The sequence below is a fragment of the Salmo salar genome, chromosome 07 (assembly GCF_965601325.2).
Source record: "Salmo salar chromosome 07, fSalSal1, whole genome shotgun sequence".
Classification (NCBI taxonomy): Eukaryota; Metazoa; Chordata; class Actinopteri; order Salmoniformes; family Salmonidae; genus Salmo; species Salmo salar.
The window spans coordinates 34717104-35005461 of NC_138297.1; the positions used below are offsets into that span (position 1 = coordinate 34717104).

Below are 288358 nucleotides of genomic sequence, written 5' to 3' on the forward strand. Positions count from 1 at the left end.
CAAAATCTCCTGCTGTTTTTCGCCCAGAGACTGGAGAGACGTCATTCCACTTTCTGGCACCTTCTGAGAGCCAATGGAAGCCTTAGAAAATGTCACATTACAGCAGAGATGCTGTATTTTCGATAGAGATGCCACAGAAGGAGAACAAATTGTCAGACAGGGCACTTCCTGTATGGAATCTTCTCAGGTTTTGGCCTGCCATATGAGTTCTGTTATACTCACAGACACCATTCAAACAGTTTTAGAAACTTTAGAGTGTTTTCTATCCAAATCTACTAATTATATGCATATTCTCATTTCTGGGAAAGAGTAGTAACCAGTTTAAATTGGGTACGTTTTTTATCCGGCCGTGCAAATACTGCCCCCTAGCCCCAACAGGTTTTAACATGGGTTTAAATGAAAATCATAGAAATACAGTGATAGCTATTCAAAATGCTCCTGCTTCTTGGCCAATTAATCTGCAATACCAACTACAACATTCAGGCTATAAATGTGCATAAATTAACCACCAACAGTAACTCTTGAACTGTTCAAGCTAGAGACGCAAAACCAAATTTCTCATGTCCCATCCTCAAATTCTTAAAAACTTTTATCAATTATAACTATCTACATTTGTATAAATTAGCATAAAATTACCCACCAACAGTAACTCTTGAACCATTCAAGCTAGAGACACCTGTAACGTTGACGCAGGGAGTCAGGAAACAGGTGCAATTAGTGAGTTTAATAATAATGAGTGTAGAGCGATGCAAAACAAGAGCAATTTCTGACAAGGAAACATAACCAAAACTGCCCGAAGAGGGGTGCTAGGGAGTTCTAGATAAAGGCGGAGTAATCAGGGTAGTGATGGTGTCCAGGCGTGCTTCATGATAAGACTCAGGTGTGCGTAATGAGGGTTGCCAGCTGTGCGTCCAGAAGGACTGCCCCGAGGGCGAGGAGCAGGCCAGTGTGGACAGCAAAGGTGGAATTCTCGGATGATGTTGGAATCTAGAATGTCATCCACTGGAACCCAGCACTGCTCCTCTGGACCGTACCCCTCCCACTCCACCAGGTACTAGAGCCGACCCCCACAACGTCGGGAGTCCAGAAGTGATCTGACGGCATAAGTGGAGCTCCTCTTGATATCCAAGGGAGGCGGAGGGGTGTCGTGGAGGACGGCATCAGCCGGGGACCAGCAACCACCGGCCTGAGGAGGGAAAGGTGGGGAGATCCGTTAGTTAGTGCGGAGTTGTAATCTGTAAATTACCTTGTTGACCCTCCGGAGAACCTTGAACAGCCCCACAAACCGGGGATTCAGCTTCTTACAGAGCAGTCGGAGCTGGAGGTTCCTGGTGGTGTGAATTGGGATTGTAACAGGATTACCAAGGCAACGTTATAAAATATATAATATTTTGTCTATTTGCGTGTTTATTAGCTTCGCTATGCCAAGTCCCTCACATGCACACCATGTTCCTACACTTCAATATACCAAGTCCCTCATGTGTACATGCTTCTTCAATGGTCCCCAAGACACCATCCCACCACTGCCACCAATGTAGGGATTTTAGTGAACGGCGACAGTACTATTCTCCTTGCAGGTCTCAAACCCAGGTCTCCCAGTCCGTTTTAGGAATGTAAAACTGAAATCTTAAAGGAAGGTTCAGGACGGCAGCTCAATTCCCTTCAATTATAATAATAATGTCCTGTGCCAATTGTGCTGTCCTATTGTCAGTCTATTATTTGTTTCAAAAGAGTGGGCCGTGAACCAGGTCTGGGTCAAACAAATACTATGCCAAATACTTTTAAATACTTGCTGGTGATTTAGTTTGGAATTTGCACTTTTTCGACTTTTCCATTGTACCAGGCAAACCAAGCACAGTTTAAGTATTTGAAATTATTTGACAAAATCAATTTGATTCCTCTACTGTGTGAGCTGTCCCATACTTTTGTAATGTGAACTTTATATCACAAGAGGGCATACTTACCCATGATAACTGAAGCATTTAGCCTCAAACTAACTCCATGGGCCATTTATAGGCCCCCACAGCAAACACATACCTTTAATCCATAGGGATTAAAGGTATGTGTGAAGACTGGGGTGAAAGCAGGCTCATCAACCACATTTGATGATTAAATGAATTGACCATTGCCATCAAATTTGAGATCCATGGCCTCCCTTTCTTTAAATAAAGCAACAGGCTAGGGCCTAATTTAGAAACTAGACTTCTTTAATCCAAATATTATTTGAGAAAGATATTATATGTAAACCCAGCAGGTGGAGCCATCAAATTTTACATCAGTTTTTAGAGGCATGTGTTATTTATGAAAAATTTGTCAAGCTCTCAAAACCATAAACATTTCATAATACTGCTCAATACCAGAGGCAGCAAAGCAACCTCACAGCATTAACAAACCTCCCATATTTAATCAACCCAGTCACTCAAATGGCGTGTATACCACACAGAAATACTTTTCAAACAGTGTGGAATACACACGTCAAAATCATCTTTCGCTTGCCCACGGTATGCACTTTACTCCTCATCCACTAGAATAGGATAGGAAAAGACTGTCTAAACTGCATTAGGGACGTCGCCCATACTCTGATTTTCCCGATGGGTTCCGGAAACTTTTCTGCAGCCAAACTCGGCTTTCCCTGATGAGTTCCGATATGTAACAAAGCATGGATTGCTATGAAGGTAAGGTTAGCCTACCACAAACGAGCAAATGCTTACTTTACAGTTTATAACCATATATGATCATTAATAGAATTTTAAGACACAGTTGCAGCATAATGAGTTGGTTGTTTCTCAAAATATTTTGTTGGTTCAGCTTGGTTACAATCTTATTTACCAAATGCTTTACCACTAGAAAGCAGCACCAAAAGAATTAGCTAGCTAGGTGCTAGGTGGCTAGCTAGCTTGAAGGAGAAGCACATAAACACTGGTCTAAGATCGGTTCTACAGATCAAGAGAGCCCTGATCGTGGTTGAGTGTAATATTATGTAGATCTCAGATCTCTTATTAGAGCTTGCAACATTGCTAGCATGTGCTTGCTAGGTAAATGTCTAACTTGTCCTAATACCAGCCAGGCATAAAAGTACAATCTGGGATTTGGGAACAAATAAAGGTACAATCTGGGATCTGGGAGTCATTCCTATTCTTGATGTAGCCTCATTTACCCTTTGATTCTTGAAGAATATAACTGGTAAGTACCATCAGAGGCAAGCACAGTTGTCTTATTCTTTATCACAAATGCGCAAATTGTATAGTATTACTTCATTGTTTGAAAACAACAAGAACTAACACGATTTATGTGGGTCATAATTTGTTAAACTTTTATAGTGCATTTCATTACAGAGACAATTTCAAAGCGCTTGTAAAGTAGAAAAAAGTAATTTAAAAATAAATATAGGGTACAACAGTAGCTAGATCAGCGAATAGAGGTGAAGACTTTTTGAGAGCTTCTTAAAGCCATCAGCAGATGATCTGCCACAGTCATGAGAGGACCTTGAAGTTCATAGATGGTCAGTGGAGAAGGTAGTCAGCATGTCCAAGGGCAGGCAGGCAGGTAGCTCGGTGTCATCAAGCCATCCCCGCCATCTGCAGCTTCTCTACAGCGTTACTAAGATTAAGTTTGAGCTCCCCACAAAATACAACCCGCTCCTTACTTTGGAAGTATCCTAAGCAATGGATAAGCTGGCCCACTGCCTACTCGGCATGCAAAGCCAGTTGGTGAAAAACAACCCAAACACCAGCTAGCTAGCATTAAGTGGCAGTCCTAACTGCATCTAGAGCACTGTCAATTAATTAAACGTTAGAGTGTACTGTAGTGGCGTCAGGTTTTTCACAGTGTTGCGGTGATCTTGTTACGCTCGTCGTAAAGATTGGACCAAGGTGCAGCGTGGTAGGCAAACATCTTACTTTTATAAAAAATGAACACCGAAAAAAACAACAAATTACAAAGACGAATGTGAAGTTCTGCAGGCTACACAGCACCTATGCAAAAACAAGATCCCACAAACTAAGGTTGGGGAAAAAAGGCTGCCTAAGTATGATCCCCAATCAGAGACAACGATAGACAGCTGCCTCTGATTGGGAACCATACCCAGCCAACAAAGAAATACAAAAACTAGAATGCCCACCCAAATCACACCCTGCCCTAACCAAATAAAGAAATGAAAAGGCTCTCTAAGGTCAGGGCGTGACAGATCTGCTCATTAAATGTTGCTTTGTATGGGGATTTGATGGCTTTACAGTTAAATAAGGCAGCATTGCCACTTCACTTTCCATCTGACGTATACACACTACCATACACACTACCCAAAGGTACCTGGAGGCCAGTGTTTGTAACAACTTAACTTGTTATGGATAGGAGGCAGTATTTTCACGGCCGGATAAAAAACGTACCCGATTTAATCTGATTATTACTCCTGCCCAGAAAAGAGAATATGCATATAATTATTAGCTTTGGATAGAAAACACTCCAAAGTTTCTAAAACTGTTTGAATGGTGTCTGTGAGTATAACAGAACTCATTTGGCAGGCCAAAACCTGAGAAGATTCCAAACAGGAAGCGCCCTCTCTGACCATTTCTTGGCCTTCTTGATCATCTCCATCCAAAACAGGGGATCTCTGCTGTAACGTGACATTTTCTAATGCTCCCATAGGCTCTCAGAAGGTGCCAGAACGTTGAATGATGACTTTGCAGGCCATGGCTGAAAAACAGTAGCGCATTTGGTAAGTGGTCGATCTGATAACAATGAGACGGGCGTGCGCGTGCACGAGACGACTCCATGTTTACATTTTCAGTCTTTGAACGAAAACAACGACTCCCGGTCGGAATATTATCGTTTTTTTACGAGAAAAATCGCATAAAAATTGATTTTAAACAGAGTTTGACATGTTTCGAAGTACGGTAATGGAATATTTTGACATTTTTTGTCACGAAACACGAAACACGAAACATCACCCTTCGTTACCCTTCGGATAGTGTCTTGAACGCATTACAAAACGCCGCTATTTGGATATAACTATGGATTATTTGGAACCAAATCAACATTTGTTATTGAAGTAGAAGTCCTGGGAGTGCATTCTAACGAAGAACAGCAAAGGTAATCCAATTTTTCTTATAGTAAATCTGAGTTTGGTGAGTACCAAACTTGGTGGGTGTCGAAATAGCTAGCCATGATGGCCGAGCTATTTACTCAAAATATTGCAAAATGTGCTATCATCGAAAAGCTATTTTAAAATCGGACACCGCGATTGCATAAAGGAGTTCTGTATCTATAATTCTTAAAATAATTGTTATGTTTTTTGTGAACGTTTATCGTGAGTAATTTAGTAAATTCACTGGAAGTGTTCGGTGGGAATGCTAGTTCTGAACGTCACATGCTAATGTAAAAAGCTGGTTTTTGATATAAATATGAACTTGATTGAACAAAACATGCATGTATTGTATAACATAATGTCCTAGGGTTGTCATCTGATGAAGATCATCAAAGGTTAGTGCTGCATTTAGCTGTGGTTTTGGTTTTTGTGACATTATATGCTAGCTTGAAAAATGGGTGTCTGACTATTTCTGGCTGGGTACTCTGCTGACATAATCTAACGTTTTGCTTTCGCTGTAAAGCCTTTTTGAAATCAGACAGTGTGGTTAGATAAAGGAGAGTCTTGTCTTTAAAATGGTGTAAAATAGTCATATGTTTGAAAAATTGAAGTTTTCGGATTTTCGAGGAGTTTGTATTTCGCGCCACGCCTATCATTGGATATTGGAGCAGGTGTTCCGCTAGCGGAACGTCTAGATGTCATTAACCTGTTATGGATAGGGGGCAGTATGTTCACGGCCGGATAAAAAACGTACCCGATTTAATCTGTTTATTACTCCTTCCCAGAAACTAGAATATGCATATAATTTTTTGATTTGGATAGAAAACACCCTAAAGTTTCTAAAACTGTTTGAATGGTGTCTGTGAGTATAACAGAACTCATATGGCAGGCAAAAACCTGAGAAGATTCCAAACAGGAAGTGCCCTCTCTGACCATTTCTTGGCCTTCTTTATTCTCTTTATTGAAAACAGAGGATCTCTGCTGTAACGTGACACTTTCTAAGGCTCCCATAGGCTATCAAAAGGCTCCAGAACGAGCATGCACGTGAAGAGTCCATTTTGCATTTTCAGTCTTTGAACGAAAACAACGACTTCCGGTCGGAAAATTATCGCTATTTTACGAGAAAAATCGCATAAAAATTCATTTTAAACAGCGTTTGACATGCTTCGAAGTACGGTAATGGAATATTTTGACATTTTTTGTCACGAAATGCGCTCGCGCGTCACCCTTCGGATTGTGACCTGAACGCACAAACAAAACGGAGCTATTTCAATATAACTATGGATTATTTGGAACCAAAACAACATTTGTTGTTGAAGTAGAAGTCCTGGGAGTGCCTTCTGACGAAGAACAGCAAAGGTAATCCAATTTTTCTTATAGTAAATCTGAGTTTGGTGAGTACCAAACTTGGTGGGTGTCAAAATAGCTAGCCTGTGATGGCCGGGCTATCTACTCAGAATTTTGCAAAATGTGCTTACTCCGAAAAGCTATTTTAAAATCAGACACCGCGATTGCATAAAGGAGTTCTGTATCTATAATTCTTAAAATAATTGTTATGTTTTTTGTGAACGTTTATCCTGAGTAATTTAGTAAATTCACCGGAAGTGTTCGGTGGGAATGCTAGTTCTGAACATCACATGCTAATGTAAAAAGCTGGTTTTTGATATAAATATGAACTTGATTGAACAAAACATGCATGTATTGTATAACATAATGTCCTAGGAGTGTCATCTGATGAAGATCATCAAAGGTTAGTGCTGCATTTAGCTGTGGTTTTGTTTTTTGTGACATTATATGCTAGCTTGAAAAATGGGTGTCTGATTATTTCTGGCTGGATACTCTGCTGACATAATCTAATGTTTTGCTTTCGCTGTAAAGCCTTTTTGAAATCGGACAGTGTGGTTAGATAAAGGAGAGTCTTGTCTTTAAAATGGTGTAAAATAGTCATATGTTTGAAAAATGAAAGTTTTCGGATTTTCGAGGAGTTTGTATTTCGCGCCATGCCCTATCATTGGATATTGGAGCGGTGTTCCGCTAGCGGAACGTCTAGATGTAAGATTATTAAGTAATAAGTGTTGAAGATTACACAGTGAATTCATTAGATCTACTGTATTAGATAACATAATGTAAGGCTCGGGCGTCGTAGGTGGAATCAAACGCAGGAAGCAGCGATCACAGGGTAGTGGCTTTAATAAGGTTCAACAGGCGAGTAAACACAACCCACCCCAAACAGGGAAAATACGCGCACACAAAATAACGTGCCCCAAACACAGGGGGAAAACAATGTGGCGCAACACCAATGCACAAGCGTAAACACAAGCCTCAACAGTAAATACAATCCCGCACAAAGAATAGGCAGACCAGCTAATATAAATAGCCCCGATAATCACCCCCACTCAGAACAGGTGCACACAATCACAAACAGGGGAAAAACAAAAAGGGAATCAGTGGCAGCTAATAGGCCGGTGACGACGACCGCCGAATGCCACCCGAGCAGGAGGGGGCGCCACCGTCGGTGGGAATCATGACACATAACCGCTTATGGTGTTAATTTTTCAATATTGTTTCCTTCCACAGGATGGAATCATGTTTCTGAAGAGGAGGAGACGAGAGATGAGGCAACAGGAGAAATGGAGAGAGGAGGCAGGAGGAGCGCAGAGAGAGGGGGATACAGGATAGATGGAGAGAGAAGAGGCAGGAGGAGATAATAGAGGAGAGGGGGCAGAGATAGCAATGGCAGGACAAGAGGGTGAAGAAGAAAAGTCAAAAGAGGACCAGAGGGCTTCCAAGTAAGAAACATACTATGTACTTTGTAACTGAAAGTAAACAAATATTTTTACAAAACCATTTGGCGAGTCATTTGTTAGTGTGGGTCTACTTTTAGAATATCAGCCACAGCCAGTGTGCTCTTAGTCAGACCCCAAAACAAAAGTTACTTTCAATTATCCTGCCTTCTCCGTTATGGGTGTTAGTCCCCTGCCACTGTGCTTAAAAAGCATTGGATTGGTACAAAAGGTTTGCTACTTTTTTGAAGTGCTGCTTTTAGTGGCCGGTGTAGTGGTTGTTTCAACTGTGGCTGACAAGTGAAGGTTACAGTGTAGCTTCCTAATTACACGATCTAATGGTTTTGAATTACTGAATGGGAGTGAATTAGTGCATAGGGATAATGATAATCTTTAAATTCAAACTGAATCATGCAGGTGCATTAGCCTATCCACACTTACCGTGATCCCATTGAAATCATAGGCCTAGGCTGTCTATATCGGAAATTGATGGACAATGATGCACTGAATTTATTACCACGCAGATGGCAGTGCCATGATTTGTGTTTTACCTTTTAATCATGTTTGCCAAGGACAAGTCAGGCTCAAGAGATGGACACACATGTTCTTCATCATGTGCATAAATTGCCTATGCAATATGATGCACAAACGCCTACCAGAGAGAATAAATGTAAGTTCATACTGTTCACTTATTTGCATGTTTTTTTACATAGGCTATCTTAACATACTGTATAGACCTAGGTCAATGTCAGCCTATTTACGGGTATGTAGCCTAGACCTATAGGCCAATGAACATAGCTATGAAGATACGCGATTGGAGCATTATGCCTGTCTCTGCATTTGAAAGTTGGCAAGATAAAAATCTTGACTGTTTCCCCTGTTACAATTTAACAAAACAATGTAGGCTAAAAAGTATACCGTTTTTACTAGTAGGCAAGGCCAAAATGTAAAGTGGACTAGCGGTGGTTGTAAATTGTTGCTGTTATGGAGTCGCCAATACGGCTATTATGGAGCTGCACTAATACTGCTGCACCAATAATGCCGCCAATGCAGCGAAACGTGAGCCTGTGCACAGTCAGCTTAGAACTAGGCACACAGCTTGAGCTGAGGAGTGGAAGTACACCGGATACAAAACTAACGCAATCATTGCAAAACCTGTATCCTGGTTGGTAGTAACAATAAGGTCTGGGTCCATTTGAGTGTATGCCCTAGTTGTACTGTCAATAGGATGCTGGTCAACCATGTCCCTTGGTTGGACCCTCAAAGACTCATTACCAATGATAGTTTTGAAATGCCACCTCGGGATTATACTTACTTTGTGTGTCCTCTAATGGTGGACATCAGACTTTTGACAGTTTGGACCTATTCCCTCGGGTATTGGCAGCGCTGTCCTATCTCCCTCAGAAGAATTTGCTTCTCCTCTGTCAGACGCATGACCAACATAACATGGTCAAACACTTTCTTTGTTTTGATGTCGACAGTCTCTGCAATGGTATATTGATGAAAAACATAATATTAAGCCCTTTAATGTTATAGCATTTTTAAACAGGTCATCACTAACATTTTATCACTTAACACTCTGAACCTGTGTGAGAGTACAGAGTATAATGTTTTGTTAATTGCTTTGTCCAATGGCTCGTACAGAGACATGCTATACATTTACATTAAAGATGCACTATGCAGAAATCACACCGCCATTTCCTGCTTGCTAAAATTTGAATAGTTTGCCTAATATCAGTTTATGTGTAATGGCTGTCGTCGGAATGAGACCAAAGCGCAGCTTGGAAAGTGTTCATGATATTTATTTTCACCAAAAACACTCAAACAAAAATACCAAAAATGAAACGAAAGCGCACAGTTCTGTCAGGTACAGATACGAAACAGAAAACAACTAACCACAAAAACCAGGTGGGAAAAGGCTGCCTAAGTATGATTCCCAATCAGAGACAACGATAGACAGCTGCCTCTGATTAGGAACCACAATCGGCCAAAAACAAAGAAATAGATAACATAGAATGCCCACCCCACGTCACACCCTAACCTAACCAAATAGAGAAATAAAACAGCTCTCTAAGGTCAGGGCGTGACAGTACCCCCCCAAAGGTGTGGACTCCAGGCCGCAAACCTGAACCTATAGGGGAGGGTCCGGGTGGGCATTTACCCTTGGTGGCGGCTCCGGTTCGGGGCGTAGCCCCCGCTCCGCCCGCTGATCCCTCCGCTTTTGTGTAACCGGACCATAGATCGTCACCGGAGGAACCAGACCGTGGATCATCGCCGGAAGCTCCGAACTGGGAACCCCCACTGGAGGCTCTGGACCGCTGACCGTCACTGGAGGCTTTGGACCGCGGACCGTCGCTGGAGACTCCGGACCGCGGACCGTCGCTGGAGACTCTGGACCGTCGCTGGAGGCTCCTGACTGGGGACCGTCGCTGGAGACTCCGGACCGCGGACCATCGCTGGAGACTGCGGACCGTCGCTGGAGACTCCGGACTGCGGACCGTCGCTGGAGGCTCCGGACTGCGGACCGTCACTGGAGGCTCCTGACTGGGGACTGTCACTGGAGGCTCCGGGCCATGGATCATCACTGGAGGCTCCGGGCCATGGATCATCACTGGAGGCTTCATGCCATGGATCATCACTACAGGCTCCGGGCCATGGATCATCACTGGAGGCTTCGTGCCATGGATCATCACTGGAGGCTTCGTACGTGGAGCCGGAACAGGTCTCACCGGACTGGGGAGACGCACTGGAGACCGGATGCGCGGAGCTAGCACAGGATATACTGGGCCGTGGAGGCGCACTGGAGGTCTGGAGCGTAGGGCTGGCACAACCCGTCCTGGCTGGATGCTTACTTTAGCCTGGCAAGTGTGGGGCGCTGGCACAGGATGAACTGGGCTGTGAAGGCGCACTGGCGACACAGTGCGTAGAGCTGGCACAGGATATACTGGACCAAGGAGGCATACTGGAGACCAGGAGCGCTGAGCCGGCACAATCCATCCTGGCTGAATGCCCACTCTAGCACGGCAAATGCGGGGCGCAGGCACAAGGCGCACTGGGCTATGAATGCGCACTGGAGATATAGTGCGCATCACAGCATAACACGGTGCCTGACTGGTCACATGCTCCCCACGGTAAGCACGGGGAGTTGGCTCAGGTCTCCACCCTGACTCCGCCAATCTCCCCGTGTGCCCCCCACCAATTTTCTTTTTGAGCTGCCTCTCGGGCTTCCATTGTTGCCGTGCTAGTTCCTCGTAGCGTCGCCGTTCTGCTCTCGCTGCCCCTATCTCCTCCTTCGGATGGCGATACTCCCCGTCCTGCCTCCAGGGTCCTTTCCCATCTAGGATTTCCTCCCAGGTCCATTCGTCCTGACCACGCTGCTTGGTCCTTTGGTGGTGGTTAGTTCTGTAACGGCTGTCATCAGAATGAGACCAAAGCGCAGCGTGGAAAGTGTTCATGATGTTTATTTTCACCAAAAACACTCAAACAAAAAATACCAAAAATGAAACGAAAGCGCACAGTTCTGTCAGGTACAGATACGAAACAGAAAACAACTAACCACAAAAACCAGGTGGGAAAAGGCTGCCTAAGTATGATTCCCAATCAGAGACAATAACAGACAGCTGCCTCTGATTAGGACCCACACTCAGCCAAAAACAAAGAAATTGTAACGGCTGTTGAATGGAGTAGACCAAGGCGCAGTGTGGTTAGTGCTCATCTTTGTAATTTAATGAAAAAAGAGAACACTTTACAAAATAAACAAAAGACAACAGCCAAACAGTTCTGTCAGGTAACAAATGACTAAACAGAAAATATCTGCCCACAAAACCCAACGGAAAAACAGGCTGCCTAAGTATGACTCCCAATCAGCAACAACGATATACAGCTGTTCCTGATTGAGAGCCATACCTGGCCGAAACAAAGAAATCCCAAACATAGAAACACGGACATAGAATGCCCACCCAAATCACACCCTGACCAAACCTAAATAGAGACATAAAAAGGCTCTCTCAGGTCAGGGCGTGACAGAAATAGACAACATAGAATGCCCACCCCACATCACACACTGACCTAACCAAATAGAGAAATAAAACGGCTCTCTAAGGTCAGGGCGTGACATTATGTGACAAAACAAGCAGTCATTGTGTAGAGAATCATTCTACCATCTATACTGAACGAAAATATAAATGTAATATTTCTAAGATTTTACTGAGTTCATATAAGGAATTGTGTTGTGTGACAGAACTGCACATTTTAAAGTGGCCTTTTATTGTCCCCAGCACCTGTGTAATAATCATGCTGTTTAATCAATCAGCTTCTTGATATGCCACACCTGTCAAGTGGATGGGTTACCTTGGCAAAGGAGAAATGCTCATTAAGAGGGATGTAAACACATTTTTGAGAAAATAAGCTTTTTGTGCATATGGAACATTACTGGGATTTTCTATTTCAGCTCATGAAACATGGGACCAATACTTTACATGTTGCGTTTATACAGATCTACAGCTTCTTAGAATTGCTTTCAACGGGAATAAAAGATCTATAACTCAGATTTATATCCGACTCCGGGATGCTGGCCTTCTAGGCAGAGTTCCTCTCCAGTGTCTGTGTTCTTTTTCCCATCTTAATCATTTATTTTTATTGACCAGTCTGAGATATGGCTTTTTCTTTGCAACTCTGCCTAGAAGGCCAGCATCCCTGAGTCGCCTCTTCACTGTTGACGTTAAGACTGGTGTTTTGAGGGTACTATTTAATGAAGTTGCCAGATGAGGACTTGTGAGGCGTCTGTTTCTCAATCTAGACAATCTAATCAATCAAATGTATTTATAAAGCCCTTCTTACATCAGCTGTCACAAAGTGCTGTACAGAAACCCAGCCTAAAACCCCAAACAGCAAGCAATGCAGGTGTAGAAGCATGGTGGCTAGGAAAAACTCCCTAGAAAGGCCAGAACCTAGGAAGAAACCTAGAGAGGAACCAGGATATGAGGGGTGGCCAGTCCTCTTCTGGCTGTGTCGGGTAGAGATTATAACAGAACAAGGTCAAATAATAATAATCACAGTGGTTGTCGAGGGTGCAACAGGTCAGCACCTCAGGAGTAAATGTCAGTTGGCTTTTCATAATTGATCATTCAGAGTATCTCTACCGCTCCTGCTGTCTCTAGAGATGAAAACAGCAGGTCTGGGACAGGTAGCACATCCGGTGAACAAGTCAGGGTTCCATAGCCACAGGCAGAACAGTTGAAACTGGAGCAGCAGCACGGCCAGGTGGACTGGGGACAGCAAGGAGTCATCAGGCCAGGTAGTCCTGAGGCATGGTCCTAGGGCTCAGGTCCTCCGAGAGAGAGAAAGAAAGAGAGAAAGAGAGAAAGATAGAGATTGAGAATTATAGAGAGCATACTTACATTCACACAGGACACCAGATAAGACAGGAGAAATACTCCAGATATAACAGACTGACCCTAGCCCCCCGACACATAAACTATTGCAGCATAAACACTGGAGGCTGAGACAGGAGTGGTCGGGAGACACTGTAGCCCCGTCCGACGATACCCCTGGACAGGGCCAAACAGGCAGGATATAACCCCACCCACTTTGCCAAAGCACAGCCCCCACACAACTAGAGGGATATCTTCAACCACCAACTTATCATCCTGAGACAAGGCCGAGTATAGCCCATGAAGATCTCCGCACGGCACAACCCAAGAGGGTGCGCCAACCCGGACAGGAAGATCACATCAGTGACTCAACCCACTCACGTGACGCACCCCTCCTAGGGACGGCATGGAAGAGCACCAGTAAGCCAGTGACTCAGCCCCTTTATTAACCTCTTACATCTAGACGTTCCGCTAGCGGAACACCTGCTCAAATATCCAATGACAGGCGTGGCGCGAATACAAACTCCTCGAAAATCCGAAAACTTCAATTTTTCAAACATATGACTATTTTACACCATTTTAAAGACAAGACTCTCCTTTATCTAACCACACTGTCCTATTTCAAAAAGGCTTTACAGCGAAAGCAAAACATTAGATTATGTCAGCAGAGTACCCAGCCAGAAATAATCAGACACCCATTTTTCAAGCTAGCATATAATGTCACAAAAAACAAAACCACAGCTAAATGCAGCACTAACCTTTGATGATCTTCATCAGATGACACTCCTAGGACATTATGTTATACAATACATGCATGTTTTGTTCAATCAAGTTCATATTTATATCAAAAAACAGCTTTTTACATTAGCATGTGACGTTCAGAACTAGCATTCCCACCGACCACTTACGGTGAATTTACTAAATTACTCACGATAAACGTTCACAAAAAACATAACAATTATTTTAAGAATTATAGATACAGAACTCCTTTATGCAATCGCGATGTCCGATTTTAAAATAGCTTTTCGGTGAAAGCACATTTTGCAATATTCTGATTAGATAGCTCGCCATCACGGGCTAGCTATTTTGACACCCACCAAGTTTGGTACTCACCAAACTCAGATTTACTATAAGAAAAATTGGATTACCTTTGCTGTTCTTTGTCAGAATGCACTCCCAGGACTTCTACTTCAATAACAAATGTTGGTTTGGTTCCAAATAATCCATAGTTATATCCAAATAGCGGTGTTTTGTTGTGCGTTCAAGACACTATCCGAAGGGTAACGAAGGGTGACGCGTCCGGCGCATTTCGTGACAAAAAATGTCAAAATATTCCATTACCGTACTTCGAAGCATGTCAAACGCTGTTTAAAATCAATTTTTATGCGATTTTTCTCGTAAAAAAGCGATAATATTCTGACCGGGAGTCGTTGTTTTCGTTCAAAGACTGAAAATGAAAACATGGAGTTGTCTCGTGCACGCACGCACCAGTCTCATTGTTCTCAGATCGACCACTTACCAAATGCGCTACTGTTTTTCAGCCATGGCCTGCAAAGTCATCATTCAACGTTCTGGCGCCTTCTGAGAGCCTATGGGAGCATTAGAAAATGTCACGTTACAGCAGAGATCCCCTGTTTTGGATAGAGATGATCAAGAAGGCCAAGAAATTGTCAGACAGGGCACTTCCTGTATGGAATCTTCTCAGGTCTTGGCCTGCCATATGAGTTCTGTTATACTCACAGACACCATTCAAACAGTTTTAGAAACTTTAGAGTGTTTTCTATCCAAATCTACTAATTATATGCACATTCTAGTTTCTAGGCAGGAGTAGTAACCAGATTAAATCGGGTACGTTTTTTTATTCGGCCGTGAAAATACTGCCCCCTCTACCACAACAGGTTAGCTGATTTTTGTACTCTGATGTCCTTGGGTAGGCGGAGGGAGTCTGGAAGGGCATCTAGGAATCTTCGGGTTGTCCGTGAATTTTTAGCACGACTTTTGATGATCCATGGATGGGGTCTGAGCAGATTATTTTTTGCGATTGCAAACGTAATAAAATTAAGGTTCGATAGTCCAGGATTATGAGGAAAAACATTAAGATACACACCATTTATTCCACGGGACAAAACTAGGTCCAGAGTATGACTGTGGCAGTGAGTAGGTCCGGAGACATGTTGGACAAAACCCACTGAGTCAATGATAGCTTCGAAAGCCTTTTGGAGTGGGTCTGTGGACTTTTCCATGTGAATATTAGAGTCACCAAAAATTTGAATATTAGAAAGAAGTAGAAAAAAATGATAGAAAAAAGTTGAGCGAGGGAAAAACAAAAAATATAAACGTATTTAAAAAGTAAAAACCGTAAAGTTGGCAGGTAGCAAAGTAAAGTTAGCAACAAAACGCACAGCAGCACGTGATACACAGCATATTGACTTCTGAAGGTTTCAATGAGAGCTGATGTACTTGTCCTCTTGCTCAGTTGTGCACCGGGGCCTCCCACTCCTCTTTCTATTCTGGTTAGAGCCAGTTTGAGCTGTTCTGTGAAGGGAGTAGTACACAGTGTTGTACGAGATCTTCAGTTTCTTGGCAATTTCTCGCATGGAATAGCCTTCATTTCTCAGAACAAGATTAGACTGACGAGTTTCAGAAGAAATGTATTTGTTTCTGGCCATTTTGTGCCTGTAATCAAACCCACAAATGCTGATGCTCCAGATACTCAACTAGTCTAAAGAAGGCCAGTTTTATTGCTTCTTTAATCAGAACAACAGTTTTCAGCTGTGCTAACATAATTGCAAACGGGTTTTCTAATGATCAATTAGCCTTTTAAAATGATAAACTTCAAGCTTCAAGTTCCTCGGCGTACACATCACTGAAAATCTGAAATGGCCCACCCACAAAGACAATGTGGTGAAGAAGGAACAACAGCGAGAGAAGATGGTGCAAAAGCGACAGAAGAAGGTGCAACAGCGCCTTTCAACCTCAGGAAGCTGAAGAAATTTGGCTTGGCCCCTGAGAACCTCACAAAATTTTACAGATACACAATTGAGAGCATCCTGTCGGGCTGTATCACTGCCAGGTACGGCACCTGCACCACCCGCAACCCCAGGGCTTCCCAGAGGGTGGTGCGGTCTGGCAACGCATCACCGGGGGCACAACGCCTGCCCTCCAGGACACCTACAGCACCCAATGTCACAGAAAGGCCAAAAAGATCATCAATGACATCAACCACCCGAGCCACTGCCTGTTCACCCCGCTACCATCCAGAAGGCGAGGTCAGTACAGGTGCATCAAAGCTGGGACCGAGAGACTGAAAAGCAGCTTCTATCTCAAGGCCATCAGATAGCCATCACTAGCCCGCTACCACCCGGTTGCTCAACCCTGCACCTTAGAGGTTGCTGCCCCATATTCATAGACGCAGAATCACTGGTCACTTTAGTAATGGAACACCAGTCTCTTTAATAATGTTTACATACTGCTTTACTCATTTCATATGTATATACTGTATTCTATTCTACTGTATTTTAGTCAATGCCACTCCGACATTGCTTATCCTAATATTTATATATTTCTTAATTCCATTATTTAATTTTTCAATGTTTGTGTATTGTTGTGAATTGTTAGGTACTACTGCATTGTTGGAGCTAGGAACACAAGCATTTCACTACACCACCAATAACATCTGTTAAATATGTGTATGTGACCAATAAAATTTGATTTGATTTGATAACCTTCCTGAAAGATTCATAAAGGATAGTGCTTGTGTCACTGCTAAAATGATAACGCATATTGTAAACCTTTCTATTAGTAGTGGTACAATTATCATTTCCGCTCCACAGAAGAGCAGTAAAACAAATTTAGGAAACTACAGGCCTGTGTCGATCCTCAGCACCTTATCCAAAGTCATTGAGAGATTTGTTTTTAATCAACTTGAGGGATACCTTCTCGAGCACAAATTTCTTTATGAACTCCAATCTGGCTTTAGAACAGCTCATTCCACTGATACTTGCCTTATCCACCTTTTTGACCACATCAAGCAGGAACGTGAAAAGGGGAACTATACAGGTATGGTCATGTTAGACTTGCACAAAGCTTTTGACACTGTGGACCATGATATTCTCCTGATGAAACTGAAATGCATGGGTCTAAATGATGTAGCAGTGAATTGGTTTAGGTCTTATCTGACCAACAGAACACAAGTATGTAATGTTGGTGATGTTCTGTTAGAGGTCAAAGAAATATCCTGTGGAGTACTGCAGGGATACATTTTAGAGCCTCTTATTTCTTATATACTTCAATGATATGCCAGATACAGTAAAGTGCAAACTCCTGCTTTATGCTGATGACTTAGCCATATTGGTATTAGGGAAGGATACAGTTTACACAGAGGAGACCCTGAGTAAGGAATTGCATTTTGTTAGAGAATGGTTGACTGACAACCAATTGTTACTACATTTGGGAAAAACTGAATCGATTTTCTTTGGAACAAAATGTAGACAAGATAAAGCTAAACTGTGCAGGCAATGAAATTGAATCTAAAACAAGTGCAACTTATCTTAATGTGTCCCTAAATGATGATTCCCTTTCTGGAGACTTGATTGCTGCTAAAATAATTTCTAAAATGCCGAACAAATTGAAATGTTTAAATCGTAACACAAGATATTTTAACATTAAATGTAAGAAACTGATTTGTCTTAAACTTGATTCATTGTCATTTTGATTATTCCTTCTCTTCATGGTATAGTGGGCTATCAAAAAGCTGAAAAAGACAATGCAGGTCATGCAAAGTAAAGTTATCAGGTATATGCTTAATGCCCCCCTAGGACCCACATAGCAGTACAGGAGTTACGGGAGGTGGGCTTGTTGCCTTGAGTCCAGAGTGGACCAACTTAAACTTAATCATATTCTTTTTATATCTTAAATGATCGTGCCCAAGGTTATATGAAAACATTTATAATTATGGTCTATAACTAACACATTTACAATACCAGAGGCAGTGTTATGTCTTGTAAAATCCCAAGAGTAAACAGTACTGCGAGGAGCACGTTGTTCTATCAAGGCATTCTATGTAATAGCCTCCCCTTGGAGATCAAGCAAAGAAAAAGTAGAAATAGCTTTAAAAAGCAGACAAAGTAAGAGAAACCATTCCACTGCCCCTTGTGTGTGTGTGTGTGTGTCCCCCCCCCCCTTAAGGTTAGGGAGAAGTGCAGTGAATATTGCCACTTTCTAGGTAGGATGTCCATATAAATAAATATATGTAATTTTGTCTTGCCTTTCAATCGTTATACAGTGGCAAGAAATATTATATGAATCCTTTGGAATTACGTGGACTTCTGCATAAATTGGTCATAAAAATTGATCTGATCTTCATCTAAGTAACAACAATAGACAAACAGTATACTTAAACTAATAACACACAAACAATTATACGTTTTCATGTCTTTATTGAACACACCATTTAAACATTCACAGTGCAGGATGGGAAAAGAATGTGAACCCTTGGATTTAATATTTAAACTTTTATTTAACTAGGCAAGTCAGTTAAGAGCAAATTCTTATTTACAATGACGGCCTACCCCAGCCAAACCCAGGCGACGCTGGGCCAATTGTGCGCTGCTCTACTGGACTCCCAATCACGGCCGGATGCGATTCAGCCTGGATTCAAACCAGGGATTGTAGTGATGCCTCTTGCACTGAGATGCAGTGCCTTAGACTGCTGCGCCACTCGGGAGCCCTACCCTCCTTTGGCAGCAATAACCTCAACCAAACGTTTTTGTCACGCTTGTCGTCGGTTAAAGAGGACCAAAACGCAGCAGGTATGTGAATGCTCGACTCGACGTTTTAATAAGTACCAAATGAATACCAAAATAACAAACAGGAATACGATCGACAAAAAACAGTCTGGCAAAGCATAAGGCTAACACAGAACAATCTCCCACAAATAACAAACACAAACACACCCTAATATATGGGACTCTCAATCAAAGGCAAATAGACAACACCTGCCTTCAACTGAGAGTCCCAACCCCAATTAACCAAACATAGAAACAGACACACTAGACTAAACATAGAATACATGAAAACCAAACAGTGCCCAAAACCCCCGACATACTTAAATCAAATGCCCCTTCAACAAACACACCACCCCGAACCACATAAAACGAATACCCTCTGCCACGTCCTGACCAAACTACAATACCAATTAACCTTATACTGGCCAGGACGTGACAGTTTTCTGTAGTTGCAGATCAGACCTGCACAACGGTCAGGAGGAATTTTGGACTATTCCTCTTTACAAAACTGTTTCAGTTCAGCAATATTCTTGGGATGTCTGGTGTGAATCGTTCTCTTGAAGTCATGCCACAGCATCTCCATCGGGTTGAGGTCAGGACTAGGCCACTCCAGAAGGCGTATTTTCTTCTGTTGAAGCCATTCTGTTGTCCTGTTGCATCACCCTACTTATGTTGAGGTTCAATTGGCGGACAGATAGCCTTACATTGTCCTGCAAAATGTCTTGATAAACTTGGGAATTTATTTTTCCGTCGATGATAGCAAGTTGTCCAGGCCCTGAGGCAGCAAAGCAGCTCCAAACTATGATGTTCCCTTCACTATACTTTACAGTTGGAATGAGGTTTTGACGTTGGTGTGCTGTGACTTTTTTTCTCCAACATAGTGTTGTGTGTTCCTTCCAAACAACTCAACATTAGTTTAATCTGTCCACAGAATATTCGCTACTGGAACATCCAGATGCTAACTTCATACGTGCAGCAATGTTTTTTTTGGATAGCAGTGGCTTCTTCTGTGGTGTCCTCCCATGAACACCATTCTTGTTTAATGTTTTACATATCGTAGACTCGTCAACAGTGATGTTAGCATGTTCCAAAGATTTCTGTAAGTCTTTAGCTGACACTCTATTCTTCTTAACCTCATTGAGCATTCTGCGCTGTGCTCTTGCAGTCATCTTTGCAGGTTGGCCACTCCTACGGAGAGTACAGTGGTTCCTCCTTTAAAAGTTGTGAGCTTGCACTGCGGGACTTAGAGGTACCCAGCATAATGTTTTAGGGAATCCTGAGAAAACCAGCAAACCAGGCTGTCGTCTTGTGAAACAGTGGATGTAAAGATTCTAGCTAGCTAAAGCATTTACTGCAAATTGAATGTACAATTGTGTAAGCTTGCTGTGCAATGCAGCTGAAGTAACATAGCTAGCTAACTATTTACTTGCTTATTGTGTAGTGGAGGATAAAAATAACTGTATGCCTATGGATGTGTAGCTAGCTGCAGTATGTAGCCGATCTGAGTATGGACCCTGAAACGTTAGGTTCTGAACAAATATTCATACCAATCTATGAACCTCAACTATCATAGTTGTTGTATCAACTTCAAGTCTGAATGGCATTAATGAAGCCTATGGATAGAGTAGAATATAATAACTTTATTGTGCCAAGGATGCAAGTCCTATATACAAATGTACTGTAGTTATTGTAGCCTGTACATTGAATATATTCACTGATCATGTACTCTTCCTTGGCAAATAAAGGTGTGGTTCAGGTATGAATCTCTGAGACATTCTTTTTCAGTCATATCAAACTCCATTATCCATTATTTGAATTATTACAATGATTACACATTGTAACTATGCAATAGAGTAGAAACATAATTGATTTGTAATTCATATATACAGAAAAAAACGATGCATATCTAACTCCCTTTATCTGCATTAATCTGAGGACCCTGGATAGTATTTCAATGAGATACTTAATTTCAATCAGTGGAGCATGTGAAACGCTTTATTGAAAGAAGTTAATTATCCAGGTGTTATAAATACATAAAGACATTATAATTATGATAATTGTAATATTATATATACAAGTTCAATCTGTACTTCAATGCACACATGGTGTGCATTATAAAACGAGGAAGAAAGACGAGGTGGGGAGAGAGGTGTAGAAGACAGAAAGAGGTAAGAACAGCGGCAGACAGCATATGATTCATGAATTACAGTGCTACCCTAATATTCTCTCAGTTCATCACAATTGCGGTGTCTCGTAACCAGCCTTGGGCCCCCAGTTAGCCCGAAGGTTATCTTAAGAGCGGGTGAGGTGGCAATGACGGGACTGGCTTCCTCTCTCACATCAAAACATACCTGCAGACGAGAGAGCATGATTAAGCCTTGTTTTTTTAATTCTAACACAGTCAGTCATGTTATATCAGGAGGTGAAATGCAAAACTGACCTTGGATCATTAACTCTGGGACTACTACATCTCTGTCTGTATTTCAATATGAAGCATCTCTTTAATAAGACTTCCTGTTGACCCGACCAAGTGACATCTCATCTATGATCATGCTGTGCCATCTGTGTCAGCCAGTTCAGATGCGAGAGGGGTTCACCAAAACAGCTGATATAACCTAGAGGATTTAGGGATAAGGGGGAGAGGGATGAAGTGAAGAAAAGAGACTGTTATTGTGTGTGTGTGTGGTCTCACCTGGTGTCCACACTAAGTGGCTACAGAGTACTTTATGCTGAAAAACTGACACGAGGACAAACAATAGACAATAATGTCAATAGAAGATACTATATGTGACGCAGACACCTATCAGAGTGTACCTGAAACATTTAAATATAGAGGGCTATGTGTCTCACCACTTGGTTATTGCAAGGCTAACCCCCAGGGAAATCATTTACATTTTAGCCATTTAGCAGACGCTCTTATCCAGAGTGACTTACAGTAGTGAATGCATACATTTTTTGTTGTTGTACTGGCCCCCCATGGGAATCGAACCCACAACCCTGGCGTTGCACACACCATGCTGGCATTGCAAACACCATGCTCTACCAACTGAGCCACAGGGAAGGCCCTGTGGCATGACTTGGCAGCAACAGATAGTCCAGTGAAAATGGCTGTGTTTATGTGGTGTAAATCTGAAAATTAGCAGCTGGGTTTTTTAGTTAATGCATGTGAGACAGGTTCCATGTACAACAAGACAGGCAGAGATGGAGAAAAAGAACACAGAACAGTTTAATTACCTCTGGTTATGGACACTTTTGCCAGCAATAAAAGCTTCCACGGCCGGTTCCTTAGACAGTGAACATCTGGCAATATCTACATTTTCGACCACTTGGTCAGCTCGCTCTCTGAAAGTAAAGAAAACAGCTTATTTTTTATAGATATGAAAACAATAACTGAGATATGACCGTTCAATCTAAAGCAGATGTCATTTTTAGGATACATCAATACAGCCCGGTGCTGCTTACCTGGGATGCCATCTTCGTATGTGTCTGCTTTGACTTCCTTTGTGTAGGAAAAAAGTTGTTTTCAGAACAATTATTTTTGATTGAAAAAATAAAAAATAGCTCTCGACAAAAAGACACAAATGTACCTCCATAGCATATAACAATTTGCCTGTGAATAACCACACCTTCATACAAACATGCTACTGTATGCAGAATTATTGACGCACACCCGAAGATGCTGCCATATCCTGCCAGCATGCCCAAAAGGGAGCCACCCAAGAGCAGAATGATGACGCGTGGAAGAGGGAAATGAATGGGATGGTTACAGCAATTTGTTGCAAGTTGGGGTGGAGGGCTAATAGCTGAACAATAGACTATTCAACCTTTACTAAAGAATAGTCTAATAGCCGAGCTAGGTGTGAAACCCCCCCCCCCCCCCCCCCCCCCCTCCTATCACAGGCCAGATTTGCCCTACCGACTAAGGGGTAGCTTGCTACTCAATGTAATAAAGTAATGACTTTTCAAATAAGTTACCTTACACATTATGTTGGTTGACAATTTGTTTGCTACTCTGTCCTTACGAACCACATAGCATATCATTACAGCAGTATGTACCGGAATGATAGCTAGCTACCTAACGTTAATAGTTATATATCAAACTTGCCAGTATATTAACTACAGGATATCTAACTACCCAACATTTATTGACTTGATTATTCTCATCATTCTTAGCTTAGCTAAATGGTATAGTCATTGTACTTTCTCAATGGACATTCAGGTGCTTTCGGAAATTCGCTCTGTCTATCTATAGGCTGGACAATAGAACGAGTAAAAATTCACCAAAGGCTGAAAACGGCTTAACGGATTCATCTGAACATGCCGCAACTGGATCTGTAACCTGTTAGGGCTAGGGGGCAGTATTGACACGGCTGGATAAAAAACGTACCCGATTTAATCTGGTTACTACTCCTGCCCAGTAACTAGAATATGCATATAATTATTGGCTTTGGATAGAAAACACTCCAAAGTTTCTAAAACTGTTTGAATGGTGTCTGTGAGTATAACAGAACTCAAATCGCAGGTCAAAACCTGAGAAGATTCTGTACAGGAAGTACCCTGTCTGACCATTTCTTGGCCTTCTTTGTCATCTCTATCCAAAACAAAGGATCTCTGCTGTTACGTGACACTTCCTACGGCTCCAATGGGCTCTCAGAAGGCGGCAAAAAGCTGAATCGTGGCTTTGCAGGCTCTGGTTGAAAAAAAGTAGCGCGTTTGGATAGTGGCTGGTTACAGTACTGTGAGACTCAGGCGCGTGCCCGCGTCGACCGAATGCTTTGTTTTCTTTCCTCTGTTTACCTAAACGCAGATTCCCGGTCGGAATATTATCGCTTTTTTTACGAGAAAAATGGCATAAAAATGGATTTTAACCTGTTGGGTCTAGGGGGCAGCATTTGCACGTCTGGATAAAAAAAATGTACCCGATTTAATCTGGTTACTAATCCTACCCAGTAACTACAATATGCATATACTTATTATATATGGATGGAAAACACTCTAAAGTTTCCAAAACTGTTTGAATGGTGTCTGTGAGTATAACAGAACTCATTTGGCAGGCAAAACCCTGAGACATTTTCTGACAGGAAGTGGATACCTGATGTGTTGTATTGACTTTAAACCTATCCCATTGAAAAACACAGGGGTTTAGGAATATTTTGGCACTTCCTATTGCTTCCACTAGATGTCACCAGCCTTTACAAAGTGTTTTGAGTCTTCTGGAGGGAGATCTGACCGAACAAGAGCCATGGAACGTTGATGTCCCATTAGACACCTGGCGCGCTAGTTCATGTTGGGTACCCTCGTTCCAATACGTTATAAAAGAGTATGCATTCGTCCACCTTGAATATTATTCATGTTCTGGTTAAAAAAGGCCCTAATGATTTATGCTATACAACGTTTGACATGTTTGAACGAACGGAAATATATTTTTTCCCCTCGTTCATGACGAGAAGTCCGGCTGGCTTACATCATGTGCTAACGAGACGGAGATTTTTGGACATAAATGATGAGCTTTTTTGAACAAAACTACATTCGTTATGGACCTGTGATACCTGGAAGTGACATCTGATGAAGAGAATCAAAGGTAATGGATTATTTACATAGTATTTTCGATTTTAGATCTCCCCAACATGACGTCTAGTCTGTATCGCAACGCGTATTTTTCTGGGCGCAGTGCTCAGATTATTGCAAAGTGTGATTTCCCAGTAAGGTTATTTTTAAATCTGGCAAGTTGATTGCGTTCAAAAGATGTAAATCTATAATTCTTTAAATGACAATATAATATTTTACCAATGTTTTCTAATTTTAATTATTTAATTTGTGACGCTGACTTGACTGCCGGTTATTGGAGGGAAACGATTTCCTCAACATCAATGCCATAGTAAAACGCTGTTTTTTGATATAAATATGAACTTGATAGAACTAAAAATGCATGCATTGTCTAACATAATGTCCTAGGAGTGTCATCTGATGGAGATTGTAAAAGGTTAGTGCATCATTTTAGCTGGTTTTATGGTTTTGGTGACCCTGTCTTTGACTTGACAAAACATTACACACAACTCTTGTAAATGTACTGTCCTAACATACTCTAAATTTATGCTTTCGCCGTAAAACCTTTTTGAAATCGTAAAACGTGGTTAGATTAAGGAGATGTTTATCTTTCAAATGGTGTAACATAGTTGTATTTTTTAAAAATTTGAATTTTGACATTTATTTGGATTCAAATTTGCCGCTCTTGAAATGCACCTGCTGTTGATGGAGTGCACCACGGGTGGCACGCTAGCGTCCCACCTAGCCCCAAGAGGTTAAACAGCGGTTGACATGCTTCGAAGTACGGTAATGGAATATTTAGAATTTTTTTGTCACGAATTGCGCCATGCTCGTGACCCTTATTTACACTTCGGATAGTGTCTTGGAATGCACAAACAAAACGCCGCTATTTGGATATAACGATGGATTATTTTGGACCAAACCAACATTTGTTATTGAAGTACCAGTCCTGGGAGTGCATTCTGACGAAGACAACAAAGGTAATCAAACTTTTGTAATAGTAAATCGGAGTTTGGTCAGGGCTAAACTTGGTCGGTGTCTAAATGGCTAGCCGTGATGGCTGGGCTATCTACTGAGAATATTGCAAAATGTGCTTTCACCGAAAAGCTATTTTAAAATCGGACACCTCGATTGCACAAAGGAGTGCTGTATCTATAATTCTTAAAATAATTGTTAGGTTTTTTGTGAACGTTTATCGTGAGTAATTTAGTAAATTCACCGCAGGTTTGCGGGGGTATGCTAGTTCTGAACGTCACATGCTAATGTAAAAAGCTGGTTTTTGATATAAATATGAACTTGATTGAACAAAACATGCATGTATTGTATAACATAATGTCCTAGGTGTGTCATCTGATGAAGATCATCAAAGGTTAGTGCTGCATTTAGCTGTCTTCTGGGTTTTTGTGACATTATATGCTAGCTTGAAAAATGGGTGTCTGATTATTTCTGGCTGGGTACTCTGCTGACATAATCTAATGTTTTGCTTTCGTTGTAAAGCCTTTTTGAAATCGGACAGTGTGGTTAGATTAACGAGAGTCTTGTCTTTAAAATGCTGTAAAATAGTCATATGTTTGAGAAATTGAAGTAATAGCATTTCTAAGGTATTTGAAAATCGCGCCACTGGATTACACTGGCTGTTGCGTAGGTGGGACGAATTCGTCCCGCCTAGCCCAGAGAGGTTAACACCCCGGCCATCCTACAATCTAAGCTTGATGCCCTCAATCTCACACAAATTATCAATGAACCAACCAGGTACAACCCAAAATCCATAAACACGGGCACCCTAATAGATATCATCCTAACCAACCTGCCCTCCAAATACACCTCTGCTGTCTTCAACCAGGATCTCAGCGATCACTGCCTCATTGCCTGCGTCCGTAATGGGTCTGCGGTCAAACGACCAACCCTCATGACTGTCAAACGCTCCCTAAAACACTTCAGCGCGCAGGCCTTTCTAATCGACCTAGCCCGGGTATCCTGGAAGGATATTGACCTCATTCCAACAGTACAGGATGTCTGGTTATTCTTTAAAAGTTCTTTCCTCACAATAAGCATGCCCCATTCAAGAAATGTAGAACTAGGAACAGATATAGCCCTTGGTTCACTCCAGACCTGACTGCCCTTGACCAACACAAAAACATCCTGTGGCGTACTGCTTTACAATCGAATAGCCTCCGCAATATGCAACTTTTCAGGGAAGTTAGGAACCAATATACACAGGCAGTTAGGAAAGCAAAGGCTAGCTTTTTTAAATTTGCATCCTGTAGCACTAACACCAAAAAGTTCTGGGATACTGTAAAGTCCATGGAGAATAAGAGCACTTCCTCTCAGCTGCCCACTCACTGAGGCTAGGAAACACTGTCACCACCGATAAATCCATGATAATTGAGAATTTCAATAAGCATTTTTCTACGGCTGCCCATGCTTTCCACCTGGCTACCCCTACCCCGGTCAACAGCCCTGTACCCCCCACAGCAACTTGCCCAAGCCTCCCCCATTTCTCTTTCACCCAAATCCAGATAGCTGATGTTCTGAAAGAGCTGCAAAATCTGGACCCTTACAAATCAGCTGGGCTAGACAATCTGGACCTTTTCTTTCGAAAATTATCCGCCGAAATTGTTGCATTCCCTATTACTAGCATGTTCAACCTCTTCGTATCGTCTGAGATCCCCAAAGACTGGAAAGCTGCCGCGGTCATCCCCCTCTTCAAAGGGGGAGACACTCTAGACCCAAACTGTTACAGACCTATATCTATCCTACCCTGCCTTTCTAAGGTCTTCGAAAGCCAAGTTAAGAAACAGATCACCGACCAATTTGAATCCCACCGTACCTTCTCTGTTATGCAATCTGGTTTCCGTGCTGGTCATGGATGCACCTCAGCCACGCTCAAGGTCCTTAACGATATCATAACCGCCATTGATAAGAGACAATACTGTGCAGCTGTATTCATCGACCTGGCCAAGGCTTTCGACTCTGTCAATCACCACATTCTTATCGGCAGACTCAACAGCCTTGGTTTCTCAATGACTGTCTCGCCTGGTTCACCAACTACTTCTCTGACAGAGTTCAGTGTGTCAAATTGGAGGGCCTGTTGTCCGGACCTCTGGCAGTCGCTATGGAGGTGCCACAGTGTTCAATTCTTGGGCCGACTCTTTTCTCTGTATACATCAATGATCTCTGATCCACCTCTAAGCAGACGACACCATTTTGTATACTTCTGGCCCTTCTTTGGACACTGTGTTAACCTCTCTTGGGTAGGGGGCAGTATTTTCACCTCCGGATGAAAAGCGTGCCCAAAGTAAACTGCCTGTTACTCAGGCCCAGAAGCTAGGATGTGCATATAATTGGTAGGTTTGGATAGAAAACACTCTAAAGGTTATAAAATAATGTCTGTGAGTATAACAGAACTGATATGGCAGGTAAAAACCTGAGAAAAATCGATCCAGGAAGTGGAATTATTTTCATGTGGCTGTTTTTCAAATCAATGCCTATAGAGAATCCAATGGGTTAGGAATCAGATTGCAGTTCCTATGGCTTCCACTAGATGTCACCAGTCTTTAGACATTGTTTCAGGCTTTTATTTTGAAAAACGACGAGTCAAAAGCCATTTTGGTCAGGGGACAGAGAAAGTATGCAGACCTGATTTGGGCACAATCCCGTGAGTTCGCCGTTTGTTATTTTTCCTTTCTATTGAAAACGGTACTGTCCGGTTGACATATTATTGATTATAAAGACAGTAAACAACCTGATGATTAATTATAAACATCGTTTGACATGTTTCAACGAACTTTACCGGTACTTTTAGTATGTATTCGTCTGCCTGTTGTGACCGCCTTGTATCCATTGGATTACTGAACAAAACGCGCCAACAAAACAGAGTTTTTGGGACATAAAGAGGGAATTTATCGAACAAAACTAACATTTACTGTGTAACTGGGAGTCTTGTGAGTGCAACCATATGAAGATCATCAAAGGTAAGTGATTCATTTTATTGCTATTTCTGACTTTAGTGACTCCTCCACTTGGCTGGTAAATGTTTGTATGCTTTTTTACGCGGGGCGCTGTCCTCAGATAACCGCATGGTATGCTTTCGCCGTAAAGCCTTTTTGAAATCTGACACAACGGCTGGATTAACAAGAAATTCATCTTTGAGCTGATGTATAACACTTGTATATTTTATGAATGCTTATTATGTGTATTTCTGTATTTTGAATTTGGCGCTCTGCAATTTCACCGGATTTTGGCCAGGTGGGACGTTAGCGTCCCACATACCCTAGAGAGATTTTAACTAACCTCCAGACGAGCTCCAATGCCATACAATTCTCCTTCTGTGGCCTCCAACTGCTCTTAATTGCAAGTAAAACTAAATGCATGCTCTTCAACCGATCGCTGCCCACACCTGCCCGCCCGTCCAGCATCACTACTCTGGACGGTTCTGACTTAGAATATGTGGACAACTACAAATACCTAGGTGTCTAGTTAGACTGTAAACCCTCCTTCCAGACTCACATCAAACATCTCCAATCCAAAGTTAAATCTAGAATTGTCTAGCTATTTTGTCACCCACCAAGTTTGAGACTCACTAAACTCAGAATTACTATTAGAAAAATTAGATTACCTTTGCTGTTCTTCGTCAGAATGCACTCCCAGGAATTCTACTTCAACAACAAATGTTGTTTTGGTTCCAAATAATCCATAGTTATATTCAAATAGCTCCGTTTTGTTCGTGCTTTCAGGTCACTATCCGAAGGGTGACGCGCAAGCGCATTTCGTGAATTCTTTTCTCTCGAAATATTCCAATACCGTGCTTAGAAGCATGTCAAACGCTGTTTAAAATCAATTTTTATGCTATTTTTCTCGTAAAATAGCGATAATATTCCAACTGGGCAACGTTGTATTCATTCAAAGGCTGAAAGAAAAAAATGGATAATTCTCATGAACACGCATCTCAGTGTCACTTGTCCCAGGCTGACCAGTAACAAACAGAGCTGTTGTACTTTGCCCAGAGACAGCAGACACCCCATTCCACTTTCTGGCGGCTTTAGAGAGCCAATGGGAGCCTTAGAAAGTGTCACGTTACAGCACAGATGCTGTATTTTCGATAGAGATGCAACAGAAGGACTACAAATTGTCAGACAGGGCACTTCCTGTATGGAATCTTCTCAGGTTTTGGCCTGCCATATGAGTTCTGTTATACTCACAGACACCATTCAAACAGTTTTAGAAACTTTAGAGTGATTTCTATCCAAATCTACAAATTATATGCATATTCTAGTTTCTGGGCAGGAGTAGTAACCAGATTAAATCGGGTACGTTTTTTATCCGGACGTGCAAATACTGCCCCAACAGTTAGCATGTCCAATCCAAAATTAAATCTAGAATTGGCTTCCTACAAAGCCTCCTTCACTTATGCTGCCAAACATACCCTCGTAAAACTGACTATCCTACCGATCCTTGACTTCGGTGATGACATTTACAAAATAGCCTCCAACACTCTACTCAGAAAATTGGATGCAGTCTATCACAGTGCCATCCGTTTTGTCACCAAAGCCCCATATACTACCCATCACTGCGACGTGTATGCTCTCGTTGGCTGGCCTTTTCTTCATATTCATCGCCAAACCCACTGGCTCCAGGTCATCTACAAGTCTTTGCTAGGTAAAGCCCCGCCTCATCACAGCTCACTGGTCACCATAGCAGCACCCACCCGTAGCACGCACTCCAGCAGGTATATCTCACTGGACACCCCCAAAGCCAATTCCTCCTTTGGCCGCCTTTCCTTCCAGTTCTCTGCTGCCAATGACTGGAACGAACTGCAAAAATCACTGAAGCTGGAGACTCATATCTCCCTCACTAACTTTAAGCACCAGCTGTCAGAGCAGCTCACAGATCACTGCACCTGTACATATCCCATCTGTAAATAGCCCAACCAACTACCTCATCCCCCATACTGTTATTTATTTTATTTATTTTGCTCCTTTGCACACCAATATCTCTGCTTGCACACTCGTCTTCTGCACATCTATCACTCCTGTGTTTAATTGGTATATTGTAATTATTTCGCCACTATGGCCTATTTATTGCCTTACCTCCCTTATCCTACCTCATTTGCACACACTGTATATAGACTTTTTTTATATTGTATTATTGACTGCATGTATTGTTTATTCCATGTTTAACTCTGTGTTGTTGTTTGTGTCGCTCTGCTTTGCTTTATCTTGGCCAGGTCGCAGTTGTAAATGAGAACTTGTTCTCAACTAGCCTACCTGGTTAAATACAGTGAGGGATAAAAGTATCCCCTGCTGATTTTGTACGTTTGCCCACTGACAAAGAAATGATCAGTCTATAATTTTAATGGTAGGTTTATTCGAACAGTGAGAGACAGAATAACATCAAAGAAATCCAGAAAAACGCATGTCAAAAATGTTATAAATTGATTTGCATTTTAATGAGGGAAAAAATTACATTAAAAAATGCTGCAGCAGCACACAGGGTGTGCTGCAGTATGACACAACTTTTAAAGGAAGAACCATTGTAGAAACAGTGCTGAACTTTCTCCATTTATAGACAATTTGTTTTACCGTGGACTGATGAACATCAAGGCTTTTAGAGATACCTTTGTAACCCTTTACAGCTTTATGCAAGTCAACAATTCTTAATCTTGTGTCTTCTGAGATCTCTTTTGTTTGAGGCATGGTTCACATCAGGCAATGCTTCTTGTGAATAGCAAACCAACATTTTGTGAGTGTTTTTTATAGGGCAGGGCAGTTCTAACCAACATCTCCAATCTCGTCTCAGTGATTGTACTCCAGGTTAGCTGACTCCTCACTCCAATTAGCTTTTGGAGAAGTCATTAGCCTAGGGGTTCACATACTTTTTCCAACCTACACTGTGAATGTTTAAATTATGTATTCAATTTAGACAAGAAAATTACAATAATGTGTGTGTCATTAGTTGAAGCGGAGTGTGTTTGTTTGTTGTTGATGAAGATCAGATCAAATTGTGTGACCAATTTTTTCAGAAATACAGATAATTCCAAAGGGTTCACATACTTTTTCTTGCCACTATATGTGTTATTGTTTTACCATAGAGGACCACTTTGGAAACAAGTGATTTAATGAATGCATTTAAGTGATATCCTCTGGGTCCACAATGTACATGTTGTTGTATGTCTGTTCCCCAAAATAAAATCAATTCAATTCAGTAACATTAGGTGGAATTACACATCCTTTTACCTCAGATTGGTGATGTTAGTATAAAAGTTTATAGTCAGCACGATGACATAAGATTGATTGCTTAAAACAGATCAATATCTTTGGCTTTGTACCATTGACTTTGTCACATGCTCCGGGATGCGCAGGGGGACCTGTCATATGCCGTATGCCTTAACTACCAGACCATCTCTAGGGACCCATTTATGAACTTTGAGTGGTTATATTTATGCAGCCCCATCCCTCAGCTGTTTACCAAAACAAGTGGCAGGGTGGCAGTTTTGTTGTTTTTCTAATCCCAGACGGCAGCTTTAACATAATGGAAAATAAAACAAAACTTCAAGTTTGAATAATTTCCTTGTTACCTTTATTCATTGTATTAGATACTTTGTGTTTTACATAGTAGTTTTACACATCTAGATTATATGGTTAATTGTCTGTATATATGTACACCTTAAATAAATCTTACATTAACACCAATAAAATAAAAACATTTACAGTGCAAAAAATGTGTATTAGTGGTTGACTCATACCCTATAATCTGCAATCAATGTCAGTCACATGCTAAACTGGTTGTTTTGCATTTTTTGCATTCATGCTTGCACACAATATACCATGTAACTTTGGAAACAGTGCCTCTGCTCATACGATATTATTTGACAGTACCTTTGACACCAGACATACATGTCACTGAGGGAATCTGGAAAGGTGAGGCTGAATGAAAAGTACAAGTGCACTATGAAATGGCAGTTTCACAAGGTTGGGGAAGTGTGATCTCATGAAATCAACGCCCACCTAAGAGAAAAAGGGTAAGAACAAGTGGTTTGGTGAGGTAAGACTAATGAGAGTGTGGGTGGGAGGGATTCAATGACAGAATATGCCTGACACATTCATGTACTGTATTTTAGCCACACAAACACAGTTCTCCTTTTCTCTGGATCGTACTACAGGATAAGGCAATGGGCACTATATAGCGAAGATTTAAAAAAAAAAGGTGTGTGTGGAAAACATCTGTTATCTTATTATCTGAATGTGAATGAGGGGATGCTCACAACTTGTCTTAGCTTTCTAACTTATGTTTTCATGTGTGTGCGTGCGTGCGTGCACCTACACTTTAAAGACAGGTAGAGGTAAAAGGAAAAAAATCATAATAGTGGTAATAGTAGTGGTATAAATAGTAGTGGTAATAGACAAATAAATATCAGGAGGCAATGTGGTATCTAAAGCCCTAATTTTTTATACCAGCAAAACAATACACAAACGTGGTGTACACACAGGTGAAGTATCCAACCAATCAATAATGATATTAGTGAATCCTTGAAGTGTGAGGGTGACTTCATATTTGATTGTTTTTAAAAAATACTATGATAATAAGCTTACTATATCAATATTCTGAAAGATAAAGGTTTTCTTACCACTGAAACATTAAATACTCCTTTTTAACACAATACAAACCTGAACCAAGGAGTTTTGTTCTAGATTGGTTCAAGTAAGGAATCTTATAAAGGCATATTTTCTATTTACATGTATTTTCTATGTATTTTCTTATTTTTGCGTTATGCATAAGGTTAACGTACAGTACATAATTCCATTTAATGTGTGCCGCCCCTGGGTAACCAGCCCAAATTCATCACATGCATTTTTCCTCATACATTCACATTATTTAGTTATTCATATTTTACAGTAAATTCTTGCTAATATACAGAGAGAGAACTGAGGTAATGCAGGTGTGTCGGGACAGTTTAGATGTCTGAAAGTGAGCCACATGGAGACATTTTGGAGGATTTCAGGAGAAATCTTCTAAATGTATAGGTATAGAGGTCACGACAAGTACAGCAGTCAAATGGATGGAAATGCAATTATTAATGACACATAACAGGGTTTGGGCCGATTCTGAATTTCTGGATTTAATGAAATTACATTTCCATTTGAATTTCATAGAATTTTATTCAATTAAATTCCACTTAATTCAATTCAAATTCTTCTTCCTGTGGAGTGTGGCCAATACAATTCTGGAATTGAATTGGACTGTGTGGTCCTATGGTAACACTCCTAGCAGAAAGCACACATGTACAACCCTGACGGTCATTGATTAGAATTGACCCCAACCCTGACACATACAGTATACAGTATATTGCTGTTAGTTTTGTGATGTCAATGTTCCATGTACTGTGGTTTATGTGTGACTGTGAAAATGACTGCATGAGATTTGCTAACTATATAGATAATTCTAGATTTCTATAATAATAAGGTTCCATTTGCTGCAAAATACTGGTAACCTCCATTCATTTGTTATTACTGTATACCTTTTTGTTAATCAAATGTCAATTTTTATGATGGCAGAGTATACAGACTTCCCACATGCAGACAAAAGCACCCTTCAATTGAAAATAAATTGCACAAGGTTGATAGACATTAACCATACATATTGTTGTAATTTTGTACATAGAAGCCTAACACTCTTGCATCAAATAAATATTGACATGTTAAATATTTGAGAATTCATACTTTTTTTGGGTAGTGATAATTCTGGCAGGTATAACAAGAAAATGTATCATGCATTTTACTGCTCCTATAAACTTCTCTAGGAGGCTGCATATTAAAGTCTTAATTTCAAGAGTGTGCTAAACATTCAGTAATCTAAGTATAGCATTTTATGACTATTTCAAACATCGAGTGCCAGTTATCTTATCTACTACCATATTTTGACTTTACATATGGGTTATGAGTGTCCTATCGGAGTCTACACATGCTTTGCTTATTCAGAGTGAAGAATATTGGAAGCTAATATATATTTTGAGAGGCTGCAGATAAGGCCAATTCAATCAAGTGCAGATTTAAAAAAATCTACCCTGTGGTTTCACTCAGAATCTTTACACTGTTTTTCAGTTGTTAAATGTTTGAAAATGGACACAACCCAAATCTCTTGGCGTTATTCCAACTTGAGATCTGAAAGAATTATTCATTCAAAAGTATCAGTTTCATTCGCTTATCTCAATTTTTCATTGTCTGTAGTCTTTGTATATTGCAGCTTAAACATTGAGTCAATTATGTTACGTTTTTTCATTTGTCTGCAATTGATTGAATTGGGTTAAACATTTCCAGTAGAGTTTAGCTTTCCAATTGGTGTGTGAAGCATGGCAAGCTCTGTACAATATGAACTCTTATGTCCAATGGCAGGTGGAGAAGTGGATAAGATCATAAGTAGGCCTATCAAGACCCAGGAAGAGGCAAGATCCAACACCTAGAGTACATGTTACTGCTACAGTACAACTGGGCTACTACTATTTTAGTAATTAGAGCTAGTATGTCAATCCAAAAATAATACATGAATCTTCTGAACAGACATGGTGAGACATCCAGAAGGGGAGATGGAATATTTGAACTTCAGTCTTTTGGACAAAGCAAAAGATAAATTTGCAAAAATCAGTTCCTATCTCCAGCTCTGAAATTCAAAACTGCTTGGACTGCTTCGTATTTTGATGCTCTGTCACTAAGTACACAAGAGAGGAGATAATCATGGCTCCAAACCACATTTTAGTCTTATGTGAATCCACTCATTGTGTGGAGAATCAGCAACATCACTTCATCATCATCAAACTCACTATACAACACTGGAGTGACAAGTCGAGTGAAGTCATCCGGTCAGTCAGTGAAACCAGTTAAAGAGTGCCATCCAAAGTCTTATTCAAAAAGGTTTCTCACAATCTGTCCTGAAGCAGAAAACATTATTGTTGCACCTCTGGTGTTTCATGCCAGGCTCAGCCACCATAGCTTTGTCAGAAGTCTCTTGTGTACTTCCTTCAGCCTCCTCAATCTACTGAGTAGTCCACTGATCTAGTAAAACAAGTGACATGCATAAGACGGCATAGTTGCTCCTCTACCTGGCTAATACACCCCCACATCCCAAAAAACGACATCCCCCGGTCATCTACAACCCCCACCCCCCGCCCCAAAATAATAATAAGGGGTCTCAGATGGATATAGGGCAGGCGATGATTTTGTCTTCCAGCATAACGCTGACCACCAGAAAAACTAAGTATAGCACGAACATGATGAAGCCCAGCAGCTTGCTCATCCGCCACTTGCAGGCAGCAATCGAGATGATGACGAAGATGAGCATGAGAAAGAGCAGCACAATGGCGCAGAACAGCCCATTAGAGCTCACTGCCACAGGCCGCATGTTGTTGATAATGGACCAGAGGAGCCATGGGAACGGCAGGCTGAAACACACAAAATAAACAGACACACGTATTACATGGTCATCAGCCATACTTAAAGTTTATCTTTCAGCATCACATACATCTGTGTAATAAATCTAGATAATAGCTATTGTTCAGTTTAGACCTGAGAATGGACGCCTCTGGGTTGTAATGAATAAAGTCCCTTGGCAAAATGTCCACAGTGGGAACTTCCATGTCACCACCGATGGGCAAACCTTATTCAATCGAATAAATTTGAGAATACAAAAGTTCAATTAAGTTCAATTAACTTTTACATCCTCTTAAAAAGTATCTGGTGTCTACCAAGCATTTATCATAAATCTGGTAATAATTGTTATCAAAATGATGTTATCAAAAAAAGTGTGGTTTTAATTAATCTCAATGAAACCGAAAGCTACTTATTGGATAAGAACAAAGTAATGCTGTATGACTGTTACTATGTAATATGTAAAAACATCCCCCAGCACTGCAAAAATGCTAATAAGAATAATCTAATAATAAACAATGTTCAAAATGTGAAAGGAACATATATTAAAAATAAATGAGTATTGTAAAACTTAAAGCTGCAAAAAGTAACTTTTCGGGCAACCCAACCAAATTCACATAGAAATGTGAGATAGATCTGTCATTGTCATTGAAAGTAAGTCTAAGAACAGTATATCTGTTCTATGTGCACTATTTATATGCTTTCTGTGCTTAAGTTACATTATTGCGTCTTTTACAATCGGTTTTGTACACCAGCTTGAAACAGCTGAAAATAAAATATTTTTGGTTATGGAAATATATTTCACAGCGGTTTAGATGGAACAATTACTCTCTACACAATACTTACTTGTTTTGTCACAATTGAAATTAGGCGAACTATTCTAATTTTTGCATAGTGCATCTTTAAATTAAAGGCAGTGTCTCAAATATCCGTTGGTATCTTTTTAATAGTCAGGCAACAGCGTTCATTTCAGCAAATAAACAGCTGTTTCAAATAAATGCCAGATCTTGATGAATTGTTTACAAGGTTACCATAAACTACCATGAATTGTTTACAAGGTTTAATGTTTGATTTGATTCAGTAAATAATTCAGTAATGACAAATTATGGCAATCATCAGTTTTTATTGCCAGTAAGAAACTGGTAGCTGCTGAGAACTGCTAGCTAATTGGCAAGCACAAAAACAGTCAACAATTTAGCGGGTACAGAGCCCTAGAAATGGTGAAAGGAAGAAATGCCGAAAGGAGAATAATTATTATTATGTTCTGTAAATTAATTAAATATATTTTTAAATAGAGGCATATTAACCTGTTAGGGCTAGGGGGCAGTATTTACACGGCCGGATAAAAAACGTACCCGATTTAATCTGGTTATTACTACTGCCCAGAAACTAGAATATGCATATAATTATTGGCTTTGGATAGAAAACACCCTAAAGTTTCTAAAACGGTTTGAATGGTGTCTGTGAGTATAACAGAACTCATATGGCAGGCAAAAACCTGAGAAGATTCTGTACAGGAAGTACCCTCTCTGACCATTCCTTGGGCTTCTTGGCTCTGTTTATTGAAAATGTAGGATCTTTGCTGTAACGTGACACTTCCTACGGCTCCCATAGGCTCTCAGAACCCGGGAAAAAGCTGAATGATGTAATTCCAGCAGCTGGCTGAAAAACTTTAGCGCCTTTGGTTAAGTGGTCTATCAGAGGACCATCAGACTGAGGCTCGTGCACGAGGGGATCCCATGTTTTTATTTTCTCTCTCTTTGAACGTAAACACGCTTTCCCGGTCGGAATATTATCGCTTTTTTACGATAAAAATCGCATAAAAATTGATTTTAAACAGCGGTTGACATGCTTCGAAGTACGGTAATGGAATATTTAGAATTTTTTCGTCACGAAATGCATCGTGCACGTCACCCTTCTTTACACTTCGGATAGTGTCTTGAACGCACGAACAAAACAGAGGATATTTGAACATAACTATGGATTATTTTGAACCAAACCAACATTTGTTATTGAAGTAGAAGTCCTGGGAGTGCATTCTGACGAAGAACAGCAAAGGTAATACAATTTTTCTTATAGTAAATCTGACTTTGGTGAGGGCTAAACTTGCTGGGTGTCTAAATAGCTAGCCCTGTGATGCCGGGCTATCTACTTAGAATATTGCAAAATGTGCTTTCACCGAAAAGCTATTTTAAAATCGGACATAGCGAGTGCATAGAGGAGTTCTGTATCTATAATTCTTAAAATAATTATGTTTTTTGTGAACGTTTATCGTGAGTAATTTAGTAAATTCACCGGAGGTTTGCGGGGGTATGCTAGTTCTGAACGTCACATGCTAATGTAAAAAGCTGGTTTTTGATATAAATATGAACTTGATTGAACAAAACATGCATGTATTGTATAACATAATGTCCTAAGTTTGTCATCTGATGAAGATCATCAAAGGTTAGTGCTGCATTTAGCTGTGGTTTGGGTTTATGTGACATTATATGCTAGCTTGAAAAATGGGTGTCTGATTATTTCTGGCTGGGTACTCTGCTGACATAATCTAATGTTTTGCTTTCGTTGTAAAGCCTTTTTGAAATCGGACAGTGTGGTTAGATTAACGAGAGTCTTGTCTTTAAAATGGTGTAAAATAGTCATATGTTTGAGAAATTGAAGTAATAGCATTCTAAGGTATTTGAATAACGCGCCACGGGATTCCACTGGCTGTTACGTAGGTGGGACGAAATCGTCCCACTGGCCCTAGAGAAGTTAAGACAAAAGAAATGTGACATAGTGTATAAATGATAACACACTAGTACAGGAAATTAAGAAATTGATTAAAATGCTGGAAGTAAAAGCTGGAACTAAACAATTAACTATGCAAATGAGCAAAATCTGTGTGCATTAGAAGCCTGTCTCTAATAAGTGCCTGTTGTGTTAAGTGATTTAAGCAATTGCTATTAATTGAAATGTTATGGTAATTAGAAATTAGAGTGATCACAGTACTGATGACAAAAGCGTACCCAACAGTGATGTCAAAGATGTTGGAGCCCACAGAGCTGGACACGGCCATGTCCCCCAGCCCCTTCCGTGCAACAATGACACTGGTGATTAGGTCAGGTATGGAGGTACCAGCTGCTAATATAGTCAAGCCCATAATCTCTTCTGTAATCCCAATAGTCTCTCCAACCTGTAAAGAGTAAAGAGAAAAAAATGGGGTAAATAAATATTTTAAGTGGAGGTGAGGTTTAAGGAATTAAACAGTCAGCTATACTTTGACATATTTTGGGGTTTTCTTTTTTCATATTCTGCTGAAATTTTGTTTTCCGTTTAGACGGAACTGTCTGCTGTCTGAATATCCCTATCCTTTTCTAACTACCGATACGTCCTGCCACTTGCTTGTGAACATGCTTGTGTTCTGTTCTGTGTGAGGTGGTTTAGCGTTTTAACAAAAAGAAAATAGGTTTCACTAAATGTATACTGGACAAAAATATAAATGCAACAATTTCAAGATTTTACTGAATTGAAGTAAATATAAGGAAATCAGTCAATTGAAACAATCTAATCTATGGATTTCACATGACTGGGCAGGGGCGCAGCCATGGGTGGGCCTGGCTCCCAAGTGGGTGGGCATATGCCCTCCCAGGCCCACCCATGGCTGCGCCCCTGCCCAGCCAATCAGAATTATTTTTTCCTCCACAAAAAGGCTTTATTACAGACAGAAATACGGTCAGCTGTCTAGGTGCCTGGTCTCAGACGATCCCGTAGGTAAAGAAGACGGATGTGGAGGGCTGGCGTGGTTACATGTTGTCTGCGGTTTTTAGTCAGGTTGGACGTACTGCCGAATTCTCTAAAATGACGTCGGAGGCGCCTTATTGGTAGAGAAATTAACATTAAATTATCTTGCAACAGCTCTGGTGGGCATTCCTGCAGTCAGCATGCCATTTGCACACTCCCTCAACTTGAGACATCTGTGGCATTGTGTTGTGTGACAAAGGTGCACCTGTGTAATGATCATGCTGTTTAATCAGCTTCTCGATATGCCACATCTGTCAGGTGGATGGAGAATATTTTTATATTTTTTTATCATTTGAGAGGAATAAGCTTTTTTTTGCAAATGGAACATTTCTGGGATCTTTTATTTCAGTTCATGAAACCAACACTTTACATGTTGCGTTTATATCTTTGTTCAGTATAGTACTGTTCCAATCTAAACATTTTCAGCAACTATGTTGGATGCAAAACTAGGCCAGATCAGTACAGCTTGGTTTGGCTCAGTAGTGTGAAAAACCCTTATTGGTTCAATTAATTTAGCCCCCAGTGCACCCCACGTACCTGGTGAGCCCACCACACCATTAAGTACGAGAATCCAGCAATCCAACAAATAGAACCCAGAAATGAGATGGGAAAGAACTTCTTTGCAGTCTGTTAGACAAAGGAGGAAAAGGCTATGGTTACTCTAAAGGCGTAAATGACAAATGAAGCCTCAATATTATTGATCTACAGGTATCTAAAGCAAACAACACATCACACTTATTATTGACCAGTTATAGCTAAATAAGTATAGACAGATACACTTCATACCAAACATGAGTCTTTCTATGTCTGTGTCCCAAATGCACCCTATTCCCTATACTACTTTTGAGCAGGGCCCATAGTGTGTAGAGCACTATATAGGGAACAGGTTTCCATTTGGGCCTATTTCTGTATCTGACAAACTGGAACAGTAAGAGATAGAAATGGAGGGGAATCACTTACTGGTTTCCTGACATCAGGCAGTGTTAGCCACAGAGGGAAGACGATGGGCATGATGATGAGGTAGGTGAAACGCTTGCGCATGGTATCTGGCCAGGACAGGCTCAGAGGCTGGTCCTCATCCTCCTCATCCTCAGCCTAAGAAAAGAGAGCAAGTGTGGAAAAGAGAGGCTTTCAGTATCGATACAGTTTCAAAATTAAATACAGCACTCGTACATCTGAGTTCTCGTTGCAGGTGCGTCAGAATAATGCAATAACTTCAAAGAAAAGAAAAACCTGCGGTATTGATACAGTTAAATGTGAAATTGGTTTGGAGAAATTGGGAGATCTGTGCTCAAAATGTGGTGCAGTCAGGGTCAGCCAGGCCTTTCTGGGGAAAAAAATATGAATACTATGATGATGATAAATAATAATGACAACTAAGGCCTTAGGAAATGATTATAGAGTTGGTTGGCATTCCCTCACTCTCTGTGACCTTGAGAGAGGGGTGTTTGATGACAGTGGTTTGGAAGATTGCTCCAAGCCTGGATGAGCCTGACACTCTACTCATCAGGTGCTCATACATGGCGCACGATCGAATGTCTGGACTGCTGGACCTTCAGTGTGGTCATCAGAATGCCAAACAAGAGGGATACCTCAACTTCTAAAGATAAGGGTCTGCATCGCTGTGTAGGTGACATGGAAGTAGGCAGTGGCTCACTTTAACATGGAAATCTGTCTCACTGCATGACATTAATCCAAGCAGGCCTCTTCTGGCCAAAATTCCAGACCCAGTTACCTGATATATTGCATTATTGTCACAATATTGAAGCTGATGGGGGACATTTTCCTCTCCCTAAAACACGCGGAACAAGCTTAAGAACCTGAGCAATGACGAGTTAGGTATTTTCGGCTCATCTGCAGGTGCATCTGCACAGATCTTGACAACATCTAGCCTATACCAACAAAGGTGGAGCAGAAAAATGTACTGTGTACTTGCGGTACTTGCAAAAGGGATTCCAGACGTATAGAGCGTGTTGGAGTAATTTTCAAATATGAAATTATAGTTTTGACTTTGATAGCTAGTTGGTCATTGATTTTGATCTGTAGTTAACTAGCCATTTTTACAAAGTTCGCAATAAGTGATTGTAATGACAGTCCACCAGAACAGACCCGAGAGAGCAAGATGTAGTCTGCATTTAAGCTGATCACACAGTACATTTTTTTTAAATAATGTCATGATATACTGTAAATTATACACAATATATAACATTATGATTGCATTAATTTAGGCTAACTTACCTATCTGGGTATGTGATTTTAGAATTTTATTGTACAACTTTCATCAGCAAATTGGAGTTAAAGGACATAGCCATACAAATTAAATAACATTTTATTGGTCACATACACGTGTTTAGCAGATGTCATTGCGGGTGAAGGGAAATGCTTGTGCTTCTAGTTCTGACCGTGCAGCAATATCTAACAAGTAATATCTAACAATTTCACAACAAATACCTAATACACACAAATCTAAGTAAAGGAATGTAATTAAGAATATATAAATATTTGGATGAGCAATATCAGAGCGGCATAGACTAAGACACAGTAGACAGTATAGAATACTGTATATACACATGATATGAGTAATGCAATATATATATAGGCAGCAGCCTCTCTGTGCTAGTGAAGGCTATTTAACAGTCTGATGGCCTTGAGATACAACCAGTTTTTCAGTCTTTCGGGTCCCAGCTATGATGCACCTGTACCTGTAGGCTCTCTGGATGATAGCGGGGTGAACAGGCAGTGGCTCGGGTGGTTGTTGTCCTTGATGATCTTTTTGGCCTTCCTGTGACATCGGGTGCTGTAGGTGTCCTGGAGGGCAGGTACTTTGCCCCCGGTGATGCGTTGTGCAGACCACACTACCCTCTGGAGAGCCCTACAGTTGCGGGCGGTGCAGTTGCCGTACCAGGCGGTGATACAGCCCGACAGGAAGCTCTCAATTGTGCATCTGTAAAAGTTTGTGAGGGTTTTAGGTGACAAGCCAAATTTCTTCAGCCTCCTAAGGTTGAAGAGGCACTGTTGCGCCTTCTTCACCACACTGCCTGTGTGGGTGGACCATTTAAGTTCCTCAGCGTACATATCACTGACAAACTTTTCACCTTCTCCACTGCTGTCCCATCGATGTAGATGGGGGGTGCTCCCTCTGTTGTTTCCTGAAGTCCACAATCATCTCCTTTGTTTTGTTTACGTTGAGTGAGAGGTTATTTTCCTGACACCACTATCCCAGAGCCCTCACCTCCTCCGTGTAGGCTGTCTAGTCATTATTGGTAATCAAGCCTACTACTGTTGTGTCGTCTGCAAACTTTATGATTGAGTTGGAGGCGCGCATGGCCATGCAGTAATGGGTGAGCAGGGAGTACAGGAGGGGGCTAAGCATGCACCCTTGTGGGGCCCCAGTGTTGAGGATCAGCGAAACGGAGATGTTGTTTCCTACCTTCACCACCTGGGGGCGGCCCTTCAGGAAGTCCAGGATCCAGTTGCACAGGGCGGGGTTCAGATACAAGGGGCTCGAGCTTAATGATGAGCTTGGAGGGTGCTCTTTGCTAAGAAGCTATTTTAGTTTATTATTTACCATTTAAATTTAAAACAATCAACTGTAAGGTACTTAATTGTTACCCAGAAATGACCCAATAGAGATAAAACGGCTGCATTGAACCTTTAAGTAAAAGGGACTCTACATTTTTATGTTCCCGAGAATAAATATTAAGTAACTTAAATTGTTATAGTTCAGAATACATAATGCAATTTAGTGTAAAAAAACACAAAACAGCTTTAAGTATTTACAACTTAAAAAGATACCCAAATTGGTGTTGATGTCACTATATTACTTTAAGTATTGAACACTGCAATACTTTGAGTTGGGTTACTTGAATGGTTCTAGGCAACAGGTTTCCACCAAAAAATGTTAATTAGCAGAACTAATTACTTTTTACAGTGTGGGAAGGGGTGAGACTAAATTCGTACATACATCACCAAGGGGGATATGTGATCTGGTGTCGGCAGCGCTACCACTAGACCAGACTCCTGCACTCTCGGAATATTGTTATTGGAAATAAACTGTGAATGTAAAAGTTAGATATATTTTTAATCAACCAGTTAAAAGGTGACATTTATGACTGTAGCTGGTATATAAAAACATCTCTATCGTGAATTATGAATTAAGTATTTATTAAGGATCCCAATTAGCTGCTGCCTCTTCCTGGGGTCCAGCAACATTTAGGCAGTTATAAGGTACAATATTAATTTAAAATAAGGAAAGAGCACAAACACACCCTTTTGAGAGTGGAAAGCAGTCTCAGATTCCCTTGTCACCAATTAAAGAGGAGGACCAGGACCCCCTTTGGGACTGCTGGAGAACAGGTCCTCACACGCCAATCAATGTAGAACGCATCAAGGATTATTGCTGTCAGCCAAGTCTGTCCCTTACTCCCTTGCTCTGTGGACAATGATGAATGCAAAAAAACATCAGAGAGTATTGTTTTCAAACCTAAGGGTATGATATCCTGTTCTAATGAGACCAAAGGTTCATTCGTTGAGTTTGAAATGTAAAAAAGGTCAAGATGAAGTACCTACGCGGCATATTAAGCGGGCTGGAGCACTATAGAAGATGGACCTGATGACAGCTCAGGCTGCTTAATCTGCCATGACCGTTGGCGCTGACAAGAGACTTGCTTGTAACCTTGGCGATGAAACAGCAGTAAAACAAAAGGGCTATTCTCTTCCTCCCTCTCCACATCCAGATGATTGTATTGTTATCAATAGCATGGCGTCCACAACCGTGCTATATTCAGGCGAACCAATATATTCAGATGCCTTTTTTTGGTTTCCACTTCTGGTCTTTGGGGGTGATATATAATATATATTATAAACTGTGTGGTTCAAGCCCTGAATGCTGATTGGCTGACAGCAATGGTATATCAGACTGTATACCATTGGTATGACAAAACATTTATTGTTATTGCTCTAATTAAGTTGGTAACCAGTTTATAAAAGCAATAAGGCACATCTGGGGATTGTGATACTGTATATGGCCAATATACCACGGCTAAGGGCTGTGTCCAGGCATTCCGCGTTGCGTCGTTGCCTGGACACAGCCCTTAGCCGTGGTATATTGGCCATATACAGTATCACAAACCCCAGATGTACCTTATTGCTTTTATAAACTGGTTACCATATATATATATATATATAAGGCCTGAGGGGGTGTGGTATATGGTATATATGCCATTTAGCAGACACTTTTGTCCAAAGTGCTTAAAGTGGGCTTAATCTGTGCTTAAACATTACATTTTATTAATGATTGGAGACTGGCGCAGGAATTCATAATAGGGGGGTTTACTACTCCACCCAAAATATACAACATGCCATGAAAAGGCACGGGGACGAAGCCCAAAACAAACACGTATACAAAAACACAGGGATGTAACCCAAACAAAAGAGCGAGGTTAAACCTCTAATATGTACCCGCAATACACTACACGGGGCGAGACCCGTAATAACAAATGCACAGCAATACATGGGACGAGACCTGTAATAACAAGTGCACAATACACGCAGCACGAAAGCCGAAATAACAACGCACAGGTACTCACAGACCAACGGACATGGGAATAATAACCGACAAGACAATGGTGAACAGAGGGCACATATATACAATTACTAATCAGGAGAATTGGAATCAGGTGTGTGTAATGAGACGCCTAGAGTGCAGTGACGCCTAGAGGCCGGTGACATAGACCTCCGGTACTGGTGCACGGAATGAGCAGCAGTACAGGTGGAAATCGTGACATGAGAAAGCGGCATGTGAGTGAAGACCCTATCTGAAGAGTCTTTTTATGCTTCACATGAAAGCAACATTTAAGATTGTCTGTAACCTATATTAATTCTGTTTTTTTCCATTTAATTATTGTTCAGGTTCGGCATTCCATAACTCTAAGGTTCATATCTTTGAGGTTCTACTGTATCTGACTAGTACCTTAGTAACTATGTGCACAAGTGGAGGGATGGGAATTATTGAGTTGTGTGCCCACTTGTTTGCAGTTGGGTCTATGTTGGTTTGTGTGTGTGTGTGTGTGTGCCCCTAAAATGGGTTTCTTACCGGAGCTTCCCCTTCTTGTCCTGCAGTGCCATTCATTGGTGGAGGGATGGGAATTATTGAGTTGTGTGCCCACTTGTTTGCAGTTGGGTCTATGTTGGTTTGTGTGTGTGTGTGTGTGCCCCTAAAATGGGTTTCTTACCGGAGCTTCCCCTTCTTGTCCTGCAGTGCCATTCATTGGTGGTGTGACTTCCACCTCAACATTTGAGCTGTTTGGAAGATTTTTATCTGCATATCATAAAAGAGAAAACATGGAGAGCAATTAATGTAATTGTGGTATAGATGGGTTGCAAATTGACTCAATATTGTAATGAAGATTCTCTTTAGGCACTGTGCCCTCCTCTGAATGTTCTACTAAATTCATTCTGAATTGGCGCTGATGAAGATTTAGTCTAAAGTGCATTATAGTGTCTTGGAAACACGATGACATTTCAAATGGAGACAAATATTTCATAGAAAACCTTTTGTCATCATTGTGATGCAGTATAATATGCAGTATAACTCTAGCTAGCTAAGATTGAGGGGACAACACCACGATTTTTACTAAATATAATTTGCATTGCTAGCTATTTGTAAAGAACTTTGCTAGCTAATGGCAACCTTGCCATCTGTCTAAAGTACATTTTACGACACCATAGTGATGGCAAAGTTTTTTCCTACTAATTATTTGCCTACTTTAGACACATCGTATTTCCAGGCCACTATAGTGTAATTTAGACGAAACGGTCACTAACCAATGTTGACAATGACTTGCTAACACTCGACTTCGAGCATGACTATTGCTGAGGCGTCTGTAGAACTTTCATAACAATGGCATGACCAAGTGACGGAGATGCAATCCATGAATACAGGTCGGAAAAAAGCCAATTCAGTGTAGCAAGTTCATCAAATACAGAGTAATATTCGTAAAACAACACTGTAAAATGCTGCTATGATTAATCAAGAGATTCATTCATTAAGAAATTACTAGCTATAACTGCACATCCATCAATCAAACTATCTACGGTATCCGATGATGATTGCCCTCAGAAAATAAACATTGTACACACTACTTTATGCAAACTTATTTTTACCACAAACAACAAAACTTTTCTCCCCCTTCACAAAGTGTTGCCATGAAAGAAAGGTAAAAAACAAAACAATACTCAGCTCTGTAGAGCTTCTGCAGGTGTACATGATCTTTTCAAGACAAGGATTGAGGAACACTGCATTAGGACATCCAACCTTCACGTCTTTCACAGTCATGCCTTACAGCTTCAAACAGTGGCTGCATATATTGTTTTGGGATTTTCAGAGCACAATATGTGCCCATAAGCATTGCTAGCAGCACCAAAAATGCTAAGTGATGAGATGCTGGACCTAGGGTGTCTGTGAGTCTGTGTTCCTGTAGTGCAGCTCCCCCTATCTTGTAAGAGGGCTACCTTTTGTCGAACTTCATTTATGGCCCTATTCATTTACGGCCAGATTTACTTACACTATTCATTAAAATACAAAATGCCGAAAGCTATAAAATCGGATGACTATAAATAACATAATTGACATGGAAATTGCTTTAATCCAAGTGTGGTTGTGATATTGCCAGTGAGGTAATGTGATCTGATACTCCTATTGTCTAACAAATGGCTTCCCTGGCCCTTTTGGAAGGGCTATACACCATTAACAAAACCATAGAACATATTCAAATGATTGATACATTTGATATGTCTATTTGATATACTAGTGGCATATTACATTCAGAGTAAATAAGACATCACACTACACATTTGTATATTAATTACATTTGACATTTTTTGGGACTACAGTACAATATTTTTTAAAGTAGAAACTCGTTTAACCAGCAACATGGACTTCTAATCTTAAATTGATACTTGTCATGAATTTGGGTTCTGTTAAGATGTTAATGTAGCACTGTTAGCCTAATTTTGTCTCGGTAATAAATATCCATGTCCCTCTTTGATTTTGTCTGTATGGGAACATTATACACATAAAAGCTTTTTCTATGGCCCCTCTGAGTATCTTTTGGACCATTGCTTCAGAGCTCTTTGAAGTGAAAACACACATGAATTGCACTTGGCAGTGGCTCAATTGAACAAAACATTGCTCTAAGACAACAGTCACAATTGATTTGGCACTTCTAAATGCCATGCTTGGCTTGAGAACGGAGGCCTCATTAACCCAAAAGCTAGCATATTTTTGATCATATCTCAAAGGTGGTTTATTCAATCCTCCCAATTTTTCAGGACTTTGTCAGTCGACTTGTCCCTAATATCAGTCAACTTGTTCCTAATAACTACACCAATATTTTAGATTTTCTGCATCAATATGGACTTTAAAAAATAATTTTGACCCCAGCCAAAAAGCATAAAATTCCGCTTTTAGTAATTTGATAAATAGCCAGGACCTTTGAATCCAGGTTTCTTTTGAGGCATAATGCCAGGTTATAAATATCATTGTGGACCTGTGTCAGTGATTTAGACCATAGACAGATCACCTACCAAGATAGAGCTCCCCAATTACACGCCTAAGATTCTAACTTTTCTATACAGATGTGCCATCTTAATTTGATCACTCTGCTGTTGTAGAGAATGTTCATGTGCAGCAGGAAATGCAAATTCTAGTTTATTCAAGGTTTAAAAAGGCTTCTAAAGTTAGTTAATTCCACTTTAAAATGTACGACTTGATTTATCCTAACACAAATGTACAGTGGTTGCTCAGCTAAAAGTTTTGCGATTATGCTGCGGGACTTAGATGTAATTTGTGGTTTAGTACGGTACCCTGTGTCACTACTTCATTGCTCCAGACCAGCGCAAGGGGGAGTTAGAGCACTGATTATTCTTTTGAGTCCCAAGGTGCTACTGTCTCTAACTGACAATGAATGGGCAACATAAACCAAATAGAAACTGATAATTGTGCACGACTTTCATTTAACTGAATGATGAGGATGAAGGAGGTGATTGAATTTAGAACAATACTCTAAGAATTGCGATTCCTCTGTCCTGTACGCGCACACCTGGAAAAATACACTTATTTTTTTGTTTCTACTTGTCAGTATTACTTACTAAAACTGTTGTTACACTAAGGTTTTTATTCTAAGAGAAACTTAGACTACAATTAGGGTGTGGAAATGTTAGGATTATTTTGCTCTTACTTTAGTACTGTAGGCTACTCCCGACCAGTTACCTTGTACAGAGCCTGAGTGGTGCAGCGGTCTAAGACACTGCATAGCAGTGCAAACTGTGTTGCTACAGATGCTGGTTCAATACCCGTGCTGGTTGTGACCGGGAGACCTATGAGGTGACGGTAGGTTTTTGGTTTCTCTCCCTCTAAAAACAGAAATAAATAATTCTAAATAACAAACTGGCTTTATTGATAAATTTGTAACAAAGTCTCACCCCATGTTCAAGAATGGCATTTTTCCTCACTCACTTTAGGTTATTTGAAAACTAAATCATCTCCAAAATATCGTTATTTTTTTAAACAAGCCATAGAATGTTGGTTGCAATTTCAGTTTAATCCACCAGAAAAGACAGAACAAATAATACAACAAATCTTGTGGTTAAACTCAAATATACTAATTGATTAAAAAAAACTTTTATCAATTGGAACCTTTAACAAGTGGAAGGGAGAAAAAGCATTATTATTATTATTAACCATGTTTTCCACAAGCATAGCAGGCTGTGAATTCTGCAAACAATGTTTCTAGGATGGGCTATTAGCAGCACAATATATATTGGTCATATTGATCATGGTTCCTGAGTGGCACAGTGGTCTAAGGCACTGCAACTCAGTGCAAGAGGCATCACTACAGTCCCTGGTTCAAAACCAGGCTGTATCACGTCTGACTGTGATTGGGAGTCCCATAGGGCGGCGCACAATTATTATGAATTATTTTAGAATTATATAAAAGCCCCTTAGATATTCTCACAGATCAGATTTGACCTAACGAAAAAAATGCCCCTTAGATATGAATTTCGAATCCTCCAATCCTCTAAATGTAATTATTGGTGGAGATTCCCCAGCTAGCACAGTGAATCTGGGCCGATTCCGGCTGAGAGTCGGGGAACTCAGCTGAGAGTCAGTCTCGTCTTTGGCAGTATTACTTATGGCTGGGATGCGGGGATTGAGCTCAGGCCGATTCCGGTGTAAATTATCTGGCCCAAATGTATTACTTGGGGCTCGGGCCGATTCCGGTGATAGTTATCTAGCCCAAATGTATTACTTGGGGCTCGGGACGATTGGGGCTACTCTCTGGCAGATGATTACACGGGCTAATTTATATAATTAACATTTCATTATTTATTTTTCCATATTTTCTCATTGTTTCTGTGATCAAAAAATATAATTAGCATTTCAATTAAATTCTTTAAGAGTCCTGTGTAGTATTTTAGTATTTTGATATTTTGTGCAAGGTAGTTGATAAGCATTAAAAACTTTGTGGATGGAGCCTCCTGAGATTCACAGCAGTCTAAGACACTGCATCGCAGTGCAAACTGCGTTGCTACAGATTCTGGTTCGAGACCCGTGCCGGCCACGACCGAGAGACCAATGAGGCGACGCACAATTGGCCCAGCATCGTCCGAGTTAGGGAAGGGTTTGGCCGGCTGGGATGTCCTTGTCCCATCGTGCTGTAGCGACTCCTGTGGCGGGCCAGGCGCATGCATGCTGCCACGGTCACCAGGTGTATGGTGTTTCCTCTAACACAAAATGTTTTTTTTGTGGATGGGTATAATTTGTATGTATAATGGTAGTATTTAAAATTACTAAATTGGGTAATTTTGTATACATTTATTTAAATTTGCATCGGCCAGATGCCGGCAAAGTCGGCTGAATTCCGGTAGATGGAAACAGCCCGATGTACTTGGGCCGATTCTGGGCAGTCATTCATTTTGATTCCGAGTCTGACACCTGATGCCGGGCCGATTCAATCAGTTCCAGCCCCCCAGAAGAGGGCCACTTCTGGGCCAATTCCTCATTGCTAGCTGGGTCACGTCATTGAAAAAATATTTTGTGATATACTGCTGGTCCTACCGTAGGCGACATAAGTCTCACTAGTGTTGAGTAACATGCTGTTTAAAGTGGCGTAGGTCTTATTTATTTAAAAAGCATATTGAAGTTAGAAGCAATAGACTACCCACGTATGGTCAACTATTTCAGCACCGTTTCACGCTGCTCTGAGACAAGCATGGGGACTGGTCTTGATAAATCAATGAGATGTCTATTTTCACTGAATCTCTGTTTGGGTATGGGTTAGACTACAATTAGGGTGTGGAAATGTTATGCTCTTAGTACTGTAGCCTACTCCCGACCGTCATGTTGAACAGTGCCATATTTTCCGTTCCATCCTGACGGAAACCCTGAGGGTTTCGTTTTTCTTTGAATAGAAACACCATAACATTAATCAAATTAATTAAGAAAAATTTCTTAAAACCAATCCCATATACTATGTTCTTACAAAAAAGCTTTTAAATTATCTAGTACAGCCAGTATTGAAGGCTATCAAATGCTTCTCAAAGATACTATCTGGTGGTCAAACTTGCACTAACTAGCATTAATGGTAACAATGGCTGACAATTAAATAACGTGCCATAGAATTCTGCGGCAGCCTGTAAGCTGTGCTGCAGTATGACGCAACTTTTAAAGAATTATAATTAATGGACATTTTTGTAGGGGATGATACAGTTGTTCTAACTGTATCAACCCCTACAAAAATGTCCATTAATTATAATTCACATAATAATTCACCTTTCCTGTTGCTGCAGGATTATTTTCTTGCTGTGAGAAACTGGTCAAATGAAGACAACATATCTGTTTCAAGTAGCCCATGACTGTGTACAAAAATGTATATTTGTGCATATGCGAACAAAACAATGGCAATGGTATTTGCGTTTCACAAAAGCTAGTGAGCTGTTTTAGAAAACGCAGGAGAGCAGGCAAAACCTCAAGGAATCCAGCATCAGGGGTTATGTGAGTAGGGTGTAGGAATGTTAGATTAGTCTGTTAATTTAAGATAAATTAAACTGAAGATGGTGGTTACTACTGGTTACAGACACAGAGGATGGCGAAATGTCCACCATGTTTTTTGTTTTCGTCAGAGCCCGGAGTTGGCGTATTGAGATTGGATGTATCAAGTTACAACTGGCACTCCTTCGATAGAGTGATAATCACTAGATAGGCATGCTAGTAAGGACAGGCGTAATGACTGTTTGGAACTTCTGTACTTTGTAACATGGCCAAATAGTGATGATCTCTGCCTGTGTGGTTATTGGAGATTATTGAATAGCTTCGACTTACATTTCATCAGATTGCAGATTTTTCCGAACTTATTATATATCAACAAATATCTAACAATTACTTGGTTTCAAAACAATATAGAGAATTGAAGGGATTTATTTAAATGTTTAGCCAACTGCCAAACATACAAATGTTTAGCGAACTGCTGTCTGTTTAGCCAACTTCTAAACATCAAAATATTTGTGAGAGTTTTTGTGTGTGTGTGTGTGTGTGAGAGAGAGATAGAAATAAATAGTAAAGAAAAAGAGATCACTCTTTAACTTGTTTGTGTTTCTGATATCATTCACTTGTGTTAACACATGGGACTACACTAGACCCCCAGAGTAGAGACCACTCACCTGACCGGCTGGCTACTCCATTAGCCCTCTCGCTGTCCTCTACTTGGCATTTCTTTTTGGCAATCTTATGAAGGATGGATGCCTTTTCTCTGAATTTTCCTGCAACATAACCATCAGGGAGTTAACTACAGTAGGGGACGTAAGCCCTGTGTCACCTTCACAGGTCCATTGCCTGGACTCAGGGCTCCTCTGCCTTTCTCATGGTTCCAGACCTATCTAAGTTCAAAGGAAAAGAACAGAAGCAAGTTTTCACATCACTATTCAAATTACAGTTTGAAGTCAATGTCATATAATGTACTAATGAGCCAGCAATGTCCTAGATGCATGCCAGTGGGAGCGAACACTTTATGAAGCATAATCGGTCACACCCAATCTATGGCCAGGTCTACTAAGCCTTTATGCTAGTTGAACCTAAATTTGTACACTTTTACTTTCTGGGGGCATAGCATTTAGTCTAAAAGATAGGACAAAACAGTTACATACAATTTAAGAGACTGATTAAGATATTGCACTTGATAATATCCATTTCAGAAAAATATTGTCATTGGTCAGTATGGAGAATTAAGTAAAACCACAAGTCAATATCGCTATCTCCATTGTGAGAGAAAAATTACGTATTTACCTGATTGATTTGATATTAATGGTTAACAATTAATACGTAACAAAAAGTAAGACATTTCTGTTCTACTAATGCTGTGTTTTTATGGTCTCCACTCTAGGTCCCTGAAGCTAATCTGGATGTATGGTCAAGAATGGGTTTTACTAGAGATATCTTAGGTTTAGAACAATCCCTCATTGTCTCATAATCATCCTGGCATCTGGGAAACTAAGCCAGGGTGGGGTTAAGACAACACCACCCGTGCAGATAACGACAGGATGAACCCAGAGTGGCTTATGTTGCCCCAATCTGCTTCGGAGGGGTGGAACCAGCCATGACTAAGCATTCCTGGTGTCAGCTATATAAAGAACTCTGCATTTCTGTGAAGGTTAGACTGCTCGGCCCAAATGTCAAGAGTGTTGGGTTGACTAGTCTCATTATTGCAATAATTAATCAATATTAAATAAAGATAATTGTTTGAAGAAATGCCAAAGTCTCTCAGTATGAATTTCCAGGACACCATCCATGGCTAATTTAGAAAAGGGCTGATTTTAGCTAGCTAGCCACCAGAGGACAACAACACAACGAGATGTAACAATTCAATTTTTTTTCTGTCAATGACGATTGGCTTTTGATGTGATTGGTCTGAAGCCAAATTCAAACTGGCTTCCCTTTACACATTTTTTTTTGGTGCTCAAAGACCAGTCACAGCTGAGCTCACTCAGTTTAGATCAACGCTGATTGGCTAGCACCTAACACTTAATTTTGACCTGCACATCAATAAAGCTGCGGTATATTAGCAGGTGTAAAAGCTGAGTTTGCTGGAAATATCCATTATTGCATGAGAATAAATGTATGCTTAATCCGAAAATGTGGATAGAGGCGCAGTATGGAGGGCGTGACGCAATTGTGGAGCCTCCAGAGGCACGCAGAGGCCAAATTGAGCTCCGTACCGCATCGCCATGCACCTCTAAAATATGGTAACAATACGGAGGGCTCCGTATAGCTCTGCATTGACATGATTGGTTGACGGAAGGTGAGGGCGGGAGACCCTGTATAAACACAAACTCACTTCCTTGAAAACTTCCTTCAGACAGCTCTCCAGGCAGTGGACCTGTGTGGCTCAATCGATAGAGCGTGTCTTTTGCAACGCCAAGTGTTTTGGGTTCGATTCCCGCTGGGGCAACCCATACGTAAAATGTATGCACACGTGACTATAGTGCGCTTTGTATAAAAGTGTCTGCAAAATGGCATATATAGCGCATTCGGAAAGTATTCAAAATCTTGACTTTTTCCACATTTTGTTACGTTACAGCCTTACTCTAAAATTTGTTAAATCGTTTTTTCCCCTGATCAATCTACACAAAATAACCCGACAATGACAAAGCATTTTGCAAATGTATAAAAAAAAACTGAAATATCACATTTACTTAAGTATTCAGACCCTTTACTCAGTTATATGTTCAAGCACCTTTGGCAGTGATTACAGCCTCTGGAGCAGGTTTTCATCAAGGATCTCTGTACTTTTCTCCATTCCGCTTTCCCACGATCCTGACTAATCTCCCAGTCCCAGCTGCTGAAAAACATCTCACAGCCATGATGCTTCACCGTAGGGATGGTGACAGGTTTCTTCCAGACATGACGCTTGGCATTTAGGCCAAAGAGTTCAATCTTGATTTCATCAGATCAGAGAATCTTGTTTCTCATGGTCTGAGAGTCCTTTAGGTGCCTTTTGGCAAACTCCAAGTGGGCTGTCAGGTGCCTTTTACTGAGGAGTGGCTTCCGTCTAGCCACTCTACCATAAAGACCTGATTGGTTTTTACATTTAAGTCATTTAGCAGACGCTCTTATCCAGAGCGACTTACAAATTGGTGCATTCACTTTTTTTTTCAAATTGGTGGAGTGCTGCAGAGATGGTTGTCCTTCTGGAAGGTTCTCCCATCTCCACAGATGAACTCTGAAGCTCTGTCAGAGTGACCATCGGGTTCTTGGTCACCTCCCTGACCAAGGCCATTCTCCCCCGGTTGCTCAGTTTGGCCGGTTGGCCAGCTCTAGGAAGAGTCTTGGTGGTTCCAAACTTCTTCCATTTAAGAATGATGGAGGCTACTGTGGTCTTGGGGACCTTCAATGCTGCAGAAATGTTTTGGTACCCTTCCCCAGATCTCTGCCTCGACACAATCCTGTCTCTGAGCTCTACAGACAATTCCTTTGACCTCATGGCTTGGTTTTTGCTCTAGCATGCACTGTCAACTGTAGGATCTTATATAGACAGGTGTGTGCCTTTTCAAATCATGTCCAATTAATTGAATTTACCACAAATGGACTCAAATCAAGTTGTAGAAACATCTCTAGGATGATCAATGGAAACAGGATGCACCTGAGCTCAATTTCGAGTCTCATAGCAAAGGGTCGGAATGTAAATAAGTTATTTCTGTTTTTTATTTTTAATATATTTGCAAACATATCTAAAAACCTGTTTTCGCTTTGTCATTAAGGGGTATTGTGTGTAGCGGTCAGAACTACATCACACGTGTTACTGAAGTGGTCGTGAATGCATATATGGGCATGCTGCATACATGTGCGCTTGTTATGGGCATGCTGCATGAAAGTCAGTGCACGCATATTGGTCATACTTTCAATCAGGCTAGTGCATTTCAATCAACATGAAAGCATCCAAGGTCAGCTAATTCGTCAGGACTGCTGTGGTGAGTCATCGAATGTACCTTGTCACTATGTGTGACCTTCCAGCGAAATCATTAACTGTCCAACAGCAACCCAGTGCCACAGAGCTCGCCACCCTCTTTCTCTTTCCGCTGTCTGTAGCAATCAACACCCTTGCTCGGCACACACATTCGTTAATACATTCTGACACACTGATATGGATCACACACCCTCCGCGTCTGCTGCCTCTAGCCCGACTCACCATTGGAGGACAGCCCTTTCCCAGTTATCATTATTACATTATCTCTCTTTGGCTACTCGGTTTTCTGACAGTGACGCCTGTTATGCAATTCCAGGGTGGATGAGTCACTCCACTTTGCCAAAATCAGTGACGTAAATCTTACTTGCATACTCGGTTCCGTTCTCATTGCAGATTGTGGGGATTCCGAGAGTGTGCGGAGGCATGGCCGATTTTGTGTCTCCAAGATGAAAGAGAGAAAGGACTGATGTGATGTTCCAATGTTTTTTGGGGGAGTCTGTGTGTGTGTCCTTGCGTATGTTCTTGCAGGCATGTTTGTGTATATCTGTTAACGTGGAAAATAGTCAGATACCCATACCAATCTTCTATGGTCAATGACAAGGCCCTGGGGCTGAAAGTAACCACAAACGAGGACAGTGCATATCCACTCACAAGCAGATCTGTAGTTGGAAAATAACTTAGCACGGCCCTTCTGCCTGCTAAATTACAGTCAAATTTTGAACCATCAAGCAAAACCCTTTAGAAGATCTAAAAAGAGTGGATGAAAAATCTCACAAACTTTTCAATAACTGTATGGTTGACACTACACATATTAACTTCAGCTTGACACATTTTTCATACTATTAGACAAACAAAACACAATTATACACGTTAACAAATGCTATCAATCAAGAAACACTAAAACAAGAGTTAAATACCTCTGAGCACAAAGATCAAGAATATATCATGTAGATGTCCAAACAAAGAGCATTGGAAAATGATTTGCACTTATGTCAGTGAAATCTCGTAGAGAGGTAATCAAACAAGCAAAAGCATACATAATCACAAAATAATGAAGCATAAGTCAAAATAATCAAAATGGAGAGAAAAATAAAACAGATGGGAAAAGTGACTCAAAGAATCTTCCTCGGTCATTGTTTGATAATATTTTAGTTTTCCATAAGTCCCAAGTTCTACAACGTTACAGTAAAAGACAAGGGTAAGGCAATGACAGAAATGGAAAAGGTCAAGAAATTCTGAAGGTTTAGCATCACACACACACACAATACAAAAGGACAGTAAATTCTCTCTCACACCAAGACATCACTGTATAAGTGCAAAACCAAGCAGCAAGGACTACGAAAAAACGATTGAATCCTACTTTGAATTAGCAACATTTTCGTATCCGAGATACATATGCAGTAGCTACATGTTCAATCTAGTCGGTGGTTGCAGAGATCTCAATATAAACTGAGTATACAAAACATTAGGAATGCCTTCTTTTTCCATGACATGAACTGACCAGATGAATCCAGGTGAAAATGATGATCCCTTATTGATTTCACTTGTTAAATCCACTTCAAATCAGTGTAGTAGATGAAGAGGAGGAGACAGGTTAAAGAAGGATTTTTAAGCCTTGAGATAATTAAAATGGATTGTGTATGTGTGTCATTCATAGGATGAATGGGCAGGAAAAAATATATGAAGTGCAGAGTATGGTAGTAGGTGCCAGGCGCACCAGTTTGAATTTGACAAGATGGTGTTCCTAATGTTTGGTATAGTTAATGTACATAGAGGCTGTAAAAGGGGTATAGCATCTCAAGAAATTATAGACGTACTAATTTCGAAAAACAAATGTATGTATGTGTATATATGTATACAGTATGTACAGTTGAAGTCAGAAGTTTACGTACACTTAGAATGGAGTCATTAAAACTCGTATTTCAACCACTCCACAAATTTCTTGTTAACAAACTATAGTTTTGGCAAGTCGGATAGGACATCTACTTTGTGCATGACACAAGTAATTTATTCCAACAAATGTTTACAGACAGATTATTTCACTTATGTATAATTCACTGTATCACAATTCAAGTGGCTCAGAAGTTTACATAGACTAAGTTGACTGTGCCTTTAAACAGCTTGGAAAATTCCAGAAAATGATGTCATGGCTTTAGAAGCTTCTGATAGGCTAATTGACATCATTTGAGTCAATTGGAGGTGTACCTGTGGATGTATTTCAAGGCCTACCTTGCTTGACATCATGGGAAAATGAAAATAAATCAGCCAAGACCTCAGAAAACAATTGTAGACCTCCACAAGTCTGGTTCATCCTTGTGAGCAATTTCCAAATGCCTGAAGGTAACACGTTCATCTGTACAAACAATAGTACGCAAGTATAAACACCATGGGACCACGCAGCCGTCATACCGCTCAGCAAGGAGACGCATTCTGTCTCCTAGAGATGAACGTACTTTGGTGTGAAAAGTGCAAATCAATCCCAGAATAAACAGCAAAGGACCTTGTGACGATTCTGTAAGGAACAGGTACAAAAGTATCTATAGCCACAGTAAAACGAGTCCTATATTGACATAACCTGAAAGGTTGCTCAGCAAGGAAGAAGTCACTGCTCAAAAACTGCCATAAAAAAAAGACAGACTACAGTTTACAACTGCACATGGGGACAAAGATCGTACTTTTTCGAGAAATGTCCTCTGGTCTGATGAAACAAAAATAGAACTGTTTGACCATAATGACCATCATTGTGTTTGGAGGAAAAAGGGGGAGGCTTGCAAGCCGAAGAACACCATCCCAACCGTGAAGCATGGGGGTGGCAGCATCATGTTGTGGGGGTGCTTTGCTGCAGGAGGGAATGGTGCACTTCACAAAATAGATGGCATCATGAGGTAGGAAAATGATGTGGATATATTGAAGCAACATCTCAAGACATCAGTCAGGAAGTTAAAGCTCGGTCGCAAATGGGTCTTCCAAATAGACAATGACCCCAAGCATAGTTGTCTTGAGATGTTGCTTCCTGGAAATATCCTTGAAATACATCCATAAATACACCTCCAATTGACTCAAATGATGTCAATTAGCCTATCAGAAGCTTCTAAAGCCATGACATCATTTTCTGGAATTTTCCAAGCTGTTTAAAGGCACAGTCAACTTAGTGTATGTAAACTTCTTGACCCACTGGAATTGTGATACAGTGAAATATTCCAATACAGTGAAATAATCTGTCTGTAAACAATTGTTGGAAAAATTACTTGTGACATGCACAAAGTAGATGTCCTAACTGACTTGCGAAAACTATAGTTTGTTAACAAGAAATTTGTGGAGTGGTTGAAAAATGTGATTTAATGACTCCTACCTAAGTGTATATAAACTTCCGACTTCAACTGTATAGATATATTTACACACAGCAAAGATCAGTTCTCTTTTCTGTAGCGATGAGTACTGAAAAGGGCATTTACAATGAGCATTTGCTTTTTTTAGATCAATCTAGCGAAGTGTTTTGATTCTTATGTATATAGAGAAGAGCCACTCTTTTTGATGAATTAGCCAGGAATTAAAAGCTGCAGACACTGCTCCACTGGAAAATCCAGTGTTGAGGACACTGCAATAAATAGAATCTGACACATCAGGATGCTTTGTCTGGAAAACCGTGCTTCTTTCCCTTACTGAAAGTATTCTATCTCGCCCAGTCATCAGAATGAATGAGTCAGCTGTCTAAACGTATTTGTAACACGTGTAACTATGAGAAACCAAAATAAAACAAAATAAATTACATTTTGGAATGCATATTCAAATGTGCAGGAGGAACCTTTACTAGAAAGGTTCCTATCCAACTGGTGCAGAGTGGATGAGATGGACACTCATCCAAATCAAGAGTTGTATTTGTTTATCTGTGTTTAAAAGTGTTTTGAGAGGCTTCTATAATTTGAAAAGGTTCTGTGGAAATGAGACCTTATGAGTCCATTTGAGTCCTACTTCCAGGAAGTGGAGAGGTACAGGTGATGGAGTTGTGAAAACAAAGAAGCAGCTAAATTATATCTGGGTCTATTAAGGCTGGGAAAAGGGAGCTCAGTGTTAAGTTCAAGTTGATAACCTCCCTAATGGTGTTGTCATCCACTGTTGCCACTTATGGAGAAATATACCTTAACAAAATCACTCCCATGTTTGTTTGCCCTTTGTTACAGGACATAATAACTTTTAGCTGTTTATCAAATGGCTTTTTGTCCTTGTGGCATGACCTCTCTGCTGCATTTTTTTTTTTTGCGTCATGAAAATGAGTCTGTACTGGAGCAGAAAGCTTTTAACATTGATTCTTTCAACAGCCAGCCATGAGTTGGGGGGGTTACATAACTTTGTCAAGGCCCAATTATTCATCTAACTATTTATGTGTGTGGTAGTAAAGGCACTGAATGGCTGTAGCAGCAAGACTCTGCAGTTGTCCTAAAACAGTTTTCCTAAAACTGATTCAGCTACGTGATAAAAAGTCCCAGCCGCGGTGGTCGTAAGGCCGTAGAGTGTTTGTGTACGGATAAATTGTCATGCTTGTATACTAGTATGAAAGGTTGTAGAGAAGTAGTCCATGTAGTGGAATCAAATTCCGCTCACTTCGCAGCCGTGCGTGTGGTTAATACAGCCACAGAGAAAGTCAATAACAGTGGTTTCAATGGCCAAGGTAAGACAAAGACACAGGGAGGAAAGGGCAGTGAATTGGTCCCAAGGCGCAAGGCATCAGAGCCCTGTTTTAGGTGTGGGGCTGTTGGTCATTGGAAAAGGGAGTGTGGGATGGTACGGGAGCCTACTGCACCCACTGCCTTTGGAGGGAATACTAAGATGCAGGCATTTGCAGCATTAATAGATGAGCAGCGGTGAACTCTTGAAGGCAGCAGAACAGGAAAACTTCACATAGGGCTGGCTGGTCTCTATACGTTCGATTGTGGTTCGGCGAGAGGATCATTTTACATGGCGATGGGTGTGGAACCTATTTTGGGGTTGGATAAGCTATGCGAAATGACAGGGGAATGGATTCTAAAAGGTAACAAGTAAGAATTGGCACAGCCAAACACAGGGCATTGAACATCCAACGGAGATTGGTTATAGTATATGCCGTAACCATGGGGATGCATTAAAACACAAATGATTAATCAGTGGGGGGATTACAGTGGACTCCTGGTGAACAAAAGTTCTCATGCTTTGTTTTGTCTGTAATTAAAATGTTTGTGTTGCTGATTAAGTTTTAGCATAGTGAATACTAACAAAATTTACATTTTCTCTTCAAATCAAATGTTATTTGTCACTGACAACAGGTAGACCTTACCGTGAAATGCTTACTTACAAGCCCTTAACCAACAACGCAGTTCAAGAAATAGAGTTTAGAAAATATTTACTAAATAAACTAGAGTAAAAAAAAAGAAGAAAAAAAAGAAAATGACATTACCAATAACGAGGCTATATACAGGGGGTACCAGTACCGAGTAAATGTCTGGGGGTACAGATTAGTCGAGGTAATTTGTAGTGACTATGCATAGATAATAAACAGCGAGTAGCAGCAGTGTAAAAACAAAGGGGGGATAACAGTCTATGACTTGGCTAACTGGAGTCTTTGACAATTGTCTGGGCCTTCCTTTGACACCGCCTAGTATATAGACGGTGGAAGCTTGGGCCCAGTGATGTACTGGGCCGTATGCACTAACCTCTGTAGCGCCAACCGGTCAGAATGCTCTCGATGGTGCAGCTGTATAACTTTTTGAGGATCTGGGGACTCATTCCATCTCTTCAATATCTTCAATATCCTGATGGGGAAAAGGTGTTGTCGTGCCCTCTTCACAACTGTCTTGGTGTGTTTGGACCATGATAGTTTGTTGGTGATGTGGACACCAAGGATCTTGAAACTCTCAATCAGCTCCACTTCAGCCCGTCAATGTTAATGGGGGCCTGTTCTACCCTTCTTTTCCTATAGTCCACAATCAGCTCCTTTGTCTTGCTCACATTGAGGGAGAGGTCGTTGTCCTGACACCACACTGCTAGGTTTCTGACCTCCTCCCAAGAGCTGTCTCATCGTTGTCGGTGATCAGGCCTACCACTGTTGTGTCATCAGCAAACTTAATGATGGTGTTGGCATTGTGCTTGGCCATGCAGTCGTTGGTGAACAGGGAGTACAGGAGGGGACTAAGCACGCACCCTTGAGGGGCCCCAGTGTTGAGGATCAGCGTGGCAGATGTGTTGTTGCCTACCCTTACCACCTGGGGGCGGCCCATCAGGAAGTCCAGGACCCAATTGCAGAGGAAGGTGTTTTGTCCCAGGGTCCTTAGCTGAGTGATGAGCTTGGTGGGCACTATGGTGTTGAATGCTGAGCTGTAGTCAATGAACAGCATTCTCACATAGGTGTTCCTTTTGTCCAGTTGGGAAAGGGCAGTGTGGAGTGTGATTGAGTCATCTGTGGATCTGTTGGGGCGGTATGCGAATTGGAGTGGGTCTAGGGTTTCCGGCATGATGGTGTTGATGTGCGCCAACTAGAAAGAGTGTGCCCTCAGGCCTGGAGGGAAGCTAAAGTAATTCCGCTACCCAAGAATAGTAAAGCCCCTTTTACTGGCTCAAATAGCCGACCAATCAGCCTGTTACCAAACCTTAGTAAACTTCTGGAAAAAAATTGTGTTTGAACAGATACAATGCTATTTCACAGTAAACAAATTGACAACAGAATTTCAGCATGCTTATAGGGAAGGACACTCAACAAGCACAGCACTTAAACAAATGACTGATGATTGGCTGACAGAAATTGATGATACAATTATTGTGGGGGCTGTCTTGTTAGACTTCAGTGCAGCTTTTGACATTATCGATCATAGTCTGCTGCTGGAAAAACATATGTGTTATGGCTTTACACCCCCTGCTATAATGTGGATAAAGAGTTACTTGCCTAACAGAACACAGAGGGTGTTCTTTAATGGAAGCCTCTCAAATATAATCCAGTTAGAATCAGGAATTCCCCAGGGTAACTGTTTAGGCCCCTTGATTTTTCCACTTTTTACTAATGACATGCCACCGACTTTGAGTAAATCCAGAGTGTCCATGTATGCGATGACTCAACACTATACACGTCAGCTACTATAGCGACTGAAATGACTGCAACACTCAACAAAGAGCTGCAGTCAGTTTCAGAGTAGGTGGCAAGGAATTAGTTTGCCCTAAATATATACATCTCCTGCAGAGTGTGATTAAGAAACGTGACTCGATTTTTGTACGGTTGGATACTCTTCTAACGCCACTAATCTCTCCCCCATTCCTAACTGCCAGCAAACACTTGACATATCTCCCAGAAGATTGGGACTGAGTGACTATAAAAGTAAAGTGTCAGAAGGTTGCTGCTTATCAACTGTTGGGACCCTGTAACGAGGATGTTCACAAATGGGTGGGGTGTAGATCAGCCTTGGGATGAGAGATGTGTACCTAACCTGAGAACAGGGAAGTATTATCCACAGATACCGACTGTAGCAGAACATAGGATATCATTGGAGATGTTGGTATCTAGAAAACCGGTATGAGTTGGGAGACAGGTAGGGAGTATCTGAACGTTTCAGTCCTAGATTTATCGGTGAACCACAAAGGCAACTGTAGATCAGGAGACAGATTCAATGCAATAGCTATTCTCACGGCAGTCACTGTAGCGGCAGCAACTGAAGGAGCAGTAGTAGTGGTGAAGGATGCTCGAACATGTCACCCTCCCTTGGAGAGGGGGTGACCTTGACAATTTATTGTTAAAACGAGAGGCTGCCTGAATCTTTAATTTAAAGACCCTTGCTCCTCTTGGTCTCAACGTAGACTTTGAAGCCATTCTTGTGATTATTATGATTTTGCTATTGTAAATGTTTGTAGGCCTATGTAGCCAAATTGTATCTATGATCGTATGCTATCCATTCATGTTTTGGTATGTTATTTTTTATATCTGACAATTAACCAATGTTATCAGGCCACACCCGACCATATTTACAGACACCTGTGTGTGTCCTTTGACACTATACAAACTAGTCACCCCGCAGTGTTTGTCACTATACCCAGATGAAGACAGCTTGTGTGTTGAAACATTGGATATTAGGTTGTATCTGAGCTCCTAGAGTGTGCGGCTCTCCTTACATTTTTTAAGGATTCTGTAGTAACAGCATGGAACTAGACTATGGCGCAAATGAGGGGTATCTTGAAGTATGCATCATGGGCAGTGTTAGAGGTAGCAGGGTAAAGTAGATTAAAGCCAACGCACATGTATAACGGGTGGCCATGGAAAGAGAAGGAGACGGGGGCGAAGTGAGGATGATATGGCGTGGGAACACCTTTTGTAACTAATGGCCTAATGGGGGAAGACTGGGTGAAAGCATAAGGAGGTTTTTAAGGGCCTTCATTTTTGTGGACCCCAGCAGAACATCATGTCGAAGGTACTTCGTTTTTTTGCATATATAATTATGCATAGCTTAACCTCTCTAGGGTAGGGGGCAGTATTTGCACGGCCGGATAAAAAAACGTACTCGATTTAATCTGGTTATTACTACTGCCCAGAAACTAGAATATGCATATAATTGTTTGATTTGGATAGAAAACACCCTAAAGTTTCTAAAACTGTTTGAATGATGTCTGTGAGTATAACAGAACTCATATGGCAGGCAAAAACCTAAGAAGATTCCAAACAGGAAGTGCCCTCTCTGACCATTTCTTGGTCTTCTACACGCTCTTTATTGAAAACTGAGGATCTCTGCTGTAACGTGACACTTCCTACGGCTCCCATAGGCACTCAGAAGGCGGCAGAACGTTGAATGATGACTTTACAGGCCATGGCTGAAAAACAGTAGCGCATTTGGATAGTGGTCGATCTGAGAACAATGAGACTGGCGCGCACGAGACGAGGCCATTTTTAGATTTTTAGTCTTTGAACGAAAACAGGGTTTCCCGGTCGGAATATTATCGCTTTTTTACGAGAAAAATTGCATAAAAATTGATTTTAAACAGCGTTTGACATGCTTCGAAGTACGGTAATGGAATATTTAGAATTTTTTGTCACGATACGCGCCGGCACGTCACCCTTCGTTACCCTTCGGATAGTGTCTTGAACGCACGAACAAAACAGAGGATATTTGAACATAACTATGGATTATTTTGAACCAAACCAACATTTGTTATTGAAGTAGAAGTCCTGGGAGTGCATTCTGACGAAGAACAGCAAAGGTAATCCAATTTTTCTTATAGTAAATCTGAGTTTGGTGAGTGCCAAACTTGGTGGGTGTCAAAATAGCTAGCCCGTGATGGCGAGCTATCTACTCAGAATATTGCAAAATGTGCTTTTGCCGAAAAGCTATTTTAACCTGTTTAGGATAGGGGGCAGTATTGACACGGCTGGATAAAAAACATACCCGATTTAATCTGGTTACCACTCCTACCCAGTAACTAGAATATGCATATACTTATTACATATGGATAGAAAACACCCTAAATTTTCTAAAACTGTTTGAATGGTGTCTGTGAGTATAACAGAACTCAAATGGCAGGTCAAAACCTGAGAGATTCCTTTACAGGAAGTGGCCTGTCTGACAATTTCTTGAACTTCTTTTCCATCTCTATCATTTACTAAGGATCTCTGCTCTAACGTGACACTTCCCACGTCGTCCATAGGCGCTCAGAGCCCGGGAAAAAACAGAATGTCGTCATTCCAGCCCCAGGCTGAAACACATTATCGCCTTTCTCAAGTGGCCGATCAAGGGACACTGGCTTATGCGCGTGACCCCGACCGTCCCCGCCTTTGGGATTTTTTCCTCTGTTTGCCGAAAAGGAGATTCCCTGTCGGAATATTATCGCTTTTCTACGAGAAAAATGTCGTAAAAATTGATTTTAAACAGCGGTTGACATGCTTCGAAGTACGGTAATGGAATACTTAGAATTTTATTGTCACGAATTGCGCCATGCGCGCGACACTTCTTTACTATTTCGGATAGTGTCTGGAACGCACGAACAAAACGGCGCTATTCGGATATAACGATGGATTATTTTGGACCAAACCAACATTTGTTATTGAAGTAGCAGTCCTGGGTGTGTATTCTGACGAAGACAACAAAAGGTAATCAAACTTTTATAATAGTAAATATGATTATGGTGAGTGCTAAACTTGCCGGGTGTCTAAATAGCGAGCCCGTGATGCCTGGGCTATGTACTTAGAATATTGCAAAATGTGCTTTCACCAAAAAGCTATTTTAAAATCGGACATATCGAGTGCATAGAGGAGGTCTGTATCTATAATTCTTAAAATAATTGTTATGCTTTTTGTGAACGTTTATCGTGAGTAATTTAGTAAAATGTTAGCGAATTCCCCAGAAGTTTGCTAGTTCTGAACGTCACATGCTAATGTAAAAAGCTGGTTTTTGATATAAATATGAACTTGATTGAACAAAACATGCATGTATTGTATAACATAATGTCCTAGGGTTGTCATCTGATGAAGATCATCAAAGGTGAGTGCTGCATTTAGCTGTCTTCTGGGTTTTGGTGACATTATATGCTGGCTTGAAAAATGGGTGTCTGATTATTTCTGGCTTGGTACTCTGCTGACATAATCTAATGTTTTGCTTTCGTTGTAAAGCCTTTTTGAAATCGGACAGTGTGGTTAGATTAACGAGAGTCTTGTCTTTAAATGGCTGTAAAATAGTCATATGTTTGAGAAATTGAAGTAATAGCATTTCTAAGGTATTTGAATATCGCGCCACGGGATTCCACTGGCTGTTACGTAGGTGGGCCGATTTCGTCCCACATACCCTAGAGAGGTTAAAACATTATTAATACACATTATGTTTTGTGTTTTCTTTTGCTTTTCAAGTCTTGTGCTATCACTCTCTTAGGAACCCGAAGGAGGAAGAGAAAGTCAAAGCTCCAGATGAAATGTCATTATCAGTTGTACAATAGGAGGGGGAATAAGAGTGTGCATAGTGTGATTATAAATCAGAGGCCATAATTCTCGGAGGTGTAAACATACAAATCAACTGAGAATGTTAATCATGTTTTATTTTCTGTTCATTTATAAGTAATTTAAATGATGTTGAACAGTATTCAAAAAGGAGGAACTGTTGGATTCTAGTTTAAAATATACTTATTGATTACATGTATAAAGAATGTATATGGTGGGGTCAACGGAGGGTGGATAAGAACTAAGGGTAAGGAAAGTTACTGAGTGAGGAAAAAGGCAATCACCTGGTTGCAGTCACTGAAGGTTGGATGGCTGTGGATTAGGGAGGAGTGAGGAATTTGAGCCAAGTTCAGGTCAGATGAAGTGAGAAGGAACAGTCCTATTACACACACACACACCACTTACATTCCTGCCTAGCAACAGAGATGTACTGGTTGTTTAGATTTGCAAGGAGTTGCCTCCGCCTAGTAGGAGGGTGGGTGAATAAACTTGATTTTAGCTTTTACCATAACCTAACAATCTACACTGACTATCTTGCACTGACCCTAAGCACACTCACTAGCCTTTATACACTGAGTGTACAAAACATTAGGGACACCTGCTCTTTCCATGATATAGACTCAGGTGAAAGCTATGATCCCTTATTGATGTCACTTGTTTAATCCACTTCAGTCAGTGTAGATGAAGGGGAGGAGACAATTTAACCTGTTAGGGCTAGGGGGCAGTATTGACACGGCTGGATAAAAAAACATACCCGATTTAATCTGGTTACCACTCCTACCCAGTAACTAGAATATGCATATACTTATTACATATGGATAGAAAACACCCTAAATTTTCTAAAACTGTTTGAATGGTGTCTGTGAGTATAACAGAACTCATTTGGCAGGCAAAACCCTGAGACATTTTCTGACAGGAAGTGGATACCTGATGTGTTGTATTACCTTTAAACCTATCCCATTGAAAAACACAGGGGCTGAGGAATATTTTGGCACTTCCTATTGCTTCCACTAGATGTCACCAGCCTTTACAAAGTGTTTTGAGTCTTCTGGAGGGAGATCTGACCGAACAAGAGCCATGGAACGATGATGTCCCATTAGACACCTGGCGCGCGAGTTCATGTTGGGTACCCTCGTTCCAATACGTTATAAAAGAGTATGCATTCGTCCACCTTGAATATTATTCATGTTCTGGTTAAAAAAGGCCCTAATGATTTATGCTATACAACGTTTGACATGTTTGAACGAACGGAAATATATTTTTTCCCCTCGTTCATGACGAGAAGTCCGGCTGGCTTAGATCATGTGCTAACAAGACGGAGATTTTTGGACATAAATGATGAGCTTTTTTGAACAAAACTACATTCGTTATGGACCTGTGATACCTGGAAGTGACATCTGATGAAGAGAATCAAAGGTAATGGATTATTTACATAGTATTTTCGATTTTAGATCTCCCCAACATGACGTCTAGTCTGTATCGCAACGCGTATTTTTCTGGGCGCAGTGCTCAGATTATTGCAATGTGTGATTTCCCAGTAAGGTTATTTTTAAATCTGGCAAGTTGATTGCGTTCAAGAGATGTAAATCTATAATTCTTTAAATGACAATATAATATTTTACCAATGTTTTCTAATTTTAATTATTTCATTTGTGACGCTGACTTGACTGCCGGTTATTGGAGGGAAACGATTTCCTCAACATCAATGCCATAGTAAAACGCTGTTTTTGGATATAAATATGAACTTGATAGAACTAAAAATACATGCATTGTCTAACATAATGTCCTAGGAGTGTCATCTGATGGAGATTGTAAAAGGTTAGTGCATCATTTTAGCTGGTTTTATGGTTTTGGTGAACCTGTCTTTGAATTGACAAAACATTACACACAACTCTTGTAAATGTACTGTCCTAACATACTCTAAATTTATGCTTTCGCCGTAAAACCTTTTTGAAATCGTAAAACGTGGTTAGATTAAGGAGATGTTTATCTTTCAAAGGGTGTAAAATAGTTGTATGTTTGAAAAATTTGAATTTTGACATTTATTTGGATTCAAATTTACCGCTCTTGAAATGCACCTGCTGTTGATGGAGTGCACCACGGGTGGCACGCTAGCGTCCCACCTAGCCCATAGAGGTTAAAGGATTTCTCAGCCTTGAGATAATTGAGACATGGATTGTGTATGTGCCATTCAGAGGGTGAATGGGCAAGACAACATTTTAAGTAGTAGGTGCCAGGCGCACCGGTTTGTGTCAAGAACTGCAACCCTGCTGGGTTTTTAACACTCAACAGTTTCCTGTGTGTTTCAAGAATGGTCCATCACCCAAAGGACATCCAGCCAAGTTGACAGAACTGTGGAAAGCATTGGAGTCAACATGATCCAGCATCCCTGTGAAACGCTTTCGATAGCTTGTAGAGACCATGACCTGATGAATTGAGTTTGTTCACTCAACACTTACTGCTTCTACACTGTACTTTATTTTACTTTATTATAATCTATCCGGATGCCTAGTCATTTTACCCTGCCTTCATATATACTGCCTTGCAAAAGTACTCACCCCCTTGGTGTTTTTCCTGTTTTGTTGCATTACAACCTGTAATTTAAATGGATTTTTATTTGGATTTCATGTAATGGACATACACAAAATAGTCCAAATTGGTGAAGTGAAATTTCAAAAATAAATAAATGGAAAAGTGGTGCGTGCATATGTATTCACCCCCTTTGCTATGAAGCCCCTAAATAAGATCTGGTGCAACCAATTACCTTCAGAAGTCACATAATTTGTTAACCTCTTGACGGTCGCCTAGGATAGATTTTTGAAAAAAATGTGTGCCCATTTTAAATGGCCTCCTACTCAAACTCAGAAGCTAGGATATGCATATAATTAATACTTGTGGATAGAAAACACCCTAAAGTTTCTAAAACTGTTTGAATGGTGTCTGTGAGTATAACAGAACTCATATGGCAGTCAAAACCCCGAGACCGATCGTAACAGGATGTGGAATTCTGAATTGCGGACTCAACTTCATCACTTTGCCTATAAATCACACCATGAGCAATGGTTCATTGGGCACTTCCTATTGCTTCCACTAGATGTCCCCAGTCTTTACAAAGTGGTTTGAGTCTCCTACTGTGAAAACTGACAGAATGAGAGGCTGTGGAAAGTGGTCACATGAGGAGGGCCATCACCATTATGACGCCGGCGCCCCTGGCTACCCTCCCCTTTCGAAACGTTTAGAAAGACAATGCAATCGTCCCCCTTGAATCTTATTGGAGCTGTGGTTGAAAAAGGCCCTAAAGATTTATGTTATACAACGTTTGACATGTTTGAACGAACCTAAATTAAAAAAAAATGCATTTTATTGAAAGAGGAGTCCCGCGGCCGACGGAACTTTTGGAGCAGCCTTCAGAACGCGCTAACAAGAACAAGCTATTGGGACGTAAAGGATTAACTTTTTCGAACGAAAATACATTTCTTGTGGACCTGGGATTCCTGGAAGTGCTTTCTGATGAAGATAATCAAAGGTAAGGGATTATTGACAATAGTATACAAGAGTAGATTTGATATGCGATTGTTCCAAGATGGCGCTGACCTGTAACGGTAGCCTATTTTTCTGAGTATCGCATCCCCCTTTATCGCAAAGTGTGATTACCCAGTAAAGTTATTTTTAAGTCTGGCATTACAGGTGCTTTCAAGAGATATTCATCTATAAATCTTAGAATGACAATATTACATTTAAAAAAAAAATCGAATAGTAATTTAGTAAATTGTAGCGCTGTTTCACCGGATGCATTTGAGGGAAAATAGTTAGTCAACGTCACGCACCGATGTAAAATGCTGTTTTTATATATAAATATGAACTTTATAGAACAAAAGAATGCATGTATTGTGTAACATGATGTCCTAGGAGTGTCATCTGATGAAGATTGTCAAAGATTAGTGCTGCATTTAGCTGTTTTTTGGTTATTTGTGATGCATGTGGTTGGTCGGAAAATGGCTATGTGGCTACTTTTACGATATACTCCTCTAACATAATCTAATGTTTTGCTTTTGCTGTAAAGCCTTTTTGAAATTGGACAACGTGGTTCGTTTCAGGAGAGGTGTATCTATAAAACGATATAACATAGTCCTATATTTGAAAAAAGATATATATTAAATTTCGTTATGCTAATGGCGATAGGATTTTTCGCTGGATGTCCGCTGGATGTCCGTCCCGAGCCCGCCCAGAGGTTAAATAAAGTCCATCTGTGTGCAATCTAAGTGTCACATGATCTGTCACATGATCTCATTATACACTGCTCAAAAAAATAAAGGGAACACTAAAATAACACATCCTAGATCTGAATGAAAGAAATAATCTTATTAAATACTTTTTTCTTTACATAGTTGAATGTGCTGACAACAAAATCACACAAAAATAATCAATGGAAATCCAATTTATCAACCCATGGAGGTCTGGATTTGGAGTCACACTCAAAATTAAAGTGGAAAACCACACTACAGCGCTGATCCAACTTTGATGTAATGTCCTTAACCTGTTAGGGCTAGGGGGCAGTATTGACACGGCTGGATAAAAAACGTACCTGATTTAATCTGGTTACTACTCCTGCCCAGTAACTAGAATATGCATATAATTATTGGCTTTGGATAGAAAACACCCTAAAGTTTCTAAACCTGTTTGAATGGTGTCTGTGAGTATAACAGAACTCATATGGCAGGCCAAAACCTGAGAAGATTCCATGCAGGAAGTGGCCTGTCTGACAATTTCTTCCCCTTCTTGATTATCTCTATCCTTTACAAAGGATCTCTGCTGTTACGTGACACTTCCTACGGCTTACATGGGCTCTCAGAAGGCGGCAAAAAGCTGAATCGTGGCTTTGCAGGCTCTGGCTGAAAAAAAGTAGCGCGTTTGGTTAGTGGCTGGTTACAGTACTGTGTTCTTTCCTCTGTTTACCTAAACGGAGATTCCCGGTCGGAATATTATCGCTTTTTTACAAGAAAAATGGCATAAAAATAAACAGCGGTGAACATGCTTCGAAGTACGGTAATGGAATATTTAGAATTTTTTGTCACGAATTGCGCCATGCTCGTGACCCTGATTTACCATTTCGGATAGTGTCTGGAACGCACGAACAAAACGCCGCTACTTGGATATAACGATGGATTATTTTGGACCAAACCAACATTTGTTATTGAAGTAGCAGTCCTGGGAGTGCATTCTGACGAAGACAACAAAGGTAATCAAACTTTTGTAATAGTAAATCTGACTTTGGTCAGGGCTAAACTTGGTGGGTGTCTAAATGGCTAGCCGTGATGGCTGGGCTATCTACTGAGAATATTGCAAAATGTGCTTTCACCGAAAAGCTATTTTAAAATCGGACACCTCGATTGCACAAAGGAGTTCTGTATCTATAATTCTTAAAATAATTGTTATGTTTTTTGTGAACGTTTATCGTGAGTAATTTAGTAAATTGTTAGTAAATTCCCCGGAAGTATGCTAGTTCTGAACGTCACATGCTAATGTAAAAAGCTGGTTTTTGATATAAATATGAACTTGATTGAACAAAACATGCATGCATTGTATAACATAATGTCCTAGGTGTGTCATCTGATGAAGATCATCAAAGGTTAGTGCTGCATTTAGTTGTCTTCTGGGTTTTTGTGACATTATATGCTAGCTTGAAAAATGGGTGTCTGATTATTTCTGGCTGGGTACTCTGCTGACATAATCTAATGTTTTGCTTTCGTTGTAAAGCCTTTTTGAAATCGGACAGTGTGGTTAGATTAACCTGTTAGGGCTAGGGGGCAGTATTTGCACGGCTGGATAAAAAAATGTACCCGATTTAATCTGGTTACTAATCCTACCCAGTAACTAGAATATGCATATACTTATTATATATGGATAGAAAACACTCTAAAGTTTCTAAAACTGTTTGAATGGTGTCTGTGAGTATAACAGAACTCATTTGGCAGGCAAAACCCTGAGACATTTTCTGACAGGAAGTGGATACCTGATGTGTTGTATTACCTTTAAACCTATGCCATTGAAAAACACAGGGGCTGAGGAATATTTTGGCACTTCCTATTGCTTCCACTAGATGTCACCAGCCTTTACAAAGTGTTTTGAGTCTTCTGGAGAGAGATCTGACCGAACAAGAGCCATGGAACGATGATGGCCCATTAGACACCTGGCGCGCGAGTTCATGTTGGGTACCCTCGTTCCAATACGTTATAAAAGAGAATTCATTCGTCCACCTTGAATATTATTCATGTTCTGGTTAAAAAAGGCCCTAATGATTTATGCTATACAACGTTTGACATGTTTGAACGAACGGAAATATATTTTTTCCCCTCGTTCATGAAGTGAAGTCCGGCGGGCTTAGATCATGTGCTAACAAGACGGAGATTTTTGGACATAAATGATGAGTTTTTTTGAACAAAACTACATTCGTTATGGACCTGTGATACCTGGAAGTGACATCTGATGAAGAGAATCAAAGGTAATGGATTATTTACATAGTATTTTCGATTTTAGATCTCCCCAACATGACGGCTTGTCTGTATCGCAACGCGTATTTTTCTGGGCGCAGTGCTCAGATTATTGCAAAGTGTGATTTCCCAGTAAGGTTATTTTTAAATCTGGCAAGTTGATTGCGTTCAAGAGATGTAAATCTATAATTCTTTAAATGACAATATAATATTTTACCAATGTTTTCTAATTTTAATTATTTAATTTGTGTTGCTGACTTGACTGCCGGTTATTGGAGGGAAACGATTTCCTCAACATCAATGCCATAGTAAAACGCTGTTTTTGGATATAAATATGAACTTGATAGAACTAAAAATGCATGCATTGTCTAACATAATGTCCTAGGAGTGTCATCTGATGGAGATTGTAAAAGGTTAGTGCATCATTTTAGCTGGTTTTATGGTTTTGGTGACCCTGTCTTTGAATTGACAAAACATTACACACAACTCTTGTAAATGTACTGTCCTAACATACTCTAAATTTATGCTTTCGCCGTAAAACCTTTTTGAAATCGTAAAACGTGGTTAGATTAAGGAGATGTTTATCTTTCAAAGGGTGTAAAATAGTTGTATGTTTGAAAAATTTGAATTTTGACATTTATTTGGATTCAAATTTGCCGCTCTTGAAATGCACCTGCTGTTGATGGAGTGCACCACGGGTGGGACGCTTGCGTCCCACCTAGCCCATAGAGGTTAACGAGAGTCTTGTCTTTAAAATGCTGTAAAATAGTCATATGTTTGAGAAATTGAAGTAATAGCATTTATAAGGTATTTGAAAATCGCGCCACGGGATTCAACTGGCTGTTGCTTAGGTGGGACGAATTCGTCCCGCCTAGCCCAGAGAGGTTACAACAAATCAAAATGAGGCACAGTAGTGTGTGTGGCCTCCACGTGCCTGTATGACCTCCCTACAACGCCTTGGCATGCTCCTGATGAGGTAGCGGATGGTCTCCTGAGGGATCTCCTCCCAGACCTGGACTAAAGCATCCGCCAACTCCTGGACAATCTGTGGTGCAATGTGGCATTGGTGGATGGAGCGAGACTTGTCCCAGATGTGCTCAATTGGATTCAGGTCTGGGGAACGGGCGGGCCAGTCCATAGCATCAATGCCTTCCTCTTGCAGGAACTGCTGACACACTCCAGCCACATGAGGTCTAGCATTGTCTTGCATTAGGAGGAACCCAGGGCCAACCGCACCAGCATATGGTCTCACAAGGGGTCTGAGGATCTCATCTCGGTACATAATGGCAGTCAGGCTACCTCTGGCGAGCACATGGAGGGCTGTGCGGCCCCCCCAAAGAAATGCCACCCCACACCATGACTGACCCACCGCCGAACCGGTCATGCTGGAGGATGTTGCAGGCAGCAGAACGTTCGCCACGGCGTCTCCAGACTCTGTCACATGTGCTCAGTGTGAACCTGCTTTCATCTGTGAAGAGCACAGGGCGCCAGTGGCGAATTTGCCAATCTTGGTGTTCTCTGGCAAATGCCAAACGTCCTGCACGGTGTTGGGCTGTAAGCACAACCCCCAACTGTGGATGACGGGCCCTCATACCACCCTCATGGAGTCTGTTTCTGACCGTTTGAGCAGACACATGCACATTTGTGGCCTGCTGGAGGTCATTTTGCAGGGCTCTGGCAGTGCTCCTCCTGCTCCTCCTTGCACAAAGGCGGAGGTAGCAGTTCTGCTGCTGGGTTGTTGCCCTCCTACGGCCTCCTCCACGTCTCCTGATGTACTGGCCTGTCTCCTGGTAGCGCCTCCATGCTCTGGACACTACGCTGACAGACACAGCAAACCTTCTTGCCACAGCTCGCATTGATGTGCCATCCTGGATGAGCTGCACTACCTGAGCCACCAGCAAAAAAGTACCCAGCAAAAAATATTCACACAGCCATTTTCAAAGCAAGCATATATGTCACAAAAACCCAAAACACAGCTAAATGCAGCACTAACCTTTGATGATCTTCATCAGATGACACTCCTAGGACATTATGTTATACAATACATGCATGTTTTGTTCAATCAAGTTCATATTTATATCATAAACCAGCTTTTTACATTAGCATGTGACGTTCAGAACTAGCATACCCCCCGCAAACCTCCGGTGAATTTACTAAATTACTCACGATAAACGTTCACAGAAAACATAACAATTATTTTAAGAATTATAGATACAGAACTCCTTTGTGCAATCGAGGTGTCTTTTAAAATAGCTTTTCGGTGAAAGCACATTTTGCAATATTCTGAGTAGATAGCCCAGCCATCACGGCTAGCTATTTAGACACCCACCAAGTTTAGCCCTGACCAACTCCGATTTACTATTAGAAAAGTTTGATTACCTTTGGTGTTCTTCATCAGAATGCACTCCCAGGACTGCTACTTCAATAACAAATGTTGGTTTGGTTCAAAATAATCCATTGTTATATCCAAATAGCGGTGTTTTGTTCGTGCGTTCAAGACACTATCCGAAGTGTAAATAAGGGTCACGAGCATGGCGCATTTCGTGACAAAAGATTTCTAAATATTCCATTACCGTACTTCGAAGCATGTCAACCGCTGTTTAAAATCAATTTTTATGCCATTTTTCTCGTAAAAAAGCGATAATATTGCGACCGGGAATCTGCGTTTAGGTAAAAAGACGAAAGAAAATAAAGCATGGGGTCAACTCGGGCACGAGCCTGAGTCTCACAGTACTGTAACCAGCCACTATCCAAACGCGCTACTTTTTTTCAGCCAGAGCCTGCAAAGCCACGATTCAGCTTTTTGACACCTTCTGAGAGCCCATGGGAGCCGTAGGAAGTGTCACGTAACAGCAGAGATCCCCTGTATTGGATAGAGATAATCAAGAAGGGCAAGAAATTGTCAGACAGGGCACTTCCTGCATGGAATCTTCTCAGGTTTTGGCCTGCCAAATGAGTTCTGTTATACTCACAGACACCATTCAAACAGTTTTAGAAACTTTAGAGTGTTTTCTATCCAAAGCTAATAATTATATGCATATTCTAGTTTCTGGGCAGGAGTAATAATCAGATTAAATTGGGTACGTTTTTTATCCGGCCGTGAAAATACTGCCCCCTAGCCATAACAGGTTAAGTGTTCCCTTTATTTTTTTGAGCAGTATATTTTGATAAATGCTGAACACTGTAAAATTCTATATTACATCATCAATTGACATCAATTTATATTGTAAGGTCAAAACAATCTTGTATTTTTCTGTTAACCTTTATTTAGCCTATTTTAAATAATATATGGATCTGTCTGTAAATACTACATCATCCTCATTCTCCATCAGCCAGTGTGCTTCAGTAAGATGAAGGACCATAGGAAAGAGTCACCCTATTTACTACCTTTCGGTTACTGGCCCAACCTCTTATCCGCTGGGCTACCACTGATCTAAACGTTTTTGTGCATAATGTTTCCTATGAAACCTGACTGAAAAGAGCTTCTGGACATCAGAACAGCGATCACTAACCTTTATTTAGATTAAGATTTAGACATCAACGGGTCGGCGGCGCAGGCTACTGCTCACCCCGGACCAGACCTATTTCCCCGACACTCAGAAGAGAACGAGACGGCGATATAGAGGCCGCCGTCGGGACACCCTGATGAAATTGTGGCGGCAAGTAAATAAACCGCCTCTACACTCTGTTCTATTGGCGAATGTACAATCACTGGAGAACAAACTGGACAAGCTCCATTCAAGACTATCCTGTCAATGGGAACTGAAGAACTGTATTATCCTATGTTTCTATGAAACTTGACTGAACAAGGACATGGATAATATAAGCAGATTTTTCTATGCATCGGCAGGACAGAACAGCAGCATCGGGTAATCTCAAGGGGGTGGTGTGTGTCACTTTGTTAACAGCTGGTGAGCAAATTTTATTATTAAGGCAGTATCAAGGTTCTACTCGCCTGAGTTAGAATACCTCATGATAAAGTGTACACCATACTATTTACCAAGATCATTTGTATCTATATTTTTCGCAGCTGTCTATTTACCACCACAAACCGAAGAGCTGTAAAGGGCCAAAAGCAAACAAGAAAATGCTCATCCACAGATGGCACTCCTAGTGGCCGGTGATTTTAATGCAGGAAAACTGAAATCCGTTTGACCTAATTGATACCAGCATGTCACCTGTGCAACTTGAGGCAAACAAACTCTAGATCACCTTTACTCCACACCACATCAGCTTCATTAATAAGTGCATTTATGACATCATCCCCATAGTGACCGTACGTACAGTTGAAGTCGGAAGCTTACGTGACCCACTGGAATTGTGATACAGTGAATCATAAGTGAAATAATCTGTCTGTAAACAATTGTTGGAAAAATTACTTGTTTCATGCACAAAGTAGCAAAATGAATAGTTTGTTAACAAGAAATTTGTGGAGTGGTTGAAAAATGAGTTTTAATGACTCAATCCTAAGTGTATGTAGACTTCCAACTTCAACTCTACATAACCCAACCAGAAGCCATGGATTACAAGCAACATCTGCACTGATCTAAAGCTCCAACACTATCATTAAGTTTGCCAACAAGACGTCGGTGGTAGGTAGGCCTGATCACCAACAACGATGAGACAGCCTATAGGGAGGAGGTCAGAGACCTTGCAGTGTGGTGCCAGGACAACAATCTTTCCTTCAACGTCAGCAAGACAAAGGAGCTGATCGTGGACTACAGGAAACAGAGGGGCAAGCTCCTACCCTACCATCCAGGACCTCTATACCAGGCGATGTCAGAGGACGGCCCTAAATATTGTCAAAGACTCCATCCACCCAAGTGAAGACTGTTGTCTCTGCTACGGCACAGCAAGTGGTATTGATGCACCAATTCTGGAACCAACAGGACCCTGAACAGATTCTACTCCCAAAACATATGTCTGCTACATAGTTAATTAAATAGTTAACCAAATAGGACTATCTGCATTGACCCTTTTTGCAGTAACTTTTTTGACTCGTTACATACGCTGCTGCTACTGTTTACTATCTGTAACTTTATTCCTAGTTATATGTACAGTCATGGCCAAAAGTTTTGAGAATGACACAAATATTAATTTTCACAAAGTCTGCTGCCTCAGTTTGTTTGATGGCAATTTGCATAAACTCCAGAATGTTGTGAAGAGTGATCAGATGAATTGCAATTAATTGCAAAATCCCTCTTTGCCATGCAAATGAACTGAATCCCAAAAAATCATTTCCACTGCATTTCAGCCCTGCCACAAAAGGACCAGCTGACATCATGTCAGTGATTCTCTTGTTAACACAGTGTTGACGAGGACAAGGCTGGAGATCACTCTGTCATGCTGATGGAGTTCGAATAACAGACTGGAAGCTTCAAAAGGAGGGTGGTGCTTGGAATCATTGTTCTTCCTCTGTCAACCATGGTTACCTGAAAGGAAACATGTGCCGTCATCATTGCTTTGCACAAAAAGGGCTTCACAGGCAAGGATATTGCTGCCAGTAAGATTGCACCTAAATCAACCATTTATCAGATCTTCAAGAACTTCAAGGAGAGCAGTTCAATTGTTGTGAAGAAGGCTTCAGGGCGCCCAAGAAAGTCCAGCAAGCGCCAGGACCGTCTCCTAAATTTGAGTCAGCGGCGGGATCGGGGGACCACCAGTACAGAGCTTGCTCAGGAATGGCAGCAGGCAGGTGTGAGTGCATCTTCATGCACAGTGAGGCAAAGACTTTTGGAGTATGGCCTGGTGTCAAGAAGGGCAGCAAAGAAGCCACTTCTCTCCAGGAAAAACATCAGGGACAGACTGATAGGTACAGGGATTGGACTGCTGAGGACTGGAAAGTGATTTTCTCTGATGAATCCCCTTTTCGATTGTTTGGGGCATCCGGAAATAAGCTTGTCCAGAGAAGACAAGGTGAGCACTACCATCAGTCATGTGTCCTGCCAACAGTAAAGCATCCTGAGACCATTCATTTGTGGGGTTGCTTCTCAGCCAAGGGAGTAGGCTCACTGACAATTTGCCTAAGAACACAGCCATGAATAAAGAATGGTACCAACACATCCTCCGAGAGCAACTTCTCCCAACCATCCAGGAACAGTTTGGTGACAAACAATGCCATTTCCAGCATGATGGAGCACCTTGCCATAAGGCAAAAGTGATAACTAAGTGGCTTGGGGAACAAAACATCGATATTTTGGGTCCATGGCCAGGAAACTCCCCAGACCTTAATCCCATTGAGAACTTGTGGTCAATCCTCAAGAGGCGGGTGGACAAACAAAAACCCACAAATTCTGACAAACTCCAAGCATTGATTATGCAAGAATGGGCTGCCGTCAGTCAGGATGTGGCCCAGAAGTTAATTGACAGCATGCCAGGGCGGATTGCAGAGGTCTTGAAAAAGAAGGGTCAACACTGCAAATATTGACTCTTTGCATCAACCTAATGTAATTGTCAATAAAAGCCTTTGACACTTATGAAATGCTTGTAATTATACTTCAGTATTCCATAGTAACATCTGACAAAAATATCTAAAGACACTGAAGCAGCAAACTTTGTGAAAATTTATATTTGTGTCATTCTCAAAACTTTTGGCCACGACTGTACATATCTATCACAATTACCTCGTACCCCTGCACATCGACTCGGTACTGGTACCCCTTGTATATAGTCAAGTTATCGTTACTCATTGTGTATCTATCATTATTTATTATTATGTGTTTTACTTTTCTATTATTTCTCTAATTTCCTTCACTCTGCATTGTTGGGAATATAGTCATATCGACTCGGTACTGGTACCCCTTGTATATAGTCAAGTTATCGTTACTCATTGTGTACCTATCATTATTTATTATTATGTGTTTTACTTTTATATTATTTCTCTATTTTCCTTCACTCTGCATTGTTGGGAATTGCCCGTAAGTAAGCATTTCACTGTTAGTCCAGTCCTATTGTTTATGAAACATGTGACATTTGATTAGATTTTCCATTTGAGACAAATTATTTTATAAATTATAGCCAAATGTCATCAAATACTGTATGGAAAATTATATTTATCATCTACTATCTGTCTATTCAGCATTTCAAAAAGAACAGTTTGAAATTTGTATCTTGGTTTTTTCAATTGCTTTGATGTAATTTTCACGTGATAAATTTCCACAATGCTTAGTACAAAACTCAAAACAGATCATCAAAAACACGGTTGTTTATAAACTACAAACACACAAAATCACTTTTTCACTAAACTTAAGAAAAGTTTAGGGTCATTCCACCAATTCGGTAGCTTTTGAGAAGTGTAACTTCGTAAAAAAAAAAGTTTTGTTTTCACTTAATTATAACATTCTCTCACAAAGAGCACATTTTCAACTATATAAAAAACAAGTTTTCCCATCTCAAGAGGTTAAATAAAAAAATACTAGTGCATATTAAGTGGCAAATAAAGTAACAGGGTTGACCATAACATTGTTGACGATGTAATCATAAATCAGCCATAAGTCCCCTTGTGACATGGGAATGGAAGATTGTTGTGTGCAACAGGGAGTGGCAATTAAATGCAAGCTTCACATTTATTTTTATTGTTAAAACATGTCTAGGCTGTCAATCTATCGGTAACAGGGTTGATGTGTTACGCTCAACCTGCTCAGTTTTCCACCACAAAACACCAGAAAATTTACAAAAAGAGTAGGATCAGCTCACTTGCACTATGATTTCACTTGTAGATGTCCATGTTTCTTTTGAGAACAATATTTAAAAAGTAATAGTTTCACCATATTAAAACGAGAATTCAGTTCACGTAACCTTAAAATGATAACAATAATCTTCAGAAATAACTTTCAACGCAACAAATTAACTAGGGCTTTATATTGACATTTTGGGGTTAAGTGGGTTAAACAATCTTCTTAGAGGGGATACAGGGTTGACGGAAGGACATGATGAATTTTGGCACTATAGCAAGTCTTCATTCATATAAAACATCGGATTTATTGAATTATCCATGGCTGGACTTAGACAGGCAGCCCAATTCTGATATTTTTTTCACAAATTGGTCTTTTGACCAATCAGATCAGCTCTGAAAAAGATCTGGTGTGAAAAGATCTGATGTGATTGGTCAAAAGACAAATAAGTGGAAAAATATCAGAATTGGACTGCCTGTGTAAACACAGCCCATGTGGTCTATATTAAAGGGCACTTCATTTAACATAACAGGCTTTTAAAATTCAATATTGATGCACAATTTCTACTGACATATCAAAGGGACGCAAAAGGCACCCATTTCGTGGAATGACCCTTTAATCTAGAACTACGTTTCACATTGCAATACATGTTCATATAAAGTAATTGCTTTTCACAATGCAATGCTCACATTTACTTTTGACATGATTGTCTTCTCATTTGTTAAAATACATTTTACTATTACTTAATCTGACTACTCTTAATTGATAATCACTTAACCGTTTGGTAAACCTATAGATTTTAAACTGGTTTGTCTACAACAGATTTTGAGAATTACATAATGAAAATGTATGTTTGTAAAGTATAAACATATTGTCACGACTTCTACCGAAGTTGATGCCCCTCCTTGTTCGGGTGGTGTTCGGCAATCGACATCACCGGTCTTCTAGCCACCATTGATCAGTTTTTCATTTTCCATTGGTTTTGTCTGGTCTCTTTACGCACCTGTTTCATATCCCAGTAATTATATGTTGTGTATTTAACCCTCTGCTTCCCCTCTTTTCTCTGTCAGTGATTGTTTGTTATGTTATGTACGTGTTGTTTATGTATCGGTGTGCGATGGGTTATTGTTTACCCAGATGATTTTTCTACGTGGGTTTTGGAGTTAGTTTTGGAAATAAATACTCCATTTTTTAGCCACTCTGTTTTCTCCTGCGCCTAACTTCCCTGCCACCTACATACACGGACTATGACACATATAAAGTATGTATAATGTATATTGTAATGTACTATTATGATGGCGTGTACTGTATGTAATGCATCCACTATACAGTAAATATATATCCAAAATGATATTGCTGAGGTCTTTTTGATGGAATAGTTTCACACGGCTTTACAAAAATTTGATTGGCCAAAACAGTACTGTAAAACGGTAATATATGTCATTTACATAGCAGGCATTTTTATCCAAAGTGACAAGTGTGAATAGAACCCACAACTCTATTGTTGCTTGTGCCATGCTCTTACTAACAGAGCCTCACAGGACAGCTACAATGTGTAAGTACAATACTGTAAAATACAATACATGATTACAATACAGGTGGAAGGTGTATGATCGCCACCCCAATGAGTGTGCCACCCTCCTCCAGGCCATGGATGAGGAATGCAATGGCATCAATCCAGACCTACAGCATATCAGGCTTGGATTTGCCATGCCAAAAGGTTTTTCCCCAGGTGAATGAACAATGAGGACATTTACTGCAATGTCGATGAGAACCTATAGCCAAATGCAGGCTTGATATACAAACTAGTGCCTACTAAATGTTATGTTTCCTTAATTCATTAAATTTGTTAAATTTGATTACAGTACACTCATTTTATGATTATATCTGAACAATACATTTATTTTTTGCATCAATGATTGGGAAAGATGTTTTCAATGATTACACCATTGATAATACATGGGATGGAAATATGATTTTCAGTGAAAGTATATTACCTAATGTGAAAAAAACGAATGTTCTGTAAATTACAGTACTATAGCATATAACATTCAAAGGGCAATTTTGAAACAAGTATCTTACTTTTTTTAAATATTGGATTAATTGGTTGTTAAAACGACTAAATTGAGAATATATTGTTTTGATGATTAAATCAATGTTGTCATGGTATTTCACAGTAATCTTTAATTTTGGATCAATGGTTGTGTGCTGAAACATGTCTCCAAACAAAATGAACGCACAATTATAGGTTTGGAATACAAGTGTTACCAGTTTGAGTTTTTTTGTACTAAGAGTTTTGAAAAATCACCACATACTTGTGAAAATAGCAGTAAAGTGATTGATAAAAAAATTAAATGGTAGTTAAAATGACTAAGTGGTGAGCCAATCATTATCGGATGTATTGGTGGATAAATTAAATGTTCTCATGGTATTTCACAGAAAACGTAGATTTTGCATGAATAACTCAGGGGTGAAAGATGTGTTCAACTCCAATGCACAATCAAAGGTTATAAGCATAAGATAGGGGGCATTACAAGTGTTATCAGTTTAGAGTTTTGTATTTAGAGTTTGGAAAAAGTAAACGCCAACATAAAGTGACTGAATAGGGTGTTGGGCCACTACGAGCCAGAACAGCTTCAATGCAACTTGGCATAGATTGTACAAGTCTGGAATTCTATTAGAGGGATGCGACACTATTCTCCTATGAGAAATGTCATAATTTGGTGTTTTGTTAATGGTGGTGAAAAAGTTGTCTCAGGTGCCACTCCAGAATCTCCCATAAAAGTGTTCAATTCAGTTGAGTTCTGGTGACTGAGATGGCCATGGAATATGGTTTACATAATTTTCATGCTCATCAAACCATTGTGATCACTCACGCCCTGTGGATGGTGGAATTGTCATACTATAGGACATAGCCATGGTAACCAAAATAATGGCCTGACAAGCATTTCAATACAATGCATAATGGGATAAATTGCTTAATTAACTCAGGTACCACACCTGTGTGGAAGCACCTTCTTTCAATATACTAATGTATCTGTTATTTATTCAAGTGTTTCCATTATTTTGGCAGTTACTTGAAGATTCTAGGGTTAAGGAATCAAAGTGGAAAGAAACTGTGCAAACAGACCACAGATACAGTGGGTAATGGTCGGCCACCAGGGTTGGGTAGGTTACCTTTTAAATGTAATCTGTTAGAGTGACTAGTTACCTGTCCAAAATTGTAATCAGTAACGTTACTTTTGGATTACCCAAACTCAGTAATGTAATCTGTTGACTTTTAGTACATTTTTGTTCACTTTCCCCTTAACTTCCCTGGGCTAGGTGGGAAGCTTGCGTCCCACCCTAGTCAACAGCCAGTGGAATCGCGTGGCGCGAAATACAAATACCTAAAGAAAATGCTGTCACCTCAATTTCTCAAACATATGACTGTTTTACACCATTTTAAAGACAAGACTCTCGTTAATCTAACCACATTGTCTGATTTCAAAAAGGCTTTACAGCGAAAGCAAAACATTAGAATATGTCAGGAGAGTACCCTGCCAAAAATAATCACACAGCCATTTTCAAAGCAAGCATATATGTCACAAAAACCAAAACCACAGCTAAATGCAGCACTAACCTTTGATGATCTTCATCAGATGACACTCCTAGGACATTATGTTATACAATACAAGCATGTTTTGTTCAATCAAGTTCATATTTATATCAAAAACCAGCTTTTTACATTAGCATGTGATGTTCAGAACTAGTATACCCACCGAAAACTTCCAGTGAATTTACTAAATGACTCATGATAAACGTTCACAAAATACATAACAATTATTTTAAGAATTATAGATACAGAACTCCTTTATGTAATCGCGGTGTCAGATTTTAAAATAGCTTTTCGGCGAAAGCACATTTTGCAACATTCTGAGTACTTAGCTCGACCATCACGGCTAGCTATTTTGAAATCCACTAAGTTTGGGACTCACTAAACTCAGAATTACTATTAGAAAAATTGGATTACCTTTGCTGTTCTTCGTCAGAATGCACTCCCAGGACTTCTACTTCAACAACAAATGTTGTTTTGGTTCCAAATAATCCACAGTTATATTCAAATAGCTCTGTTTTGTTCGTGCGTTCAGGTCACTATCCGAAGGGTGACGCGCGAGTGCATTTCGTGACAATTTTTTTCTTCAAATATTCCATTACCGTACTTAGAAGCAAGTCAAACACTGTTTAAAATCTATTTTTATCCTATTTTTCTTGTAAAATAGCGATAATATTCCAACCGGGCAACGTTGTATTCATTCAAAGGCTGAAAGAAAAAAAAATAGAATTCTCGTGAAAGCGCATCTCAGTCTCACTGTCCCCAGGCTGACCACTCACAAACAGAGCTGTTGTACTTTGCCCAGAGACAGCAGACACCCCATTCCACTTTCTGTCGGCTTTAGAGAGCCAATGGGAGCCTTAGAAAGTGTCACGTTACAGCACAGATGCTGTATTTTCGATAGAGATGCAACAGAAAGACAACAAATTGTCAGACAGGGCACTTCCTGTATGGAATCTTCTCAGGTTTTGGCCTACCATAAGAGTTCTGTTATACTCACAGACACCATTCAAACAGTCTTAGAAACTTTAGAGTGTTTTATATCCAAATCTACTAATTATATGCATATTCTCGTTTCTGGGCAAGAGTAGTAACCAGTTTAAATCGGGTACGTTTTTTATCCGGTCGTGCAAATACTGCCCCCTAGCCCCAACAGGTTTAAGAGCCATTAGAAGAAGACAAAAAGGGTCCATGAAACGAATTTGGTGTGTCATCATAGTGGATTCTGACTTGTCGTCACACTCCCTCAGGTGGAACAAACTTAAACTTGCACCTTTTTTCAATGCTGAATTTAATGTCAATTGAGAAACAGATATGTGTCACAATGTATTTTTTCTCAAACATCCTTTTTTAATGTAAAGTTTTTAAAAAGTATTTGTAATCTGATTTTCATATTTTTGCTTACGTTATGTAAGGGATTACAAAAAATAAAATAAAAAAAGATTACATGTAACTGATTGTATGAAATCAGTTACTCCCCAACCCTGTCGGACTGTTTTCGGTCGATCGTTGGTCCTGTGTCTTCCATGTTTTTTTATGTGTGTCAAAGAACTAAACTGTCACAGTATCTAACGAAGGTGGCGCCCCTCCTCGGTCGGGCGGCGCTCGGCGGTCGTCGTCGCCGGCCTATTAGCTGCCACCGATCGTTGTTTCTGTGTCTTTTGGTTTTGTCTGTCTGTCTATCTCGCACCTGTTTTGTGTTTGTCATTAGTGGGGGGTTATTTAGTGTGTATTTTCAGTTGGGGTTCTCGTGCGGGATTGTTTATTGTCCACTCAGGACAGTTGGGATTGTAAATTGTTATTGTCGATTATTATTGCCGGGCTGCGCCCTGTGCGCTTTTTGTTTCCAGTGCGCTTATTTTGGGAAGGTGTTTTTCCCCTGGCAGACTTCGCCACGCGCCTGGTGCCCTACGGCTATTGCGTGTTACTAATATTATTAAAACACAGTTGCTCTGGCCCTCTGTCTCCTGCTCCTGATTCCACCTCTCCACTGGTCCTAGACAGTCATGACATAAACATGTACTCAGCTCTTTCAGTGTTTGGCCCCAATGTATCTCCCTGCCCCATGCATCCAAGATAGTTAATATAATATGTATTGTTACAATGGTTAGCTTACAAGGGGTAAAAAAGAGGGGAGATGGAAAGGATAATGGAGAAAACCAAAATGGTTACAGAGGTATACATTCACATAAAATAGTAAAAATATGTCTGCATAGAAACTTATGTTTGCACATTCATTGACATACCTGTACAGTGCCTTCAGAAAATATTCCACATTTTGTTGTGTCGGCCTGAATTCAAAATGGATTAAATATTTTTTTAATTATCACACAGTACCCCATAATGACAAAGTAAAAACATGTTTTTGCACATTTTTGCACATTTATTGAAAATGAAATACAAAAATATCTCATTCACATAAGTATTCACACCCTTGAGTCAATACTTTGTAGAAGCACATTTGGCAGCGATTACAGCTGTGAGTCTTTCTGGGTAAGTCTCTAAGAGCTTTACACACCTGGATTGTGCATCATTTGACCATTATTCTGTAAAAAATTATTCAAGCTCTGTCAAATTGGTTGTTGATCATTGCTAGATAACCATTTTTAGGTCTTGCCACAGTACATTTAAGTCAAAACTGTAACTAGGCAACTCAGGAACATTCACTGTCTTCTCGGTAAGCAACTCCAGTGTATCTTTGGCTTTGTGTTTTAGGTTATGAAAAGTGAATTAATCTCCCAGTGCCTGGTGGAAAGCAGACTGAACCAGGTTTTTGTCTTGGATTTTGCCTGTGCTTAGCTCCATTCTGTATTTTTTATCCTGAAAAACTCTCCAGTCCTTAATGATTACAAGCATACCCATAACATGATGCTTGAAAATATGCAGAGTGGTACTCAGTAATGTGTTGTATTGGATTTGCTCCAAATATAACACTTTGTATTCAGGACAAAAAGTTAATTACTTTGCCACATTTTTTTGCAGTATTACTTTAGTGCATGGTTACAACAGGATGCATGTTTTGGAATATTTTTATTCTGTACAGGCTTCCTTCTTTTCATCTATCAATTAGGTTGATATTGTGGAGTAACTACAATGTTGTTGATCCATCCTCAGTTTTCTCCTATCACAGCCATTAAACTCACCATTGGCCTCATGGTGAGATCCCTGAGTGGTTTCCTTCCTCTTCGGCAACTGAATTAGCAAGGACGCCTGTATCTTTGTAGTGACTGGGTGTATTGATACACCATCCATAGTGTAATTAATAAATTCACCATGCTCAAAGGGATATTCAATGTATGTTTAAAAATATATATACAGTACCAGTCAAAAGTTTGGACACCTACTCATTCCAGGGTTTTTCTTTATTTTTACTATTTTCTACATTGTAGAATAATAGTGAAGATATCACAACTATGAAATAACACATATGGAATCATGTAGTAACCAAAAAAGTGTGTTAAACAAATTAAAATATATTTTATATTTGAGATGCTTCAAAGTAGCTACCCTTTGCCTTGATGACAGCTTTGCACTCTCTTGGAAATTAATGAGTATGTGTATCTAAACTTTTGACTGGTACTGTATATACGTATCTACCAATAGGTGCCCTTCTTTGCAAGGCATTGGAAAACCTCCCTGGTCTTTGTAGTTGAATCTATGTTTGAAATTCACTGCTCGACTGAGGGACCTTACAGATAATTGGTAAAAATTTTGAAAAAACATAATTCCACTTTGACATGATGGGGTATTGTGTGTAGCCCAGTGACAAATAAACAAAATGTTATGCATTTTAATTCAAGCTGTAACACAACAAAATGTGGAATAAGTCAAGGGGTGTTTATGCTTTCTGAAAGCAATGTAACTGCAATCAGGGAGCGGTACAATTAAGGGGAAAGTATGGCAAAAAGTCGCTTCCAAGCTGTGGAGATGATAATGAACAGCATTTTGGCAAAGATAATTAGAAAAATAACTCACCAGAATCAGCAAATTCTGAGGAGACAGAGGAAGAAAAAGAGATACAGAGAGATAGAAAGGGAGAGGGAAAAGATCAACCAGATTATGTACAAGTAGATAAAACATGATAAAACATTGGACCTTAAAGCTGAGATCCGCATAAGGTGAAACAGTGCCACTGTTCGCCCCAGGTGCATTTTTTATAGATTTTGTTTTGTTTATGAAACGGAGAAGAGCATCCAGCATCGTGGTAAAAAAAAATTGGACTACATACTAGGCTGTTCTAAATAATTGTATCATGATTTGTGATACACCTGGTTTTATGGTGTTTGAGTCCACACAACATGTCGCCCTGTCACCTACAGTAGAACCTGATGAACAACATGGGGGGGGGGGGGGGGGAATTAAGCCACCGACATGCTTTTTTGTCCTACCAGATCCACGATGAGAAGGTTCTAGCTAGTGTATCCCTCTGCCCTTCAACTCTTGTTGGATGTAGATGTCCGGTTTATCATGTCCCAGGCTCCCATGACTGGTATGATTATTTATTTACAAGTTAATTACAATTTACTATTTGCTTCAGCGCCATCTGTACCTGATAGAGAAGTCATAGTGGGAGGGAGATTAGAGCAGACCCAGAAGTCCTAACCAAATGCACATTTTTGCACCCCAGGACGGTCCATTAACTTTGTGCTGTTATAATTTATGCTAGCAGTTCCCCCTCATAGCAAATAGCTGCCAGAACAATCCAAGCAATGTTCACATGGCCTAAATGCGCCTGTGGAGGCGGAGCTGCTGTTTCTGGCAGTCACTAAGGGGCAGAGTAGTAAGTAACTGAACAGCTTGTTTTGAACCATATTTTTATTTTAACAGGAAAATGCACATATTTCCTGCACTTTATGTGCATGTGACTAATGAACTCAATCTAATATAATCATTTAAAACATAATTCATGAATGATCTAATATATATATATATATATATATATATACATATACTGCTCAAAAAAATAAAGGGAACACTTAAACAACACAATGTAACTCCAAGTCAATCACACTTCTCTGAAATCAAACTGTCCACTTAGGAAGCAACACTGATTGACAGTAAATTTCACATGCTGTTGTGCAAATGGAATAGACAACAGGTGTAAATTATAGGCAATAAGCAAGACACCCCCAATAAAGGAGTGGTTCTGCAGGTGGAGACCACAGACCACTTCTCAGTTCCTATGCTTCCTGGCTGATGTTTTGGTCACTTTTGAATGCTGGCGGTGCTTTCACTCTAGTGGTAGCATGAGACGGAGTCTACAACCCACACAAGTGGCTCAGGTAGTGCAGCTCATCCAGGATGGCACATCAATGCGAGCTGTGGCAAGAAGCTTTGCTGTGTCTGTCAGCGTAGTGTCCAGAGCATGGAGGCGCTACCAGGAGACAGGCCAGTACATCAGGAGACGTGGAGGAGGCCGTAGGAGGGCAACAACCCAGCAGCAGGACCGCTACATCCGCCTTTGTGCAAGGAGGAGCAGGAGGAGCACTGCCAGAGCCCTGCAAAATGACCTCCAGCAGGCCACAAATGTGTCTGCTCAAACGGTCAGAAACAGACTCCATGAGGGTGGTATGAGGGCCCGACATCCACAGGTGGGGGTTGTGCTTACAGCCCAACACCGTGCAGGACGTTTGGCATTTGCCAGAGAACACCAAGATTGGCAAATTCGCCACTGGCGCCCTGTGCTCTTCACAGATGAAAGCAGGTTCACACTGAGCACGTGACAGACGTGACAGAGTCTGGAGACGCCTTGGAGAACGTTCTGCTGCCTGCAACATCCTCCAGCATGACCGGTTTGGCGGTGGGTCAGTCATGGTGTGGGGTGGCATTTCTTTGGGGGGCCGCACAGCCCTCCATGTGCTCGCCAGAGGTAGCCTGACTGCCATTAGGTACCGAGATGAGATCCTCAGACCCCTTGTGAGACCATATGCTGGTGCGGTTGGCCCTGGGTTCCTCCTAATGCAAGACAATGCTAGACCTCATGTGGCTGGAGTGTGTTCCTGCAAGAGGAAGGCATTGATGCTATGGATTGGCCCGCCCGTTCCCCAGACCTGAATCCAATTGAGCACATCTGGGACATCATGTCTCGCTCCATCCACCAACGCCACGTTGCAACACAGACTGTCCAGGAGTTGGCGGATGCTTTAGTACAAGTCTGGGAGGAGATCCCTCAGGAGACCATCCTCCACCTCATCAGGAGCATGCCCAGGTGTTGTAGGGAGGTCATACAGGCACGTGTAGGCCACACACACTACTGAGCCTCATTTTGACTTGTTTTAAGGACATTACATCAAAGTTGGATCAGCCTGTAGTGTGGTTTTCCACTTTAATTTTGAGTGTGACTCCAAATCCAGACCTCCATGGGTTGATAAATTGGATTTCCATTGATTATTTTTGTGTGATTTTGTTGTCAGCACATTCAACTATGTAAAGAAAAAAGTATTTAATAAGATTATTTCATTCATTCAGATCTAGGATGTGTTATTTTAGTGTTCCCTTTATTTTTTGGAGCAATATAAATCATTTTCTTAAGAACTAGATGACATGAGTACTGTAGTCAACGAGTAATGTTTTATTTTGTGCGGATGAAGGGATCGCGACAGAATGAACTGACGCCCAGATTGTGGGCGGAATGTTTTTTTCTCTGGGTTGCCTCCCAATGACGTACATAAACCTTGGATTGCTGTTGTTGATTGAGAGTTCACTTCTTTGTTCTGTCTTCTACCTTCCTCACAGTGTTGCACATAGTTAGATTATCCAATGTATCAATGATTATCCAATGAATCAATGATTATATATATATATATATATATATATATATATATATATATATATATATATAGTGCCTTCAGAAAGTATTCATACCCCTTGACTTATTCCACATTTGTGACCTGTTTCAGGAAACTAGGCGTATGTCGCGGGTCATTACTTCACAGGAGAGCCGTTTGAATGTAAACTTTTTTTTGTACCAAAATGCGTTTCTTTAGCAGAAATGCCTTCCGCCTGACTGACGTGCCCAAAGTAAACTGCCTGTTACTCAGGTCCAGACCCCAGGATATGCATATAATTCGTACCATTGGATAGAAAACACTTTGAGGTTTGTAGAAATGTTAAAATAATGTATGAGACTATAACAAAATTGATATGGTAGGAGGAAATCCAAAGAAAAACCAACCAGAATTTTTGTTGTTGTTGAGATCCCATGCTCTTACAATGGAAAGCTATGGGTCCTATGCAATTCCAGCTCCCAGATTGCAATTCCCATGGCTTCCACTAGATGTCAGCAGTCTTGTTCAAGGTTTCAGGCTTGGTTCTTCCAAAATGAGGAAGAATTTTGAGTTTTGGTACAGGGAGTCAGAGTTGGAAATCAGTCTGTGGGCGCGCAACAAAGATGACATGCACTTGCTAATTTTACTTTTCTATTGAACATACTTCTTTCCGTATTAAATATTATAGTTTAATTACATTTTAAGGTACCTGAGGATTAAATAGAAACATAGTTTAACTTGTTTTAACAAAGTTCAGCGGTAGCTTTTTGGATTCCTTTGTCTGCATGTTGAACTCAAATCGATGGCGCCAACTAAACTGACTTTTGGGATATAAAGACGGTTTATATCTAACAAAACGACCATGCATGTTGTAGCTGGGACCCTTTGGATTGCAAATCGGAGGAAGATTTTCAAAAAGTAAGTGATTATTTAATCGCTATTTGTGATTTTATGAAGCCTGTGCTGGTTGAAAAATATGTTGTGGGGCGCCGTCCTCAAACAATCGCATGGCATGCTTTCGCTGTAAAGCCTATTGTAAATCGAACAATGCAGTTAGATTAACAAGAATTTAAGCTTTTAACCGATATAAGGCACTTGTATGTACCTAGATGTTTAATATCCATCATTTTTATGATTATTTGATTGCTGCCCCCTCCCGGGCTGCACAGGGCCCGCGCGGACACCTAGCCCTATTAAGAGTGTGTGAACGATGCTGAATGGGTGTAGACAAAGGACACTCCAATAGTAGTACCAAAACATTCAAAGGCCATTTTCTCAAAAGTGAGTTTACAAGTTTATCAACTTTCAAAGCAAAATTACTTTCCCATTGTTCCTCAACTGTAGTGTATGATATACCATTTTGTAGCTCTGAGTCTCTACTTTTATCCAATGTAAAAAACACAATTTCAAATTTTGCAACATCAGACCGATTTGAGCCGGTCTTCACATTTTTTGTGTTACGGCCTGAATTCAAAATGGATTAAAAAAATAATGTTTACCCATCTTCACACAATACCCCATAATGACAAAGTGAAAACATATGGTTAGAAATTCTAGCAAACGTATTGAAAATGAAATAGAGAAATATGTAATTTACATAAGAATTGACACCCCTGAGTCAATACTTTGTAGAAGCACCTTTCTGGGTAAGTTTCTAAGAGCTTTCCACACCTGGACTGTGCAACATTTGCATGTTATTCTTTTCAATATTCTTCAAGCTCGATCAAATTGGTTGTTGATCATTGCTAGACAACCATTTTCAAGTCTTGCCATAGATTTTCAAGCTGATTTAAGTCAAAACTCTAACTCGGCCACTGCAACTCCAGTGTAGATTTGGCCTTGTGGTTTATGTTATTGTCCTGCTGAAAGGTCAATTAATCTCTCAGTGTCTGGTGGAAAGCAGACTGAACCAGGTTTTCCTCTAGGAGTTTGCCTGTGCTATGCTCCATTATGTTTCTTTTTTAACCTGAAAAACTCCCCAGTCCTTACCAATTACAAGCATACCAATAACATGAAGCAGCCACCACTATATTTGAAAATATGCAGAGTTGTACTCAGTAATGTGTTGTATTTGCCCCAAATATACTGTAACACTTTGTATTCAGGACAAAAAGTGAATTGCTTTGCCACATTTTTTTCAGTATTACTTTAGTGCCTTGTTCCGCGGGCAGTTGGAATATTTTTTATTCTGTACAGGCTTCCTTTTCATTCTGTCAATTTGATTAGTATTGTGGAGTAACTACAATGTTGTTCATCCATTGTCAGAACAGAAATGACAAGATGATGTTATAATACTGCTACTGCATTAAATGGTTGTTTTATGCAACAGAATAGAGGGTTCTTATAACTCCATTGTGTCTGTATTAACTGAAAGTGGGCCTCTGGGAGATTTAACACTGATAGTGGATTGGTGATACACCTAACAAGACTGCATTCCAATGCATGATTAGTGTCTGTGTGCCTGACTGGAAGATACTAGGGTGAGATGGCTCGGGGCCAGACCCTGGTTTCCACACAATGAGACGTTTTTACAGCAGATACCGTCTACTGTGAATTATAAGTATATTTCGTACAAATCCTAACCTTGTGACCCATTCCATGCATCTGTTGTTTGTCATGTAGACTGAAGGGGGGTATCTTGGCTATAAAAGACCTTTGTACCGGGGCTCTCAACGAATCATCTGAGGGTGATTCGTCGACCAGCCATCATTTCACAGAGCACTCAATCAATTCACTTTATATGTGTGTGTTGTATTGACCTGCTCCCTTATTAATAAGTGAATAAAGATTTTGTTTAAGTATAACTCTGACTTGTGTGATAAGTTTGTCTCTCCTCATTTGATAGTAAAGAAAGTAACTACCACACCATCCTCAATTTTCTCCTATCACAGTCATTAAACTCTGTAATGGTTTAAAGTCACCATTGGCTTCATGGTGAAATCCTTGAGTGGTACCCTTCCTCTCTGGCAACTGAGTTGGGAAGGACCCCTGTATCTTTATAGTGACTGGGTGTATTAATTCACCATACAAAGTGTAATTAATAACTTCACCATGCTCTAAGGGATATTCAATGTCTGCTTTATTTTTTTTATTCATCTACCAATTATAGGTGCCCTTCCTTGCGAAGCATTGGAAAACATCCCTGGCCTTTGTGGTTGAATCTGTGTTTAAAATTCACTGCTCGACTGAGGGACCTTACAGATAATTGCATGTGTGGGGTACAAAGATGAGTCTATGCAACTTATTATGTGACTTGTTAAGCAAATTTGTACTCCTGAACTTATTTAGGTTTGCCATAACAAGGGGTTGAATACTTATTTATGCAAGACATTTCAGTTCTTAATTTTTTATTTATTTGTAATAATAAATAAAAAACATCATTCCCCTTCGACATTATGGGGTATTGTGTGTAGGCCAGTGCCAACAAATCTCGATTGAATCCATTTTAAATTCAGGCTGTAACACAACAAAATGTGGAAAAAGTCAAGCTGTGTGAATACTTTCTGAAGGCACTGTATATATTTTAAATACAAATATTTGTACTTTCATTTTTTTTACCAATCACGTGTTTGTTTGTTTTTATCACAAGTAGTGTGCCTCCACTAATGCCCTAATGGGTTGGCTGCTGCTGTTAAAAATATTGCTCAGGAGAAGACAGACAATTTCGAAGTAACAAAAGTTTATTACAAAAACAGGAGGGCACGCAAACGACAGGTAAAAGGCAGGCAAAGGTCAGTAAATCCAGAGCAGAGTCCGAAAGGTACAGAACGGCAGGCAGGCTCAGGGTCAGGGTAAGCAGAATGGTCAAAACCGGGAGAACTAGAGAAAAACAGGAGCACGGGAATAATGCTGGTAGACTTGACGAAACAAAACGAACTGGCAACAAACAGAGAACACAGGTATAAATATACTGGGGAAGATGGGCGACACCTGGAGAGTGGTGGAGACAAGCACAAATACAGGTGAAACAGATCAGGGTGGAATTATGTTTTTCAAAATGTGTACAAATTTATAAAAATGTAAAGCTGTAATGCCTTACGTCAATAAGTATTCAACGCCTAAATAACTTGAGGAGTAAAAATGTGCTTAACAAGTCACAAAATAAGTTGCATGGACTCACTCTGTGTCAATAACAGAGTTTAACATGATTTTTTAATGACTACCTCATATTTGTACCCCACACATACAATTATCTTTAAGGTCCCTCAGTCAAGCAGTGAGTTTCGAACACAGATTCAACCACAAAGACCAGGGCTTGCAAATAAAATGTAAAAAAATCAGACATTGAATATCCCTTTTTAGCTTGGTGAAGTTATTAATTACACTTTGGATGGTGTATCGATGCACGCAGTCACTACAAAGATAGAGGCGTCCTTCCTAATCAGTTGTCAGAGAGGAAGGAAACCACTCAGGGATTTCACCATGAGGTTGATGGTGACTTTAAAACAGTTACAGAGTTTAATGGCTGTGATTGGAGAAAACTGAGGATGGATCAACAACATTGTAGTTACTCCACAATACTAATCAAATTGACAGAATGAAAAGGAAGCCTGTACAGAATAAAAAATATTCCAAAACATGCAACCTGTCTGGAACAAGGCACTAAAGTAATACTGAAAAAAATGTGGCAAAGCAATTCACTTTTTGTCCTGAATACAAAGTGTTCTGTTTGTGGCAAATCCAATACTACACATTAATGAGTACCACTCTCCATATGTTCAAACATAGTGGTGGCTGCATCACGCTATGGGTATGCTTCTAATCGTCAGGGACTGGGGAGTTAAGGTTAAAAAAGAAACTGAATGGAGCTAAGCACAGGCAAAATCCTATAGGAAAATCTGGTTCAGTGTGCTTTCCATCAGACACTGGGAGATGAATTCATCTTTATCAGCAGGACAATCACCTATAACACACTGGAGTTTCTTACCAAGATGACAATGAATGTTCTTGAACGGCCGAGTTACAGTTTTGACTTAAATCTACATGAAAATCTATGGCATGACCTGAAAATCGTTGTCTAGCAATGATCAACAACCAATTGTATAGAGCTTGAAGAATTTTGAAAAGAATAATGCAAAAATGTTGCACAAAGCTCTTAGAGACTTACCCAAAAAGAATCACAGCTGTAATCGCTGCCAAAGGTGCTTCTACAAAGTATTGACTCAGGGGTGTGAATAAGAAATGTCTGTATTTATTTTCAAAACATTTGCAAAAATTTGTATTAACATGTTTTCACTTTTCATTATGGGGTATTGTGTGTAGATGGGCGAGAAATGTTTTTATCAGTTTTGAATTCAGTCTGTAGCACCACAAAATGTGGAAATAAGTCAAGGGGTATGAATACTTTCTGAAGGCACCGTATTTGTTAATGGTGTTAAGTCTGGTTTCCTTGACATTACAATGGGTGTCCAACAGGTCGATTTTAGGTCCTTGTGCTATTTAATGTCTACAGTTGTGGCCAAAAGTTTTGAGAATGACACAAATATTAATTTACACAAAGTTTGCTGCTTCAGTGTCTTTAGATATTTTTGTCAGATGTTACTATGGAATAGTGAAGCATTTCAGAAGTGTCAAAGGCTTTTATTGACAGTTACATGAAGTTGATGCAAAGAGTCAATATTTGCAGAGTTGACCCTTCTTTTTCAAGAATCAATCTGCCCTGGCATGCTGTCAATTAACTTCTGGGCCACATCCTGACTGATGGCAGCCCATTCTTGCATAATCAATGCTTGGAGTTTGTCAGAATTTGTTTGTCCACCTGCCTCTTGAGGATTGACAACAAGTTCTCAATGGGATTAAGTTCTGGGGAGTTTCCTGGTCATGGACCCAAAATATTGATGTTTTGTTCCCCGAGCCACTTAGTTATCACTTTTGCCTAATGGCAAGGCGCTCCATCATGCTGGAAAAGGCATTGTTCGTCACCAAACTGTTCCTGGATGGTTGGGAGAAGTTGCTCTCGGAGGATGTGTTGGTACCATTCTTTATTCATGGCTGTGTTCTTAGGCAAAATTGTGAGTGAGCCCACTCCCTTGGCTGAGAAGCAACCCCACACATGAATGGTCTCAGGATGCTTTACTGTTGGCAGGACACAGGACTGATGTTAGCACTCACCTTGACTTCTCTGGACAAGCTTTATTCCGGATGCCCCAAACAATCGGAAAGGGGATTCATTAGAGAAAATGACTTTACCCCAGTCCTCAGCAGTCCAATCCCTGTACCTTTTGCAGAATATCAGTCTGTGTCTGATTGTTTTCCTGGAGAGAAGTGGCTTCTTTGCTGCCCTTCTTTACACCAGGCCATCCTCCAAAAGTCTTCGCCTCACTATGCGTGCAGATGCACTCACACCTGCCTGCTGCCATTCCTGAGCAAGCTCTGTACTGGTGGTGCCCCGATCCCGCAGCTGAATCAACTTTAGGAGATGGTCCTGGAGCATGCTCGACTTTCTTGGGCGCCCTGAAGCCTTCTTCACAACAATTGAACTGCTCTCCTTGAAGTTCTTGATGATCCGATAAATGGTTGATTTAGGTGCAATCTTACTGGTAGCAATATCCTTGCCTGTGAAGCCCTTTTTGTGCAAAGCAATGATGACGGCATGTGTTTCCTTGCAGGTAACCATGGTTGACAGAGGAAAAACAATTATTCCAAGCACCACCCTCCTTTTGAAGCTTCCAGTCTGTTATTCGACCTCAATCAGCATGACAGAGTGATCTCCAGCCTTGTCCTCGTCAACACTCACACCTGTGTTAACGAGAGAATCACTGACATGATGTCAGCTGGTCCTTTTGTGGCAGGGCTGAAATGCAGTGGAAATGTTTTTGGGGGATTCAGTTCATTTGCACGGCAAAGAGGGACTTTGCAATTAATTGCAATTCATCTGATCACTCTTCACAACATTCTGGAGTATATGCAAATGTCCATCATACAGAGGCAGCAGACTTTGTGAAAATTAATATTTGTATCATTCTCAAAACTTTTGGCCACGACTGTATATAAACAATATTATTCTCTCTGCAAATTGTTTTACCATTCACTTGTATGCAGTTGTTGTATATGCTATTGCCCCCACGGTTGGGCAGGCTCTTTCTGAGCTTCAATCTGTCTTTACTTCCCTGCAGAAAGCCTTTATTGAACTGAAACTGGTTCTCAATGCATGTAAAACTAAGTATATGCTATTTTCTAAATCACATATAAATGTTTCTGATTATTTATGCATACGTACATTGAATGGTGCACTCATTGATCGTGTCCCTGAGTATACATATCTGGGCTTTTCTACAAAAAACATGTTGATGAGTTAGTTAAGGAATTGAAAATTAAAATAGGCTTCCTATGCAGGAGCAGATCATGGCTTTCATTAGATAGCAGAAAGAAAACAATTTAATCAACATTTATTCTGGTTATTGACTATGGCGATATCATCTATATCAGTGATTGCCAACCGGTCGATCGGCCATCTTTCTAGAGCTCTGAATTTTCGACCTGAAGATCACTGACGTCGTGCTTTGACCTCATTGACCATCAGATGCAGGTACCAGTAAAATAAAAAAGCAAATTATTTCAATTCATGCTCCACAGTGCTAAACCAACTGATCTATTTTGTTATCAAAGCTCGAATTTTGAAATATAATATGGTCTGATTAACAATATTGGCAGGCCAATCATATAGCCAATATGCTGTGATAATGTATTAGGCCTACTGCCCAAACCTCATTCCTACAAAACTGTTTGTGTGAGGTTAATGTAAAAAAAAAATCTGAGCAGTAGATCTCAGCTTACTTTTTGACTGCCAAAGTGATCTTGACTCAGAAAAGGTTGGGGACCACTGATCTATATGAATGCAGCTGCCAACTGTATTGAAGCCATTAGATGTCGTGTATCATAGTGCATTAACCTCTTGGCGTTCCCCTAGGATAGGGGGCGCTAAAGCGATTTTTGAAAAAAATGTGTGCCCATTTTAAACGGCCTCCTACTCAAACTCAGAAGCTAGGATATGCATATAATTAATACTTGTGGATAGAAAACACCCTAAAGTTTCTAAAACTGTTTGAATGGTGTCTGTGAGTATAACAGAACTCATATGGCAGTCAAAACCCCGAGACAGATGGAAACAGGAAGTGGAATTCTGAATTGCGAACTCAACTTCATCACGTTGCCTATTAATCACACCGTGAGCTATGGTTCATTGAGCACTTCCTATTGCTTCCACTAGATGTCCCCAGTCTTCACAAATTGGTTTGAGCCTTCTACTGTTAAAATTGAATGAATGAGACGCTGTGGAACGTGGTCACACGGAGAGGGCCATCACCATTATGACGCCGGCGCCCCTGCTTACCCTCCCCTTTCGAAACGTTTTGAAACACAATGCAATCGTCCCCCTCGAATCTTATTGGCTCTCTTGTTGAAACAGGCCCTGAAGATTTATGTTATACAACGTTTGACATGTTTGAACGAACCTAAATGGGAAAAAAATGCTTTTTGTCGAAATGGCTGTCCCGTGGCCGACGGAGGATTTGGATCAGCCTTCAGACGCGCTAACAAGAACAAGCTAATGGAACATAATGGATGAACTTTTTCGAACGAAAATACATTTGTTGTGGACCTGGGATTCCTGGAAATGCTTTCTGATGAAGACAACCAAAGGTAAGGGATTATTGACAATAGTATACAAGACTAGATGTGATATGCGATTGTTCCAAGATGGCGCTGACATGTAACGTTAGCCTATTTTTCAGAGTATCGCATCCCCTTTCATCGCAAAGTATGATTACCCAGTAAAGTTAATTTTAAATCTGGTATTACAGGTGCTTTCAAGAGATATTCATCTATAAATCTTAGAATGACAATATTACATTTTAAAAATGTTTTCGAATAGTAATTTAGTAAATTGTAGCTCTGTTTCATCGGATGCATTTGAGGGAAAATAGTTAGTCAACGTTACGCACCGATGTAAAATGCTGTTTTTATATATAAATATGAACTTTATCGAACAAAAGAATGCATGTATTGTGTAACATGATGTCCTAGGTGTGTCATCTGATGAAGATTGTCAAAGGTTAGTGCTGCATTTAGCTGTTTTTTTGTTATTTGTGATGCATGTGGTTGGTCGGAAAATGGCTATGTGGCTACTTTTACGATATACTCCTCTAACATAATCTAATGTTTTGCTTTTGCTGTAAAGCCTTTTTGAAATCGGACAACGTGGTTCGATTCAGGAGAGGTGTATCTATAAAACGATATAATTTGAAAAAATAAATAAATAAATACATTATTACATTTTGTTATGCTAATGGCGATATGATTTTTCGCTGGATGTCCGTCCCGTATGAGGCCGCACAGGGGTTAAGCTTTATTAGGGGCAATAGGTTCAGCACACATCACTGTATTTTGTATCAGTAAGTAGGTTGGACCTCTTTGAAGTCTCGTAGATCAATGCACTGCATTCTCTTTGTTTATATAACCCTCTTACATAAACTCTCGCCTTACCTTACTACATTGTTGACGTACAGGCATACGGGCTACCGGACCCAGGCTCAGGGATGGCTAACGTTGGAGATCCCTTTGACCTCCACTGAATTGGGTAGATCTGCTTTAAATTTTTCTGCACCTTTCATGTGGAACAATCTCCAAAACACTCTGAAATTGGAGGAATTGGTGCCGATAGGGCTTTTCAGACGTCTGTTTTTTTATTGATGAACGTATTTGTTTTTATGATTGTATCGTGTGTATGATTGTTTCGTGTGTATGATTGTGTGTATTTTTGTGTATATTTAAGTGCTTTTATTGAATAGATGTGTATATTTTTGTATCTACAGGGCTCACCTGTAAAAGAGACCTTGGACTCAGCTTGACTTTCCTGTCAAAAATAATAATAATTTTAAAAAATCCAGACTTTACTTGAGCTCACAAGCCACACGTGTTTTCCTTACCGATGCCCCATTGGTTTGAAGATAGACAGCAGCTAAAGGAAAATAACTGCAATCTAATCCATGGCCAAGACCAATCCTAAACAGAGAATGTCTAAAGCCTTACCAACTGCAAAAAGTTCAATTACATACAGCTAAACCAGCAGGTGTCTGGTAGGACTCCATCCTCCCCTGCAGATATGAGATAACAGGAAATTAAGACCTCATCTCACAGGGGGGGAAGTGAGGTGCCCACAGTTAAAAGACCTCGTTTTTTTTAGACACCATGACTCACAGAGGGTACTGCAGTGGTGGTTGGTGGAACTTTAAATTGGAGGATGGGCTCATAGTAATGGCTGGAATGGGATGAATGGAATGTATAAATATAAAGTATAAATCAAATCACATTGTATGTGTCACATGTGCCGAATACAACAGGTGCTTTACAGTGAAATGCTTACTTACAAGCCCTTTCCCAACAATGCAGAGTTAAAAATAAGAACAATTTAAATAATAACACAAGAGGAATAAAATACACAAGAATGATGCTATATACAGGGAGTAACCAGTGCCATTTAAATTTGCAGGGGTATAAGGTAGTTGAGGAAGATGTGTGTGTATATGTGTGTGTGTGTGTGTGTGTGTGTGTGTGTGTGTGTGTGTGTGGTGTCAGTATGTGCATATGTGTGTTATGTGTGTGTGTGCGTATGTAGTGTATGAGTGTGTGTGGGTTTGTGTAAGTGTGTGTGAGTGTGCATAGAGTCAGTGACCCAAAATGGGGTCAATGCAGATAGCCTGGGTAACCATTTGATTAACTATTTACCAGTCTTATGGCTTGGGGATAGAAGCGGTCTCGGAGTCTGTTGGTCCGAGACCTGATGCTCCGGTACTGCTTGCCAGATGGTAGCAGAGAGAACAGTCTATGTCTTGGGTGGCTGAAGTCTTTGGCAATTTATCGGGTGATATAGAGGTCCTAGATGGCAGAGAGCTCGGCCCTAGTGATGTACTGGGCCGCCTGCACCACCCTCTGTAGCGCTTTGAGGTCGAGAGTTGTGCAGTTGCCGTACCAAGTGGTGATGCAGCCAGTCAAGATTCTCTCAATGGTGAAGCTGAATAACTTTTTGAGGATCAGAGGGCCCATGCTAAATCTTTTCAGCCTCCTAAGGGGGAAGAGGCACTATAGTGCCCTCTTCACGTCTGTGCAGTGTGTGTGTGGACCATGTTAAACCCTTTGTGATGTGGACACTGAGGAACTTGAAGGTCTCAAACTGCTCCGCTATAGCCCTGTTGATGTTGATGGGGGTGTCCTCGCCCCCCTGTTTCCTGTAGTCCATGATCAGCTACTTGGTCTTACTGACGGTGAGGGAGAAGATGCCAGTTCTCTGACCTCCTCCCTGTAGGCTGTCTCTTCGCCGTCGGTGATCAAGCCTACCACTGTCGTATCATCAGCAAACGTGATGATGGTGTTGGAGTCGTGCGTGGCCATGCAGTCGTGGATGAACAGGGAATACAGAAGGGGACTAAGCACACACCCCTGTGGGGTCCCTATGTTGAGGGTCAGCGTAGTGGAGGTGTTGTTGCCTATACTCACAACCTGGAGGCGGCCTATCGGGAACTCCAAGATCCAGTTGCAGAGGGAGGTGTTCAATCCCAGGGTCCGAGCTTGCTGATGATAATGCTAAGCTGTAGTCAATGAACAGCATTCTCACATAGGTATTCCTCTTGTCCAGGTGGGATAGACCAGTGTGAAGTGCAGTTGAGATTGTGTCATCTGTGGATCTGTTGGGGCGCTATATGAATTATTGTGGGTTCAAGGTGTCTGGGATGATGGTGTTGATGTGCGCCATGACCAGTCTTTCAAAGTACTTTGTGATTACAGATGTGAGTGCTATTAGACGATAGTAATTTGTGACCGACCGGCTCAAATCTGTCTTATGTAGCAAAATTTGAAATGGTGTTTTTCACATTGGATAAACGTAGAGACTCAGAACTAGAAAATGGTATATCATACACTACAGATGAGGCACAATGGGAAAGTAATTCTGCTTTGAAAGTTTATAAACTTGTAAACTCACTTTTGAGTAAATGGCCTTTGAATGTTTTGGTTCTACTACTGGAGACTACTTCTTTGTCTACACCCATTCAGCATCGTTCGCACCCTCTTAAGCTTTAGCCACTCCCGGTTGATCCGTGCATTCTGTACTAACAACAGCAGTCAAGCACCCAAGCTAACTTGTTAGCTACTTCCGGACACAAATGAGAGAACAGGTCACTGAACATTACTTGCCGTGGCAAAGCTGGTTAGGATGTTATGTTATCCAGAGCGTTGGTGACTTTAACTGTCTGTCAGATTGTCCGTTCATAAATTCAGAGCGTTTCGCTGCCCGATGAGTAGGGTTGACCCGAATGTTCTGACCTCACAACGACAGTCAAGCCTGCACACTAACTGGCTAACATTGGCTAGCTTGCTAGCTACTTCCAGACACAAATGAGACAACACCCCACTCTGACCATTTTCCTCACCCTAGCAGAGCTGGTTAGGCTGTTTTCATGTTATTCATAGTGTTGGTGACTGTGCTGCTGGCAACAATTTAATTACACTATTTTGCCGACGTTTACTGACACCAGCCATATTCAATAGGTGTTGATCATTCGTAAATTCATCAGTTATTCTGCGCTCTGGCACACTCAGGCAGGTTATCATGGAGTCCTTGGGAACAATAACAATTAGGGTTAGTTTGAAACGTGTTGGGATTACAGACTGGGACAAGAAGAGGTTGAAAATGTCTGTGAAGACACTTGCCAGCTGGTCTGCGCATGCTCTGACAACGCGCCCTGGTATTCCATCTCGCCCAGCGGCCTTGCGAGTAATAACATACTTAAAAGTCTTACTCACATGGGCCATGGAGAGCGAGATCACACAGTCGTCCGGAACAGCAAAGACACTCCTGCATGACTCAGTGTTGTTTACCTCGAAGCGAGCATGGAAGGCATTTATTTTGCCTGAGAGGCCTGCGTCACTGGGCAAGTCACGGCTGGGTTTCCCTTTGTAATCCGTAATCGTCTACAAGCCCTTCCACATCCGAGTGTCAGAGCTGGTGTAGTAGGATTCCATTTTAACTCTATATTTCATGTTTGATGGCTCGTTGGAGGTCGTAGCAGGATTTCTTGTATGTGTCAGTAGCTCAATCTAGCGTGGTTACTGCCTGTAATCCATGGTTTCTGGTTTGGTACATACATATGGTCACTGTGGGGACGACATCATCAATGTACTTATTGATGAAGCCTGTGACGGCTGTAGTAAACCCCTCAATGCTATCGGATGAATCCCATATTCCAGTCTGTACTAGTTTAACCTGTCTGGGCTAGGGGGCAGTATTTTCATGTCCGGGTAAACAACGTACCCGATTTAAACTGGTTACTACTCTTGCCCAGAAACGAGAATATGCATATCATTAGTAGATTTGGATAGAAAACACTCTAGAGTTACTAAAACTGTTTGAATGGTGTCTGTGAGTATAACAGAACTCATATGGCAAGCAAAAACCTGAGAAGATTCCATGCAGGAAGTGGCCTGTCTGACAATTTGTAGTCCTTCTGTTGCATCTCTATCGAAATTACAGCATCTGAGCTGTTACGTGACACTTTCTAAGGCTTCCATTGGCTCTCTAAAGCCTTCAGAAAGCGGATTGACGCGTCTCCTGTCTCTGGGCAGATAACAGGAGCAGAGTTTGTCAGTGGACTGCCTGGGGACAGAGAGACTGGAGATGCGCATTCACGAGACCTCGCCATCTTTTTCTTTCACTCTTTGAATGAATACAACGTTGTCTAGTTGGAATATTATCGCTATTTTATGAGAAAAATAGCATAAAAATTGATTTTAAACAGCGTTTGACATGCTTCTAAGTACGGTAATGGAATATTTCAAAAAAATTTGTCACGAAATGCGCTCACGCGTTACCCTTTGGATAGTGACCTGAACGCACGAACAAAATGGAGGTATTTAGATATACCTATGTATTATTTGGAACCAAAACAACATTTGTTGTTGAAGTAGAAGTCCTGGGAGTGCATTCTGATGAAGAACAGCAAAGGTAATCCAATTTTTCTAATAGTAATTCTGAGTTTAGGTTGCCCCGACGTTGGCGGGTGTCTGAATAGCTAGCCTGTGACGGTTGAGTTATCTACTCAGAATATTGCAAAATGTGCTTTTGCCGAAAAGCTATTTTAAAATCTGACACCGCGATTGCATAAAGGAGTTCTGTATCTATAATTCTTAAAATAATTGTTATGTATTTTGTCAATGTTTATGATGAGTAATTTAGTAAATTCACCGGAAGTTTTCGGTGGGTATGCTAGTTCTGAACATCACATGCTAATGTAAAAAGCTGGTTTTTATATAAATATGAACTTGATTGAACAAAACATGCATGTATTGTATAACATAATGTCCTAGGAGTGTCATCTGATGAAGATCATCAAAGGTTAGTGCTGCATTTAGCTGTGGTTTTGGTTTTTGTGACATATATGCTTGCTTTGAAAATGGCTGTGTGATTATTTTTGGCTGGGTACTCTCCTGACATAATCTAATGTTTTGCTTTCGCTGTAAAGCCTTTTTGAAATCGGACAATGTGGTTGGTAACGAGAGTCTTATCTTTCAAATGGTGTAAAATAGTCATATGTTTGAGAAATTGAAGTTATAGCATTTTTGAGGTATTTGTATTTCGCGCCACGGGATTCCACTGGCTGTTGAATAGAGCCTATAGAAGTTAACAGTCTTGTAGCCTCATGTCCGGTTCATCGGACCAATTCTGTACTGAGCGCTTTACTGGGACTTCCTGTTATAGGTAGGGGCCCTAGCCACAGGTTATATGGTATAGGGCCCTAGGTTGGGTAGGGTCCCTAACCACAGGTTATATCGTATAGGGCCCTAGACACAGGTTTAACAAAGAGATTTGGTGGTTAGATAATGTGGATGCCTGGGAAAGTTATTTACAGCTCTCAGAGCAATAACCCATCCAACAACAAATGTTCCTTCAATGACATTAGGTCATTAACTAATGTTTTCATTGGAATGTTCCCCTGACGTGCAAGGAATATGTCCAAGAGACCATTCCCTTAATGTCAAATTGAACTTACCAAGAAAGTGGTTACCATGTTCTCAGAATTTCCAATTTCATGGGAACATTGCAAGAACATTTGTGTCCAGTTTTCTGTGGGTTAGGAGAATATTCCATCAACGTCCCACCAAACATACACAGAACATGGTTGCCATGTTCTCAGAACATAAGATATTCATGTTCTAGACACTGTCACGGATCCCTCCAGAACATTCAACACGCAGACCTGTCCCCTATTCTAACTTATTAGTATAGTCCGTTGGTTCATGTGAGTACCTGTGCTGTGTGTTTTGGCTTTCGTGCCATTTTGGATTGCGCAGATGATTACGGGTCTTGCCCCCGTGTGTTTATCATCGTGCGTTTAAGTTATTTATTCAAGGTACTCCTTGCTCTTTTGTTTGGGTTTCTACCCTGTGTTCTGTTACGTGTTTGTTTGGTCTTCGTCCCCATGCCTTTACACGGCACACTGTAATTTGGGAATAAAACCCCCAATTATAAAAACCCTGTCTCCTGAATCACTTCATACCAACGTAACAGAATAATCGACCATTAAGGGAGACAGCGGGAATGGCCCGTCCGACGACGCTGCAACTGGTCCATCCGGCGCCGCCGCAACTTCGCAGCTGCAACTGGGCCGTCTGACCTCGCCACAATGGGTCCATCCGACAACGCCACTTCAGCAGCCACAACTGGCTCGTCTTCGGCCGCCACAACTGGTCCGTTCGACGCCACTGGTCCATCCAACGCCGCCGCAACTTCGGCAGCTGCATCGGGTCCTGATCAACCCGCACTGCGTTCCTGTGATCCGGTGTCGTTGTGCTGCAAGTGCAGCGCGTCGGGGGGGGGGGGGGGGGGTACTGTCATGGATCCCTCCGGAACTTTCACGCCCACCTGTCCCCTATTCCCACTGATTAGTATTTGTATATATGTGCCCTTTGTTCACCATAGTGCTGTCGATTACTGTTACAATGTCCGTTAGTGCTTGTGAGTACCTGTGCTGTGTGTTTTGGGCTTTCGTGCCCTTGTGGATTGCGCAGATGATTTACGAGTCTTGTTCCGTGTGTTAATCATTGTGAGCGTGTGTATTTATTTGAGGTACTCCTCGCTCTTTTGTTTGGGCTTCGACCCTGTGTTTTTGTATAGTGTTTGTTTGGTCTTCGTCCCCATGCCTTTACATGACACGCCATAATTTGGGTACAATAAAAAAAAATATTACGCATTCCAGGGTCTGTCTCCCAATCCTTCATGCCAATGTGACAGGGTCTGTCTCCCAATCCTTCATGCCAATGTGACAGACACGTTTCATGGGAACGTTGCAAGACCATTCATGTGTCCAGTTTTCTGTGTTTTAAGAGAATATTCCCTCAATTTCCCACCAAACATACACAGAACATGGTTACCATGTTCTCAGAATATAGGATATCAAGGTTCTAGACACGTTTCATGGAAACGTTGCAAGAACATTTGTGCCCAGTTTTCTGTGGGATGTTGATTGAACATTCTCCTAAGCCTTTCTAGGCTTTATGATGTGTTCCTCATTTCTTTAATAAATAGCTCATGAAGAAGACGGTTCTATCAGAATCCATCTAATAGCAAAAACGTCCAGTATGTGCAACAACTATCTTCATTGAATGTTGGCCGAGTGGCAGAGAAACGTTAACCTGGGTTAACCTAAAAATGACCGGGATTATGAGCACCAGTTTGCCTCTTAACCTTCTGGCTCTGTATGGAAGTGGAACCAGGCAAAGCTAAACAAAAGCATTCCATGTTGCTTTGCGTAAACACTAGAAAAACAGGGGTAGAGAAACAGTGACCGTTTTGTGTGTTGGATAACTGCTTACCTTCACTGAGAGGGTCCAGTGTGTGGATCATAAGCTGGAAGATACTGTTTCTCATCAGGCTGTTGTGCAGGGAGGCTGAGCTACCACCTCTCTGAAGCCGGGGCCTAGCCTGCAAGAGGAGCACAACGCTGTCACACAATCAATGGCACCATTACACAAGTCTTTCTAGTCCTTGGCGGTTCCCCTAAGGAAATACCTTAAGGACACTATAACACTGTAGTGTTAGCTGTATTTCCCATACAAAATAATGTAGTATCATAATTTTGAAAGCAAAATGCAGAGTGCTGGCTATCGTCTTAGATCATTATCTGTATCAGGTCTAAAGTTTCATTGTCCCTGTAGTGGAAATTCCCTGCCCTGGAATTTTTCCTTAATCTAACAGTCAAGATGTTGAGAGACTTGGGTTCAGATCCTGCCTGTGACAATGGCACCCAACTGTAGGATGGTGTCTCATCGGAGATGAGGTCAAAAGGGGGTGTATCTAGTGAACATCAATAGGGCTCATGGTCTTGTGATGAAGTAGCCCTGCCTGTGACTTCAAAATCAGTGTCACCCTGGGCCCAAGAGGGAATTTCCCCTTGGTCTAACAGTCAAGATGTTTGTTTTTCCTGTGAGAGCCCCAGGTTCAGATTCCACCTGTGACATCCCATTGGTTAAAAAAAATGTATGTTGCCTTTAATTGTGTCTTTAGGTGAAAGAATGTGCAAGTCCTTTCCATGAAACCAGTCAAATATCTAAGTGACATGTTACATCTCCAGAACTGCTCTCCAGGACACCTACACCACACGATGTCACAGGAAGGCCAAAAAGATCATCAAAGACAACAACCACCCGAGCCACTGCCTGTTCACCCTGCTATCATCCAGAAGGCGAGGTCAGTACAGGTGCATCAAAGCTGGGACCGAGAGACTGAAAAACAGCTTCTATCTCAAGGCCATCAGACTGTTAAACAGCCATCACTAACATTGAGTGGCTGCTGCCAACATACTGACTCAAACTCTAGCCACTTTAATAATTAAAAATTGGATGTAATAAATGTAGCACTATTCACTTTAAACTATGCCACTTTATATAATGTTTACATACCCTACACTACTCATCTCATATGTATATACTGTACTCTATACCATCTACTGCATCTTGCCTATACCGTTCAGCCATCCATATATATTTTTATGTACATATTCTTATTCATTCCTTTACACTTGTGTGTATAAGATAGTTGTTGTGAAATTGTTAGATTACTTGTTAGATATTACTGCATGGTCGGAACTAGAAGCACAAGCATTTCGCTACACTCGCATTAACATCTGCTAACCATGTGTATGTGACAAATACAATTTGATTTGAACTCAAATATCATGCCCAAATCATATCAAAGTAACTTCAACCCAACTCATTGAACATTTAAAGCATGCTAACAGGGGACATTTTACTTTTTGTGGAGTTTTGATAAGAAAAATGCTAATACTAGTGGTTGGTGGCAGTGACTAGTTTAACCACTAGGCTACCTGGGTTTGAACGGCCGGGGGGACGGACGGACGGACGGACAGACTGTCTGCACTTTGTGAAAGGCCATAAGGATGGCAGGGTACTGTATATTTTCTAAACACGTTCAATGGGAGCTTTGCAAGACCATTCATGTGTCCAGTTTTCTGTGTTTTAAGAGAATATTCCCTCAACTTCCCACCAAATATACACTTTTTTGGTTACTACATGATTCCATATGTGTTATTTCATAGTTTTGATGTCTTCAATATACTGGTACTGTATATATATATATACACACATAATCATAATCATATATATATAATAAATAAATAAATAAAGAAGGAAAAAATACAAATATAATATATATATTTATATATTTATTTTTTATTATTTAAAAAAAAAAAATGTTCTTCTTTATTATGTCCCCTAACCCTACCACCCATCCCCTAATTGGAGTAAAACATTGGACAACAATACTTTGTTGCCAATATTGATTTGAAAGGAACTATAGAAAAACACTCACTGATCAATAACTTTGTTTTTAGCATTTTGGATGTAAAACTGTTCCTCAAGCGTTTGAAACTGGAGGCGTCATTACATGCTAACTCACTAGTGACCTACTGAGAGAGTAATTTTAGAATTGCAAGGACAGACAGAGGTACTACAGGCACACACGGAGGTTGGATCTAGAAAACAGAGAACGCATGGTTCTTGAGTATAGTAGGGAAGGAGAGAAAGAAGTTAGACTAGACAAACTACATAGACAAACACAAACATAGACAAACCAGACAGGACCTACCGACAGCTTGCTCTCATCCTCTGGTGCCCCGGGACTCACAGCCTTCATATCCAAGAAAAGAGAGAGGAAAAAGTGAGAGGGAGAAAGAGAAAGAGCACATAGATGTGAAGCATGTCTTACAAACCAGAGATAGACAGATGAAGACAGTAGAGAGACATTCCATTGTCGTATTGATGATGATGTGACATAGACGGATTCAAGAGACTGACACCACCGCTGTGCTGTGTTTACTGTATGTCACTCACTATCTAGCAGACCAAGATAGGCTTATGATTAAAAATGTTATTCTCAGACTTTTGAGATTCATCAGCCACATGGAAAACCATTCTATTCACAGACCATTTAACTCTGCAGGACCCCAACCGACTCAAACAAACAGAGGAAAAGGTAAACCTAGCATTCATGTACATGTTCATGATTTATATATAAACTAGTACATGTAAAGAAATTACAAGTGTCAACTCCCTCTATCCGGAAGACATTAAAGACTTGCATATTAAACCTACTTATGTGGAATTCCAGTAACTTCAAAATTGAATTATGTCTCTCAATTGTGTTATTTCTCTTGTTATTAATCCTGTATTGTTTCCTTTGTCTCCACCAATGACCTCAGACTAGCCCCCAAGCTTAATCCTAAACCATGACAAGAATAACTTCTTTGTAGCCTTTTTGTCATCCACATCTATACCTCAAATGCCAACCCAGGCCGGGATTCAAACAAACGCAGATAAACAACCTTTGCACTGCGATCCTGAAGAAAATAACATTTGGAAGTAGGCTTTGAGATTTTAAGTTAATGCCTGATGTTACACATACAGTTGAAGTCAGAAGTTTACATGCATCTTAGCCAAATACACTTAAACTCAGTTTTTCACAATTTCTGACATTTAATCCTAGTAACAATTCCCTGTCTAGGTCAGTTAGGTCACCACTTTATTTCAAGATTGTGAAATGTCAGAACAATAGTAGAGAGAATGATTTATTTCAGCTTTTATTTATTTCATGACATTCCCAGTGGGTCAGAAGTTTACATACACTCAATTAGTATTTGGTATCATAGCCTTTAAATTGTTTAACTTGGGTCAAACGTTTCGGATAGCCTTCCACAAGCTTCCCACAATAAGTTGGGTGAATTTTGGCCCATTCCTCCTGACAGAGCTGGTGTAACTGAGTCAGGTTTGTAAGGCCTCCTTGCTCACACACACTTTTTCAGTTCTGCCCTCAGATTTTCTATAGGATTGAGGTCAGGGCTTTGCGATGGCCACTCCAATACCTTGACTTTGTTGTCCTTAAGCCATTTTGCCACAACTTTGGAAGTATGCTTGGGGTCATTGTCCATTTGGAAGACCCATTTGCGACCAAGCTTTAACATCCTGACTGATGTCTTGAGATGTTGCTTCAACATATCCACATAATTTTCTTTCCTCATGATGCTATCTATTTTGTTAAGTGCACCAGTCCCTCCTGCAGCAAAGCACCCCAACAACATGATGCTGCCACCCCCGAGCTTCACGGTTGGGATGGTGTGCTTCGGCTTGCAAGCCTCCCCCTTTTTCCTCCAAACATAATGATGGTCATTATGGCCAAACAGTTCTACTTTTTATTTCATCAGACCAAATGACATTTCTCCAAAAAGTATGATCTTTGTCCCCATGTGCAGTTGCAAACCGTAGTCTTGCTTTTTTATGCCGGTTTTGGAGCAGTGGCTTCTTCCTTGCTGAGCGGCCTTTCAGGTTATGTCGATATAGGACTCATTTTACTGTGGATATAGATACTTTTGTTCCTGTTTCCTCCAGCATCTTTACAAGGTCCTTTGTTGTTGTACTGGGATTTGCACTTTTCACACCAAAGTGCGTTCATCTCTAGGAGACAGAATGCGTCTTCTTCCTGAGCGGTATGATGGCTGCGTGGTCCCATGGTCTTTATACTTGCATACTATTGTTTGTACAGATGAACGTGGTACCTTCAGGCGTTTGGAAATTGCTCCCAAGGATGAACCAGACTTGTGGAGGTCTACAATTCTTTTTTCTGAGGTCTTGGCTGATTTCTTTTGATTTTCCCATGATGTCAAGCAAAGAGGCACTGAGTTTGAAGGTAGGCCTTGAAATACATCCACAGCTACATCTCCAATTGACTCAAATTAGGTCAATTAGCCTATCAGAAGCTTCTACCCCTATGACATAATTTTCTTCAATTTTCCAAGCTGTTTAAAGGCACAGTCAACTTAGTGTATGTAAACTTGTGACCCACTGGAATTGTGATACAGTGAATTATATGTGAAATAACCTGTCTGTAAACAATTGTTGGAAAAATTACTTCTGTCATGCACAAAGTAGATGTCCTAACCGACTTGCCAAAACTCTCATTTGTAAATGTAAACAAGACATTTAACGAGTTTTAATGATTCCAACCTAAGTATATGTAAACTTCCGACTTCAACTGGAGGTAACAGTGTTTTTAAACACCTGGTAACGTGTCTGTACACGATCAAAAAATAAACTAACACCATTCTCTTCTAGAGGGGATCCTAATAAAAACATTTGACACGATCTGGTGGCCAACCTTTGTAATTACCACACTGGAAATCGTCACTCTGTTCTGCTCCTCTGAAACAATCTCATACATTGTCAAAAAGGTGAGTTCCTGAAATTCAATGTGTGCAAAATGCTCATTGGATGTCCAGAGACGCCTGAGTATATTTTCAAAGAAAAACATTCATTTTTGCTGAAGTATAACCTCTTTATGCCCCACCATCTCCAACATTGTGATTTTGGGAAAATGTAACATCCATGTTGACTCATCCAAGTCCACTATGGCTGCTGACTTCCCTAACTTGCTGGACTGTCAAAACCATGTGCAACATGTTAATGTCCCCACCCACAACCGTGGACACACATTGGACCTCATTATTACTGGTGATGACTTGGATGTCCTCAAACTTGGCATATCTGACCACAAGGCTGTGTCACTGTCTCTGACTGTGCCCACTGTCCAAAGAGGACAATTAAATTCCGCAACCTAAGGATATTCAACCCATCTCTCTTCCTGGAACACATACAGAACATCCTTGCTCCCCCCCCAAAAAAACATGAAAAGTAACCTTCTAACGCTCTTCACCCTGGTTCACTGAAGAACTGCTGTGAATTAAGACTCATGGCTGTAAGCTTTAGAGGCGTTGGAGGAAGGATGGCCTCACTGTCCATCTACTGGCCTACAAAGACCACCAAGCAAGCTGCTATGCTGCACGATCAGCTTTTATTTTTTGTCACCATCCTCACCTGCTGATCGGGGAGGTACCATCATTCTTCAAAACAGCCGCAGTCACCCCCTTACTGAAGAAACCCAACCTTGACCAGGACATCCTATCCAACTACAGGCCCATTTCCAACCTCCCTTTTCTATCAATCCCTTTTCCCTTTTCTATCAATCTGTCTTCCAAGCAGGTATACAAAGTTTTCCAGTCTGGCTTCCAATCATTACAAACCGCGCCGAAACAGCTCTGATGAAAGTTACCAACGACCTACTAATGGATGCATATTCTGGATCACCTAGGCTCCTTCTCCTTTTAGATCTCAGTGCTGCTTTTGACACCGTTGACCACAATACCCTCCTGTGGCGTCTCAGAGAGCACACTGCAGTCTCTGGAACTGCTCTGACCTGGTTCTCCTCCTACCTCTCCAATAGAAAGCAATACATAATCGATTGGAGTCCAGATCGGCGGAGTCTACAGTCACATGCAGTGTCCAACAGGAGTCCTTTTTGGGGCCTATTCTGTTCCTAATCTACACGCTCCCTCTCGGTCAAATCCTCAGAGACTATAACATCAACTTCCACTGCTACGCTGACGATACTGAGGTATATATTAACACCAAACCAGGCACCATCTCAGCCCTAGGAAAACTTGGCAGCTGCCTTATGACATCAGAGTATGGATGAAAGAAAACTTCCTCCAGCAGAACAGCAGTTAGACTGAGGCTATGCTTATTTGGACACCCAAGCAGGTCACCAGTGCTGGAAACATCTGTCCTACAACTGACGGTCAAGCCATCCATCTGTCCTCTGTCATCTCCAACCTGGGAGTCAAGTTTGATTCTTCTCTGTCCTTTGATGCCCATATAAAACATATCTGCAAAACATAATTTTTCCCTCTGCAAAATATCTCCCGGCTCAAACAATCGCTCTCCTAGCCAGATGCAGAAAAACTTGTCTAAGCCTTCATCTTCTCCTGGATCGACTACGGCAATGCTCTGTTCAGGGGCCTTCCAGACAAATCACTTCAGAGGCTACAACTTCTTCAGAATAGTGCTGCCAGAGACCTGACCAGGACCAAGAAGTCAGCCCACATCACCCCCATCCTTGCTGGAGTTCCTGGCTACCTGTCAACTTTAGGATTGACTTTAAAATACTTCTCCTAGTGTTTAAAGCATTGACTGGATTGAGTCCTACCTACATCAGCCACCTCATTTCTATCAATGAGCCACCTCACAGGCCTTAAAACACATTTCTACAGACTATCTTTCTTATATTCCTAATCTTGAAAGTGTCACGGGTCAGGGTTTCTTCCTGGAGTGTACTACCTGTGGTTGCCACTGGAGAGCACCTATGGGTTTCCTCTAGTATCCAGGTGACCCTGATTGGGCTTATTGGGATCACCTGCTGGATGACTAAGGTTCCTCTGTGGACTGGGCCAGTTGTTCAGGTCTCATGTTTTGTTCAGTGTTGTCGTGTGCCCTTGCGTTGTTGTTTTGCTATGAAGACCTTAAGTAAATATTCTGGATTTACCCTCTGCCTGCTGTGTTTCTCTGCGCCTGGGTCCAAGTTCGTACTAGCATTATTGTCACAGAAAGTCATTTTTGGATTTATTATTGCTATTTCCTGCCTTGATTCTAAATCTATGATGTTTATATTGTATTTTTTACCTCATTATTTAAATGTTTGCCTATGTACAGCTTTGAGAACACTAATGAAAAGCGTTATACAAATTAAATGTTTTATTATTAGATTTAGTGCAAGGTGTTCACAATGCAGAAATACACATTGTTGAAACTATGTGGTTGGCACCCCTTTCTGCCCAATGTTACATACAGTGTATATCCTCTATGGGCTAGGTGGGATGCTTGCGTCCCACCTACTCAACAGCCAGTGTAATCCCGTGACGCGATATTCAAATACCTCAAAAATGCAAAAACTTCAATTTTTCAAACATATGACTATTTTACACCATTTTAAAGACAAGACTCTCGTTAATCTAACCACACTGTCCGATTTCAAAAAGGCTTTACAACGAAAGCAAAACATTAGATTATGTCAGCAGAGTACCCAGCCAGAAATAATCAGACACCCATTTTTCAAGGTAGCATATAATGTCACATAAACCCAAACCACAGCTAAATGCAGCACTAACCTTTGATGATCTTCATCAGATGACAACCCTAGGACATTATGTTATACAATACATGCATGTTTTGTTCAATCAAGTTCATATTTATATCAAAAACCAGCTTTTACATTAGCATGTGACTAGCATGTGACTAGCATTCCCACCGAACACTGCCGGTGAATTTACTAAATTACTCACGATAAACATTCACAAAAAACATAAAATATTTTAAGAATTATAGATACAGAACTCCTCTATGCACTCGATATGTCGGTGAAAGCACATTTTGCAATATTCTAAGTAGATAGCCCAGCATCACAGGGCTAGCTATTTAGACACCCAGCAAGTTTAGCATTCAACAAAGTCAGATTTACTATAAGAAAAATGTTATTACCTTTGCTGTCTTCGTCAGAATGCACTCCCAGGACTTCTACTTCAATAACAAATGTTGGTTTGGTCCCAAATAATCCATTGTTATATCCAAATAGCGGCGTTTTGTTCGTGTGTTCAAGACACTATCCGAAAGGGTAAATAAGGGTTACGAGCACAGCGCATTTCGTGACAAAAAAATTGTAAATATTCCATTACCGTACTTCGAAGCATGTCAACCGCTGTTTAAAATTAATTTTTTTGCCATTTTTCTCGTAAAAAAGCGATAATATTCCGATCGGGAAATCTTTTTTTTTTTACAAAGAGAGTGAAAGTAAAAGCATGCTATCACCTCATGCACGAGCCTCAGTCTAATGGCCCTCTGATAGAGCACTTGCCAAACGCGCTAATGTGTTTCAGCCTGGGGATGGAATTACATCGTTCAGCTTTTTCCCGCCTTCTGAGAGACCATGGGAGCCGTAGGGAGTGTCACGTCATGCCAGAGATCCCCTGTATTTGTTAGAGATGATCAAGGAGGGCAAGAAATGGTCAGACAGGCCACTTCCTGTAAGGAATCTTCTCAGGTTTTGGCCTGCCAAATGAGTTCTGTTATACTCACAGACACCATTCAAACAGTTTTAGAAACTTTAGTGTGTTTTCTATCCAAAGCCAATAATTATATGCATATTCTAGTTACTGGGCAGGAGTAGTAACCAGATTAAATCGGGTACGTTTTTTATCCGGCCGTGCAAATACTGCCCCCTAGCCCCAACAGGATATGTAACTTTGCATAACTATTGCTAGGAGTGTTTAAAAAATAATCTCCAGAAATATGTTATTTGCAGTCTCCTTGGGTAGTCCTAATCACTGCTTAATTTTCATGCAAGGAAAACTGGGTCTGAGTTTCTAAGGGTTAAGGCTGCTTCTGCGGTTCCATCCATGACAGACCGAAAACATTCTACAAGTCAAGTGCACTGCCATGTTGGTTGTCCCCATAGGAGAAACCTTTGAATAACTCTTAAACAGAGGGTTCTACCTGGAACTAAAAAGGGTTCTCCTATGAGGACAGCCGAGGAACCCTTTTTTCTAAGAGCGTGCACATCTCGTTACATATACAGTACATACATTGCACTGTGCTTACACATTCTATCAGTTGCATACTAAGAGAAGCTCTGCGCTTATATATTGCTGTATTTGATTGACATGGGAAATAAGTAAACAAATAGTGATTTGACAGCAGGTATTTTGCCATGGTCCAGCCACTGTACATGGTCTGGTTGGCTTATTGTGATTTATTCTCTGCTTGAGATTAGGTAAAGCCCTTGGGCACAGTGAGTCACATCTCCCATGAGTAGGGCCCTGTGTTTTGGACAATTTCATAAGGCAGTGTGCTTTTACCGGTATTTCCAGTAATATCCCGCTAGTGTCGCTGCAGGTAGAAAATCCTACGAAATGTTCTGTAATTGACACAAGGTATCTCCAATCAAAACAAAGATGAATCATTAATCAAATGGTGTTCGCCATGCAGAATGTATGGGCATGAACCAATCCAATTACCCATGAACCAAATTCTCAGCCAATTGTTCTAAGGTTACTACAGGTTTATAAATACACTCAGTGGCCAGTATAGACAGTGAGCCACATGGCCTTGGCTTACTATATAAAGCAGGCAGACAGGCATCGAGGCTTTCAGTTACAATTCGACTGAATGATAGAATGGGTCGAAAGAGAATGGCAAGAATCGTGCAAGCTAACAGCTGGGCCACAAACAGGCAAATAACGGTGCAGTACAGCATCTTGGAACGTACAACTTGCCGGTCCTTGTCACGGATGGGCTATTGCAGCACACGACCACACCGGGCTCAACTCCTATCAGCTCTCCCTCCCGGAGGACCTGAGCCCTAGGATCATGCCTCAGGACTACCTGGCCTGGTGACTCCTGGCTGTCCCTAGTCCACCTGCTCCAGTTGGAACTGTTCTGACTGTGGCTAAGGAACCTGTTCACCGGACATGCAACCTTGTCCCGGAGCTGTTGTTTTCGACTCTCTCTCGCTCTACCGCACCTGCTGTCTCGACCTCTGAATGCTCGGCTATGAAAAGCCAACTGACATTTCTCCTGAGGTGCTGACTTGTTGCACCCTCTACAACCACTGACTATTATTTGACCCTGTTGGTCATCTATGAATGTTTGAACATCTTGAAGAACAATCTGGCCTTGAATGGCCTTGTACTCTTATAATCTCCACCCGACACAGCCAGAATAGGACTGGCCACCCCCTTAGAGCCTGGTTCCTCTCTAGGTTTATTCCTAGGTTCCTGCCTTTCTAGGGAGTTTTTCCTAGCCACCCTGCTTCTACATCTGCATTGCTTGCTGTTTGGGCTTTTAGGCTGGGTTTCTGTATAGCACTTTGTGACATCTGCTGATGTAAAAAGGGCTTCATAAATACATTTGATTGAATTTGATTGATTAAAATAAGAAGTGGGTTTCCAGGGGGCACGCGATCACCAACAGTGGACAATTGAGGAGTGGAAAACCATTGACTGGTCTTGACGAATCCTGGTCCCTGTTGCATCATGCTCATGGCAGAGTTAGGATTTGGCATGAGTCCATGGCCCCATCCTGCCTGATGTCAATGGTGCCGGCTGGCGGCGTAGATGAAATGGTGTGGGGAATGTTTTCCTGGCACACGTTAGGTCCCTTGATACCAATTGAGCAATGTTTGAACGCCACACCCTGTAGAATCCATGCCCCAAATAATTCAGGCTGTTTTGGAGGAAAAGGGGGGTCTGTCCTGGTACCAGATGGGTGTACCTAATGAACAAACTAATTTTAATTTTTAGTCATTCAGAGTACATGTCACTGTTTCTCATAGAATGTTTCACACAGAGCACCATTCCTTCCACGGGTGGCCAGTTTGAGAAATATTTGAGTATATCTACTTCTTCAGGCACCACTACAGCCCTGGAGGTAGCAGAAGTGCATAGGGCTCATCTGGGGATCAAATCTGCCACAGGGGAAAGTATATGGTTCCAGAGGCGATAGTGTTACCCATTCAACCAGACTCCGGTCCAACACCTGAACATTTTATCTATCAAAAGGACCTGGAGCTCCCTTTTAGTCCAGATTTATCAGGACTAAACCGCTAAAACCTTCTTCCGCCATTCCATATCTTTTGAATAATCCCTGATTTGAAATAAATCCATTTAAATTCTTTGTACCTTTCTTAAAGGCAACCCAGAGAGGCAGATAGAACAGAAGAATGTCAGATAATCTGCTTCTCTCATTAAACTAGTGTTAAATATCATGACTAATAATCACAGGGAGATTAGCACGTCTTCTGGAGTCACTGTGCGTGCTAATCCCAATAGCTCTGGTTCCACTTCTTATGTAATGTCACATCAGGATCATTCCAGGAAACGGATCATGGAAACATCTTCGATGAAAGTAAAAGTATTATGGAGTATTATGTGTAAAACAGACCTCCAGTCCACAACTATCCATTAAAGGGGGGCTGAACTCAATCATTTCGCCTCGCTTTTCATTAAGAAATGCTATGAGTTTGAAGTGGGTGTGCAATGTTATCTACCATTTTGTGTTCCTTGAAATATCTCAAACAGCCACCTGAAGAATAGCTTAGCAACCGCGTGACGCAGCATGACAACTTGACTTTATGACCAAAATTATACTATTTACACTTTGTAGTCAATTTTTGTAATAAAATACGTTTCTCACTAATATCGATGCCACATAGGCCATTTTCAACCATAGAAGTTGTTTCTTTGGCTCAGCTCCTCTTAAAATGTACTGAAAGTAGAGGATTCATAATGATCTGAATTCCACATCAATTTTTCTCTACACAAATGTATTGGAAAAAAACGTTGTAGTTCCCAAGAATATTGTATTTTTAAGAAACATATTTGCTATGCAAGTGTCAAACCTGTTATAGCAAATGACATGGTTGAAGAGACAATTGCCAGAAGTGACTATAAAAGTGACATAACAGGGTTGAGGATTTAATCTTAAATCAGCCATAACTCCTCATGTGACAAGGGGACGGGGAATGAAAGCTTGTGTGCAACGGGGGAGGGGGGATTGAATGCAAGCTTAACAACAATATTTGTACTTGTTAAAACATTTCTAGCCGATCTATCAATGGGTTATGCTCGATGCATTCCGTTTTCCACCACATAATACCAGAAAATGTCCGAAAAGAGTAGAAGCAGCCCCTGTTTTTGCACTTTGATTTGGCTTTTATATATTAAATGTTTTTTGTTTTTTTAATTTAATTTTACTATATTAAAACGGAAGTTCACTTTAAGTTACAGGGCTGAACTTAAACCTGGGGGACAAATTTAAATGAATCACTAATCATATTAAATAACTACATTTCTCCAGACTTTCCCAAACAAAATAAATAGGGCTTTGCAATAATGGTGACGACTTTGGGAAATCCTTGGGTTAAGTGGATTCAAATCTTCATAGAATTTGGATAAAATATTACGTGGGACAACGCCAACATTGGGATTTGGTTTACAGTAGTTTAGTTAGAGCAGACTGTAAATGTATGTAATCCAACTGTTACATGTAGTGTGTTAACACAATTTAAACACAATGTCCGATGGACATAAAAGAATGTGGAATGGCCTAGATAACTACTTAAGCTAATTAGCCATTTTAGTAGTCAAGATGATTAGAAAGAAGTCTGCAACATTGGAATATCTCAGAATTGTCGGAAATGTTTTGAATAATACCTGGGACTTAAGTAGGGCCTAAGTGCAAAAATCAACGCTCTTACTGCACACAAACTACCTCAATAAATACACTATCAGAGGCCATTTGATCATGATAAATCAAAGAAGTTGTAATGTATGTACCTTAATTTGCAAATGAATAGCAGAGCTGTGATTAAGGCTAAGACTGTATTCTCACTACGAGAGATTCTCTAGAGCCCTCAAACTCAACTCTGGACCTCAAGGCCAGTTCCACTGCTTGTTGGCATTATTCACCTCTAGTTAGGGACTGATTTAGACATGGCACACCAGGTGGGTACAATTAATTATCAGATATAACAGAAAACTAGCAGGCGCCGGACCTCGTAGGATTAGAGTTGAATAACCCTGCTCTAGAGGTTTCGAGAAAATACCCTCGGCTAGAACTTTTACTGTAATGTAAACTTGCAAACTTGTCACGTCTCCTACCCCACTGCCGGAGGTCCCAGGGCGAGCTTTGCTTGAGAGTCACCCCCTCCAAGGCATTGGATGTAAACAGAATTGTCTCGTGCAGCCAAATGCTCCTACAGTAAAAATCTTAATAGCAGAGCAATGTTTTTGAAACAGCTGAAAAGTATAGACATTTTCCTTATATTTGAGACTTGTTTTATTGAATCTTTATCTGAAATCAGGGGTGGAAAAAGTACCCAATTGTCCTACTTAAGTAAAAGTACTGTAAATATACAGTACCAGTCAAAAGTGTATTTAGACTATTTTCTACATTGTAGAATAAAAGTGAAGATATCAAAAATATGAAAGAACTCAAATGGAAATGTTTTAACCAAAAAAGTGTTAAAGAAAAATATATGCAGCCACCCTTTGCCTTGATGACAGCATTGCACACTCTTGGCATTCTCTCAACCAGCTTCACATTAAATGCTTTTCCAACAGTCTTGAAGGAGTTCCCACATATGCTGAGCACTTGTTGGCTGCTTTTCCTTCACTCTGCGGTCTAACTCATCCTAAACCATCTCAATTGGGTTGAGGTAGGGTGATTATGGAGGCCAGGTCTTCTGATGCAGCACTCTCCTTCTTGGTCAAATAGCACTAACAGTGGTTCCTCCTTTAAAAGTTGCATCATACTACAGCACACCTTGTAGGCTGCCACATAATTCTATGGAGCATTATTTAATTGTCAGCCATTGTTACCATTAATGCTAGTTAGTGCTAGTTTGACCACCAGAGGGCATATATGAGGAGTATTTGATAGGCTTCAATAGTGGCTGTACTAGAGAATTTAAAACCTTTTTTTGTAAGAACATCGTATATGAGATTGATTAAGAATTAGGCTACAGTACTAAGAGCATAACATTTCCATACCCTAATTGTAGTCTAACCAATACCCAAATGGAGATTCAGTGAAAATAAAAATCTCATTGATTTATCAAGACCAGTCCCTATGCTTGTCTCAGAGCAGTGTGAAATGGTGCTGAAATAGTTGACCACAGCAGGTAGGCTATTGCATCAAATCCTATTGCTTCTAACTTCAGTATGCTTTTTAAATAAATAAGACCGACACCACTTTTAACAGCACATTACTCAACACTAGTGATACTCATGTTGCCTACGGAAGATCTACAGTATATAATTAATTATATGGAGTGTTATTTAATTGCCAGCCATTGTTACTATTAATGCTAGTTAGTGCTAGTTTCACCACCAGAAAAATATTTTTTTCAAGGACGTTTAGAGGATTCTAAATTAATCTCTAAGGGGCATATTTTGTTTTCATTTAACCTAGAGTGAGCGAGAAAAAAAGCATTCTTGAACACGGGGTGAGACATTCTCACTAATTTGTAAATAAAGCCAGTTTGTTATTTAGAAATATTTATTTCTGTTTTTAGAGGGAGAGAATCCGGTGGTGGCCGGCACGGGTATCAAACCAGCATCTGTAGCAACGCAGTTTGCACTGTGATGCAGCGTCTTAGACTGCTGCACCATTTGGGAGGCCCCATCTACAAAGTCTTTAATGCTGATCAATTGCCTTGCACAAAGTATCAAAATACAGAGAGGTGTTGATAAGCGTATATTGTCCTGCTAATAGCCCATAATGGGCTATTATAATACTGTACATGGTGTCCAGGTCAGGATAACAAAAACATTTCTTTATTAAAGACTATCAGAAAGATTGTTGGTACTTGTCATGTGTTGCTGCCATGCTATGTTGTTGTCTTAGGTCTCTCTTTATGTAGTGTTGTCTCTCTTTTCGGGATATGTGTTTTGTCTTATATTTTCATTTAATTTATTTATATTTTTAATCCCAGTCCCCAACCCCGCAGGAGGCCTTTTGCCTTTTGGTATGCTGTCATTGTAAATAAGAATTTGTTCTTAACTGACTTGCCTACTTAACTTGTTATGGATAGGGGGCAGTATTTTCACAGCCGGATAAAAAACGTACCCGATTTAATGTTGTTATTACTCCTGCCCAGAAACTAGAATATGCATATAATTAGTGGCTTTGGATAGAAAACACTCTGAGGTTTCTAAAACTGTTTGAATGGTGTCTGTGAGTATAACAGAACTCAAATGGCAGGCCAAAACCTGAGAAGATTCTGTACAGAAAGTACCCTGTCTGACCATTTATTGGCTTTCTTTGACATCTCTTTCCAAAACAAAGGATCTCTGCGGTAACGTGACACTTCCCACGGCTCCCATAGGCTCTCAGAGCCCGGGAAAAAGCTGAATGTCGTCATTCCAGCCCCAGGCTGAAACACATTATCGCCTTTGTCAAGTGGCCGATCAGGGGACAGTGGGCTTAGGCGCGTGCACTGGTCGCCCCCGTCTTTCTTTTTTTTCCTCTATTTACCGAAACGCAGATTCCCGGTCGGAATATTATCGCTTTTTTACGAGATAAATTGCATAAAAATTGATTTTAAACAGCGGTTGACATGCTTCGAAGTACGGTAATGGAATATTTCGAAATTTTTTGTCACGAAATGCGCCATGCTCGTAACCCTGATTTACCATTTCGGATAGTGTCTAGAACGCACGAACAAAACGCCGCTGTTTGGATATAAGGATGGATTATTTGGGACCAAACCAACATTTGTTATTGAAGTAGAAGTCCTGGGAGTGCATTCTGACGAAGAACAGCAAAGGTAATAACATTTTTGTTATAGTAAATCTGACTTTGGTGAAGGCTAAACTTGCTGGGTGTCTAAATAGCTAGCCCGTGATGGCTGGGCTATGTACTTAGAATATTGCAAAATGTGCTTTCACCAAAAAGCTATTTTAAAATCGGACATATCGAGTGCATAGAGGAGTTCTGTATCTATAATTCTTAAAATAATTGTTATGCTTTTTGTGAACGTTTATCGTGAGTAATTTAGTAAATTGTTAGTAAATTCCCCGGAAGTTTGCGGGGGGTATGCTAGTTCTGAACATCACATGCTAATGTAAAAAGCTGTTTTTTGATATAAATATGAACTTGATTGAACAAAACATGCATGTATTGTATAACATAATGTCCTAGGGTTGTCATCTGATGAAGATCAAAGGTTAGTGCTGCATTTAGCTGTGGTTTGGGTTTATGTGACATTATATGCTAGCTTGAAAAATGGGTGTCTGATTATTTCTGGCTGGGTACTCTGCTGACATAATCTAATGTTTTGCTTTCGTTGTAAAGCCTTTTTGAAATCGGACAGTGTGGTTAGCTTCTTGGGGCTATGTGGGACGCTAGCGTGCCACCCGTGGTGGCGGCAAATTTGAAACCAAATAAATGTCAAAATTCACATTTTTCAAACATACAACTATCTTACACCCTTTGAAAGATAAACATCTCCTTAATCTAACCACGTTGTCCGATTTCAAAAAGGTTTTACGGCGAAAGCATAAAGTTAGATTATGTTAGGAGAGTACATTGACAATAGCTGTGTGTAATGTTTTGTCAATTCAAAGACAGGGTCACCAAAACCATAAAACCAGCTAAAATGATGCACTAACCTTTTACAATCTCCATCAGATGACACTCCTAGGACATTATGTTAGACAATGCATGCATTTTTAGTTCTATCAAGTTCATATTTATATCCAAAAACAGCGTTTTACTATGGCATTGATGTTGAGGAAATCGTTTCCCTCCAATAACCGGCAGTCAAGTCAGCACCACAAATTAAATAATTAAAATTAGAAAACATTGGTAAAATATTATATTGTCATTTAAAGAATTATAGATTTACATCTCTTGAACGCAATCAACTTGCCAAATTTAAAAATAACCTTACTGGGAAATCACACTTTGCAATAATCTGAGCACTGCGCCCAGAAAAATATGCTTTGCTATACAGACAAACGGCCATGTTGGAGAGATCTAAAATCGAAAATACTATGTAAATAATCCATTACCTTTGATTCTCTTCATCAGATGTCACTTCCAGGAATCCCAGGTCCATAACGAATGTAGTTTTGTTCAAAAAAGCTCATCATTTATATCCAAAAAGCTCCGTGTTGTTAGCACATGATCTAAGCCAGCCGGACTTCTCGTCATGAACGAGGGGAAAAAATATATTTACGTTCGTTCAAACATGTCAAACGTTGTATAGCATAAATCATTAGTGCCTTTTTTAACCAGAACATGAATAATATTCAAGGTGGACGAATGCATTCTCTTTTATAACGTATTGGAACGAGGGTACCCAACATGAACTCGCGCGCCAGAGTCTAATCGGCCATCACCGTTCCATGGCTCTTGTTCGGTCAGATCTCACAGTAAAAGACTCAAAACACTTTGTAAAGGCTGGTGACATCTAGTGGAAGCAATAGGAAGTGCCAAAACATTAATCAACCCCTGTGTGTTTCAATGGCATAGGCTTAAAGGTAATTCAACACATCAGGTATCCACTTCCTGTCAGAAAATGTCTCAGGGTTTTGCCTGCCAAATGAGTTCTGTTATACTCACAGACACCATTCAAACAGTTTTAGAAACTTTAGGGTGTTTTCTATCCATATATAATAAGTATATGCATATTCTAGTTACTGGGTAGGATTAGTAACCAGATTAAATCGGGTACGTTTTTTTATCCAGCCGTGATAATACTGCCCCCTAGCCCCAACAGGTTAGATAAAGGAGAGTCTTGTCTTTAAAATGGTGTAAAATAGTTATATGTTTGAGAAATTGAAGTAATTACAATTTTAAGGTATTTGAATATCGCGCCACGGGATTAGACTGGCTGTTGCGTAGGTGGGACGATTTGGTGCCACCTACCCTAGAGAGGTTAAATAAAAAATAAAAATACAAGTATTTATTTTGATCCAAAGCCATGAATGAGTGAGTCACTCAGCTTTACGTAGGTGCCGAGGCTATATGACTGTGCCATCAACTTGATTATTTAGCAGAAATCAATTGATTATATTCAGTCAACACGTACATTTTAAGAATATCATGGAATATAATTGAACAATTTAATTTCTCCATGCTCAGAGCAGCGTGAAACGGTGCTGAAATAGTTGACCATAGTGGGTAGGCTATATATACTGCTCAAAAAAATAAAGGGAAGACTTAAACAACACATCCTAGATCTTAATGAAAGAAATAATCTTATTAAATACTTTTTTCTTTACATAGTTGAATGTGCTGACAACAAAATCACACAAAAATAATCAATAGAAATCCAATTTATCAACCCATGGAGGTCTGGATTTGGAGTCACACTCAAAATTAAAGTGGAAAACCACACTACAGGCTGATCCAACTTTGATGTAATGTCCTTAAAACAAGTCAAAATGAGGCTCAGTAGTGTGTGTGGCCTCCACGTGCCTGTATGACCTCCCTACAACACCTGGGCATGCTCCTGATGAGGTGGCGGATGGCCTCCTGAGGGATCTCCTCCCAGACCTGGACTAAAGCATCCGCCAACTCCTGGACAGTCTGTGGTGCAACGTGGCGTTGGTGGATGGAGCGAGACATGATGTCCCAGATGTGCTCAATTGGATTCAGGTTTGGGGAACGGGCGGGCCAGTCCATAGCATCAATGCCTTCCTCTTGCAGGAACTGCTGACACACTCCAGCCACATGAGGTCTAGCATTGTCTTGCATTAGGAGGAACCCAGGGCCAACCGCACCAGCATATGGTCTCACAAGGGTTCTGAGGATCTCATCTCGGTACCTAATGGCAGTCAGGCTACCTCTGGCGAGCACATGGAGGGCTGTGCGGCCCCCCAAAGAAATGCCACCCCACACCATGACTGACCCACCGCCAAACCGGTCATGCTAGAGGATGTTGCAGGCAGCAGAACGTTCTCCACGGCGTCTCCAGACTCTGTCACGTCTGTCACGTATTCAGTGTGAACCTGCTTTCATCTGTGAAGAGCACAGGGCGCCAGTGCCGAATTTGGAAATCTTGGTGTTCTCTGGCAAATGCCAAACGTCCTGCACGGTGTTTGGCTGTAAGCACAACCCCCACCTGTGGACATCGGGCCCTCATACCACCCTCATGGAGTCTGTTTCTGACTGTTTGAGCAGACACATGCACATTTGTGGCCTGCTGGAGGTCATTTTGCAGGGCTCTGGCAGTGCTTCTCCTGCTCCTCCTTGCACAAAGGCGGAGGTAGCGATCCTGCTGCTGGGTTGTTGCCCTCCTACGGCCTCCTCCACATCTCCTGATATACTGGCCTGTCTCCTGGTAGCGCCTCCATGCTCTGGACACTACGCTGACAGACACAGCAAACCTTCTTGCCACAGCTCGCATTGATGTGCCATCCTGGATGAGCTGCACTACCTGAGCCACTTGTGTGGGTTGTAGACTCCGTCTCATGCTACCACTAGAGTGAAAGCACTGCCAGCATTCAAAAGTGACCAAAACATCAGCCAGGAAGCATAGGAACTGAGAAATGGTCTGTGGTCCCCACCTGCAGAACCACTCCTTTATTGGGGGTGTCTTGCTAATTGCCTATAATTTCCACCTGTTGTCTATTCCATTTGCACAACAGCATGTGAAATTTATTGTCAATTAGTGTTGCTTCCTAAGTGGACAGTTTGATTTCACAGAAGTGTGATTGACTAGGAGTTACATTGTGTTGTTTAAGTGTTCCCTTTATTTTTTTGAGCAGTGTATAACGATATTTTGGATATTATTTCATTTTCAAAAAAACTAAAGTGAGAGATTGTAATCTGAAAAGGCCAAAATAATATGAAGGCAAAATATTTATTCATGTTTTCAGAGGGAGAGAAGCCACCTTGCCTATTTTTTGGACAATGACATCCCAGCCAGCCAAATCCTCCCCTAACCCGGATGACGCTTAGCCAATTGTGCACCGCCCTCTGGGACTCCCAATCACGGTCAGATGTGATACAGCCTGGATTCAACTGTAGTGGGGACTGTAGTGATGCCTCTTGCACTGAGATGCACTGCCTTAGACCACTGCGCTACTTGGGAGCCATGACTAATATATATTGTCCTGCTAATAGCCCATCCTAGAAACATTGTTTGCAGAATTCACAGCCTGCTACGCTTGTGAAAAACATGGTTAATAATAATAATACTTTTTCTCCCTTCCACATGTTAAAGGTTCCAATTGATTAAAGTTTTTTTTAATCAATTAGTGTATTTGAGTTTAACCACAATATTTGTTCTATTATTTGTTTTGTCTTTTCTTGTGGATTAAACTGAAATTGCAACCAATCATGGCCGGTTGTGATACAGCCAACCAAACTAAGAAATACATTTGACAATAGAATTCTCCCCCTACCCTCCTTCTAGGCAAGTCTATTGTCCAACTAATAGCCCTGCTAAAAGACATAATGGCGATGTACAACATGACTGTGTGTGTGTTTGACAGAGTATTTTTCAGTAAGCAACAATTTGTTTACTAGCTTACTTTGTTCCAATATTTCTGTCATTGTGATATTTATTCCCATAGTAATTCGTTATGGATCCATAACTAAATAAACATCTGCATTTTGAAAGAGTATTTTTATCATTATTTTATTAACGAAAGCATACAGATGCTAATTACGAAATACAGTACTGTACAGTATTTGCTTTATCCGACATTTTGTGGTTGCATGAGGTCGCCCACACGCACTTTATACATTTGGATAATAAAGCATTTAGAAGATAGAAGCCGCCTGCATTTGTTTATTAGGCTACTGTGCAGTCTGACAAGTAAACATAGCCTACAGTACATACTGTAGTAAACATGGTAAAGTGCCTAATTCCTTACATAAGGGAGAGCAGGCCATGTCCAGACATTCTCGGTGACCTCAAGTATTCATTAACTCGGTCTTTAATGCTTTTTTGGGTTGCATCAGTCATGGACAGAAACTTCTGAGACACAGTATTAATGATGAACACCCGGAGGTTCAGTGGTAAGCCACATTTGCCTCAGGATCCATCCCAGTTGGTATTCTGTGTCCCCTCGTGGTATCTCTCTTCAGTTACACATCCTTGGGACAGCAGAACAGCATAACGTTCTGGACAGCCCTTGCTGTGCCTGGTGAGCAGTTGGACAAGTTCTGTTGTCAGAAGAGGAATGGAAATGTCAGGGTGAACCGACAACCTGTCGAACCCGCCAAGTATGTTGACTCTGCCTGTCGGAGGTAGAGTTCCAGAGCTCACAGATGTGCCTCGCATGGATTGTGACTCCATCTCATTCCTCGCCCTCTTCAACATGTCATTCTCCGCCTGACTCTCTGCCAATGACGAGTGACTCTCTGCCAATACTGCCTGGCTCCGGACCAATGCATCAGCTGTTGCCCGTATCTCTTCCCTCATATGTTTCTCTTTCTGCTGGTCTGCCTTCAATGACTCGATCTCGGTCTTCAAAGTTTGAATTTGATTCATGTGCACCTTTATCAGATAACCAGAATGGTACCGCCCTGAGCCCCCATTGATTAAATTCTTTATTGTTACCACAATGTCACAAATAATTTGTATCTACCTTTCCAATTACTTTTAGAGTTTGGGATTTACAAATGTGCGCTTTTCATGTCATTTTTCGTTAAATCCAGTTCGAATTAAAGTTTAACTTTTGACTGATGCCTTTAGTGAGAGGTCTAATGCTTTAATATTGAATCATTTCTGCCCTCCAAATTCACATCTAATGCGCATTTTTCACCCCATTATTTTTACATTGTTTTAGTTTGAACGTGCAGACAGGCACTGCCCTCCCCCTCCTTCCCCACGGGCTAGGTCCGTCTTCTGTGCGCTACTCTGCGGGAGAGAAACCAAAAGCTTAAAGTCGCCTCATGGGTCTCCCAGTCACGGACGGCACAGGTATTGAACCAGCATCTGTTGCAATGCAGTGTTTTAGACCACTGCACCACTTGGGAGCTGCACAACGTCACCGGTCAGGAGTAGGCTACAGTACTACAGTAAGTACTAACATTTCCACACCCTAATTGTATCTAAGTTTCTCTTAGAATAAAAACCTTAGTGTAACAACTGTTTTAGTAAGTAATACTGAAGTTGTGCACAATTATCAGTTTCTATTTGGTTTATGTCGCCCATTCATTGCCAGAGACACAGTAGCGCCTTGGGACCCAAAAGCATAAACAGTGCTCTAACTCCCCCTTGCGCCTGTCTGGAGCAATGAAGTAGTGACGCAAGGTACCGTACTAAACCACAAATTACATCTAAGTTCTTACAGCATAATCGCAAAACTTTGAGTTGAGAAACCACTGTACACAGCCTGGAGGTGTGTTGGGTCATTATCCTGTTGAAAAACAAATGATAGTCCCACTAAGCAGAAACCAGATGGGATGGCGTATCGCTGCAGAATTCTGTGGTAGCCATGCTGTTAAGTGTGCCTTGAATTGTAAATAAATCACAGACAGTGTAACCATCAAAGCACCCCCACACCATCACACCTCCTCCTCCATGCTTCATTGTGGGAACCACACATGCGGAGATCATCCGCTCACCTACTCTGCGTCTCACAAAGACAGGGCGGTTGGAACCAAAAATCTCAAGTTTGGACTCATCAGACCAAAGGACAGATTTCCACCGGTCTAATGTCCATTGCTCGTGTTTCTTGGCCCAAGCAAGCCTCTTATTGGTGTCCTTTAGTAGTGGTTTCTTTGCAGCAACATGACCATGAAGACCTGATTAACGCAGTCTCCTCTGAACAGTTGATGTTGATTTTGATGTAATTGTTGATGTAATTTCTGAGGCTGGTAACTCTAATAAATATATCCTCTGCAGCAGAGGTAAGTGGGTCTTCCTTTCCTGTGGCGGTCGCCATGAGAGCCAGTTTCATCATAGCACTTGATGGTTGTTGCGACTGCACTTTGTGCGACTGCACTTGATGGTTTTTGTGACTGCACATTTTCCGTATTGACTGACCTTCATGTCTTAAAGTAATGATGGACATTCGTTTCTCTTTGCTATTTTGAGCTGTTCTTGCTATAACTTGGTCTTTTACCAAATAAGTATATCTTCTGTATACCACCGCTACCTTGTCACAACACAACTGATTGGCTCAAACACATTTAAAAGGAAAGAAATTCCACAAATTCACTTTTAACAAGGAACACCTGTTAATCGAAATGCATTCCAGGTGACAACCTCATGAAGCTGGTTGAGAGAATGCCAAGAGTGTGCAAAGCTGTCATCAAGGCAAAGGGTGGCTAATTTGAAAAATCTCAAATATAAAATATATTTTGATTTGTTTAACACTTTTTTGGTGTTAACACATGATTTATGTGTGTTATTTAATAGTTTGTGTTCTGCAATGTAGAAAATAAAGAAAAAAACTTGAATGAGTGGGAGTGTCCAAACTTTTGACTCTTAACGTACCTTAATATAAAATGACTCAAGTGAAAGTCGCCCAGTACATTCCTACTTGAGTAAAAGTCCAAAAATATTTGGATTTAAATCTATTTAAGTATCAAAAGTAAATGTAATTGCTAAAATATACATAAGTATCAAAAGTAGAAGTAAAAGTAAAAATAATAATTCCTTACATTTATCAAACCATATGGTACAATTTTTTTTTTTACGATAGCCAGCACATCATTTACAAATGAAGCAAGTGTTTTGTGAGTCTGCCAGATCAGCGGCAGTAGGGATGACCAGGGATGTTCTCTTGATAAGTGTGTGAATTAGACCATTTTCCTGTCCTGCTAAGCATTCCAAATGTAATGAGTACTTTTGGGTGTCAGGGAAAATCTATGGAGGAAAAAGTACATCATTTTCTTTAGGAATGGTTGAAATAAAAGTAAAAGTTGCGCAAACCCATGAGGCGGCGCAAAATTGGCCCAGCGTAGTCCGGGTTAGGGAAGGTTTGACCGGCTGGGATGTCCTTGTCCCATCGCGCTCTAGCGACTTCTTGTGGCAGCCGAGTGAATGCATGCTGACTTCGGTCACCAGCTGTACGGTTTTTCCTCTGACACATTGGTGCGGCTGGGTTCTGGGTTAAGCGAGCAGTGTGTCAAGAAGCAGTGCGGGTTGGCGGGGTCGTGTTTCAGAGGACGCATGGCTCTCAACCTTCGCCTCTCCCAAGTCCGTACGGGAGTTACAGCGATGGGACAAGACTGTAACTACCAATTTGGATATCACAAAATTGGGGAGAAAAAGGGCAAAACCTTTTCTTTTAAGTTGTTAATAATATAAACAGTAAAGTACAGATACACAAAGAAGTACTTAAGTAGTACTTTTCCAGTATTTTTACTGAAAGTACTTTACACTACTGCCTGAAATCAAGACAAAGGAGATTATTGTGGACTACAGGAAAAGGAGGACTGAGCACGCCCCCATTCTCATCTACGGGGCTGTAGTGGAACAGGTTGAGAGCTTCAAGTTCCTTCGTGTTCACATCACCAACAAACTATCATGGTCCAAACACACTAAGACAGTCGTGAAGAGGGCACGACAAAACCTATTCCCCCTCAGGGGACTGAAAAGATTTGGCATGGATTCTGAGATCCTCAAAAGGTTATACAGCTGCACCATCGAGAGCATCCTGACTGGATGCATCACTGCCTGGTATGGCAACTGCTCGGACTCTGACTGCAAGGCACTACAGAGGGTAGTGTGTACGGCCCAGTACATCACTGTGGCCAAGCTTCCTGCCATCCAGGACCTCTTTATCAGGCCCTAAAAATTGTCAATGAACCCTGCCACCCTAGTCATAGACTGTTCTCTCTGCTACCGCACGGCAAGTGGTACCGGAGCGCCAAGTCGAGGTCCAAAAGGCTTCTTAACAGCTTCTACCCTCAAGCCATAAGACTCCTGAACAGCTAATCAAATGGCTACACAGACCCCTCTTTTACGCTGCTGCTACTCTCTGTTTATAATCTATGCATAGTCACTTTATCTCTACCGGTAGCTCCTGTATATAGCCTCGCTTGTTTTTTAACTGCTGCTATTTAATTATTTGTTACTTTTAATATCTATTTTCTACTTAACACATTTTTTTCTTAACTTCTTAAAGCATTGTTGGTTAAGGGCTTGTAAGTAAGCATTTCACTGTAAGGTCTACACCTGTTGTATTTGGAGCATGTGACAAATAAAATTAGATTTAAAAAAGTATAATTATCCTGTTTGGGATAGGGGCGGTATTTTCTCTGGGATTCCCAAATATACGATGATGTCTGTGATGGAATGTTTCATATGCAGTAGTTTTTAAGTCCTATATTGTGCTGCAATAGGTATAATATATATAACCCAGTGATGTAAGATCTTTGGTTGACAGACACAGGGCTTTCACTGGAGAGATGAAGCACACTACTTTACAGACATTAAAGGGATAGTTTGGGATTTTGGCAATTAACCCGTTTATCTACTTCCCAAAAGTCAGATGAACTCATGGATACAAATTTTAATGTCTCTGCGTGCAGTTTAAGGGAACAGCCTGTTACATTCCGAAATTGTTGCCGTAGCAACAACAAAAAGGTCAACGGTGTGGTTGGAGCCACGGACATTTGCTAAGCAAGCAGCTGTTCAACACCCCTGTGAATTACCCACATTTTCAGTCACAATTTGCTTTTATCACATATTGATAAAAAGTACACCTGGTTTGTTCGAAGGTAACTTTGAAAAAAATCTAGTGGATTCTTGTTCCATTTCATTTCCACCAATTGAGATTCTGGCTCTTTTTTTTTCTTCTTCTTACTAGAAAATTTAATAAAGTTGCATTTTTAACATTTAAAAATTATAATATTTGTTTATTAGGATCCATTCAGAAAATGTGGACATTCCTGAATTAATTAGTGAATCAAAGTTATTGTGTTATAAAATCAAATTGGTATCATCAGCAAAGAGAATGGGAACTACGGTAGAAGATACAGCAGCAAGGTCATTGATATGGATTAGGAAAAACAAAGGTCCAATTATCAAACACTTTGGGATGCCACAGGATATCTTGGCCCTGGTAGATGCACAGCCATTGCATAAACAAATTGTTCTCTATCATAAACATAACTATATTACCAATTATATTTATTATCATGAAAACGATAATAATACAATTTAAAAACTAATATTTCATGATCAACGATGTCAAACGCTTTGGATAAATCTAAAAAGATGCCAAGAGAGTATTTATTAATGTTAAGGTCTGTAAATATTTCATCCACAAGTTGCAAAAGAGCCATGTCTGTGGAGTAGTTTTTACGAAAACAATATTGGTGCTCATATAGAATACAGTGTTGATTTAAATGTTTCATCATTATACACCAATATTTCTAGGATTTTAGAAAACATAGTACAGATATTGGGCGATAATTTATAAAAGATATTGGATCCCCAGATTTATAGAGGCGGATAACTTTGGCAATTTTAAAATCTTTACAAACAATACCAATTTGCATAGATTAGGTGAAGATATACAGTACCAGTCAAAAGTTGGACACAGCTACTTATTCAAGGGAAAAACATTATTCCATGAAGCTGGTTGAGAGAATGCCAAGAGTGTGCAAAGCTGTCATCAGGGCAAAGGGTGGGTACTTTGAAGAATCTAATTTATGGAATATATTATGGTTTTGGTTACTACATAATTCCATATGTGTTATTTCATAGTTTTGATATCTTCACTATTATTCTACAATGTAGAAAATTGTAAAAATAAAGAAAACCCCATAAATGAGTAAGTGTGTCCAAACATTTGACTGTTACTGTCTGTATACAGTGCCTTCGGAAAGTATTCAGACCCCTTGACTTTTTTCACATTTTGTTATGTTAACAGCTGTATTCCAATACATCGATATATAGCCTAATAAGCAACTAATTCTAAAACACAGAAATATTGTCATTTTATCAATCAGAAATGACAGTCCCTGCCGCTGAAAAACATCCCAACAGCATGATGCTGCCACCACCATGCTTCACCGTAGGGATGGTGCCAGGTTTCCTCCAGATGTGACGCTTGGCATTATTCAGGCCAAAGAGTTTAATCTTGGTTTAATTAGACCAGAGAATCTTGTTTCTCATGGTCTGTGAGTCTTTAGGTGCCTTTTGGCAAACTCCAAGAGCGCTGTCATGTGCCTTTTACTGAGGAGTGGCTTCTGCTTGGCCTCTCTACCATAAAGGCCTGATTGGTGGAGTGCTGCAGAGATGGTTGTCTGCAGCACTCCACCAATCAGAAGAACAGATGAACTCTGGAGCTCTGTCATAGTGACCATCAGGTTCTTGGTCACCTCCCTGACCAAGTCCCTTCTGCCTGGATTTCTCAGTTTGGCCGGGCGCCAAGCTCTAGGAAGAGTCTTGGTGGTTCCAAACTTCTTCCATTTAAGAATGATGGAGGCCACTGTGTTCTTGGGATCAGACATTTTTTGGTACCCTTCCCCAGATCTGTGCCTTGACACAATCCTGTCTCGGAGCTCTACGGACAATTCCTAAGACCTCATGGCTTAGTTTTTGCTCTGACATGCACTGTCAACTGTGGGACCTTATATAGACAGGTGTGTGCCTTTCCAAATCATGTCCTATCAATTGAATTGACCACAGGTAGACTCCAATCAAGTTGTAGAAACATCAAGGATGATCAATAGAAACAGGATGCACCTGAGCTCATTTTTTTTTAGTCTTATACCAAAGGGTCTCAATACATACGTAAATAAGGTTTCTGTTTTTTTTTATATAGTTTTGCAAACATTTCTAAAACCCTGTTTTTGCTTTGTAATTATGGTTTTAATCAATTTAAGTTTAATTCTGTAACGTAACAAAATGTGGAAAAAGTCTCTGAATAGTTTCCGGATCTGAATAGTTTCCGAAGGCACTGTAGGCAACTTTAAATGGGAAAACCTGCCATTTTCAACCGTATACAGGATGACAGGGGCTGTGAGTGGAAAGGTCTACGTCTCGTAGATCGATCAAACTTTCGCCGTACTTTAACTTCATTGTCAAATTAGACATACAGTACGAGTCACCAAACGTGATCACAGGGATTGCTAAATCTTGAGGTCCCGTTGATCTCTACGTTATTAGGTAAATCTGTGTTTTTTTGTGACCTGTGTATGCAATGATCTACAGAGCTCTCTGCACCTTGATGCTCTGTTAACTCTAAGGCAGTTCAGGTTGTGAAGACCTCCTTGTTGAGGAATGTGACTGCTTTTCTTACAATATTTACAGGGAATGTATGTTTTTATTACGTTGTATTTGTAAATGTTGTACATGTTGTATAATTTGTGCACATGTAGGGCTCCCTAGCAAAAGAGGCCTTGGTCTCAATGGGATTTCCCTGATAAAATAAAGGTTAAATCAAATTTGATAAAAATACCAAATTACCAATACTGTATGTACAGTTGAAGTCAGAAGTTTACATACACTTAGGTTGGAGTCATTAAAACTCGTTTTTCAACCCCTCCACAAATTTCTTGTTAACAAACTATAGTTTCGGCAAGTCGGTTAGGACATCTACTTGGTGCATGACACAAGTAATTTTTCCAACAATTGTTTACAGACAGATAATTTCACTTATGTATAATTCACTGTATCACAATTCCAGTGGGACAGAAGTTTACATACACTAAGTTGACTGTGCCTTTAACCTGTTGGGGCTAGGGGGCAGTATTTGCACGGCCGGATAAAAAACGTACCCGATTTAAACTGGTTACTACTCTTGCCCAGAAATGAGAATATGCATATAGTTAGTAGATTTGGATAGAAAACACTAAAGTTTCTAAAACTGTTTGAATGGTGTCTGTGAGTATAACAGAACTCATATGGCAGGCCAAAACCTGAGAAGATTACATACAGGAAGTGTCCTGTCTGACAATTTGTTCTCCTTCTGCAGCATCTCTATCGAATATACAGCATCTCTGCTGTAACGTGACATTTTCTAAGGCTTCCATTGGCTCTCAGAAGGTGCCAGAAAGTGGAATGACGTCTCTCCAGTCTCTGGGCGAAAAACAGCAGGAGATTTTGTGAGTGGTCAGGCTGAGAACAGTGACACTGGAGATGCGCGTTCATGTGAATTCTCCATGTTTTTCTTTCTCTCTTTGAATGAATACAACGTCGCCAGGTTGGAATATTATCACTATTTTACGAGAAAAATCGCATAAAAATTGATTTTAAACAGCGTTTGACATGCTTCTAAGAACGGTAATGGAATATTTTGACATTTTTTGTCACGAAATGCGCTCGCGCGTCACCCTTCGGATACTGACCTGAACACACGAACAAAACGGAGCTATTTGGATATAACTATGGATTATTTCGAACCAAAACAACATTTGTTGTTGAAGTAGAAGTCCTGGGAGTGCATTCTGACGAAGAACAGCAAAGGTAATCCAATTTTTCTTATAGTAAATCTGAGTTTGGTGAGGGCCAAACTTGGTGGGTGTCAAATTAGCTAGCCGTGATGGCCGGGCTATCTACTCAGAATATTGCAAAATGTGCTTTCGCCGAAAAGCTATTTTAAAATCTGACACCGCGATTGCATAAAGGAGTTCTGTATCTATAATTCTTAAAATAATCGTTATGTTTTTTGTGAACGTTAATCGTGAGTAATTAAGTAAATTCACCGGAAGTTTGCGTTGGGTATGCTAGTTCTGAACATCACATGCTAATGTAAAAAGCTGTTTTTTGATATAAATATGAACTTGATTGAACAAAACATGCATGTATTGTATAACATAATGTCCTAGGAGTGTCATCTGATGAAGATCATCAAAGGTTAGTGCTGCATTTAGCTGTGGTTTTGGTTTTTGTGACATATATGCTTGCTTTGAAAATGGCTGTGTGATTATTTTAGCAGGGTACACTCCTGACATAATCTAATGTTTTGCTTTCGCTGTAAAGCCTTTTTGAAATCGGACAGTGTGGTTAGATTAACGAGAGCCTTGTCTTTAAAATGGTGTACAATAGTCATATGTTTGAGAAATTAACGTTATAGCATTTATGAGGTATTTGTATTTCGTGCCACGCGATTCCACTGGCTGTTGAATAGAGTGGGACGCTAACGTCCCACCTAGCCCATAGAAGTTAACAGTCTTGCCCAGGGAGGTTAAACAGCTTGGAAAATTCCAGAAAGTGGTGTCATGGCTTTAGAAGCTTCTGATAGGCTAATTGACATAATTTGAGTCAATTGGAGGTGTACCTGTGGATGTATTTCAAGGCCTACCTTCAAACTCAATGCCTCTTTGCTTGACATCATGGGAAAATCAAAAGAAATCAGCCAAGACCTCCACAAGTCTGGTTCATCCTTGAAAACAATTTCCAAATGCCTGAAGGTACCATGTTCATCTGTACAAACAATAGTACGCAAGTATAAACACCATGGGACCACTCAGCCGTCATACCACTCAGGAAAGAGACGTGTTCTGTCTCCTATAGTTGAACGTACTTTGGTGCAAAAAGCGCAAATCAATCCCAGAACAACAGCAAAGGACTTTGTGAAGATCCTGGAAGAAACAGGTACAAAAGTATCTATATCCACAGTAAAACAAGTCCTATATCGACATAACCTGAAAGGCCACTCAGCAAGGAAGAAGTTACTGCTCCAAAACGGCCATAAAAAAGCCAGACTACAGTTTGCAACTGCACATGGGGACAAAGATCATACTTTTTGGAGAAATGTCTTTTGGTCTGATGAAAGAAAAAAAAATGTTTGGCCATAATGACCATCATTATGTTTGGAGGAAAAAGGGGGAGGCTTGCTTGCCGAAGAACACCATCTCAACCATGAATCACGTGGGTTGCAGCATCATGTTGTGGGGGTGTAGCTTTGAGAAACTAACTTTGAGAAACTAAGAAGGTTAGCTAGCCAGCTGTATTCGTTCGTTCGCGCCGTTTTCCAAACGGCGTCAACATCACAACACCACAGCCAGCTAGCCAACTTTACCAATTAGCGGTACTGTAGAAACTAAATACATTACAACGGAACGATTTGATTAGTGTAACGTTAGCTAGCTACATAGTTGTCTTTGTATCAAAGATAAAGGTAAACGCAGCCACTGCTAGCTAGCCAACTCTACCAGCTACCAGCTAGCAGTACTGTATCATTTTTACTCAATAAGATTTTTGCAACGTAAGCTTTCGAGTTGTGTAGTCCACTTGTAGCTAGCAGGACTGACTTTGTGTTAGCTAGCCAAAGTTTAATTACTTCTGCGTTATGAAAGGAACTAGACACGGACACGAATTATCAATTGGTAGTTTGTTGTAACCGTGTGTTATTGGATGCTAGCATGCTAGTTAGCTACGGCGTCATAAGACACGGTGCACTGGGTGGGTTTCACGGAAGAATACTGTACCAAGTTATGTTGCTGAATAAACTATGTTTGAGCCTATTCCTGGAAACATTGAACCACTGTAGTTTACATAAATTGTCATTTCTAAGTGGAAGTTGGAATAGTTATATTTGAGTGTTTCAGCGAATGGTTAGTGAGGGAGGCCCTGCTCTCTCGCTTCCCCAGTTGTTTAGTTAATTTTCTTTCCAATCTCCTTTGCATTAGCGTAGCCTCTCCTGTAGCCTGTCAACTATGTGTCTGTCTATCCCTGTTCTCTCCTCTCTGCACAGGCCACACAAACACTTCACACTGCATGGCCGCTGCCACTCTAACCTGGTGGTCCCAGCGCGCACGACCCACGTGGAGTTCCAGGTCTCCGGCAGCCTCTGGAACTGCCGGTCTGCGGCCAACAAGGCAGAGTTCATCTCAAACTATGCTACCCTCCAGTCCCTCGACTTCTTGGCGCTGACGGAAACATGGATTACCACAGAAAACACTGCTACTCCTACTGCTCTCTCCTCGTCTGACCACGTGTTCTCGCATACCCCGAGAGCATCTGGTCAGCGGGGTGGCGGGACTGGAATCCTCATCTCTCCCAAGTGGACATTCTCTCTTTCTCCCCTGACCCATCTGTCTATCTCCTCCTTTGAATTCCATGCTGTCACAATCACTAGCCCATTCAAGCTTAACATCCTTATCATTTAACATCCTTATCCCTTGGAGAGTTCATCAATGAGCTTGATGCCTTGATAAGTTCCTTTCCTGAGGATGGCTCACCCTCACAATTCTGGGTGACTTTAACTTCTTGGGGCTATGTGGGACGCTAGCGTGCCACCCGTGGTGCACCCTATCAACAGCAGGTGCATTTCAAGAGCGGCAAATTTGAAACCAAATAAATGTCAAAATTCTAATTTTTCAAACATACAACTATCTTACACCCTTTGAAAGATAAACATCTCCTTAATCTAACCACGTTGTCCGATTTCAAAAAGGTTTTACGGCGAAAGCATAAAGTTAGATTATGTTAGGAGAGTACATTGACAATAGCTGTGTGTAATGTTTTGTCAATTCAAAGACAGGGTCACCAAAACCATAAAACCAGCTAAAATGATGCACTAACCTTTTACAATCTCCATCAGATGACACTCCTAGGACATTATGTTAGACAATGCATGCATTTTTAGTTCTATCAAGTTCATATTTATATCCAAAAACAGCGTTTTACTATGGCATTGATGTTGAGGAAATCGTTTCCCTCCAATAACCGGCAGTCAAGTCAGCACCACAAATTAAATAATTAAAATTACAAAACATTGGTAAAATATTATATTGTCATTTAAAGAATTATAGATTTACATCTCTTGAATGCAATCAACTTGCCAGATTTAAAAATAACCTTACTGGGAAATCACACTTTGCAATAATCTGAGCACTGCACCCAGAAAAATATGCTTTGCTATACAGACAAACGGCCATGTTGGAGAGATCTAAAATCGAAAATACTATGTAAATAATCCATTACCTTTGATTCTCTTCATCAGATGTCACTTCCAGGAATCCCAGGTCCATAACGAATGTAGTTTTGTTCAAAAAAGCTCATCATTTATATCCAAAAAGCTCCGTGTTGTTAGCACATGATCTAAGCCAGCCGGACTTCTCGTCATGAACGAGGGGAAAAAATATATTTACGTTCGTTCAAACATGTCAAACGTTGTATAGCATAAATCATTAGTGCCTTTTTTAACCAGAACATGAATAATATTCAAGGTGGACGAATGCATTCTCTTTTATAACGTATTGGAACGAGGGTACCCAACATGAACTCGCGCGCCAGAGTCTAATCGGCCATCACCGTTCCATGGCTCTTGTTCGGTCAGATCTCACAGTAAAAGACTCAAAACACTTTGTAAAGGCTGGTGACATCTAGTGGAAGCAATAAACCCCTGTGTGTTTCAATGGCATAGGCTTAAAGGTAATTCAACACATCAGGTATCCACTTCCTGTCAGAAAATGTCTCAGGGTTTTGCCTGCCAAATGAGTTCTGTTATACTCACAGACACCATTCAAACAGTTTTAGAAACTTTAGGGTGTTTTCTATCCATATATAATAAGTATATGCATATTCTAGTTACTGGGTAGGATTAGTAACCAGATTAAATCGGGTACGTTTTTTTATCCAGCCGTGAAAATACTGCCCCCTAGCCCCAACAGGTTAACCTCCCTACGTCTACCTTTGACTCATTTCTCTCTGCCTCCTCCTTTCCACTCCTCTCCTCTTTTGGCCTCACCCTCTCACCGTCCCCCCCTACTCACAAGGCAGTCAATACGCTTGACCTCATCTTTACTAGATGCTGTTCTTCTACCAATCTCACTGCAACTCCCCTCCAAGTCTCCGACCACTACCTTGTATCCTTTTCCCTCTCGCTCTCCTCCAACACTACTCACTCTGCCCCTACTCAAATGGTATTGCGCCGTCGCAACCTCTCTCTCTCCTGCTACTCTCTCCTCTTCCATCCTATCATCTCTTCCCTCTGCTCAATCCTTCTCTAACCAATCTCCTGATTCTGCCTCCTCAACCCTCCTCTCCTCCCTTTCTGCATCCTTTGACTCTCTATGTCCCCTATCCTCCCGGCCGGCTCGGTCCTCCCCTCCTGCTCCGTGGCTTGACGACTCATTGCGAGCTCACAGAACAGGGCTCCGGGCAGCCGAGCGGAAATGAAGGAAAACTAGCCTCCCTGCGGACCTGGCATCTTTTCACTCCCTCCTCTCCACATTTTATTCCTCTGTTTCTGCTGCTAAAGCCACTTTCTACCACTGTAAATTCCAAGCATCTGCCTCTAACCCTAGGAAGCTCTTTGCCACCTTCTCCTCCCTCCTGAATCCTCCTCCCCCTCCCCCACTCCTCCCTCTCTGCGGATGACTTTGTCAACCATTTTGAAAAGAAGGTTGACGACATCTGATCCTCGTTTGTTAAGTCAAACGACACCGCTGATCCTGCTCACATTGCCCTACCCTATGCTTTGACCTCTTTCTCCCCTCTCTCTCCAGATGAAATCTTGCGACGGCCGGCCGCCCGCCCAACAACCTGCCGCTTGACCCTATCCAGACCATTTCCGGAGACCTTCTCCCTTACCTCACTCATCACCTCATCCTTGACCGCTGGCTACGTCCCTTCCGTCTTCAAGAGAGCGAGAGTTGCACCCCTTCTCAAAAAACCCACACTCGATCCCTCCGATGTCAACAACTACAGACCAGTATCCCTTCTTTCTTTTCTCTCCAAAACTCTTGAGCGTGCCGTCCTTGGCCAGCTCTCTTGCTATCTCTCTCAGAATGACCTTCTTGATCCAAATCAGTCAGGTTTCAAGACTGGTCATTCAACTGAGACTGCTCTTCTCTGTGTCACGGAGGCTCTCCGCACTGCTAAAGCTAACTCTCGCTCCTCTGCTCTCATCCTTCTAGACCTATCTGCTGCCTTTGATACTGTGAACCATCAGATCCTCCTCTCCACCCTCTCCGAGTTGGGCATCTCCGGCGCGGCTCACTCTTGGATTGCGTCCTACCTGACAGGTCGCTCCTACCAGGTGGCATGGCGAGAATCCGTCTCCGCACCACGTGCTCTCACCACTGGTGTCCCCCAGGGCTCAGTTCTAGGGCTCTGTCATATCCTCAAATGGTCTCTCCTATCATTGCTATGCAGACGACACACAATTAATCTTCTCCTTTCCCCCTTCTGATAACCAGGTGGTGAATCGCATCTCTGCATGTCTGGCAGACATATCAGTGTGGATGACGGATCACCACCTCAAGCTGAACCTCGGCAAGACGGAGCTGCTCTTCCTCCCAGGGAAGGACTGCCCGTTCCATGATCTCGCCATCACGGTTGACAACTCCATTGTGTCCTCCTCCCAGAGTGCTAAGAGCCTTGGCGTGACCCTGGACAACACCCTGTCGTTCTCCGCTAACATCAAGGCGGTGACCCGATCCTGTAGGTTCATGCTCTACAACATTCGCAGAGTACGACCCTGCCTCACACAGGAAGCGGTGCAGGTCCTAATCCAGGCACTTGTCATCTCCCGTCTGGATTACTGCAACTCGCTGTTGGCGGGGCTCCCTGCCTGTGCCATCAAACCCCTACAACTCATCCAGAACGCAGCAGCCCGTCTGGTGTTCAACCTTCCCAAGTTCTCTCACGTCACCCCACTCCTCCGCACACTCCACTGGCTTCCAGTTGAAGCTCGCATCTGCTACAAGACCATGATGCTTGCCTACGGAGCTGTGAGGGGAACGGCACCTCCGTACCTTCAGGCTCTGATCAGTCCCTACACCCAAAGAAGGGCACTGCGTTCATCCACCTCTGGCCTGCTCGCCTCCCTACCTCTGTGGAAGCACAGTTCCCGCTCAGCCCAGTCAAACTGTTCGCTGCTCTGGCACCCCAATGGTGGAACAAGCTCCCTCACGACGCCAGGACAGCGGAGTCAATCACCACCTTCCGGAGACACCTGAAACCCCACCTCTTTAAGGAATACCTGGGATAGGATTAAGTAATCCATCTAACCCCCCCCCCAAAAAAAGATATAGATGTACTATTGTAAAGTGGTTGTTCCACTGGATATCATAAGGTGAATGCACCAATTTGTAAGTCGCTCTGGATAAGAGCGTCTGCTAAATGACATAAATGTAAATTTACGTAGAGAAGATAATAATAATGATCTTCAAGGAGGGGGGGGGGGGACAAGTCAAGAAGCCAGCCACTTGCAAATTAGTACCCCTTCATTTTTCTAACAAGCAGAACTAATTACAGGAGCTGCCAAATCATTGATTTCCCACAAGGCAACGTTCCACATGCCCAACAAAACTGAGCCAAAATTGCTCTCCCCGAATCAGGCTGCTCTTGTTGGTGGGAGGCAAGTGGAGAAATAATGCTGTGTCATTTTCACAAATGCATGCATAAAGCAAACACATTTATTGATCAGTATGAACTGCATTATTACAATTTTACCAAGCTCACAGGCAATAAATTCTGCTACAAAACCTGAGGGATAGTAACACTTATTAGTACTACTACTACTACTACTACTACCACTACTACCACCGTTGCTGCGGCTGCTACTACAACAACTTCAAAAGAGGTTGAGCTACATGGGAATGACAGTGATTTCAATACATACACAAAGTCATTGGGAGAGAAGAAAACAAGAGTGACTACAGTAGTTATCCTAAGATTTTGTGTATTATGTGTAACAAACTGAAACGCTAACCCTCTCTCACAGCAGTCGGTTGGTGCAGCTTAGGCCGACAACATTACAATAGAAGGATGCCCGCGCCCCGCAGAGATGATTGCGTCGGGGTCAGGATGTTTCATGCTGCAGGCGGGAGCGGGTGGTCAGACAGACAACTTTGGGATGAAAATATTTTTGTTGTCCTGCAGATTATTTGGAAACGGTCATCTTTCTGCTTTGTATGTGTTAGCCTACCTATTGTATTAAAAGTACGTATTTTGGATATTATTCACACACAGAATTCGCTGCTTAAACTTTAGTTGCCTACCTCTCCTCTCCTAGTTGGGCGTGCGAGTTCAAGTGTGTGGTCTCATTGAAATAGAGTTGGCTGCCTACATGGGCGGAGAATCCCGTGGCAGTTAACTTAAATTTGAAATGAATCTAAATATGTTTAGACTGTAGGTTACAAGTGTCTGTAAATAAATATTGATAATGGAAAGAAGTGGAGGGCGCTCAACCAACATGAGTCGAGGTGCAATCAACATTTTTATCATCAGTGAAAAAGAAAACGCACAACGTGCATAGGTTAGGCTAATATAGTGAGCAAGCATTGTGCCTTTTCATTTTCAATAAGTATTTATTACCCATTTATTTGTTTCTGCCTGCAAATCGTCCTCCTAAAAGATGGGCTAAATTCTATATGCAAAATGTAGAAAGTGTCGCTGTCATAATTTTTGCTGCTTCAAGTTAAAAATGTAAATGTAAGTAGCCATACATGTGAAATCAGGTGCGTGTGTGGTCTCAAATAAATAGAGTAAGCTATAGCCTATGCTTGGATGGAGAAGCACGGGGCAGTTATCTTTCCAAAGAAATGTACTTCCTAATTAAGCAATAAGCCCGAGGGGGTGTGGTATATGCCCAATATACCACGGCTAAGGGCTGGTCTTCGCACGACGCAACACGGAGGGCCTGGAAACAGCCCTTAACAATGGTATATTGGCAAGGTACCACAAACACCCATGGTGCCTTATTGCTTTTATAAACTGGTTACCAACATAATTAGAGCAGTAACAATAAATGTTTTGTCATAACTGTGGTATATGGTCTGATATACCACGGCTTTCAGCCAATCAGCATTCAGGGCTTGAACCAACCAGTCAATAAATATGATTAGGCTATAGTTTACTACATTGCCTAGAAGTAAGTATTGATCAACCAAATTTTCCATCTGAAAATCTTCCCACTCCTAAAAAGTAAGCTATAAAAATAGCTCAAGAGAAAGTGCAAGTCTCTCCAACTCTGCTTTCTTCAAACTACATTTTGCATAGTGGCTGATATAGCCCAGTAATACAGATAACATAATATAACGGGACACGTGATAAACTTTTTTTATAACACATTGTTTATTGCCCATAGGGCGCAAAATTGTTGGGACCATGGCTGGCAAGTGAGCTGCGTCACATACGCCTAAAATAACATTGTGGGACTGCGGTTGCGTTTGGGACCAGCTGCTGGTGAAGACGGGAGTGGGATGAAGAAATCAGTCCTGTTCAGACCTCTACATTACAGCACAAAATCCCCTCGGGATGAACACTGAGGATACCAGTGCCCTTCAGGCGATGCTTTTACAGTGGCTACATTAGCTTTCAAAATAGCCAGTATCGATTGAGCTTCCAGTTTCTCATTTGTCTCAGTTCTTCACCTTGAGTATCCTTGCCACGTGTGACGTTGAAGCTTGAAAAAATACCAAGGCCAGCAGAATTGCTTTACATGTGTCCAAGAGGCAAGTGCAACCAAATCGGGGGATGGGATGACCTATTTGACATTCTAAAAAAAATTTATCAAAGAGAGAATTGCCCCTCTGTATTGCACTGTATCATCTTGTGTCTTAGACCAAATGAAGATTAGACATTTTGAGGCTATTCTGAGATGAGGTGGTCAAATAGGCATCTGTATCAGCCTGGTCCTGTGTTTGGATATACATTGTGATACCATGACAACCAGAACACCTGCACAATTAAAGCTAAATTATTGTGTAGACACAGAATTGAATAGAGCATTATAAATTGTTTATGAAGGAGAACTGTCTGCAATCCAGGATTTCTCTAGTCTATTTCTTGCTAGACCTTCAAAAAGCTAAAGGTATCATTTCAAGGCATTGATAAAATGCTATTCAAATTATACTGTAAACCATTTTTACGATTATCGAAGAATCTAACAATATCCTGAAAGCTAGACAAATGTTTCAAAGATACTCAAAACCATCTACACACCTCAGTCCTCAGGGCCTAAAACAACAGCAGGACAAACAATGGTCAAATCATTTGAAAAGGCCACTTCAGAACACATGCTCATTAAGCATCAAAGGGAGAGAAGCGGCTCACAGTCTGGACCTATTCAGATATTCTTCTCCGCAAGAGCCGGAGACCGGCAGACCATCCTTATGGTTGCCTTTAGAGGCCAAATGGTTTGAACTGTTTAAACAGTCCTCACATTGCCTTAATAAGGACCATATAGCATTTAAACAGTTCAACTCTTGCATGGAGGGATATTGTACAGGCAGTACAATAGCTTTCCCCAATGGGGCAGGGGCTGCTGTCTAAGGTGCTTTTTTTGTGTTGCTTGTAAATCGTTGTATTGTTTTGAATTTGCATTTATTAGGGATCCCCATTAGCTGCCAAGGCAGCAGCTACTCTTCCTAGGGTCCAAACACACCAAAGCACCCACATTCCATATAAAACAAAGATAAAAACGGTGAACTATGTTTGTACTGAATGAGCTAAAGATAAAACAGTACATCATATAACATCCCTACACCACCACATATCCACAACACAAAATATTCAATACCACCATATAACAATTTCACAATTTGTGAGCATGCATGTGTCTGTACTTTTGCATGTCTCTTCACAGTCCCCGCTTTTTAAATCTGAATCTACTGCTTGCATCAGTAACCTGATGTGGAATAGAGTTCCATGTAGTCATGGCTCTATGTAGTACTGTGCGCCTCCCATAGTCTGTTCTGGACTTGGGGACTGTGAAGAGACCTCCGGTGGCATGTCTTGCGGGGTATGCATGGGTGTCCGAGCTGTATGCTACTATTTTAAACAGACAGCTTGGTACATTCAGCTTGTCAACGCCCCTTACAAAAACAAGTAATGATGAAGTCAATTTCTCCTCCACTTTGAGACATGAGAGATTGACATGCATGTCATAAATATTAGCTCTCCATGCACTTTTAAGGGCCAGGCATGCTGCCCTGTTCTGAGCCAACTGCAATTGTCCCAAGTCCCTCTTTGTGACACCTGACCACACTAATGAACAGTAGTCTAGGTGTGACAAAACCTGGGCCTGTAGGACCTGCCTTGTTGATAGTGTTGTTAAGAAGGCAGAGCAGCACTTTTTTATGGACAGACTTCTCTCCATCTTAGCTACTGTTGTATCAATATGTTTTGACCATGACAGTTACAATCCAGGGTTACTCCAAGCAGTTTAGTCACCTCAACTTGCTCAATTTCCACATTATTCATTACGAGATGTAAACTCAGCAAAAAAAGAAACGTCCTCTCACTGTCAACTGCGTTTATTTTCAGCAAACTTAACATGTGTAAATATTTGTATGAACATAACCTCTTACATCTAGACGTTCTGCTAGCGGAACACCTGCTCCAATATCCAATGATGGGCGTGGCGCGAATTACAAATTCCTCTAAAATCCGAAAACTTCCATTTTTCAAACATATGACTATTTTACAGCATTTAAAAGACAAGACTCTCATTAATCTAACCACACTGTCCGATTTCAAAAAGGCTTTACAGCAAAAGCAAAACATTAGATTATGTCAGCAGAGTACCCAGCCAGAAATAATCAGACACCCATTTTTCAAGCAAGCATATAATGTCGCAAAAAACAAAACATCAGCTAAATGCAGCACTAACCTTTGATGATCTTCATCAGATGACAACCCTAGGACATTATGTTATACAATGCATGCATGTTTTGTTCAATCAAGTTCATTTTTATATCAAAACCCAGCTTTTTTACATTAGCATGTGACGTTCAGAACTAGCATACCCCCTGCAAACATCCGGTGAATTTACTAAATTACTCACGATAAACGTTCACAAAAAACATAACAATTATTTTAAGAATTATAGATACAGATCTCCTCTATGCACTCGATATGTCCGATTTTAAAATAGCTTTTCGGTGAAAGCACATTTTGCAATATTCTCAGTAGATAGCCCAGCCATCACGGCTAGCCATTTAGACACCGACCAAGTTTAGCCCTGATCAAACTCCGATTTACTATTACAAAAGTTTCATTACCTTTGTTGTCTTCGTCAGAATGCACTCCCAGGACTGCTACTTCAATAACAAATGTTGGTTTGGTCCAAAATAATACATTGTTGTATCCAAACAGCGGCGTTTTGTTCGTGCGTTCAAGACACTATCCGAAATGGTAAAGAAGGGTGACAAGCACGGCGCATTTCGTGACAAAAAAATTCTAAATATTCCATTACCGTACTTCGAAGCATGACAACCGCTGTTTAAAATCAATTTTTATGCCATTTTTCTCGTAAAAAAGCGATAATATTCCGACCGGGAATCTGCGTTTAGGTAAAAAGAGGAAAGAAAATAAAGCACGGGGTCGACTCGTGCACGTGCCTAAGCCCATTGTCCTCTGATCGGCCACTTGCCAAAAGCGTAAATGTGTTTCAGCCTGGGGCTGCCTCGATATCATTCAGCTTTTTCCCGGGCTCTGAGAGCCTATGGGAGCCGTAGGAAGTGTCCCGTTACAGCAAAGATCCTCAGTCTTCAATAAAAAGAGCCAAGATGAACAACAACTTGTCAGACAGGCCACTTCCTGTAAGGAATCTTCTCAGGTTTTTGCCTGCCATATGAGTTCTGTTATACTCACAGACACCATTCAAACAGTTTTAGAAACTTTCAGGTGTTTTCTATCCAAAGCCAATAATTATATGCATATTCTAGTTACTGGGCAGGAGTAGTAACCAGATTAAATCGGGTACGTTTTTTATCCGGCCGTGTCAATACTGCCCCCTACCCCCAACAGGTTAAAGTAGTTGGCAATATCAGTGGGTTTTGTGATAAATGTGCAATCTGATTCAATGAATGATGGAGCCGAGTTGGCTTTTTCCCCCAAAATGTAATTTATGTCACACCCTGATCTGTTTCACCTGTCTTTGTGCTTGTCTTCACCCCCCCTCCAGGTGTCGACCATCTTCCCCATTATCCCCAGTGTATTTATACCTGTTGCCAATTCGTTTTGTTCATCAAGCCTACCAGCGTTTTCCATTGCTCCTGTCTGTTTCTAGTTCCTATTTTTCCCGGTTTTGACCATTCTACCTCCCCTGACCCTGAGCCTGCCTGCCGTTCTGTACCTTGTCACATCACACTGGATTACCGACCTCTGCCTGGTCCTGACCTGTCGTTTTGCCTGCCCCCTGTTCTAGTAATACACTTTTGTTACTTCGACATGACAATTTAAGGTCCTCCAAAGCTTTTTACTATCATTCTTTATATAATTTCTTTGTTTCATAGTATAGTTTATTTTTTATTTAGCTTAGTCACGTGATTTCTTAATTTGCAGTACGTTTGCCAATCAGTTGGGCTGCCAGACTGAGCTTACCATACCTTTTGCATCATCCCTCTCAACCATACAATTTTTTAATTCATCATCAATCCAAGGGGATTTAACAGTTTTTACAATCATTTTCTTAATGGTGTCACGCCCTGATCTGTTTCACCTGTCTTTGTGCTTGTCTCCACCCCCCTCCAGGTGTTGCCCATCTTCCCCATTCCCACCTGGGTATTCATACCTGTGTTTTCTGTCTGTCTGTTGCCAGTTCATCTTGTTTGTCAAGCTTACCAGCATTTGTCCTGTCAGCTCCTGTCTTTTTCCCTGCCTCTTTTTTTCTCGTCCTCCTGGTTTTTGACTCTTGCCTGTCCTGACCTTGTACCCTCCTGCCTGACTACTCTGCCCATCCCAGACCCTGAGCCTGCCTGCCGTCCTGTGCCTTTGTCCCATCTCTGGATTACTGAACTCTGCCTGACCCTGAGAATGCCTGCCTTGACCTGTCGTTTACCTGCCCCTGGTGTTACATTAAACATTGTTACTGCACATGGTCAGCACTTGGGTCTCACCTTGATTCCTGATAGTACGAACTGGCCATGAATGACCCAGCAGACCCGGGTCAGCTGCGGGACGCCATCTCCTCCCAAGGAGCCGCCAACAGGAGGCACGAGGAACTGCTTCGTGGCCTTATAAAGGGGGTCCAAACATTGGCTGAACGCCATGACCGGACATTGAACAGTTTGCTGGAGCAATTCTGTGGTTGTCTGGGAGGCAGCCTACCACGGTGGTAACCCCTCAGCTCCTCAGCTGCTAGCAGCGCCGTCTCATCGGCCACTCCAACTTCTCGGGAGCCCCGTTTACCCCCCCACCAACGTTTCAATTGAGAGTCGAGCACCTGTCGGGCGTTTCTAGCTCAGTTTGCCCTCATTTTCGAGCTTCAGCCCTCCTCCTTCCCTCGGATCGCTCCAAGGTAGCCTATCTCATCACGTTGATGTCCAGGAGGGCTCTCACCTGGGCTACTGCTGTATGGGAACAGCAGCTGGCCATATGCGTTAGTCTGGAGGGGTTTGTGGAAGAGGTGAAGGTTTTTTTCACCCCGTTCTCCAGGAGAGAAGCTGCCCGGAAGCTAATCCAGCTTTGGCAGGACTCCTGTAGTGTGGCTGACCATGCAGTGGATTTCCGCAAGTTGGCAGCAGAGAGCGCTTGAAACCAGGAAGCACTGTTCGATATGTACAACGTCTCGTAGGAGGTCAAGGACGAGCCTGCTCCTAGGTAGTTACCTACGGATCTCGATTCCCTCATCGCTTTGATCCTCCGTATCGATGGGCGACTACGGGAACAATGGAGGGAGAAGAAATTCAACTTCGCTCACACCCCCAGGGATTCCACCGTACCTCTGAGTCATCCCAGAAGTCCCCGACAATCCCGTTGCCAAGAGAACCCGAGGCTTCCCAACCTGCCCCGAGAGGTCGCTGGAGTCGGCTGAGTCACTGCTTCCAGAGCCTATGCAAATAGGAAGAGCTGGGTTATCGCCAGCGGAACAGCAATACAGGATCAACACGAAGAGGTGTCTGTATTGTGGGACTCTTGGTCATTTTGTGTTCTCTTGTCCTTAAAAGAGATCAGGCTCACTGGGAACTCTCCTGCTTCCCTTGTTCGCACCCCTGTTCCTGCCTTTCTGTTGTGGGGTAGCCAGTCTAAATCTCTCCGGGTCCTCATTGACTCTGGAGCCGATTAACGTTTTTTGGACGCTACTCTGGCTTCCGAGCATATGTATCACTACAACACTTATTGTATGACCTCTTATACACTATATTAGCTCCAGTCTTTGAAACTTTGGATTTCCTAGATATGGCTATTATATTGTGATCACTACATCCTATGGATTTGGATACTGCTTTGGATACTACTTTCTGCAGCATTAGTAAAGATGTGATCAATGCATGTTGATTTCATTCCTGTGCTGTTTGTAAATACCCTAGTAGGTTAACTGACAACCTGAAACAGGTTGCAGGCACTGATTACAGTTTGACGTTTTTTCTTGAGTGGGCAGCTTGATGAGAGGAAGTCAATATTTAAATCACCCAGAAAATATACTTCTCTGTTGATATCATATACATTATCAAGCATTTCACACATATTATCCAGATACTGACTGTTAGCACTTGGTGGTCTATAGCAGCTTCCCATAAGAATTGGATTTAGGTGAGGCAGATGAACCTGTAGCCAACAGTATAACATCAGATCATCTCTAAGCTTTACTGGAATGTGGTTCTTTAAATAGACCGCAACACTGCCCCCGCTGGCATTTCTGTCTTTTCGGTAGTCAGAATATGAATGTCATCTGTTACAAGCAGTTATTAACTTCATGGACCTTGTTTCTCATGCTGCATATGTTAATATGGGATATTTTTTGCACTTTTCTGGGTTGCTTGATTGTTTTCAATGCATTACTAGTAAGCTTATCAGAAGTAGACTTGCTCATGTTATTTATATTGGAGCTGATAGTGCAGGGTGAGCTGCACAAAGTGGTCTTCCTACTAGGGCACACCTAGTGCTAACAATGTAACTGGTTCATAGGCTCATGATTACTGTATACACTCGCTGTAGGATCAACAGAGTTATTCAGGGCAATTAGTGGAACATAAATTAAGTTACTTACATTGTGTCTGACAACACCCCTAGGATAATGTACATTTGATGCAAGCAATATGAAGACTCATTGTCACAATGGTAGGGATTAACTGAGCCCGTCTTGGGTCATTGATAAGTCATTGTTTCAACGCAGACTTGAAATGCGTGGACAGTCCTCTAGGACTCTGTTACAGTACTTGTCATGTTTTGTGATTTTTGTGGACCTCGGGAAGAATAGCTTCTGCTTCGGCAAAAGCTAATGGGGATCCGAATAAACCAATAAAACCAATCTCCACTGAGCTAGGTAAATCTGCTTTAGTTTTTTTTGCAACTCTCATGTGGAATAATCTCCAAAAGTCCTTAAAGTTGGTGGATTTGGTGCATCTAGGGAAATTTAGGTGGATGTTAGAGGGCCTTTTTACTGAAGAATGTGTTTGTTTCATATGATTGCTTTTCATGTTTTGTGTTTGCTTTTCATGTATTGTGCAATTGATTTGTATGCCTATATACAGGTGATATGTATAGTGTAATTGTTGTTTATTGATGTGTTGTTTATTGATATTTGACAGGTCGTCATGTTAAATAAGAATTTGTTCTTAATTAACTTGTATAAATAAAGGTGAAAAAATTAAATTAATGAGGAATAATTATTCCTATTTCAAACTCATCAATATTGCAGAGCCATTGCAGAAGTAAGGGGAGACCCCCACAAAAATGAATGGGAACATATTGGCACCGCACAAATCATACACCCTATTGACAATACCCCTCAATTTGGTCCACATTCATCCAAATCATATTGCAAATTTCATATGGCAAATGCCAAGTGTAACACCCCAAAAATCCTATAGATGGCGAGCGCGCTTCACCGTGGATTTTTATATTGCAAATGTAACACAAGTCAACACCCAAGAGTCACATTTTGAAAAAATGAAAATTTTTCAAAACCTTATAACCCCCTTAAAAAAGTACTTTCTGGAATGTTTTTCAAAATTCTTTCATTTTTTTGTCAATTACACATGTATAACAACTGTATGAACATACTTTTGACATTTTATTGACGATTTTTTGCTTGTACATAAGGCATATGTTTTGTCCATTTGCAATATGATTTCATAGGAAGTCAAAAGTGACAATTTTTTCTTTTTTTGGCCAAATGCCATAACAAATGTCCAAATGAAATGTCCAATAATTTTTTTGTCAATTATACATGTATGAAACTATTGAATGTGCCAAATCAGGATGTTTGTCCATTTGCCATGTACGATCATAGGAAGTCGTTTTCCAAACCTAAAAATCAGTTAACCATGTCCAAATGGCATTTATACTGCCCAAATGATATATAGCCCTATGTTAACCTGTTAGGGCTAGGGGGCAGTATTTGCACGGCTGGATAAAAAAAATGTACCCGATTTAATCTGGTTACTAATCCTACCCAGTAACTAGAATATGCATATACTTATTATATATGGATAGAAAACACTCTAAAGTTTCTAAAACTGTTTGAATGGTGTCTGTGAGTATAACAGAACTCATTTGGCAGGCAAAACCCTGAGACATTTTCTGACAGGAAGTGGATACCTGATGTGTTGTATTACCTTTAAACCTATCCCATTGAAAAACACAGGGGCTGAGGAATATTTTGGCACTTCCTATTGCTTCCACTAGATGTCACCAGCCTTTACAAAGTGTTTTGAGTCTTCTGGAGGGAGATCTGACCGAACAAGAGCCATGGAACGATGATGGCCCATTAGACACCTGGCGCGCGAGTTCATGTTGGGTACCCTCGTTCCAATACGTTATAAAAGAGTATGCATTCGTCCACCTTGAATATTATTCATGTTCTGGTTAAAAAAGGCCCTAATGATTTATGCTATACAACTTTGACATGTTTGAACGAACGTAAATATATTTTTTCCCCTCGTTCATGACGAGAAGTCCGGCTGGCTTAGATCATGTGCTAACAAGACGGAGATTTTTGGACATAAATGATGAGCTTTTTTTGAACAAAACTACATTCGTTATGGACCTGTGATACCTGGAAGTGACATCTGATGAAGAGAATCAAAGGTAATGGATTATTTACATAGTATTTTCGATTTTAGATCTCCCCAACATGACGTCTAGTCTGTATCGCAACGCGTATTTTTCTGGGCGCAGTGCTCAGATTATTGCAAAGTGTGATTTCCCAGTAAGGTTATTTTTAAATCTGGCAAGTTGATTGCGTTCAAGAGATGTAAATCTATAATTCTTTAAATGACAATATAATATTTTACCAATGTTTTCTAATTTTAATTATTTAATTTGTGGTGTTGACTTGACTGCCGGTTATTGGAGGGAAACGATTTCCTCAACATCAATGCCATAGTAAAACGCTGTTTTTGGATATAAATATGAACTTGATAGAAATAAAAATGCATGCATTGTCTACCATAATGTCCTAGGAGTGTCATCTGATGGAGATTGTAAAAGGTTAGTGCATCATTTTAGCTGGTTTTATGGTTTTGGTGACCCTGTCTTTGAATTGACAAAACATTACACACAACTCTTGTAAATGTACTGTCCTAACATACTCTAAATTTATGCTTTCGCCGTAAAACCTTTTTGAAATCGTAAAACGTGGTTAGATTAGAGATGTTTATCTTTCAAAGGGTGTAAAATAGTTGTATGTTAGAAACATTTGAATTTTAACATTTATTTGGATTCAAATTTGCCGCTCTTGAAATGCACCTGCTGTTGATGGAGTGCACCACGGGGGGGACGCTAGCGTCCCACCTAGCCCATAGAGGTTAAGCCATGAATCAACCTAGATGGTCTATTTGTCATGTATGATGAGGGAGAAGTGGGACTCTGTTGTTTTTTAATGATTTAAAAAAAAAACGTCCAAAATGACCATTACCATCATGAATTTGACATGCTCAAAAATACTGCAGAAATTCAAAATTGACTGGCCCGTGAACTCAGGATGGCCGGGCAGTGACTGTGGTTCCTCTCCATCGCTCGTTGTGGTGTTTTCATCATGTCCATTTGGTGATGTTTTTCACTATTGAATCATATTGCATATGTGCAATTTGTTGCAATATTTTTCAATGGGCTTTTACCATCACAAATTTGACATGCTCAAAAATACTGTAGAAATGCAAAATTGACTGGCCCGATGAACTCGAGATGGCCGGGCAGTGCTAGTGTTTCCTCTCCATCGCTCGATGGTGACATGAGAGAAGTGGGACTCCATCAGTCAATTAAATATCATTCTGACACCAAACTGATACCATCTGACACCAAACCCACTTTTTCCAACTTGTTTAGAAGCCAACTATCACATATATCAGAGCAGGCCCATAATTCACAGCGCCTTCAGATTAACCTGTTATGGCTAGGGGGCAGTATTTTCACGGCTGGATAAAAAACGTACCCGATTTAATCTGGTTACTACTCCTGCCCAGTAACTAGAATATGCATATAATTGTTGGCTTTGGATAGAAAACACTCTAAAGTTTCTAAAACTGTTTGAATGGTGTCTGTGAGTATAACAGAACTCAAATGGCAGGTCAAAACCTGAGAGATTCCTTTACAGGAAGTGGCCTGTCTGACCATTTCTTGAACTTCTTTGCCATCTCTATCTTTTACAAAGGATCTCTGCTCTAACGTGACACTTCCTACGTCTTCCATGGGCGCTCAGAGCCCGGGAAAAAACAGAATGTCGTCATCCCAGCCCCAGGCTGAAACACATTATCGCCTTTCTCAAGTGGCCGATCAAGGGACTGTGGGCTTAGGCGCGTGCCCTGGCCGCCCCCGTCTTTGTGATTTTTCCTCTGTTTGCCGAAAAGGAGATTCCCGGTCGGAATATTATCGCTTTTTTAACGAGATAAATTGCATAAAAATTGATTTTAAACAGCGGTTGACATGCTTCGAAGTACGGTAATGGAATATTTCGATTTTTTTTGTCACGAATTGCGCCATGCGCGCGACCCTGATTTACCATTTCGGATAGTGTCTGGGACGCACGAACAAAACGCCGCTATTCGGATATAACGATGGATTCTTTTGGACCAAACCAACATTTGTTATTGAAGTAGCAGTCCTGGGAGTGCATTCTGACGAAGACAACAAAAGGTAATCAAACTTTTATAATAGTAAATCTGATATTGGTGAGTGCTAAACTTGCCGGGTGTCTAAATAGCTAGCCCGTGATGGCTGGGCTATGTACTTAGAATATTGCAAAATGTGCTTTCACCAAAAAGCTATTTTAAAATCGGACATATCGAGTGCATAGAGGAGTTCTGTATCTATAATTCTTAAAATAATTGTTCTGCTTTTTGTGAACGTTTATCGTGAGTAATTTAGTAAATTGTTAGCAAATTCCCCGGAAGTTTGCAGGGGGTATGCTAGTTCTGAACGTCACATGCTAATGTAAAAAGCTGTTTTTTGATATAAATATGAACTTGATTGAACAAAACATGCATGTATTGTATAACATAATGTCCTAGGTGTGTCATATGATGAAGATCATCAAAGGTTAGTGCTGCATTTAGCTGTCTTCTGGGTTTTTGTGACATTATATGCTAGCTTGAAAAATGGGTGTCTGATTATTTCTGGCTTGGTACTCTGCTGACATAATCTAATGTTTTGCTTTCGCTGTAAAGCCTTTTTGAAATCGGATAGTGTGGTTAGATAAAGGAGAGTCTTGTCTTTAAAATGCTGTGAAATAGTCATATGTTTGAAAAATTGAAGTTTTTGTATTTTTGAGGAATTTGTAATTCGCGCCACGCCTATCATTGGATATTGGAGCAGGTGTTCCGCTAGCGGAACGTCTAGATGTAAGAGGTTAAAGCAATATTCTAAAATGCATTACATTTTTTAAAATCCTTTTCAATCTACACACAATACCCCATAACGACAAAGCTAAAACAGGTTTTTCAAAATGTTTGTAAATGTATAAAAAATAAAATTGTACATAAGTATTCCGATCCTTTGCTAAAATACTCGAAATTGAGCTCAGGTGCATTCTGTTTCCATTGATCATCCTTGATGTTTCTACAACTTGATTGGAGTCCACCTGTGGTAAATTCAATTGAATGGACATGATTTGGAAAGGCACACACCTGTCTATATAAGGTCCCACAGTTGACAATGCATGTCAGAGCAAAAACCAAGCCATGCGGTCAAAGGAATTGTCCATAGAGCTCCGAGACAGGACTGTGTCGAGGCACGGATCTGGGGAAAGGTACCAAAACATTTCTGCAACACTGAAGGTCCCCAAGAACATAGTTGCATTCATCATTCTTAAATGGATGAAGTTTGGAGGCACCAAGACTCTTCCTAGAGCTGGCTGCCTGGCCAAACTGGGGAAATGGGCTTTGGGTCAGGGAAGTGACCAAGAACCCGATGGTCACTGTGACAGAGTTCCAGAGTTACTCTGTGGAAATAGGAGAACCTTCCAGAAGGACAACCTTCTCTGCAAGCCACTCCTCAGTAAAAGGCACATGACAGCCCACTTTGAGTTTGCCAAAAGGCACCTAAAGACTCTCAGACCATAAGAAACAAGATTGAACTCTTTGGCCTGAATGTCAACCGTCACGTCTGGAGGAAACCTGGCACCATCCCTATGGTGGTGGCAGCATCATGCTATGTGGATGATTGTCAGTGGCAGGGACTGGGAGACTATTTCATTTATCTAGTCAGAATTGAGGGAACGATGAACAGAGCAAAGTACAGAGAGATCCTTGATGAAAACCTGCTCCAGAGTGCTCAGGACCTTAGACTGGGGCAAAGGTTCACCTTCCAACCGGACAGTGTCCCTAAGCCCACAGGTAAGACAATGCAGGAGTGGCTTCGGGCCAAGTCTCTTAATGTCCTTGAGTGGCCCAGCCAGGGCCCGGACTTGAACCCGATCAAACATCTCTGGAGAGACCTGAAAATAGCTATGCAGCTACGCTCCCCATCCAACCTGACAGAGCTTTAGAGGATCTGCAGAGAAGAATGGGAGAAACTTCCCAAATACAGGTGTGCCAAGCTTGAAGCGTCATACCCAAGAAGACTCAAGGCTGTAATCTGTGCCAAAGGTGCTTCAACAATGTACTGAGTAAAGGGTCTGAATACTTATGTAAATGTGATATTTCAGTTTGTATTTTTTATACATTTGCAAAAATTTATAGAAACCTGTTTTTGCTTTGTCATTATGGGGTATTGTGTGCAGATTGATGAGGGGAAAAAACTATTTAAGCAATTTTAGAATAAGGCTGTAACAACAAAATGTGGAAAAAGTCAAGGGGTCTGAATACTTTCCAAATGCACTGTATATACCAGTTATTAGTGAAGGAGATTTGTTAGTCACTCTTGATGTCTTATCGCTATATACCAATATTCCGAATGCTGGAGGTATAGAGGCCCTCAAATTCTTCCTCTCCAACCGCTTAAGCGATGTGCCTACTAATTTTTATTTATTTATTTATTTATTTTACTGTTATTTTACCAGGTAAGTTGACTGAGAACACATTCTCATTTACAGCAACGACCTGGGGAATAGTTTCAGGGGATAGGAGGGGGATGAATGAACCAATTGTTAGCTGGGGATGATTAGGTGGCCGTAATGGTATGAGGGCCAGATTGGTAATTTAGCCAGGACCCCAGGGTTAACACCCCTACACTTACAATAAGTGCAATGGAATCTTTAATTGAACTTGCACAACTTGTGCTTACTAAAATAAGAAATATTACTATCAACATACTTTTGGAACAGCAATGGGAACTCCATTAGCTCCCAACTATGCAAATCTCTTTATGGGGAAATTCAAATTGGATTCTATTTATGAAGATAATCCTTACAAAGATCATGTTAAATATTTTACCCGCTATATAGACGATCACTTTATGACCTGGACGGCAGGCCCGGCGGCAGGATTAACTCGGCAAAGGGGTATCAGTAATAACTAAGGGGGCACAACTATTTTCGCTTGCTGATAACACAGGAGGGATAATAATTGAAAGTACAAATACACACAATGTGTTTGCAGCCATGCATGGCTGTCTTGCCACAAGAATACAGGCTACTGCACCGCTTTACAAACATGAACAATTGCAAGGTAGGACTACGCTACACAGCTACATGCATAATACCCATCAATGCAATGCAAAACAGTTGCTAATTACCGTAATAACACTTCCCCATGCCAATACAATGCATTTCCAATTGCGGAAAGCAAACAATGTACAATGCACTACCACGACTTATCGGTACCAAGCTGTCTTCCCACAAGAGTGCCGTACTACGTTGCATACGATAACAGAGAAATTAGTATTCCATTGTAACGAGTTGTTCATGACAACACTATAGCTACATCGTTACTCAACCATTAGTCACGGTCTGCCCACCCTCATCAATGAAATGCAAAGCACCTCTTCTACCATATAAAACAACATTAAAAACAATCCGATTATATTATAAACCAAACATTTCCAATACAATCACATCACAGAAATCAAGCAAGATGGCTTACTGCAAGATGGCGCCGACAGAGATGGTCGCCTCGCTTCGAGTCCTTAGGAAACTATGCAGCATTTCATTTTATGTATTATTTCTTACAACGTAACCCCAGGAAATCTTAAGTCTTATTACATACAGCCGGGAAGAACTATTGGATATAAGAGCGACGTCAACTTACCAACATTACGACCAGGAATACAACTTTCCCGAAGCAGATCCACTGTTTGGACCACCACCCAGGACAATGGACCTAATCCCAGACGCCGACCCAAAACAACGGTGCCGCAGAAGGGGCAGACGGTGCGGCCTCCTGATCAGGCTCCATAGACGTGCACATCGTCCACCGCTCCCAAGTATACTACTCGCCAATGTCCAATCTCTTGACAACAAGGTAGATGAAATTCAAGCAAGGGTTGCCTTCCAGAGAGACAGAGATTGTAACATCCTCTGTTTCACGGAAACATGGCTCCCTTGGAATATGTTGTTGGAATCAGTTCTGCTACCGGACTTCTCCATGCATCGCGCCGACAGAGTTAAACTCCACTCTGGGAAGAGGAAGGGCGGGGGTGTATGCTTCATGATTAACGACTCATGGTATAATCATAACAACATACAGGAACTTAACCTGTTAGGGCTAGGGGGCAGCATTTGCACGTCTGGATAAAAAAAATGTACCCGATTTAATCTGGTTACTAATCCTACCCAGTAACTAGAATATGCATATACTTATTATATATGGATAGAAAACACTCTAAAGTTTCTAAAACTGTTTGAATGGTGTCTGTGAGTATAACAGAACTAATTTGGCAGGCAAAACCCTGAGACATTTTCTGACAGGAAGTGGATACCTGATGTGTTGTATTGACTTTAAACTTATCCCATTGAAAAACACAGGGGCTGAGGAATATTTTGGCACTTCCTATTGCTTCCACTAGATGTCACCAGCCTTTACAAAGTGTTTTGAGTCTTCTGGAGGGAGATCTGACCGAACAAGAGCCATGGAACGATGATGTCCCATTAGACACCTGGCGCGCGAGTTCATGTTGGGTACCCTCGTTCCAATACGTTATAAAAGAGTATGCATTCGTCCACCTTGAATATTATTCATGTTCTGGTTAAAAAAGGCCCTAATGATTTATGCTATACAACGTTTGACATGTTTGAACGAACGGAAATATATTTTTTCCCCTCGTTCATGACGAGAAGTCCGGCTGGCTTAGATCATGTGCTAACAAGACGGAGATTTTTGGACATAAATGATGAGCTTTTTTGAACAAAACTACATTCGTTATGGACCTGTGATACCTGGAAGTGACATCTGATGAAGAGAATCAAAGGTAATGGATTATTTACATAGTATTTTCGATTTTAGATCTCCCCAACATGACGTCTAGTCTGTATCGCAACGCGTATTTTTCTGGGCGCAGTGCTCAGATTATTGCAAAGTGTGATTTTCCAGTAAGGTTATTTTTAAATCTGGCAAGTTGATTGCGTTCAAGAGATGTAAATCTATAATTCTTTAAATGACAATATAATATTTTACCAATGTTTTCTAATTTTAATTATTTAATTTGTGACGCTGACTTGACTGCCGGTTATTGGAGGGAAACGATTTCCTCAACATCAATGCCATAGTAAAACGCTGTTTTTGGATATAAATATGAACTTGATAGAACTAAAAATGCATGCATTGTCTAACATAATGTCCTAGGAGTGTCATCTGATGGAGATTGTAAAAGGTTAGTGCATCATTTTAGCTGGTTTTATGGTTTTGGTGACCCTGTCTTTGACTTGACAAAACATTACACACAACTCTTGTAAATGTACTGTCCTAACATACTCTAAATTTATGCTTTCGCCGTAAAACCTTTTTGAAATCGTAAAACGTGGTTAGATTAAGTAGATGTTTATCTTTCAAATGGTGTAAAATAGTTGTATTTTTGAAAAATTTGAATTTTGACATTTATTTGGATTCAAATTTGCCGCTCTTGAAATGCACCTGCTGTTGATGGAGTGCACCACGGGTGGCACGCTAGCGTCCCACCTAGCCCATAGAGGTTAACAAAGCAAATTTGAGAACAAGGCTAGCTAAATTCTGTCAGCATATTGATTGCACTATGTGCGGGTGTAATACACTCAATCACTGCTACTCTAACTTCCGTGATGCATACAAAGCCCTCCCCTGCCCTCCCTTCGGCAAATCCGACCACGACGCCATCTTGCTCCTACCATCTTATAGGCAGAAACTCAAAACAGGATGTACCAGTGACTAGAACCATTCAACGCTGGTCTGACCAATTGTAATCTACGCTCCAAGATTGTTTTGATCCATGCGGACTGGGATATGTTCCGGTTAGCCTCAGATAACAATATTGATCTATACGCTGACTCGGTGAGTGAGTTTATAAAGAAGTCCATTGGAGATGTTGTACCCACTGTGACTATTAAAATCAACATTAACCAGAAACCGTGGATGGTTGGAGGCATTTGTGCAAAACTGAATGCGAGAACCACCGCATTTAACCATGAAAAGAGGTCTGGGAATATGGCTGAATATAAACAGTGTACTTATTCGCTCCGCAAGGCAATCAAACAAGTGAAATGCCGCAATTCAAGGGCTCCGACACGAGACGTATGTGGCAGGGTCTACAGGAAATCATGGACTACAAAAAGAAAACCAGCCACGTCACGGACACTAACGTCACGCTTCCAGACAAACTAAACACCTTCTTTGCCCGCTTTGAGGATAAAACAGTGCCACCATCGCAGCCAACTAACAAGGACTTCTCTCTGGAAGGCAACCATTCTCCGTGCCCGACGTGAGTAAAACTTTTAAACGTGTTAACCCTATCAAAGCAATGGCTGCTGGCCCAGACGGCATCCCTAGCCACGTCCTCAGAGCAATTGGCAGATCAGCTGGCTGGTGTGTTACGGACATATTCAATCGCTCCCTGTCCCAGTCTGCTGTCCCCACATGCTTTAAGATGGCCACCATTGTTCCTGTACCAAAGAAGGCAAAGATAACTGAACTAAATGACTACCGCCCCAAAGCACTCAATTCTGTTATCATGTAGTGCTTTGAGAGACTAGTCGAGGATCATATCAACTCCACCTTACCGGCCACCCTAGACCCACTTCAGTTTGCCTACCACCCCAACAGGTCCACAGACGATGCAATCGCCATCACACTGCAAACTGCCCTATCCCATCTGGACAAGAGGAGTACCTATGTAAGAATGCTGTTCATTGACTACAGCTCAGCATACAACACCATAGTACCCTCCAAACTCATCATCAAGCTGGAGACCCTGGGTTTCAACCCCGCCCTGTGCAATTGGGTCCTGGACTTTGACGGGCCACCCCCAGGTGGTGAAGGTAGGAAACATCCCCACTTTGCTGATCCTCAACACTGGTGCCCCACAAGGGTGCATGCTCAGCCGCCTCCTGTACTCCCTGTTTACCTATGACTGCGTGGCCATGCACGCCTCCAACTAAATCATCAAGTTTACAGACAACACAACAGTAGTGGGCTTGATAACCAACAATGACGAGACAGCCTACAGGGAGGAAGTGAGGGAGCTCGGAGTGTGGTGTCAGGAAAACAACCTCTCACTCAACGTCGACAAAACAAAGGAGATGATCATGGACTTCGGGAAACAGCAGAGGGGGCACCCCCCTATCAACATTGAAAGGACAGCAGTGTAGAAGGTGGAAAGCTTCAAGTTCCTCGGTGTACACATCACAGACAAACTGAAATGGTTCACCCACACAGACAGTGTGGTGAAGAAAGCGCAATAGTGCCTCTTCAACATTAGGAGGCTAAAGAAATTTGGCTTGTCACCCAAATCCCTGACAAACCTTTACAGATGCACAATTGAGAGCATCCTGTCTGGCTGTATAACAGCATGGTACGGCAACTGCACCGCCCTCAACCGCAAGGCTCTCCAGAGGGTGGTGCAGTCTGCACAACACATCACTGGGGGCAAACTACCTGCCCTCCATGACACCTACAGCACCCGATATCACAGGAAGGCAAAAAAGACTATCAAGGACAACATCCACCCGAGCCACTGCCTGTTCACACCGTAACCATCCAGAAGGCAAGGTCAGTACATGTGCATCAAAGCTGGGAGAGAGAGAGACTGAAAAACAGCTTCTATCTCAAGGCCATCAGACTGCTAAACAGCAATCACTAACTTGAGAGGCTGCTGCCTACATTGAGACCCAATCACTGGCCACTTTAATAAATGGATCACTAGTCACTTTAACCTGTTAGGGCTAGGGGGCAGTATTGACACGGCCGGATAAAAAACGTACCCGATTTAATCTGGTTACTACTCCTGCCCAGTAACTAGAATATGCATATAGTTATTGGCTTTGGATAGAAAACACCCTAACGTTTCTAAAACTGTTTGAATGGTGTCTGTGAGTATAACAGAACTCATATGGCAGGCAAAAACCTGAGAAGATTCTGAACAGGAAGTGGCCTGTCTGACAAGTTGTTGTTCATCTTGGCTCTTTTTATTGAAGACTGAGGATCTTTGCTGTAACGTGACACTTCCTACGGCTCCCATAGGCTCTCAGAGCACTGGAAAAAGCTGAATGATATCGAGGCAGCCCCAGGCTGAAACACATTATAGCGTTTGGATAGTGGCTGTTCAGAGTACTCTGAGACTCAGGCTCGTGCACGAGGGCACGAGATGTTTTTATTTTCTCTCTCTTTGTACGTATACACGCTTTCCCGGTCGGAATATTATCGCTTTTTTACGAGAAAAATGGCATAAAAATTGATTTTAAACAGCGGTTGACATGCTTCGAAGTACGGTAATGGAATATTTAGACATTTTTTGTCACGAAATGCGCCATGCTCGTAACCCTTATTTACCCTTTCGGATAGTGTCTTGAACGCACGAACAAAACGCCGCTATTTGGATATAACAATGGATTATTTGGGACCAAACCAACATTGTTATTGAAGTAGAAGTCCTGGGAGTGCATTCTGACGAAGAACAGCAAAGGTAATAACATTTTTCTTATAGTAAATCTGAAAGAGCATTTTTTTGTCTTAATTGTGTAAATTGAGACAGTCTTGAATTAGCTAAATTGCCAATAGGCAAAGGGTAGAATAATTTGTCTGATTCTCTGTAATAATAATATGGAAATAATAATGCATTTTATTTTGTAAAGTGGTTTCTTGCATCAAACAACAAGACAACATTTTCAGTCACCTCCTTGTCTGAAGGATAAGTGGATAAATAGGTTAATGTCAAGCCCTGCATGTTTTCTTTTAATCTCATGGAATGTAGGCCTACGTACATTGAACACCACACATTGGCTTCTACTGTTAGAACAGATATTTCCATGTTAAAATGTTATGGGATGCATTTGATCATTTGGAAGTTGCATTGATTGACACCACAAGTCATTATCTTCTGGTGAGTGCTAAACTTGCTGGGTGTCTAAATAGCTAGCCCTGTGATGCCGGGCTATCTACTTAGAATATTGCAAAATGTGCTTTCACCGAAAAGCTATTTTAAAAATCGGACATATCGAGTGCATAGAGGAGTTCTGTATCTATAATTCTTAAAATAATTGTTATGTTTTTTGTGAACGTTTATCGTGAGTAATTTAGTAAATTCACAGGCAGTGTTCGGTCGGAATGCTAGTCACATGCTAGTCACATGCTAATGTAAAAAGCTGGTTTTTGATATAAATATGAACTTGATTGAACAAAACATGCATGTATTGTATAACATAATGTCCTAGGGTTGTCATCTGATGAAGATCATCAAAGGTTAGTGCTGCATTTAGCTGTGGTTTGGGTTTATGTGACATTATATGCTAGCTTGAAAAATGGGTGTCTGATTATTTCTGGCTGGGTACTCTCCTGACATAATCTAATGTTTTGCTTTCGTTGTAAAGCCTTTTTGAAATCGGACAGTGTGGTTAGATTAACGAGAGTCTTGTCTTTAAAATGGTGTAAAATAGTCATATGTTTGAAAAATTGAAGTTTTAGCATTTTTGAGGTATTTGAATATCACGCCACGGGATTACACTGGCCGTTGAGTAGGTGGGACACAAGCGTCCCACCTAGCCCAGAGAGGTTAAACAATGCCAATTTAACAATGCTAACATTGCTCATTTCATATGTATTCATATTCCGCTACAAGACCATGGTGATTGCCTACGGAGCTGTGAAGGGAACGGCACCTCCATACCTTCAGGCTCTGATCAGGCCCTACACCCAAACAAGGGCACTGCGTTCATCCACCACTGGCCTGCTGGCCCCCCTACCTCTGAGGAAGCACAGTTCCCGCTCAGCCCAGTCAAAACTGTTCGCTGCTCTGGCACCCCAATGGTGGAACAAGCTCCCTCACGACGCCAGGACAGCGGAGTCAATCACCACCTTCCGGAGACACCTGAAACCCCACCTCTTTAAGGAATACCTAGGATAGGATAAAGTAATCCTTCTAACCCCCCCCCCCCCCCCCCCTTAAAAGATTTAGATGCACTATTGTAAAGTGGTTGTTCCACTGGATATCATAAGGTGAATGCACCATTTTGTAAGTCGCTCTGGATAAGAGCGTCTGCTAAATGACTTAAATGTAAATGTAAATGTAATGTATATATTGTATTTTATACCATCTATTGCACCTTGCCTATGCCGCTCGGCCGTTGCTCACCAGTTTTTCAGAATTCCTGACATTTACTCCTAGTAAAAATTCCCTGTCTAGGTCAGTTAGGATCACCACTTTATTTTAAGAATGTGAAATGTCAGAATAACTGCAGAGAGAATGATTTATTTCAGCTTCTATTTCTTTCATCACATTCCCAGTAGGTCAGAAGTTTACATACACTCAATTAGTATTTGGTAGCATTGCCTTTAAAAATTTTAACTTGGGTCCAACGTTTTGGGTAGCCTTCCACAAGCTTCCCACAATAAGTTGGGTGAATTTTGGCCCATTCCTCCTGACAGAGCTGGTGTAACTGAGTCAGGTTTGTAGGTCTCCTTGCTCGCACACGCTTTTTCAGTTCTGCACACAAATTTCCTTTGAGGTCAGGGCTTTGTGATGGCCACTCCAATACCTTGACTTTGTTGTCCTTAAGCCATTTTCCACAACTTTGGAAGTATGCTTGGGGTCATTGTCCATTTGGAAGACCCATTTGCGACCAAGCTTTAACTTCCTGACTGATGTCTTGAGAAGTTGCTTCAATATATTCACATCATTTTCCTACCTCATGATAACATCTATTTTGTGAAGTGCACCAGTCCCTCCTGCAGCAAAGCACCCCCACAACATGATGCTGCCACCACCGTACTTCACGGTTGGGATGGTGTTCTTCAGCTTGCAAGACTCCCCCCATTTGGTCCAAACATAACGATGGTCATTATCAGACCAGAGGACATTTCTCCCAAAAGTACGATCTTTGTCCCCATGTGCAGCTGCATACCATAGTCTGGCTTTTTTATGGCGGTTCCTTGCTGAGCAGCCTTTCGGGTTCTGTCGATATATACGACTCGTTTTGCTGTGAAAATAGATACAGTGGGGGAAAAAAGTATTTGATCCCCTGCTGATTTTGTACGTTTGCCCACTTACAAAAGAAACGATCAGTCTATAATTTTAATAGTATGTTTATTTGAACAGTGAGAGACAGAATAACATTTTAATGAGAGAAATAAGTATTTGCCCCCTCTGCAAAACATGACTTAGTACTTGGTGACAAAACCCTTGTGGGCAATCACAGAGGTCAGACGTTTCTTGTAGTTGGCCACCAGGTTTGCACACATCTCAGGAGGGATTTTGTCCCACTCCCCTTTGCATATCTTCTCCAAGTCATTAAGGTTTTGAGGCTGACGCTTGGCAACTCGAACCTTCAGCTCCCTCCACAGATTTTCTATGGGATTAAGGTCTGGAGACTGGCTAGGCCACTCCAGGACCTTTATGTGCTTCTTCTTGAGCCACTCCTTTGTTGCCTTGGCTGTGTGTTTTGGGTCATTGTCATGCTGGAATAGCCATCCACGACCCATTTTCAATGCCCTGGCTGAGGGAAGATTTGATGGTACATGGCCCCGTCCATCGTCCCTTTGATGCGGTGAAGTTGTCCTGTCCCCTTAGCAGAAAAACCCCCCAAAGCATAATGTTTCCACCTCCATGTTTGACGGTGGAGATGGTGTTCTTTGAGTCATAGGCAGCATTCCTCCTCCTCCAAACACGATGAGTTGAATTGATGTCAAAGAGCTCCATTTTGGTCTCATCTGACCACAACACTTTCACCAGTTGTCCTCTGAGTCATTCAGATGTTCATTGGCAAACTTCAGACGGGCATGTATATGTATTCTTGAGCAGGGGGACCTTGCGGGTGTTGCAGGATTTCAGTCCTTCACGGCATAGTGTGTTACCAATTGTTTTCTTGGTGACTATGGTCCCAGCTGCCTTGAGATCATTGACAAGATCCTCCCGTGTAGTTCTGGGCTGATTCCTCACCGTTCTCATGATCATTGCAACTCCACGAGGTGAGATCTTTCATGGAGCCCCAGGCCGAGGGATATTGACAGTTCTTTTGTGTTTCTTCCATTTGCGAATAATCACACCAAATGTTGTCACCTTCTCACCAAGCTGCTTGGCGATGGTCTTGTAGCCCAATCCAGCCTTGTGTAGGTCTACAATCTTGTCCCTGACATCCTTGGAGAGCTCTTTGGTCTTGGCCATGGTGGAGAGTTTTGCATCTGATTGATTGCTTCTGTGGACAGGTGTCTTTTTCACAGGTAACAAGCTGCGGTTAGGAGCACTCTCTTTAAGAGTGTGCTACTAATCTCAGCTCGTTACCTGTATAAAAGACACCTGGGAGCCAGAAATCTTTCTGATTGACAAGGGGTCAAATACGTATTTCACTCATAAAATGCAAATCAATTTATAACATTTCTGACATGCGTTTTTCTGGATATTTTTGTTGTTATTCTGTCTCTCACTGTTCAAATAAACCTACCATTAAAATTATAGACTGATCCTTTCTTTATCAGTGGGCAAACGTACAAAATCAGCAGGGCACTTTTGTACCCGTTTCCTACAGCATCTTCACAAGGTCCTTTGCTGTTGTTCTGGGATTGATTTGCACTTTCGCACCCAAGTACGTTAATCTCTAGGAGACAGAACGCGTCTCCTTCCTGAGCGGTATGATGGCTGCGTGGTCCCATGGTATTTCTACTTGCGTACCATTGTCTGTACAGATGAACGTGGTACCTTCAGGCGTTTGGAAATTGCTCCCAAGGATGAACCAGACTTGTGGAGGTCAACAATTATTTTTTCTGAGGTCTTGGCTGATTTCTTTTGATTCTCCCATGATGTCAAGCAAAGAGGCACTGAGTTTGAAGGCAGGCCTTGAAATACATCCACAGGACTCCAATGATGTCAATTAGTCTATCAGAAGCTTCTAAAGCTATGATATCATATTCTGGAATTTTCCAAGCTGTTTAAAGGCACAGTCAACTTAGTGTATGTAAACTTCTGACCCACTGGAATTGTGATAGCCTTCCCTGTAGCTGTAGCTCAGTTGGTAGAGCATGGTGTTTGCAACGCCAGGGTTGTGGGTTCGATTCCCACGGGGGGCCAGCACAGAAAAAAAAAAAAAAACATGTATGAAATGTATGCATTCACTACTGTAAGTCGCTCTGGATAAGAACGTCTGCTAAATGACTAAAATGTGATACAGTGAATTATAAGTGAAATAATCTGTCTGTAAATAATTGTTGGAAAATTGACTTGTGTCATGCACAAAGTAGATGTCCTAACCAACTTGCCAAAACTATAGTTTGTTAACAAGATATTTGTGGAGTGGTTGGAAAACAAGTTTTAATGACTCCAACCTAAGTGTATGTTAACTTCCGACTTCAACTGTATATGTACATATTCTCATTCATCGCTTTTAGATTTGTGTGTATTAGGTAGTTGTTGGGAAATTGTTAGATTAATTGTTAGATATTACAGCACTGTCTGAACTAGAAGCACAAGCATTTTGCCAATCTCGCAATAACATCTGCAAACCATGTGTATATGACCAATAAAACTTTGAAGCAGTAGACTTGGCAGCAACGCCAATAAAGAAAGTCACGTCTACGCCTATTTCTGACATTTGCCACGCATTTCCAAAAGCTAGCAAATAACAAAATAATACAAGCCCAGCCAGGCTGCCTGTTGTTACCCAGATTCAAAAGAGTTGCAGGCGCCTTGATGCTGTGTTGAACCTCCTCAGCAGTCTCTCGTTCCACTCCCCACATAATTTGCTTGCAAGATCCCTCTCAAATGCCAGTTGAATCAGCTGTTTCCTCCTGTGCAACATGCTCCGTCTGTGCTCACTGAATACGTTTTCAACGTTGAAAAAGAGTTCTCGCAAGTTGCCGTGGATGCTCCAAATGTTAATCCCAGCTTCAATGCCATCATTACAGTAGGCATTGCTGTTAGAGGCCCGGAGTATCTATCCAAAATGCTCTGCCTTTGTCCATTTTTCTTCTCCAGATCGGGCGATTTCAGTCTGTAGAAACTGTCGTGCAACAGTAAACTCAGCTTCCACAAAGTCCCCTGAAATTAGGTCTAGCAGTGGTTTCACCTTTTCCACGCCCATAAAGGTTTCATTATCTGGGTGCAAGGCACACAAGGCCTCAACAAGTTGGCTGTTTTGTTCGTTAAATTTCTCCCAGTACAGCATCCAGATTGCTGAAAAACAGTATTTTGCACTCCCTCTCATTATCCTCTTCTTGCTGGCCCATTGTTGTTTTGACCACATATTCTTTCAGATTACTACTCACTACTCTTTTCCGTTTGCTTGGGGCAGGGGTGTCCGTGTGCTTGTATTTCTCCCATAACTCAAACTTACTGTCACGTCGCAGTTTTTCACGCAATTGTGGGCACTGCGGACACCTCGGATGCCAGTGTACAGATCAGTTGCTTCAGCCTGAAGTAACTTGTTCGATTTTATAATGACACTCAACGTGGCCAGATGACCAGTCCATCGCTGCTCAAGCAGCCGTTACAGTTTCTTCCCGTATATTGCGCAGCCACAGTTGGTTTCCTTAGAAACTTGTAAAGGGAATTATATACATTACAAAAGTAATCCAATGCACCCTCAGAGGACATCCCGTGCACTATGACTAAATCAAGCTGGTGGTTAACTTCACTAGGGTGGGAGCAGCATTCGGAATTTTGGATGAAAAGCGTGCCCAAATTAAACTGCCTGCTACTCCTGCCCAGAAACTAGAATATGCATATAATTGTTTGATTTGGATAGAAAATACCCTAAAGTTTCTAAAACTGTTTGAATGGTGTCTGTGAGTATAACAGAACTCATATGGCAGGCCAAAACCTGAGAAGATTCTGTACAGGAAGTGCCCTCTCTGCCAATTTCTTGGCCTTCTATAGCCTCTTTATCGAAAACAGAGGATCTCTGCTGTAACGTGACATTTTCTAAGACTCCCATAGGCTCTCAGAAGGCGCCAGAACGTTGAATGATGACTCTGCAGTCCCTGGCTGAAAAACAGTAGCGCATTTGGATAGTGGTCGATCTGAGAACAATGAGACGGGTGCGCGCAGTGCACGTGAAGAGTCTATTTTCTTCTTTGAGTCTTTGAACGAAAACGACGTCTCCCGGTATGAATATTACCGCTATTTTACGAGAAAAATCCCCTAAAAATTGATTTTAAACATCGTTTGACATGCTTCGAAGTACGGTAATGGAATATTTTGAATTTTTTTGTCACGACATGCGTCCGCGCGTCACCGTTCGGATAGTGTCTTGAACGCAATAACAAAACAGAGGATATTTGAACATAACTATGGATTATTATGAACCAAAACAACATTTGTGGATGAAGTAGAAGTCCTGGGAGTGCATTCTGACGAAGAACAGCAAAGGTAATCCAATTTTTCTTATAGTAATTCTGAGTTTAGTGAACGCCAAACTTGGTGGGTGTCAAATTAGCTAGCCCGTGATGGCGAGCTATCTACTCAGAATATTGCAAAATGTGCTTTTGCCGAAAAGCTATTTTAAAATCTGACACCGCTTTTGCATAAAGGAGTTCTGTATCTATAATTTTTAAAATAATTATGTTTTTTGTGAACGTTTATCGTGAGTAATTTAGTAAATTCACCGGAAGTTTTTGGTATGTTTCCTTGTTCTGAACGTCACATGCTAATGTAAAAAGCTGTTTTTTGATATAAATATGAACTTGATTGAACAAAACATGCATGTATTGTATAACATAATGTCCTAGGAGTGTCATCTGATGAAGATCATCAAAGGTTAGTGCTGCATTTAGCTGTGGTTTTGGTTTTTGTGACATTGTATGCTAGCTTGAAAAATGGGTGTGTGATTATTTCTGGCTGGGTACTCTCCTGACATAATCTAATGTTTTGCTTTCGTTGTAAAGCCTTTTTGAAATCGGACAGTGTGGTTAGATTAACGAGAGTCTTGTCTTTAAAATGGTGTAAAATAGTCATATGTTTGAGAAATTGAAGTAATAGCATTTTTAAGGTTTTTGAATATCGCGCCACTCGATTCCACTGGCTGTTGACTAGGTAGGACGATTTCGTCCCACATACCCTAGAGAGGTTAAACATCGTTTGACATGTTTCTATGAACTTTTATTTTATTTTCGTCTGGATGTTGAGAGCGCCCTTTGTGCCTTTGGCACAATAGATGGAACTAAACGCACCAACAAAACTGAGGTTTTTGGACATAAAGAGGGACATTATCAAATAAAACAAACATTTATTGTGTAACATGGAGTCCTGGGAGTGCCACCAAATGAAGATCATCAAAGGTTAGTGATTCATTTAATCGCTATTTCTGACTTTAGTGAGTCCTCTCCTTGGCTGGAAAATGTCTGTATGGTTTCTTGTGGCTAGGCGCTGTCCTAACATAATCGCATGGTGTGCTTTCGCCGTAAAGCCTTTTTGAAAACGGACACTGTGGTTGGATTAACAAGAAGTTTATCTTTAAAATGGTGTATAATACTTGTATGTTTGAGGAATTTTAATTATGGGATTTCTGTTTGAATGTGGCGCCCTGCAATTTCACTGGCTGTTGTCGAGGTGGGACGCTAGCTTGTCCTGCACTACCTTTTGCATGCCCTCATGTTTACCAGACGTCACACTGGCCCCATCATAACATTGACTAAGAATCTTCTCAGTGCTAAGGCCAAAATTTGTTAGCTCTGACAGGACCAAGTTAGTCAGTGATAAAGCATCACATTCTTTACTCGTTGCCATTGACAGTAGCTGCTCACAAACACGGTTGTTTTTGCCCATGTTACAGAGTACAATTGAAACATTCTCGCAACCGGTTGGGTCTTTAGTCACATCCCCTTTAAGTGTGTACCATGAATCACCTACTTCCTTCACAATGTCCTCTGTGACTACCTCACTCATGAGTCCAATTATTTCGTTCTGGATGTCATGAGATGTGTTTGTGGCATTGCAGGGAATTGTGCTTAAGGCACTAGCAAGTTCCTTGTCTTTCCTGAGCGTATAATCTAACATAGCCAGGAATAGTCCACCGCCCCCCTCCCGTCTTGCATCCAAAGTTCCCCTGAGAGGAAGCTCGTTGACAGCAAGAAATTCCACAATCGATGAAACATATGATTTCTTGCAAGCTGTGCAGAATTCACAAGTGTTGAAATCTCCGCTCCCTGTGCATTCTTAGATTGTCTTTCTGGCCAAAGTACCATACATTTCAAATGTTCTTTGCTTGATGCGTGCCTCCCCAGTTCCTTGTTGCTATAAATGGCATGTCGCCAGTTATTGTAATGTAATCTATGAATTTCACATGACTGAGTCCGGTTGGATGTACTGCCAAATTCTCTAAAATGACGGAGGCAGCTTATGGCAGAGAAATCTCTCGCAACAGCTCTGGTGGACATTCCGGCAGTCAGCATGCCAATTGCACACTCCCTCAAATCTTGAGACATCTGTGGCATTGTGTAGTTGGACAAAAATTGATATTTTAGAGTGACATTGCATTGTGCCCAGCACAAGGTGCACCTGTGTAATGATCATGCTGTTTAACCTCTCTAGGGTAGGTGGCACCAAATCGTCCCACCTACGTAACAGCCAGTGTAATCCCGTGGCGCGTTATTCAAAAACCTCAAAAATGCAAAAACTTCAATTTTTCCAACATATGACTATTTTACACCATTTTAAAGACAAGACTCTCGTTAATCTAACCACACTGTCCGATTTCAAAAAGGCTTTACAACGAAAGCAGAAAAATGTTATTACCTTTGGTGTTCTTCGTCAGAATGCACTCCCAGGACTTCTACTTCAATAACAAATGTTGTTTTGGTTCAAAATAATCCATAGTTATATCCAAACAGCGGCGTTTTGTTCGTGCGTTCAAGACACTGTCCGAAAGGGTAAATAAGGGTGACGAGCATGGCGCAATTCGTGACAAAAAAATTCTAAATATTCCATTACCGTACTTCAAAGCATGTCAACCGCTGTTTAAAATCAATTTTTATGCAATTTTTCTCATAAAAAAGCGATAATATTCCGACCGGGAATCTGCGTTTAGGTAAACAGACGAAAGAAAATAAAGCATTCGGTCGACTCGGGCACGCGCCTAAGCCCATAGTACTCTGATCGGCCACTTGCCAAAAGCGATAATGTGTTTCAGCCAGAGGCTGCCTCGATATCGTTCAGCTTTTTCCCGGGCTCTGAGAGCCTATGGGAGCCGTAGGAAGTGTCACGTTAGAGCAAAGATCCTCAGTCTTCAATAAAAAGAGCCCAGATGAAACACAACTTGTCAGACAGGCCACTTCCTGCATGGAATCTTCTCAGGTTTTGGCCTGCCATTTGAGTTCTGTTATACTCACAGACACCATTCAAACAGTTTTAGAAACTTTAGGGTGTTTTCTATGCAAAGCCAATAATTATATGCATATTCTAGTTACTGGGCAGGAGTAGTAACCAGATTAAATCGGGTACGTTTTTTATCCGGCCGTGTCAATACTGCCCCCTAGCCCTAACAGGTTAATCACCTTCTTGATATGCCACACCTGTCAGGTGGATGGATTATCTTGGTAAAGGAGTAATGCTCACTAACAGGGATGTAAACAAATTTGTCCAAAACACTTGAGAGAAATAAGCTTTTTGTGTGTATGGAACATTTCTGGGATCTTTTATTTCAGCTCATGGGACCAACACTTTACATGTTGCATTTATATTTTTGTTCAGTGTACAATCACAGGAAAACACAGGTTGGAAAGACTAATCTGTCTGTAGGCTACCAAGTTATCAACTTCCAAATAGGCCTATTGAGCGAACAACATTGTTTTGCAAAGTAAAACAAGAGAGAGATAAGCTTTTGGCACGAGCGTATCGGCCATTGGCGGTGAGTGAACTCCACACCATTGGTTGTGTCAGTGAAACCGGAAAGCTTTTTTAGGAATATAATTTCCTCCTCATATTATACAATATGTGTGTCTCCACACACCTAGCCCTAGGTTATTGATGGATTCAAGACAAGGTTGTTCTTATTGATCTCAGATTCTCGGTTTGTCAGTTTGTCAGTGTCAAAGTAGCCTGTAATTTCAAAAATGTGTGAAGTATTAAAAAAAAGATTCTGCTAAAGTCTCCAGTCATCTAGCATGATGTAGAATTGCATGAAATGCATTTATAAAGGCCACATTTTTCCCAAAACCTAGGTTTCAAAAAGAATTTCCCCATGTGTGCAACTTCTGCAAGCGCCTCTACTCTACTGCTCTATGCCAGTACACAAAAGCGATGATAATGCATGCAATGATTTATTATAAAAGGTGATTATAAAGTTGGTTCCAGTACCTCAGAGCCTCCCAGAACACCCCACCTCTTGGGCTCACTTTTTGTTCCAGCCCCTCCCAATTTTCAAATTAAGCACATAAACATTAAGCAACACACACACACGTCTAAGAAGGGAGTTCAACTGGATTTAGCAAAAATATTTCTGACTAGCATCTCCTGAATACTTTGCATTAGCTTTATATAAGTGGGACTTAAACAACATCAACACCAGTACACACACGTTTAAATCTGCAGGAGGGAACTGCAGTGCTCTGTGCTTGCACACAATCCTTTTTGTAACTAATCTTTGAAGTGCATCCTGGTGGATATTGCCTCTGTGCCTCTATTTATAGATTGGTAATGCATTGGAGGTTGCACCTTCCATCTCTGCACCAACATCTGCCTCAGCACACCGGCTTATCAAACATGGAGGACATAAGCATCTAATATTGTGGATGGGCACGGAATCCTACAAATTTGTTCACCCTTTTTTGCCTATTTCCTATGTACCTTCCATCTTATTCATAGAAGCTTTGATGTTTCTTGCCCTACATGCGCTAATGATTTTTTGTCCCCACTCAACTTGCCTTTACTTTTTAATGCAGCGTTTCGGGACCCCAAGGGGTGCACATTCTGTTTTTGCCCTAACACTACACTCAAAGCTTGATGATTAGTTGATTATCTGAATCAGCTGTGTAGTGCAAGGGCAAAAACCAAAACGTTTACTCTTTGAGGTCCAGAGGACCGAGTTTGGGAAACCCTGGTTTAATTGCTTTGAACGGCATTTTAGCCAATCGATTGCAGATTTTCTCCAAGCCTGTTTATATTTTAATTTGAGAGAAGTCATTTTTATATTTTATCAAGATTTCCACATATTGCAAATTGCCTGACTTAATCTATATATGACATATTGTTTTCCATGTCTTGTTAGAAGAAATGCTATATCCTTCATTTATATTAAAAAAATTCATGATATTTCAATTAACCTAGCTAGTTAAGCCAACTAACTACAATGTAGGACTTAATATAATTTTCCATTTTAAATCAATAGATGAATCCTAATGTTGTTTTAGAACAAAAGTTATCTGATAATGACAAAATCAATTGTCCTACTGTTATATGTGCAATCCATATACAGCTACTTTTACCAGCCTACATCATCGTGTAAATTCCAGTTTCACGGTCAATTTAAATCATGCACCAACATGTCTTTATATAAACATTGTGACATAAAATCTATGTAGTGTATTGTTTAGACTTTTGGTATATCAACCTTCACACAAAAAGGTCAGGCTTACCAAAACGGTACTCTGTCTTTCATGAAACCATCATGAGCAAAGTTCTAGCTAATCTACCAGACCCAGTATTTGTTTGCATATTTCTGAGTGTAACATTTAACTCTTTATGACAATACATACATCATAAGGCCTTTCTTTGAGGTCCTAGTTACACCCTAATGCAGGGGTTTGAAACTCCCGGTTTACAGGCCTTCAAGTCACATCACGCTGGCTTGCAAAGTGATGTGCAATTCCTATTGGAATCCAGCTAGTGTGAGGATATCCAACAATTGGAACTTTTAATCACCCGCAACCTGCATTGAGAATGACTGCTAGGGTAGGGAAGACTGATTATTGAAGCTACCTAAATCATATAAACTGGAACAGCCATCTCGGGTGCAACAAGTCTAACTACTAACAGATTGGATTAGTTTAGAACATTTTTATTTATGTTTGTGCAGCATAAGATTAATCAACCAATCAATGTATATGGAAAAAAACACAGGTATTAAGACAAACAATTCTGAAAACCAATGTGCAATAGAGCATGCTGGGAAACATGATAATGATTGGTATGGTTTTGAGCAAACATACATTTGTAGCTTGTTCAAATTCAACATACAATTATTAGGCAACCAGCTGCAATAGGATTGTGAATTTGCTCAACATTTGGGCATAGACCTTCCAGCTATATACCAAACATGAATTTGTAGTTCAACTCAACAAGTTTTTATACATTCAGCTCACTGTGAGCAAAGTTTGTTAAGTGAACAAATGTTCACATATTAGCTAAATTTCTTGTCCTTCTGAAGTCCAACCAACTCACAGAATAATACTGATAAAGCAATTGGTTAAGTTGGCTTTTTTTACAGTGTGTACAGAACAAAAGACACTCTTTTAAAGAGAGTTGTTATTGACAATATTGATGGATGCCACAACATGACAACAAGGTTTGACATTCTACAAATATGACTATAAGAACTGCAACTAAAATCCTGAATACAAGCTACGACTTTCACTATTTGAGTCTCTAGTTTTGCAGAAACTATAAATATGGGATATCTACACACAATGTTTTTATATGAGGGTGGTTAATGTATCGCCAAGCAATGTCCATATGAAATGTATAGTCAGTCAGGTGTTGTGAGAAATGCAGCAAGGAATGTAAAAGGTAAGAAGTGAGCAATAAAGAATATGGCATTGAGAATTACAAAAACTAGTCCTTGAAAACATGGGAATACATGGTCTTGTAAAGCTGCCAATATTTTATTTGAACATTGGGGAATGTAAATACCTTGAGTCTAAGGAGGGAACAGATAGCTTAGTGGAGTCTGCCACTAGCACAGTCAGTGTAGTCAGCTCAGCTATCCCCATTGAGACCATGTCTGTGCCTCGATCTAGGTTGGGCAAAATTAAAGATGGCGGTGTTCGCTTTAGCAATCTCACTAGTATAAAGACCTCCTCCATTCCTGCCATTATTGAAAGAGATTGTGATACCTCACATCTCAAAATAGGACTACTTAATGTTAGATCCCTCACTTCAAAGGCAGTTATAGTTAATGAACTAATCACTGATCATAATCTTGATGTGATTGGCCTGACTGAAACATGGCTTAAGCCTGATGAATTTACTGTGTTAAATGAGGCCTCACCCCCTGGTTACACTAGGGACCATATCCCCCGCGCATCCCGCAAAGGCGGAGGTGTTGCTAACATTTATGATAGCAAATGTAAATTTACCCCCAAAAAAAACAACAACGACGTTTTCGTCTTTTGAGCTTCTAGTCATGAAATCTATGCAGCCTACTCAATCACTTTTTATAGCTACTGTTTACAGGCCTCCTGGGCCATATGCAGCGTTCCTCACTGAGTTCGCTGAATTCCTATCGGACCTTCTAGTCATCGCAGATAATATTCAAATTTTTGGTGACTTTAATATTCACATGGAAAAGTCCACAGACCCACTCCAAAAGGCTTTCGGAGCCATCATCGACTCAGTGGGTTTTGTCCAACATGTCTCTGGACCTACTCACTGCCACAGTCATACTCTGGACCTAGTTTTGTCCCATGGAATAAATGTTGTGGATCTTAATGTTTTTCCTCATAATCCTGGACTATCGGACCACCATTTTATTACGTTTGCAATCGCAACAAATAATCTGCTCAGACCCCAACCAAGAAGCATTAAAAGTCGTGCTATAAATTCTCAGACAACCCAAAGATTCCTTGATGCCCTTCCAGACTCCCTCTGCCTACCCAAGGACGTCAGAGGACAAAAATCAGTTAACCACCTAACCGAGGAACTCAATTTAACCTTGCGCAATACCCTAGATGCAGTTGCACCCCTAAAAACTAAAAACATTTGTCATAAGAAACTAGCTCCCTGGTATACAGAAAATACATGAGCTCTGAAGCAAGCTTCCAGAAAATTGGAACGGAAATGGCGCCACACCAAACTGGAAGTCTTCCGACTAGCTTGGAAAGACAGTACCGTGCAGTATCGAAGAGCCCTCACTGCTGCTCGATCATCCTATTTTTCCAACTTAATTAAGGAATATAAGAACAATCCGAAATGTATTTTTGATACTGTCAAAGTTAACTAAAAAGCAGCATTCCCCAGGAGAGGATGGCTCTCAATTCAGCAGTGATAAATTCATGAACTTCTTTGAGGAAAAGATCATGATCATTAGAAAGCAAATTACGGACTCCTCTTTAAATCTGCATATTTCTCCAAAGCTCAGTTGTCCTGAGTCTGCACAACCCTGCCAGGACCTAGGATCAAGGGAGACACTAAAGTATTTTAGTACTATATCTCTTGACACAATGATGAAAATAATCATGGCCTCTAAACCGTCAAGCTGCATACTGGACCCTATTCCAACTAAACTACTGAAAGAGCTGCTTTCTGTGCTTGGCCCTCCTATGTTGAACATAATAAACGGTTCTCTATCCACCGGATGTGTACCAAACTCACTAAAAGTGGCAGTAATAAAGCCTCTCTTGAAAAAGCCAAATCTTGACCCAGAAATTATAAAAAACTATCGGCCTATATCCAATCTTCCATTCCTCTCAAAAATTTTAGAAAAAGCTGTTGCGCAGCAACTCACTGCCTTCCTGAAGACAAACAATGTACACAAAATGCTTTAGTCTGGTTTTAGACCCCATCATAGCACTGAGACTGCACTTGTGAAGGTGGTAAATGACCTTTTAATGACGTCAGACCGAGGTTCTGCGTCTGTCCTCGTGCTCCTAGATCTTAGTGCTGCTTTTGATACCATCGATCACCACATACTTTCGGAGAGATTGGAAACCCAAATTGGTCTACATGGACAAGTTCTGGCCTGGTTTAGGTGTTATCTGTCGGAAAGATATCAGTTTGTCTCTGTGAATGGTTTGTCCTCTGACAAATCAACTGTAAATTTCGGTGTTCCTCAAGGTTCCCTTTTAGGACCACTATTGTTTTCACTATATATTTTACCTCTTGGGGATGTCATTCGAAAACATAATGTTAAATTTCACTGCTATGCGGATGACACACAGCTGTACATTTCAATGAAACATGGTGAAGCCCCAAAATTGCCCTCGCTAGAAGCCTGTGTCTCAGACATAAGGAAGTGGATGGCTGCAAACGTTCTACTCTTAAACTCGGACAAAACAGAGATGCTTGTTCTAGTTCCCAAGAAACAAAGAGATCTTCTGTTGAATCTGACAATTAATCTGGATGGTTGTACAGTCGTCTCAAATAAAACTGTGGAGGACCTCGGCGTTACTCTGGACACTGATCTCTCTTTTGAAGAACATATCAAGACTGTTTCAAGGACAGCTTTTTTCCATCTATGTAACATTGCAAAAATCTGAAACTTTCTGTCCAAAAATGACGCAGAAAAATTAATCCATGCTTTTGTTACTTCTAGGCTGGACTACTGCAATGCTCTACTTTCCGGCTACCCGGATAAAGCACTAAATAAACTTTAGTTAGTGCTAAATACAGCTGCTAGAATCCTGACTAGAACCAACAAATTTGATCATATTACTCCAGTGCTAGCATCCCTACACTGGCTTCCTGTTAAGGCAAGGGCTGATTTCAAGGTTTTACTGCTAACCTACAAAGCATTACATGGGCTTGATCCTACCTATCTTTCCGATTTGGTCCTGCCGTACATACCTACACGTACGTTACGGTCACAAGACGCGGGCCTCCTAATTGTTCCTAGAATTTCTAAGCAAACAGCTGGAGGCAGGGCTTTCTCCTATAGAGCTCCATTTTTATGGAATAGTCTGCCTACCCATGTGAGAGACGCAGACTCAGTCTCAACCTTTAAGTCTTTACTGAAGACATATCTCTTCAGTAGGTCCTATGATTAAGTGTAGTCTGGCCCAGGGGTGTGAAGGTGAACGGAAAGGCTGGAGCAACGAACCGCCCTTGCTGTCTCTGCCTGGCCGGTTACCCCTTTTTCCACTGGGATTCTCTGCCTCTACCCCTATTACGGGGGCTGAGTCACTGGCTTACTGGTGTTCTTCCATGCTGTCCCTGGGAGGGGTGCGTCACTTGAGTGGGTTGAGTCACTGACGTGGTCTTCCTGTCTGGGTTGGCGCCCCCCCTTGGGCTGTGCCGTGGCGGAGATCTTTGTGGGCTATACTCGGCCTTGTCCCGGGATGGTATGTTGGTGGTTGGAGATATCCCTCCAGTGGTGTGGAGGCTGTGCTTTGGCAAAGTGGGTGGGGTTATATCCTACCTGTTTGGCCCTGTCCGGGGGTTTCATCAGATGGGGCCACAGTGTCTCCTGACCCCTCCTGTCTCAGCCCCAGTATTTATGCTGCAGTAGTTTATGTGTCGGGGGGCTAGGGTCAGTCTGTCACATCTGGAGTATTTCTCTTGTCTTTTCCGGTGTCCTGTGTGAATTTAAATATGCTCTCTCTAATTCTCTCTTTTTCTTTCTTTCTTTCTCTCTCTCTCTCTCTCTCTCGGAGGACCTGAGCCCTAGGACCATGCCTCAGGACTGCCTGGCTTGATGACTCCTTGCTGTTCCCAGTTCACCTGGCCGTGCTGCTGCTTCAGTTCCAACTGTTCTGCCTGCAGCTATGGAACCCTGACCTGTTCACCGGACGTGCTACCTGTCCCAGACCTGTTGTCCAGACCTGCTGGAACCCTGACCTATTCACCGGACGTGCTACCTGTCCCAGACATGCTGTTTTCAACTCTCTAGAGACAGCAGGAGCGGTAGAGATACTCTCAAAGATCGGCTATGAAAAAGCCAACTGACACTTACTCTTGTGTTACTGACTTGTTGCACCCTCGACAACTACTATGATTAATATTATTTGACAATGCAGGTCATTTATGAACATTTCAACATCTAGGCCATGTCCTGTTATAATCTCCACCCGGCACAGCCAGAAGAGGACTGGCCACCCCTCATAGCCTGGTTCCTCTCTACATTTCTTCCTAGGTTTTGGCCTTTCTAGGGAGTTTTTCCTAGCCACCGTGCTTCTACACCTGCATTGCTTGCAGTTTGGGGTTTTAGGCTGGGTTTCTGTACAGCACTTTGTGATATCAGCTGATGTAAGAAAGGCTATATAAATACATTTGATTTGATAGCTACAAGATCCACCCTTTGGTGTTCATAGACCTCAAATAGGTGGATAGGTGTAAGTAAGCATACATTGGCTTCACCTAGGCTCCGATTGGGTAAGTGGAATAACATCTGCCATGTTTCTTTCACATATCTAGTCATTCCATATCTCTGAAAACCAAGGGACTAGGGTAATGGGCTAGTGACCAAAATTAAAACTATAAACTTGCCAACATATCACATCGCTATGCTTGGCAGAGAAGACGGTCATGCATTGATTGACTTGTAGAGTAGGGGCACATTTTATAAATGTGGGCCTGGAATACTAATAATGGGGAGGATATGGATCAGTGATTGCCTCGAGGTGGTCTCTGCTTCTGCTGCCTCACCAATGGGAGTGAAGGACAAGGAGGGAACGGTAGATAGGAAGAAATTATTCTGTAGATCCACAGGAACATTCAAAGTAGATAGTGCAGCTGGCTTGTAAGCCACTGACATGTCTTGCCATGAGGCCAATGAGGCTAGCCATAAAATGACCTTGGACTGTGATATTATCATGCTTTGGTCAAGTGCCTGTTCCACATTCTATCACGTGTGTCAGTGGTAATGTATGAGGTTGTGGTAGTATCTGGAATGTGTACTCTGATATGTGTGAAATGTCCTTTTTTGATGCCATTTACCCACAATGTGTATGGTGGGTGACCCCATGAACCACAGTCAGACCTCTGTGGGGGCAAAAGTCAACCATGTCTCCTTACACTGCACAGCTATCAGATTAAGGGGATTAATTGAAAGAGATGAACTTGAAAGTTTTAAATCTCAGCCTGTTGAGCTATGACCCCTACGGCTAGTGTTGCCAAGCCTTGACATTTGGGTCAAAACAATTACTGACTTGTGCTGCTGCCTATTCATAGACCATTGAGTGCAAAAATAGAAACCCCTCTTAATCAAGCAAACCCTTGGATCTAATGAGTGGGGTTGGCTTGCTATAGATGTGTTACTGTACATGTGCCTACAGTAGCAAAATAAAATATTCAACTAACAACAGCCTTTGTACACTTTATGCATATTCCTGTTTTCTAAACTGAAAATGTGACATTACTACTGTAACCAGATGGGACTGGTTAATAGTACATTTATAATTAGCATAATCACAGGCTCATTATATACAACTCGAGCACAGTTCCCAACTCCACCTTTACATGACTGCCGACATGACTTCTAGGTCGCAGGAAGGCGATGCATTGAGCCATATGCTACATCCAGATCCCTTTGATCTCCTTCTCCAGCAGCAACCCCAACCACTGTGTAATCCAAGCCATGGCCATTGTTTTATATCAGGTGGCATCCCTCCTTTGCGGCTCTACCTCAACCGACCTGTCTTGTAGGTCGTGGAACTCATATTCAAAATGGAATATTTGAAAGCACCCACCATAGAACATTTTTACATAGTTCCTAATTTCTGAAATCACTGTGCTCTCGTATGACTCTATGAAACAGGCAGAATAGCTACCTAAATTACTACGCACGTTGTGACAGTAATTTTATAATTTGCAATTGTGAGAAAATAAAACAAAAATGGTGGCTCTGTACTTTAATATACTATTTATGTTTTTTACAACTTTTACTCCACTACATTACTGAAGAAAATATGAACTTGGGCCGTAGGCAGACCTGGCTCTCACAGGAAACTTCAATGCTTTTTGACAATTTGTCAATCGTGTCATTTCCGGTCACAACTTGCAGACTTGTTTAAGTGCTGCTGTGTGTTTTGTTGCTAACCTTACTTTGCTACCTGACAACTTTACGGTTTTTTCTTTTTAATTACCGTTTATATTTTCAGTTTTTCCCTCACTCAACTTTTTTTTCATTCAACTTTTTCACTCCGGACGCTTTATCTGGACATAGTTCGTCAGGACCTCTAATAGCCGAAGCTAAGTAGTAACATTAACATGATGCCTTCTAATTGCAGTCGCTGTACTCATAATATACAGGAGAGCGATCGCCTTACGGCGAGGATAGCTGTGCTGCAAGCCCAGCTTCAAACGCAAAAGTTAGGCAAGGGTAATTTCAGTGTAAGAAAGGATGAAACAGCGTCTGTGCCACCAGTAACTACAGATAGTAGTATAAATCCCCTCGCACGGTCCCCGCAGCCAGACAACTTTCTCATGGCTTCTGAAGGGAAATGCTGTAGGAATGCTCAACCGGTGTCGCTCATTCAGCCGACAGAAACTTTCAACCGGTTCTCCCCATTAAGCAGCGAGTCGGAGTCAGAGGCCGAGCCTTCTCTGGTCTCTACTCCTCCCGTTACGGGGTCTGAGACGCCGAAGCCTCCCACCATTAGCTCTGACAAATGAAAACCCTAGTCATTGGCGACTCCATTACCCGCAGTATTAGACTTAAAACGAATCATCCAGCGATCATACACTGTTTACCAGGGGGCAGGGCTACCGACGTTAAGGCTAATCTGAAGATGGTGCTGGCTAAAGCTAAAACTGGCGAGTGTAGAGAGTATAGGGATATTATTATCCACGTCAGCACCAACGATGTTAGGATGAAACAGTCAGAGGTCACCAAGCGCAACATAGCTTCAGCGTGTAAATCAGCTAGAAAGATGTGTCGGCATCGAGTAATTGTCTCTGGCCCCCTCCCATTTAGGGTGGGTGATGAGCTCTACAGCAGAGTCTCACAAGTCAATCGCTGGTTGAAAACTGTTTTCTGCCCCTCCCAAAAGATAGAATTTGTAGATAATTGGCCCTCTTTCTGGGACTCACCCACAAACAGGACCAAGCCTGGCCTGTTGAGGAGTGACGGACTCCATCCTAGCTGGAGGGGTGCTCTCATCTTATCTACAAACATAGACAGGGCTCTAACTCCCCTTGCTCCACAATGAAATAGGGTGCAGGCCAGGCAGTAGGCTGTTAGCCAGCCTGCCAGCTTAGTGGAGTCTGCCACTAGCACAGTCAGTGTAGTCAGCTCAGCTAACCCCATTGAGACCGTGTCTGTGCCTCGACCTAGGTTGGGCAAAACTAAACATGGCGGTGTTCGCCTTAGCAATCTCACTAGAATAAAGACCTCCTTCATTCCTGCCATTATTGAAAGAGATCGTGATACCTCACATCTCAAAATAGGACTACTTAATGTTAGATCCCTCACTTCAAAGGCAGTTATAGTCAATGAACTAATCACTGATCATAATCTTGATGTGATTTGCCTGACTGAAACATGGCTTAAGCCTGATGAATTTACTGTGTTAAATGAGGCCTCACCTCCGGGGTACACTAGTGACCATATCCCCTGCGCATCCCGGAAAGGCGGAGGTGTTGCTAACATTTACGAAGGCAAATTTCAATTTACAAAAAAAACAGATGTTTTCGTCTTTTGAGCTTCTAGTCATGAAATCTATGCAGCCTACTCACTCACTTTTTATAGCTACTGTTTACAGGCCTCCTGGGCCATACACAGCGTTCCTCACTGAGTTCCTTGAATTCCTATCGGACATTGTAGTCATAGCAGATAATATTCTAATTTTTGGTGACTTTAATATTCACATGGAAAAGTCCACAGACCCACTCCAAAAGGCTTTCAGAGCCATCATCGACTCAGTGGGTTTTGTCCATCATGTCTCTGGACCTACTCACTGCCACAGTCATACTCTGGATCTAGTTTTGTCCCATGGAATAAATGTTGTGGATCTTAATGTTTTTCCTCATATTCCTGGACTATCGGACCACCATTTTATTACGTTTGCAATCGCAACAAATAATCTGCTCAGACCCCAACCAAGGAGCATCAAAAGTCGTGCTATAAATTCTCAGACAACCCAAAGATTCCTTGATGCCCTCCCAGACTCCCTCTGCCTACCCAAGGACGTCAGAGGACAAGAATCAGTTAACCACCTAACTGAGGAACTCAATTTAAACTTGCGCAATACCCTAGATGCAGTTGCACCCCTAAAAACATTTGTCATAAGAAACTAGCTCCCTGGTATACAGAAAATACACGAGCTCTGAAGCAAGCTTCCAGAAAATTGGAACGGAAATGATGCCACACAAAACTGGAAGTCTTCCGACTAGCTTGGAAAGACTGTACCGTGCAGTATCGAAGAGCCCTCACTGCTGCTCGATCATCCTATTTTTTCCAACTTAATTGAGGAAAATAAGAACAATCCGAAATGTATTTTTGATACTGTCGCAAAGTTAACTAAAAAGCAGCATTCCCCAAGAAAGGATGGCTTTCACTTCAGCAGTAATAAATTCATGAACTTCTTTGAGGAAAAGATCATGATCATTAGAAAGCAAATTATGGACTCCTCTTTAAATCTGCATATTTCTCCAAAGCTCAGTTGTCCTGAGTCTGCACAACTCTGCCAGTACCTAGGATCAAGGGAGACACTAAAGTGTTTTAGTACTATATCTCTTGACACAATGATGAAAATAATCATGGCCTCCAAACCCTCAAGCTGCATACTGGACCCTATTCCAACTAAACTACTGAAAGAGCTGCTTCCTGAGCTTGGCTTATGTTGAACATAATAAACGGCTCTCTATCCACCGATGTGTACCAAACTCACTAAAAGTGGCAGTAATAAAGCCACTCTTGAAAAAGCTGATGTAAGAAGGGCTATATAAATACATTTGATTTGATTTACTCCCATACATTTTCCTTGTCAACCAAAAGTACTCGTTAAATTTCAAATGCTCAGGCAGGACAAGAATTCAGAATTCAGGTCCAATTAACACACCCATCAATATCACGTGTTGTCATACGGACTCACTAAACACAAATACTGCGTTGGTTAATGTTGTGACTAAACAAAATAAAAATACACTACACTATGAAACAAAGATAAATTATATAAAGAATGATAGTAGAAAGCTTTGGGGCACCTTAAATGACATTTTGGCTATAAAAGTAGCAAGGCTACATACAGACACCGGTTAGTCAGGTTGATTGAGGTAGTATGTACATGTAGATATGGTTAAAGTGACGATGCATATATGATGAACAGAGAGTAGCAGTTGCGTAAAAGAGGGGTTGGCGGGTGGTGGGTCACAATGCAGATAGCCCGGTTAGCCAATGTGCGGGAGCACTGGTTGGTCGGCCCAATTGAGGTAGTATGTACATGAATGTATAGTTAAAGTGACTATGCATATATGATAAACAGAGAGTAGCAGCAGTGTAAAAGAGGTGTTGGGGGACACACACACAATGCAAATAGTCTGGGTAGCCATTTCATTACCTGTTCAGGAGTCTTATGGCTTAGGGGTAAAAACTGTTGAGAAGTTCTTTTGTCCTAGACTTGGCACTCCGGTACCACTTACCATGTGGTAGTAGAGAGAACAGTCTATGACTGAGGTGGCTGGGGTCTTTGACAATTTTTAGGGCCTTCCTCTGACACAGCCTGGTGTAGAGGTCCTGGATGGCAGTCAGCTTAGCCCCAGTGATGTACTGGGCCGTACGCACTACCCTCTGTAGTGCCTTGCGGTCAGAGGCCGAGCAATTGCCGTACCAGTCAGTGATACAACCAGTCAGGATGCTCTCGATGTTGCAGCTGCAGAACCTTTTGAGGATCCCAGGACCCATGCCAAATCTGTTCAGTTTCCTGAGGGGGAATAGGCTTTGTCTTCATGACTGTCTTGGTCTGTTTGGACCATGCCACACTTAGGGTTGACATGCCTGCAACAAACGCTGATACTACACATCCAAGTATATCGGACCAAATTATGAAAGACAAGAATTGTACTTTTGAATTCCATAATGTCAGTGAAGAAGAGGTGAAAAAATGATTGTTGTCTATCAACAATGACAAGCCACCGGGGTCTGACAATCTAGATGGAAAATTACTGAGGATAATAGCAGACGATAATGCCACTCCTATTTGCCACATCTTCAATTTAAGCCCATTATAGAGTGTGTGCCCTCAGGCCTGGAGGGAAGCTAAAGTCATTCCGCTACCCAAGAAGAGTAAAGCCCCTTAACTGGCTCAAATAGCCGACCAATCAGCCTGTTACCAACCCTTGGTAAACTTTTGGAAAAAATTGTGTTTGACCAGATACAGTGCTATTTTACAGTAAAAAAAATTGACAACAGAATGTCAGCATGCTTATAGGGAAGGACACTCAACAAACACAGCACTTACACAAATGACTAATGATTGGCTGAGAGAAAGGTATGATAAAATGATTGTTGGGGCTGTCTTGTTAGACTTCAATGGAGCTTTTGACATTATCGATCATAGTCTGCTGCTGGAAAAACATGTGTGTTATGGCTTTACACCCCCTCCTATAATGTGGATGAAGAGTTACTTGTCTAACAGAACACAGAGGGTATTCTTTAATGGATGCCTCTCAAAAATAATGCAGTTAGAATTAGGAATTCCCCAGGGTAGCTGTTTAGACCCCTTGCTTTTTCCAATGATTACTAATGACATGCCACAAACTTTGAGTAAAGCCAGAGTGTCTATGTATGCGGATGACTCAACACTATACACGTCAGCTACTACAGCGACTGAAATGACTGCAACACTCAACAAAGAGCTGCAGTTAGTTTCAAAGTGGGTGGCAAGGAATAAGTTAGCCCTAAATATTTCTAAAACTAAAAGCATTGTATTTGGAACAAAACTCACTAAACCCTAAACCTCAAATAAATCTTGTAAAAAATAATGTGGAAATTGAGTTGAGATGACTAAACTGCTTGGAGTAACCCTAGATTGTAAACTGCTATGGTCAAAACATATTGATGCAGTAGTAGCTAAGATGGGGAGAAGTTTGTCTATAATACAGCGATGCTCTGCCTTCTTAACAACACTATCAACAAGGCAGGTCCTACAGGCCCTAGTTTTGTCGTACCTTGACTACTGTTCAGTCATGTGGTCTGGTGCCACAAAAAAAGGACTTAGGAAAATTGCAATTGGCTCAGAACAGGGCAGCCCGGCTGGCCCTTGGATGTACACAGAGAGCTAATATTAATAATATGCATGTCAATCTCTCCTGGCTCAAAGTGGAGGAGAGATTGACTTAATCACTACTTTTATTTATGAGAGGTATTGACATGTTGAATGCACCGAGCTGTCTGTCTAAACTACTGGCACACAGCTCGGACACCCATGCATAGCCCACAAGACATGCCACAAGAGGTCTCTTCACAGTCCCCAAGTCCAGAACAGACTATGGGAGGCACACAGTACTACATAGAGCCATGACTACATGGAACTCTATTCCACATCAAGTAACTGACACAAGCAGTAAAATTAGATTAAAAAAAACAGCTAAAAAAAAAACTTATGGAACAGTGGGGACTGTGAAGCAACACAAACATTGGCACAGACACATGCATACACACACACACACACACACACACACACGATAACATACGCACTATACATACACATGGATTTAGTACTGTAGATATGTTGAAGTGGTGGAGTAGGGGCCTGAGGGCACACAGTGTGTTGTGAAATCTGTATATTTTTAAAAGATTCTATAAACTGCCTTAATGTTGCTGGACCCCAGAAAGAGTAGCTGCTGAATGGGGATCCAAAATACATACAAATACAAATGTCTGAGTGTTGGAGTGTGACCCAGGCCGTCTGTAAATTAAATCAAGTAGTATTTTACTGGGTAACTTAGAGTTTTACTTGAGTCATTTTCTATGAACTTCTCTAGGGCCGTACGAAATCGTCCCACCTACGTAACAGCCAGTGGAATCCTGTGGCGCGTTATTCAAATACCTTAGAAATGCTATTACTTCAATTTCTCAAACTTATGACTATTTTACACCATTTTAAAGACAAGACTCTCGTTAATCTAACCACACTGTCCGATTTCAAAAAGGCTTTACAACGAAAGCAAAACATTAGATTATGTCAGCAGAGTACCAAGCCAGAAATAATCAGACACCCATTTTTCAAGCTAGCATATAATGTCACATAAACCCAAACCACAGCTAAATGCAGCACTAACCTTTGATGATCTTCATCAGATGACAACCCTAGGACATTATGTTATACAATACATGCATGTTTTGTTCAATCAAGTTCATATTTATATAAAAAACCAGCTTTTTACATTAGCATGTGACTAGCATGTGACTAGCATTCCCACCGAACACTGCCGGTGAATTTACTAAATTACTCACGATAAACTTTCACAAAAAGCATAACAATTATTTAAAGAATTATAGATACAGAACTCCTCTATGCACTCGATATGTCCGATTTTAAAATAGCTTTTCGGTGAAAGCACATTTTGCAATATTCTCAGTAGATAGCCCGGCATCACAGGGCTAGCTATTTAGACACCCAGCAAGTTTAGCACTCACCAAAGTCAGATTTACTGTAACAAAAATGTTATTACCTTTGGTGTTCTTCGTCAGAATGCACTCCCAGGACTTCTACTTCAATAACAAATGTTGAATTGGTCCCAAATAATCCATAGTTATATCCAAATAGCAGCATTTTGTTTGTGCGTTCAAGACACTATCCGAAAGGGTAAATAAGGGTTACGAGCATGGCGCATTTCGTGACAAAAAATGTCTAAATATTCCATTACCGTACTTCGAAGCATGTCAACCGCTGTTTAAAATCAATTTTTATGCAATTTTTCTCATAAAAAAGCGATAATATTCCGACCGGGAATCTGCATTTGGGTAAACAGACGAAAGAAAATAAAGCATGGGGGCGACTCGGACACGCGCCTAAGCCCATAGTACTCTGATCGGCCACTTGCCAAAAGCTATAATGTGTTTCAGCCAGAGGCTGCCTCGATATCGTTCAGCTTTTTCCCGGGCTCTGAGAGCCTATGGGAGCCGTAGGAAGTGTCACGTTAGAGCAAAGATCCTCAGTCTTCAATAAAAAGAGCCCAGATGAACAACAACTTGTCAGACAGGCCACTTCCCATATAGAATCCTCTCAGGTTTTTGCCTGCCATATGAGTTCTGTTATACTCACAGACACCATTCAAACAGTTTTATAAACTTTAGGGTGTTTTCTATCCAAAGCCAATTATATGCATATTCTAGTTACTGGGCAGGAGTAGTAACCAGATTAAATCGGGTACGTTTTTTATCCGGCCGTGTCAATACTGCCCCCTACCCCCAACAGGTTAAGGCATCTTTACTTTTATGCATATGACAACTGAGTACTTTTTCTACCACTGCTCCTGCAAAAATTATGTGCAAGCACATCAGTGACTTGTTTAGTTGCTTAGCTGACTTGTGGATACTGACATAGCTTACTAGCTTAGCAGCTATACCTTTACTGACATACATGCGTGCATAGCTTGCAGTTGTAGACTGCTGTTCCAAAATTAAGAGGGACTGGTATCAGAAATCAGTCCTGTTATCCAATGGGGTTGTGCATTAGGGTATGTATTGTCATGAGAACGTTCAGATAAATGGTTCAACTGAATTCCTGTCTCATCATTACTGAATTTTTATAAAGATGTGGTTATGAAACTCACGAGACATAACAAAAGATAGGCGACAAGTAAGTCATTATTCTGGCCCCCCAAAAAATATATAGTAATGTTTAAAACTTATTTTCTGTGGTACAGTCTAAGATAATGTTAGCACAGTGTATTGCTAGCAGAGGCAAGTGCATATCCAACCTAGCTAAAAGAGATTTAGCGGCGTCAAGGATGGCAGAAAAGGATTTGAGGCAGGCGTCAGTGGGAAAACAACGTGGTTTCAAAGGGAGGAATATGAATATACAGTGTGTAAAGGAAAGGACATTTATTCAACTGTGAAGACTAACTTTGGAATTAACTGCTTAATAAGCGATTTTGAGGATGAAATGTCAGTGAGTGAAGTGAATGAAGATCACGTGACTGAGGAAAATATTCCCTTGCTAGAGGGGCAGCCAGCGCATACAGAGATTGACAATGAAGCAGCTGTATCTCGTGTCAGACTGAGTCTACAAAAAGGCACTGAAACACTTTCCACTTCAGCCAGCACACACAGGTGAATCAGTCATCGTGAGAGGCCTCACTGAGGTCACAGTTCAGTTAAATGGACAAACTGAAAAGCTGATACTCTACATCGTGAAAGGAGACTATCCATCACTACTGGGACGTTCGTAGCTAGAGAAAAATCACACTGGACTGGCCATCAGTGCGTACAATGACACATGGAGACACAGGTCTACCCACCATCTTAAAGAAACATGGAGGAGTCTTTAATGGAGAGCTGGGTAGCATGAAAGACAGCTTAGCATTAAGCAATGGAGACGGTCAGCGTGAGTGAATGGGCTACACCCATCGTACCAGTCCTTAAGAAGGTTGGTGGAATCAGGATATGTGGAGACTTTAAGCAGTATCTGCTACCATACATCAACAACCTTTTCGTGGGCTTAGCTGGGGGTCAAAAGTTCAGCAAAATCTACCTCTGCCAAGCATACTTGCAGATGCACATGGATGAAAAGTGAAAGGAGCTGCTGACCGTCATGACACAAACAGGTACTGTCGTCTACCGTTAAGAATCACAAGTGCGCCAACGCTGTTCCAGAGGGCGATATCCAGGAGTACAATGCTACCTGGATAACATCCTCCAGAACTTGGATGCGACCTTAAAGATATTGAAGGAGTAGGGACTGCAAGTTTGTAAGGACTTGCAGTCCGTAGTTGAATACCTCGGACACGTAATTGATAATACGGCTTTCGTAAGTCTTCTGTCCAAGGTCAAGGCTATCTTGAACGCTCCAGCTCCTCAGAACGTCAGTTAACTACATTCTTTCCAGTGGTTACTGAATGATTTTGAACGCTTTAATCTGAGTTTAGCAACAAAACTGAAGCCACTGCATCAGTTGCTTTGTCAGGACAAAACATGGAAATGGACAGAACAATGCAAGGAAACTTTTGTGAAGAACACCAAGTAAACACTGCTGAAATTTGAGGCAATAACGTATTTCGACCTGTCGTTGCCCATCCAACTAGCGTGTGGAGCTAGTCCATGTGGTGTGGGAGCAGTCGTCCCATATTATGCCTTCCGGTCAAGAGAAGCCGATCGCTTTCGCATCGAAGACATTGAACAATCTGAAAGTGACGCACACACAGAACGGGAATTCCTAGGCATCAATTTTGGAGTGCGTAAGTTTCACCTGTATCAGTACGATTATCATCCACTGATGAGCATCTTTGGGCCGCATACTGGGATTCTGTCACTTGCTGCAAGCAGAATGAAAAGGTGGTCTTTGTTGTTTTCAGCACAAACCTATGACATCAAGTACCGCAAGTCAGAACTGCACTGCAACACAGATGGACTTTCCAAAGTGCCACTACCTGTGGTCAAGGCAGAGTCAGCCCAAGTAGACATCTTCTATGTCAGATGAGTGGAAGTGATATCTGAAGTGATGGACATCATTATCAAAGGTAGAGCCAAAGGAATTTTTCTGGAACTGAGACCTTACCTTTCGAGGAGAACTGAGCTGTCGATACAGTCCGGTTGTCTGCTGTGGGGGAGGAGAGTTATCATTCCGCCTTCACTGAGGAAACTGGTGTTGCAACAGCTACATTGTGGAATTGTTCGCAAGAAGGAAATCGCACAAAGCTACTTCTGGTGGCCTGAACTAGATGGAAGCATTGAGGAGAAAGCAAAAACATGTTCCTCATGATTGTCAGAAGGTTTGCAATGTACCTCAACTTGCACCTCAATCTGTGGGTTTGGCCGGAGGTGGTGTGGAAACGTATACACATCGACTTAGCAGGTCCAATCGAAAACAAAATGTTTCTTGTCGTCGTGGATACTCATGGCATGTGGGCAGAGATTGCCATCCTCATGAGGTCTACTACTGCTGAGAAGAAGATTGAGAAGCTTGGGTAAATGTTTAGTGGGTTCAGATCGCCACTACAAATTGTTAGTGACAAAGGACCTCAGCTAGTGTCCCAACAAATGGCGACGTTCCTACTGGTGAATTATTGATGGATAATCCATTCCTACGGATTATCCATCAACCAACGGGCTGGTGGAGAGGTTCGTACCGACCATAAAACATGCCTTAAAACTGTCTCAGGGTCAAGGGACACTGCACCAACGCTTGAACAGCTTCCTGCTATCCTACAGGAACACACTTTCCGCAACCACCAAGGCTTCGCCTGCATCGCTACTCATGAAGAGACAGATACGTAACAAGCTTCGACCTACTCAAACCTCAGAACACAAAGGAGAGTCAAGTCAAATGTTGTGAACTGAGTCAAAGGACAGCACTTTCAATCATGGAGAAACTGTCTTAGCTAGGAACTACCTCAACGGACTGAAGTGGGTTCCTGCTACAGTCATTGCTCATACTGGTCCTATGTCCTACACTGTCCAGACTGCAGAGGACATCATCTGAAAAAGGGACACAGATAAACTACTATTGAGTAAAGCAACACAGATAGAACCACCAGTATTGAATGGTCCAGAACTGTTACTGGGTGATCACCAAGGGGCTCACATTCACTTTCTCAGGACACGGACTCAGCCGCACAAGTACATTACAAGACTGTGACACAGGCTACTCACATGCCTACACCTGTGTCATCGCCACAGTCCAAAGATGTTGTTGAGAGTCAGGTTGACCACAGTTACCCTACTATTGGGAGGAGGTCAGAGACCTGGCATTGTGGTGTCAGGACAACAATCTCCCTCAACGTCAGGAAGACAAAGGAGCTGATCGTGGACTACGGGACGCGGAGGGCCGGGAACACCCTTATTCACATCTATAGGGCTGTAGTGGAGCAGGTCGAGAGCTTCAAGTTCCTCGATGTCCAAATTACTAAGGATCTATCATGGTCCACACTCACCAACACAGTTGTGAAGAAGGCACAACAATGCCTCTTCCCCCTCAGGAGGCTGAAAAGATTAGGCATGGGCCCTCAGATCCTCAAAGTTCTACAGCTGTACCATTGAGAGCATCTTGACTGGCTGCATCACCGCCTGTTATGGCAACGGCTTGGCATCTAACTGCAAGACAATAGAGGGTAGAGCGTACTGCTCGGTACATCACTGGGGCCGAGCTCTCTGCCTTCCAAGACGTCTACACCAGGCGGTGTCAGAGGAAGACCCTAAAAATAGTCAAAGACTCCAGCCACCCAAGACAGACTTCTTTCTGCTACCACACGGAAAGCAGTACAGATGCACCAAGTCTAGAACTAACAGGACCCTGAACAGCATCTTGCCCCATGCCATATGACTGCTAAATAGTTAGTAAAATATGACCGACCAGCTCGATTCGGTCTTATGTAGCAAAATTGTAATAGTATTTTTTTTTACATTGGATAAAAGTAGTGTATCACACACTACAGTTGAGGAACAATGGGAAAGTAATTTTGCTTTGAAAGTTGATAAACTTGTCACTTTTGAGAAAATGGCCCTTGAATATTTTGGTAAACCTACTGGAGAGCTCTTTTTGTCTACACTCATTCAGTATCGTTTACATCCTCTTAAGCCTTACCCCCACCTATCTCTTTAAAGATTCAAATGTGAGGCCATATACTAAATAACCAAAGATTTCAAGACTAAAGGCTGGTTTACACTACGTCTATCGACATTTGTCACAGTGACATCATGAACATTCTGTTGTCCTCCGACATCAAACTTGTCATTGTCGTTATGAAAAAGAAACACAGAAACTACAGGGTACATGACACCAGCAGCCTGGTGGTCCAAAATAGCATAACTAGTGTATTTTAACACCAATAAAACCACACGTTTAGAAATAAATGTAGTATATGTCAATCTAGCAAACCAGGCATCTAAAAGCAACTTTCTTAGCTAGCTAGCTAATGTTAAGTTAGCTGACAACGTGTTCTCTTTAGCTTATTTGTCTTCATTATTACAGGAAAATAAGATCATTATTTACAAGAAAATAGCTTACAATTGTGAATGTGATGAAAGAAAAGCAGGGCACGGTCTCGTTGGCCTAACGTTATATTCTTATATTTGACTTTGGTGCAGGTCATGTTCTTCCATTACCATCTCATGGTAAACACATACTATATCAAATAAAATCTAAGTTGATTTTTCACATGCACAGGATACAGAAGGTGTAATGAAATGGTTACTTACATAGTGGAGTCTTTTGTTTAGACATGTAGCTAGCAAGCTAGTTAAACAATTAACCATAATCCCAACTCATAATGTTACTACTTTGCATGAATCTGTAGGTAGCTAACCAACAAGGTTCAATGTTAGCTAGCTAGCTAACATTAGGCTACAACTAGCAATGCAAATGGCTCTGAGATACAAATAATATTACTATACAGATCACACATGTAACGTTAGCTAGCAAGCCGCCAGCCAGCTAACATTAGCTAGATATCTAATAGTACGCTTTAACTTGAAATGAAAACGACTTTCTGACAAAATTAGAAGAGTATAATATCTGAAAATGTAGCTAGATAGACTCTTACCGTATACATGGATGGACGTTTCTCCATTTCTGTCACGGATGCCATGTTTGCCCTTAGTTTGAAGATGTAATTTGGAGACAGGTGTTTTATATAACGGCCTTCTATGTGTTCTTTTCGACTCCCTGCATATTTGCAATCAAACAGAAGAATTCTCTCAATTTCCTTAGCAATCATACTCTAATTTCACTGGGCATTCCACTGATTTCAAAACTCAGTCCTCCAGAAAGTTGAGAGCAACACTTTTGCAGTTCTACTATGTGATATCTTGCAAAAAATCTGCGTTTGAAAGGATTACCAACACGTACTGACCAGCTCATGTTATAGACAGAAGCGTGCTACATGGAAGACCAAACCAAACTCATCTCTTGGCCTGTCCAGCCCACACATTATCTCAGTCAATCATGGCTAGCGAGAAGGTTCCTTCCTTTTTCCGTGGCTAAACCAACTAGGCTAATCATTTAACAATTGTATTCGTATTTACAGATGGCATACAAGTATGTTATTAAGGCAAATTATAAAGGCATGATCCAGAAGGCATTTCTGGCAACAAAAAAAAACATATATATTTTTAAAAAAAAGTTTATGTTCAAATGCCTCTCCTGTGAAGTAATGGCCCGCGACACACGCTGAGTTTCCTGAAATGAGTCACAAATAGCTACACGGACTATCTGCATTGACCCTTTTTGCACGAACTTTTTTTGACTCATCACATACGCTGCTGCTACTGTTGCATAGTCACTTTATTCCTAGTTATATCTGCAGTGACTTGCAAAAGTATTCACCCCCTTGGTGTTTTTCCTATTTTGTTGCATTACAACCAGTAATTTAAATGGATTTTTATTTGGATTTCATGTAATGGACAGAAACAAAATAGTCCAAATTGGTGAAGTGAAATGAAACAAAATTGTGTGTGCTTACGTATTCACAGCCTTTGCTATGAGGCCCCTAAATAAGACCTGGTGCAACCAATTACCTTCAGAAGTCACATAATTAGTTAAATAAAGTCCACCTGTGTGCAATCTAAGTGTCACATGGTCTGTCACATGATCTCAGTATACAGTTGAAGTTGGAAGTTTACATACACTTAGGTTGGAGTCATTAAAACTAATTTTTCAACCACTCCACAAATTTCTTGTTAACAAACTATAGTTTTGGCAAGTCAGTTAGGACATCTACCTTGTGCATATCACAAGTAATTTTTCCAGCAATTATTTACAGACAGATTATTTCACTTATAATTCACTGTATCACAATTCCAGTCGGTCAGAAGTTTACATACACTAAGTTGACTGTGCCTTTAAACAGCTTGGAAAATTTCCAAAAATTATGTCATAGCTTTAGGAGCTTCTGATAGGATAATTGACCTAATTTGAGTCAATTGGAGGTACCTGTGGATGTATTTCAAGGCCTACCTTCAATCTTAGTGCCTCTTTGCTTGACATCATGGGAAAATCAAAAGAAATCAGCCAAGAACTCAGAAAAAAGAATTGTATGGTTAATTCCTTGGGAACATTTTTCAAATGCCTGAAGGTACCATGTGCATCTGTACAAACAATAGTACGCAAGTATAGACACCATGGGACCACACAGTCGTCATACCGCTCAGGAAGGAGACGCGTTCTGTCTCCTAGAGATGAACGTACTTGGGTGCGAAAAGTGCAAATCAATCCCAGAAAAACAGCAAAGGACCTTGTGAAGATGCTGGAGGAAACAGGAACAAAAGTATCTATATCCACAGCAAAACAAGTTATATATCAACATAACCTGAAAGGCCACCTAGCAAGGAAGAAGCCACAAAACCGCCATAAAAATCAAGACTACGGTTTGCAACTGCACATGGGGACAAGGATGGTACTTTTTGGAGAAATGTCCTTTGGTCTGATGAAACAAAAATAGAACTGTTTGGCCATAATGACCATCATTATGTTTGGAGGAAAAAGAGGGATGCTTGCAAGCTGAAGAACACCATCCCAACCGTGAAGCACGGGGGTGGCAGCATCATGTTGTGGGGGTGCTTTGCTGCAGGAGGGACTGGTGCACTTCACAAAATAGATGGCATCATGTGGAAAGAAAATTATGTGGACATATTTAAGCAACATCTCAAGACATCAGTCAGGAAGTTAAAGCTTGGTCGCAAATGGGTCTTCCAAATGCACAATGACCCCAAGGACACTTCCAACGTTGTGGTAAAATGGCTTAAGGACAACAAAGCCAAGGTATTGGAGTGGCCATCACAAAGCCCTGACTTCAATTCTATAGAACATTTGTGGGCAGAACTGAAAAAGTGTGAGCAAGGAGGCCTACAAACCTGACTCAGTTACACCCGCTCTGTCAGGAGGAATGGGCGAAAAATCCCCCAACTTATTGTGGGAAGCTTGTGGAAGGCTACCCAAAACGTTTGACCCAATTTAAACAAACAATTTAAAGGCAATGCTACCAAATACTAATTGAGTGTATGTAAACTTCTGACCCACTGGGGATGTGATGAAAGAAATAAAAGCTGAAATAAATCATCTCTACTATTATTCTGACATTTCACATTCTTAAAATAAAGTGGTGATCCTAACTGACCTAAGACAGGGAATTTTTATGAGGAATAAATGTCAGGAATTGTGAAAAACTGAGTTTAAATGTATTTGGCTAAGGTGTATGTAAACTTCTGACTTCAACTGTATATACACCTGTTCTGAAAGGCCCCAGAGTTTGCAACACCACTAAGCAAGGGGCACCACAAAGCAAGCGGCACTATGAAGACCAAGGAGCTCTCCAAACAGGTCAAGGACAAACTTGTGGAGAAGTACAGATCAGGGTTGTGGTATAAATAAATATCAGAAACTTTGAACATCCATTATTAAATGGATGTTTGAACATCCATTATTAAAAAATGGAAAGAATATGGCACCACAACAAACCTGCCAAGAGAGGATCGCCCACCAAAACTCACCGACCAGGCAAGGAGGGCATTAATCAGAGAGGCAACAAAAAGACCAAAGATAATCCCAAAGGAGCTGCAAAGCTCCACAGCAGAGATTTGAGTATCTGTCCATAGGACCACTTTAAGCCGTACACTTCACAGAGCTGGGCTTCACGGAAGAGTGAACAGAAAAAAAGCCATTGCTTAAAGAAGAAAATAAGCAAACACATTTGGTGTTTGCCAAAAGGCATGTGGGAGACTCCCCAAACATATGGAAGAAGGTACTCTGGTCAGATGAGACAAAAATTGAGCTTTTTGGCCATCAAAGAAATGCTATGTCTGGCGCAAACCCAACACCTTTCATCACCCCGAGAACACCATCCCCACAGTGAAATATGGTGGTGGCAGCGTCACGCTTTTGGGATGTTTTTCATTGGCAGGGACTGGGAAACAGGTCAGAATTGAAGGAATGATGGATGGCGCTAAATACAGGGAAATTCTTGAGGGAAACCTGTTTCAGTCTTCCAGAGATTTGAGACTGGGACGGAGGTTTACATTCAAGCCTGACAATGACCCTAAGCATACTGCTAAAGCAACACTTGAGTGGTTTAAGGGGAAACATTTAAATGTCTTGGAATGGCCTAGTCAAAGACCAGACCTCAATCCAATTGAGAATCTGTGGTATGACTTAAAGATTGCTGTACACCAACGGAACCCATCCCACTTGAAGGAGCTGGAGCAGTTTTGCCTTGAAGAATGGGCAAAAATCACAGTGGCTAGATGTGCCAAGCTTATAGAGACATTCCCCAAGAGACTTGCAGCTGTAATTGCTGCAAAAGGTGGCTCTACAAAGTATTGACTTTGGGGGGGGTGAATAGTTATGGGTGCTCAAGTTTTCAGTTTTTTTGGTCTTATTTCTTGTTTGTTTCACAATAAAAATATTTTGCATCTTCAAAGTGGTAGGCAAGTTGTGTAAACCAAATGATACAAACCCCCAAAAAATCAATTTCAATTCCAGGTTGTAAGGGAACAAAATAGTAAAAATGCCAAGGGGGTGAATACTTTCACAAGCCACTGTAATCTGCAATGGACACGCTAGAGGGGGAATGTTCTGATCAGTGGGTGCATTCAGATCAGATGCCAATCACGTCACATAAACAACATAATGGTGCACCGTTTTTGTGCATTTCATGTTTGTTCTTTCTGCTACTATGCATCACATGATTTTCAAATCACTTCCCAACTGACCAACTCATCAACTTCGTATTGGGTTGTCCTCGGCGGTAAACTCTTACTAAAGGTTTGCTATAGGATGTTCTTAAAGATTGAAATGTGCTGGAGAGAAACTTCCGGTCGGCGATGTAAGACCATGTGTTTGAGGTCTCCAATTAAACTTTAATTTTAACGTTGTTAGTGTTTATGTGGATGTATTCGTTTATTATATTCTTCTAATCCAAGATGGGGTAGCAGTGGGATGTCTGTTTTGATTGTCTTGTCCCGTTCCGTGTATATATCGTTTTTCTTTGTATATATTTCATATATATTTTTCATCTCAAATTCCATCTACAGACTGAACATACTCTAAATTGTAATTATTTAGCCTCTATGGCCTATTTATTGCCTACCTCCCTACTCTTCTACATTTGCACACACTGTACATAGATTTAAAAAATGGTATTTTCTATTGTGTTATTGACTGTACGTTTGTTTATGTGTAACTGTGTTGTTGTTTTTGTCACACTGCTTTGCTTTATCTTGGCCAGGTCGCAGTTGTAAATGAGAACTTGTTCTCAACTGGCCTACCTGGTTAAATAAAGGTGAAATAAAATACAAATATAAAAAAATTATCAATTTCCATGGTACCATGAGCAAGACCAACCTGAGGAGAACTTCTACGACTAACACATTGTCGAAGGCCGAAGCAACTACTCGAACACCGAAAATGGCTGTTGTGGCAAGCCCTCCTGCAGAGTCAGAGGCCTTGTCTATAACCACGTTTGGAGCTGAGCAAGCTAAACAAAGAAGTATCGTAAAGGAGGATATGGCTTCTCTCATCAGCACTTCACTGGCACATCTCCAAACTTCCATTGACGCCTTTTGAGAAACGGTCAACAAGTTTGGGCGACACCTCAGTACACTAGAAAGTTTCTCCACTGACAACATCGAGCGGATTGCCGAGCTAGAGGCAGCTGTCTCTCATATAAAAACGGCCAACACAGCTCTACTTTCCAAGGTAGATTCGTTGGAGAATTATACCAGAAGGGAAAACATCCATATCGTTGGCATCATGCAGGGAATTGAGACTGGAGTCAACCCTGTGAAATTTGTCTCTGACATGCTGGTGGAAGGGATGGGTAACGGGGTCTTTGACAAGCCACCAGAGCTCGACCGAGCGCACAGATCCCAAACCCAACTCAGGGGAGAGGCCTAGGGCAATTATAGCGCGCTTTCATTATTACCAAGACAAGGAACGTGCAATGTGCTGGGCGAGGGATCATCAACCAAAATTCCGTGGCCAAGATATACGATTCTACCCGGACCTGAGTGCCAATCTCGTGAAGAAAAGAGATGAATTCAAATACATCAAAATCGGTCTCTACAAGAAGGGGATAAAGTTTCAGCTCCTACACCCTGCCTGTCTTCGTTTCTTTTGAGGGAGAGACCCACATTTTTGGCACACTGGCCGAGGCTAAAGCATTCTATGTCCGGCGCATAGAGTAAAGTTGATAGGCTGGCTGGCCATGGCGGGGGGAATATGTGGCTGGCTACTTTGCTAGCTGGAAACTGACTGATTTTCATCACATTCACTTGGATATTACTTTTCACATGAAAGCAATGTTTGTTTTTTTTCCTCATTCTGGGAGCACCCGATGACATCGTTATTTAATTTAATTTGACTGAGGTGAGTGGCAACATTAGCTAATACATCACAATCAAATTGGCTGGCTAGCAGGAGCTGGCTGGACACACTTGGCTGTTTACTATCTGGCTGGCTAGCTAAGGCCACATTTTAAAAAACATTTTTTTTTTTTACATGGAAACAAGATGAATGCTTAACTCCAGGAACACCCAGGGATATCTCTATTACATATATACTTGGCTGAGAAGATTTCAGACAACAGGACCATGGGCTGACTTGCTAGCATGGCTAGCTACGTACAACAAAAACTAGAGTGCTCAAGGACTGACTGGGCTATTTGAATGTGGCGGTGGATTTAGCAAGGCACTTCACCATTTCTAATGGCTAGCTAGCTGAGATATAGCTTGACATATGGACAACTACCTAGCTAGCTACATCTAAAATCGACTTAACGAAGACCTGTATCCATGTAAGTAACATTGGATGGCTGACTTGCTTAGCTGGTACTAGTAACATGTTAAATATCCAATATGCGTTTATGTTTTTGTTTGAACTAAGTTAGCATTAGCTATTTGTTTCACATTACCTTTCTAAAGACTAACGTTTTTTGCTAATGCTACAATCTCAGGGTTTGACTCCGGTTACTTTCTTGTTTGCATTTGCTTTCCTGTGACTGTAATACCTTTATTTGTTTGAGTGGGTGTATGGATATATTTAGTTCCCGCCTCTACGGAGATTCATTGACGTTGGAATATTTTGGCATTCGTGTTTGTGGGGTGCGTTCCCTGCTGTAGTCTTTGTGGTCGCGCTGCGCCTGAGTATCATATTTTACCATCTGTGGATGCAGTTGCGCGGTGCGGCTGCGTGGTGTGAAACGCGCTCCTAACACAACCCATGGACCGAAGTCTTATTTGGCTATTTGTGTTTGTTAAAGCCAATTGAGGATGTAACTGACTATTGAGTGACACTGTCAGTATCTGAGTTTAAACCATTTTAAAACTGGCGTTGTAAATCATTCTGTTAATAATTGGGAGCCCTCTTGTGTAGGGTAAGTTAAGTGACAGATGGTTAACCGGGAGTTTGACCCTATTTGGGGAAGCCTGCGGTCCGCCTTAGAGGCGAGCATAGGACAGTGTTATTTTATACTGTGTTTATTTTGTTGTGCTATTTTGAGGGTTTTATGTCAGGGGGTTGGGGGGAAGTTGTTTGCCTTCATTAACCATTTGATTGTTACATATTCTACTTCAACAGTATTTATCCAAACTTTTCGGTACATGCTTTTTATTTTGTTACAAGCTATGATCGGTGGTCTTATACGGAGTTTTCATGTCTATTCAGTAATCTCAACTTTTAATGACTGACAATTCAGATATTGGGGTGGGAGTTGGGGGGTCAGCTATTAGGTTTACAAGCTGGAACGTCAAGGCAATGAACGGCCCAGTTAAACGGGCTAAAGTATTTGTTCATCTTAAGAATTTAAAAACTGATATAGCATTCTTACAAGAAACACATCTGTGTACAGCAGATCATGGTAGACTCCGTAAAATTTGGGTAGAACAAATATTCCATTCAAAATGCAGTGCTAAGGCAAGTGGAACAGCAATACTTATTCATAAGAAAGTACAATTTACCGCTGCTGACATAATCTCAGATCCACAGGGGCGCTTTGTTATGGTATATGGTTCTTTCTTTCACACCTCTGTTTTAATTGTAAATGTTTATGCTCCCAATTGGGATGATGATTTTATTAACCAACTTATTTCTTTGCTGCCCAATCTCAACTCACACTATTTCATTTTTGGAGTGGACTTGAATTGTGTGATCAACGCAGTCTTGGACCACTCAAACTCTAGATCATTATCTCCTTAAAAAATGTCCAGTGCTTTGTCTGCATTTTTGAGCCAGGCAGGATGTGTAGATCCATGGAGATTCCTTTTTCCCAGTAACAAAGAATTCTCTTACTTTTCACATGTACACCACTCCTATTCTAGAATAGACTACTTTTCATAGATAAAGCCCTTCTCCCATCTGTTAAGAAAGTAGAATACTCTGCCATTGTTATTAGTGACCATGCTCCTCTGTCACTTGACCTCTCATTCTCATTGAACTATACTGATCGCCCCCCATGGAGACTTAACTCATCTTTACTTTCAAACAATTAATTCTGCACCATTCTATCGAATGCAATTGATGTCTTTATTGAGACAAATAAAACAATCTCTCTCCCCATCTACACTTTAAGAACAACTAAGAGTTTCCCAGAGGCAAAATAATTTCCTATTCCTCTCAATAAACATCGGAAAATTAAACAACAGCTGATCAATGCAATTCTGGATTTAGACCAAAAATACTCCGCCTCTCCATCACCAGAACCTGACAAAGAAAGGCTGAGTCTTCAAACTCAGTACAATTTACTAGCAGCAGCTACTCCGCGCACATGGTTGTGTTTACGAACATAGAGAAAAGGCTGATCGACTTCTAGCTCATCAACTCAAGTGCAAATCTGCCTCACAGCTGATCCCTCAAATTCACAACACCTCGGGTGTCTTAACAGTTAGTCCTACTGAAATCAATAATACATTCACAAAAATGTATTCAGATCTTTACACGTCAGAATCACCTGAAGACAATTCAATTATGAAAGATTTTCTTGACAACTTGGAAAGTCCTACCATTAGTACAGAGAAGAGAGAGGAAATTGATCAACCTTTGCAGTTAGAGGAGATTATTAATTCAATTACAGCAATGCAAAGTGGGAAATCCCCTGGCCCAGATGGCTACCCAATCGAATTCTACAAGAAGTTTTCTGCCAAACTGGCCCCCCTCCTGCTTGAAATGTTTGAAAATGCCCTGGACCAGGATGTTCTACCCCAAACAATGACAGAGACGTCAATCACACTTTTGTTAAAACTGTATGAGTGTTGCTCATATAGACCGATCGCACTTTTAAATACAGATGTAAAAATATTTGCGTAATTGCTTGCCTCTCGAATAGAATCCACTGTGACAGACGACATATCAATGGATCAGACAGGGTTTATTAAGAGTAGCCACTCCTTTTCTAACATTCGACATCTGCTTAATGTCATACACTCTCCTGCGCCTTTGGACATTCCTGAAGTAGTTATCTCTTTAGATGTGGAGAAGGCATTTGACAGGGTAGAATGGGAATATTTATTCTCTGTACTAGGAAAATGTGACTTTGGTGCAAACTTCATTTCCTGGGTCCGACTGTTGTACTCACCACCCAAGGCATCAGTATTTACAAACAAACTTTGTTCACGGTATTTCCCATTATCAAGGGCCACACGCCAGGGATGTCCAATGTTATTTGCCCTGGCAATAGAACCCTTTTCTATTAAGCTGAAGGCCACACCCTCAATACATGGTATCTACAGATGTGGACTGGAACACAGCGTTTCCTTGTATGCAGATTACTTGCTTTTATATATCTCAGACCCCGAGTGTGTGTCCCTGAGGTAGTGGACGTAATGCGTAGGTTTGGTGTGTTTTTGGGCTATAAATTGAATTTCTCAAAAAGTGAATGCTTTCCTATTAATGAATTAGCATTACAAATTCCACGCGATACTATTTCATTTCGTATGTCCAAGACTGGCTTTAAATATTTAGGGATCAATATCACCTGTACCTCCCTCCATGATGAGAACTTTACTCCCCTGATTAACAAACTTAAACTGGACTTACAGAGATGGGGTATTCTCCATTTTACTTTAGCTGGTAAAGTGAATTGTATCAAGATGAATGTATTGTCCAGATTTCTGTACTTGTTCTAATGTCTCCCTCTTTCTTTACTTCAGTGGATAAGCTTATATATATTTTTTTTCTATGGGGCGGTGGGAATCCAAGAATACGTAAAGCATTCCTCCAGGGAGATAGGAAGGCTTAATCCTCCGTGTGTTCTAACTTCATGTATTATTACTGGGCAGTGACTATACAAAAGATTATTTACTAGCTTCACACCCCAGAAACTGACGTGTGTCAAACAGAAGCAAACTCCTGTTTCTCCTCCTCTTTGTCAGCCTTACATGCTGACCAGACCGGTCACATCACATGTGCGAGTGTCGCAAAATATATTTAGAAATCCGTGTTATTCAATTATTGCACCCACACTGCTTGCGCGTGCCAACGAGCATCTGCGATGCCAAGGGCTACAATAGAAGTCATTCCTATTTCTGATGCAGATCGCGCTGCAAGTCCTGCCTCTCCCATCTCCTCATTGGTTTATAGAAGCAGGTACCCACGTGCCATCTCCTCATTGGTTATACCCACGTGGGTGATTGAAAGATAAAATGTTTTGCCGGTTGTCGTGGTAATACTATGAAGGTGTAGATGCCAATCACCATATAAGTTCAAAGATGAAAAAGCCTGGAAGGAGGAGAGATGACTAGAAACGATTCAGTTGGTCGTTTTATGTGTGGATTAATTGTCGGAGTAGAGGACCTTGTGCATTTCAGGTAAAATGACAACTAAATGTTTATATCCCAGGACAAATTAGCTAGCAAGTGCAAGCTAACTAGCTAAATTGCCATACATGCTTAATGCTTTTCGACCTGTCCCCAAATTAATGTCATTGGTTCAGAGTTTGTTTTGATATTTTAACCTGCGTGTCGTGATCACGTTTGGTGTAGGGGGACAAAATAAATGTATGCACGATAGCATGATGGTGCACGCGTGCAGCCGGTTTGGGTTCCGTGTTAGTCACCTCCAATCTCCCTCTTTCAGCTTCGCGCTACACATTCAACCCAATTGTTGTCAATACTTAAAAACTGTGGACTCAATTCTGTCAACATTTTAAATTCTGTGATTTCTCTATTCAAGGTCCTATATGTAATAATCACCTCTTCCAGGCAAACTGGATTCAGCTTTCAGGCTGTGGCAGAGGAATGGCCTTACTAAGTTTAATGACCTTTATATTGATGGCACCTTTACATTTGATAGTGAGGTCTTCGAAATTGGCAATCTACCCCATTCAAGTTTATATAGGTATTTCCAAATCCGCCAGTTTATTCACACTCAAAGCCCAACCTTTCCAATTCTATCACCCGGATGAGGTCTGGATGCCCTTTTGAAAACACCTTTTCAGCTAAAAGGGACTTATATCCCGTATTTGTTAGATAATCATGTCCCTTGATAACCTGGCATTCAATAAAATCCGATCTGAGTGGGAAAGGGAACTTGGTGGAGAGATCACTGATGAAGTCTGGGATGGTCCCTTACTTAGGGTAAATGGAAGCTCCTCTTGTGCCCGGCTCAGCCTTATACAGTTTAAGGTACTTCACCATATCCATTTCAGCAAGGCCAGATTATCCAAATTCTACCCAAATATTGATGGTACATGTGACAGGTGTAAAGGCTCCTTGGCGGACTTGACCCACATGTTCTTGGTCCACTATATTTAAAACCCTTTCTGAAGCATTTGATATAAAGTTGCAGCCTAGTGCAGAAATGGCTATTTTTGGAGTACCAAACAACAATCGTTCTCTGACCAATAGACAGCTGGATGCCATTGCTTTTGCTTCCCTGTTGGCCCGCAGAAGGATTTTATTGGATTGGAAATCTATCAATCCTCCCTTAGCCTCTCTTTGGCTCAAAGATCTGATGCTGTTCCTAAAATCAGAGAAAATGAAGTATACCATTCGAGGGTCAACCAACTAATTTTATTCCACCTGGGACCCGATGATATCCTATTTTGAACAGCTCCAAACACTTCCTCCAGATTAGTACTCGGCCCCACCCCCACCCCTTGAGATTACTGCTATAGGATCACCTAATCACCTGAAATAGTTAAGCTATTACATTTTTGCTTGTATTGAAGTAGCATTGTTGTATACTTATGTTTTGTTTTCTGATATTTAACTCAATGACTTTGCCTTTCTTTGTAAATGTATTTGGAGGCATTCTGGGGGAGGTCAAAGTGGGACAAAAAGGGGAAAAATGTACAATGTCTTTACATGTAATCTTTCATTCATTGTGAATAAAACAATTATATATATATATTTTTTTAAATATTGAAATGTGCTCACAAAGACCTAGAAAAAGCATTCAATGTCCACATTTTTTTTAATCTCCTATGCAATTCGAGCCCTTGATCTACTATTGCTTTCCTCAAACGTTCGTCAATCTCCTTTACATTCAATACCAGAGTGTCCAGATATGAGTACACTTTCTGGCACACAAGGGGTTTCAATTTTAAAGCCATTTAAATGTACAGCACATCTATGTATTGTGTAGTTTTGTTAATTCGATTGATGCTGTATCATGGAATACATTTGATGAAGCAAGGAAACAGTCTACTGTCACCCAGTGAGCTGCCAATAATACTGATACAGTACGTGTGAATAAAACCCTTAGTTGGTTAATACACTGCAGGGGGCCCAACTGATGACTAATGGAGGGTCTTCTAGAGGCAAGCACGAAACGTAAGTGGGGACAGACAGTTTCAGTTTGAAGTATTGATGGTGTTATGCATTACCCCCAGGGTTAAATTGAGTTGCATATCTGACTCGTCTAGTAATCGACAACGTCCGCCAGTTTCTCCATTTCATGTTCCAATCCAATGTGCACTCTTTGCCAGATGCAAAGTGACAGAATGTCATTGTGTTCTAGAAAGAGGGAAGGCATAGAAACAAACAAACAAAATTGTGGTGTTAAATGAACACTGGACTTCCTCACTTTACACAATAGGGCATAAAATACTTACTAAAACTTTTCCGTCGTGTTTCGGAGGACGCTTGGCTCTCAAACTTCGCCTCTCCCTAGTCCGTACGGGATATGCAGTGATGGGACAAGACTAACTACCAATTCGATATTACGAACTTGGGGAGAAAAAAAGGGTAAAAAGAAAATCTAAACTGCATCTGACTCATTTTCAGATTCAGTAAGAAGTAAATCTTAATAATATACAAAGTTTTCATAAGCCCTTTATACGACCTACATCAAATATTTACATAATTTAAGTAAAATGTCATACTATAAAGGGTGGCAAAAAGATTGTCACAATCTGAAAAGCACCAGATTTAATGACCTGATGATATCACCTTTATATAGTATGACCTTGGTTTATTGTTGATTTGTGAAGCATCTATGCAGGTCTTTTAAACTAAAGGGTTTATGAATGCTTTGTTAAAGTTACATTCTGGGATTGAAAAAACAACAAAACAGCAGCCCTGCCAGCAGCGGTCACGAAATGTCATGGAAATAACTGGTCGGTCTCACAATAATTGACCACAAAATAACAAACACATTTAGCATCTCCTGGCTTCGACACATTGCCTACAAGCCATTTTAAAAAGTATAATAAATCCATGTAATATAGCCTATACCTTCACAATAAATCCATAATTTATTTTAGATAGGTCTAAAGAAGCACCATATGAAGAAAATGTAGTCTATTTCAGAAGAAAATAATAATACTCTGAGTTGTCTTGATGTGGCTATGCCAAATGGCTGTGGGCTACACTAGTTCATTTAGCAGACAAGATTTGCTTATAATTCCGTGGGATTATTTTATAGTATAAAGAATACAATTGAACAAAGATGAATAAAATATAAATATTTTCTCCAAACAATGAGGGAGTCCGCACATGCAGCTATTGTGTTGAATGGTTAACAAAGACATTGGTATTCCTATATGCTTAATTTAGAGTTATTAATGTAACTTTGGGCTATATTTTAAGATTTTTAATACATTGTTAGGCTGCATGTTGAGACTCTAATGATGATTTGAAAAAAGTCGCTTGAAGGGCATAAGCTCTGCTTTCATTTTTGCGCAGGCTGTACACACTCTAATAGTCTCTCATTCATAATTTGACAAGCACTTGATAATGCTTTGAATTAGTGATGCACCGATATGACATTTGTGGCCGATACCGATATCTAATATTTTCCTTGCCAAAAAAAATGACACCGATAACCGATATTATAATTTTCCGCGGCCTTTAAGCATCTAGTACAGTTAAAAACACACACACGGACACAGCGGTCTAAGGCACTGCATCTCAGTGCAAGAGGCGTCACTACAGTCCCTGGTTCGAATCCAAGCTGTATCACATCCGGCCGTGATTGGGAGTCCCATAGGCCGTCATTGTAAATAAAATGATGCTCGTAAAGTTGTCTCGCGCACCTATAGTGCTGGTTATAAAAAAAAAGCTAGCTAGCTAGCTCATGGGTGCAAACAATGTTCTTTTCCAAAAACATATCAAAATGACATCTATTTCAGTAGCTATATAGCTAGGTGTCATCATCTAAAATAACCCTAATTTATAAGACAGTTCTTATTTGATTAATAGTGGTCAGACCCATCTATGTGAAGCAAGCCACAATAAGGATTAGCCACAATAGTGGACTTTCCGGTTAGCCTTCAAAATAAATGTATGTAATTGACAGTGATGCAAATGAATACAAATAGTAGAATTATTCCATAATTGACTAGATCATGCTAAACGAGGTTGGAATGTTGTTTTATAAAATCAACAAAAGACAATAATTTGTTAAATTTGACAAAAATCTGTTGAAATCACACTGAATGTATTATACTTTAGAATTGCATTGAGGGCATACTTATTTCACTGTACAGCCTTACCTATGGATTGTGGATCAATGACATGGGGTACCAGTCTACTCAGTGACACCCAGAGAATATTAGCATCGTAGCCCTTATTGCGGGACTCTGAAACAACTGTGAATTGAGCCACATTTATTGTCAACCTATGTGTATTGTACACTATTCCCGAGGAAAAGCAATACCGCGTGGATGTTTAGAGTCTGGTAACTCTGAGGAGGGCGTTGGGAAAAAATTACTTGGTTATTGAGTCGGTTGATAGCCCATTTCATTGATCCCCAATCCTTAGGTAAAGCTGTACAGTGCAATATGAATGTCAATACACACAATAGGCTAACTGGGGAGATGATTTCACACAGTCACAGTCCCGCGATAAGAGCTATAATGCTAATAAGTTGCTAAACTCTTCAAATTTCTGTTCTGTGGGTGTCACCGAGTAGACTAATATCCCATTTCATTGCTTCACATTCCAACCTTGTTTAACATTATCTAGTCTAAAAATGGCATGATTCCACCAATTGTAACCTTCTGCATCACTTTCAAAGAGGTACTTTTATTTATTTTGAAGGCAAACCGCAAAGTCCACTATTTTGCCTAATCCTTATTGTGGCTAGCATTCACAACACATAACCATGTCTGGTCGAGCCTCAATAGGCAGATGAAGCTATCTGTCTGCTTATAACGTTAGCTTTGGGCAACAGGGTTAAGTAACTGGCTTGCTGTTTATTTTCATGAATTGAAGTTCAATTTCAATAGGCGAACAACAAGTGGCTACCTAGCTAATACTTACTCATAAGGATTCATAAATCATTGCTAAGAATCATGACAATTACTGCAGTTTCTACTGGTCATTGTTTTCTGGCTGGTTGTATTTGGTGCTAGCTAGGTACCAAGCTACCCCCGAAGTTGTGGTCAAACAAATAATGCTTTATTACCAATGCGGTATTGTAAATACATAGTTCGTGGCCGGTGTTTGCAGACTTTTTTGTACAGCTTGATAGTGCTACTGATATTAGTGGTGGCACTTGTGTTGCACGTGCATGGTATGTCGTGAAGCTTATAGCAGTGACACTATTACTGTGTAACTCCAGTAGGGCAACATCTGAAAAATTGCGCACTTTGTAGTATGTACCGGTGCTCGACCAGTTGCAAAAGCCAACATCACCCACGACAGAGAACGGTTGATTGTCAAGTGCAACGAATCTATTATCTTGGCGTTAAAGGCGGATTTTGCCTTTGAGTTGTCTCGCCGAAACTTTCTTACTCTTTCAAATGACAGCTAGACTTGTTGACTACTCGGTCCACACAGCAGACATTTTGGGCTAGGTTAGGAATGCTGTGTTGCAGGTGTAGCGTCATGTACCTATGTTAAATAGGTATGCACGTCAGCTTTGACATCGGTTTTGCACATCGGCGTTAAACTAGACATCGGGCCGATACCAATGTTGGCATTTTTGCTAATATCGTCCGATTCTGATATGTTTTCCGATATATCGTGCATCCCTACTTTGAATTTCACAGCAGCATCCCATTTGTGGCCGTAATGCACCCTAAAAAAAAAACCTGCGTTGTGCCCTTCTCCCGGAGTGTGCTGCACAAGCCGAAGTATCTCTCACTCACACTGCTCTCCGTCACATGATCGGGTCTTTTTCACAGGCTAAGTTAAGACAGACACATCGGGGACACAAATGCGAGTGTTCTTTTCCAATTTCGAGGTGCATATTGAAGATATTGGATGAACTGTTCACATTTACTTTTTGTCAGCCAACAAGATGAGAAGGCCTAACGAACAGCAAAAGCACAAACCTATGTCAATCTACTACTATCTCCCATAGTACAAAAGTCGACCAATTCTATTCTGTGTGAAAGAAAAAAATATTCCAAACAGTCTGGGGACAGTTGTGGCATGGAATAGATTCCCAATTAATACAACCACTAGCATCAGACATTTTTTTTAAGCAATGTGACTGACGCAACAAATCAGAAAGTTTATTAGCATTTTAAGCTAAACGATTAGGCTATTTCGAGACTTTATAAGCGCAGCAATGCACACATGGTAGTAGGCTATAAGCGCAAATGTTCCATTAGTGGAAAACACCATTATCAAAAGTGACCGCAAATGCAATTATGCATGTAATGCTTTTATTATAAAGGTGAATTTTTATGGTGAAAATTATCTTCCCCAAACTTGAAACTCACACACTGCTTATATATGCCAGTGAGGCTCTACACCCCTTGTAAAGCGGATTAATGTGCATTAAAGTTATTTGGACACTTTAGTTGTGATGCAAACCTTATGAAAACATATAGGCCTATGGGCTAAGCTACATGAGGTGTGTGACTATGATTCGAACAAGTCGCAAAAACAAGGCACTGTTTCTTATGCTCGGCATCATTCACAAGTGATAGGCTAATATTGTCAGCCATCAGACTATTCTTGATTTAATATTGTCTTTACATATACTAAATAATAGTGAAATTTGTTTTGATTTAGAATGGACCATTATCATGTACCTGTATCAAAACAGGGGCAGCGGGGAAAAAATACATGTCATCTATGCACTTAAATAGTGAATGGAGGACACTTTTCCCTGTGGTTTATATTTACTCCTGTTGTAAATATAAGCAATGTGCTTAATATTAGGAAAGTTGAAAAATAAATATAGAAGCTCATGGGATCCTCCTCTTTTTATTAGTAGCCATCATTCTGTTTTCTCCCGCAATTGCATAGCCTATAGAAATATTGCGCAACATGAGCTCATGGGCTCTCATGAAGTGTTTGATTAGATTTTCAAATCCATTTGCATTGATGTCAGAGTGATTAGAGGGACAAAAGAGTGCTGAGTTCCAGGCAGTTAGCAAGTTCGGTAGGCTACTAATGACCAGCAGCAGCATCAGAGCTTGGAGAAGCCTAATTACCATGACTAAACGGTCATGTGGAATTTGACTGCCTTCATGACTCATGACTGCCGGTGTGGAGGAATACGGTCACCGCAACAGCCCTAGCCCTTAAGATGGGCGGGGGCACCCCCAAATTCATAGACAGCTCTAGATGCAAGGACTGTCAGTCCATGACATCAACATGATAGTTTTAAACATATTTAAAACCTTATATTTTAAGTTATGATAAAGACATTTGCCCTAAGGTCATGAGGAAGTTATAACATTTTCAAGAATCAAATGGGTAAATATCAAGAATTGAAATTGGACAGATTCCTGGATCCCAGGCTGTGACCAAAAGCACTAATTCCTTCAAACCTTGACGCCTACAACAGGGTGAAGTCAATTCCAATTGAATGCAGTCAATTCAGTAAGTAAACTGATAATTGAAAAAATAACATCTATTTGCAATGACTTCTCAATAAATAGAAAAGGAGAATTGATGTCAGGGAAATGTTGCTGCTTATAGTCAGTTGGTTGATGAATCCATAATCAGAATGCCTCGCTTGACGTTTTTATCCAAGTTTTCTGTTGGACTGCCCAATGTAAATTTAGCAAAACCCATTGCATTCAACTAACCATTTCCAATGCATCGCTTTCATTGAAAACCAAGACTGATGATTCATAATTTTCACTGGTTTTGAAATGCCCATAGATTAGTTACGAATGCCCAGTTTATAAGATCAACCATAGCACTCCCAGGTTCTTCTGCTCTCACACTCTTTGTGGCACACAATGTTCTCATTAGCATTCTGTTGGTGTTACAGCCTTTTCCAAACCACATGATCACAGCACAAGTCCCCTCGCCTGAGCCTGTCTCATCGCCATGGCGATGGCAGAATGCCAATCACCAACTGAAGGCTCAGTTCTGTCTGAGTTTTCACCATGTGCCCCCCTCCTTCTGCTCTCCCTGTTTGTTTTATGCTTATGGCAGCACACTGTCATGCTTTTGCTTCAGGGATTCCTCACCCCATGTGCGCTATTATTACCAGTTGTTCGTGTTACTGCATGTCAAAGGTAATTGACCTTGAGCTACAAGAGAGGATGCCTTAATCTTCTCCACTAGATATTTGTCTAGTTACTGGGCTAAGAAGGCCTACAGTCCTACCTCTGATAAATGCTTGAGGGGATTTATGTTCTTATGCAAATGTTGTCTAAAAGGATGTCTAAGACAAAGACAAAGTTCAGTAAGACTTTACATAAGGAATATAAGCGCAATCATATCAGCGCGAAGTAAAGTTCCCGAAGCTTCTGGCATGTGCAGATCACATTCTGAGCATGTGTGGATCATGTTCTTTGTATGCTACTCAGGACAATGGTCATTGTTTAATTCAGTTAGATCAATGTCTGCAAGATCACATATGATAGTATTCTACATAACAGAACCTAATATAATAGTTTAGTTACTGTAAGACAAAAACACAGCGCATTTTTCACTCATGTGGCCAAAACTCAACAGCCGCGCCACTAGGCAAAATACAAAGAGACTATGCTACAGTTTGTTGACACCATCTGCTGATTGCAAAAAATAAAGGAACGTGTGCCACAATTTTTGCGTACCCCTAGAAATCCTTATGAATAAAATCTAACTGAAGTATATTCTCCATTCATATTTTACGTTCTTAATTTCACCCGAGCGATTAGGAACACTTAAGTGGTAATTCATGACATCCTGTTTCACTGGGGTATAAATATGAGGTGACACACAGGCCAAGTACCCATAGTCATCCATCACTATGGGAAAGACACAAGAATTCCAGTAATGATGTGAGACAAAAGGTTGTTGAGCTGCACAAATCAGGAAATGGCTATAAATAGCTCAACAGTTGAAAATGCCCATTTCCACTATCAGGGCAATAATTAAGAAGTCTAAAGAAACTGGAGATGTTAACAATTGGCCTGGAAGAGGACGTGTGTCTATATTGACCCCATGCACAGTGAGGAGGATGGTTTGAGTGGCCAAAAAAAATCTCCAAGAATCACAGCTGGAGAATTGCAGACGTTAGTTGGGTCTTGGGGTCAGAAAGTCTCCAAAACTATGATAACCACAAGTTGTTTGGGAGGGTTGCCATAAAAAAGCCTTTACAACAAACTGTGTAATGGTGATGCTGTTTAATCAGCTTGTTGATATGCCACACCTGTCAGGAGGATGGATTATCTTGGCAAAGGAGAAATGCTCACTAACAGGGATGTAAATAAATTTGTGCAAAACATTTTAGAGAAAAAAGCTTTTTGTACATATGGAAAATTTTACACTCTACATGTTGTGTTTATCTTTTTGCTTGGTAACACACACACCACACACACACACACACGTTCAAAAGTTTGGGGTCAATTAGAAATGTCATTTTTTTCAAGAAAAGCAAAGTACCTTGTCACAACATAACTGATTGGCTCAAACGCATTAAGAAGGAAAGAAATTTGACAAATTTACTTTTAACAAGGCACACCTGTTAATTGAAATGCATTCCAGGTGACTACCTCATGAAACTGATTGAGATAATGCCAAGAGTGTGCAAAGCTGTCATGAAGGCAAAGGGTGGCTACTTTGAAGAATCTCAAATATAAAATATATTTTGATTTGTTTAACACTTTTTTGGTTCCTACATGATTCCATATGTGTTATTTCATAGTTTTGATGTCTTCATTATTCTACAATGTAGAAAATAGTAAAAAGAATGGAATGAGTAGGTGTGTACAAACTTTTGACTGGTACTGTACATATGTAAATGAGATATTACTGCATTTCATTTTACTGTAAAACATTTCCATTATGGGGTACTGTGTAAAGATGGGTGACATTAAAAAAAATATTTGATCCATTTCAAATGCAGGGTGTAACAACAAAATGTGGAATAAGTCAAGGGGTATGAATACTTTCTGAAGCCACTGTATACATAATTCTGCAAAGAATAAGGACTCTCAAGTGTAGAATCATCGACATAAAGATATTTAGTGATAATGTCAGAATCTAACAGCTCAGAGTCCAACACAATTTGGTCTGTAGCCACAGGGCAGTGGAGGCATTCCTCAGCCGGCCATGATAGGAGAGACTTAAATATGCCATGAGTGATAATTGAGCTGTGGGGATGAGAACAGAGACAAGCATGGTTGATCGACTCATCTGTGTATCCACCTTTTTGGACTTGTTTTTCTGTTATTTTCTCCAGTCGTCTCATGCATTGCATCTCAAGGTCAACTGAATCTCCTCTTTGCTCTGGCACTCCCTGTTGCATTCTTATTAGGTTTATTTAACTCACTAGTAGCAGCCAGAAGTCAAAATACATAACTATAGACACAACACACCCATTTTCAAGACCTTATATTTTGAAAGATTTACTAGATTCTCACTTGGGAATGAACATATCAAGCACCTAGCCAACCTTGAATGTATGTGAATTCTAGAGTCTATCTGATGTTCGATTCCCAGTATTGTGTTGTGTGACCTCCAATGAAATATCCTTTATCTACTTAAAGTAAATCCTGATTTATTTAAAGCTTTACAGAAAAGCTTTCTGGGATCATATCTCAAAAACTAATTTTCATCTCGTGTCACAAGGTAACCTAAATCCATCCGGATAATCTCAACAACAGTATCAAATTGCTATGGAATATATTCCCTTTGCCCTCCAGTGTAATTGAAGATATCATTCTATGCTCTGTGAAGTCAATGGATTCCTATAGATATACATGTTTCACAAGGAAGATACCAGTTATCATTTGTGAATAAACCAAAAATATTTTCCAGCATAATTTAACCTGAGGGAGTATTTCAAGATTCTTAGAATTTCTTAAGGAGAGCGACTGAAAGACAGATGGAGTAAGACCATTGTACCACAGTGGCAATTTTGTGTACAGAAACTGTTTCTCCTTGCAATGAGGCAATCATACCAATAATCATACTTTAAGGACTGAGATCTAACATATTTTGGATATCTTCATTTTTATATACATTTAAACCCATTTCAAAACGGACCTTCCTTTGACATTGTCTAATTAAATTTGGTTTGTAGAGTTTCCGTATATTTCAAGGGATTGTTTGTCAAACTGGGACACAATTTGTCCAGCTTAACCTAGAATGACACTGTCATTTTTATTAATCCCACAGAGGAATACTGTGAGGCAGCTTGGGTGACACAGGCCAATGCCATCTCAACAGAAGAACACCAAGTCTGAAAATATCTGAGAAACTTTGATTTGTAGTGTAATGTCACTAGTGGAATGAAGAAAAAAAAACAGCTTTATTTTGTTGTATAAAAATATAAAATAAATGGTGACTATGTTGGGCAATTTGATTGAAAAGAAATACAAAAAAGGTACATGAAATGTGTTTATCAGACATTGTTTGTTTTCTTTGTACAATCTCCATTTTCCATTTCCCTTTTTTTATTACTAGGATATATTTTTGACGTTGGTACCAACATTTATGTGATTACTACAGTGTGCATTTCTAGGATATACAATGCCTTCAGAAAGTATTCATATCCCTTGACTTATTCCACATTTTGTTGTGCTACAGCCTAAATTCAAAATGTATTAAAATAATAAGAATAATTCTCACCCATCTACACACAACACACCACATTGGCAAACTGAAATCAATAACCCATAATGGCAAGCCATTTCAAGTCTTGCCATAGATGTTATGTATAATCTGTAACTAGGCACTCAGGAACATTCAATTCATCTTGGTACTGTAAGCAACTCCAGCATATATTTGACTTTGTGTTTTAGGTTAAAGTCCTGCTGAAAGGTGAATTTGTCTCCCTGTGTCTGCTGTAAAGCAGACTGAACAAGGTTTTCCTCTAGGATTTTGCTCTATTTAATTTATTTTTATCCTACAAAATTCCCAGTCCTTGCCGATGACCAGCATACATACCCATAACATGATGCAGCCACCACCATGCTGGTACTCAGTGATGTGTTTAACCCAAACATAACACTTTGTATTCAGGACATAAAGTTAATTTCTGCCTTATTGTAAACAGGAAGCATGTTTAGGATTTTTTTATTCTGCACAGGCTTCCTCCTTTTCACTTTGGTATGTATTGTGGAGTAACTACAATAGCAACAAAGGGAGGGGACCAACTCCATATTAATGCCCAGGATTTTGGAATGAGATGTTCGACGAGCAGGTGTCCACATACCTTTGGTCATGTAGTGTTTTTAGACATGTCATAACAAAGTGTTGAATACTTATTGACTCCGAAAATTTTTGCTTTCATTTTTAATGACACTGAACAAAAATATAAACACAATTTAAGATTTTACTGAGTTACAGTTCATGTAAGTGGCCTGTGTTGTCCCACTCCTCTTCGGTGGCTGTGCGAAGTTCCTGGAAATTGGCGGGAACTGGAACACGCTGTCGTACATGTCAATCCAGAGCATCCCAAACATGCTCAATGGGTTACATCTCTGGTGAGTATACAGGCCATGGAAGAACTGGGACATTGTCCGCTTCCAGGATGCCATACACGCTGTCTGCCATCTGCCTGGTACAGTTGAAACCGGGATTCATCTGTGAAGTGTAGACTTCTCCAGTGGCCATCAAAGGCCAGACTGCAGTCAGGTCAAGACTCTGGTGAGGATGACCAGCACGCATATGAGCTTGGTTTCGGACACTTTTTGCAGAAATTCTTCGGTTGTGCAAACCCACTTTCATCAACTGTCCGGGTGGCTGGTCTCAGACGATCCCGCAGGTGAAGAAGCCAGAATTGGAGGTCCTAGGCTGGCATGGTTACACGTGGCCTGCGGTTGTGAGGCCAGTTGGACATACTGCGAAATTGGAGGCAGCTTATAGATAAATGAACATTCAATTCTCTGGTAACAGCTTTGGTGGACATTCCTGCAGTTAGCATGCCAATTGCACATTCCCTCAATTTTAGGCATTGTGTGACAAAACTGCACATTTTAGTGGCCTTTTATTGTCCCCAGCACAAGGTGCACCTGTGTAATGATCCTGCTGTTTAAACTGCTACTTGATATGCCACACCGGTAGATGGATTATCTTGGCAAACGAGAAAGGGATGTAAACAAATTTCTGCACACATTTAGAGAGAGAAATACTATTTTTGTACATATTCAACATTTCTGGGATCTTTTATTTCAGCTCATGAAACATGGGACCAACACTTTATATTTTGCGTTTATATTTTCAGTGTAACTTGTAATAATTTCGAAAAACCTAATTCCACTGTGACATTATGTGACAGAAAATCTAAATATAATCCATTTTAAATTCATGCATAACAAAATGTGGAAAAGTCAATGGATGTGAAGCCACTGACATTGGAACCTAAATTGATTGAGAAATTCATCAAAAACCATGTTGGCCTTGTTCAGACTACCTTTAAAACAATCTATAGTGTAGTAGAAGGCTTAGTGTGTTGGAGTATTGTTGTAATTTCAAAACTTGCATTTTGAGGTTTGAGGACTTGTTTTTACTTGCACCATTGCATGTCCACCAAATCACCTGTAGAGGGAGTTCTGGGAGCTCTGACTGCATTTTCACAATACGTTATTGGTTGTACTCATAAAATAGGCCGTCATTGTAAATAAGAATTTGTTCTTAACTGACTTGCCTAGTTAAATAAAGGTTAAATAAAATAAAACTATCATGAAATACACATTTTTCATTTCAGAGCACAGGGTAAGCATTCAAACGACACCTGCAGTCTATAGGTCATAGGCCTAGGCAAGTTCAAAATTGAATAAATATTGAAAACAAATTGAAATGTAGTCAGTCAGTCAATTCAGGTCAGTCAGTCAATTCAGGAAGTAACCTGATATTCTAATTCCATAATAGAAAAAAGGGTATCACTTCCTCAATTGACTGACTTATTTTGAATTGATCCATCCCTTCATAGGCTGTGTGTGTGAGCATGTGCATGTGTTTAGTGGGTTGGTGGCTGGGGATGGGGCTCCCAAGTGGTGCAGCGGTCTAAGGCACTGCATCTCAGTGCTAGAGACGTCACAACAGACCCTAGTTTGATTCCAAGCTGTATCACAACCAGCCGTGATTTGGAGTCCCATAGGGTGGCGCACAATTGGCCCAGCATCGTCCGGGTTAGTGTTTGGCCGGGGTAGGCCGTCATTGTAAATAAGAATTTGTTCTTAACTTACTAGCCTAGTTAAATTAAGGTTAAATACATAAAAAATTACAGAGCCAACTTTTTATTGTTACATTTGTCTATTGTTGTTTTGTACAATACTTGTGATCTGAGATTCTAATCGCTAGATTCAAATGGTCACATTCATTTGAAAGATAGAGAGGCAGAGGAAATGGTGATGAAGCTCTGTCGGGAAAGAGAGATAAAGAAAACTAGGGAAATAGATTAACACTCACCTTGGGCTGCACTTCCACCTCCACCACTTGATTCTTGTTCATGCAGCCTTTCACGAAGCCCTCCACGTTGCTGTTGAACTTCATAAAGATCACATACGCGGCATAGGCTGAAAGTAGCACAATACTTTCCCAATAGGAGATGTAGTTATCCAGGAAGAAACAGATGAGCATGATCAGGTCCATGATGTAGAAGGAGACGTCACGGAAGAGGGGCCACCAGGTCAGATTGAGGATCTCCCTGGAGAAGATGGCGCACATTCCAATGACAAAGAGAATGTTGAAGACAGCTGAGCCCACAATGGTCCCGATGCCTACATTGCTATGGGAGATGAATACACCAATGACTGAAGTGAAGAGCTCTGGCGCCGACCCGCCTGCCGCCATGAAGGTGGCCCCCGCCACATCATCAGAGATGGCCAGCTTCTCTGTGATGACTGTCAGAGCGGGCACGAAGAACTCATCACAAACAATGGCTAAAGAGATGAACATGTACAGCATCCCAAACATGTGGAGCACCACAGCGCCCTGGCGCCTCTCTTCTAGGGTGAACAGGTCCGTGGGGTAGTCCCCTTGGCTCTCGTTGCCGTCTGCCGAAGACCTCATTGCCACGGGAATGTCGGCTGAGACATTAGGGTCCCTCTGGTGATGTGTGGAAAGTAGAGTCCTGTGTGGAGTTGGGCCAGACTGAAGGATGGCCTCCTGGGGCAGGAGCGGCTCTGAGTAGGTCCCTGAGCTCCAGGTCAAGGCACTGAAGGAAAATGAGATAGCGCTTATGGCTACCAGGCTGAATACAAAACCCAGGATTCGTATGGGCCTCATCTTTCTGCGCAGGTTCTGGTGGCGGTGCCTATTACATGTTGCACTCAGAAAGGGCCTTTGCACCACCATATCCAAGCAGGGCTGGTCTAAACCCATCTCTGTGGTGTGTGTGTGTGTGTGTGTGTGGTGTGTGTCTTCACTCTCAATGGTTTGGTCGAAGGAGGGTGGACTGGTTTTCACCAGACACAATGCATGGTCCTGCCTTAGGCTTCAAACAACATGGGAGGATTCCAGAAGCTTTCCAGGGTCTGGCTTGCCCATTGATGTCTTCATATTAGCCTCTAAAAACATGATTTTGATAGAAATGAAAGAGAAAAAGAAAAGGAGGAAGCGTCAACATGTAGAACTCACACACAGCAACAAACTATTAGCCATCACATGCCTACCTCAATTCTGATGTGAATTTAACACCACAACGTAGTCCTGACCAGTGGTTATCCAGTTATCCATACATGGGTTCAGAGGCAATAGCTATATCCCACTTTATCTTTTCAGAAATAAGCATATAACATAACATTGGGGATTTTTTTTTTTTTTTTTTAATAAAATCGGCAAATGTTTGAATTCATAATATACTAATTGCCTACTCGGACAAATAGGGTTCATAATATAATATTCATAAAAATAAATCAACCCTACTAATGGCATTGTATCCAGGTAAAATGTATGCAAATAGCAGAATTCCACAAATTATAGGCTTACTCGCAATGTGATGCACCAAATGCCCTTGAAATAAAACGAACTTCAGTGATACCTTTATAAAGGTTAAAGTTACAGACTAGCCCACTATACAATTGGATTGCGGTGCTGAAAGCAGATCATCTATGTTATGTATTAGGGTTGTACAGTTTGCACCTCCATACTTACCGTAGTTGTGATGCAGAGCATTATGGCTAATGTGTGTTGAGATGATCACATTCTGGATAAATGGTTGAACTGAATTTCTGTCCCGTTTCATCATTACTGAATTGTTATATAGATGTGGTTATGAACCCCACGAGACATAACAAAAGAATGGCGACGAGGAAGTCTGAACCTACGGGAACTATTCTATCCAGATGAAGTCGGTTTATACAAGTTTAAAACTGTTATTTTCCTTTGTACAGTCTAAGCAAATGTTAGCACAGTCTTGCTAGAAGAGGAAAGTGCTTAGTCGAGCTAGCTAAGAGATAGTTAGCATCATCATGGACGGCAGAAAAGGATTCTAGACGGACGTCGGAGCGGGAAAACAGTGGAAATGTGTGGAATGTATAGTGAGTACAGGAAAGGACATTTATTCAACTGTGCAGACAAACTTTGGAATTAAAAACTGATCAATGAATGAACTTGAGGAAGAAACATCAGTGAGCGAAGTGAATGAAGATCATGTGACTGAGAAAAATATTGCCTTGTTTGAGGACAATATTGAAGTGAGTGACAATCGGGAGCCTATTGATAGGCTGACAATAGAACAAGTCAAAATTCACCCAAGGCTGAAAAACAGCAAAAGAATGTTGGCTAAGCTGGAACACTAGTGCGAGCCCATATAAAATGAATGGAATTGAACGTTCTCAGAGCCTGTTTTGACTGGAGCGATGCGTAGAATTCCATTTCGCATAAATGGCACAAAAAAATGTATCCATTTTTATTTTACCACTACAAAAGAAAGTAGAAAAAATGAAAACTTCCATTTCTGGTCTAGTGATCGATGACAAACGAGCTCGCTGCCCAGACTTACATAATTACAAAGAGGAAATTCTCCTGATTAAAATGGTGCCCGACTTGAAAAAATCTAAAATATACACATTGTGAGATATTTGGCGAAATAGACAGACATGCCTTTCCATAGGACAACAACAGGGTGATCTCAGCGTTCCAAGGGCAAAAAGTATTTTGGGGCTAGCATTTGATGACAACCGAGCTCGATGCCCAGACTTACATAATTAGAAAGAGGAGATTGTCATGATTAAAATGGCGTCCGAAAAATCTAAATATACACATTGCGAGATATTTGGCGAAATAGACAAACATGCCTATATTTCCCCTATTGGAAACAATGGGACGAACTCCATTTTTTGTTGTTAACATTTTAACTATAAACAACGTGAGCAGGTCTCATTGCCAACAATAGTGAAGCAGGCAGGAGAACAATAAGCTGGGAATAGAATGTTTCGGAAGGCGAGTTGGTGCCACGGTGGTCAATAGAACTAATAGGAGCTAGCAGGGTGAAAAAAGCCAAAAATAAGGCCTGTTTTTTTGTGACTACTTCAAAACAACGGCAAGCAGCTGGGAAATATGGTCATACGGCGGCGGATGCAATGAACTAGTTTTTATCAGAAAAAAAACGTTAAAAATGACACGTGTCCAGCATACTATTGAGAAATGAAAAATGGCTGGAACTGTTCAACAGTTTAATGAAAGTATTGAGCAGTGGAGACCCTAGATATTTATTGGAAAGGAGCATCAAGAATACTGCACCTGTTCATAGCCAACCTGTAAATAGCCACTACCTCATCTCCATACTGTATTTATTTATCTTGCTCCTTTGCACCCCAGTATCTCTACTTGCACATTCATCTTCTGCACATCTACCATTCCAGTGTTTAATTGCTATATTGTTTCGCTTACCTCCCTTATCCTACCTCATTTGCACATACTGTATATAGACTTTTTCTACTGTATGTTTGTTTATTCCATGTGTAACTCTGTGTTGTATGTGTCGAACTGCTTTGCTTTATCTTGGCCAGGTCGCAGTTGCAAATGAGAACTTGTTCTCAACTAGCCTACCTGGTTAAATACAGGTGAAATAAAAAATAAATAAATAGTGGAAATACTTAGAGGACACTTTTCACCAAAACCACTAGTTATTGTTATTCGGGGCAGCAGGTAGCCTAGTGGTTACAGCGTTGGGCCAGTAACCGAAAGGTTGCTAGATCGAATCCCCGATGTGACAAAGTAAAAATCTGTCGTTCTGCCCCTGAACAAGGCAGTTAACCCACTGTTCCGAGGCCGTCATTGTAAATAAACATTTGTTCTTAACTGACTTGCCTAGTTAAATAAAACGTTTCCAGAGAAATCAGGGAGAATCAGTGACAATGTTTAGAGACAGACTAGTATGTGGGCTATGGATTGAAGCTAGAGAAAAGACACTACTGACTGAAATTAATCTAACCTTGGCAAAGGCTATTGAAGTCAGTGTTTCCATGGAACTAGCTGCTAAAGAGGCTCACCAGTTGAGTTCATCACAAAAAGTGCACATAGCAACTGAAAACCAGAGACAGGAAAATTGGGACATCAGTTGTCTACAAGTTGGTGAAAGGACATGGATTGCCGAGCCTGTGGTAAAAAAGGGCCACATTGAACAAGCCTGGAGAAATAAGAGCTCGGAGCATGGAGGGCACTTCTCAAATGCGTACTCCGTTTGTACATATTTTGAAGCATGCATCGATGCAAGCTTCAACGGAAAGTATGCAAAAGAACTATGACGCAATCACATACAAATTATGCAAATGGTGCCATTATTTGAGCTGAAGCGAGAGAAAATACATTGAAATGTTGCCTATTCACATCTCATATGTTACCTGAATATAACATTTTATCTTGATATGTTAATAAATACAGTTGAAGTCGGAAGTTTACATACACTTAGGTTGGAGTCATTAAAACTCGTTTTCCAATCACTCCACAAATTTCTTGTTAACAAACTATAGTTTTGGCAAGTTGGTTAGAACATTTACTTTGTGCATGACAAGTAATTTTTACAACAATTGTTTACAGACAGATTATTTCACTTATAACTCACTGTACCACAATTCCAGTGGGTCAGAAGTTTACATACACTGTTGACTGTGCCTTTAAACAGCTTGGAAAATTCCAGAAAATGATGTCATGGCTTTAGAAGCTTCTGATAGGCTAATTGACATCATTTGAGTCAATTGGAGGTGTACCTGTGGATGTATTTCAAGGCCTACCTTCAAACTCAGTGCCTCTTTGCTTGACATCATGGGAAAATCAAAAGAAATCAGCCAAGACCTCAGAAAAAAAAATTGTAGACCTCCGAAAGTCTGGTTCATCCTTGGGAGCAATTTCCAAATGCCTGAAGGTACCACGTTCATCTGTACAAACAATAGTATGCAAGTATAAACATCATGGGACCACGCAGCCGTCATACTGCTCAGGAAGGAGACGTGTTCTGTTTCCTAAAGAAGTGCAAATCAACCCCAGAACAACAGCAAAGGACCTTGTGAAGATGCTGTAGGAAACAGGTACAAAACGATCTATATCCACAGTAAAACGAGTCCAATAGAGACATAACCTGAAAGGCCGCTCAGCAAGGAAGAAGCCACTGCTCCAAAACCGCCATAAAAAAAGCCAGACTATGGTTTGCAACTTCACATGGGGACAAAGATGGTACTTTTTGGAGAAATGTCCACTGGTCTGATGAAACAAAAATAGAACTGTTTGGCCATAATGACCATCGTTATGTTTGGAGGAAAAAGGGGGACGCTTGCAAGCCGAAGAACACCATCTCAACAGTGAAGCACGGGGGTGGCAGCATCATGTTGTGGGGGTGCTTTGCTGCAGGAGGGACTGGTGCACTTCACAAAATAGATAGCGTCATGAGGAAAGAAAATTATGTGGATATATTGAAGCAACATCTCAAGATATCAGTCAGGACGTTAAAGCTTGGTCGCAAATGGGTCTTCCAAATGGACAATGACCCCAAGCATACTTCCAAAGTTGTGGCAAAATGGCTTAAGGACAACAAAGTCAAGGTATTGGAGTGGCCATCACAAAGCCCTGACCTCAATCCTATAGAACATTTTTTCGGCAGAACTGAAAAATTGTGTGCGAGCAAGGAGGCCTTACAAACCTGACTCAGTTACACCAGCTCTGTCTGGAGGAATGGGACAAAATTCACCCAACTTATTGTGGGAAGCTTGTGGAAGGCTACCCGAAACGTTTGACCCAAGTTAAACAATTTAAAGGCAATGCTACCAAATACTAATTGAGTGTATGTAAACTTCTGACCCACTGGGGATGTGATGAAAGAAATAAAAGCTGAAATAAATCATTCCCCTTACTATTATTCTGACATTTCACATTCTTAAAATAAAGTGGTGATCCTAACTGACCTAAGAGAGGGAATTGTTACTAGGATTAAATGTCAGGAATTGTAAAAAACTGGAGTTTAAATGTATTTGGCTAAGGTGTATGTAAACTTCCGAGTTCAACTGCACATGCTGTGTTAATTTTGGCATGGTTACCTGCCTGGAATACCCACTGTAGTGTGAGTACGTATGTCGTAAAGTCAATAGAGCTAGCCACGAAGAATTGTTAGTTAGCTACCCACAAAGAATTGACATCTGCCTTGGATAATATTGGTTTTAGGTCATTTTTGCTTGTTCATATATAGCTAGCTCATAGTTATGAAGTAAAACGTTTGCTTTCTGTGTATCTTGTTATGTCTCTATTGCCATTTTGCTGGCTAGAAGAAGAACGGTTCAGTGAATGGGTAAGTCAATCGGGCTAACTGGCTAGCCATGAAGAATTCTTAGCTAGCCACCCACAAAGAATTGACATCTACCTTGCATAACATTAGCTTTAGATCATTTTTGCCTGTTAACTAGCAAGTTTACGATTCACAAATGAACTCAGCAAAAAAGAAACGTCCCTTTTTCAGGACCCTGTCGTAAAAATCCATATAACTTCACAGATCTTCATTGTAAAGGGGTTAAACACTGTTTCCCATGCTTGTTCAATGAACCATAAACAATTAAAGAATATGCACCTGTGGAACGGTCGTTAAGACACTAACAGCTTACAGACGGTAGGCAATTAAGGTCACAGTTATGAAAACTTAGGACACTAGGCCTTTCTACTGACTCTGAAAAACACCAAAAGAAAGATGCCCAGGGTCCCTGCTCATCTGCGTGAACGTGCCTTAGGCATGCTGCAAGGAGACATGAGGACTGAAGATGTGGCCAGGGAAATAAATTGCAATGTCCGTACTGTGAGACGCCTAAGACAGTGCTACAGGGAGACAGGACGGACAACTGATCGTTCTCGCAGTGGCAGACCACGTGTAACAAAACCTGCACAGGATCGGTACATCCGAACATCACACCTGCAGGACAGGTACAGGATGGCAACAGCAACAGCCCGAGTTACACCAGGAACGCACAATCCCTCCATCAGTGCTCAGTCTGTCCGCAATAGACAGAGAGGCTGGACTGAGGGCTTGTAGGCCTGTTGTAAGGCAGGTCCTCACCAGACATCACCGGCAACAACGTCGCCTATGGGCACAAACCCACCGTCGCTGGACCAGACAGGACTGGCAATTTTGTCTCACCAGGGGTGATGGTCGGATTCGCGTTTATCATCGAAGGAATGAACGTTACACTGAGGCCTGTACTCTGGATCGATTTGGAGGTGAAGGGTCCGTCATGGTCTGGGGCGGTGCGTCACAGCATCATCGGACTGAGCTTGTTGTCATTGCAGGCAATCTCAACGCTGTGTGTTACAGAGAAGACATCCTCCTCCCTCATGTGGTACCCTTCCTGCAGGCTCATCTTGACATGAACCTCCAGCATGACAATGCCACCAGCCATACTGCTCGTTCTGTGCGTGATTTCCTGCAAGACAGGAATGTCAGTGTTCTGCCATGGCCAGCGAAGAGCCATGATTTCAATCCCATTGAACACGTCTGGGACCTGTTGGATCGAAGGGTGAGGGCTAGGGCCATTCCCCCCAGAAATGTCCGGGAACTTGCAGGTGCCCTGGTGGAAGAGTGGGGTAACATCTCACAGCAAGAACTGTCAAATCTGGTGCAGTCCATGAGGAGGAGATGCACTGCAGTACTTAATGCAGCTGGTAACCACACCAGATACTGACTGTTCCTTTTGATTTTGACCCCCCCCCCCCCTCCCCTTTGTTCAGGGACACATTATTATATTTCTGTTAGTCCCATGTCTGTCTGTGGAACTTGTTCAGTTTATGTCTCAGTTGTTGAATCTTGTTATGTTCATACAAATATTTACACATGTTAAGTTTGCTGAAAATAAACACAGTAGGCAGTGAGAGGACTTTCTTTTTTGGCTGAGATTATCTAGCTGATAATAAAGTATAAATGTTTGCTTTGTGTATATCTTGTTTCGTCTCTATTGAGGCATTGTCCTGGCTGGAAGAAGGGTCAGTGAATGGGGAGATGCAGCGTGAGGTAATACAGTAGGGAGCGTGTGAGTGCTTGTCAAATTAAATGTTTTATGCGTTCTCCACACTCTCGTCCTCAAGAGAACGTCCTCGAAGAATGCACTTGGAGCATGAGAGAGTGTGGAGCACGGTAGTATGCATATTCAGAAACACACACAGTTAACCCTGTGTTGTCCGCTGAGCAGTATCTGCTACCACACATCGACAACCTTTCGCAGTCTTAGCTGAGGGTCAAAAGTTGAGCAAAATCGACTTCTGGAAAGCCTACTCGCAGATGTATGTGTATGAAAAGTAAAAAGAGCTGCTGACCGTCGTGACACACAAGCGGATCTTCAGGTACTGTCGTCAACCGTTTGGTAGTGCACCCGCGCTGTTCCAGAGGGCGATGAGTCAGATCTTGAGTGGATTGACAGGAGTGCAATGCTACCTGGATGACATCCTCGTCACTGGAAAAGATGAAGAGGACCATCTTCAGAACTTGGATGCAACCTTACAGAGATTGAAGGACTACGGTCTGCGAGTTCTTAAGGTCAAACGTGCATTCTTCCAATCATCAGTTGAATATAGGGGTGTGAACATTTAAACGAGATTGGGATCCTTAACGTTAAGAAAAATCTATAACTTCACCCAACAAAATTAAAATCACAGTGCAGTTATCACAAAACATATTATTTTGTGTGTTATAGCCTATGGGCTTTTGAGACCTGGGAAAGTTGTATTATTTAAATAATACCAGAGAGGTGAACTTTGAGAACAGGCGAACTTTAGGCTACTTTGGTGAACTTGCGAGACATGCAAGACGAGACATTGCAAGGTTCAGATTACCAAAACATATGCGCACCATGGTTCTTTCTGCCTATAACATCCTTTCTCTCCCTCGCGCTGGCTCGCCTGTGGCGTATTCATTACACCAATTCCATTGCAAAAAGTTTAGGAACAGAAGCAAACATAACAAAACTGGGAGGGATCTACCTGAATATGTCTAGTAGAAACTCTTGTTTTAGTTGCAAACTGTTTGGACTAATGATTGCAACCCTGCTCTCTCTCTTTGCGAGTGTGTGTTCATTATTCAGTCTGTTGCGTGTAGAATATCCTAGCCTATTCATTGATGATAGGCCCTTCAGTAAAGCAGGGCCTATCATGATTGCAAGCCAAGAAATTGTAAGATACAGCATTCCATTGCGATAGATAGGCCGAGTGCACGGTTCTGACTGTCTGCCTGGTGGCCAACCTGCCTATACTGTGCCCCTCCCCTCTCTCTCCGTCCCTCGTTTGCTCGCTATGAAAGATGCAAGTGTTTGTGTTCTTGGAAGTACGGAAACTAAATCAGTCTCCTCCATTCCAAAAACACTTAATCTTAAGAGTCGACAACAAGCGGAATTGAATCTTGACACTCAGAAATGTGAGTCGACACCGGGAATCATATGCAAGAAATTGAGGAATACATTATTTTCGGCATTGTCGCTAACAGTTGGAGAAATGTCAGAGAAAGACAAGCGACAGCAGCAAAGTCCTGTATGGCAATAGGTTGATAAGTTAAATGATAAGGAAATGAAAACTTTGAGAGGTGGAATTGAGGTACAATAATGGTAGTACATGTGCAACGCTTAACCATCTGAAAGGGACCCAAACCGTGTGTGAAACCCAAATCATTGCTGGCAGCATCGCAGCTGTATTGTGAATTTGCGCAGAATTGTATGAATTTCTATTATCTTTTTAACGGAAAACCGATGTAAAAAAATTGCTGTTTAAACGTTAAGAAAATTTGTCCATTTGTCACATCCCTAGTTGAATGCCTCGGACAAGTCGTCAATGCTACGGGCCTTCACGAGGCTCTGTCTAAGGTCAAGGCCATCTTGGACCCCCCAGCTCCTCAGAAAGTCAGTCAACTGTGTTCTTTCCTTTCTTTGTAGTATGCATCAATTGCTTTGTCCTAACAAGCATGGAAATGGACAGAACAATGCTAGGAAGCATTCGTGAAAACCAAGCAAACATTCCTGAAATGAGGCACTTAAAACACTTTGACCGGTCATTGCCAATACAACTAGCTTGTGATCCTAGTCCCAATGGTGTGGGAGCAGTCATTACTAGGGATGGGTACCGAATCCCGGTATTAAACAGGCCCCGGGGCCAAATTATGAAAGACCGTAGTATCGATAAGCTCCGACGTTATCGGTACTGCTTTCGGTACTGGAGAAATTAAGAAAATACATTTCCTATTTATTATTGCTACATAAACATTATCTTGCACATTTTATCTTACCAATTGTTTCTAATTTGCAATAGGATGAAAACATTTGTCTATGATGCATTTTCGCTATTCCCAATCCAGAAGAGAGATCTCTCTCGCGTGGAGCCTGTGTCTCTCACACGCTATAGCACACAAACACACAAACACACACACACACACACACACCACACGAAAGAGCCTGCTCTTAATTAGTGACGATGGCAGAGAGAACTAAACGTTCAAAAGCGTGGTAACACTTCACCAGAGTCGATGCTGACAATGCTCGTTGCCACAAGTGCAACATGACTTTTGCTTGTAAGGGCGGAAACACGAGCAATCTGTCCAAACATCTATCGAAAGTGCATCATGTACAGGCTGAGAAATGCACCATTTTTGACTGCCTAGCTCGTAGTTCATCTCTTGCTGCCCAATCTACGTTAGGTATGCATGCTAGCAGCCTAGAGCCCACACACAGAGTTAACTAAATTATGCAAACATGGGTTCAGGATCAAAAGTAACCATTAGCCAGCTAATTGTTTAGCTATGGGTGCGTTCATAAATTCAATCACCCATTTAAAGATTTTGCTACTTTTTTGTTAATGTTGCAGCCACAATGAAGCAACCCACTCCTCTCTCTAATACCGCTGGTCCAAGCCAAAGACAAGCCCAAAGCCCCTTTGGGAGGATGACTGAGGAGAGGGTGAATGAGTGCCACCTAGCCTTAACCAAGTTCATAATGAAAGGCCTACACCCCTTTGCAACAGTGGAGTCCAAGGGCTTTAGGTAACAGTCTGTCAGTATATATTGAGTTGTATTAATTTTTAGGATATAGTAGTATAGAAGGGTTATATGTTAGTCCCATCACTCCACAATACAATACACAACAACACAATAATTCAATAATGATAGTTTTCATGTGTTGAATTATCTTTTTTTACTGTAGGGAGATGAGCAAGGCACTCAACCCCAAATATACCCCTCCCTCCAGGAGTTACCTCAGTGACACAATAATTCCTACCTGGTATGGTGTAGAAAAGGCCAATGTGATCACTGAGCTGAAGGATGTGCCAAAGCTGGCCATCACATCAGACGGGTAGACCAGCCTCTGTCAGGACCACTATCTCACTGTTACAGTGCACTACACAAGCCAGGGCAGTGTAAAACAGAAGGTCCTCCATACCAGGGCAGTGTACAAATCGCAAACTGGCGAAGTAGTGGCAGAGCAAGATTGTAGCTGTGATTGTTGATAATGCTGGCAATATGGATGTTGCCATCAAAATAGGATGCTTTGCACACACATTGAATGGTAGCTAAGAAAATCGACAATATTACTTCCATTGATAAATGGGCAGCCCGAATCAGAGCAGTGGTCGTGTGGTTCAAGAGATCCTCGATGTTCAAAACGGTCTTGAAGAAAAAGCAGCAGCTCCTTGGTAAGAAGCCAGTTCAATCTATTAAAGTATTATTTTGAAATTCCCACATTTAACAATTTAATTCAATATTCAAGTGTGCGGTAATTAAATGCTTGTTGTTTTTTGTTGTCGTTTCAGGCCTTCCGCAACACTTACTCATCCTTGATGTCAAGACCAGATGGAACTCGCTCGATCTAGTGATAGAGAGATTCATGGAGCAGTATCCAGCGATCCAAGCAACAGCCTTAGACCCACAATTGCAAAAAGCAATGACCAAGGACAACCTTCCATAAGGCTGAGGAGTTTAACAATCCTCTATGCATTCACACTGTGTGTGCCATGTGAAAAGAATGCCACCTGTGGACAGATCATACCCATCCTCCAAAAACTGGAAAAGCATTTCACTGTGAAGCATGAAGATACAATGTTTGTGGCAACCATCAAAGTGAAGGTGTGAGAGAATATCTCCTAGTGCTATCAGGATGAGGACATGCAAGCCTTCCTGCATGAGGCCACAGCAATGGACCCCAGAATTAAAGGGAGGCCGGTGAGTGACGCCTCCTGGGACAGGCTGAGGAAGGCAACTGTTGAGGGTAATGTGACAGGAGCTTCACCATGGCTGTCAGAGGAGCAGGTGCAGACAGGCACAGAGCATCAGCAACAGGAGGAGTCTGAAGGAAAGGAAATGGAGGAGACAGTCCCTCTGTTGTACAAAACAAGGAGTGCCTTGGAGGAGCTGTTCTCAGAGGAGTACAGGGAGTTGAGGTTGACGATCCAACAGGACATCTCGCCCTTCAGCGAGCGTGTTGACCTAGAGGTCGAGCTCTACAAAGGCCTGCCTCCCATCCCCATGGCTGAAGATCCTGTGACGGTGGGAGAGGAGAGCTACTCTGTCCCTCCTCACAAACATTGCAACAAGCTACCTCTGTGCTCAAGCCTCCTCCACCCCTAGCGAGAGGGTATTTTCAACTGCAGGGAACATAATAAGCCAGGAGAGGTCCCGACTTCTGCCAGAAGGCAAATATGTTGATCTTTCTCCAGAAGAATAGCTAAGGACTGTTAGCCCTTTTGCAGACTACCTGCATACCCCACCCGTTTTGCTCTACATGTATACCACTGTACTTTCTTTTGCAGGAAAATATAGTTTATTTCATTTGTTTTACATTTCCATCATCACAACAGAGTCTATAGTAGTGATTTGTTCAAAACATTGCTGTTTATTTTTCTGTAAATAATTGTTATTTTATTTATCTTACATTTCAGAAAATAAAGCAATGTTAATTCTGTTCTTAATTTGTTTGGGGGGGGGGGGGTTTCATAAAAAATTGCAAAAAGAACCGGTAAGAATACCATTAAAGTACCGGATAGATAAGCAGTATCGGTAAGAGTAGTAATACCGTTAAAATCTTAACGATACCCATCCCTAGTCATTACCATATTATGCCTTCAGATGAAGAAGCCGATTGCTTTCGCATCGAGGATATCGAACAAGTAACTATACACAGATAGGATGGGAAGCCCTAGGCATCATTTTTGGAGTGCGTAAGTTTCACCAGTGTCTGTACGGGAGGAAGTTCACCCTTCTTACAGATTATCGTCCGCTGACAAGCATCTTTGGACCGCATACTGGGATTACATCACTTACTGTAAGCAGAATGCAAAGATGGGTTTTGTTGTTGTCAGCACACACCTACGATATCAAGTACTGCAAGTCAGAACTATATTGCAACAGTCACGCCAAGTAGACATTTTCTACTTCAGAGAAGTGGAAAATGCACCAGTCACTTCAACACAAGTGCGCAGAAACACCAGAAACGACTCATCAAAGGCAGAGCTGCAGGGGATGCTCCGGAACTGAAACTTTACCTTTCCAGGAGAACTGAGCTGTCAGTACAGTCCGGTTGTCTGCTGTGGGGGAAGAGAGTTATCATTCCACCTTCGCTGAGGAAACCCCTTTTGCAACAGCTACACTCAAGTCATTGTGGAATGGTTCGCATGATGGAAATCACAAAAAGCTACTTCTGGTGGCCAGGAGCGGACTTGGTGATTTGGAGGCCCAGGCAGAGGCCAGTCTTTTTGGCCAGACAGCATCAGATACATGGGCTACATACATGTCCTCTGATTCTGTCTTGACGATAATGACAGTATTATCAGCAGCACCTGTCTTTTTACTAAAGAAATGCATTAATTTACTGAATTTTAACAGACAAATTCCATCTTAAAAGAACCTCATTGCTGCATCTGGAATAGTTCATTATTATGAACCAGTCCACGGGTGATTAATGACACTTGTTTCTACTATTATCAGGGTTGGGGAGTAACAGATTACATGTAAAGGGCCTCAGTGAAGATTACATGTAATCCGTTACATGGAACAGATTACAAAGAAACTGTAACCCGTTTTACATCACCAGCATAAATACTGTAATCAGATTACAGAAACTTTTTAAAAACTAAATTATTACTTGTAGGATTACTTAAAAATTCAGAAACGATGTTTTTGGAGACCTTTCTGTTTTCTCAATGATATTCAAATTAGCATTGAAAAAAGGCTACTTAGGGATTTTAGCAATGAGGCCCTTTATCTACTTCAGAGACCACTATGATGACACACCAAATGCGTTTGATGGATCGCAAGAAAAGAGCAGGAATGGGCTTTTGTAGGCTACAGTCCAAGCAACAGTGCCTTCAGAAAGTATTCATACCCTCGCCACATTTCGTTGTGTTACAGCCTGAATTCAAAATGGATTAAAAATATGTTGTTTTCTCAACCATCTATACATAATAACCATCTATAATTTAGCCCAAACTACTACCTCTTCCCCTACTGTATTTATTTATTTTATTTAGCTCCTTTGCAACATATTATTTATATTTTAACTTTGAACTTTCTTCAAATAACAAATCTACCATTCCAGTGTTTTACTTACTATACTTTATTTACTTTGCCACCATGGCCTTTTTTGCCTTTACCCCCGTTATCTCACATCATTTGCTCACATTGTATATAGTCTTATTTTTTTCTACTGTATCATTGATTGTATGTTGTTTTACTCCATGTGTAACTCTGTGTTTTTGTATGTTGTCGAACTGCTTTGCTTTATCTTGGCCAGGTCGCAATTGTAAATGAGAACTTGTTCTCAACTTGCCTACCTGGTTAAATAAAGGTGAAATAAATAAATAAATAAATGAATAAATAAATACCCTAGCATGACAAATTCAAAACATGTTATTAGAAATTTCAGCACATTTCTTGAACATTAATTACAGAAATATCTAATTTACAAAAGTTTTCACACTCCTGAGTCAATACTTTGTAGAAACATCTTTCGCAGCGATTAGAGCTGTGAGTCTTTCTGGGTAAGTCTCTAAGAGCTTTCCACAGCTGAATTGTGCAACATTTGCCCATTATTCTTTTCAATATTCTTCAAGCTCTGTCAAATTGGTTGTTGATCATTGCTAGACAACCATTTCCAGGTATTGCCATAGATTTTCAAGTAGATTTCAAACAAAACTGTAACTCGGACCCTCAGGAACATTCACGGTCTTCACGGTAAGCAACTCCAGTGTGTTTTAGGTTATTGTCCTGCTGAAAGGTGAATTCATCTCCCAGTGTCTGGTGGAAAGCAGGCTAAACCAGGTTTTTCCTCTGGGATTTTGCCTGTGTTTAGCACCGTTCAATACTTTTTTTTCTCCTGGAAAAACTCCCCAGTCCTTAACGATTACAAGCATACCCATAACATGATGCAGCCACCACTAAGCTTCTATTTTATTTTATTTTTTTACCCATCTACAGTACCAATAGGTGCCTTTCTTTGCTAGGCATTGGAAAACCTTCCTGGTCTTTGTGGTTGAATCTGTGTTTGAAATTCACTGCTTGACTGAGGGACCTTACAGATAATTGTATGCGTGTGTGGGGTACAGAGATGAGGTAGTCATTCTAAAATCATGTTAAACACTATTATTGCACACAGATTGAGTCCATGAAACATATTATGTGACTTGTTACGCAAATTTGTACTCTTGAACTTATTTAGGCTTGCCATAACAAAGTGATTGAATACTTATTGACTCAAGGCATTACAGCTTTTCATTTTAAATTAATTTGTAAAAAGTTCTAAAAACATAATTCCACTTTGACATTATGGGGTATTGTGTGTAGGCCAGTGACAAAACAACTCAATTTAATACATTTTTATTCAGGCTGTAACAGAACAAAATGTGGAAAAAGTAAAGGGGTGTGAATACTTTCTGAAGGTCTTCCAATTGTGCAACTGCTGTTAGCATCCAAAGATTATCCAACTTGAATAAATGCTTGGAGATAAGGACGACAGCAGTGGTGTAGCCTATGGGCAATACGCGTATCACTTATTATTGATAACTAGGCTACATAGCGCATTGACGTGAATCACACTCCTGCTCTCTCATTTAGCTATTTGCGCCTTACAGATTGTGGATGTGGATGGTTGAATTGAAGAAGTTTAAACTGTTTGTCAATCATTGTTTTTGCTACCAGGGGTGTATTCATGACGGAAAATCTTTTACTGTTTAAGAACCAAACGGAAGCTAACAGAGCAAAATTCAGGTATGTCCCTTCCCGTTTCGTTCTGTTTAAGAAATGTTTTGCAACAGAATCAGAATAATGAATACGCCCCCCAGTGGGCAGCCAGTGGAAAATGAGCTCTAGCAACAGCTGCATAGTGCGTATCCCAGCTTATGGAATAAAAGTCTGAGTTCCTCCCTTCTAAACTCCCCCATAGTATTGTGCTCCATACTGTATGATTTTATTGCTTAATCTAATTTGTGTTTATTTAAAAAATAAAACATAGACCTAACGGACAGATGCTCAAACTCCAACTCGCACTTTGATAGACTTAAATAGCTGCAAATTATTGAGATATCAAAGTGTCACCAACGAAAATGTAAACAGGCCTATAGCAAATGCAGCATTTGGAATACATTTTTCATATGCAATTAGCACTTTTCGGTAGTGCTCAAAGCATGCCATTGCAAGAGCAGTATTTTTTTACCAACTCGAAGCAATGAACCTAATCAGTCCTCCGAGACAACAAAATCATAAACAACAGAGTAGGCTAACTAGACCTTAGTTTTGGGGTTATGCTCAGATAAAACATGCTGGCTAATCTATATTTCCAAGTCCTATTCTTGAAGATCAAGGGGTATTAAATTAATTGGAATTGGATCTGAGCGATTTTGGTTAGATGGGCCATCTGTTTAGGGTTAGCATTATGGTTATGGTTAGGTTTAAAAGCAGATTTTATGACTTTGTGGCTGTGCCAGCTACTAACCTGCACCTCTTAAGGGGAAAGTAATCATATTACGTTACTGAGTTTGGGTAATCTAAAAGTTATGTTGGTAATTACAATTTTGGACAGGTAACTAGTAACTGTAACGGATTACATTTAGAAAGTAACCAACCCAAGCCTGACTATGAGAAAAACTTGGATTATATTAATATGAAATATATGTATATGCATGGAAATAAATGGTTGATCTATTATGAATTTGGCTGTATGGATTCATTAACTTTTTTGGAGGCCTTTTTTGTCAACAATGCGGCCTCATTAACCTGGGCACAGTGGCCAGGCAAAACCCCCCTCGAGTGGAGCAGGAGGGGCCTCATAAAAAAAAGATTACCAGTATTATTATTATTTTTTTAACTATGCCTCTTGATGATGTGAGGCCTAAAGCAATTGCCCCTCCTGCCTAAGCCTGCCACTGCTGGTGGCCTGGACTGGATGGAAGCATTGAGGAGAAAGCAAAAACCTGTTCCTCATGTGAGAAGGGTCACAACATACCTCAACTTGCATCTTTTTATCCGTGGGGTTGGCCGGGGGAGGCGTGGTAACGCATATACCGACTTCACAGGTCCATTCGAAGACAGAATGTTTCTCATGGTCGTGCAACCTCATGGCAAAAGGTTGCCATCATTATGTCTACTACTGCTGAGAATAACATCAAGAAGCTTGGGGAAGTCTTTAGTCGGTTCGGATCACCACTCATTAGCAACAACAGAATGCAGCTAGGTGTCCCAAGAAATGGCCATGTTCCTACATGTGAATGGCATACAACACAACAGGTCTGCGCCGTATCATTCATCTACCAAAGGACTGGCACAAAGGTTCGTACAGACGATGAAACATGCCTTGAAAGCGTCTCATGGTCAAAGGAGACTGCACCAATGCTTGAACAGCTTCGTGCTATCCTACAGGAACACACCTCACGCAACCACCAAGGCTTCACCTGTATCGCGACTCATGAAGCGAGAGCTATGCACAAGCTTCGACCTACTCAACCCTCAGAACGAAAAGGAGAGTCAAGTCAAACGTTGTGAACTGAGAGCAAAGGACAGAGCTGGAGAAACTGTCTTAGCTTGGAACTGCCTCAAAGAACCAAAGTGGGTTCCTGCTTTGGTCATTGCTCAGACTGGTCCTGTGTCCTACACTGTCCAGACTGCAGAGGACATCATCTGTCAAAGGCACACATATCAGTTACTGTTGAGTAAAGCAATATCGACAGAATCACCAGTCATGAGTGGTCCAGAACTGTTATTAAGTGACACCCTGACTCAGCAGTCGTCACCTAGGGGCTCACGATCACATTCTCAGGACACTTACTCAGCCACACCCACAAAAGTACACAACAAGACTGCGACACAGGCTACTCACATGCCTACACCTGTGTAAACGCCACAGTCCACGGAGGTTGTTGAGAGTCAGGTTGACCGCATTACCATATGAGAGAGAGAGGCTGGCACCTAGATGCTTGGACTTGTTTGTTTTGTATTAGGGTTGTACCATTAGCACCTCCATATTTGTGCTGCAGAGCATCATGGGTAATATGCGTGTTGAGATGATAATTTTCTAGATAAATTATTGTCAGAATGTTACATTTTTTGTTGCGTCGAATTTTTTCGTGACGCAAACGTGGTTAACTAACAGACTCTACTTGCATCAGAATCGCTATTTTCACAGAAAAATAACAAACATTGCTGGAAATGTAAGTTTAAGTCATTCAGTAACGTAAGGCTTTTAAATTAAATAGCCTAAACGCAAACATACTGGCCTTGTCTTGCGTACGCCTATAGGCTGCATCGTGCAATGAAATATCAGCATTTTCTCTTCATTTCTGCTAGGACCAGCAAACAGCTGTTGCAACGTGCGCCTCTGTCCTTCAATAAAATCGCCCTGCCGGTTAACAATAGCGCTCCAAAGCTGCGTAATTATTAGGCTGTTCGGTTAACATCATCTGTGTAAAATGTATGCGTAAACGCTTAACATTGACAAATGTGTGAGTCATTATGAATGTCTTACCTTATATAGAGGTACATAGAACGGCACGTTATCGCACCAGGTCGAAATTCAGTATCCTCTCTCGTGTCCTTATGCTCTCATTGAGCAAATGTGATGTTACTATCCTATCCGACGATTGATGAGGAGCTCCGACAAACTGGTTGCAAGCTGCGCTCACCTCAGCATCATCCCTCCCATATTACAGATAAATCCGAAAGTACCTTGCTAATGTAAGAGAAGAGACTGGAACCCACTGTAGGGTCGGTCTAACCACGTGAATAGGGAGGCTATAGCCTACAATATCAGACGGACAAACCATTTCCCTGGTTGTCTGGTAGACTACCTACAGTGTAAACCGTCAAATGATACTATATACCACGGAAATACTAGACTTGGATGGAGTTACCGTGGTTACAGCAATGGCACCATTTCAACAACACAGATAGGGCTGACATAGTTGAATGGATTTGTTTGGAATAACGTTCAATGGTGTTACTTAGTGGTCTGCACGTGATCCTTCATATATTGATATGAAGGTCACCCTTACGAAAGAAAATTGCAGTCAGAGTGCAGTACTACTGCAATTAGTGCAGTATAACTGCAGAATGCTGCAAATACTGCATCCAAAATAACAATTTTTAATGCAGTAATTTTGCAGTGTAACTGCATTTAGAGTGCAGTAGTTATTCTGCAATTAATGCGTCCAAAATACCCCAATTGACTGCAGTTACTGCACTTTTACTGCAGTTTCAAACTGCAATCTTTTTTTGTATGGGCAATGAAGGGGAGTCACCAAATGGAGCTAAAGCAGAGCCTTATTCACAAAGCAGAGTAAGAGCTATGATCTGTTCTTCCCTTTATCATAATGAATAAGAAGGGGGACTTGATCCTAAATCAACACTTTGTGGATATGGGCACAGATGGTTTTGAATTTGTGAGTCATCAATGAGTTGAAGTGTTTTGAAATTACATCAATTGATGTGGTACAGCCTACCACATTGGGTAATCTGGATATTATTAATCTGAAACTAGGTTGAAACATCAGGGCATTTTGGGACATGAGATCCATAAAGGAATGCACTGCAGTCATGACTTCAAGGTCAAACAGTGTGTGGGATTTGGTGTTGTAGGATTTGTCTGTTGCTCAGCCCTCAATTGACATTACATCCATCTCTACAAACGTGCTTCCTATGTTGACTTTCAGTTCCTCTTACATCAAAACCCCCAGCAGTATTTAGCATTAGCAGACATTCCAAACAAGCCGTGTTAGATAAACACGGCAATCTCTGCACAGCATGACAAAGTATGTGTGACACTAATGCCCTCATGGTAGATAATATATCACAATTCACTGACCTAATTGATTACCCTCCCTTCCCACCTGCAATTAACCCAAAATGGACACAGAGACAGACAGTAACTTGTCTGCATTCCTGTTATCAATATCCACTTACCATTGAAAGACAGATACGCAAGCGTTCATGGACAATTCACACCGATTGACCCACCCACGGTGTAAGAAACTCAGACCTACAAATTGAGATGGACGGCTTGCTTTCTCCCCTCAAAGCCTTAAACTCTTGTCTAATATTCGAAACAACATATTGTGCACTTCCATAGTGGCTTGTTATTTAGTTTTTATTCATGCATAGCCTACTAAATACACAACTCTTTTCACATTAACAAAAAACACCTTTCATAAAGAGAATGCAAATTAAAGAACACTTCAGTAAAATGTTCTATGAAGCTTATATCTAAATCAAATCAAATTGTATTTGTCACATGTGCTGAATAAAACAAGTGTAGACTTTACCGTAATAATGCTTACGAGCCCTTTTCCAAAAATGTAGTTAAAAAGTAAGAAAATTAACAAATAGATCAAAAGATTGTTCATCATCTACTGTATAATGATAATAATGATTGTACATGTTTACGAGCAGCTATAACATTACAGTTATGTTATGCATTACATTATATGTAGCATAAGGCATTATGACAATACATTATGAACAGGGTACTCGTAGGAGGTGTTACCAAACTATAATTCAACAGTATGACTAACGAGAGTATTGGACTTCATTTGATCAGGTCAAAATGGTGACATGACTGTTCCATGCCCCATAATCCTGATACTAGGAGAGATTGAGACTGACGAAAAATCCAAAACAGAGGCTTAAATGCAACAATAGATACGATGCGGAATATTCCACTACAGGAAGCACATTTGTATTTTTGTATTTGTATTTATTAATTAAGGATCCCCATTAGCTACTGCCAAGGCAGCAGCTACTACTCCTGGGGTTCAGCAACATTAAGGCAGTTATATACAATTTAACATATTACATGACATTACATTGCATAACAATATACCCAATACATTTTGTGTGTTCCCTCAGGCCACTACTCCAGTATCACATATTTACTATACAACATCCATGTGTACATGTGTGTAGAGTTCGTGTCTTATGTGTATGTGTGTCTATTTACAGTCCCTGCTGTTCAATAAGGTTTATTTTATCTGTTTTTTTTTATATGATTCTACAGCTTGCATCAGTTACCTGATGTGGAATAGAGTTCCATGTCTCTATGTAGTACTGTGCACCTCCCATAGTCTGTTCTTGACTTGGGTATTGTGAAGAGGCCTTTGGTGCATGTGTGTCCGAGCTGTGTGCTAGTAGTTTAAACAGACACCTCGGTGCATTCAGCATGTCAACACTTCTTACAAAAACAAGTAGTGATGAAGTCAATCTTTCCTCCACTTTGAGCCATGAGAGATTTACATGCATATTATTAATGTTAGTTATCCGTGTACATTTAAGGGCCAGCCGTGCTACCCTGTTCTGAGCCAATTGTAATTTTCCGAGGTCCCTTTTTGTGCCACCTGACCACACGACTAAACAGTAGTCCAGGTGCGACAAAACTAAAGCCTGTTGGACCTGCCTTGTTGATTGTGTTGTTAAAAAGGCAGAGCAGCACTTTATTACGGACCGACTTCTCCCATCTTAGCTACTTTTGTATCAACATGTTTTGACCATGATAGTTTACAATCCAGGGTTAGTCCAAGTAGTTTAGTCACCTCAACTTGCTCAATTTCCACATTATTTATGACAAAATGTAGGTGAGATTTAGGGTTTAGTGAATGATTTGTACCAAATACAATGCTTTTAGTTCGTGAAATATTTAGGACACCCTTAATTTATTTCTTGCCACCCATTCTGAAACTAAATGCAGCTCTTTGTTAAGTGTTGCAGTGATTTCACTCGCTGTAGTAGCTGACGTGTATAGTGTTGAGTCATCCGCTTACATAGACATACTGGCTTTACTCAAGGCCAGTGGCATGTCATTAGTAAAGATTGAAAAAAGTAAGGGGCCTAGGCAGCTGCCCTAGGGAATTTCTGATTCTACCTGGATTATGTTGGAGAGGCATCCATTAAAGAACACCCTCTGTGTGCTGTTAGACAATAACTCTTTATCCACGATATAGCAGGGGGCGTAAAGCCATAACACATACATTTTTCCAGCAGCAGACTATGATCAATAATGTCAAAAGCCGCACTGAAATGTAAGAAAACAGCTCCACTGAAGTCTAACAAGACAGCCCCAACAATCATCTTTTTCAAAAAAAATTACAGGAATGGAAGATTCGACATAGGCCGATAGTTTTTTATATTTTCTGGGTCAATGTTTGGCTTTTTCAAGAGAGGCTTTATTACTGCCACTTTTAGTGAGTTTGGTACACATCCGGTGGATAGAGAGCCGTTTATTATGTTCAACATAGGAGGGCCAAGCTCAGGAAGCAGCACTTTCAGTAGTTTAGTTGGAATAGGGTCCAGTATGCAGCTTGAAGGTTTAGAGGCCATGATTATTTTCATCATTGTGTCAAGAGATATAGTACTAAAACACTTGAGTGTCTCCCTTGATCCTAGATACTGGCAGAGTTGTGCAGACTCAGGACAACTGAGCTTTGGAGGAATATTCAGATTTAAAGAGGAGTCCGTAATTTGCTTTCTAAGGATCATGATCTTTTCCTCAAAGAAGTTCATGAATTTATTACTGCTGAAGTGAAAGCCATCCTCTCTTGGGGAATACTGCTTTTTAGTTAGCTTTGCGACAGTATAAAAAATACATTTTGGATTGTTCTTATCTTCCTCAATTAAGTTGTAAAAATAGGATGATCAAGCAGCAGTGAGGGCTCTTCGATACTGCAATGGTACTGTCTTTCCAAGCCAGTCGGAAGACTTCCAGTTTGGTGTGGCGCCATTTCCGTTCCAATTTTCTGGAAGCTTGCTTCAGAGCTCGTGTATTTTCTGTATACCAGGGAGCTAGTTTCTTATGACAAATGTTTTTAGTTTTTAGGGGTGCAACTGCATCTAGGGTATTGCGCAAGGTTAAATTGACTTCCTCAGTTAGGTGGTTAACTGATTTTTGTCCTCTGATGTCCTTGGGTAGGCGGAGGGAGTCTGGAAGGGCATCAAGGAATCTTTGGGTTGTCTGAGAATTTATAGCACAACTTTTGATGCTCCTTCGTTGGGGTCTGAGCAGATTATTTGTTGCGTTTGTAAACGTAATAATGGTGGTCCGATAGTCCAGGATTATGAGGAAAAACATTAAGATCCACAACTAGGTCCAGAGTATGACTGTGGCAGCGAGTAGGTCCAGAGACATGTTGGACAAAACCCACTGAGTCGATGATGGCTCCGAAAGCCTTTTGGAGTGGGTCTGTGGACTTTTCCATGTGAATATTAAAGTCAGCAAAAATTTGAATATTATCTGCTATGACTACAATGTCCGATAGGAATTCAGGGAACTCAGTGAGGAACGCTGTATATGGCCCAGGAGGCCTGTAAACAATAGCTATAAAAAGTGATTGAGTAGGCTGCATAGATTTCATGACTAGAAGCTCAAAAGACGAAAACGTCTGTTTTTTTTTTGTATATTGAAATTTGCTATCGTAAATGTTAGCAACACCTCCGCCTTTGCGGGATGCACGGGGGATATGGTCACTAGTGTAACCAGGAGGTTAGGCCTCATTTAACACAGTAAATTCATCAGGCATAAGCCATTTTTCAGTCAGGCCAATCACATCAAGATTATGATCAGTGATTAGTTCAATGACTACAACTGCCTTTGAAGTGAGGGATCTAACATTAAGTAGCCCTATTTTGAGATGTGAGGTATCACGATCTCTTTCAATAATGGCAGGAATGGAGGAAGTCTTTATTCTAGTGAGATTGCTAGGGCGAACACCGCCATGTCTATTTTTGCCCAACCTAGGTTGAGGCACAGACACGGTCTCAATGGGGATAGCTGAGCTGACTACACTGACTGTGCTAGTGGCAGACTCCACTAAGCTGCCAGGCTGGCTAACAACCTGCTGCCTGGCCTGCACCCTATTTCATTGTGGAGCTAGGGGAGTAAGAGCCCTGTCTATGTTCGTAGATAAGATGAGAGCACCCCTCCAGCTAGGATGGAGTCCGTCACTTCTCAACAGGCCAGGCTTGGTCCTGTTTGTGGGTGAGTGCCAGAAAGAGGGCCAATTATCTACAAATTCTACGTGGGGATACTTCAGGTTGAGTGGCTTTCACAGATCCTCATCTGTGCAAATGCAAAATCCACAATGCTGGAACATTGCCTTTAAAAGCTTTTTTATTTTTTATTTAATCCTGGCTCATGATTTTAGGCTATACAATGTTTGTTTAGGAGTACATGGTTTACAAACAATGGAGTACAACAAGCTTATTTTGGGAGTTATGATGGAATACAACAGTTGCACTAAAATCATGAGGCATTAACAAGTTATATAAGAATCAATGGGTAATGTAGCGATCCTCGCTATATGAGCCACGTTACAATTTCCACCAAGTGTTTTAACCCTATTGGCGCGATGTGTAGGGTGTTGGCCTTTCATGCCAGATACCCGGATTCACTTCCCTGCCCTGTCGTTTGCTACACTGATGTCAGAAGAGGGATTGCGTCCATGAAGTGGGATTGCGGTACGTCGTAGCACGGGGACGTGCCTTCGCGTTCGGATTGGGAAGAGTAGGAAGAGTAGTGATCCTTGATTGGGAAGAGTAGCGAGTTGCTATATGATATATCCTTGCTATACAATTCCCACCAAGTGGGCAAGCTCTATTGGCGTGATGCGTAGGGTGTTTGCCTTTCACGCCAGCACCCAGGTTCACTTCCCTTCCCTGCCGTTTGCTACATTATCATTCATTTAGAAACCCAAAAATGTATGTACCAATCACAGATTGGCAATATGCAGTTCAAACAATAACAAAGTAGGCACCCCGCCAAAAAAATCTGAGTGATGGGGCTGGACAAATGTAACCACTCTCAAATTTATAGACAGAGCTATGGACGCAAGAAGTAAGGAGTTTTAATCCTTAGTTGAGGCTATACATTGTTCACATTTACAATTTTTACAAACATTAGAGTTAAACAAGTTTAAATATTGGGGTCTGATGGGGTACGACAGTTGAACTAAGCTCATAAAGCATTTCTAAGTTATGTTATTAAATAATTAATCAATAGGTATATGTCATTAATTTAATGTCCAAAAATGAATGTACCAATCCCAGATTGCCCCAAATAAAAGATCCCGTTAAGTGTTTTATAATCAAATTACAATATGTCATAACAATTATTATTATTAGGGCTGTCAGAGTTAATCAATTAACTCAAGTTAACGTTTTGTCATTTTAGTGAACACATTTTGTATTACCGTGAATAATCACATTCAATGAAAGCGTTTCAAAATACACTGAAAACATCCAAAATGCATCGTCTATACAGCTAAAAATAACAATGTGATGTCAGTTATTTTGGACAAAATCAAGATTTGAATATTCTTATAATACTTTAAAAATATATATCTTAAATTACAGTTCAATTTAAGCAAATTCTGCATTTGTGATTAACCTTGATTATTCACAGCAAATCCTGCGATTAACTCGATTACATGTTTTTATTGTTTGACTGCACTTAATTATGAATGTTGCTCAGCTCATTATCGAAAACAGTAACAGGGGGTATACAATATGCAACTAATGTTCCCTCTAAACTGTGCATGTGAGCAGGCGCACAGTAACGGAGACTGCCGGGCAGCTCCCCCAGGACTGCTGCACAGGGTGCAGTAGAAATATCAGCCCATGAAGAGAAGCACGAGATTGAACATCACTTATCTTTCTAGAGTTTTCCCTGTTAGTTAACACTATCAATGTTTCCCTTTACTGTGGCAATTGTGGTTAAATCAACCCAATATTAGTCACTTTCAACATACTGAAACAAAACAAACTATGCAAGAGATTTTGCTGTAGGCAGAACGCTTCAGAGTAGGATTCTGTAATAATGGTATGGGAATAATAATGCATTTTGTTTTGTAAAACCTCATGGAATGTAGGCCTACATTGAACACCACACATTGGCTGCTACTGTAGGCTGTCACGCTTGTCGTAGTGATGAGACCAAAACGCAGCAGGTATGTGTATGCTCATCTTGACGTTTTAATAAATACAAAATGAACACCAAAATAACAAAAGATCAACAAAACAGTCTGGCAAGGCACAAGGCTAAACACAGAACAATCTCCCGCAAATGACAAACACACCCTAATATATGGGACTCTCAATCAAAGGCAAATAGACAACACCTGCCTTCAACTGAGAGTCCCAACCCCAATTAACCAAACATAGAAATAGACACACTAGACTAAACATAGAATACATGAAAATCAAACAGTGCCCAAAAAACCCCGGAATACTTAAATCAAATGCCCCTTCAACAAACACACCACCCCGAACCACATAAAACGAATACCCTCTGCCATGTCCTGACCAAACTACAATGACAATTAACCCTTATACTGGCCAGGACGTGACATAGGCTGAATGATAGAACAGCTATTTCCATGTTAAAATATTTTGGGATGCATTTTCTCCGTTGTTTTTGATGTAGGACACTATATTATGATCAAATAGCCACAGTTGGCTACTTGGTCATTGTTAAAACTGTAACTTAAAGCGTGTACAGCCTCAGTGTTCACAGTAAACGTGCTGGAAGTTGCACAGAATTTTGAAGTTTGCGCTCAGCAGAATTTTTTGGAGGGAACATTGGTCATAACATCTTTATCAGTGTCGCAGTATCATCCATAACAACCTAAATGGCACATTTATTCAAAATCATTCATTAGGAGTTTGTAACGGTCGTCATATATAGTAGACCAAGGCGCAGCGGGTTGAGTGCTCATATTAACTTTTATTAGAACACTTAATAAACAAAACAAGAACCCGAACGAACAGTAATGCAGGCTAACCCTAGCAGTGCAAAAACAACTTCCCACAAGGGACATGTGAAAACAGGGCTACCTAAGTATGACTCCCAATCAGCAACAACGATGTACAGCTGTTCCTGATTGAGAGCCATACCAGGCCAACACAAAGAAATACACAACATAGACAGATCATAGAAATACAAAACGTAGAACATAACCAAAACCCCCGGAATTCTCTAAACAAACACCCCTCTACATAAACACGAACCACATAAAACAAACACCCCCCTGCCACGTCCTGACCAAACTACAATAACAAATAACCCCTTTACTGGTCAGGACGTGACAGAGTTTTCATAATAATTCCCAGGAGTAATGATAGCCTGATGACAGACTTCAGCTATGGCCTACTACACTTTGACTGCATTTTAACCCATTATGTGTGTTTAATTAATGCATTGTCTATGGACTTAATATGAAGTGCTATCAATGATTCTTTACACATCTTGTGTGTAACTTCGTACATTTCTCCCTAGGAGAAACCAACGTGGTCTCCCAGGGACTTCTAATTCAATTTTGGTTTGAATGCTGTCTGATGCAAAAGCCCACTAGGCCACTGATTTATTTGCAAAGTGTTTCAGAGTTTAATTGCTTTGCTCGACCATTATGCATTGGCAGCCACTCCTCATAATGGATTGGGCAATGCCTCTCACAATCAGGCTCCCTAGCCATCTGACTCCAAAGTTTTTTCCTGAGAATGTCTTCACCCATTAGACAAGTTAATTAAAAGGAGTTTTTGATTGATGGATGGGTAGATAAGTAGGCAATTTGATCAATCAGATGGTTGCAGAAGATTCACAGTGCTGGAAGGAGTTTTTTGCTCATCTGTCAGTATTGAAGTTTGTTGAATTTAGTGTGCTAAATTACATTTTGTCTCAGGAGGATGAAAATGTTCTTTCTGAAGCAGCCTGTGTATACTTATTGGAATATCGTTTTTGAAAGGCTGAACAGTGTCACGACTCCCACCGAAGGTGGCTCCCCCTCCTGCTCGGGTGGCGCTCGGCGGTTGTCGTCACCGGCCTACTAGTTGCCAGTGATTCCTTTTTGTTTTCCCCCTTTTCCGTTATTGTTTGCACCTGTTCTGTGTTGGGGTGATTAGCGGGGCTATATTAGCCAGTAGGCCTGCCTGCTCTTTGTGCGGGATTGTTTCTCTGTATGCTGTGCTTGGTGACACACTGGTTTTGTGTTTGTTTGTGTGTGTGTGTGTGTGTGTGTGTGTGTGTGTGCGGGCGGGCGGGGCGGGGGGCGCGCGCGCGCCAACAGTGTTTTGTCCCCTGTGTTTGGGGCACTTTGTTTTGTGTGCGCTCTGATCGCTGTTTGGGGTGGCTTGTGTTTTAGCCGTTGAGCTCATTAAAGCCTCTACCCTGTATCGCTGCTTCCTGCATTTGATTCCTCGCCAGCACACCACCCAAGCCTTACAAACAGTTAATTTTTTTGATCCATATACACTGAGTGTACAAAAAATGATGAACTCTGTCCATGACATAGACTGACCAGGTGAATCCAGGTGAAAGCTTTGATCCCTTATTAATGTCACTTGTTAAATCCACTTCAATCAGTGTAGATGAAGGGGAGGAGACAGGTTAAAGAAGAGTTAAGCCTTGAAACAATTGAGACATGGATTGTGTATGTGTTCCATTCAGAGAGTGAGTGGGCTAGATGAAAGATGTAAATGCCTTTGAATGGGGTGTGGTAGTAGGTGCCAAGCGCACCGGCTTGAGTTTGTCAAGAACTGCAACGCTGCTGGGTTTTTCATGCTCAACATTTTCCCGTGTGTATCTGTTTTTAGTATGTGATCTCCGCAGGACTTGAACCTACGACCTGGCCATGCTAGCTCCATACTCATGCCACACTGGACCAATTCACCATAGACGGCCACAACCCTGTATGTAAGTGTCCGTGACTGAAATACTTGTTAATTTGTAAATAACTGGATTTGTGTTCGAAATATCTGTCAAATGACAAATGTACACGTTGTACCTGAAATGTTTCCACTGGAATATTGATTTGATGTTCTTGGAATGTTAAACAAGCCAAAAATATCTATTTATAATAAGTAAATAAGTAATGTAACTCTTCTATTCATCGCATTAAATGCAGATTTTAGCTGTTAAATTAGAAAACGTTTTCTCAAGGTCTGTCCCCTGACCCCCGCCCACTATGGTTTTCCCACTGAATCTAGACCATTTCCACTACTGGGTAACAATATCCATGCACCGTATGTGGTGAATATAACAGTAATATAAAGTAACAATGGCCAATGGCCTGTGTGTGCACAACACCTCCTGACTACAACCAACCCCTCTTCACATGTGGCAATGATTTTGCCTATCAAATGAGATCCTGACATTAAGTCAGCTCTTTTTCCACAATGGGCACCTAGCCTCCTCCTGATTGAGTGGCACATATCTGGCTGCATCTCCAGCATAAAAGTGATGACTGGTCATGGGACTTGTTTTGATTAGTCTGAAATCTGCACGAAACAAAACAACAGAATGATCCACCCCGGCCTTACCCCCCATACCACCCTTAGTTTGGGCCAGCAGCTAAATCCGTGCTTTTGTGTGCCACATAGTTGTGTGCATTTGTCAGCAATGGTAAAGGGGGATAGATGCGGGGAGGGGTCTGTTAAGCTTTCCCAGCGAAGAGAGAGAGCGATGCAGCTACCAAAGCAAATTTAACCTCACTAACCACAATTATTGCCTAAGGCTTGTGGCTTGGTGGTGGAAACAGTAAAAGTGTAGGGTCATCCAAACAGGATTTCTTTCTGGGGAGTCTGGTATGGAATTAAATTATGACTGTAGGCTAATCCCCCTACTCAAACACAATACTGACCAAAGAGGCTTGGATAGGCCTGTAAGAGACCAGCTGTACTTACTGGATGAACACCACACACTACAATTAACTGAATTTTTTTTTTATATATTTTTTTTTACAAATGTATATGCTGCCTTCTCCCTCTAACAAACTGTATGTATCTTCCTGCACTTCAGCTGCCTGTTAAGGTGTACGATCGACGCCCACAGCTATTGACCAGAGATTTGAAGTTGGAACAGAGTGGGGAATGTTTGCTCAGTCTGAGATATTAGAGGTACAGTATACCTATTTGGAATGGCGCAGCAAAACCAATGAACAGAGAGGGGATGAAATGTGAATATAAATTTTTGTCATCCCGCTAAAGAGATTAGGGGAACGATAATCCACAGGAAGGTCTCTTACCGGTAAATCCTAGAGCTGATTAGACCGCAGCACAAGGGAAAGTGAGACATCAGCGCTCATTCGCACCTCAAACATATCATCATGATGCACATAAAAGGGACAATAATTATTACTGCTAGGGGAGTTGTCATGTGCGACTCATACAGCCCAAAACACATTGACATGATGATACAAGTTGTTCTACCCATTTTCAATGTAAAGAACAACTTATTATTGGATTGTATATCATGATAGTACAGTAATTATCTCATCACCGGAGGAAGGATATTTCAGTCAAGAGTGAAACAGAGACCCTAAGTGAAACAGAGGCATGTAAACATTGGTTAAGCCACAAAGACACTGAGTCACCTATCACCTCATGAGTTGAGTCAAAAGGTTGCGAGACTGATCCTTGGATCCATCCACACAGGAGTTTCTTCAGACAACTATGGCGAACTGGGTGGGACATACTCAGCAAAAAAAGAAACGGCCCTTTTTCAGGACCCTGTCTTTCAAAGATAATTTGTAAAAATCCAAATAACTTCACAGATCTTCATTGTAAAGAGTTTAAACACTGTTTACCATGCGTGTTCAATGAACCATAAACAATTAATAAACATGCACCTGTGGAACGGTCGTTAAGACACTAACAGCTTACAGACGGTAGGCAATTAAGGTCACAGTTATGAAAATTTAGGACACTAAAGAGGCCTTTCTACTGACTCTGAAAAACACCCCAAGAAAGATGCCCAGAGTCCATGATCATCTGCGTGAACATGCCTTAGGCATGCTGCAATGAGGCATGATGACTGCAGATGTGGCCAGGGCAATAAATTGCAATGTCCGTACTGTGAGACGCCTAAGACAGTGCTACAGGGAGACAGGACGGACAGCTGATTGTTCTCGCAGTGGCAGACCACGTGTAACAACACCTGCACAGGATCAGTACATCCGAACATCACACCTGCGGGACAGGTACAGGATGGTAACAACAACTGCCCAGTTACACCAGGAACGCACAATCCCTCCATCAGTGTACAGACTGTCCGCAGTAGGCTGAGAGAGGCTGGTGATCTGGGCCTGTTCCAGTGAAAGCAGTATATCCTTCTCGTTGGACTCGTTAAAGGAGAACGTTTCTTCCAGTCCGTGGTGAATAATCGCTGTTCTGATGTCCAGAAGTTATTTTCAGTCATAAGAGATGGTAGCAGCAACATTATGTACATAATAAGTTACAAAATAAGTTACACAAAACGCAAAAAAACTGTTCTTCGGTGCCAACTAACTTGTTGCAATTTTGATGAGGCTCTCTTGTTCAAATATCATGGACTGGAGGCAGGGCCTGAAAGTTATAACGAATCCAGTTGTTTGTGTCATCCATTTCGGGAAAGTACCTGTGTAGTTGCGCACCCAACACACTCAGGTGCTTCGCTATATCACATTTGACATTGTCTGTAAGCTTGAGTTCATTTGCACACAAAAAATCATACAATGATGGAAAGACCTGTGTGTTGTCCTTGTTAATGCAGACAGAGAAGCGCTCCAACTTCTTAATCATAGCCTCAATTTTGTCCCGCACATGGAATATAGTTGTGGAGAGTCCCTGTAATCCTAGATTCAGATCATTCAGGCGAGAAAAAACATCACCCAGATAGACCAGTCGTGTGAGAAACTCGTCATCATGCAAGCTGCCAGACAAGTGAAAATTATGGTCAGTAAAGAGAACTTTAAGCTCGCCTCTCAATACCAACACGTCTTGACCACCAAAGTCCATTTGATGTCACAAAGCTGTCCAGTACTTTAAAAATATAATCTCCTGTTGTCCTGGTTTCCAGTGGTTTGCAGAATAGGACGTCTTCCTTAATTGACCCCACATAAATGTAACGGACATATACCAGGAGCTGTGCCAGGCCCGCCACATCTGTTGACTCATCCAGCTGTATAACGCATAGAATTCACTGGCTTGTATGCGAAGCAGTAATTGTTTCAAAACATCTCCTGCCATGTCACTGATGCATCGTGAAATGGTGTTGTTTGATGAAGCCATTGTCTGTATAGTTTTTTGGGCCTTTTCCCCCAGCATTGCCCCAGCCATATCCGCGGCAGCAGGAAGAATTAAGTCCTCCACAATAGTATGGGGCTTGCCTGTCCTAGCCACTCGGTAGCTCACCATATAGACGTTTCTAGCCCCTTCTTATTAATGTCTGTTGCTTTTATACATGTCTAACTACTCGAAAGTCATCTTAATTCTCGCTCAAAAAACTCCTCTGGCTTATTTTTTAAATTGGCATGTTTTGTTTCTAAATGTCTGCACAAGAGTGAAGGTTTCATTGAGTTGTGAGATAGTACTTTCGCATGTATAACACACTGTGGCTGCGGAAAGGCACTAATCCCAATATAAGTGAACCCCAAATCAATGTAGTTCATCATATTTGCGCCTCCTCGATGGTCCAACGTCCCTGTCTGTTGTTTGGTTCTTTCCCGGGTAAGGGGGCTGTAGCTCTTCGGCTGCATCAGATTCATAACTGTCAGTGTCCATTCTAGCTGGGCTAACAACAAATGTAGAATTACTGATGCTAGCATTGGATGTGCTCGTGGAAGCAGAACAACTTGTGTCGTATACAGGTGCAGGTTGTCACGTCCTGACCAGTATAGGGGTTATTTGTTATTGTAGTTTGGTCAGGACGTGGCAGGGGGTGTTTGTTTTGTGGTTCAGGGTGTGTTTTGTGTATGTGTTTAGGTAGAGGGGTATTTGATTTATTAGTCCGGGGTTTGTTAGTCATTGTTCTATGTTAGTATATTTCTATGTTCTATCTAGTCTTTTGTATTTCTATGTTTAGTTAATTGGGGTTGGACCTTCAATTGGAGGCAGCTGGTTATTGTTGCCTCTGATTGTTTTTCATGGGTTTTGGTGGGAGATTGTTCTTGTTTAGCTGTTTGCCTAGCGAGACTGTCAAGTTCGTTTTGTTTTGTATACGTTTGTGTTTTCCTCCTTCACCAATAAAAAAAGATGAGTATACATTTTCCCACTGCGTCTTGGTCTCTACCCTACGACACCCGTGACACAGGTGTAGTACTGCTTTTAGTAGCAGTACTACCAGTAGAGCCGGTATGTGTCTCTATTGACGCCGGCCTTACTAAATGGACTGTTTGAAAATGTGAAGGGAAAAAAACATTTAATTTTAATTTTTTTAACTGTTTTTTGGGGAATCACATTTTTATTTGACGTACCCCCGATGGCATTGCGCGTACCCCTGGTGGTATATTTGGGAATCACTATAACAGTTGCTGTTTCCGCCAGTTTATAGTTTAGCTCAGCACTCAATTGTCCAATTGTCCAACAATGCTTTTTGAGTCTCTGCTCACCTACTTTCGCCTTCTACAGTGGATTGCCTCTATGGAAGTCATTACATCCTAATATTACACCAGCATGCAGAAATGCTGAGGTCACTTTGAGCGTCCTACAAGATCACCCATATAATATGACAGGCATGCCAGATAGTTGTCATATTATCAACACAATACAGGCCAGGGCCTTTTTACAGCAAAATCATACTGAATATGGATCAAATGCATTAGTCCACTTTCCATTTTGTTTATGCATTTTTTTTATCCATAGAATTGTATTTGAAGTAGAAACATGTTCTATACCTCTCAATACCTCATTTTATTATGGCATTGCATGGTTTGCCTTGTATGTTCTTGTTATGAGCTCAGTGTGGTATGTTTTGCTTCCTTGTCATTTTTATTATTCAAGTAGAAAACTGTTGTATAACTTTTTTATTTAACCTTTTTAATCAAGCAAGTCAGTTAAGAACAAATTCTTATTTACAATGACTGCCTGGCAAGAGACAAGGAGTAATGTGTTCTCAAATTTCTTAAGAATAAAGCCCTCAATAATTGCAATTTTGTTTAATTTTAAACTTGTTTTTTTAAACAAAAGATTAACTATGCCGCACAACTTCCATGAGCATGTTAACATATATTCTTTTACATTGACATGTTACATCCAAGACATTATGTACTTGTATACATCAGAAGTTATTGTGACAGGCTTAGTAAAAGTAATGTACTAAGCATGTTCAATGTAAAGGGGAAAGGTATAGCCCACCGGAATAGCAACATCTTATCGATTTTAATTATCCTATTTTATATTTCACATTTGCGGTCCAAACTCAAAGCATAAAAGCAAAATGCTTTCTTTTTTTTTCCCCCTAAGTCACTGACATCGTTTACACAGATCTGACCATAAAATCAACCATTACAATAATGTATTAGTTATGTATTAAAAATATCACTCTAAAGCTTTCATTTTATATACAGATACACTCAAACTGATGTTTGTACATTCAGGGTATCAAGAACTGCAACACTGCTGGGTTTTTCACACTGAACAGTTTCCCATGTGTATCAAGAATGGTCCACCATCCAAAGGACATCCAGCCAACTTGAGTCAACATGGGCCAGCATCCCTGTGGAATGCTTTCGACACCTTGTAGAGTCCATGCCCCAAAATTGAAGCTGTTCTGTTCTGAGAATGAAATGAAGTGCAACTCAATAACAGGAAGGTGTTCCTAATATTTTGTACACTCAGTGTATAGTATATTGCATCTTACATGGATGGACTAAAGCCATCAAACCCATCTCCATATTCTCCGTGGACATTATCTCTCATTGATAAATCTGCTGTGGGAGCAGCATTGATACAGAGTGTGCACCGTATTATAAGGTTCATCTCCATCACCCCACACTACTATGGACCGACCTGCTGGGTCACAGACAGAAGATAGGAAGTATGGGGCAGGAACTGGAAGTTCGTCCCTGTCGTGGACGATGTCAATGACTGAAAAATTTGGGAGAACCAGGCAAAAATAAAATGTTTCGTGATCCAATGTTATTTGGGGGTGAAAGCAGAGCTCTAATCCTATTTTAATCGCAGTGGGATTTATTAAACAGAAGCAGCAGGTTTAAATCTCAGCAGATTACACGGCAGGCCTAAGGAGATGCCCAGTGAGTTTGTGTAATCAAGTGCACTTAAGGTAAAACAGTCCTGATGCAGTCCTCCTTACTGTGGTCACCATTCAGACAAGACGGTCCAACCCTGGAACGAGGACAGTGAGTAAAACCTATTTGCAAAGAAGGGTTGTTGTCAATTAATTCAACACATGGGAATGCATATAATTAAAATCAATTATATCAATGAAAAAATGCCCATTATTAATTGTTTTCTTTACTTCATATAAACTTCCTGAGTTGAGTGAGTTTGTGGTACGCACGGTATTTACCCCAACTCCCTTTTGACCCAAACAGTCTTTTGACACGTCTGACATTGGGACCTCCTACAGATGGCTGTGTTTATTTGGAAACATGGGTATGTAGGCTCTGTGCCCCTTGGGATCATGACATGGATTACTGAGACTGTATTAAAGGTCCAATGCAGTCGTTTCTATCTCAATATCAAATCTTTTCTGGGTAACAATTAAGTACCTTACTGTGATTGCTTTCAATTAAAATGTCCAAAAATAAACAAAAATATCTTCTTTGCCAAGAGCAAATTCTCAAGCAAGACTTTTACTAGGAATGTCTGGGAGTGGTCTGAGTGGGGAGGGGAAAACTGAAATTTGCTGTTATTGGCAGACCGGTTTGGAACACTCCTTTCTTATTGGTCTATTAACTAATTTACTGCATGGAGATGTCACCATGGAAGACCAATACTCCACCCCACCTTCACATGCTGAAATTTCAGGCAGTCTTCAAAACAGCTTTTACAGTAAAAGGGCATTATCATCATTTTCACAATTTCACGGTATTATTCCAACCTCAGTGTGGAAATATAAACAAAACACAGGATATCATGTTTTTGACTGCACTGGGCCTTTAAGTGAAATTAGTGAGCACAGCCCTATTGGACTAGTTGGACAGAGGAAATAGGTTAATCCAGGACTTGGTATGTCTGGATTTAATCAAATCAATCCTTTGACTCCTGAGTATTTTTTTTTCTAACTTGGAGGCCTAACTAACGCTGGATTTGCAATAGGGAATACATTAAAGCCACAATCCTTAATTTGTGATTCAGCCAAACTGCAGCCCCACAACTTTTCCTGTGAAGCTGAGGCATGGGGCTGGAGAAATGTAACCCAAATACATAGATGGAGCCATAGATGCAAGGACTGACATTCCATGAGATCAACATGATAGTTCTAAACATTTTTCTGAGCTATAGGCTACCATAGAGATAGTCGGAAGTTTACATACACCTTAGCCAAATACATTTACTCAGATTTTCACAATTCCTGACATTTAATCCTTGAACAAAATCCCTGTTTTAGGTCAGTTAGGATCACCAGTTTATTTTAAGAATGTGAAATGTCAGAATAATAGTAGAGTGATTTATTTCAGATTTTATTTCTTTCATCACATTCCCAGTGGGTCAGAAGTTTACATACACTCAATTAGTATTTGGTAGCATTGCCTTTAAAATTGTTTAACTTGGGTCAAACATTTTAGGTAGCCTTCCACAAGCTTCCCACAATAAGTTGGGTGAATTTTGGCCCATCCCTCCTGACAGAGCTGGTGTAACCGAATCAGGTCTGTAGGCCTCCTTGCTCACTCGCGCTTTTTCAGTTCTGCCCACACATTTGCTATAGGATTGAGGTCAGGGCTTTGTGATGGCCACTCCAATACCTTGACTTTGTTGTCCTTAAGCCATTTTGCCTCAACTTTGGAAGTATGCTTGGGGTCATTGTCCATTTGGAAGACCCATTTGCGACCAAGCTTTAACTTCCTGACTGATGTCTTGAGATGTTGCTTCAATATATCCACATATTTGTACTGCCTCATGATGCCATCTATTTTGTGAAGTGCACCAGTCCCTGATGCAGCAAAGCACCCCCACAACATGATGCTGCCACCCCCGTGCTTCACAGTTGGGATGGTGTTCTTCGGCTTGCAAGCCTCCCCCTTTTTCCTCCAAACATAACGATGGTCATTATGGCCAAACAGTTCTATTTTTGTTTCATCAGACCAGAGGACATTTCTCCAAAAAGTACCATCTTTGTCCCCATGTGCAGTTGCAAACCGTAGTCTGTATTTTTTATGGCGGCTTTGGAGCAGTGGCTTCTTCCTTGCTGAGCAGCCTTTCAGGTTATGTCGATATAGGACTCGTTTTACTGTGGATATAGATAGTTTTGTACCCGTTTCCTCCAGCATCTTCACAAGGTCCTTTGCTGTTGTTCTGGGATTGATTTGCACTTTTCGCACCAAAGTATGTTAATCTCTAGCAGACAGAACGCGTCTCCTTCCTGAGCGGTATGACAGCTATGTGGTCCCATGGTGTTTATACTTGCGTACTATTGTTTGTACAGATGAACATGGTACCTTCAGGCGTTTGGAAATTGCTCCCAAGGATGAACCAGACTTGTGGAGGTCTACAAATTCTTTCTGAGGTCTTGGCTGATTTCTTTGATTTTCCCATGATGTCAAGCAAGGAGGCAATGGAGTTTGAAGGTTGGCCTTGAAATACATCCACAGGTACACCTCCAATTGACTCAAATGATGTCAATTAGCCTATCAGAAGCTTCTAAAGCCATGACATCATTTTCTGGAATTTTCCAAGCTGTTTAAAGGCAGTGTCAACTTAGTGTATGTAAACTCCTGACCCACTGGAATTGTGATACAGTGAATTATAAGTGAAATGATCTGTCTGTAAACAATTGTTGGAAAAATTACTTGTGTCATGCACAAAGTAAATGTCCTAACCGACTTGCCAAAACTATAGTTTGTTAACAAGACATTTGTGGAGTGGTTGAAAAACAAGTTTTAATGACTCCAACTTAAGTGTATGTAAACTTCTGATTTCAACTGTAGGCCTATAGCATACCATGATGGATTGATTGATTCATTTAATTTTGGATAAAATCATTTGAAACGTTTAAAAACAATTTAACCCTTTATACCCATAAACGGCAGATTTTGGCCCTGCGCTTCACAACGCTGTATTGGTTTTGACTGACAGCCGTTATGAACTTGAGCACCGCATGCAACAAATGTTGCCCGATCCCTCCCACTAATTGGGCAACTTTTGCAAATTGTTTGTTATCTGAGTGAGGGAAATGGTGTAAATTAAGGGGATTCTACAGTATGTATTTTGAAAGATGAGACATTTAGGATTATAATAAATACCACTTTGATGTTATACAAGCAAGCCAAACACCAGTGAGTCCAAATGTACACTTCACATTTCCATGTCATATACAGTGTCAATGTTTATGATCATTATGTTTGATGTAGGCCTACAGTTACAAGATTACATTGCATCATATCCTGGGTTGTTCTGAACAGAATGAGCTTATGATGTTTATTGGGAACACGCACCTGAATGCACATAACTCCTTTCTATGCGCACCAAAATTACGATCTGTCTCCATGAATTGCCCTGTGAAAGCATAACTGTATACTGTAATTTAGCTAGTCATGTTGGCAATTGAACAAGCTTTCAAATGATGCCCACTTGACCCAGATTGCGATTTATAATGGGCCATTTTTGGATTGCGCAAACAACAACAGTAATTGTATGATGGCGGGAATGCAGGGCTGTGTTTCAAACAAAATAACTAAAAGTGTGCTTGTTCTAGTTCCTCAGTGGCACAGCTTGGCAGCTTGGAGAGTAAATGTAAAATCCACATATAAAATCAACAGTGTAATGTTTGGATTCAGTCTTGTGTCAGGTGAACTGTTGTGTCCTCAACTTTGGTCTAATAATTTCCCCATAGTCTCCTAACTGTTCCCTTTCGATTGCTACATTTAAGTCATTTACATTTACATTTAAGTCATTTAGCAGATATATATACATATGCTACCATGGTACCTATCCATATAGGCCAATTCTTACGAGTGTAAAGGGTTAAAAGTACAAGGAACCCAGAGGATGACACTTGAAAGCATACAAACACTTATTTCCAATGTGGTCCTAGGTGTAGGACAAAAACAGGACATAATGAATAGGGAAAAACATGGAAATACACAGGAAATTAGATGGGCCTATGATAAGCTAACTAGCCTACATCACCATAGATATATTTTCAATACAAAAAAGACCATGATAAGCAGCTAACTAGCCTACATCATAATAAATACATAATTAATACAAGAATCAAGACCATGATAAGCAGTTAACCAGTGTACATCACAATAAAAAAATGGAGATAAAGATACATACAGTACATTCATATGCAAATTAGGACTGACCCAAATTAGTCGACCGGTTGATTGTTTGGTGGTTAGGCTGTTGGTCGACCAAGATTGTTTTAGTCGAGCAGTAACAAATATATATATATATATATTTGCACCCATCTCAGTGAACTAATCCATTGCGGAGGCCTAGACTAAAAGACAATTTATGCTTGATCCGAAAATGTGGTCTGAGGCTCCATTTGGAGAGTGTGACGCAATTGCAGAGCCTCCAGAGGCATGCAGAGGCCAAATCGAGCTCTGTACTGCATCGCCATGCTCCTCCCAAATTTTTTAACAATGCAGAGGGCTCCCAAATGGCGCAGTGGTCTAAGGTACTGCATCTCAGTGCTAAAGGCGTCACTACAGACACCCTGGTTCGAATCCAGGCTGTATCACAACCGGCCGTGATTGGGAGTCACATAGGGCGGCGCACAATTGGCCCAGCATTGTCCGGGTTTGGCTGGTGTAGGCCGCCATTGTAAATAAGAATTTGTTCTTAACTGACTTGCCTAGTCAAATAAAGGTTACATTTAAGAAAAGTATTCAGACCCCTTGACTTTTTCCACATTTTGTTACGTTACAGCATTATTCTAAAATGGATTAAATAACAAAAATGTCCTCATCAATCTACACACAATACCCCATAATGACAAAGCAAAAACAGGTTTTTAGAAATATTTTCACATTTATTAAACATAAAAACAGAAATATTTTATTTACATAAGTATTCAGACCCTTTGCTATGAGACTCGAAATTGAGCTCAGGTGCATCCTGTTTCCAATGATCATCCTTAAGATGTTTCTACAACTTCATTAGAGTCCATTTGTGTGGTAAATTCAATTGATTGAATATGATTTGGAAAGGGATACACCTGTCTATATAAGGTTCCACAGTTGACAGTGCATGTCAGAGCAAAAACCAAGCTATGAGGTCGAAGGAATTGTCTGTAGAGCTCCGAGACAGGATTGTGTCGAGGCACAGATCTGGGGAACGGCACCCAAACATTTCTGCAGCATTGAAGGTCCCCAAGAACACATTGGCCTCCATCATTATTAAATGGAAGAAGTTTAGATCCACCAAGACTCTACCTAGAGCTGGCTGCCCGGCCAAACTGAGAAATTGGGAGAGAAGAGCCTTGGCCAGGGAGGTGACCAAGAACAAGATGTTCACTCTGACAGAGCTCTAGAGTTCGTCTGTGGAGATAGGAAAACCTTCCAGAAGGATAATCATCTCTGCAGCACTCCACCAATCAGGCCTTTATGGTAGAGTGGCCAGACGGAAGCCACTCCTCAGTAAAAGGCACATGACAGCCCACTTGGAGTTTGCCAAAAGGCACCTAAAGGATTCTCAGAGCATGAGAAACAAGATTCTCTGGTCTGATGAAACCAAGATTGAACTCTTTGGCCTAAATGCCAAGCGTCACGTCTGGAGGAAACCTGGCACCATCCCTACGGTGAAGCATGGTGGTGGCAGCATCATGCTGTGAGGATGTTTTTCAGCGGCAGGGACTGGGAGACTAGTCAGGATCGAGGGAAAGATGAATGGAGCAGAGTACAGCGAGATCTGATGCTTAGGACCTCAGACTGGGGCGAAGTTTCACCATCTGAGAGGACACCGACCCCAAGCACACAGCCAAGACAACGCAGGAGTGGCTTCAGGACAAGTCTCTGAATGTCCTTGAGTGGCCCATCTAGAGCCGGAACTTGAATCCGATCGAACATCTCTGGAGAGACCTGAAAATAGCTGTGCAGCGACACTCCCCATTCAACCTGAATGATCTTGAGAGGATCTGCAAAGAAGAATGGGATAAACTCCCCAAATACAGGTGTGCCAAGCTTGTCGCGTCATAAAGAAGACTGTAATCGCTGCTAAAGGAGCTTCAAAAAAGTACTGAGTAATGGGTCTGAATATTTATGTATATATGATATTTCAGTTTTTATTTTTAATACATTTGCAAAATTTCTAAAAACATTTGTCATTACGGGGTATTGTTTGTAGATTGAGGAAAAAAACGATTTAATCAATTTTAGAATAAGTCTGTAACATAACAAAATATGGAAAAAGTAAAGGGGTCTGAATACTGTCCGAATGCACTGTAGCTTAGTGGCGACCCATCATTCAGGGCAGGTGGGGCAGAGCCATAGAGTTACATTAGATATGCCCATCCAAGAAGGCTCAAGATCATTGGCTGCAGATAAAATGTTGTCAAATCATGTTATATCTACCATAGCTTTGATTGGACTGATTATGTCAACATCTTACCTTCAAAATCTTTGCTAGCAAACTGGACAAGCAGTCATCATCATGAATCACGTCGACAATCTACTGGCAAATCATTTTCAATCCTTGTCATATGAAGATAAATTATAGATAAAACGTATCGGTGCTTATCGGCCATTGGACATAAATATTACATAAATATTATAAATCGCAAATTCAACAATGAGTGGTTTGGAGAGAATCAGTGGCTAACTGCAAGTGTTGCAAAGCAATCACTAGCCTGCTATTCAGTGGAGTGGGTGTGTGATCCAAGTCTGGATTTAATTAAGGGTCTCTTTTCCAAGCTTAAAAGGGTAAACATTCAACACCATGGGCCAGAAAAGGTTGCATACATTGCCCATGCTGTCAATCCAGAAAAACAACTGGAAACTTGGAACTGTGAAATCTCAGACTTCAGTTAGTTGAAGACAACTGGGAACTCTGAAAAAAAATGATCTCCCTCTGGGAAAATAAGTTTTGAACGGTCATCCAACTCGAAATTCCAAGTCGGGGACTCAAGCGTCTTTCTAGAGCTCCGACCTGAAGATCACTGACGTCATGATTCAACTTTTTTTTCTATGAGTTCCCAGTTGTCTTGAAAGTACCATAAATCCAGAGAATGGATCTGTTGGGACAGCTTTATGTAGGTCCAAACAGTTTGTGGGCACCGTTTGTCGCCGTTGTAGTGCAATTAATGTATTTTTTATGATGTGTTGTGTAGTGGCTTTGCTGGCATCCATCTTACATTTTGGGGGGGAATCTTCCCCACCAAGATTTACATGCTAAAATCTCCAATGGTATAGCTCCGCATTGACATGATTGGTTGATGGTAACTGGGGGTGCTACATCCTGTATAAACACAAACTCGCTTCCTTGACAACAACTCTGCACTGCTCCGCAAAGCGCAAGAAGTATGAATGCCCTGACTTCTTCTGAGGCCATGTCACCATAAATGCTGCATGGCCAATGCAGACTTCGGATGTACCATGCGCCCAGATGCACAATGCACTTCTCTCTCCAGAATGTGTTTTCTCCCGCCAATTTGTGCACATTCATTGTTTCATCACTTCATTGTGTGAATTGTTAGTTTACATCAATTCCCCATTACATATATCACTAGTAGTACATTTAACGTTAATTCCTATAATTTCTAATCTACAATGTTTGTTACTTTGGTTACGGTAATTTCTGTTAATGCATTCAATATTATTATTCCAGTCTTCCCGTTCTTATTGTCGGAGTCAACACATTGTTTTCAGAGTGCACAACCTATGCTACAGTTGTGAGAAACAAGTTTTGGTTTTATTTCATTCCATTTACAAGTTTTGTCAATTTAGTAATTGTCTTTTGTTTGGAGCGTGTACTGCCAGTGTTGAGTACGCACGCATAGAAGTAGGCCTACAGGCTACCTGGCCTGTTCACAAATGTGGTCATATAAATGTGTCCATTTGGGGATCTAATAGTATTTCTGATTGACTTAATGCACTACCACTAATGACCTGTGGAGCTTCTCAAAGTAATGATTTATTCACCTCAAACAGCAAGCAAACAAAGTCTGTTTTTACATCCATTGAGAATTACAATAGTTCCTCAATGCATTTGAAAAATCTTTCCAGCTCTCTCCCTTTCGATAACCACTCAGCATGAAAAGGAAAAATGTCATGCTCTGATAGAATGAAAAGGTCATAAAATACGCCTACCTGATTACTTCTTATCAGTGCTTGACTTGGAATGAAATAGGTTCCGGTACTCATTTAGGGTGCTAATACTGTTTATATTTATGTGTAGGAGCTCCACAATACCTTTGAGCTAATATTCTTTAAGAGGAACAGGAGCTCAAGCAGTAGAACATTTGAGATGCTGGTACTCAGCTCTGGTGAGCTCCTTCCCAAGTCAAGCACTGCTTCTTATCCCTTGTGCAAATTGCCTACAGCTGTGTCTGTCCCGAGCTCACTGACTGGGAAACTGATGGCCTAGAATATTTTATACAATGTTTAAAGTTTGTTGCATACAGGCCATGTGTAGCCAATGTGATTTATAGGATATTTATTTTTACCATGATATTTTCTACCTGCTGGCTGCAGTTTTCATTAGTTGGCTTTATGTAGGCTATTTTACATAGTTAGCAATGGCAATAGAAGTTACTTTTTTGGTTTGTATCATTTTCATTCAGATTTGTATAGAATTGTGATTAACCACATGACAATGATTTTGAGATACGAAGACGTTATTATAAATTACACAAAACTGTTTCACGGAAATTTGCATGTGAAAACCATAACTGGCACGCAGATCGGTAGAAATGGTAGGGTAAATTGGCTTTCCACATGAGAAAGGTTGCCGCCGACTCGTATAGCTTATTACTTCAGGAGAGTAATGGCAGAATCGGCGAAAGACAGCAGGAGCGGGAGGAGAATATTTGGGTCAGGTTAAGGTATGTTTCTTCTGGTTATCTAGATATCTGGCGCCCTCTTCAGGCATTTGTCTTATTTCATCAAATAGTAAGCTTAAAGTGTCAGACAAGCTCAATTTATAAAGTTGATTCTGAATAAAACACATAGAGTGTGTCTATAAATTGAAAAATATACATTTAGAACAGACCTAATACAAATACACTATATATACACAAAGGTATATGGACACAGCCAGTAAGGCCCTGAGCACATAGCCATGCAATATCCATAGACAAACATTGGCAGTAGAATGGCCTTACTGAAGAGCTCAGTGACTTTCAACGTGGCACCGTCATAGGATGCCACCTTTCCAACAAGTCAGTTTGTCAAATTTCTTCCCTGCTATAGCTGCCCCGATCAACAGTAAGTGCTGTTATTGTGGAGTGGAAACATCTAGGAGCAACAATGGCTCAGCCGCGAAGTTGCAGGCCATTACAAGCTCACAGAACGGGACCGCAGAGTGCTGAAGCTTGTATTGAGTAAAAATCGTCTGTCCTCTGTTGCAACACTCCTACCGAGTTCCAAACTGCCTCTGGAAGCAATGTCAGCACAATAACTGATCGTCGGGAGCTTCATGAAATGTGTTTCCATGGCCGAGCAGCTGCACACAAGCCTAAGATCACCATGTGCAATGCCAAGCGTCGGCTGGAGTGGTGTAAAGCTTGCCGTCATTGGACTCTGAAGCAGTGGAAATGCCTTCTCTGGAGTGATGAATCACGCTTCACTGTCTGGCAGTCCGACGGACTAATCTGGATTTGGCAGATGCCAGGGTGACACTACTTGCCCGAACGCATAGTGCCAACTGTAAAGTTTGGTGGAAGAGGAATAATGGTCTGGGCTGTTTTTCATGGTTCGGGCTATGCCCCTTAGTTCCAGTGAAGGGAAATCTTAACACTGCAGCATACAATGACATTCTAGACGGTTCTGTGCTTCCAACTTTGTGGCAACAGTTTGGGGAAGGACCTTTCCTGTTTCATTATGACAATGCCCTCGTGCACAAGGTGAGGTCCATATAGAAATGTTTTGTCGAGATCAGTGTGGAGGAACTTGACTGGCCTGCACAGAGCCCTAACCTCAACCCCATCGAACACCTTTGGGATGAATTGAAACGCAGACTGCGAGCCAGGCCTAATCGCCCAACATCAGTGCCCAACCTCACTAATGCTCTTGTGGCTGAATGGAAGCAAGTCCCCGCAACAATGTTCCAACATCTAGTGGAGAGCCTTCCCAGAAGAGCTGAGGCTGTTATAGCTGCAAAGGAGGACCAACTCCTTATTAATATATACTGCTCAAAAAAAATAAAGGGAACACTTAAACACATCCTAGATCTGAATGAAAGAAATAATCTTATTAAATACTTTTTTCTTTACATAGTTGAATGTGCTGGCAACAAAATCACACAAAAATAATCAATGGAAATCCAATTTATCAACCCATGGAGGTCTGGATTTGGAGTCACACTCAAAATTAAAGTGGAAAACCACACTACAGGCTGATCCAACTTTGATGTAATGTCCTTAAAACAAGTCAAAATGAGGCTCAGTAGTGTGTGTGGCCTCCACATGCCTGTATGACCTCCCTACAATGCCTGGGCATGCTCCTGATGAGGTGGCGGATGGTCTCCCGAGGGATCTCCTCCCAGACCTGGACTAAAGCATCCGCCAACTCCGGGACAGTCTGTGGTGCAACGTGGCGTTGGTGGATGGAGCGAGACATGATGTCCCAGATGTGCTCAATTGGATTCAGGTCTGGGGAACGGGCGGGCCAGTCCATAGCATCAATGCCTTCCTCTTGCAGGAACTGCTGACACACTCCAGCCACATGAGGTCTAGCATTGTCTTGCATTAGGAGGAAACCAGGGCCAACCGCACCAGCATATGATCTCACAAGGGGTCTGAGGATCTCATCTCGGTACCTAATGGCAGTCAGGCTACCTCTAGCGAGCACATGGAGGGCTGTGCGGCCCCCCAAGGAAATGCCACCCCACACCATGACTGACCCACCGCCAAACCGGTCATGCTGGAGGATGTTGCAGGCAGCAGAACGTTCTCCACGGCGTCTCCAGACTCTGTCACGTCTGTCACGTGCTCAGTGTGAACCTGCTTTCATCTGTGAAGAGCACAGGGCGCCAGTGGCGAATTTGCCAATGTTGGTGTTCTCTGGCAAATGCCAAACGTCCTGCACGGTGTTGGGCTGTAAGCACAACCCCCACCTGTGGACATCGGGCCCTCATACCACCCTCATGGAGTCTGTTTCTGACCGTTTGAGCAGACACATGCACATTTGTGGCCTGCTGGAGGTCATTTTGCAGGGCTGTGGCAGTGCTTCTCCTGCTCCTCCTTGCACAAAGGTGGAGGTAGCAGTCCTGCTGCTGGGCTGTTGCCCTCCCAAGGCCTCCTCCACGTCTCCTGATGTACTGGCCTGTCTCCTGGTAGCGCCTCCATGCTCTGGACACTACGCTGACAGACACAGCAAACGTTCTTGCCACAGCTCGCATTGATGTGCCATCCTGGATGAGCTGCACTACCTGAGCCACTTGTGTGGGTTGTAGACTCCGTCTCATGCTACCACTAGAGTGAAAGCACCGCCAGCATTCAAAAGTGACCAAAACATCAGCCAGGAAGCATAGGAACTGAGAAGTGGTCTGTGGTCCCCACCTGCCGAACCACTCCTTTATTGGGGGTGTCTTGCTAATTGCCTATAATTTCCACCTGTTGTCTATTCCATTTGCACAACAGCATGTGAAATTTATTGTCAATCAGTGTTGCTTCCTAAGTGGACAGTTTGATTTCACAGAAGTGTGATTGACTTGGACTTACATTGTGTTGTTTGTGTTCCCTTTATTTTTTTGAGCAGTGTATATTTTTATACCCAACTTTTAACTTAAATCCAATGACATGGTGAATTTTTTTGTCGATTTCACATTGACTAAGAGCAACATTTTGAGCTATTATTCTTTAATATATTCCTATAGACAGTAGATTTCTGATAAGACATTTTATCAACCCCATTACAAATTTGACTCAACCGTAGTGGCCTGAATTACGCAAGGCACAAGAGTAAGGGATTTATTTTTTTACAATAAAAAAAAAAGTCACATTGATAAACACCTTAAAAGCTTTTTCAGAAAAAGGAGCTGAGGATGACTTTACAGTACAGCATTTGGGGCATAAACGCGCTCATTTGAAGATGACCTTGTACCTTTTTGAAATTCCAATGGATTCATCCTATAACATGCTTTGTCTAGCTGGTGAACTTGCAGATGCCTTCCTTCCTTACTCAAAAAGAGAGAGCCTAGTATGGTTTTATTAGGACAGAACAGTGGAAATCTATCAACCAGGAGAGGTAGCACTGTGGGAAACGAGTAGCAGAGGCCCTCATGCTTGCTGTAGCTCAGGGACAAGGCCCCAGAGGGTAAGGGGGGCAGGTGGTTAAGAAAGCTACATATTTGGAGATCTATACACTTGCCAAGTGTGCAACCATAGCAAGTCTGAAGCACAGTGCTTTCACAGCAACTGAAGGAGTGTGTGTGTATGTGTGTGTGTGAAATTGCATGATTGCCACAATATTCATTTTTAGTTTTTGGATATAAGTTAAATGATGTCTCATTATTGGGGGCAATGAAAGAGGCTTCAACATTCAGATCGAGAATATTCAAACACTTGGTATGATACTGCTGCCACCAACTGGACAATAAATAATATTCCATGTGGTGAATGAAATGGACACATTTCTTCTAATTTCCTGTAATTTACTGGTCTCTGATTTGAAAGAACTGACCAGTTGAAAGTCAGCCAATTGATAAACTTCCACCATACTGTTTTGACTTGTCAAGTCTTTTCCAATAAATGCGGTGAAGAAGTGAAACAAGGACAAAACTAATTTTTTGACAATTGCCTAGAACCCTTTTGGTTCCTGATAGAACCTTTCGGGTTCCATGTAGAACCCTTTCCACATATGGTTCTACATGGAACCCAAAAGAGTTCTACCTGGAACCAAAAAGGGTTCTACCTAGAATCAAAAAGGGTTCTTTATATGGACAGCCAAAGAACCCTTTTGGAACCCTTTTTTCTAAGTGTGTAGGATGATTTGAAACCTCTTTGGAAACAGGCCTAGTTACTATATTATACCCAACATGTACAGTTAATCTAATCAAATCATTGAATCAAATTTCAAAGAGTACAATACCCATTTATAGTGACAAACCAGGCTAGTAATGATAAAATACAATGAAACAATAATTACAACTCCAGTCTGGGATTTGTTTTTCAGCTAAAGGGGGAGAACCCCGTGGATGCTTGGGGTACCTCGCGCACTGAAAACATCAGGTGGAGCAGCAGCTGGTCCCAGTTCCTCCCTCAATGACCTTCTTCAGCATCTGTTTCAGGGTCTTATTGAAGCGTTCCACTAGCCCATCGGTTTGTGGATGGTACACACTGGTCCTCACCTGTTTGATTCGTAACAGATTGCAGACATCCTTCATCACACGAGACATGAACGCGGTGCCCTGGTCCGTCAGGATTTCCTGCGGAATCCCCACCCGGCTGAATAAATGGAAGAGCTCCCGTGTGATACCTTTGGATGCTGCCGTGCGTAGCGGGATTGCCTCAGGATACCGGGTAACGTAATCCGTGATTACCAGGATGTATTGGTGTCCCCTCGCGGTCTTCACCAACGGACCCACCAGATCTATTGCCACCCGCTCGAATGGCACTCCTATAATGGGCAAGGGAACCAAAGGGTTTTGATACTACACCCTCGGAGCTGTGATCTGGCACTCTGGGCAACTACGGCAGTAGTCCTCCACGGCGTGCTTGACTCCGGGCCAGTGGAACCGGTTCCCGATCCGCTCCCTGGTTTTCTCCACCCCCAGGTGTGCCCCAAGCAGTTGGGTGTGGGCAAGTGCAACACAGTCCTAACATACTGGCTGGGTATGAGTAACACGTCTTTGGTCTCTCCATTATGCTTTACTACCTGATACAATAAATTATGCTTAACTTCTCTAGGGCCAGTGGGACGATTTCGTCCCACCTACGTAACAGCCAGTGGAATCCCATGGCGCGTTATTCAAATACCTTAGAAATGCTATTACTTCAATTTCTCAAACATATGACTATTTTACACCATTTTAAAGACAAGACTCTCGTTAATCTAACCACACTGTCCGATATCAAAAAGGCTTTACAACGAAAGCAAAACATTAGATTATGTCAGCAGAGTACCCAGCCAGAAATAATCAGACACCCATTTTTCAAGCTAGCATATAATGTCACATAAACCCAAACCACAGCTAAATGCAGCACTAACCTTTGATGATCTTCATCAGATGACAATCTTAGGACATTATGTTATACAATACATGCATGTTTTGTTCAATCAAGTTCATATTTATATAAAAAACCAGCTTTTTACATTAGCATGTGACGTTCAGAACTAGCATACCCCCCGCAAACTTCCGGTGAATTTACTAAATTACTCACGATAAACGTTCACAAAAAACATAACAATTATTTTAAGAATTATAGATACAGAACTCCTCTATGCACTCGCTATGTCCGATTTTAAAATAGCTTTTCGGTGAAAGCACATTTTGCAATATTCGGAGTAGAAAGCCCGGCATCACAGGGCTAGCTATTTAGACACCCACCAAGTTTAGCCCTCACCAAAGTCAGATTTACTATAAGAAAAATGTTATTACCTTTGCTGTTCTTCGTCAGAATGCACTCCCAGGACTTCTACTTCAATAACAAATGTTGGTTTGGTTCACAATAATCCATAGTTATGTTCAAATATCCTCTGTTTTGTTCGTGCGTTCAAGACACTATCCGAAGTGTAAAGAAGGGTGACGCGCACGACGCATTTCGTGACAAACAATTTCTAAATATTCCATTACCGTACTTCGAAGCATGTCAACCGCTGTTTAAAATCAATTTTTATGCCATTTTTCTTGTAAAAAAGCGATAATATTCCGACCGGGAAAGCGTGTTTACGTTCAAAGAGAGAGAAAATAAAAACATGGGATCCCCTCGTGCACGAGCCTCAGTCTGATGGTCCTCTGATCGGCCACTTACCAAAGGCGATAATGTTTTTCAGTCAGGGGCTGGAATTACATCATTCAGCTTTTTCCCGGGTTCTGAGAGCCTATGGGAGCCGTAGGAAGTGTCACGTTACAGCAAAGATCCCCAGTTTTCAATAAACAGAGCCAAGAAGCTCAAGGAATGGTCAGAGAGGGCACTTCCTGTACAGAATCCTCTCAGGTTTTTGCCTGCCATATGAGTTCTGTTATACTCACAGACACCATTCAAACAGTTTTAGAAACTTTAGGGTGTTTTCTATCCAAAGCCAATAATTATATGCATATTCTAGTTTCTGGGCAGTAGTAATAACCAGATTAAATCGGATACGTTTTTTATCCGGCCATGTAAATACTGCCCCCTAGCCCTAACAGGTTAACCTCTATGGGACCGGCGGGACGAATTCGTCCCACCTACGTAACATCCACTGCCAGCCTGTGGCGCGATTTTCAAAATCTTCAAAATCCTATTACTTCAATTTCTCAAACATATGACTATTTTACAGCCATTTAAAGATAAGACTCTCGTTAATCTAACCACACTGTCCGATTTCAAAAAGGCTTTACAACGAAAGCAAAACATTAGATTATGTCAGCAGAGTACCAAGCCAGAAATAATCAGACACCCATTTTTCAAGCCAGCATATAATGTCACCAAAACCCAGAAGACAGCTAAATGCAGCACTCACCTTTGATGATCTTCATCAGATGACAACCCTAGGACATTATGTTATACAATACATGCATGTTTTGTTCAATCAAGTTCATATTTATATCAAAAACCAGCTTTTTACATTAGCATGTGACGTTCAGAACTAGCATACCCCCCGCAAACTTACGGGGAATTCGCTAACATTTTACTAAATTACTCACGATAAACGTTCACAAAAAGCATAACAATTATTTTAAGAATTATAGATACAGACCTCCTCTATGCACTCGATATGTCCGATTTTAAAATAGCTTTTTGGTGAAAGCACATTTTGCAATATTCTAAGTATATAGCCCAGGCATCACGGGCTCGCTATTTAGACACCCGGCAAGTTTAGCACTCACCATAATCATATTTACTATTATAAAAATGTCATTACCTTTTGTTGTCTTCGTCAGAATGCACACCCAGGACGTCTACTTCAATAACAAATGTTGGTTTGGTCCAAAATAATCCATCGTTATATCCGAATAGCGGCGTTTTGTTCGTGCGTTCCAGACACTATCCGAAATAGTAAAGAAGTGTCGCGCGCTTGGCGCAATTCCTGACAATAAAATTCAAAGTATTCAATTGCCGTACGTCGAAGCATGTCAACCGCTGTTTAAAATCAATTTTTACGTCATTTTTCTCGTAGAAAAGCGGTAAAATTCCGACAGGGAATCTCCTTTTCGGCAAACAGAGGAAAAAATCCCAAAGGCGGGGGCGGTCGGGGTCACGCGCATAAGCTAGTGTCTCTTGATGGGCCACTTGAGAAAGGCGATAATGTGTTTCAGCCTGGGGCTGGAATGACGACATTCTCTTTTTTCCCGGGCTATGAGAGCCTATGGACGACGTGGGAAGTGTCACGTTAGAGCAGAGATCCTTAGTAAATGATAGAGATGGCAAAGAAGTTCCAGAAATGGTCAGACAGGCCACTTCCTGTAAAGGAATCTCTCAGGTTTTGACCTGCCATTTGAGTTCTGTTATACTCACAGACACCATTCAAACAGTTTTAGAAAATTTAGGGTGTTTTCTATCCATATGTAATAAGTATATGCATATTCTAGTTACTGAGTAGGAGTGGTAACCAGATTAAATCGGGTATGTTTTTTATCCAGCCGTGTCAATGCTGCCCCCTAGCCCTAACAGGTTAATTGCGAAGTGGGGGTAGCGCCAATCACTTACCCCAGGTAACAGTACGCCATCCACCGCCATCACCTGGGCCCTAGCGTTCTGGAGATGTGGGTCTTCTAACTGAGCTGTCCTGAACTGACCCGTGAGGATTCCCATGTTGGGAGCTCCGTCTAGGGCCTCCACCTCCATAAAGGGGAGCCTGAGGTCTTCCTCGCACGGCGGCTCGCTTTCTGGAGCGGGGTCGTCTCCCTCCTCCGGGTCCGACTCGGGCCCAGTGGACACCTCTTGTGGCCGGGGTTGGGTGGCACAGGCCACCGTCTTTTTTCCTTTTCTTCCTACCTCCCGTGCTTGCCTCTCCAGGTCCCTCCTCCACAGTGCCTGGAGGAGAGGGTAGTCTCGACCAAGGAAAATGGACATGGGTAGGTTAGGCACAGCTCCCACGCGCATCTGGCATTCCCCCTTTGGGGTGGTTATCCTCACGGCCACCGTTGGGTACCTCTTCGTGTCCCCGTGTACACAGGACACTGTCACCTCTTCGTCCCCCGGTTCCTCCTTCCCCTCTCGTGTGAGCCACTGCGGGTGGGCCAGGGTCACCATGCTGCCGGAGTCCAGCAGAGCGCTGGTGTCGATGCCATCGATTCGTACCAGAACCATCGGAGGGGCCATCTCGGTGTGCGCCCAACAGGAGGTGACGTAACTTGCCATCCGGGTTATCCCCGAGCTGAGGGGTGCGGAGAGCATGGCCTCCTCCCGGCCAGGACAGCTCCACGCGAGATACCCCGGCTGACCGCACTCATAGCAGCGTCTCTGATCGGGGTCCAGCAGCCGCCGGCGTCGTCGGTTTGGGTCACCCTCCCACTTCACAGCCTCGGCTGGTTCCGTCTGGGCCCCCTTCAGCTCCTCGCCTCTCTTTGTGTTGGTCGCCCCCCTCACCGCATCTCCTCTCTCCGCTCGAGCCCCTCCCATCAGGTCCTGGGTGTTCTGGTGAATTTCCACTGCTGTCAGCAATTCCTCCAGGTTCTGGTGGTTCTGCATGCTCACCGTCTTCTTCATCTCATAGGGCAGGGCCCGAAGGTATTTATCCAGGACGAGTTTGTCGAGCATTGGGAGGGACGGTACTTCTGTCAGTAGCCAGCCCTTGGTCAGATGAACCAGGTCGCTCATCTGCGCACGGGGGGACAGGGTGGGGTCAAAGGCCCAGTCGTGGACCAGTTGTGCACGGCGTGCGAGATTGAACCCATAACGGCTTAGTATCTCCCGTTTGAGTCCCTCATAATTTGCGGCCTGGTCAGTGTTCAAATCAAGGCCTTCTGGGCCTTCCCAGAGAGGTAGGGTGCCAACAGGCTGGCCCACTGTGGCTTGGACCATCCTTCCCACTGTGCCGTCCTCTCGAAGGTGCACAGATACGGCTCCATGTCATCTTCCTCCCTGAACTGAACCAAGAACTGATTCGGGCCAGACTCCTGAGCACTCCCAACCTTCAACTGGGCTACCTGCGCTACCAGTCTGCGGTTTTGTTGGTGCTGCTCCTCCAGCATTTGCTCCTGGAGAGCCTGTTGCTTCTGCTGGCTGAGGATGAACTGAGCCACCAGCTCCTCCATGGTAATCTCCGCACACTCGACCCCACGGCACCCAAATCTATTGAGTTGCCTGCGTTCTCCACCATGTTTGGTAAACCGTGGGGTGTTGGGTTGAGCTTGCAGAGATTGACACAGAGAAAGGGAGGCTTTAGTCAGAAACCAACTTTACTTAAGACAGAATATAAATATATCAAAGAAATAACTTAGGTTTTGCTCGGTCTTAATTCTCTCTCTTAACTGGTGTCCATCTCTCTCCCTTACATTTACATTTACATTTAAGTCATTTAGCAGACGCTCTTATCCAGAGCGACTTACAAATTGGTGCATTCACCTTATGATATCCAGTGGAACAACCACTTTACAATAGTGCATCTAAATCTTTTAAGGGGGGGGGGGGGTTAGAAGGATTACTTTATCCTATCCTAGGTATTCCTTAAAGAGGTGGGGTTTCAGGTGTCTCCGGAAGGTGGTGATTGACTCCGCTGTCCTGGCGTCGTGAGGGAGCTTGTTCCACCATTGGGGTGCCAGAGCAGCGAACAGTTTTGACTGGGCTGAGCGGGAACTGTGCTTCCTCAGAGGTAGGGGGGCCAGCAGGCCAGAGGTGGATGAACGCAGTGCCCTTGTTTGGGTGTAGGGCCTGATCAGAGCCTGAAGGTATGGAGGTACCGTTCCCTTCACAGCTCCGTAGGCAATCACCATGGTCTTGTAGCGGATGCGAGCTTCAACTGGAAGCCAGTGGAATCCCTTCTCTCCCGCGGTGTGCCATCGTGCTCCTTTTATTTAGCATCCACGGCTGGTTGGCACTTTCCTCTAATTACCTCCACTTAGCTGTCCGTGTCGAGGTGCCCAGCTCCCGTATTCCCAGCAGAGGGAGCCAACATCACCTCATGTACCTCCCCTCTATTACCATCCCCTGGGGTAGACCTCCTGGGATACCACACATCCCTAACTATAACATTTTCCGACAAGATAGAACTGCCAAAGGGGGTAGAGTTGCAATCTACTGCAGAGATAACCTACAGAGTTCTGTCTTACTATCCAGGTCTGTGCCCAAACAATTTGAGCTTCTACTTTTAAAAATCCACCTTTCCAGAAACAAGTCTCTCAACGTTGCCGCTTGCTATAGGCCACATTCTGCCGCCAGCTGTGCCCTGGACACCATATATGAATTGATTGCCCCCCATCGATCTTCAGAGCTCGTACTGTTGACCTAAACTGGGACATGCTTAACACCCCGGCCATCCTACAATCTAAACTTGATGCCCTCAATCTCACACAAATTATCAATGAATCTACCAGGTACAACCCCAAATCTGTAAACACAGGCACCCTCATAGATATCATCCTAACCAACCTGCCCTCCAAATACACCTCTGCTGTCTTCAACCAGGTTCTCAGCGATCACTGCCTCATTGCCTGCATCTGTAATGGGTCTGCGGTCAAACGACCACCCCGCATCACTGTCAAACGCTCCCTAAAACACTTCAGCGAGCAGGCCTTTCTAATCGACCTGGCCCAGGTATCCTGGAAGGATATTGAACTCATTCCGTCAGTAGAAGATACCTAGTTATTCTTTAAAAGTGCATTCCTCACAATCTTAAATAAGCATGCCCCATTAAAAAAATATAGAACCAGGAACAGATTTGCCCGTGGTTCACTCCAGACCTGACTGGCCTTGACCAGCACAAAAACATCCTACGGCATACTGCATTAGCATCGAATAGCCCCCGTGATATGCAACTTTTCAGGGAAGTTAGGAACCAATATACACAGGCAGTTAGGAAAGCAAAGGATAGCTTTTTCAAACTGAAATTTGCATCCTGCAGAACAAACTCTAAAAAGTTCTGGGACACTGTAAAGTTCATGGAGAATAAGAGCACCTCCTCCCAGCTGCCCACTGCACTGAGGCTAGGAAACTCTGTCACCACCGATAAATCCACAATAATTGAGAATTTCAATAAGCATTATTCTACGGCTGGCCATGCTTTCCAGCGGGCTACCCCTACCCCGGTCAACAGCCCTGCACCCCCCACAGCAACTTGCCCAAGCCTCCCCCATTTATCCTTCACCCAAATCCAGATAGCTGATGTTCTGAAAGAGCTGCAAAATCTGGACCCCTACAAATCAGCAGCCACAATCTGGACCCTCTCTTTCTAAAATTATCAGCAGTCATTGTTGCAACCCCTATTACTAGTCTGACTGAGATCCTCAAAGATTGGAAAGCTGCCTCGGTCATCCCCCTCTTCAAAGGGGGGAGACACTCTAGACCCAAACTGCTACAGACCTATATGTATCCTACCCTGCCTTTCTAAGGTCTTCAAAAGCCAAATTAACAAACAGATTACCGACCATTTCGAATCCCACCGTACCTGCTCCACTATGCAATCTGGTTTCCGAGCAAGTCATGGGTGCACCTCAGCCACGCTCCAGGTCCTAAACGATATTATAACCGCCATTGATAAGAGACAATACTGTGCAGCTGTATTCATCGACCTGGCCAAGGCTTTTGACTCTGTCAATCACTACATTCTTATCGGCAGACTCAACAGCCTTGGTTTCTCAAATGACTGCCTCGCCTGGTTCACCAACTACTTCTCAGACAGAGTTCAGTGTGTCAAATCGGAGGGCCTGTTGTCTGGACCTCTGGAAGTCTCTATGGGGGTGCCACAGGGTTCAGTTCTCAGGCCAACTCTTTTCTCTGTATACATCAATGATGTTGCTCTTGCTGCTGGTGATTCTCTGATCCACCTCTACGCAGATGACACCATTCTGTATACTTCTGGCCCTTCTTTGGACACTGTGTTATCCAACCTCCAACTTCAATGCAATAAAACTCTCCTTCCGTGGCCTCCAATTGCTCTTAAATGCATGTAAAACTAAATGCATGCTCTTCAACCAATCGCTGCCCGCACCTGCCCACCTGTCCAGCATCACTACTCTGGAAGATTCTGACTTAGAATATGTGGACAACTACAAATACCTAGGTGTCTGGTTAGACTGTAAACTCTCCTTCCAGACTCACATTAAGCATCTCCAATCCAAAATTAAATCTAGAATCGGCTTCCTATTTCGCAACAAAGCCTCCTTCACTCATGCTGCCAAACAGACCCTCTTAAAACTGACTATCCTGCCAATCCTTGACTTCGGCGATGTCATTTACAAAATAGCCTCCAACACTCTACTCAGCAAATTGGATGTAGTCTCCCACAGTGCCATCCGTTTTGTCACCAAAGCCCCATATACCACCAACCACTGCGACCTGTATGCTCTCGTTGGCTGGCCCTCACTTCATATTCATCGCCAAACCCACTGGCTCCAGGTCATCTATATGTATTTTCTAGGTAAAGCCCCACCTTATTTCAGCTCACTGGTCACCATAGCAGCACCCACCCGTAGCACGCGCTCCAGCAGGTATATTTCACTGGTCACCCCCAAAGCCAATTCTTCCTTTGGCCGCCTTTCCTTCCAGTTCTCTGCTGCCAATGACTGGAACGAATTGCAAAAATCATTGAAGCTGGAGACTCATATCTCCCTCACTAGCTTTAAGCACCAGCTGTCAGAGCAGCTCACAGATCACTGCACCTGTACATAGCCCATCTGTAAATAGCCCATCCAACTACCTCATCCCCATACTGTTATTTATTATTTTTGCTCCTTTGCACCCCAGTATCTCTGCTTGCACATTCATCTTCTGCACATCTATCACTCCAGTGTTTAATTTGCTAAATTGTAATTATTTCGCACTTTGGCCTATTTATTACGTTACCTCCCTTATCTTACCTCATTTGCACACACTGTACATAAACGTATATATTTTTTCTATCGTGTTATTGACTGTATGTTTGTTTATTCCATGTGTAACTCTGTGTTGTTGTTTGTGTCGCACTGCTTTGCTTTATCTTGGCCAGGTCGCAGTTGTAATTGAGAACTTGTTCTCAACTAGCCAACCTAGCCAATAAAAATAGGAAGGCCCTAACATTTGTCAATGACTCCAGCCACCCTAGTCATAGACTGTTCTCTCTGCTACCGCACGGCAAGGGTTACCGGAGCACCAAGTCTAGGTCCAAAGGGCTTCTTAACAGGTTCTACTCCCAAGCCATAAGACTCCTGAACAGCTAATCAAAGGGCTACCCAGACCCCTCTTTTATGCTGCTGCTACTCTCTGTTTATTATCTATGCATGGTCACTTTAACTCTACCTACATGTACATATTACCTCAATTACCTCGACTAACCAGTGCCACCGCACATTGACTCTGTACTGCACCCGTAGGTGCAGGCCGGTGCATTGGCCTCATTTATTAACCTTGCGAACATACAAAATATAGGGTATAATGTACGTGCACCAGTTTTCATGTAAAAGTTGCCATTTATTAACATTACTTTACATGAGAATGTGCTCACCTCCCCACACACTTTAGACCATGCTTACACACATCTGCTAGTGGTTGAGATATTGTAGTGCAAGCTGGCAAGTATTTTCTGCAAATGGGGATATGATGAAAAGCGTATTCATAAAACCTAAAAACAGGAAAACATATTAACAAGAATGCAACCATTTGCCATTAGTGAGAAGAGAGAAAATCTATGTTACATTTTTTTATGTAAAATAAATAGACATAGGAATTTTATAATTAGACATAGGAATCTTTTTCCCCCTTTTTTTCACAACCATTGCACAATATATTCCTCACCTTTTCTGGCCCTGATGGGTTCATTATCCCGAAGGAGCCATACAACAAATTACCATGCACATCTCTCATTTAATTTGGCTTCCGAGTGGAGCAGTGGTCTAAGGCACTGCATGTCAGTTCTAGAGGCATCACTACAGACCCTGGTTTGATTCCAGGCTGTATCACAACCGGCCGTGATTGCGAGTCCCATAGGGCGGTGCACAATTGTCCCAGCGTCACTAGGGTTTGGCTGGTGTAGGCCGTCATTGTAAATAAGAATTTGTTCCTAAATCAAATCAAATTGTATTTGTCACATGCGCCGAATACAACAGGTGTAGACCTTACAGTGAAATGCTTTCTTACAAACCCTTAACCAACAATGCTTTAAGAAGTTAAGTAAAAAATAGATAAGTTATAAAAAGAAATAAAATAAAAGTAACAAAATTAAATAGCAGCAGTAAAATAACTATAGCAATAGCGAGGCTATGTACAGGTGGTGTGAGGCTATTAGATATATAAAACTGCAATTCTCACGCCGACCTGCGGAAGGCAACAATACGCAACACAACGTCCAGTCTGCTGGAAACTCACAGGAAGAAGAAAAACGTCAAATTCCAAAGTACCGTCTTTAGTCCTTCCTTTTCCGGTGACATTAATAGAAGGTATGGCGGCTTAGATTTAATCGCTTATACTTCGTCTAAGTAATCTGTTGTAATCTGTGTTTATATAATATGACAACTCGTATTTCAAAGACCATATTTCCATTGTTAGAAACCGTTAACACGTTGATGATGATATTTCATGTTATCCTAGTACTTTGTCATTGCCCTCTAAGTATCATATCTTCAGTAACATTAGCACAAAGCAAACATGTCTCCATTTTGGTAACTACAAAAAAAATGCCTTTGCAGGTTTGCTGCCTTAAATTGACTTGTTTAAATTGACAAACTACGGTGTATTCTTCCACGTAAAATCAAACGTTTTCATCTTGATCCGTTTGTTAGGTAGTATATCAACTACCTAGCTTACTTGGTTACACAGTCTTGCGCAGTAATGTTGACGCCATCGGCAGTCCCCGATACCATTGCTTAATGAACAAGCTAGCTAGAAAAGGTAATAATGTAATCAATCGGTGTTACGTTATACTCATAATCATGTATTTACAGGTATCACCATGGTCCAGCGCCTAACTTACCGTCGTAGGTTGTCCTACAACACCGCCTCCAACAAAACTAGGCTGTAAGTAGCTAGCATGTAGCTATAACTAGCTAATTACATTGCAATTCCCTTGGCTTTTTGCTTTTCCCTTGGCTCTGTGCCATTCTTAGTTACTACAGTGCCTGTTTCTTTCTTGTGACCTTGTAACGGTTTGGTTGTTGATCGTTAGTAACGTTAGTACTGGCTTGCACGTGGTTGTATCTAGCTAGCTATGCATTTTAAATAAAGTAGTCTTGGGAAAACTAATGTAAGCATGTTTTCATCCCTCAAAATATTGTTGCCAACTTTGCATTGTGTAATGTGTATTCCCTCACTTACAGGTCCCGGACTCCTGGTAACCGCATTGTGTACCTGTACACCAAGAAGGTGGGCAAGGCACCCAAGTCGGCATGCGGAATCTGCCCTGGTAGACTGCGTGGAGTAAGTATTGTCCTATGTACATCCTATCCCACTGCATAATATACAAACTGGTATTTTTCAGGTCTGTTACAGTGAAAACACTACATGACCAAAAGTATGTGGACTACTGCTCGAATATCTCATTCCAAAATCATCGGCATTAATATGGAGTTCGTCCACCCTTTGCTGCTATAACAGCCTCCACTCGCCTGGGCGGACTTACTTCCATTCAGCCACGAGCATTAGTGAGGTCGCGCACTGATTTTGGGCCAGCATTTGGCGTTACAATTCATCCCAAAGGTGTTTGATCAGAATTGTATTAGTCATATGGGCCGACTACAACGGGTGTATACCTTACAGTGAAATGCTTACTTACAAGCCCCTAACCAACAATGCAGTTTAAAAAAATGAGTAACAAATAAAAGTAACAAGTAATTAAAGAGCAGCAGTAAAATAACAATAGCGAGACTATATACAGGGGGTACCGGTTAGTCGAGGTAATTGAGGTAATATGTAGCAAGAGTTATTAAAGTGACTATGCATAGATAATAACAGAGTAGCCGTGGTATAAAAGGGGTTGGGCAATCCAAATAGTCTGGGTAGCCATTTTATTAGATGTTCAGGAGTCTTATGGCTTGGGGGTAGAAGCCGAACCTAGACTTGGCACTCCGGCTACCTCTTGACACCGCCTGGTATAGAGGTCCTGGGTGGCAGGAAGCTTGGCCCCAGTGATGTACTGGGCTGTACGCACTACTCTCTGTAGTGCCTTGCAGTGGAGGCCGAGCAGTTGCCATACGCTGCAGTGATGCAACCAGTCAGGATGCTCTCGATGGTGTACCTGTAGAACCTTTTGAGGATCTGAGGACCCATGACAAATCTTTTCAGTCTCCTGAGGGCGAATAGATTTTGTCATGCCCTCTTCACGACTGTCTTGGTCTGCTTGGACCATGTTCGTTTTTTGATATGGACACCAAGGAAGCTCTCAACCTGCTCCACTATACATATATATGTATGTATGTGTATATATGTGTATGTGTATATATATATATGTATGTGTGTGTATATATATGTGTGTATATGTATGTGTGTATATGTATGAGTGTGTATATATATATGTATGTGTGTGTATATATATATATGTATGTGTGTGTATATATATGTATGTATGTATGAGTGTATATATATGTATGTATGAGTGTATATATATATATATGTAGGTATGAGTATATATGTATGTATGAGTATATATGTATGTATGAGTATGTATGTGTATGTATGAGTATGTATGAGTGTATATATATGTATGTATGTATGAGTGTATATATATGTATGTATGAGTGTATATATATGTATGTATGAGTGTATATATATATATGTATGTATGAGTGTATATATATATATGTATGTATGAGTGTATATATATATATGTATGTATGAGTGTATATATATATGTATGTATGAGTGTGTATATGAGTGTATGTGTATATGTATGTATGAGTGTATATGTATGTATGAGTGTATATGTATGTATGAGTGTATATATATATGTATGTATGAGTGTATATATATATGTATGTATGAGTGTATATATATATGTATGTATGAGTGTATATATATATGTATGTATGAGTGTATATATATGTATGTATGAGTGTATATATATATATATGTAGGTATGAGTATATATGTATGTATGAGTATATATGTATGTATGAGTATGTATGTGTATGTATGAGTGTATATATATGTATGTATGTATGAGTGTATATATATGTATGTATGAGTGTATATATATGTATGTATGAGTGTATATATATGTATGTATGAGTGTATATATATATATGTATGTATGAGTGTATATATATATGTATGTATGAGTGTGTATATGAGTGTATGTGTATATGTATGTATGAGTGTATATGTATGTATGAGTGTATATGTATGTATGAGTGTATATGTATGTATGAGTGTATATATATATGTATGTATGAGTGTATATATATATGTATGTATGAGTGTATATATATATGTATGTATGAGTGTATATATATATGTATGTATGAGTGTATATATATATGAGTGTATATATATATGTATGTATGAGTGTATATATATATGTATGAGTGTGTATATATGTATGAGTGTATATATATATGTATGAGTGTATATATATATGTATGAGTGTATATGTATGAGTGTATATGTATGAGTGTATATATATGTATGTATGAGTGTATATATATGTATGTATGAGTGTATATATATGTATGTATGAGTGTATATATATGTATGTATGAGTGTATATATGTATGTATGAGTGTGTATATGAGTGTATGTGTATATGTATGTATGTGTATATGTATGTATGAGTGTATATGTATGTATGAGTGTATATATGTATGTATGAGTGTATATATGTATGTATGAGTGTATGTATGAGTGTATATATGTATGTATGAGTGTATATGTATGAGTGTATATGTATGAGTATGTATGAGTGTATGTATGAGTGTATATATGTATGTATGAGTGTATATGTATGAGTGTATATGTATGAGTATGTATGAGTGTATATATATGTATGTATGTATGAGTGTATATATATGTATGTATGAGTGTATATATGTATGTATGAGTGTATGTATGAGTGTGTATATGAGTGTATATGTATGTATGAGTGTATATGTATGTATGAGTGTATATGTATGTATGAGTGTATATATGTATGTATGAGTGGATATATGTATGTATGAGTGGATATATGTATGTATGAGTGGATATATGTATGTATGAGTGTATATATGTATGTATGAGTGTATATATGTATGTATGAGTGTATATATGTATGTATGAGTGTATATATGTATGTATGAGTGTATATATGTATGTATGAGTGTATATATGTATGTATGAGTGTATATATATATATGTATGAGTGTATATATGTATGAGTGTATATATATATATGTATGAGTGTATATATGTATGAGTGTATATATATATATGTGTATGAGTGTATATATGTATGTATGAGTGTATATATGTATGTATGAGTGTATATATATATATGTATGTATGTATGTATGAGTGTATATGTATGAGTGTATATGTATGAGTATGTATGAGTGTATATATATGTATGAGTGTATATATATGTATGTATGTATGAGTGTATATATATGTATGTATGAGTGTATATATGTATGTATGAGTGTATGTATGAGTGTGTATATGAGTGTATATGTATGTATGAGTGTATATGTATGTATGAGTGTATATGTATGTATGAGTGTATATGTATGTATGAGTGTATATATGTATGTATGAGTGTATGTATGTATGAGTGTATATATGTATGTATGAGTGTATATATGTATGTATGAGTGTATATATGTATGTATGAGTGTATATATGTATGTATGAGTGTATATATGTATGTATGAGTGTATATATGTATGTATGAGTGTATATGTATATATGTATGAGTGTATATATGTATGAGTGTATATATATATATGTGTATGAGTGTATATATGTATGTATGAGTGTATATATGTATGTATGAGTGTATATATATATATGTATGTATGAGTGTATATGTATGTATGAGTGTATATATATGTATGTATGAGTGTATATATATGTGTATATATATATGTATGAGTGTATATATATATATGTATGAGTGTATATATATATATATATGTATGAGTGTGTATGAGTATGTATGAGTGTATATATATGTATGAGTGTATATATATGTATGTATGTATGAGTGTATATATATGTATGTATGAGTGTATATATGTATGTATGAGTGTATGTATGAGTGTGTATATGAGTGTATATGTATGTATGAGTGTATATGTATGTATGAGTGTATATGTATGTATGAGTGTATATGTATGTATGAGTGTATATATGTATGTATGAGTGTATGTATGTATGAGTGTATATATGTATGTATGAGTGTATATATGTATGTATGAGTGTATATATGTATGTATGAGTGTATATATGTATGTATGAGTGTATATATGTATGTATGAGTGTATATATGTATGTATGAGTGTATATGTATATATGTATGAGTGTATATATGTATGAGTGTATATATATATATGTGTATGAGTGTATATATGTATGTATGAGTGTATATATGTATGTATGAGTGTATATATATATATGTATGTATGAGTGTATATGTATGTATGAGTGTATATATATATGTATGTATGAGTGTATATATATGTGTATATATATATGTATGAGTGTATATATATATATGTATGAGTGTATATATATATATATATGTATGAGTGTATATATATATATATATGTATGAGTGTATATATATATGTATGAGTGTATATATGTATGTATGAGTGTATGTATGTATGTATGAATGTATGTATGAGTGTATATATATATGTATGTATGAGTGTATATATGTATGTATGAGTGTATATATGTATGTATGAGTGTATATATATATATGTATGAGTGTATATATATATATGTATGAGTGTATATATATATATATGTATGAGTGTATATATATATATGTATGAGTGTATATATGCATGTATGAGTGTATATATGTATGTATGAGTGTATATATATCTATGTATGAGTGTATATATATCTATGTATGAGTGTATATATGTATGTATGAGTGTATATATGTATGTATGAGTGTATATATATATGTATGTATGAGTGTATATATGTATGTATGAGTGTATATATGTATGTATGAGTGTATATATGTATGTATGAGTGTATATATATATATGTATGAGTGTATATATATATATGTATGAGTGTATATATATATGTATGAGTGTATATATATATATGTATGAGTGTATATATATATATGTATGAGTGTATATATGCATGTATGAGTGTATATATGTATGTATGAGTGTATATATATCTATGTATGAGTGTATATATATCTATGTATGAGTGTATATATGTATGTATGAGTGTATATATGTATGTATGAGTGTATATATGTATGAGTGTATGTATGAGTGTATATATGTATGTATGAGTGTATATATGTATGTATGAGTGTATATATGTATGTATGAGTGTATATATGTATGTATGAGTGTATATGTATATATGTATGAGTGTATATATGTATGAGTGTATATATATATATGTGTATGAGTGTATATATGTATGTATGAGTGTATATATGTATGTATGAGTGTATATATATATGTATGTATGAGTGTATATATATGTATGTATGAGTGTATATATATATGTATGTATGAGTGTATATATATGTGTATATATATATGTATGAGTGTATATATATATATGTATGAGTGTATATATATATATATGTATGAGTGTATATATATATGTATGAGTGTATATATGTATGTATGAGTGTATGTATGTATGTATGTATGAATGTATGTATGTATGAGTGTATATATATATGTATGTATGAGTGTATATATGTATGTATGAGTGTATATATGTATGTATGAGTGTATATATATATATGTATGAGTGTATATATATATATATGTATGAGTGTATATATATATATATGTATGAGTGTATATGTATGTATGAGTGTATATATGCATGTATGAGTGTATATATGTATGTATGAGTGTATATATATCTATGTATGAGTGTATATATATCTATGTATGAGTGTATATATGTATGTATGAGTGTATATATGTATGTATGAGTGTATATATGTATGAGTGTATGTATGAGTGTATATATATATATGTATGAGTGTATATATATGTATGAGTGTATATATGTATGTATGAGTGTATATATATGTATGAGTTTATATATATATATATGTATGAGTTTATATATATATATATATGTATGAGTTTATATATATGAGTGTATATATATGTATGTATGAGTTTATATATATATGTATGAGTTTATATATATATGAGTGTATATATATGTATGTATGAGTGTATATATATGTATATATGTAT

At 41.0% G+C, this 288358-nt stretch overlaps 2 protein-coding genes across 6 annotated transcripts in view; one reads left to right on the plus strand and one right to left on the minus strand.

Annotated features, from left to right (window-relative positions):
- Positions 1-32132: 32132 nt before the first annotated feature.
- On the minus strand, positions 32133-241484 carry LOC106609072 (sodium/potassium/calcium exchanger 2). 4 transcript variants are annotated; one of them, XM_014207458.3, is made up of 11 exons: positions 241143-241484; positions 222157-223256; positions 110406-110447; positions 108116-108224; positions 88461-88475; positions 52495-52593; positions 46008-46093; positions 40735-40869; positions 40312-40401; positions 39000-39166; positions 32133-36005 (listed from the first exon to the last, which is right to left on the minus strand). In XM_014207458.3, the coding sequence occupies exons 2-11, from the start codon at positions 223069-223071 to the stop codon at positions 35756-35758; spliced, it is 1908 nt and encodes a 635-aa protein (XP_014062933.1). In that variant the 5' UTR covers positions 223072-223256; positions 241143-241484; the 3' UTR covers positions 32133-35755. The 4 variants fall into 4 exon arrangements, with proteins under 4 accessions (XP_014062933.1, XP_014062937.1, XP_014062936.1 ...); XM_014207462.3 differs by lacking the exon at positions 110406-110447; XM_014207461.3 differs by lacking the exon at positions 88461-88475.
- A 39828-nt stretch (positions 241485-281312) lies between these two features.
- Positions 281313-288358, plus strand: part of LOC100194607 (ribosomal protein L34) — an 18738-nt gene continuing 11692 nt past the window's right edge. Inside the window, exons 1-3 of one of the 2 annotated variants that reach the window (XM_014207447.3) lie at positions 281313-281404; positions 281909-281981; positions 282281-282380. In XM_014207447.3, the coding sequence (XP_014062922.1) occupies positions 281917-281981; positions 282281-282380 (165 nt within the window). In that variant the 5' untranslated portion in view covers positions 281313-281404; positions 281909-281916. 2 annotated transcript variants of the gene reach the window in all.

Excerpts from the sequence above, each read along its gene's own strand:
- LOC106609072 (XM_014207458.3), bottom strand. The coding sequence starts at position 223,071 with ATGGGTTTAGACCAGCCCTGCTTGGATATGGTGGTGCAAAGGCCCTTT. Across the intron at positions 108,225-110,405 it reads AGGATGAGAGCAAGCTGTCG|GCTAGGCCCCGGCTTCAGAG; the intron begins GTAGGTCCTGTC and ends CTCCTCTTGCAG. Across the intron at positions 40,402-40,734 it reads TGCCTGATGTCAGGAAACCA|ACTGCAAAGAAGTTCTTTCC; the intron begins GTAAGTGATTCC and ends TTTGTCTAACAG.